This window comes from Larimichthys crocea, chromosome XXI (assembly GCF_000972845.2).
Source record: "Larimichthys crocea isolate SSNF chromosome XXI, L_crocea_2.0, whole genome shotgun sequence".
NCBI lineage: Eukaryota > Metazoa > Chordata > Actinopteri > Sciaenidae > Larimichthys > Larimichthys crocea.
Window position 1 is genome coordinate 2946472 of NC_040031.1, and position 288358 is coordinate 3234829.

The 288358-nt window shown below is 40.7% G+C and overlaps 10 protein-coding genes and 3 long non-coding RNA genes across 18 annotated transcripts in view; 8 read left to right on the top strand and 5 right to left on the bottom strand.

Annotated features, from left to right (window-relative positions):
* Positions 1-266: 266 nt before the first annotated feature.
* Positions 267-8747, top strand: LOC104922123 (cyclic nucleotide-gated cation channel beta-1). 2 transcript variants are annotated; one of them, XM_019279572.2, is made up of 20 exons: positions 267-682; positions 1132-1315; positions 1541-1555; positions 2483-2518; positions 2785-2883; positions 2977-3131; positions 3731-3889; positions 4290-4498; positions 4672-4722; positions 4818-4904; positions 5350-5414; positions 5609-5731; positions 5953-6094; positions 6195-6354; positions 6445-6542; positions 6632-6715; positions 6830-6948; positions 7127-7273; positions 7485-7683; positions 7787-8747. In XM_019279572.2, the coding sequence occupies exons 1-20, from the start codon at positions 370-372 to the stop codon at positions 8039-8041; spliced, it is 2700 nt and encodes an 899-aa protein (XP_019135117.2). In that variant the 5' UTR covers positions 267-369; the 3' UTR covers positions 8042-8747. The 2 variants fall into 2 exon arrangements, with proteins under 2 accessions (XP_019135117.2, XP_027128342.1); XM_027272541.1 differs by lacking the exon at positions 2483-2518.
* Positions 8748-9904: 1157 nt separating this feature from the next.
* Positions 9905-17132, top strand: fbxl9 (F-box and leucine rich repeat protein). The gene is made up of 11 exons (XM_010734857.3): positions 9905-10264; positions 10542-10643; positions 10787-10921; positions 12430-12609; positions 13740-14045; positions 14202-14418; positions 14678-14835; positions 14944-15159; positions 15255-15467; positions 15556-15773; positions 15857-17132. Exons 1-11 carry the CDS (start codon positions 10211-10213, stop codon positions 16023-16025), a joined length of 1968 nt encoding a protein of 655 aa, XP_010733159.2. The 5' UTR covers positions 9905-10210; the 3' UTR covers positions 16026-17132.
* Positions 17133-17271: 139 nt separating this feature from the next.
* On the bottom strand, positions 17272-38692 carry elmo3 (engulfment and cell motility 3). Of its 2 annotated transcripts, XM_010734858.3 has the most exons (21): positions 38425-38692; positions 33797-33905; positions 31231-31271; positions 31042-31114; positions 29719-29769; positions 29330-29499; positions 28822-28921; positions 28573-28724; positions 28051-28129; positions 27171-27221; positions 26932-27054; positions 26536-26658; positions 26321-26425; positions 25797-25905; positions 25551-25687; positions 20994-21157; positions 19265-19377; positions 19078-19182; positions 18875-18954; positions 18702-18782; positions 17272-18591 (listed from the first exon to the last, which is right to left on the bottom strand). In XM_010734858.3, the coding sequence occupies exons 2-21, from the start codon at positions 33872-33874 to the stop codon at positions 18379-18381; spliced, it is 2148 nt and encodes a 715-aa protein (XP_010733160.1). In that variant the 5' UTR covers positions 33875-33905; positions 38425-38692; the 3' UTR covers positions 17272-18378. The 2 variants fall into 2 exon arrangements, with proteins under 2 accessions (XP_010733160.1, XP_010733161.1); XM_010734859.3 differs by lacking the exons at positions 25551-25687; positions 25797-25905; positions 26321-26425; ... (10 more) ...; positions 33797-33905; positions 38425-38692 and adding an exon at positions 22775-24566.
* A 1074-nt stretch (positions 38693-39766) lies between these two features.
* On the bottom strand, positions 39767-49338 carry e2f4 (E2F transcription factor 4). Its single transcript, XM_010734861.3, has 11 exons — positions 48823-49338; positions 47140-47249; positions 45720-45881; positions 44397-44440; positions 44218-44282; positions 43950-44138; positions 43590-43677; positions 42669-42815; positions 42261-42308; positions 42112-42156; positions 39767-41989 (listed from the first exon to the last, which is right to left on the bottom strand). The coding sequence occupies exons 1-11, from the start codon at positions 48985-48987 to the stop codon at positions 41874-41876; spliced, it is 1179 nt and encodes a 392-aa protein (XP_010733163.1). The 5' UTR covers positions 48988-49338; the 3' UTR covers positions 39767-41873.
* Positions 49339-50591: 1253 nt separating this feature from the next.
* On the top strand, positions 50592-64769 carry ferry3 (FERRY endosomal RAB5 effector complex subunit 3). Its single transcript, XM_019279600.2, has 14 exons — positions 50592-50689; positions 51178-51366; positions 52166-52311; positions 54192-54373; positions 55197-55296; positions 55467-55591; positions 56837-56943; positions 57136-57333; positions 57818-57946; positions 58613-58681; positions 59286-59488; positions 61926-61983; positions 62231-62298; positions 63467-64769. The coding sequence occupies exons 2-14, from the start codon at positions 51186-51188 to the stop codon at positions 63557-63559; spliced, it is 1659 nt and encodes a 552-aa protein (XP_019135145.1). The 5' UTR covers positions 50592-50689; positions 51178-51185; the 3' UTR covers positions 63560-64769.
* A 1653-nt stretch (positions 64770-66422) lies between these two features.
* On the top strand, positions 66423-94933 carry LOC104922118 (solute carrier family 45 member 3). 2 transcript variants are annotated; one of them, XM_010734863.3, is made up of 6 exons: positions 66423-66541; positions 84694-85057; positions 88893-89083; positions 89221-89884; positions 92504-92769; positions 92857-94933. In XM_010734863.3, the coding sequence occupies exons 2-6, from the start codon at positions 84910-84912 to the stop codon at positions 93298-93300; spliced, it is 1713 nt and encodes a 570-aa protein (XP_010733165.3). In that variant the 5' UTR covers positions 66423-66541; positions 84694-84909; the 3' UTR covers positions 93301-94933. The 2 variants fall into 2 exon arrangements, with proteins under 2 accessions (XP_010733165.3, XP_019135132.2); XM_019279587.2 differs by lacking the exon at positions 66423-66541 and adding an exon at positions 77974-78117 and having other exon boundaries at positions 92857-93300.
* Positions 94934-97316: 2383 nt separating this feature from the next.
* Positions 97317-101686, top strand: LOC113743977 (fibroblast growth factor 6). The gene is made up of 3 exons (XM_027272618.1): positions 97317-98133; positions 98749-98852; positions 101384-101686. The coding sequence occupies exons 1-3, from the start codon at positions 97788-97790 to the stop codon at positions 101558-101560; spliced, it is 627 nt and encodes a 208-aa protein (XP_027128419.1). The 5' UTR covers positions 97317-97787; the 3' UTR covers positions 101561-101686.
* A 4684-nt stretch (positions 101687-106370) lies between these two features.
* LOC104922120 (uncharacterized) lies at positions 106371-109572 on the top strand. The gene is made up of 3 exons (XM_010734865.3): positions 106371-107717; positions 108144-108247; positions 108346-109572. The coding sequence occupies exons 1-3, from the start codon at positions 107501-107503 to the stop codon at positions 108769-108771; spliced, it is 747 nt and encodes a 248-aa protein (XP_010733167.3). The 5' UTR covers positions 106371-107500; the 3' UTR covers positions 108772-109572.
* Positions 109573-110965: 1393 nt separating this feature from the next.
* On the bottom strand, positions 110966-116433 carry tigara (TP53 induced glycolysis regulatory phosphatase a). 2 transcript variants are annotated; one of them, XM_010734870.3, is made up of 6 exons: positions 116091-116433; positions 113597-113634; positions 113388-113509; positions 113057-113134; positions 112850-112960; positions 110966-111647 (listed from the first exon to the last, which is right to left on the bottom strand). In XM_010734870.3, exons 1-6 carry the CDS (start codon positions 116159-116161, stop codon positions 111258-111260), a joined length of 810 nt encoding a protein of 269 aa, XP_010733172.3. In that variant the 5' UTR covers positions 116162-116433; the 3' UTR covers positions 110966-111257. The 2 variants fall into 2 exon arrangements, with proteins under 2 accessions (XP_010733172.3, XP_027128418.1); XM_027272617.1 differs by lacking the exon at positions 113597-113634 and adding an exon at positions 114724-114761 and having other exon boundaries at positions 116091-116432.
* Positions 116434-117605: 1172 nt separating this feature from the next.
* Positions 117606-140665, bottom strand: ccnd2a (cyclin D2, a). Its single transcript, XM_010734866.3, has 5 exons — positions 139728-140665; positions 138137-138352; positions 134970-135129; positions 127804-127952; positions 117606-122016 (listed from the first exon to the last, which is right to left on the bottom strand). Exons 1-5 carry the CDS (start codon positions 140127-140129, stop codon positions 121843-121845), a joined length of 1101 nt encoding a protein of 366 aa, XP_010733168.1. The 5' UTR covers positions 140130-140665; the 3' UTR covers positions 117606-121842.
* Positions 135646-137979, top strand: LOC113744181 (uncharacterized). The gene is made up of 2 exons (XR_003461331.1): positions 135646-136906; positions 137653-137979. It is a non-coding gene; the product is annotated as an uncharacterized LOC113744181 (long non-coding RNA).
* Positions 140666-165038: 24373 nt separating the features above from the next.
* Positions 165039-269298, bottom strand: LOC109142943 (uncharacterized). 2 transcript variants are annotated; one of them, XR_002043096.2, is made up of 5 exons: positions 267946-269298; positions 215212-215431; positions 179806-179853; positions 167120-167227; positions 165039-166331 (listed from the first exon to the last, which is right to left on the bottom strand). It is a non-coding gene; the product is annotated as an uncharacterized LOC109142943 (long non-coding RNA). The 2 variants fall into 2 exon arrangements; XR_003461330.1 differs by lacking the exons at positions 165039-166331; positions 167120-167227 and adding an exon at positions 167342-168129 and having other exon boundaries at positions 267946-268907.
* Positions 269299-270760: 1462 nt separating this feature from the next.
* The window catches only part of LOC113744173 (uncharacterized), a 56526-nt gene continuing 38928 nt past the window's right edge, over positions 270761-288358 (top strand). The window contains exons 1-2 of the long non-coding RNA XR_003461320.1: positions 270761-271148; positions 282905-283029. This is a non-coding gene — a long non-coding RNA (uncharacterized LOC113744173). The remainder of the gene's footprint in view (positions 271149-282904; positions 283030-288358) is intronic.

The following is a 288358-nucleotide window of genomic DNA, read 5'->3' on the forward strand; positions in this document are numbered from 1 at the left end:
TTCCTCACACCTCGGAGTGCTTCGGCAACATCAACGCGTTCTTCAAAGAGAACGGCATCTCCACTCCTAAGTTACCCTCCATGCCGAAGATACCCTCCCAGCTCCCTGACGTTTCCAAGTACTTACCTACCTTTCCCCCTGAATTGCGCCAAGAGCTGTCCCAGATCCGACTCACGCGGGTCCCTCGAAACATTGCCCAGACTCTGACTGAGTTTTTGCCCAACAGCTCTGAGGGTTCAGTCAGCCCCAGTCTGTCCGGTCTTTCCCAGAGCCTTTCAACCATTCCACAGAAGCTCTCCCAGTTTCCAAGCCGGACGCAACAATACTTCCTCAACGTCCGGAACCGCCTCAACAGCCTTATGCCTCAAGATGCCTAAGAAACACATACAACAACAGCAAAAACAAGACAAGAATCAGCAAGATGTTGAACTAAACCGACTCGTCCGACACTCCCCTCTACCTCCACCTCATCATCCTCAGCTCCGGTCCCGCTCACCATCTCCATCCTCCCCCAACGGTAGTGCCCTCGAATTGCCCAATGTGCCATCCTACCCACGCCTGCCGCCAATTGTGAGCCCCCCATCAGAGCAGCTCAACTCACTGTCCCGCCAGCTGTCAGGTCTCTCTAATCCGGCGTTCTTCATTGAAGATGAGTCAGATGTTTCAGCAATAAGACCCACAGGTGAATCTGCAGCAGTGGAACATTAACTGTACTCCATCGTGATATTCATTGTGGATACCTGAACACTATAGTGGTTTGGTGTTGTTGTAGTGGATTTTGTTTGTTCATGTGTTGTTATGTGTTTCTTAAATAATCTCAGACACAAATGAATCACCTCAGTTAATTTGTTATACAATATACTGACTGTTTTAATAAAGAAGACAAAAGTGTGCCAGATTAGCCAGACTGAATGGCTTGCCAGATGAGTAAGCTGGTCCACTCAGCTATCCGTACACTCTTATACATGGCCAAGTTTCCAAGTGGATCCTCTTGCATTAGTATGATGTAGATTTGGGTTGCTCTCACACTGTCCTGCTTGCTTTGGACTTGCTTTGCCCCTTACAGTCCTCTCTTACATTCACATCATTTGCGATGCTCTTCATTAATCAACAAACGTTTTGTGCCTTCAGAGAGCTCTAGCCTCAGCCTTCGTCCGGCCGTCAATGTAGAGGATGTCGACTCAGACAATGAGAGAGGAAAAGAAGGAGGAGGGGGAGGTGAGGGACAGAGCAATATCCCTCAAATCCTCGCTCCCCAGGACCCGAAACTTACGACCCTCACTGTCCCTGTGACTCCTTCTGGAGGTCGTCAAAGGTGAGAAATACTACAAGAGTAGTAGTTTTTTTTTTTAAAATCTGCTTGTAGGACAGAAATTTAGAAATTTAATAACTTACAAAATAATGAAATATGAAAATGTTCATATTTTTACTTTTGGTTGATGCTGAATAATAAGTTAAACATTATGAGATTCCTATTTTTCTGAGCGTGCATTACAGTGTTTTAAATCTTTTTCTCTCGCCTCTTGTTTTTTATCCACAGTAAAGGAGATAAAGAGTAAGCAAACTGCTTGAGTTGTGATGCTTTTATTTATTTTTTGACAGTAATTTTTTTTTTCTCTAGTGAAACAATACATATTTCTAAATTATATGAACTCATGGCAAAGCATTTCACTAGAGGGACAGTTAGATCAGTAGATTTGTTGTTTGATTTATGTCAAGGTGCATGCTCTTATGTTCACAGAGTGAGAATTTTCATCCAAAATAAGATCAAATTAAACATTAATATTCTAGATTACAAAACAATCGCTTTGAAAATACAAATAATCTCAGTGGTTTAATGAATCAATGAATACATAATTTTGGAGTGAAACTCTTCACGTGTCTCTGTTTAGTGCAGCTTGAAATGGATCTACTGCCCTCTACAGTCTGCTGTAGTCACAGTTGGCAAAAGTATGAATGTTGGTCTGTGTGTAATTAGCGTGTTGCTTAGGAAAATCTGAAATTCCTTTCACTTAGTTCTCAAGGTTATGAAATCCTTTCTGCACATAAAAGACAATAAGAGCTGCCAAAATGAGCCACACAGGCAAACACAGACTGTTTTATGGAGCTAAAATTATCGTGTTTTTTGTTTCTTGTTTTGTATTGTTCTATGTTTTGAAGGTCTGATGTGTGCTTTTGCATGGCATTTTTTGTTCTTTTAGCTACTGTATTGTCATATGTCATATGGATATTAATTATGGATAACGTGGCAAACAAATAGGTGCATCACGGTCATGCACTTGCATCAGTACTGTAGGTGATTCTTCTCACTTGTTGTCGGTTTCTTGGATTAATATGCTTTCTCTGGCACACACATCTCTCACAAACCCTCTCTCCCCATCTCTCTTCATAAACACACACACACACCTATACACACACACACACACACACACACACACAACACACACACACACACAAACCCTGTTCTGACCATCCATGACAGTAGTGGAAGGAATCGTAGGACTATCTGGACAAAGATGTAAGATATCTGACCCTTATAAATACTGTATGGACTCATCTCTAGTATCCATCTATCAACACATTGTGCTGCCCAATCAATCACCATTCACAAGTCCATTTGAATTGACCCATCTTTGGTCGTTCTCTCATTAAATAACCATTTATCTTCAGTGTTCATTAATTTGCATTTCTCAAAATGTTCCCACATAATAATAATAATTTTACAAATACAGCAGAGTTAAAACTTAAACTAATAATGTTTCTGTGTTGACTTAACTTTAACAGTCGGAGACTGCACTCCCAAAGTGAAGATGATGATGATGAAGGAAGCACCCCTGTCAGAGCCTGGCCCAGCCAGTCCAGCCTGCACAGCACAGATGACATGTGAGCAATGGTCCACACACAAATGAAGAAAAGTGTGGGCACTTCATTTAACTGCTGACACTTAACAATATGTGGACTTTTTTCCCCCCCAAGACTGAAAGAGCGTCCTGCGTCTTCAGCCAGTCAGACCAGTACAGTGGTCAACGAGCGTCTTCAGGAGCTGGTCCGGATGTTTAAAGAAAGAACTGAGAAGGCAAAGGAGAAACTCATTGAACCTGACAGCTCAGATGAAGACAGCATTGTCCCCTGTGAGTATCTATTGGCAAAACAAGTCAGAAATATGCAGGGAGATAGTGGTCTAACAGTGGTGTATTATAGTATATTTTATTTCCAGGTTAAACGCCTTGTCCACACAGAGCCAGACACACAGCCGTCTTTAAACAAAAATCTACATGAATACACTGACAGACATACACAGGTGAGAAGTAACAGTAGCAGCTTCTCTCCAGGTTTCAACCTATCAGCTGTCCCACCTTCCCACCTATAGTTATACCACCAGTGTCTTTCCTTTAGTCCTCAGTGTTTTGATCAGTGGCTCCCAAAGTATATACCATATAAAATACCTGGCAACATTTGCATTAACAATAATGTCTATTTTTTCAAACATAACAGAATGTAAGAAATAAACATTTAAATTAAAATGAAAAAACTATTAATATTTTCACTACAGAACCAGGAACAGTAACAGAAAGTATTGTGCTGTTTTTCTACTTTGAGCCAAGATATTTTTTAGATCATTAAGAAATTTCTGCAAATTAATTCATTTGCATTACCTGAGTCTGTCTGTTTTCAAAAACATTTCCATGTCTTCTGAATCTTTGTCCCTTCCCCTCTCACTTTCCTCCAGCTCCTCCTCAGGCTCCGGCTCCAGCTCCTCCACCTGCTCCTGAAACTCAGCCATTGGACGTCGAAGCGAAGGAGGCACAAGCAGGTCCATCAGGAAAAAGTGGATGGATACGAGCCTGTATACACTACCGTTTCCCCGCCAGCATCGACCCTTTCACCAGTGAGAACCCAGCCGAATACGCTACCTGCCTCCTCCTACAGCTCCTACAGACATCTGTCTCCTAATGATGTGTCATTTACCCTTTTCTGTTCCATTTTTTCACAATCATAAGGACTTTTTGAACCAGTCCATCTTCTGTTGTCACCTTTCAATAATTCCAAGTCATGCAAACTTTGCTTAATAATACATTTTTATTATAGATTAGATTCTGCTTTCTTCTCATGCTCCTATCCTCGTCTTTCTCTAGTTAACAGTATATAATGGTAGTTGCTTGCTCATTGGCCATCACTTGTTCTGTAATTACTGAATGATCTCTTACTTCTTATTTTCTTATCCTCTGTCAAGTCTCCTACAATTTCTCCACCTCCCTCCATCCTTTCACCATTGTCTCTTTCCTCAGACCTAATGTATGTGCTGTGGATGTTATTGGTCTCTCTGGCATGGAACTGGAACGCGTGGTTCATCCCAGTCCGCTGGGCCTTCCCCTACCAGACTCCAAACAACATTTACTACTGGTTGCTGACCGACTACCTCTGTGACCTCATTTACATATTGGACATTACCATTTTCCAACCGCGGCTGCAGTTTGTTCGTGGAGGGGACATAGTGGTGAGCACAATATCATGACTGAAATTCTGTTGTCAGGAGACATGCTGCTGAAATCACTGTTTTATCATGAAAAAAATAAAGAATCACTGTAGTTATCAACAGCTGATATGACTGTATATTAAGATAAACCTGTCAGCATCGTTCATTTCTGCATTTGTTTTGTTTTTTTACAGTGTGACAAAAAAGACATGAGAAAGAATTACATGAAAACCAGACGCTTTAAAGTAAGTGACTAGAGATCAATAAAAGTTCACCTTTGTGTGAATTCTGTTTTTCTGGGCTTCACGTATTAAGTGGTGGTACCTTCCTTGTTTTTCAGTTTGATGTAGCCAGCCTTGTTCCCCTGGAGCTCTTCTATTTTAAAACTGGCATCAACCCTTTGCTTCGCTTGCCCAGGCTGCTGAAGGTGACGTTTATTACTGTGTATACAACAGTCCATTACAACCTGTTAGTGTCAGCACTCTGGAAACCAACCACTAAGAATCCTTGCACTCGGGGTGGCCTGTTAGCTTACCCGGTCCTTATTGCAGTGACCCATGTTTGATTCCAGCTTTGCTGCATGTCACCCCCACTCTCTCTCCCCTGAATCTCCTGTCCACCTCTGCACTGTTCAACAAAGCAGAGAAATGCCAAAAATAAAGAATCCTTGCACGTTTTTTTAGCCACAAGGTGTTAAATTTACTGAGCCACATGCAACAACTTTACACTGACAGTATCAATAAGCACTAATGCAATAGAAAGGGTAATATCCAAGGATCTATGAAGGCATTTTGGGAATGATTAGACATCACTCAAATGTTCGATAGCCAACTGTAAAACCAAACTCATCAGATATTTTTATGCCTCCTCAGATCAACTCCTTCTTTGAGTTCAATGAGCGTCTGGAGGCCATCTTGACCAAAGCCTACATCTACAGGTCAGCTTCAACCTGATGGTATCTCACTATGCTGGCAGTTGTCCTGCACTGCATTCTCTCTTTTTCTATCTCTGTATCCTTCTTCTCACTTTGCCTTCCTGTCTTGAGATGCCACACTGTGACACAGATCGATAAATGCCTGGTTTTAGGTGTTCAGTTCATGCAAACATGCTCTCTCACTCTGTGTTTCTCAGGGTGATCCGTACCACCACCTATCTTCTTTACTGTCTCCACTGTAATGCTTGTCTATACTACTGGGGCTCTGCCTTCAATGGGCTAGGATCAACCAAGTGGGTGTACAATGGCAAGGGCAACAGGTTAGTGGGATAAACACACATGCAAAAAAAGCTCACTCTGCCCTGTAATATTAAATATTTTTGTGCTCTTTCAGTCACACAAACTGTCTACATTATATCTCCTTTGGTCTATACTAGATGCATCCCTTAAGTTGCATCTGATGTGTTTTAAATCTCCTGTCCATCATGTTCAAGCCTCGCTTTGCCTCTTTTTAATGCCTCCTCTCCATGTCTCCGCTCAGTTACATCCGCTGTTACTACTTTGCGGTGAAGACCCTGATCACCATTGGTGGTTTGCCAGACCCTACCACCCTATTTGAGATTGTCTTCCAGCTCATCAACTATTTTGTCGGAGTTTTTGCCTTCTCTATCATGATTGGACAGGTATGGATGTTAATATAATGCAGACATTTGTGACAATCTTATGTGTCAAGATGGTGTTAAATCAAAGTTTATTGGTCTGTTATGCTCCTTTGTCTCTTAGATGCGTGATGTGGTTGGTGCAGCCACAGCGGGTCAGACCTACTACCGCACATGTATGGACAACACTATTCAATACATGTCCTCCTATCACATCCCCAAAGACGTCCAGAACCGTGTCAAAACCTGGTACAACTACACCTGGCAATCACAAGGCATGCTAGGTAAGGATAGCATTATGTGTGCATGTTCATATGTATCTTAGACATGGAACCCTTCACTCATGCTGTACCTCTTATTGTCTGCCTTCAAAGATGAGCAGGAGTTGCTGACTCAGTTGCCAGATAAAATGCGTCTGGACATCGCTGTAGATGTCAACTACTCCATCGTCAGCAAAGTCCCTCTTTTTCAGGTAGGAATTCTAATTAACATGAAAAGAAGGAGGTAAAGAAAATAAAGCTAGTGCCATATAGAGATTAATTTTGTTTTCCCTCTTGATAGGGTTGTGATAGACAGATGATCTTTGACATGCTGAAAAGCCTCCGCTCCGTTGTATACCTGCCTGGGGACTATGTCTGCAAAAAGGTACATGCTGTATGCACAGTTGGCTTGTGTTTTGTTTGCAGAAGACAACTGTAGGTGGTTTCAGTTATTTCCGCTCATTACCTACCTCTACCCCTCCTTTTCTGTTTTGCTCAGGGTGAGGTGGGTCGCGAGATGTACATCATAAAAGCGGGGGAGGTGCAGGTGGTTGGAGGACCTGATGGGAAGACAGTGTTTGTCACTCTCAGAGCAGGATCAGTCTTTGGAGAGATCAGGTGAAGAGATTTTTACACACAAAAAAATGGTTTTCTTAGTAAGCTGCCACCTCAGATATCTTATAAAACAATAGGATTTTGCATGAAAAAAAAAATCTACTACCTGATCTGTTTTTCCGAACTGAAACATCAAACGTGGCGGAAAAAAAAGTTTAACCACAATTTCTCTGAATGACAGTTTGCTTGCAGTAGGCGGGGGTAACAGACGCACAGCAAATGTAATCGCCCATGGCTTTGCAAATCTCTTCATCCTGGACAAGAAAGACCTGAATGAAATTCTGGTGCACTACCCCGAGTCCAAGAAACTGCTCCGCAAGAAGGCCAGGTTAAACATCAATAGCACTACACATGAGCAAATATCAGTACCCCACAACAACACCATTACTGTACTCTTTACATTTGATTTCTCTGTATTTCTCTGCTGTGGAACAGTACAAATGTAGATCAAACATGGACTTATACATGAGCTTTGCTTCCTTATTTGTATGTGTACAACTCTTACTTAATTCTGAGAGGAGTAACTCTTTCAACTGCAGGAAAATGCTTACTAAGGGAAAGAAACCTGAGCCCAAAGAAGAGGCTAAAGATCCCCCTCAGGTCCCGGCAGCCCCCGTTAGGACGGAGACCCCCAGATTGCTGAGAGCAGCCCTGGAGATGACAGAGAGATCCACTGGACTTAAAGGAGCGCTGGCTAAAGTCAAAGAAAAGTCCAACAAGTCTATTATCTCATTACAGGTAAACATACACAAAACCAAAGAATAGACAAATGCACATGTGGCAGTGACAACAAATATAGTGTACTTTATATATTATTTTAATATCTTCTTTTATCTTCCAGCCCTCTATCTCCTCATCCCTGCCTCCTCCATCTCCCACCTCCAGCTCCGGACCTGACAGAGACGTGGACACGCCATCACCTAGCTCTGCAATGTTTCGCTCGGCTTCCCGTTGCCGCAACAACTCTGTGACGCCTCGCTCTGCTTCACAGTGCCAGGGCGACGCAGACGAAGCGCTTGCCGTGGACCAAAGTGAGGAAGGTGTCAGTGAGGTAGAAGGTAATGAGGGTGGGAAGAGGAAGGAAAAGAAGTTGTGATAACTCTTTAACGGACAATGGAAGGAGGAGAACATCAAAAGAAAAGAAGTGGTTCCGGTGAGGACTGGATGTTTGTCCTTAAGGGGAAAATGTAAATTGGAGTAATCAAGGGGAAATAAAGAAAGAATCAAGTATATCTGCTATTAACTGACAGAATGGTTGAATGAAACAGAGAGGACATGTTGTAAATAAACACAATGTCCAAATCTGGTGAAATATAAAGGTAGTACTGTATTCCACTCCATAGCACACTATCTGCAGTAGTTGGCCGTTGTAATGTACCTGGAAAACTTAAATAACTGGTATATATAGCCACTATTCTGTCACAGTGCAGGATGAGCCATTTTTTCCAGGCCCACTTCATCTTGAGGGCGTTCCTGTCTGTCCGTGGTTCTGAACCAGTGGAAAGTACAGCTTCTCTGTTCATTTTAATCTCTCATTGCTTTGCAGTCTCCTTTCAGCCTCCACCCACTGTGTTCACCTTTTATTAGACGTAGGAGCAAGCCATTCCTTGCCTAGTTACTCTTCGGAATTCACATTTCCATCATCTACGCTGCGTTCACATGACTGAATTCAATGTAGCGATGATGATGAGTGAATTCTGTGTAGGATGGCATACTTAAGCCATACCAGTTTATAGTCATTTCTACAGAACCTCTTCTCTTCTTGTCTTTCTCAAACATACAAAATGTTTTTGCTGTTGTTGTCTGCGAATTGTTTACAGATTCTTTTGTAAACTTGAAAGTACAAGTTGCCTTATATTTTTTGTCTTTTACCTTCGTGTTGTGATGATGTAAGTAGAAGTACAGCTGTTTTTTGTTGTTGTTTTTTTATGGCTGTAACAACATCCATACTTCCATCATGGTATATACAAATATGAGTTGACAGGTCAATGTAAAGTCAACTCAGATTATTTTACATAGATTTTCTGTCTGTCTCTGAGCACGTCAAGGTCAAACATTGTCTAGCCTCTTGTTACTGTACAACAATGCTGCATTTTACACACTAATACATACTGTATTTCAAAGCGATCAAGTCATTATTACTAACTTATTTAGCCATTAACACATGTAATACCATTGCTGTACAGCTACAGTTGACATGTTCTTTTGTACAATAATGTAAATATATATATTTGTTTTTTGACATTTAGATGAATCAAATTGTCAGATTGTTAAATTAAATCTGCTGCAATGCTTTGCAGTGTCATGAGGATGTGAATGCTAAATATATATTTCCTTTGTGCTGTAAATGTGTTTAGGACTGTGTAATGATGTAAGAATTATACTTTTTGTACAGATGGTTTGATTATTGATACAACCTCAGAAGATCGAAACATAAACCAGCTAACCATACTGCCAGACAGTCTGTAGAAAGGATTATCAATGTTGTTTTTACTTTATGGTTTATGGTGTGTGTGCATGTGTGTGTGTGTGGGAGAGATGAGCACTTACTATGTAATCTAAACATGAGTGTAATAATGTGCTTATACTTGATTTTGTTGCTGACGTAGCCCTGTCTTTTGTGAAATAAATGACTGTTTTCAGCGTGTCTTGTCCTAGATTTCATGTATGTACCATAAACATTTAGACTGACAACACAACAAAGTGTAAAACACATCAAATTTAAAATAAATTAAAAATGAAAAGTCCAAACATTGTCAGAAGATGTAAAAAAAAACCTTAGTGAAAAATCCAGTGACACAGTTTTTCCACTTATTTAGGTCAAAGCTTGTAAAAAAAAAAAAAAAAAAAGGAGGTCAAGGCAGGCTAACCATGGTACTAACAGTTTTTTTGTGGCGGCAAGGTGAAGAGAAGAAAACCACATTTCCCACAATGCTCCGCCCAATGACGTCGGTGTTTTCTCTGCGGTCACCTGATCCAACTGAAAGCAGTCTGCCGACCGACATGTACAGCTTGTGGCGCGGCGTAAAGTAGCTTAGCGAGATGACAGCAGGCAGCGCGGCTCTCCGCTGACTTCCACCGAAATCTGTCACTTTGGTCGGTTAGCTGACACGTGAAGGATGATACGAGTCAAACGGCTTCTTGTTTAGAGGCTGCTGTTGATTGTGGAGATTGAACTTGTGCGGAGAGTTAGCAGAGGAATGGCTGGCTGACCCCCCCCCTCCTGTGATGGTCTGTTGTTCAGAGTAACCAAGAAGCTCCAGAGATGGATGACTGCGAAGGGGAGGACATGATAGAAACACCTGAGCTGCCTCTGGAGGTGAGTTAACCTCAGAAAACGGATCAGTCCAGCACAGAGTCTGATGTGTTGTTTACAGAAATACATCCATACACACATAATGGGAGTTGCAGGTTGTGTGACGGTCCACTCCTGGTGGGTGAGCACCATCCTGTCATCATCATACACTGCTCTTGTCAAAGGACAATGTGTCTTTCAGTCAGATCGTATGCTGTCAGATCATCCTGGGTTTGATTTCTCCCTTCCTGGATCAATAACCTGCAATCTAATGCTGTGTGTTTTCTGTCTCTCGCTGTAGATCATAGTTTACATCCTGAGCTTTCTTCACGCCTCAGACAGGAAGGAGGCCTCGTTGGTTTGCCGCAGATGGTACAGCGCCAGTCAAGACCTGCGCTTTCAGGTAATTCTGACCAGCCACCGAGCAACAGTCAGCAGAGCAGTGGCTGATCGTGAAGTGACTTTGGAAGTAAGTGTATGAGTGTGTAAAGCTTGAGGGCTTGATTTAACCCCATGACACCCCTCTGTTTGCTTCTCTGTGTGCAGAAGGATGTCACCTTCTGCTTCCCGGCTTCATCCTCGGCCCTGGAGCTGATCAGGGCTCTGGGCAGAAAGTCACGCTGCAGTCTGATAATCAGCCAGCTGGATGGGTTCAGTGTGTCCCGATCACTGCTTCTGGAGGTGCGGTTTGCTGTTACAGTTCAGCGACTAGATTCGTTTTTATAGCTGAAAGCAAAGTATTAGTTAGATTAGAAAGATTAGTACTAACTGGATGCCTGTGGGGAGTGTAACTGCTTTTTGCCATGATAGTACATCAGGGCTAAACAAGAAAAACTGGATGCAGAAGTGCGTGGAATTATATGAGGATTTTCTGATATGTGTGTTTAAACTGTACTAAAACTCTGTTGTCTTTGTTGTAGAAATTATACTGCTGCTATAATGTGAAGTCCTAGTTCCTCTGACTTTTATTAGTGTAATGTTTTCACTTCAAATGATCACAGGCTTCTCTGTGTGTTCGGCGAATCCCCCCCGCTTCGGGGGGCTCTTTTACCACAAAAGAAGTCTCCTCATGAAAGGCTAACACTGTAGATTCTTTTTGTAACGTACCATGTATGGAGTATTTGCACAGTATCACTCTTATCGTTTTAATTTCTCATCAGACTGACACAGTCATAATGAGATACGTTGCGGTCCAAAGGTCAGATGCACGAGTTTCTTTAGACTCCATTGACCTTTATCACACTATTGTGTGTATTTGCATGCGGAAGTGTGCGAGCGTTGAAATTCCCGTTAAAGATCTTGTGTATTGTCAAGTCGTAGAACCATTTCCTAGAAAGATAAGGAGGGCGCAAAATTTAATCCATTAGTTGAATCAATTAATTTGTTTATTTGGTGAGGCTGTAACACACATTGTCCACACACGTTTTTTTAAAGGCATAAAGACAGCAGGAAGTTAATTAAACAGCATCGGCCAACCCCCCCTCTTGCTGTCCTCGAGTTACCTTTAGCATTATCCCTCCAGAAAATCAATGACGCGAGTTCTTCATTTACAGATGGATTTATTTCTCTATTAAAATCCACTTTGTTGTCATAAACCCACCATCGAACTGCTACAGGGCAATGTAGGACAATGTAATAAACATGCATTCATTTAACAGAACATTGACATAGACTAATTAACATGACAAAACAAGCCTCGCTGGCTGCACACAACCTAGAGGGGATGCGTCTTCTTAAACAAAACAAAGTAGAAAAAAGAAGGAAATACCAAGTCACTTTAGACCAATTTAAACGGAGCATAGCACTTCTTCTGCTTACATGCCTCTGTCTTGCAATTAATTGCGTCCCCCGCACAACAGGTAACAAAAATCAATTCCCACCTAGTGCGCAAAACAAATAAATATTCCTGAAAATAAATCACATAAATAATATGTAAACAAAACTTTGAACTAATTGCAAATAATATTCAGTAACCTCCTAACCGCCACCCACTAGCCAAATACTGTTAAAATATGCGTGTGGCTGCTAGACGTGCGTCACTCACCAGCCCTGCTTCCTCAGTACTAAAAGCTATTTGCTTTACTCCAACGGTTCTTTAACCTCTCTATGAATTCTCATCATTTCTTCTTTCTGTCTGTCTCCCCCCTTCGTATGTCATCGTCTCTCTGTTTGTCTTTTTCCCTCTTCAGGTGGGTCTGTGCTTGGGCTCTAAGTTGGAGAGCTTGGCCCTGCCTGGTAGCAGTATAACAGAGGCCTCTCTGCTGGCCCTCCTCCCTCGTCTCACCTCCCTCCGCAGGCTAGACCTCCGGGGCCTGGACAGCCTCTTCATGTCTGGCGCTTTCCTCTCCAGGGAGGAGCAGAGGCAGCAGGTATTTGTTACTGTTATGTAATAGTGGGATGGCGGGGTGAGGCTGGAACATAGAACACAGTTTGTGATGGAGTGGACTGCTCTTTCTTTACAATCTATTTGGGCAATACTACAGCTCAAAATGCTTACTGACCAAGCCTCCAACAAAGTAACTAATATTCAAATGACAGACAGAGGGAATTTTGTTCTAAATTTATAGACTGATACATTTTTGCAGTGCTGGGAAAAATGGATTGTGCTTTTGTCCTACTGAGGTATTATTATACGACCTGACTGTATTTCCATCAGTATGACCAAAAACAAAGTGTTTTGTGTTACACTACATTTTCTTGTATTTTTATGTTTTTATTTTATCCAAAATGAAGTACAAAAAAAGACCTGAGCTGCTGATCAGTCTGTCACCATGTTCATCTTTAGGTAATTGTTTGACCACTGGAGAAGAAGTCAAATATTAACAAAAATACTGAAAATGCAAAGATCATCAACAAAGATCATACAGATGTACTCTGCCCCATGAAGCCAAAACAAATATTAGGATTACAGCATTTGAATGAAGATTCCTGTTACCTGTTTCATCATCAATAATAATTATGCCATAGAAATGTATGATTTTTCTGTGAAAACACCATGTCAAAATTGCAGTAACTACAAAACAAAGCTAAAAACAAAAACATACTGCACTGCTCCACTCTGGCTGTGAAATCTTGAATCAGGTGTTGCAGCACATGGGAGCAAAGATTGCCAAAGTTCTGGAGCTTCCCTGCCTTTCTTTTTTCCTGAACCTAACCAAGAAGTAACGCTTTCTGGAAGAAATCCCTCAGGGTACACTTTTGGATAAAGTAATAATAATCCACCTTAAAAGACAATAAACAAAAGCATGATAACCTCCTATTCTCCTACATTTCGAACTTTCTTAAGTATCTCCCTTTATCTGTAGTCCTCTGGGGAGTGGTGGGTGTTAGCACTGGTTACAAATGTAATAATGAGGGTGACTGATGGTACTGTGGTTAAATGTAACCTACGTATTAACATACTGAGTTTTTACTGCCATTTTTTGTGCACACAGCTTTATTGTTTTTCCACCTGCATTAATGTTCCAATTTCAGGTCAAACTCCATCTTCTTGTTCCAGGTCAGATCTGCTCTGTCAGGTCTAGAAGAGCTGGATCTATCCGACTTGCGCTATCTCTCCGATCTCACCTTCAATCGGCTCACCGGCTGTACCCCACGCCTCCGCCGCCTCTCGCTGGGCGGCTGCCATATAGCTTTCGAGTTCGACCCGTATCGTGGGTGCCCAGTGGGAGCGGTTGAGGATTCGTCAGCATTGCTGTCACTGAGAAACTTACGGAGGTTATTAATGGAGCAGAAATCCACACTCGTAGCTCTGGACCTCAGCAGAACCTCCATCACCCCTGAGTCACTACGCACTGTTGCACAGGTTTGGATACTTAACGTCTCTTCAACAACTTTATCGCACGAGCAGCCAGGAATGATTCTGCACAAATGAAACTGCTCATATCTCTGTACCTGTTCTGTGTAACAGTCTACTTTTATAATGGTTAAGTTTAATTTCTTTATGTTTTCTCTCTTCCAGGTTCAGGATTTGGTCTTGGAGGAACTGTGTTTGCACGGCTGTAAGGAGCTGACTGACTACTCGGTAGAGGTTCTGGTGAAGCATCAGCCAGACCTCCAGAGACTGGACATCAGTGCCTGCACTGAGCTGACCAACAGGTCTGTAGATGCTGTAGCACGAGGCCTGAAGACACTGACACACCTCTCCTTGTCCCGCGACTGGAGGATCACTGAAAAAGGTGCCCATATGTGTATTTTTGTTTTTGTGTTTATCATAGTTATCTAAAAAGTCTAATCAATACTGGGGCTTAAATATCATGTTTGTCCTGACCTAACTTACTTGTTGCAAATAGAACAGATGTATGCGTCCCGGTACTCTGTGGGTGTGCTGTGTGGAGCAGGTGATCATTTTAAGAAAACTGTGATGAGCATTTGGCTAGACTGGCTAGATAGATAATATAATTATGATTTAAAGTGATGATTTCTTGTCATCCACAGGCCTCGCTGACCTTCTGTCCGTGTCGTCCCTGAGGAGTCTGGATCTGTCTGAGTGTGTGCACATCAGCGGAACAGAGATAGTGAAAGGTTTGACGGGACCCAGTGCAACCAGAGCACAGCTGGAGACGCTCAACCTGAAGAGCTGCACCTACATTAGGGTCAGTCACATGTGTTTGTACATGACGTGTGTCTGCACAGGACATGTGTAAATGTGTCTGTGTGAAAACACACAGAAATAAAATAGCTCCTTCCTCCTCTCTTTTCAGGATCTTTCAGTTTTCTCTCTCACCCAGCTTCTTGGGAATACTCTCCACGAGCTGGACTTGACGTCATGTGTCAATGTGACCGACCTGTCTGTGCGCTCTATAGCCACATACCTGCAAAAGTTGGTAGTTCTGCGGCTCGGATGGTGTAAAGAAGTCACAGACTGGGGGCTGCTGGGGATGGTGGAAACAACCAAATGTGACCTTGACCATGAGACGGTGAGAACCACAGAAAATGTGCAGGGCCACTTTTGCAAAATAACAGATGTGTGTATATGTATATATATACTTATATAATGTACTTATCTCAACAGGGAGACAAAGGTCCCAGGTTCACCCGTACCTTCGGCAACATGGGCTTCTTCAAGCCTCCTCGTTTGCCATTTGATGAGCGACCCAAGCTGGTCACACAGAGGGACCTGGAGCAGTTCAAACAGCAGGATGGAGCTTCACTTTTAGCTCTCAGCAGGTTGCAGGAGCTTGACCTCTCTGCCTGCTGCAAACTCACTGACAGCAGCATCACAGAGGTGGGAGGCCGAGGACGAGGCAAATGTTTCAGTTTGTAGCACGAAGACAGAAATGTTCACGAGTCAATACGGTTTCTCCTCTCCTCAGGTGGTGCGTTACCCAGACCTCCACCGTCTGTCTCTCTCCATGCTGCCGGAGATCACTGATGCCAGCTTGGCATCAGTAGCCTGGCACTGCCGTAGCCTCACCAGCCTGGCTCTCAACCACTGCCCGGGAATCAGTGACCGCGGAGTGGCACAGGCTGCACCTTATCTAAAAAGGCTGCAGCATCTCTACCTCTCCTGCTGCAATAACATCACTGACAGGTGAGTGGCATACAATCCCACTGCTGTGTCTATTTCTAGAGATAAAGGATGAATTTCTTATCTCTTGACCTTTGAACCCCCAGATCTTTGTTCCTCCTGGTGCAGCACTGTAACCGTCTGCGAACACTTGACATCTCACGGTGCAAAAACATCTCAGTAACAACTGTGGACCTCCTCCAATCACAGCTGCCCTTCTTGGAAAATATCCACTACAGATTCATAGGTGGGGTTGATCTTACCCTTGCATTCTGACTGATTCAATGTCCTAAATGACCACTGGACCTTTTCAGTGACAAAACCTGCTGACCAAAGCATGCTCTGCGAGTTGAGCTTTTGCACATTTTTAGCCATTTGCACTATTTGTTTTGCAAAGTTGTCAGTCACCTACATGTCATCCGGTACTGTAAGTGATTTTTAAAAAGTCTGTTCGTCATGGAGCAGGTACAACTTTTATGAAATGATTGTGGAAATGGTTCTGTGTGTGGGGCAAATAATTTCATATGTATCGCTTGCATTCAAACAATCAAACTACGACATTCAACAGTCATGTTGTGTATGAATGGAACGTTTATGTTTAACTTATGTGGTGCATCATCACTGAGGACAAAGATTTCATGTAAGTAAGACCTTTCAAAGCGCTGTCTGCTATGTCAGTTAATATCACAGAAAATATTTATATAGCTAAAGTTAGGCAGAATTACAAAATAACAAAAGCTGCCCCATAATATGCTGAGTAATAATATATATATAATATTGTAATTATATATTTAACAATTTGGAAGTAATGGCACTCAAAATGAAAGATACAATTAATTCTTAACGTTCCAGTTTTATGTTGTTTTAAGGGCTAAAAAGATGTAAAACTTTAATTTAAATGTCTCATTTGTCCATGTCTGATTGTATTTTGTTTTTTTATATAACAAAACTGGAGAAATATTTTTTAGAACAATGACAGTTCTGTGCTGCTAAAGTAGAAAGATGGGATGTGAAGTGAAATAATGGTCCTAGAGTTCAACTTATAGACCAAGACAGCAGCAGCAGCGTGCCTGCCTCCATTTGTTGAATTAATGAAGGGTATTTAATCATTAATTATTTGAGAACTGACAGCATTATTGGGAGTTTTGAGGAGTCAAATTAAGAGTCTCAGATTTTAAGGAATTTATTGAAGAGGAGTAATATCTCACAAATCATGGTGCATTTTTTTTTTTTCAATGAAAATCTTTGGACATTTGCTGTTATACTGGATACTACATGCTTACCATAACTGTACAAACTGTAGTGTCGAACTAACTTGAATTTTCCTTTTGTTGTCTTGGTCAATCACTGTAGCCTAATTAAATAAAATCCCTTTATACTGTACTGTTAAATCATTTACTGTATACTCATACTGTTGTATGAGTTAGTATGACAGAGGGTGACTGTAAAGATGAAAAATCAAAGATAACAATTTTTTTTTTATAAATAAACCAAAGTTTGGCAAAACACACACACACATCTGTTTTTCTCTATATAAATCAAACAGTTTATTCGTGTGAAATCACCCAAAGCACGTGATTCAAAGTGAACGTTCTCACAGAGGGTTGCGTGTCAAGACAACGTGTGATACACTGTAGACGCGTCACTTCTTGAGTGTCACGCCACAACCACCGAGTACTTGGTGAATGAGTGAGTGTAGCACACTGTGACTGAGCTTGTGGCCTCCATCATAGTATTATAAAGTACCGTGTATAAAATTGATCAGTTTCAGAATTCATTCAGGATACATGACAGATCAGAAAAAAGACCACTGATTGTTTCATGCAGATTTACTGGGATGATTGCTGGTTGAATAAAAGTTTGGCACCTAATGCAGACCTGCATCACTATAAAACATAAAAGTGGTACAGAGTTTTCAGAGCATCATCCAGAGCCACTAAGGGCCGCACAAAGGCAACTATTATCCAACACTAAGCATACTGTATGTATGTTTAATATGTTGGAAACCATGTACCACATCTTGAGAAAGCTCTTTTCTAGTTAATGCCCATTTTTAAAAACCAAAACAACCAGCATCTTGAGACAAAGATCAACCGGTAGCACAGGAAAATTCCATGTTTCATACATAGTTTTAGATATATTTAGAAATATAAAATGATTACAAAACAAAATTAAAGTACCGTTACTTGAGTGGCTGTAATGCATATGAAGAATCTTATTTTTCTAAATCTCGGTTTTTGGAGCTGTGTTAAAGCTTTCAGACAGCTGAGGAGGAGGAGGAGGAAGAATCATGAATAGAGAGAGACGGACTGAAAAAATAAATCTCTCCAAGATGAGCAGTGATAATGTGCGGCATTAATACAGTCCGTATCAGTGCACATCCACGTTGTAGTTTAAGGACAAAGTCACTTTTCTCCTGTTCGTTGTTTCACTTGGATGTCGAAGACCACAGAAGAAGAAATGTCAAGGCTATAAATCTGCATTATAGTTATAAGTGCATGGATGCACAGGTCAGCTCTCACCACACACACTCCTATTATCTCAGACGTCCACACACACACACACACACAAACATGCTCTCACACACATATATATTTACACATTCATACATCCAGCCAATGCATACACTCTACTGCTCGGTCTGGCTGAAGTCGTAGCAGAAGTTGTAGTTGCTCGGTGGTTTGGGTACGACCGGCGCGCAGTCAGGGATCGGGACGTTCTCGAGGTCCAGGAGGCGGAGCTTGATCTCCATAGAAAGGAGGATCTCCAGCTCACTGCGCATGGATTCACTACTCATCTCCCGGCCCAGGAGGACGCTGAGTCCATCTGTCCACAAGCAGAACTGACGAAGAGAGAGAAAGGAAGCATATAAGTATTTTGTTTCTATGCTTACTGTACATTATAATGCACACAGAAAGAATAGTTTGGGGACAATGTCAGAGCAAAACTCACGTCAGTTCTGGAGGGGGCGATGAAGTTCAGGCTGTACTCTTCTACATCATATGTAATGCTAAATGCCAGGTCCAGCACCTCCTGCAGCAACATGTACAAACACAGTGAGATGTAAACCAACAGGAGGTGAACACGAACATACTCTGAGAAGACACACTGAGAGTGCTGCTGACCTTGTTCTGTTTTCCTTTGTTCTCCTTCATGTGAGGGCAGTCTTTTCCTGTCAGCAAACCTTTGATATCTGCTACAGGAACTGAGGGAGGGTACAAAGAGTAATGAGCAGAGAAAATCAAGTTTATTTCGTCCAAGTGAATATTTGAATATCATTTTTATGATGGATCTTTATTCTCAAGTCCCGGGCCCAGCTTCGACTCACTCTTATCTTGCAGTGTTTCGATTGGTGGATTGTCCATGTCTTCCTCTACGTCACCATAGTGAAGCATTTTGTGATTGGGCGACAAGCGGCAGTACCACAGTTTATCTGAAGGAAATCAGACAATTGCAGCAGTTAGCCAAACAAGACACAGTCTGCTGTGTTTTTTTTTGTTTCTGTGCTGTCTTACCCTGTCTGCGTCGGCTGCTAATCTTTCTGAACATTGTTCCTTGACACAGTCTATTGAGTCTCTGCTGGCGGATCAACTCTAGCAGCTCTGGCTTCAGGCGCTCTTTAAGTTCACTGGGAAGAGAAACACAACCAAAAATGCTTCATCACATGATCCTTTGTTTGTTTGTTTTTGTACTTCATTTTCAAGGAAACATAAAACACAACAAAACAGTGCAACACTACAGCTGTGTAGTCATACAGACGTATGATTGCTCAGGAATTATCTTGTGAGGACACAAACACAATTCATTTTTCCCATTTTCCCAAGAGTGTATCAACCCACAGATTCATTAAATAAGTCATTTTCTCCATTCTTTAACCATTAGTGACAATATCTATCCAGTTGGTCTTTGTTGGAAGCTCAGTCAATAGCCATGGATATAAAGCATCCCCTTTGTTTTGCAGACATGACTGCAAACTTAAAACCAAACAGAATAAAGAAACCAACACATTGAGACATTAAATGGAATAGCACCTCTATATAACTCCTATTTATGACAGTGTATCCAGTCTTCTGTTGTTAAATGTGTGGACAATGTCCCACAGAGGAGAAGAGGCCCTAAGGGATCAGAAAATGGCTGAAGTGCTGAACACAGTGGTCTTTTTCAGTAAAAAGATTAATTTTTTGAATGTCCTACCTACCTACAGAAATAAACTGACCTAAATGTTTAATCCAAAGGTGAAATACTGTTTGGAACAAAACAAAACACTGTGATCACTGACCTTTGATCATATACTAGTGCACGCACGCAGATAGGGGCACATATATACAGATAAACATACATACTGTTTAACTATGACCTATATACGTGTACGTATAGAAAATTATTGTAATGTGATGAAAATATTGTAATTTATTATTATGTGTCTTTTATGTGCTCAGTTTAATTTTATTTATGCATGTTGTTATTAAATCAAATGTTAGGACCAGGGACAGCAGTAAAAAAATTTGCCTCTGAACAGAAATCATATATGCAACACATCTGTATCATGTTATTGTAACCTGTTACTGTTTGTGACAAATAAAACTAGTAAATAAAAAGTAGTAATCAGTATTCATATAACAGTTTTTTCTTTGTTCATTAAATAGGAAACAAATCTGCACAGAAGGCACCTTCACAGACATAAACTCAGCCTGCGTAGGTGATCCCAAATGTGACAGCACAACCCGCTGTTACACTCAGTGTTTAGTGACAAACAGTAGCATCATAAACAACAGTACAGCTGCTGACCCGTCAGCTGGCCCCATGCGGGTGGAAACTATGTGGAGTCATCAATAGAACAGCTGATCAAGTTGTGCAACACACACTGTGCTGCTTTACTTAACAAGAATCTTAACGTGTTAATTGTGTTAATTGTGATTTTTCTGTGAGCAAAAACAGCTGCCGCATGAAACTGAAATGACCAAATTCATCCGCACAAATCCTAAAACCTGAGTTTTGAGACCTAAATATACAAAAGCAGATTTTTTTTCCTGCACTGCAGAAACATCCCCTCTAACTATTTTTAGATTTGGTATTTGCTCTGAACATAATTTCCACAGCAAAACAAGATCATTCTTTGTAGTCACCTGATTTTCTTTGTCATGCTTCATTCAGACACCGATACTTTTCTCATGGTTCATGCAGCTCAAACAAATGAATCAAATAAGGCAACAAGAAGTAAGTTGGAAACATCCTGCTACTCACAGTACGGGTGGAGCAAGGGTCTCTTCTTGGTGCAGTCGTTCTGTCTGCCGTAGCTTGAGGATCTCGCTGTAGTTGAGAGCGTTAACTTTGTTCTTGAAGAGCTCCAGGGAGGTCGGCTTACTGGACAATGTCCTGGTGATCTGTTCCCTCACCACCTGCATCACCTGGGGATGGAGACATGATGGTTTAATTTAGCATCTTCACAGTTTGCAGATGTTGAATATAGAAACCCAAAGAGTAGTTCAGCCCAATTGAAAATATTAAATATCATCACTAATTCTGTGTAGATGTGTTATGCCAGAATTTACAATTGGACAGGCACATAACAACTGATAATGCCACATTTTCTCCAGCAACTGGAGGACCCTGAGTGATGAGACTGCTGAACAGCCGAAATAAAGTATCTGCTAAGACTCTTCCAGTCAAACATTCTCCAAGAGCTTCAGATTCCGTTAAAGTTCACAATATGTTGCCAAGATTTTTGCCTCTGTAAAGGAAATATTAGTTTCCCTTTCCTGTTTTTGTTTAATGTAGGTGCTACTAATTGTCTTAACTCCCTGGAGTCACTTATAAAGTCTTGAGATTATTCTAGGCCCACCCTATAGGCACTAATAAAAACATTTAACAATTCATTCTCAAACACTTTTTGGCTCTTTCCCGTCTATTTCTATTATCAGTTTAAGGTTTAAAGAGGCAGCCCTCTCCTGCCCTGTCACATAAACCTATACTTGCCTCCCCTCCTCTATGTGTGACCACTCATTGATCAATGCGCTCTTTATCAACCTGGAAACAACCGCACTGAATTAGTACAATCAATGATGAACAAACTCTACAGTTATTTGACTGAATAGTTGTGACATGATTCTTGGGCGTCAGAGGCGCACTAGAGACAAACCAAATCTATGTTTCACTTTAATAAAAACGTCCCTAAAGACTGCATCTCTGTAGCACTGACTCAGCGTTTACTATGATTTTCTGTATGTGTGTATTCTGCATGACTTGTTAAACTGAAGCTCACACAGAGGGACAGGGGGTGAGCCTGCTCAGGGCAGTTGGTCAAACAGCACGGCTGCATGTATGTAAATTCTATAGCTGCCTTGAGCGTATGCGCCTCGGTTAAAGGGAAAATCTATATAAAAATCTGTAACATCGAGACTAAAGCCAACTCCCGCACTGCATGCTCTGCTCTCACACTCTGCTGACCTAGATCATTTCTGTTCACACCCAGTTTGACTGATTGTGAACAATCAGTTACTGAAGTGTAATTTGACTCTAGACTCTCCACGAGGTTACATGACGTACAAAAATCAGAAAATCTCAATCCCATGACAATCCGATAACGCTCATCACCACCCGACACAGGCTTTTAAATGTGTCTGAATGGTTTACGAGCACAGAGAATCACTCATTCGTCTGGCAGCAGTGAAATCCAGACTGTCACTCTATATTGTGTGAACATGCAGGGACACAAAACAAGCGGGTAGAGTTTCACACTGATTCCCTGCTCGAGCCCCCTGAGCCAAAATAACCCTCCCTGTCTGTCCGGCAACTTTCACATGACCTCGGACAGCCACTTCACACTCTTGTGTCATCTTAAATCACATGCATAAATCATGTCTGTCTAAATATTTTGTTGGTATTTGGATGAAAAAAATGTACTTTTTGTTTTCGACCTGGAATATTTCAATCGAATGCCCAATTAAACTAAACAATTAGAAGCTAACAACAAACTGTTTAACGCGCATTACAACTAAGAAACAACAGCAGAAAAAAAAACTTACCTCCATCTTATTTCCTTTAGAGCTGACTCTTTGGACAAATATTTAAATCCCAACTTCTAATTCCACCCGACGGCAACAATTGAGAAAAATGACAGGGATGATGTGCAGCGAACGCGAGGTAGAGAGAGACAGATCACCTACATGACAGGAGAGGTGCAGGCCTGTGGGTGTTTTGTAAACAGACACCCTGATACTCGCACACATGCACACCCCCCCCACCTTGTCCAGCCCCTCTGTCATTTAGCTAAACTGGCCAATAGGAGCAATGACTGGCAGCTGCCCCTGATCCCTAAAACCCTGCAGCCTGTGCATGTATGTAAAATGTGTGTGTATGTATGGCAGACTGTTAGAACAGCAGGTGTATAGAGCTACACAAGTACATTCATGTGATTGGCTAGAAGTTTGGAGGACGTGTGTGTGGCTCAGTCTCACACGCACAAACACAAATATTTCTAATTATCTGTAATTCTAATTAGCAGTAATACAACCCAAACCTGTGATATCACGCATACCATCACCTCTCTTTTTCTTTGGTTTCTCTCCTACCCTCTTGTTCTCGCCCCCTCATATTGTTTCCAGAGGTTTTAGGTTCCCTCTGTTGTTGTGTAATTACTGCCCATGCGCTTTGTTTTCTTCGTTTCCTTCCCTCTCTCTGTTTTTGCCGCCCACCACGCTTCTCTTTGTTCACCTAATGCCCCTTTGTCCTTGCCCCAAAGCACCCTGGGTAGTGGGCCGTAGACAAAAACAAAAGGCCGGTCTGCTGGCCTGGCACTCAGGACACTGGCCCTATCCTAAAAGGTCAAAAGGTTGCTGAGTTTTATAACTATCAGGAGAGCACTTTGCTGCTGATGGACGACTGTGTGTGATGTTGAAATGAGGCCCGGGACAAAAGCTGTGCTATTTCCCTTTTGGGATGGTTCGATTTTCAATATTTCTCCCAGACAAGACCCTGCTGCTGAAGGCTTGGCTCAGCCTATTACCACAGAACAAATACACTGTGGTTGTACCGTCACTGTGTGTTCCTACATGCAGGGTCAACCCTATCTGTGGGGGTGAGGCACAGTTAGCATATGAATGAACCTTTACAAAGTCACAAAAGAACAAACTTACACAAATCCACCATAAAAACTCTTTTATGCGGCTCTCATTGAAGCTAAACTCTGTCTGTCCTTTAGTTAGTTTGTTTGAAGACCTTTATAATGAGATCGAGAGAAATTTCACTCAGAGCTGCTGAGGCTCAGTTTAAAACACGATTCATGATGCTATTGTCTAAGAAAATGATCAGCAAATAAAATCAAATCTAATCACGGATGAGGTAATCAATGCTTTGCTGCAGAGGCAAACAAACATCATGCTTCACAGAAGTGAAACTGGGTGGATACAAGGCGATGACCAATTTCAACATCATTTGTGAAAGTATATTTGTGGTTGCCCCTTCCCACCATAACGGCAGCCTACCACAAATGAGGCACTCAGAGGGAAGCACAGCGTTGTGTGTTATATCACAGGATAAACAGGCCTGTTCTGGCCATGGACGGCTTGGATCTGAAATACCCTGTGTCATCTTTTTCACATGCACAGAGACAATCGGCGTGCCATTGAGCTATGCACGACCAGCAACTGTGGAAACTGTAGAGCATAAAAAATTCCATTAGTAAGGCCATATTCTTTCCCATCTCTGTGAGAAGACCTTGATGTAACTGTAAAGAAAAACAAATCACCACTTGCTTGTTGACCATGAAAATACGTAGATCCAAGGAAGTAAACTTGGTCCTTCAGTCTTGGATAAAAGCTTTCTCATTATTATTCTTATAGTTAATATTTAATCCATCCATGGACTATGCTGAAAAACAGAGCACTAATTAAGTCATCTGCCTTTTAACATGGTAATCCTCGTGCTGGGTCTTTTTTTATTAGATTTTCCTGAGCGGATATTAAGACAGATATTGAGCCACTGCTGCAATACAACTGGGATGTAGTCCACTCTTTCAGAGAATTTACAAAAAGTACAAACATGTACCTTAAAACTACAAACATTAACCATATACAATCTAAGCTCTTGATCCAGAGCTCTAGATAAGCTTTGGATCTTTTAATTCATAACAATTGTTAATCACACTTAACATCAGTGTTGGGCAAGTTAAAAAAGTAACTAGTTACTTTGGAAAGTAACTATTGCATTACTTTCAAGTAATTTTTTTAATTCTCAACTATACTATACTATACTATACTATACTATACTATACTATACTATACTAAACTTCCATTTAAAGAAGGCTACTTTTGGACTATTCTGGCTCACCATTCCTGTTTCTCATTGACTCATGTGAATGTCCTGTGTCGTCTTTGTGTGTCTGACAATTTGTGTAAGCAACACCCGCCCAGCTCCACCTCTGATTGGCTTACCGTGGAATTTTACTCAAACTCAGCCAATCATCATAATAAAATGTGATTGTCTTGTGCCCCCGCCCTCACCAAGGAAGAAGGAACAAGAAATATCTTTGCCGCTCTGCTTAGAGATCTAGTTGGTCTGATGAAAAACAGCTGCCTTCAATCATAGTAACGTGCCGCATTTTTTGGCAGTAACGATAACGGCGTTATAATGATGGGAAGAATAATCAATTCGAATACACAAAAGAATTATACTTCCCGAAAGGTTGATCTATTCCTTTAAAGTGAAAAGAAAGAATTTATAGTTAGCCTGCCTCATCAAACTCGTCCTGGAAGGCACAGTTCTTGGTAAGCCTTTGAAGACAGCCATGCCTGGCTATTGTACCTTGTCAAAGTCCTCCTGAGTGGCTCTCATCTCCTTCCAGGTCTTGTTGAGCAGCTGAATGCAGACACAGAAAAGCTCCTCCATCAGCCGATCCTGACTAAAGAAGATGGGGTGGTAGTCAGATCCCGTCTCTGAGGCTGTTAACAGAGGAAAGGATGGAGGACAAAGACAACAGAATGCGAGATTAGTAGTTTTAGAGTTGTACAGACAAACGTATAGCTATCATCAGGTTAGAGGTCAACTTACGAGGCTCCCCGATACGAAGGATTTCACACAGGATCAATGTCAGCTGGATGCTGCTCCGAGCAAATGGACACTCGTGTTTGTCTTCCCTACTGCTGTTCTCCAGGACAAACTAGGAGAGTAAAACAATGCTGTATTGTAAACGCTGTGAATTAAACTTAAATTGGTCACAAAGTGAAGCTGCGGTCAAAGAGTTTACAGACAGACAGAAAGAACATGACATGATACTGTTTCACAACAGTTATTTGTAAAAAGCCTTTAAAAGATCATCTAAAAACTTTTCTGAAAAGTGAACTGGTTGATGATAAACTAAAACTAAAACATGTATGAACGACATAAATAACTGATCAGGTAATCAAAATGCTCATTAAGAGATTTTTAAAAAATCACGTTAATGACTTACTGGTCAAGGATGTTGACAGGATGCTAGTTATCATTGTGCAAAGAATTGTTTTACTGTGCCATAAATATAATTTTAAATGGAGAACTCATCAAATTGTCTCCAACAGTAGATAAGTCATGCTCACCCTGCTGTAGGCATCAGGATAGCGTGCGGCAAAATAATACATGGTGTCCAAAGCTAGAAGACCAGGAGGCGTTCGTACCAAATCCTGACCGGGGTTACTATTATTCTGATAGGAAAGGAACAAAGACAATATTAATTATAGCAATATGAAGATGAAAAGGACCACAGCATGGAGCATTGATAATTACTAAATAACTTTGGACAGCAGTCACTTACAGAGAAGCCTAACTTCTTGAACTCTTTGGCGCAGAGTGAGCGCCGTCTCTCGTGGCTCAGACTGTTCTCGCTTTCTGTCTCAAACGCTGCCTGACGTAAACCATGAAGGATGTCTCTCTGCTCCTGGAGTGACAGCAAGAAGAAGCAGATAAAAGATGTTCGGTGTTTGCAACAACTGTCTGTTAAACCTAACCCTGACCCTAATCAGGGTAATAATAAGACAAGCATTTTTAATTTAGTACTTTAGTCACTACCATGCACATATTCTTGATATTTCTCTAAGAAATCAAATGATCTAATACCCAATTTGTTGGAAAATGTGTGCAAGTATAACAGCAATTTAGAAAAAGTAGTAGCAGCAGCAACACTGTTTTCTCTCATCATGTTCTGGCTCACCTGGCTGTAACAGTCCAGAGGTGTCCTCATGCGAGGCTCCAGGTGATTCAAGGTAACTGACTGTAGGACATAGAGGTAGTGGGCCATCTCATCCTGGACTGAACCAGAACTATGGATGATGTTCTGAAATTAAATGCACATTTACATTCCTCTGCACAAGAACAAGATCTTCTTTCATTATAATATTATATTAGATACATAAATCTGCATGAAATATAAATTTAAGGAAGGAGATTTACTTTATAAATGTACTGACGGAGATTCCTCTTATTCAGGAACGCAAACATATCCTGCAAAACAGATGACAAGAAACAAGAGAACAAAGCGAGGTTTCAAACGTGAGCTGTGTTACAGGGGTGCAATGACATGTTTCTAACATGGGGTGGCGTTATAGTGTCAGTAACGCATCAGAGGGAGGGACCAGATTTAATGTGGGACTTTGACCTCTATGACGAAACTATCACTTGCTGGTACATGCATCTCTAACCCAACCTCATTCTGTTCTCATTCCTCATTTGGACTAATGTGCTGATAAGAAGGGTGGATTTGTTGACCTACTGTAAAAGTGAGGAAGTGTGTGTGTGTGTGTGTGTGTGTGTGTATGTGAGTGCGTATGTGTGTGAGTAACAAAGAGAGCCTGAGAGAAAGGAGACAGAGCACTGAATGAAGGAACTGTTTTGGTACAATGAGAGAGGAGCAGGAACAGAACAGTGAGACAGAGAGAAAGCCTCGACTGTCTGCAGAAAATGTGCGATGTCCATACAGAATGAGATAGATGGGTCATTTCTGTCTACAGGATTCTGACTCGCATGTACAATAATGACCTGCTGGTGCAAAGAACCACTACGCTAAGCCACACGCATGCCACTTTCAGCTCATGATTTAAAAGCTTCCCGTCAGTGCATGAATGCACTGCAGTAAAGAGTTAAGATGGCTGAAAATTAAAAACATAAGCAAAGTTAAAGTATTTACAGCTGCAGGCACTTCTGTCTGGAACTATGAGACCTTCAAAACAGACCAAATACCTACTTGTCTGTATGCTTGGAAGTTTGAATAACTACAAAAAGAGGAAGTCGATGAAAAGTGTGTTATAAAGTTAGACACAAACTGCAGCAGCACCTGTCTGTCTGAGTCCCCGGCTGTTTGTAGTAGTGCCATAAGTAGAGCCATGGCTTTGGTCTGTATCTGCTGGTTTGTCCTGAAACACGTCAGAGAGGAGAAAATGAAACGTGAGATGTTAAATGTTCCACAGCTGCATGTTTACAGGCTGAGATTAAAGGCGGTTTTTGTTTCAATTTTGTCTATTACTGTGAAATGCTGGTGTGAAAAATAGCCAATGGTGTTGTTAGCACTGGTGTTTTAACGTCCTGTTACAAAGACAATGCTGCTACTTATAACCCCTCACCCAATCGCCCACAAATGGGACAAAAAAAAATCTTTGACTAAACAGTAAGTACATCACCTACTCAGTGTCTGAAAATTGAACGTATGTCTAAAAAAAACAATATATTTACACATGCAGACAGTTTTAATGTGTTGAAAGGTTCTACACATTTGACAGAAAATCTATTCAAGCAGGTATGGCTTCAAAAATCCAAAGATTCATGACTGGTGTTTAAGAGGTATCTATCAGTCACTTACACCTGGAGGTGAGCGATGAGCCTCTCCATAGTAACTTCCTGTTTGACCTGCAGGAAGAGGCTGTGGCTGCTCAGCACCATGCTCTCGAGGATGTCCAAGGACACCTGCTGTATTGATGCATCGGTCGGCTTGGCGTTGACAAAGCCTGCGATCTGAACAAAAAGGAAAAAACGCAAATATGGGAATAGTAATCGAGGATCCTGCTATGATGGACGAAACTAACAAAGATAGGCAGACAGAGAGCGGCACCTTCTTGATAAACACAGACGAGAGATTCTCCCAGGAAACTATCCCATGATCCATCAGTTCCATGAAGCCTGTCAGTGTGTGGGTCATGATCATATTACTCCTGAATGACACACACAGGAAGAAATATTTTAAACATTTGCATAGAAATGCACTGACAAATAGCATTCAGATTCAGCCTGTGTGAGTTCCTGGTTTTACCTGTAAATATTTATACTTATGCATGCTCAAATATTTCCGTCACATGACACAGCACACAGGATTAAGCTCACTACAGACTAAAGTTTGTCATTGTTATCTATAATCATGGAAACTCAGGACAGAATTGGAGAAAACGCTTCTTATATTTGTGGCCCTGAATGCATTCAGCAGGCACACTGCTTGTATCAGGATACGCTGCTACATGCTCCCACTCCACCCTTTAGCACCACTGATATCTATCTGTGCAGCAGTATTCCACCTTAGGGAAGAAAAAAGTGCATCCACAGACAGACACACACAAAATACTAACTCATTAGAGTCCTCTACGATCTTGACCAATAAGAGGTGTCCGTCCCGGCTGATGAACTCCTGAGCAAAGGTCACGTCCGTGGAAACGCTCGCCAGTTCTTTCAGCGAATCACAGCGCACGCCTGAGTCCGAGCTCTGGATGCCCTTGTACAAGTCTTCTGCACAGCGCCCCTGTGTTCACCAGCATCAACAAAAACACACAGAAAGAAAAGACGCATGTTCAACGACTTATTGTTCTGCCAGTGCGTGCAGCTGATTGTGTAAATTTGCTTTGTGTAGAACGTAAATGAAAGAGTGACAGCAAGTGAAAGAGTGCCGAGAGACAGAGGGCGGGAGGAATGTGAGAAGAGGGAGGTGAAACAGCAGCGTGGCTGGTGGTTGCAGACTCACCGGTGCCTTGGTCAGACGCAGAATGCAGCCGTTCTTAATGTCCAGACGATTCTACAACACACAAACAAAACAGACGCACACAGGCACACACACACACACACACACACATACATACAACAGTTGAAAAACTAAAACACACTGACATATAATATGAAACCACAAGGTAGAGGAAGTAAGCTGGATGCTTATATAAGATAGCTGCATACATTTACTAAATATACACACAGTACAAAGACCTAGACCCACAAACTCACTTCAACAAATATAAACTGCCAAAAGAGCTCTACTGCTGACAGTATATACAGAGACAAAGGGGTCTGATGTATTAAACATTTAATGATTAAGGTGATGTTTTAGTGTAAAACATGCATGTTTTTGAGGTTGCACTTCTAGCCATTGGAAGTGAGAAACTTTGGTGTGTTTTGTTTGCGTTTGCTGTCCAAGACAACCTTCACATTTGCTCTTTTGTCCACACTGACAAAAAAAAAACAATGTGTCAGACTGGTATGCAAGTCACAGCAAAGTAGCTAATCTGAACTTTATGTGAATTCACTGGTATATTTGTACTTGGTGCCTGCAGATATCCTGAGCCGAGGAATCAGGAAAAAGTTTAGTAATGTGTCTGAAATCAGATTACTGCTGAAATAACCACATTATAACAGCACATGCAATTAAGCCAAATGTTCCTAAAACTCATCAGGAAGCTGCTTTTAAACTGAAACATCTGCGTTTAACTACAAACTGTCTTCTGCCAACTGTAAGAGTGCTAAAAGCGCGTCGGGTGGTTCACACTCTAAACAGCAGCACAGTGATAGCCTCACTGTATTTATTTATAACAACAAGTAAAGCATCGTTCTCTGCATCTGCCTGATGGCACTCTAATGGCTTCTGCAGCCCTGTCTGCAGCCTAAAGAGGGGGGAGGGCCTTCACTGGCAACCTTCTCTAAAGGTTAATTTGACACCAAGAAGCTGAGTGTAGTTACAGCTGCTCTTCTCTTTTTCATGCTCTCTCCTCATTTTTTTAGTCTGTCTCGCACTTTAAAAAAAAAAAATAGCATTAATGATATTGTGTGACCTGGGCTCCATCTTAAGTGATTTACTTCTGGACTCCAAATACTCAGCAAACAGACACAAGTCACAAAGTGCTGACAACACTGTGATTCACATCTTAAATGGAGGTTTACAACATTGTCGTCTTAAATAAAAACATCTGACTCTGGTCCATTGCTCAATGTCTTCAAGATGTGCTCTCCCTTTTACAACATGGTCTCCTGGTGTAGATAAATATTTGCATTGATTTGTACATAGATGATGGTGACTCACAGATTCAGTGATGTACGTCTGCACTCCATCAGCATACTGCAGAGCGTAGTTATCAGGACCTGGGAGATTCCAGCTACACACATGCAAACAAACTATCAGGATAATACATATAGTTGAATGATAATGACACAAAAAGAGACAGCATAGACGGTGTAAAAAAACTCTGATTCGTCATTATCATCAACTTACCCATCGCACACTTCCTTTATTACAGCAGACAGAGGTTTTTTCTGCACAGAGACACAGCAAAACAGCATCAATCAGTACTGTGATCAATATAAATGCAAATATATTCACACGTCATAAAAATACACACCTGCTGCATACATGCGGGTCATAACAATAATACTTAGCAGACTCTACTATCAAAGTATTTTCTCTGTCAGGAAGCTGAACGCATGCTTCAGTAATAACATGCTGTTATGGGATCACGGTACCACAGCTATTCTCACTGGCTGCAAACCTTGTTTGCTGAGAAGAGGAAATCCTAGAGCTCCCCAACGCTTTCTGAACAATGTTACCCTCAGTGCCCAGATCCCTCTTTGTGCGTAAATAAAAGCCAGACTACTTCCATGTCTGACTCTCAGCTATCCTGCCATTAGTGGTCAGCCCAGTGGTCAACCAATCAAAATGTCTTCGGGTTCTGTGGTAGACCCAGTGGCTGGTCTGTTATTAGTGGCAGCCAAGAAGGTCGACCAATCAGATGTGTTTAGTAGAGATGGCTGGGACAGGATTGGTTGTGATCTAAAATAAACATATTCTGAGTAGAGAATGGGCATTCACATCATAATCAACACTGCTGGATGCTTAATTGTTGTGCTGCTTTTAGGATTATTACAAGAAAAAGGATTGGTTAAGGTATCATGACTTGAAAATGTGTCTGAAACTGGAATCAGTTTTGGTTCCAGTTTAAGTTCCTCTGCATTTTCCAACTGTTGAAACTACCAGACAGTCTAGTAAGTACCGGTAAAATATTTCAGGTCAAAGCTTTCTCAAGTGATGCACAATATGTGACTGTCAGACACACACCCCTGCTGTCTGGGATACAGTTTAGACTCACGCGTCCTGTCTTGCGCAAAGAAATTCAAGTTCCTCAAAATTTCTCAGAAAGACATGGAAAACTTCCCCACGATCACAGCCAGTAAAAGCTGAATAAAGAAAACCAGTCTTTGGGCATGGGAGTGTTCAATATTATATAAATAAAATTTGCTAAATAACTGAAGAAATTATTAAAACTCAACTTATCAATTAAGGCTTAGCTTAACAAGCCTACATAGCTACCTAGCCAGCTAACTAGCGATGCCAGCCTATGAGCTTGAATTACTGCTAAGGTGTCAAAGTGTTTGACTACAGAGAAACGCCGCGTGTCCATTTGATATAGCTTATTTACCGAGTTGTGTGTATTTGTCTGAGGAACACATTTAAAAGCAAAATGCTGCAGAGGTAACTCTGAAATAAACGGCTACCGTCAGCTGCTACTGTTACCGCAGCCTTGGTTTGTTAAAGCTAAATAAAGAAACGGAGGCGTTAGTTTCTGTTTCTGTGTTCATTCACTGGAGATTCTACATGATCTCAGTTTTGTTAACAGGAGCTAACTGGCTAAATCTGGTGATAACAATTATTGAGCTTTTTCCATTTCCTATTCTGGCACTGATTGACAGAAAAGTGAGGAACTGTTGTCAACACAACTGTCATGAATAAAATGAATGAATAAAAACAGCCACATGAAACAGCCCTTCTGTAATAAAATAACAAATGATCTGTTATTATGGAAACATCGGAGATTAAATAATAATTTATAACAATGAATTGAGTTTAAATCATTTCCTAAATTACTTCAACAAAACATTCATTATGTGATACATATTCATCACTGTTTTATATCGAACACTGTAGGGATCCATTTGCTGCTAAGTAAAAAGTAGCAGGAGTGAGTGTTTAAAAAAATGTTAAAAAGATGACCGGTTCCTGTTTTAGGGAACTGTCACATCACATTACTAACATTTATTATATTGGCAGTGATACTGTAAGGCTGATTTAAATATCTTGTGCAGCAGCAGCAGCTTTGTCAAACCACACTGTTAAGGAAGTGGGGATTGTCAACTTCTGTACACACACACACATGCACCACAGTCACCCAAATGTTTTATAGCAACAGTATAATCTTCATCTTCCGATTCCCAGTGTAACACTGGTTAACTCATCATTTCAGTTGTAATATTTGTGTTGATATTCACATCACAGAAACTTTTTGTCTTTATTGTTGTGTCACACTAACATCTGAGAGTGACGTGAGCGAACCAATTCTAACAACCAAATTAATCACATATATGGTGTATTCACATTGAAATTCATCACCTAACCTGTAAATATGTTTTTATTCTGCTGTGGATTGTTAAAACTTTTCATATTTTTAGATTTTTGTTTGTCCTGCTTCTGGAAGTTCTCGGAAAACATTCCTGGTGTAGTATCAATACCTTTAAACTCACAGGGACCTGTCAAATATTTGACATCCCTTAAAGGTTAGGGTTATTTAGCAGTCATTGGGATAACAAGGTCAGCAAATAAAGCAGCCTGAGAGGAATTGCTGCCTGAAAAGACTCAACTAAGGGCAAGAAATTCCCATGGTGTTTCACGGTTATTGCAGCCAAAGTTGAGAAAAGCCTGAGAACAGGCAGACACAATAAGTGAATTATCTAATTCATCCACTTTTTACCAGCATTTATTTGGAATTGTGTGTGGGCTTGTGTCTTACCTGGTCCAGTTGTATGAGCTGGGGGTAGGCCCCAGGCATCTGGATGGCTATCTTCACTATGTCCTTCTGTTGTGGCATGTTGGCAACTCTGGACTGCACCACTCACTAGCTGCGATGAAACAAGATGAAAGTGTCAAGATTAAGTGTCTCATGAAGTTACATTAAAATGTCATGACCTTTACTACCTGGAACCTGATTAAAAAAACAAAACAGAACAAGTGGAAAGTATTTTATGGTGACTTAAATGTGTAAGAGAAGCAAGTAGCATCCTGTTTTCGACAGCCATGGCTGTGAAAAACTTTAGAGTAAACTACAACCAAAATGAGTGAGCTTGTGTCTGATTGGACTCCCCTGACTGAACGTGGGCCTAGTCTTGACTAAGAAGAGCTCAACAATCATTCTGTTCAGTCTAAAGATTTGACAGCTCAGACATGAGCTCTGCTGCTGTATCAAACTGAATAATAATTAAGTGGTTTTAAAACGTGATAAACTGAAAGCTAACAAACCAGAGAGCTGTATCTGGAATTTGAACTGACCATCTCCTGAATGACTCATAGTGGCCAATTATCATTTTCAATATGAAGCTGTAGAACACTGTGTTCCTCTTTCCCTGTGTATTTATGGTGTATTGAGTAAAGCTCAGAGGACTAAATACTGTCTGTACATGCACTATGGATGGTTCACACTTTATTCTCCCCTTTCCAACTCACACACACATTTCCTCCTCAGCCTTCAGACAGCATTCCCAGAGGATACAGAAGAAGCAGTTGTTGTGCTTCCAACCCTTCCCCCTTCCTTGTCTTTCTCCGTCTCTCCCTCGCTCTCAGCACATGGAAACAATACAGTTGGATCTAAATTCTTCTGTGCATTCGTGAGCTTGTGATGAAAGAAAGGAGGTCGAGCTTGTGTCTGCTTGTGTTTGGCATGATTAATAACCCCCACCCTCTGCTCGATCTCTTGGATAGTTCACATACCATGACTTGCTTCTAAAAAAAAAAAGCTCTCACAGTTTATGGCAGGTTTCAAAGCAATACTCTTGTCAAAACAACCACACACCTTTACTGTCTTCACACCTCATTTACCCTGAGGCAATGTCTTTCCTGATAAAGAACACCTTCAAAGTAAAGAATAAAAACAGGGAGGGGTTGGTGGCTAAATTTCTACAACAAGATTGACTCAGGCTAGAGTCCATATGCAAACACAATCACATCAAGTTTACACTAAATGTCAAAGAAAGTCTAGGGCGCTGATGCTGAAGGTCAACTTCCCTACAACAAATAACAACAAGAGAGTACAGCCTTAATCTGAAAGAGATTTGTTGTAAGGCAGATTATGAGTCAGCAAATCCAAGAGCAAACTTTGAGTAATGGCATGTAAAAAGTTGTGGGTTTTAAGCTGTGTCTGAGTCGTATGATAATGACTGTGAAATTGAGTCCATATGTCTATCAGCTGAAGCCCAAACGATTGCTTTGGTTGCACTACAACTACACTGTTAAAATTGGGACTTCCACAACAGCCGCATTTTAGGATGTTGTGTTTGGGAATGACAGCAATCAGCTGATCTGTTTGAGGAGCCAAACTGTGTCACTCTAAATATAATTTATCATGGCATTATCCATTCTCATTTGTCCCATTCTCATTGGTATTCCCTCATCTGCTGATCAATTTCCTGTGGGGAAAAGTAGACCCACACAGGATTGCAAAAACTCTTTTGTTAAACCACTATTAAATTTGGACCTGGTCATGGTTTGATGTCTTTGTTTTGCAAAGTAATTGATAAATTCTGAGGCATATGACTGTGATGAATTAGACAATCTGGAACCAGTTGTCGATCCCCAGCACCACTACTAATTAGCAAATGTTTTCTTAGCACTTGCTTACCTGAACTTTAATGTTGTCATAAATATTTAAAGTCCATGTAAAGTAAGAATAAATGTGTTCTGAGTTTGTCATACCAAAGAATAAAGTGTTATTAACCACCCAGCAAAATTCGAAAGATTAAAAATATTGACATATTTATGAAATTAGGTGTCAAAATGAGGTAAAAATGAGCAGCTCAGCTCCAGGACTGTTGGGGGCGTGTCTGCTGAATGTGCTCAAGCCACGCCCACTTGTGGGAGCAGGTAAGCAGCGATTTTGAAACGACTGAAACGTGTCAGATGAGTTCAGAAAATGATATGACTAAATTTGAAACACTCTGAGCGAGATGAATTAATCTCTGTCCCTCTGCTAGAGGTGCAGGGGTATGCTCAGGGTGGCCTCAGTGTGTCATCGAGCCACCCTTTAAGACCGCCCCAAAAATCCTGGACTGAAAACTGGTGAGAAACTGTTTAAACCTCTAACTCCACATTTCAGTGATATATTGTTCAAAGTCTTTTCGTAATTTTTCAGGAACTATTATTACATATTTAATGTATTTTGAAAAAAATCTCAGAATTGCCTTTACACAGACTTTAATGTGTCTGCATGAGAATGCTGTCAGGTCCTATAATTTTAGAAAACTGTCTTCAAGAACAGAAAAGGCATCAACTATTTAAAAAATTACACAATCAAAATTCTGGATAATTTCTTCTCATATCACAATAGCATTATTAATCATTATTGAATGAACTGTCTCTCATTCGCTACAATACGAGCATCATCTAAGTGGTATAATATGAATGTATTTGGGTTTCTTCTAAACTGTAGGTGAGTGTATCAACTGTACTCACACTAGATCATATAACAGAGAAAAAGGGCTGACAGAAAATAATAAATGTAATTACACTTGTTGAAATTAGTAGATTCAAGGAAGGCAGATCAGTCAGAACAGAAGGTAAAAACATTCAGTGAAGCTCGGAAGACGTCCAGCACTCTGGGTTAACTTGAGTCAATGACAAAGCACTATTAGTCTACATTCATCATGACCTGTCTGTACATGCTTCAGGCCTCATGCAGCACTGGCAAGAGCTCAGGACGCGCTGACTCTCTCCCTCCGTTACAACAAGACGAAGCCCGTTTCCTCAACTGCAGAACAAGACAGGCTTAGCGTTGTAACCCGTAGTCTGACGACTACGATGAATATATTGCTATTCTAAATGTAATCACATTACTGGCCCTGTTGGGAGAAGTGCACTGGTTTAATTGTTGTATCAGAAGTAATATTTCCTCAGCCTGAGCAAGCCTGTGTACGTTGTGCACCTCAGCTCCTCACGACTGTTGAAACTGTTCACTGTTTCAACTCAGCAGAAAAAATGGTTTCATCTGTCTACATAGAGGTTAACCACTAAAACTGCGTGTGTACGTCTGGGAGTGACTGTCTGTGTGTGATACTATATGATATAATGTCGTATTGATTTGCACTTAATGTTGACAAACGGGTTGTAGTACTGCACTGCAATGATTACTCAGTTAGTTGATCAGCTCATTTAAATACATTTATCTGCACCCAAAGAAAGTTTAAATACTTTTAAAAGCAAAAAAGTCAAAAATACCTCAGTCTAGTTTTCTAAACTGTCGATATTTTCTGTTTGTTTCTATGACAGTAAATGGAGAATAGTTTAGTTTTTGTAGCTTTTAGTAGTGGGTTTGGACAAAGCAACATATTTTGAAGGTGTTGCCTTGGACTCTCATCAATTTTTCATACATTTTAAACATTTATAGACTAAATAGTGGCTGAATAAAATGGTTGCCAGAGTAATAAATAATTAATACATATACACATAGAGATATTCTGTTGGAAAATCACTTCTATGATCCATTGAAATCACACGAATATATCATTACAATAATTGAAAGTTACGATAGCTACAGTACAGGTTAAATATTGATATCTAGGCATGTTACAGCTGTCATATTGTACTCTAAATAACCACAATAACTTCATACCCTCTTTCACAGATATTTGCAAACCACAAACTACAAAGTGGAGAAGATCCAGGCTTGACAGAGGTGGAAAGATTGAGCATCTGTCCGTGCCTGTTTGCTTCATTAAGCTTAAAACTACCAGCAACGCCCAGACCTTTTGTTAGCCTGCAGAAACACCAGTGTGTCTCAGACCCCCTGGATTGACAGAGCCCACTCCCCTCTGTGGAAGTGTGTGTGTGTGTGTGTGTGTGTGTGTGTGTGTGTGTGAAGGGGGAAGCTCTCAGCTGCCTGAAATTCCTAACCTGACAGGGTACCACACACACACACACACACACACACACACACATACATCTTAAACACAAGGCTCACTTAAGGCTTTTTGATCCAGATTTATTGGACCCTTATATATATATATATATTATATATATATATATATATATATACATACATACATACAGACACAGATTTACACTGATATGTAACAATAACATATTCATAATAGTATCACCACAATAATACAATTGTGTTTTAAACATATTAAATGTAAATGAAATGGTGCTGGACAGTGGAAGCTGGTTCACTAAAGTCATGTGCTGCTGTACAAAGTTTAAGCTGACCAGTTAGAAGTAAACGCATGAAGGCAGAAATAAAGGTAAAAACAACACCTGGGCTGGCAGTACTAACTTAAAACTGACCTGACTATTGTTGAATGTTTGTGAAAACACACACAGGACTGTTAGGGAGAGTGAGAGTCAGCTGCAGAGCTTTTTTTCCCTTCCTACCTGGTTTGAAAAGACAAGTCGAGGGCTACTGTCCTGCAGGAACCGCCGGAGCGACAAACATTTGCAAATGGCTTTTTTTTTTCCACCCTCAGAAGAAGCTAACTGAGTCCGAAGAAGTGACTTTTCTTAAAAAAACATGTGGACTTCTCGGAAAAACAGGAGGAAACTCCTTGCAATAAGTTCTCAGGAATGATTAGTTAGGTTAAAAGTTCCGGGTTGGTTGGAGTCGTTCAGTCGAGTGTTTGAGCAAAGCTATCTGGATTTAGCCAGAGAGTATCCGGTCTAGACTTTCAAAATAAACCGCTTCCGGTGCTATATATTAGCGTGACAATAAAGTCGGTGACAAAGAAAGGGTCGCCGTTTCTTTGTTTATTTCGTGTCATTCACTTCCATTCATCTGCACCCATTTTTTGAATTCAGTGTGATAACTGTAAGAGCGTCAATAAATAGTTTAATCATTTGAGTGATACGGCGCTTTTATTTTGAAAGTAAAATAATATAAATTCTGGAAATGTTGCTGCTGCCCATCCTGAGCAAGACCAGCTTTTCTCTTAAGTTTCCAATAAGTAGAGGATGAATAAATTCAAAGTTCCGGGTCGAGTAAAGCTGGTTAAAGCTGCCCCCTGCTGTTCCTCCTGTCCCAAGCGACTTTTCACCGTTTCTCACTGCTTCACTGTTGTTAACCAAGAGCTGACAGGAAATGAGTGGAGGAAGAGATAGGCAATGCAATAAAAGTCCTCAGTTGGAGTCAAATTGGGCAAGTTGCAATTATATGGTCAGCACCCTGAGGCCATCAGGACACTGATTTTCTAACTATCTGCCTACTGTATACATCAGCTGTTTGAAATTAAACCATTCATGTTGTTTCATGACCTGATGAGGCTTTAAAGACATGCAATAGAGATGACTTGGCTTCATGTTGAATATTGTGGATATTATCAGGTCTTCAGAGAGCTAGCTGTGTGACAACAGAAAAGAACCCAGAAAGCGCCAACACTGCACCTATCAGACGAACAAATCAAGTTGTGCACCTGTTTATGTTTAAGTAAAAGTTACTGGCTTATATACTGTTCATAAAGACAAATTAATTTAACAAAGACCTTAAGCTTTCTTTGCATGCATGTAAGCAGCTCATGACTTTGCTTACCGTCTCTGTATTTGCTACATTTAATGGACCTACATCACATCAAGAACATATCGGACATATAACGTTTCACTATTGCCCTCAAATGACTTGCTGTAACAGCATATCTCCCGAGACAGACAGGAAACCCTCTTTGACACACACGCCATCGATGTGACACCCTACTTAAACTAGAAACCAAGGAAACCAGGCAATACAAAGAATACCAAAGTGTTTATTTTGTTTCATTTGATGCAACTACAGCTTTGCAATGGTGAGCCTGTTAAAAACAGTCTGTTAGACTGGCTCTCACATGCCATCACACACACACACACACTCACACTCTCTCTTTCTCTCACACACACACACTCACACAATTCATTCAGTACTGTTGAACTCCATGGCTGTGCTATTGAAGGATTAGGCAAACTCACAACACTGTCCAAACACAATGACTGGCTACTGATCAAGGAGTAGATGAGTAGCGACAAATCTGTCCACAGTGATGTAAAGTGCAACAATGAGACTGATGCTTTGATTAAGCAGGGTTTTGTGTGGATAACATCCTTAAACTATGAAGTTTAGCCCCAAATTAGTAGCAGTAATAATATATCTATCAGGTATAAAAAATAAATGCTATTCTATACAAGCGGTAGAGAGGGATATACACAGTACAGACTGTACATACATACATTTCATCCAGGGCAAAACAGCACATTACACAAAAAGAAGAAAGCACTGTAGAAATATGAATAATGTAAATATTGTACTTTAACAGTCTGACTTGTAACAACTCAGCCTGAACTGCTACTCACCTGCCCCCTGCACAGAGAAAATGATTAGAGTTGAAAAATTAATTACATTTAGAGTGATTTGCAGCATTTAACAGAAACAGAGAGAACACAAACAAAACTAATGAATAGAGATCTGTGCCAAATATACAAAACAAGCAAAAAAAAAAAAAAACAGGCGCATTTTTCATGGCATGGTGACTATATTCACTGCATCAGTAAAAATACATTAGAAATACATACATGTCCCTTTACATACAAATGAACTCAGTACAATGGTATTCATATACATACATTATAATTGAAAGACAATCGCCACAGAAGTCATTTTGGAGAAAGAAGGGAGAAGAAAAAGCTTTTTCTCTGACGTACACCAGTTATGTTACATATATATCAGAGCCAATAAAAATCTGCAAAATCCAAAAGTCCAGAGGAAAAACGAATCTCAAAGCAAGCCTGTTTTTTTATTTATAATAAACACTTCAGTGTAAATGTGCCAATACTGAACCAGTTTAAGATCAAGGTAGCCACAATGTGGAGCGTTTAGACACTTTATTTCATATCAAAAAGGTAGAATTTTAAAACCCTAGAATGGAAAAACCTTTCCATTGTTTTGGTGTTTGGCTCCTTCTTTAAAGTTGATTGGCTTTAGTAACTCAACATTAAGATACCGTTTCTAAAACTGGCACACAAAAACACTTACACTGAAAGGCTTGATTATGACAGATTCATAAAAACAAAGCACTTCATACATATAGTACGATTATTTGAGTCTGGAACCTTTGTTTGTTTGCAAACTATTGCTCTGGCTGTGTTACAAATGTAGTTAATACACCATAGTTTTGTGTGCCGGTAATACAAAATATATATTCTCTATGTACATGAGGACAGTGCATATTATTTGACCAGCTGTGGACTCAAGCCATGCATGAGCAGCTGCCGGGTGATAAAGGCAGTGCTCTGTTAGTTTGCCATGACTTTTTACCTGATAAGAAAAAGGTTTTTTCTTTCTTTCTTTTTTTCCTGGAGACGTCTGACTCAAGTTAAAGAGAGCGTTCAATACAAAACTCAAGCACACGCACAAACACACGAGCGCACTCACGTAAAGTATGCCCACGCATGTTCGCTCACAAGCACACGGGAAAGCTGATACACAAACATGACATTTTATCATACATAACAATCCAAAAATATAATTATTCCTCATTTATCTTGAGTATGTCTCTTGGAAAAGCAGTAAGTAAAATGTTTTGTTCTTGCCTGTATTTCATCACGAGGCTGTACATCGAGCGCTGTCTGACTGAGCTCAGCTTGAGATCAGTGTGTCAGTGCAGAGGTGTCCTTGAAGCTCATCAGATCATATTGGCCCTTCTGTAGCTCTTCTCACCTTCACAGTCAGTGAGGGGAGTGTGTGTGTTTGTGTGTGTGTGTGTGTGTGTGTGTATGTGTGGGCGTGTGGGGGGTTCTTGGGAGAAAATGAAGGTAGATTAGCACAATTGGGAAACTGCTTCCCACTCTGACAACAATCGCAGGGGTCAGAGGTTGAGAATGGGGACGTCAAAGAGGTCACACAGGCCTTCTGTCTCATCCAGGTTGTATATGTAGTCGTGGTCGCTGGGCGGAGGGGACAGACGCAGGAGAGGCGAGAACACTGGAGGTCAAACAGACAGAGGAAAAAGATGAAATGTGCAGGGTAAATAAAATTAAGCCACAAGTGCTGAAATGTATTCACACACATTATACATTCAATTAACATTTTGTAAACAGACTCACCTTCTGATGACATCAAGTCCTCCAGCAGGTCTCCACTCATGATCTCTGAAGAATTGAGAGATTTTAAAACTTTCAGTCTGACACTGTGACAGTAGTAAACAGGTAACAACCAAAACATGTTATTTGTGTCGTACTCATGAGACGTTTACCTTTTGTTGGATCAAACATGTCTGAGAGCTCTTTGGGAAAGTCCAGCACTAGAGGGAAACCACAGGAAATATTTCAGCTATACATCACTATACTGCAGTTGTATGATGTGAAAATTGAATTTGTTTTTTCTCATGGTCCTGTGAAGATATAATAGTTATATAAATATTTAATGAAAATGATTTGCAGAATTAACACCATCTGGAAAAAGTTAAACTATCCAATGAATCACTGTGTGTAAAATGTAGTTCTAATGACATATACAGCACCAAACTATGGAAGCTTGCCCCAATGACAACATATCAAAGAGACCATGAACGGAAAAGTAAAATATTAGTCATCATCATCTTTCCAGAGCTGCTTTTCAGACAGAAAGGGAGAGAGAGGGAGGGGGGGGAGGTTCATCTCACATTCAGAGGGATCCGACTTAATTGGTTCGAACGCTGCTGAGGCAGAAGAGGAAGCAGAACCATCCAACGAGGCAGAAGACTGTAGTTGTTGAGTAACTGCAGCAGGTGTATCTGTTGTTGGTGTGAGTGGCGTGGTGCTCGTCACTTCTGAAAGTGTGAGATAAAATAATGTTAGTTCTTGGCATTATATTACTGTACATCAGATGGTTAAGTGTAAAATACAATGATAAAATCGTCCAAATCTTGCTATGTGCTTGCAGAACCATCGCAGTAAAGGGGTCATCACCGGGTGTACAAAGCCACATGCAGACTACATGGTATGCAAATTGACACATATAATGCAAAACCAAGTTCACAAGCATGTGTTCCACCCGCCATCTTTAGCTATACACTGTTGACTTCATGTGCTGGAGTCAACACAATGAGCTGATAGTCAATCACAACAGCAACAGAGAGAATTGTGCACAAGATAAGGACGGTGCGCCGACACTGTGAGATACATCAATTTTTTTGTGCTTTGAATGTTAAAATATAGCCAAGCAGAACTGACAGAAAGACTCCTCATTATGCACATTTGTTCAATTAAATCTTTAATAGATTTGAAGAAAACAATCTGTATTGTTTTGAACAATTGAACATTGTTTAGCTTTGACACAGCAACAAGGCTGCAACATGTGATAGTGCAAATATAAACTATTTATAATTCAATTGAATTATAATTCAGCAATGTTTGAAATGTTCCTTTTTTTAAAATCCTAAAGATGAAGAAGTTTCATTTGATTCTTTTCCCACCCATTGTACTGAACTACCACCAAACTGTGAATCTGGTATGAACTGAACTGTAAATTGTGTATACTGTTCAATCAATCCATTTTCACTATTTCAGATGCCAATATACGTTGGTACATTGTTTCTTCCTACCGGTCACTGAGGCTGTCTGGTTGGCTGCTGTAGCTGACGTTGTGGCAGGCCCAGGTTTTGTAGGAGTTGCTAGAGCTGCTTTGGGGACCTGGAGGAAGGAAAGATGAAAGAGAGAGAAAGAGAAAAGTCATAACATTGCACAATGAAAAATCGTTGTGCGATGAGAAAAGAAACCGCAGTGTTTTGAATCTTTGTTCCTAATGGTGTTTATTTATGAACACTATGATCAATGCGAATACAGTAAACTGAAAAATAATGCTGTCTTGGGATCAGTATCACTCACTGTAAACACTCATTCAGTGAACCGATCAATATATAAATAGAGCTAATTGCATGGAGAAAGCGGATATCTATGTGGACCTGGGAGACAGCAGTGGGCGGCAGAGAGGTAGGTGTTGGTGCTGGGAGGCTTTGAAGGACATCATCTGGAGGAGGGACGGGCAAAACAACAGGAGAGGCACTGGACGGGTCCTTATTGACCAGCAAAACCTCGATGGGACCAGATGAACTCTTGAGACGAATCTGGTATTTCCTCTGGCCGTTAAGGACCTGGATAAGAACACATATCCACAGTCTGAGACATGAGCATCTGGATGAAAACGGGCAAAATACCACAGACGTAACTTACAGCTTCTGGTATGGGGACCTCTAGTTGCGTGCCAATGGGAGCACGGATTGCTAGGAGTGTGTCACCTGAGGAGGAAGGGCAGGCAGGTGATGAGTGATGGAAACTGTATTTGAGGCTGTCAATGTGTAACACACAGAAAGAAAAGAAAAATGTCTGGGAAAATTCTGCGTCTGAATCACCTTTGAAAGCTCCACAGAGGTCTTCATGTTTTATATATGCCATAGTATTAACGTGTTAAGGGCCTAGTTCAGTTAACAATCATGCCACATAAATACGTAACATCGTCAGCAAAAGCATTTCCATCTCCAGGATGGCTGGTTAACCAAGGACTTGATGGTTTACTGAATACTTAGATTTCTTAAAAGGGTACTCCAGAAATGTCGTATTGTGCTTCCATAAAAGAGACAGACTGAAAACGTTAAGGCAGCGGAGACAGAGAGATGCTGACTTTTCGTCTCTAGTATGAGTCAAGCTTAAAACACTGGATCCTTAAATTTGTAATGAAACTAAATAGCACCAAAGTCTGACTGCTAAATTCCCTCAAGCCCCTGATGACATCATTAGGCTTCATTTCTCAAACTTTAAAAAGATCCCTCCAGAGCCACAGATGGCATTATACAGTACAGTACTTCACAGGGCGAGTAATACTCTCCATGACGTTTAGGTTTAAAAGTCGGTGGAGTGGCCCTTTAAGTGACCAGGACAGAGCCTCAGTATGAGCTGCGTAGCTGACAGATCTGGCAGAATCTGTGGGGATGTATGCCCAGGGTTATCCCCTATGAGATGCCAGATGGTTTTGAGATTAGCTATGTTTCACTGTTGTGTCATTGTGTCTACTGTTGCTCAGTGCCACATGCACATACCTAAATACTGACTGTGAGTGTTTTTTTACAAGGCATATAACAATGAGTACACTTAAGTACTTCATCATGACATGTTTTCATACAGTTTGACACCGTGTCTTGGTTCTTCAGGATCACTTTATACTCAAGATAAAATTGGCAGTCTGTCCTATAACACCTCTGGCTGCAATCTCCGGCATGACCTACAGGCTTCTAGAGTCAGCGATTTGGCACGACACTCATGAGGTTTCAAATTCACAAAATATTTTCCATAAACAAGTGAAAGTTATGATACACTGTCAGATCTGCCTTCAGTACAGCTGCCACAGCTCTACTGAAATAATGCAAGAAACAGAAAGCATTAAGGGAAAATCCACATTAAGATCAGTGAACTGGTCACTAGGAGTGTTACTCAATTCATAAAAACAGCTCATTAATTTACCTGAGGCTGTGGAGAGGCGCTATCATGTCTGAGAAAACTGCCCTAGTACTGACAGTTATTGTGGCTGGACTTATAGAAGCATCATGACACACTAGTGATTCAATAAAATAAATAATGGCTGATGAAACGGTCACTTTTAAATCACCAACGAAGGGGGGACACACCACTTTAAAACTATTTCTAGCTATGACATAGACACACTGTGCAGTGAAGGATATGGGCTGTTGTTGGAGTCGTCTGTGACATTCTTGATGCTCTGTTGAACCCAGACTCTCTGCTGGTCCAACTCGTGTTCCCTGACAGCCAGGTCATCTAGCTCGGCCTTCAGATCAATCAGCTTATCTGCAATTTCTCTGGTGTTGCAGCCTGGACCAACACCCCTGAAACACAAAGACAAAATGCATGGTACAGGCAGCGAGCAAAGACAGCTTCACACACACTCCTGAGCGTTACCATTGATACACCTACACTGATTCAGATTCATTCTTATTCACTTTGTCTTAGCAACTGCTGAATGTGCCCAAGCTTGAACAAATCAGATAGAGCAGGACTACAGCTACGTGTTTATATGACAGATGCTGGGTTTATGCCACAGCTTGAGAGAATGTTTTCTTTATCGTTATATTACACAGTTACGTTTATTAAATTAGTGGTTTAACAAGTCCCACAACAATACGTTCTCTTAAGCAACGACAAATGGAATTAATCAACATCTTAAAAAAATAAATAAATCTGCTTCATTTGGAACTTTTTTTTAATTGATGACATTTTGTCACAGTAGATAACGGACAGGTGTATGAAAGTAATGAGGGTCCTGATTTATGGGTCTCACTCCATCATGGCTTAAAGTGACACTTGAATAATCAAGAACCATTGTCAGTGTCATTGGTAATACCTCTGTTCCTACTATGACAAATCAAAAAACTAAGATTACAGTTACTACACAGTTCATTTGACAAAGATACAAACACCTGTTAATTACATTTAAGGGAGGTATGGTAATTTAACTTTTCAAATCCAATGTGCTTGAACAAAAACATTTAATCTGTCACTGTTTGTCACTTACTGGCTTAAATGTGAATGTGCAGCATTGAGCAAAATCATCTACATATATTCATATGTAACTCTGCTGTAGTTTGAATTGTTCGGGTCATTTTGTTATGGCGCCGATATGAAAGGGTTACACTGTGACACCTACTTGTTGACTGTCAAATAAGTACACTAAAGCGACAAATACAACACATGTCGTCTATAACCTAAATGAGAATATTTCAAGCAAATTGCCATTCTAACTTGTTTCATATGACTTTGCACTCTTCCGCTCAACAGTAACTTCTCTACTGTTATGACTGAGATATACAGTCACACAGTCATCTTGAGCACGCGAGACACAGAGATAAACACCCAAGCAAAATATCTACGTCTTATATGACAAAGTGGAAGGGGTGGGGTGGGTGCAATGCTTGCAAGGTACATATTTAGTAATGGTTTCAGATAGCTAAGCCCTCTCATCACCTCAGTTCTGTAACAAAGGTCACAAAGTGTGAGAAGAGAATCCTTTTAGACAACTAATGTCGCGCTCGTTTAGTTTTTTCTTAACTAAGGGAGAGATTTTTGGTGGGAAAAATGTGGACTTACTTCCATTGGATGCTGTTCTTCGACTTCTTCTCTATCAGCCCAATTCCTTCCAACACGTTAGTGATATCGTAGATGCGTCGTTTCTGTCGCACTGCCAAGGTATCAGCCGCCTGAATGAAGAGCACAACATTATCATCACTCGTATGTTTTTTTTTTTTAGGAGGCTCATAGTTAAAAACAGTCAAACAGAGACCACATCATCTGTACCAACTGGTTCAATGTACTGCAGCCAAAAAACCCACAAGGTTTTTTTTTTAACCAGCCATCATAGAACAGCGTCTTTTAAACTTCTTTCCAAGCCCCACCACTTGGTGCTTAACACACTAATGATAAACATATGGCTGGTGCTGATAAGTCTAGATTTTGTCACCAGCCGCTGTGGGTGCAATGGAGTGACAGACCGGCTGAATGCGAGCTAATAAACCGTTAGGCTTTTCTGTTAAACACTTAATATGACTTCAGTAATAATGCAAAGTTTAGTGTGGCTGTGGGATCCACGCATCATGAGCTATGCTTCACTTTCTCCAGAAGTGTCAACATATAGATTCAAGTTTTGATCTTACAAAACCTTTAAAAAAAAAAAAACCCTATGGTGTGTTATAACATGATACATATCAATCACTAAAACAAAAGTTTGTTGTTTCTGTCTAAGACACAGTCATTCATTGAGGAGAGTGTGTTTCCTTCCTCTGAGTCAATTGCTTTCATTGATTACTCAAAAAAGCTGAGTGTGTTTTTTTTTTCTGGACAGAGGTGAGAATGAAAGTGAAAGTATCTGTCTGCTAGTTTATGATCTGTCTAGAGCAAAGCAAGGTGGTAAAATAAGAGTCTCAGACTCGGTCTGTCATCTCACTGAAAGGGGAAACTGTTCGTCGTACAAAGTAATGCTTGGCTGGTCAAACTGCCTCCTGGTTCACTGGTTTTTGGTTGAAAAACAAACATGTTCGTTAAAATGCTGCTATTTATGGTCCGGTTTGTCAGGTTACCATGTTATCACATGACGGGACTTTAGGTCAAACTTTATTTTACGATGTTTGAGTTCAAGATTTATTGAACGTCAGTAGCCCTGGATAAAAAAAAGATCAACTTGTTCTCAACACCTTCGTCTTTATTAGACGTAAACACAAACTACTTCTTCAAGCCTGACAGACTGCTCTACAATATCAATAAGAGGACGAGCTAACGCTGCTTAATGAACATGCAGCTGAGAAGCCCATGCATTGTGGTGGAAAGTTTGCTTTTGATGCCATTATTGGAAAAAACCGGCTCGGTCATTGCATGTCGTTAAGTGACAAAGACATTATCAGTCAGGGAAAAAAAAGGCTGTTCATGTGTGAAGATGCAGCAGCGTTAGCTCAGAAGGGGACGACAAAAGCTGACCCACTTTTTAAACTCTGAGTCTGCAGGGGGGCAGAGTCTGAAAAGTTGACCACTGTTCTCAAAGTTCAGTTTGTAACCTCGCCCACTGGAAAAACACACACAAAAAAGGCCCACGACAGAGCATTTAAACTGAGGTTTGAAACTAACCGAGGTGTTTAAAATAAACTACAAAGCCTTAGGAGGCATCACCCATTCAAATTAGCCTGTCACACGGCTAGGCTAAGCTAACAGGCTAAGTCCATGTAACCCAACGACAGCTGACATGTGCTAGCTAACAACAAAGACTCCTGGCTGCATGCTCACCGCTTTCAGATCCAGCACTCCGTCTTTTGCCTCCTGTAGTAAAGTCACAAACTTGGTCGTGAGCAGCCCTAAGCTCTTTTCGTGCCTGCTGGGAGTCTGTGGCTGCAGCGAGTCCCCCACAGCTCCCAGTTCGCCTCTATTACTGGCCGACTCCAGCTCCATCATCACTCGGGACCAGCTCCGTACTTCCCCCTGCCTCCCCGACCAAACCCAGCCAGCGAGCCCAGGAAAGCACGCTCCACCGCCGCAGTCGGATAAACAGCAGGCCGGGGAAGTGTGTGGCAGACAGCCGGTGTTTAAATGAGCTAGTCCGACCCGGTGAGCTGCAATTTATCCCGGTAAACCGAGCGGAGCAGGCGGAGTGCGATATTTCAATGAGCGAGCGTTCGGCGGAGAGAGCCGTTGGCCACGCGAGGTATGACGGGACGGTTCAATCGTCAGAGGGAGCGTCAGCAAATACTCACCCCGACTCAAAAACGTAAAACAACACGAGAGCGTGTTTGTGAAAACCCGTCAAATCAACAAATACTTTAAACCCACAGATTCACTGTATCACCGATCAGGCTAATAATAACCTGCCACGACTACGTGTTTTTCTTTTTTACGGCTGCAAAAAGAGGGGGTTTCCGGATGTACGTAGGAGTGGATATTCGTACACAGTCCCTTACTCACTCAAACTTAAAGAAAACACACGCACGCGTATGTGAACGTGCACATGGACACACGCGCGCGGGCACACGCGGCCAATAACGTACTCCAGACATCCAATAAAAAACATCTGAAAACATTAGATCAGCACCAGACTATAAAGCACACTGATTTCATTAGTCGTAGGTTTGATCCACTTTTACATGTTTATACAATATTTACATTTATATAATAGCGTATGGACTATACCAAATATAATATAGTATTTTCAGTTCATTGTCCATGTCCAAGTGTAGTTGAAAGCTCTGGAAAAGGTTTGTAGATCATCTTGTACAGCCAAAACTTACTTCAGGTGTTGCGTGTAGAGTTATTAGATTATAAACAAAATCAAGTTAATAGAATGTTTTCATTCATGCAAAGAAGTATAAACTTTAAAAAAGTTTAACTTCCTTTAATTAAATGGCAAGCAGAGGACATATATTAGAAAAAAAACGTAGCAAATGGTAGAATCAGCTCGTCTCCATCGCCATCCTCTGCTCATACATACACTGAATTGTCAAATATTTAATATTTAATATTAATTTCTTTATTATGGGCTCCATAACAGAAGATGAGGACGTGAATCTCACCGAGGCTACTCTAAAGTGATGGAGTGAAGCTATGTAACATCATTATTACGACACCACAAATATCATTGAGGTAATATTGATTAGGATTATTATGTATTATGATTTAATGTTATTGAATGTCATAACATTAGTACTGTATGTCCAGACAAATACTCATTGCTTGAGAGTATTATTTTTTTTATATATAAATTTGATTCCTAACTGATCAGCAAGATGATATTTATCCAAACTTTATTAGTTTGGTTTATTGGTTTCTTTCATGTTTTGGGAGCATCAACCTTTTTTGTCCAGCAGGGGGCGAAAGTGTCCAAGAAAAAAAAACCCCGCCCTCGTAAATTAATCTTTCGGGTCAGCAGATTCGCGGCTCTGTAAATCCGCTTTATACGTGAAAGAGAATAACCCAAATAAAACTGTGTACAATTTGCCATTATTTAAAACTTTCAGACACACACCATAATATATCCGACGCACATTTTGAAATCACACTGTCAGCGAAAGTGCGTTTCCTGTCACACTGTCTGCCGCACAGCCGCAGTCAGCTGACTGAAGCAAACAGGAGTCCAGGAAACAGCGCATTCATTCATACTCCGGTAAATCTGCCTCTTATAACATTTATATGGACATCTAATAAAAGCAAATAGCGGCGCCCAGTTAGACATGTCCACGGCGGATTATTATTTTTAGCTTTGTGCCTAAATCTTAGCTATAATGCTAGCTAGCATGGGGCTACTTCTACATGTACACTTGTGTATAAACACAGGCTGACACTGAACACTGATTTCAGCTATTAAACATATTTATTATAGCAACTGCAAAAAAACGTGTTTAACAAGGGGTCAATGCAGAATCTCACTGTGTTTCCTCACACTGGGCTGTCAGCTGGTTATTACACAGTGAAAATATAATGGTAGGCATGTCAGTGCTGTTGACACAGTTATTTAGATGTATATATTATTATTATTATTACTTACATGTTTTTTCAGTTCTTTTCCCTCATAACAGTTAAAACCATCTGACATACCCACAGACTTATGTATATTCATGTTTTTTTGGTTGTTGCCTCCTGTGTATGTTTCAGCTGCAGTCATGAAGAAGAACAAATGCAAAGCGAACACGACCGCCGAGAAGGAGTTTGTGTTTGAGTTCAAAGCCGGGAGACACAACTGTGTCCTCAAAGTGCCTCTGCAGTTTCCTGTTCAAGAGAACATCAGTGACCTTCATGGACGCCTGATGCTGCTGCATAAAATACCCTGCTACATAGAAAATGGTGAGATCACCAACTCTCGGTAAAAGAAAAAACAATTCAAGGACACGTGCCAGAACTTTTGTATTTGTGGTGTTGTCCTGCTCGAAGGTGGAGTCAAATAATCTTTTGTTTCTTTCCCTTTTGCATTTCTTAGGCAACCCTAGCTCAGTTTTCCCATTTTTGAGGACCATAACTACAACCATCACCTCAACTCTAACATTAACCATATGCCGTATCACCTTAACACATGTATTTCAATGAGGAGACTTTGTCAGGCGTCATATGTGGCCTGGCAGGAAGCTCTCTAGACAAGCACTGTTGATTGCAAAATCCCCTTGAACTCTGTCTTCTACTTTACTTCAAATGGAAATCAGTGAATCCTTAAAAATGTCTTTATTCTTATTTGCAGGTGACAATATTTTATACATAATATACTGTATATCTTGATTTAAATGTTTCAGTACTGTAAATACACTGTCTTGTGTATTAGATCTAAATTCCTGAATCCAAAAACACATTCACAAGTGTTATTATTATCGTTCTGTATCGTACTGTATTTAATATATAATACTGTAAACCAAATCTACACAGCTGGACAAGAAACACTCGATTCTGTTTATTTGAGATGGATCTATTCAAATAATTCCTCTCTGGGAACCAAATGATATTGTCAGCATGCATACTGTTAGTTTGAAACCTAAACGCATGGACCGGATCCAGCCCATTGATTCTTTTCGGAGTGTACTACTTGGCTTGCACAGAAATGAAAACATTTTTTAAGTGACTGGTTTTTGCTGTGTGTGCTTCTCTCTCCATGCAGAGCTAAAAACCTCACTTTCCACCTTCATCGAGAAGGAGACTATCCTGGATTACGACAGAGAGGCAGAGCTGGCCCTGCAGAGACTCACAACAGGAGATGTAGATGTAAACCAGCTCACTAATGCATGGACCAGGTCTTATGTGGAGGTGATAACGCATATCAGACTATTATTGTGCCTAAAAACTTGTATACACTTTCATATTTGTAGAATCGTGTGTGGCTTGTGACAGATCCTGTATCATGATGTAGTTTTGGATTCATTTGGATTGAAAAAGTGGCATGGTGCCTATTGTTATCAGCTAAACTTCTTTTATTGGCAGAAGTTAGTTGTATTCAGTCACTCCGACCTTATACAAAGTTATGGCTGTTTTACTAAAATATGTATGATTTTATTGGTGAGACGTCATTAGATTGGAGAATTAATTCCATAATACACAATTCTTTCATTGACTGAGTGACATAGATCATCCACATTTGTTAGTTTGTTTAATTCTTCTGTGACTAATCAATGACCTTGACATGTCCCATTCAAATATCGAGCTTAGAATTACTGCCTACTCTAAAAAACATCATACTTGCTTATCGCTATTGTTAAGAAACATATCGCCACTGTAAAACCACGTATGCCCAGGAGGATGGAAAAAATAGCTTAAAAAGCAAACCTAAAATATTATCAGTCTACGTTTACACAGTCATCAATGAACTGTTTAATATTTTTTTATGTGTACTGTGAGCGAAAATGCAGACCCCAAGCATCAATAAACTATCAGTACTACCAGTAAAACTATCAATAGCAATGCTGTCCTACATGTTTCCACATAACACATTGGCCTAATGGAAGCTTTGCTACTATTTTAGATTAAAATCAGCATAATCCAGGCTAATGAACATCTGACACTGATACGCATGCATCAGTCTGACTCCATACAGGGAGATAACAGAGCTTGTCGTCTAGCCATGGATCAAAAAGTAAATTTCAGACCCTGGCTGCTCAACGCTCCCTGTTCTGACTCCCTGTTTGTGTAGTAGCACAGATGTGTTTGGGAAGTGTCCTCGAGTGCTCCGTCTACTTTCGGGAAAGTCGTGGATCATTAAATTAATTTAACCAGAAGTAGTGCAGTGCATCTGCAAATTGATTATTCATGAGTTCCCGAGCAATCTCATTGCATAAGCCCCCTTGCTGTGTTTAATGTTTCTCCATTGCATTTGGTTACACTTTGATGCGTTTCTTCCCAGAGAGAATATGTGGCAGTGGCTGCACATATTTGAGAATAGAGTCATCACTTTTATATTATGGATCCAAGCAAAGCAAACAATCTATTGACACGCAGAAGTGAACTTTTCTATTTAAATCCTGTATGGTCTTCTTACTGACACATTTCTTTGAAAGCGAATGCCTCTTATTTCATGTTTAAAGAAGGTCAGTAACATCATTTGGTTTCACACTTTGGAGTCTAAATTCTGCTGTCACTTGCCCGGAGATATATAAAAAGACAAGGGCTGCCTCAGCTTGTGTTGTCAAGCCCCTTTTGCCTCTCTGATCCACTGCACTCAGACATTTAGGACTTGCCGCTCGTTAATATTTTACTGCAGTCACACAGAAATACACATGGAACTCTTCCAGTGTCCGCCGTGTTTGTGGCTTGAAGATTCCTGAGCCTGTATAAATAGGAGTTTCAGATTATGATTAATGTTCTGTTGCTTTTCTAATTATGGATGTGGTACATCAACTGTCCCGGTTTATTGAGCAGAGCAAAACATTCAAAATGTGCCTTCCTCTTGACCGCAGAAAATTAAATTTACACACTTTCTGTTCAAAGTCAGCAACTCTTTGGTCACTTTTACTCACAGCACGAGCAGCGAATCATCACCCACAAGTGATTCATTTCAAACAGTGGCACAACCCAGCAATGTGGAGTGTACAGCATGGTTAGGTTGTATTTCTTTACCTTTGAGTAACTATTTACATTTGCCATTTTGACATACAGTACGTATCGTCTTTCTTGTCTTTCTATAATCGTTTCAGACTACACTAGAGCACGCTCGGCCCGAGGAGCCCAGTTGGGATGAGGACTTTGCTGATGTTTACCATGAGCTCATACACTCTCCGGCCTCAGATACCCTCCTCAACCTGGAGCACAACTATTTTGTTAGCATCTCCGAGCTCATCAGTGAGAGAGACATGGAGATTAAGAAGCTGCAGGAGAGGTTGGTATTAGGGATTACTGTACATACTGTATTATTCCCCATCTTTATTTGTAAATTCACATAGTGTATGGCTATAATCATATTCTTTGATGCGCTTTTAACCCCTAAGAAGTCTGCTTCATTTGAACCATGACAAAAAAAAGATTGTTGAGTTTAAATGTTTAAATTCTAGTCCGCACTATGTTTTACTCCCGTAGAGGCCATTTAAACCCCAGGAGGCCATCGTCTACAGTGATTTTAGAAGCTAAGGGGCATTGTTTGGCACAATTCGAAGCAGCCTTGTGTTGCAGTAACTGCATATACTTTGGTTTTTATAAAATACATACATACAAACATTCTTCCCACCAAGCAGTATAGCAAGCAACACACAGACACAGTGTAAAGTGTCCTTAAAGATTCGAGTGAGCAGGTGCCCCGGTTGCTCACCCACCGTTTAAGAAGCTCATGGTCCAGTTGTAGGTTCCGCACCAGAGTTTGACAGATAGCTTCCACATCTACCTAAAAGAACCGGACAAAACTGGCGAATGCACCAGAGTTAGTTTGAACTAAACCAGACAGATAATGTGTGAAAACACCCAGAAAAGACCTAATATCTTAAGTAACTTATATAATCTTGGAGGCATTCGATTGTGTCAAATGTTTCTTCGTCTCGCAGTGGTGTCTGGGCTTTGACACAGTTACTTTTCTCTTTCTTAAATTTCCTAACATGCATTGTTCAGTCACCTGTCATAAATCGATAACTGCAATAACATATGTTTTATGATGATAATGTATTTTCCCCATCAGTCTTAACAAACCAGTGAATATCTGTGTGTGTGTATAGGCAAGCTGCTGAAATGGACAAAGTGATGCATGAGCTGGGAAATACTTTGAGTGACCAGGATGTAAATGCAGTTGCTTCTCAACACTTTGATGCACAGCAGGTAAAGAATACGTTGGGTTGTTCTGCAGCAGTGGTAAAAGCAGGTGTACCTCGATCCAAGTACAAAGTTATCATTCCACCACAGACATTTCAGGTCTAGTAAATTTTTCCCATTTACATTTTATCCCCTAGCCTGATTACTCAAAGTATGCTGTTGCCTTTGTTGAGCAGGTGTTGGAGAACAAGTGGGCCAGTGAGCTGAAGCAAGTAACCTGCATTCAAAAGCAGGAGTATCAGGAGTGGGTCATCAAACTGCACCAGGACCTGCAGAAATCTAACAACAGCAGCAAAATTAAGTGAGTTCATCTGTCTGTGTTCACTACATTGAAGCACAATCTTTGTTTGTGTACACACATCTGATATCTGTAGGCTTGCTGTACACCCACATCTCCCTGAACAGGCTCTGTGACTCTTTTTTTTTTTAATTTCAGGGTGAAAATAGCTGATCCAAAATAATGACCACTGGAGTCAGGTGTTTAGTTGCTTATTCTTGTTTGGTAGACAACAAAAAGCTGCAGTGTAGACACGGATGAATGCATTGTGCAGATGTAGCAGCTTGTAGTGACACGGTCAAAAGGCAGTTTACAGAACGGCACTCCGTGATCTTCCTTCGCTGATAGCGTGCCATTGGTGCAGAGCCTTTGGCTCGTTTGGGATGCGAGGTTTAAGTTCAGCTTAAGTTTATTTGTACAGCGATTAGGCATGGAAGTAGAGTTAATATTAAGTCTTTAAACTATAATAAAGTGATTTTAAGGAAGAAAAAAATAGATCAAAGTAATAATCGGAACAATTTGTTTTGCTGACTAACTGAAACCGCATGAAACAGATCAGACAAGACGCTTTAAATATCCCTTGTGTGAATTGTGTTCCTGTACAAAGTACCACTGAATTGTGAGGTCTAGAGGTCAAACTGAACCTGAACTATCAGGATCTCGACAGCTGCAACATCTCTAATTTAAACACAACATGTCTGCTGGCCCTTTGAAGTACATGCCCCATTTACATAGAAATTAAAGCGATTACAGGAGGTCAAACACTCATCACAGTTTGACTGATGCTCAGCTTTGCAGTATCACTTATGACTGGCATCTTGGTAATAGAGGTCTAATAGAGCTTAACAGTAATACGGTCCTGAAGGGTGGTGGTTTAAATTCAAGTCTTGAACTCTTCCGCGTATATCGGATATTCCATCAAAACACAGATACCACCAGGTCCTGTATGCTAAGAGCTTCTCTGACAATCTGCTGACCCTGCACCAGTTTTTTTTTTTTTCTTAACGATGAATATCATTATCTCGCTTATGTGTGGGTGGAACTTAACTCTCGTCTACATCAGCACTTTGAACACTTTGTAAATGTGCATTTTTGAAACTGAAACGGAAAGAACTAGAAACAGAGTTCAAGTTATGAAAGTAAACTAAGAAATGTAAACTTTCTAACATTATTTCATGTGTGAATGTATTTATTGACAAAGTTTGTTTTGTTTTTTTACTATTTTTAATAGATATCTTTTTTTTTCTTTTTTTTTTGCATGATTTCTAGTGAGGAGATTAAGGTGCAGCCCAGTCAGCTGTCAGAGCTTGCAGATTCTGGGGCCCGGATGTTTGAAGAGCAGCCTCAGCTGGAGGAGAGTTTCACCATACACTTAGGTGCTTGACATCTAAAAAGCTTGCCCAGTTATTTGCACAAAGTTTTGTGTCAGCTGACATGTCGGACAGCATGCGCAATACACACTTCTGTTGTAATATTAGTGTAAAGCAGATGTGAATTACAATATAATGTATAATGATTTTCTGATATATTATGCTTGTCTATTATATTACATATATTTGTTTCATCAGGAGCACAACTGAAGACGATGCACAACCTGCGGCTGGTTCGGGCAGACGTGCTGGACTTCTGTAAGCACCGGCGGCACGGCAGCGGTGGAGCAAAGCTGAGGCGGCTACAGACGGCCCTTTCGCTCTACTCCTCCTCACTCTGTGGTCTTGTGTTATTGGTTGACAACAGGGTCAACTCTTACAGTGGCATCAAGAGAGGTCAGCAATAGCAATACATGTGAAATATTGATATTATGTGAATAATACACACGTGATAATATCGTGTAAATAATGCAGCACTATAAAACATTTCCAGTTCTTTACGCTGTCGATTTTCGGTTGTAATTGTTCCTTTTTGTTCGCTTCTGTACATTTGTGGTTACAGATTATAATGATGCATTCTTTTGCACATGATAATCTTGTAGTGAAAATCTGTTACCGTATTGAAGTTTACATTTTGGCACCAATGTAACCTTTATATTTCAGTCGTGACTCATTCTTTGTCTTTCCTGTGGCAATAACACTAATCTTTTATACCTCTTTAATTTGTTTAAAGCCCAGACACTCTGTTCACCTTTATGTCTGGCTTCTTTGTTTTTAGAGTAGCAGTACAATATGGGGACATAATTACAACGATATGATCAGGCTAACTTTAACTTTCCATGCATCATTTCATTCCTGGCCTGCTTTGTGTTACCCACAGACTTTGCAACTGTGGCGAAGGAGTGTACAGACTTCCACTTTCCCTGTCTGGAGGAGCAGCTGGAAGAGGTGCAGCAGGTGGTGCTCTATGCCAGAGCCCAGCGGAGCAGCAAGCAGAAAGAACAACCCGGTTAGACTTTTGGCTGCTCACACACAGTTGTAAATTAGTCAGAACATTCAGAAGTGGAGCTAGTGACCTACTGCGTGGACACAGATGCTACTGAAAAAAATGGATTATCCTCGATAGCCAGGGTGCCTTTTTTTAGCCAGCTATGCACTATAAAATGCTTGACTAACATTTTTATTCATGGCCTTGTTTAGCAGCAGCAGTAGAGAGAGAGAAAGTGACAGGATACCATCATAGTTCCACTCAACATGTGGACTATACCCACGTTGAGATTGATCTCTAAATTATTTGATTAAGTTCATCTTTTCCTTTTATTTTGACACCAGAAACATGAGAGTAAAACACTAAGGAATGAACTGAAAACATCAAGGCACAACTTTAACACTGCAAAAATGTTGAGTTGGAGTTGGAGAATGTCAGTGACCTATCAACGGTATGAGAGGGGGATTAAATAGTCAGGAAGCAGAAGACATTGCTACTACTGTGTTGACAGAAACCTGCGCAGATCCCTATCACAGCAGAGGTTAAGTGCTTCACAGATTAAAGCTGTATATAGAAACATTCTTTATAGCTTACAAGCCTTTCAAGAAAAGTCAATCTGCCATTGCTGTGATGTGTGTTATGATTAGTCTTTTTGCTAAATGAGTTCCATTGTATTTTTCGTTATAGAGATTCCAAGGAATGGAGGTGATGATAAGAGCAAAAATGTGGAAAGGAATCCATCTAACATCTTACCAGGTAATGGTTATTGTGGCAGAAGTGTAACTATTACACTGTTAACCTCATAACTAGGTTGTGTTTTGTGTGTTTTCCTATGACTACAAGCCAATGGTTGGGTAGGAAATTGTGTCTAGTTTCAAGGTTTCTCTGTAATTTATATGGGGGAGTTTCTATAGGGAGTTCTTTTTGAAAACTTTCAAGGCTAAGATAAAGGTCAGATTCCTCATTATGTGACTCCCTTTTCAGGATGAGAAACAAAGGAACTTCAGTTAAACTCATAATCAAAATAGGAAGCTCGGGGCAGGAACTGTACAAATGTATGTTACATGTTTCCACTCTGGACCACTGTGTGCGTGTGAAGATCTCTGACCTTTTACAGTAGCTGAAATTCCTTGTTTTCCCCGTGTGATACTCTTGTAGTGGTGTTTTTATAGCTGTATGCTCATATTGTCTTATTAACCTCATTTAAATCTTATTCAGTTGAATAAATTAAAACAAAGACAAGACTTGACAAAACAATCAAAACATTTTTAAACTGACTCCTGGTTAGATTGATAAAGCAACAAATCCCTGATTTCTTGATCATTTTTATGTACTTTACCTGCTCCGTCTTTTCCTCAAGGTGAGTTTTACATCTCGCGGCACTCCAACCTGTCAGAGGTCCATGTCATCTTCCACCTGTGCGTGGACGACAACGTGCGTTCAGGGAACATCACAGCCCGGGATCCTGCCATCATGGGCTTGAGAAACATCCTGAAGGTCTGCTGCACACATGACATCACCACTGTTACTGTTCCTCTGCTGCTGGTCCACGACATGTCAGAGGTAAGAGCAGCTGAGAGAGGGCTGTGAACACACGTGTTTATGGATGGTGTTGTAATACATCAGCATTACGTCATAAATTGGATTGTTCAAGGGAATAATTGAAAACTCAGTCATCCTCTTGCCTCTTCCACTTGCTTTGTTTAGACCTTGTTTAAGGTTCAAAGAAACATAAAGTAAATTGGTTCGGATAGTTGTTACACTACATAACATAACAGGTAAATGTTTGAATTGGACGGTGCCATTATTTGGCTACCAAACACTTGACTTGAACAGATTAGGAAAGGGTTGCATTGTAACCATTACTGCCAAATAGCTCTGTATTTGGTGGTCCTGTGAGTTTTAATAGAAGTTTGCTTGTTTTTTTGTGAAGCTCAGCTAAATTGTAAAATTCTAAAGTACACCTTGATTTTAAAACTATATATCTACATATGCACTCATTGTAACACCTGAGTGCATGAAAAGTAGTTGGCAAGCGAGAAGAGAAGTCTAAACAGTATCCAAGTAATAAATGGCTGAAACTTCCAACCTCTGCCACTCCCAAGCGGTAGTAGTATGAAACCTGAGCACTGAGTTCACGGCTATCAAAAAATATTTTAACAGCCACCATTATATACACTCTCAGAAGTCTAAGAGGACACCACCCAAGAGCGGATATGGCTACGACGGCGTAAATTCAGCTCTTGCACCTCAATCACTATCCCTATTAGCATAACCTTGTATCTGCTTTGGTCTTGTGCTTCTGTTAAACCTCAGTAGTTTGCGAGTGTTTGTAGTGGAAGGTGAAGAAAACCTGCAGGCCACACAAGGTTCCGTGGTCCTGACTGAAGTCCCAATTTCCTTCTCTTCATTCTGCCTTTACTTGTTTATCCACTGCATCCTTAGCTTTGGTCTTGCTTGTCAGGCACTGGCTGTGAGTTTAGCCTACAACTTAACATTTCCCAGGTTTAAGACCTGGAGGGCAAAGGAGAGAGTCATGAACTCTTCTGTTTACTTATTACCTCAGAGTGTACAGCAGCACGATGTACTCACACAGTCGGGAAAAGTAACAGAGAAAGCTTTCAGTGACTGATGAACCGAGCAGGGCAGAGTTTCATCAAATATTCGATCACAATAAGGCGGATTTTTCATCTCTATCTGGAAAAAAAACAGTGATTTATTTGGTCTGCTGGAAATCAATGCAAATGCGTTAATACTTAATAAACCGAGAATCCTATGAGATTGAATGTAAATTCTTAACCTCTGTCTGGAGTGCATTCATGTCACAACATGCTCCGTGCAATTTTTCTTCTTATGTCTATTCAAGACTCTTTGTTTACATAACCAAAGACTTCTAACTTTTGAAGCCTTGGGAACCAGAGGACCTTTAATTGATAGCTTCTGCTTTCACATCAAAACTTTCCATCTGTCATCTTCTTTTTGGCCTTGTTTGCCGTTTAGTAGAGATGTTTGCCTGTTTGTACAAGCCTATTCTTGTGTTTTAGTATTGAAAACAACTGACGTAGTTTGTCTAGATGAAGTACCTCTTGTTCTCATTTGTTAAATGTTTTTACTCTTGCTGTCCTTGAGCATTTAGAAGTACGAGGGAAAACATTTTAGTTCCAGTTTGCAGACACTGACTCACAATTTCACAACCGTTGTGTTCATTCTTCTGGTTTTAAGAAATGCCTGTCCTTGTCTCAGTTGCCGCTGGCACCAACCTCAGTCATAACGAAAAACTTTGTTGACTCAAAGTTTGTTGACTTAGAATGGGTACAATGCATTTCTAAGTGGGCGAAAGGCTGTGTGCGTGAGAGAGACTCTACCTACAAAACTGAAAGGACATGAGAGGTGGCATTATTGCAGTTGCATTTGTTGGAAGTGCCAATTCTGCACTTCTGTGTGTAGACATAGGTCACCTGAGAGGAGACTTTTTTGTTAATGTGCACCAACGCTACCAAAAACAAATCAGTTTTATTGTGTTTTTAACAAATTAGCACACAGAAAGCTCAACTCAATATGGGGGACATTAATTGGCAAATCAGAAACATGAGAATGATGTGATATAATGCACACTCAGAAAAGTTTTAATCCAGATACATTGAATAAGCAAAAAATAAGCGAAAAGAAGAGAAAAAATAAAGGGGAACAAAACTCCTTACCTGTAGAAATAATGATAATGATTCTCTGTTTATTGCTGTAGTTCAAGAGATCTATAAAAGGTAACAATGTTTTATAAATGTAACTTTTTGTCCTTTCAATAAAATGTTATTTTCTCTTATTCTAAGTGCATCATTGCTTCTCCTCCCTCTCATTTGCACCGTTCCAGTTAAGCTGAATCGATCCTCCTGCCAGCAAACTAACACAGAGTTGCATGTTATATTTACTGAACTAGTTTTGCTGCACATTTTTTAAACCCACCGACTACACAACAATGTTCTCATGTGTCACCCCTCTGCAGGAGATGACCATACCGTGGTGTCTTAAGAGAGCTGAGCTGGTTTTCAAATGTGTCAAAGGTAAATCAAATGATTTGAAATGAAAGAATTATGCAGATTTGAGCTGAACTCTTTCTTTGAAGAGATTGATTTTTACAAGTGCGTCTACTGACAGCATTGTAAGTCTTCCGTCATACAAAGCTGTAAAAATGTAATATGTTGTAACAAAGTGGCGCAACGCTGACTTCCTCTTGATTGCTCTCAATACAATATGTATTACAAAATAATGCCTGTAATACAGACTACTTAAATCTGTTTTGATTTGCAGGCTTCATGATGGAGATGGCGTCGTGGGATGGAGGTATATCACGCACAGTCCAGTTTCTAGTGCCAAAGGTGAGAACAGAATAAGCTGCCTATATTTTTGGTTTGGTCACTAAGGCAACACTCAATCATCCTTTGAGTAATTGCTTGCGAGCAAATCTTAAATGTTAAATCAACAGAAATGTATATTTAAGCCCTCATGTGCACACAGCATCACAAAAGACACACCTGGTCTTGCACCTTTGAATGTAGGCGAAGAAGAGCGACTGTTTGAAAAGCACATCATAAATCATAGACTGTACAGCTTTAGGTTCTCTTGACCAGTGTTTACACCACCGTGCTAAAAGAAAGCTCAGAGACTCATCCATATAATAGTACGCTAAACAACGGGATTAACGTGTTGCTTTTCAACACTAAAGCGTAATGTTGAGTTGGATAGTTGGATATCCAGGCCTAACCGCATGTCTTTATGAATGATGTAAAAATGTCACCCAATTTATAGAAGCTGCTTCACGAGTAAAAGAAGAAAGAAGTTCAAGATTTGGGTTTTAACGTTTCTGTCATTTCCTGTGTTTAGCCGGATATTGTATACCTATAGCGTTTGTGGTTTGCCAGGAAGGCAGCAGAGCCTATAGCAAGATCCCATGTTGACAGGTTAAGATAAAACCAGCGGCATCAAAGAACTACCGACTGCATTGCCTCCCTGTCAGCTACATGCTCAGACACCATTTAAAATAGCACTTCTTGTTTTCTGTACCTCAAAGAGACAGTTGGCTAAATATACGCCCTGTGTTTGTGTGTGGTTGAAGGATGAGTGTGTGTGTGAGTGTGTGAGTGTGTTTCTGCTTAAAGATTAATACTTAACATTCTTATTTGACGGGTGGCGATGCTTAGAGTGACACGGTATGTTCCCCCGTTAAAGTCACAGCTGCCGGAGCTCACATCACTTGAGTGTCTTGACTACTGTTCCCTCAGGAAAAAAAAAAAAAAGACCCTGTGATGTTGAACTAAAGGGCACCACAGGGGCTGTTAACACTTGGCCGTACACTAACAGACCAGATGTATTTTTGTTTGCATGGGCACAGTTTCAGCTGGAGTTAAAAAAAAAAAAAAGATTTTCATTGGTTCTCTTCTATTGACACAGTGTGTGGACTTTTTTTTACATTGGTGCTGCATAAATCTCAGTCCCTGGTCATTCACTAATCCTGTCTTTCTCTCTTTCTCTCTTCTGTTTTGACAGAGTATCTCAGAAGAAATGTTCTACCAGTTGAGCAACATGCTGCCTCAGATCTTTCGAGTCTCCTCCACCCTAACGCTCACCTCAAAGCACTGATGGATAGAGATGCACCACCTCGCATCATCAAGTTATTCAGACTAACAGAGAGACAAGTTGTATTTCTTTTTTTTAACTTTTTTATTTACTTTTATTTTCAGGACCTAAAGCGGATTTGATGAAGTAGCACATGATGAATAAACATGATATGGTGGCATTAAAGCGCTTACAGTCGAGGTACAAAAAGCATGAGAAAAAGGATTTTTATGGAATTTGTGAGCCTTTTTTTTTTTGCACCAAAGTTACACACTTTTTATTGAAAGAGTGGATTCAATGGCTCACCAAAGCAGCTGCTGAAATTATTTCAAGCCTCCAGGGCGCGGTTCTGGTGACAGAGTTTTATGACATCAGCCACCAGTGGTGCAAGTATTCCTGTTTTCTTTTAAAGCTGCAATCTGTAGCTTTCTGCACATTGGAGATGCAGCATAATGGAAAATCTGGTGTTGGTGAAGCTGTTTTAACTCACTGGCATGCAGTGAAAATACCATCAAATGAGCAGATAAAGTAAATATGAAAACACAGCATTTTCTAAAGCGATTAAGCTAGATGGAGCAGGCACTGGCAGATGTGACCTAACAAAACTTCTAAACATTTCTGAATCGCTGTGAGCAACCACACTAAATGTGACTTTGGTAGTGTTTTCACCACACACACAGATGGAAATAATAACAGTATGTTGACATCATAGATCTCAGCTTTAGATCTACTTTTTTCTTTGTTTTGCTGTACAGCATGAGGTCCCTGCCTACATCATATTTCATCTGTTGAATGTTCACAAATTAGTCTTGATGTATAATCACACAGTTCAGCCATCGTGTGAGATTTAGCGGTCTAACCCACGGGTCATTGGCTTCATATTTGTGGGCTGATTTATCCACAGACAAGCGACATAAACTTGGCTCTTCTAAGTCGTGAAGATAAATGGTGTTTTTTTGCCGAGATGAGCAACGTGCAGGTGCCTTTGTGCTGCATTGCAGTGAGTTGTGGTGAGGATCACTCTTCATGTGAGTGTGTGTGCACGTGTGTGGTCCCTCCCCGCTACTCCTGTGACAGCAGATGGCACTGTTCTTAAAGACAAAGATGTGAAAAGAGTGACGACGCACAAACTTCTTAGTTTCAAACATATCTGTCGTGTGTTCTACATTCTGTATATTTACTGTATTGTTTACATTTTTATGTTTTAATAAAATAAAAAAAAAGTAACACACACCACACTGATTTGATGTAAATTCTTCATGAAAGCATTCATAAGCTCATGACAGATTTTGGATGATTTTTTCCCCCCTCTGCCCACAGCGATGCACGTCTAGTGGCATTTAGTGTTTTATTTAGTGTTGATGGGGTAATCCACAGGCGCATAATCTCTCTGAAGTTAATCCATGTCATTCATTGGAATTACATTCCTGCACATGTAATGGTGGCCTATAAGCCATTTCAGACAGACTGAAATCAATTCAGCTTGTCAGAAAGTTTGTTCCAGCCACATTCAGTGGTGGTATTAGGATGATTAAAAGAGTTGAGAGTGTGGCTCTTCTTTCAAGATAAACAAGATGGCCTGAGAGAGTTGTTAATAGCTTCATGTTGAAACCTGCAACTGTTTATATCACACTGCCAGGCTGAGAACCCACAAAATTGTAAGAATATGTATTGCTGAGTGTTTGGCATTCTTGGGATTGGTCTCGGTGGCCCGGAGTGTTGGGTTACTTTGGCCAGAGAGTGCAGGGTGCTGATTCAGCAAGATGACATGAAACATGATTAGGGAACAGTCATTTACAGCATGTGCTAGTCCATAAATTAAACTGTCTTGAAGGGAACGTTGTTTCAAGTCAAGTGGAAAGATCAAATTATTCACTAAAGGAAACATTTAATTTGGGGGTGTTTCGTGACATCCTTTTGTCACACATAAAATGTGAAAGTGAAGTTTTCTGTGCCTATTTTTACACCGACATAGCAGACTTTTTCTGTGACAATTATTTTCCCCGCCTATTTTAAATTTAATGGGAATAAAAAATGAGGAATGACAGGTCAGCACTTGCAAGACACCAACGTGTTTATACAATTAAAGGATAGTTTGAATGAGAAGGAAAAACATTGTGGTTAAGAATGAGTTACTACAAGAAGACACAGGAAAAACCTGAGGTAAAGTCACAGTGCTTAAGATTACAACATGAATTCAGAATATGATGCAGAACTTAATGAAAAGAATATTATTTTGAAACATAATGGAATATCCTATGATTTAGAAAAAAAGAAGTCCACAGGTACAAAAAAAAATGTAGTAATCATACAATAACCAAAGAAAAAGAGCCTAACTGGTGGGACCACTGTTATGACATGATATATGTTATATTGTATGTGCAGTCCATTTTTAAAACGGATAAACTGATTTAAATGAGCAAAAATGAACTGGAAGAGACAGGTGAGAGCACAGATGTATGTGTACAGGTCAAATATGAGATGAAGGATGAATGTCAGGAGCAAAGAATATAAGTATAAGGCAAATATAAGAAAAAATAAAGTAAAATCTAACAGTAAAAAAGAGTGAATTTATTTCAATGTTAGTCAGCAGATAATAATAACAGCAGTAAAAACACATTTATTAAACTATGTTTTTGTTACCGGAACTTGCTTGTGTTTTGCTTAACGAAATAAAAGTTTGTAAATAAAACTGTGACACTGGACCCATATATAAGGCATTTGAAATTATTACAGAAATATAAAAACATGTTTAGTTTTGTATATACGCTTCTAAATGTATGTATTAATTTAGTTTTATATGGAGTATTTTCATTTATTATTCTTTTTTTTTTTAAAGTGCATTTTATTTTGAAAGCCATGACCGGATGTTGTAGCCGCCGTTGCTGGTCGCTTGACAGCGCGTGTCACAGCTGGGTGTCTGGCTCGCTACAAGTTGGGCAACAGCGGTACGTCGGGAGCGAGCAAGTTGCTGCATGGATTTCCCGGAGCTGCACATAACTTAAGGTGAAGTTTACGTTTATAAGACAGTCCTTCAATGGATTGTGTCTTTATTTCACACACACCACACTCTCTTGCGCTTGTTTACGAGGCATACATCAAACGCGGCACTTTGTTGCTCACCGGTCGCGATGCGGGTTAAAAACTTATTGAATGTATGTGTCTGCTTCACAACGGGCTGACCGCGTCGACACCGCAGACAACGGGCTTTTAAAAAAAATTTCGACCCAAAACGTCGGCGTGTGTCGTGCTATCGTTTTGAGTCTTAATTCATACGACGCCAGAAAGACAGCTGAGCCGAGCTGAAAATGGAAGTGTGTGATTGTGTTTGTGTCTGAGCCTGCGGCTGGACGGTGTTTGCTTAGCCGGGTCCAGCAGCAGCAGCAGCGGGGGCAGCAGCAGCAGCAGCAGGGGCAGAGGCAGCTGCATGGTGCTTTCTGGAAGTTTTTCCACTCTGCGTCGTCGACTGCAGCTCTGCCACCAGACTCCCTGCACACTGATGTGGCTGCCAAGTGCCATGGTGGCACTAACTTTACGAGCTTACCGACCGATATAACCCCTTTCTATCCACACTAAAGCCTTCGTCTAATTCGCTGTAAACATTTGGCGCTGTGTTGGCGAGCACCCCCCGCTGCTCTGACACATGGATTTATGGAGGAGGAGGAGGAGGAGGCGATTCAGGACACCCTGTCTGGAAAGTTGGTGCTAAACTATTCCAACTGGCAACGACATGATAATTGATTCCTGTGTTCTTATGACATTGTTATATGTGTTGTTGTTGAACAGCATCATGTTTCTCATGATTTTGTTTCCTGCCTTTACATTTGATTGCAGATTTGAAATCCTGCTTTGCTTAAAACCACTTTTTTTTTTTTCACGTTTAAAGACTGAGTCACTGACTGCTCATCCATTATTTCCATGTGGGAAACGTTTGCTTCCTTGCTGCAGAGATTACTCACTGATTGAGTTCCTGCTTGTTTTAAAAAAATCACCGGAAAACAAGCTCCTGAAATGTTTTTATTCCCAGTGATTACCTTTACATTACAGTGACACGCTCTCTTCACTTATCGTGCGTGTTGATGTCTATATTATTGATGTGTTATAGCTATTTTTTGTAAAAACAAATAATAGAACTATTATTCATTTGATAATGAAGTGAAATTCTCCGAGGGCGACGCTGCATTGCTTTTGCACCATCACAAATCCTTTTGCCTACCTTCCTCTCACTTTCTAATCTTAATTTCTGTATCTAGACAATACAATGTCAGGAATGTAAACTACGTTTTCTACTAAGTGAACTCCTTCTCTAAGCAAGCTGCAGTTAAGAGCTAAAAGTTTCTTGTTTTGGACTTTTTGTGCTAGATCCTTTAGGATTCATAAACCACTTTAAAGAAGGAAGAGGATCAGAAGGTTAAACAGCTCTGACCCACAACAGAGGGACTTTTATTGTTACCGTGACCGCGACTCTGCCAGCACACAAAGACCTCTTTCCCTTCTCCATGGACCACTCAAGTGTGTTATTCATTCTAGCCTGGAAAATAGACTTCCCCTCAGCCCTGTTGGCCCCTGCTGCTCCTCTTCTCCATCTACTCTTGACATTATTTACTTTACTTATAACAACCCTCAAACTAACTTATTTCACGTGATCTGTTCAACATGTCCTCTGCTAAGACGTATACAACCGGTTGTCATGTGAGTTCCCTGCGGTGTGCAGCTTTAACATCATCCAAAAAGTATGAATACTGATGATCAGTGACTGGCAGTCATTATGATCAGACTGTCTAATCTCATAGCAGCCACATTCTTTGCACTCTCTGCTTTCTCCGTGTTGCCCCAGGAAGGGTTTGTGCCGCTCTCTGCGGAGCTCATCTGCTCCACTGTGACAGAAATGCTTCTTCACCCAGGATGCCGTGGCTAGACCAGCTGGCTGTCCTCTGACTGCTTTCTGACAGTCTAATATACCCCCAAGCCAAGCGCAGGATAATCACCCACCATCGAGGACACCAAGCTACTTAGGCTTTGCAGTTTTAATCAGTGGTAGGCTGTTTATCTCCAGCTCGGAGTGCTCTCTCTCCACTTTCCATTTGTACCTGCACTCTAAACGAATCACACTCAGCTCTTCTCTGCATATGTCTTTTTTTTGAAGACAGGTGTTGAATTATGTGCGTGTTTTGTTTGTTTTGCTACCTCTTTGTAATGGCAAAGGGCCTAAAGACCTTTTGCTGGAAGGGTTTTTTAGACTGGGTGGGGGTCCTTTCTCTTAAGCTCTGTGCCCTCTACAAAGCATTGTGTGCTGCTGTCGCTCTCGTATCATGTTGTAGCCATGAACAATCACAGGTATGCAATCTGTTCAATGGTTGTCTCTCACATCAGAGACGTGCAGGAGACACCCACTTCAGTGGGAAAGCACTGCTTTATGGCTCTCATGACAGTCCTGTTTCTTGTACATTGCTCTCAGGTTTCAGGTAGCTTGTGGTGCTTTTATGGCCTAAACTGTGTTTTTTTTTTTTTGTGGGCGTCATGGGTTATTTATCTGAGTTGCTGCTATGCCTCAATTTTCTGCATTATAAAAAGTCATTTTTACTTTTCTGATTTTCTGTCTGCAGGAAATTAAATGAAATCTAGTTTGCACTTAAATTGCACCAATTGCCCTGGGGTTTTAATGTAATCTGAGCTGCTGGCTTCATATTGACAGAGTCCACGCTGGCTGCCTCTATTTCCTTTGTCTCGGCATGAACTCTGAATTAGCAGGAGTTTCATTTCTCAGATCTGCATGGTGTATTTTGTTATTATCTTTAGGCAAACATTCAAACCATTTGGGCCCTTGTACGTTTACTGCTGAAGTGAATGTGTCCCGTAAGCACTAATCATTGTAAAAACAGTGAGCTCATTTGTTGAAACAGGAGGTGGGGAAAGAAATGGTAATGGTAAAAGAAAGCTGATGTAGAAAAAAAGTGTTTTTTTTTATATTTCTGTATAGAACAACAGACACCAATCAAGAGCAGGACAACACCTGCTCCCAGGCTAGGAAAAATCTTGCAAGTGCTAGAAAGAACATTATTAGGACCACCTTAACTAACAACAGGGGAAAGGGCAGAATATTAAGCAAGCTGTCTGCTTCCTGGATCTCTCATTGACACAAAGCAGAGGAGCGCAAAGGTTTTTCCCAGCTCTCTGCAGGCTGCGGGGTCAAAGTCCAAACAGTTTCCCTGTAATAGTGCTCCACAGCCAGCTGGGCAACGGAGAAAGAGTGCTTGCAGGCTCCCCTAATGGGCGAGAGCTAAAAGAAAAGATGTGAGCTACCCTACCACCAAGGAATGTCACCTCCGTGACACTGTTATCATTCAGCTTTTTTTTTTGTTTTTTTGTTTTTGGCATTTTTGCCACTTTCTCACAGTTGTTGCTGGGAATGTTAACGCCTGGTTGCCTTTCATGCTATGATAAGCAGGATTTTGATGACTGAAACTTCAGTTAAGCAACCTTGAGCATCATACTAACTCATCTCTCTCCCTGTAGCATCATAAACTCGCACATTCAAATCCTCTGATAGGATGATGTCCGTGGTTGAGCGTCTGTCAGGATCAGAGTCTGTTTGGACCACTCCTGGGATCATGGCTAACTTTAACTGGTTGAGAGATTGAAGTAATATTCAATTCAGGCATCTAGATTGTCTGTGTTGTTCTTTGAGTGTCTGGTCTGATTAAAGACACAAATATTCCCCATCTTCTCTTCAGCTTGGCATGAAATCGCTCCGTGCCAAAGTGTGTGGGTGCATTGGCAGCGATTCAGTTCTCCACTGACTTGCTTGGCCAACTGCTTTTCTCTTTAATTCTGATTTACTGTTCTCTATTTTTTGCCATTCAAACTTAAATGCACTGTAACACAATGGGTGAAGTATGCCAACTGCACAGCACTTTCTAAAAACAGAATCATTTAGTAAATTATGGGAACATGTAGGCCTAAGTGGTGCTGGCAGTAGTGACCGTCTGCTGATGTATATCTTTCTCCTGTCATTGTCAAACACAAGAATAAATGATGGTAGGATAGTGTGTCTTCTTCAGACATTACAATCAAAATCAATGCAGCTACCATGTATGAATCTGTATCCAAAACATCTTTTATTTTTGTCTTGGTGTGTTCACCCGAGACTGATCTCAGAACTCCTCGTCTCTTTCCATACATTCATAAATTGGACCACACATTTAACTCGTACGACTGTGCCTTCACCTCTTTTTGTACTGCACGGGTGTACTGGTGACTCTCCACTCACGTCTTTGCATTAATTTGATATGCAATACGATGTTTTGAAATTTGGCTGGTGTTCTGTCCGTTGGCGTATCTGCACCTTTTTGCCTATTTTAAGCCACACCAATGCATCTGCTCTACCACTCACAAAATCAGGACCGCCCTTGAGTGACTTTATTAGGGTTGCTGATAACATTGCTGCTAATGTGTACTTTTCTGCATACAGTATGTGGAAAAGTGACAAAAAGGTGTATTTAAGTGCAACTAAATGCTCAAACTACTTTTTTTTCAGATGAAAACCAATGTAAAGGAGTATTTAGTAGTGCTGTTGATTGATTCAGGTCCAAATATTGACATGCTGTGCTATAAATCCTCCCTTATTAATTCTACCCAGGTACTTTTTGACAAAAGCCAAGTTACTCATAGCTAACATGACAGCTTGGACTGATGGGCCAACCACAGGGGAATGGCAAGTAACTGCAACAAGAACACCTTCGGTTTCTTTAGTAGGGATGGGCATTGAAAACCAGTTCCAAGGTGTCTTATTCACTGGAATCGATTTCCTTAGAGCTCATCTGAAGTTCCAAAATAATGACATCAAACTTGTGTGTTTACTCTGCTGACAACTTTCAACAAGAAGGAGTTGTGACAGAGTTACGCCATTACTTTCCAACCCACATCAAAAACCTTATCACGGGTAAATATCTAACAACACCACCAGGAATAGTAGATCTATTCATCTGAATCAGGAAAATAGGAAAAATGAATTCCATTGAAGACAGACTACCAGTATTTCTCAGGCTAACTGGTTCCAAATTAAACACCTGTTATGCAGTGGTGGTTTGGCAAACCTATGTAGGCCTACTTATACTTTTTTCCACACAGAAAATTGATAAGGAATCAATAAAGAAATAAACAACTAATTAGGTTCGATAAGCAGAATTGATGATAGCATTTGGGGTCGATAAATCTTTTTATTTTAAAACACCCTGTCTTTTAATAGAAAACATCAACTGGTCCGCCGATGGGTAATTCTCCCAATTCCACACAGCTGTGGAGTTTGCGTCCCGCAGCTTGCTGGTGTTTCGGTTTAACAAGTGACCCTGTTAACTGCCGACTTTCAACCTACCAAAAATGTGGTGGTAACGCATTTGACTGAAATTCGGCAGTGAACAGGGTCAGTCATTAAACTGAAACACTGTCGGACACAGGAGACAGGAGGAGAGAGCGTGCTCATGATCAGTACAAACACATCTTTGATTAAATATTCTACTAAAACGACACATTTTACCCCACACAATGTCTTTTGCAAAAAAGAAAGCCGCACACTGCGCTGTTGGCCACCTAAAATCACCACAAGGGAAATTCTTTCACCACGACAGCCCGAATGGCAGCACTTACTTCCTTTTTCGCCAAGACAAAACAACAGATTCAAAAGGCTGAGTCAGTTTGCGTTCAGTCTCACACCCCCTCTGCTAGCCTAATTCAATTTACTGACTTTACTCATTCTTGCCCACAACGTATTTCTGGTTCAAGTGTGGAGGAGGACTGCGTGGCACTGAAGGCAAAACAGCCTCGGGTCCAGCTTTCACAGAAAGTTAGGGTGACAGACGGCAAACGAGCCTATCACTTTTCCGTAATTCCCCATAAATGAGAAGCACTACTTTGAGTGTTTGACATGGCAGCTACACAACAGTTAAAGTCCAGATGAGACAAGCACAGGCCCTGGAGCAGGGATAATACAGGCTTGTCCTCAGACATTTTCCCATGGTGATAAGAACTTGGCCAGATGTTTGCAATACATATTCACACCCTCTCCTCTTTGACTCTGGGAGTCCTGGAGAGTGTGTCAAGTGGCAGATCTAGAAAGAGCAAATCTGGAAAGGCCATTAATGTGCCAAATTATGAATGACCCTGCCACCTCCTGATAATTTCTTACCGAAACTACCAGGAAACACCAAGCCAATGGGGACAGCGAAAGGTTTCCAACTTGATTTAGCCCTCTTTGAAGTTTGGCCTTGTGAATGGGGAAAACGACGTATTATGAGACACCACAGTGTTCTCTTTCATGTAGTAAGCTGAAAGGGATGCTATTGAGTGTTTGAGGGAGTCCTTTGATATGTGAGATGCTCTGTGCCTTGTGAAAGGATCAAGCTTATGATTTGAATCAATATGTGTGTGAGTGCTTTGATGCCTGCTCCTACCAGTTCAATGTTTTGTCAGAAATGTTTCGTACAGCGGCCTTAGGGGATCAGCCATGATGGGTCCCCGACGGTCGCTACAGCTCACGTGTGTGTGTGTGTGTGTGTGTGTGTGTGCGTGTGTGTGTGGGCACTTGCTCATGCACACATGCATACAGTAACACACAGACGTTAATGAAATTGCTGTACCACCATAGATGGTAAACAATGTCCCGATTGTGAACTTGTTTTGGTGGTTCGATATCAAGAGGATTCAGAAGACGTTAAAGTGCAGGAAAGGAACAATTTGTCTTCATTACAAGTTTCTTTTGTTGGCACGCTTTTCATCTTTTAGAGCTGATGACTGACATTTCTTATTTTCCCACAAAAGCCCAGAGTAGCCTTCCTCCTTTTAGTCTGCAGTTATGGGTTGGGCACACAAAGATTGTAATGTTCGTAAAAAGCCTTTTGAATTGTGTAATTGTGTTTTTATGTTTTCAGAGGCAAGGCTACATTTAAATATTACAGTTCCACTGCAGAGAACTTTATGACTGTGGGCAGGATGTTTATTAAAAATAATTTAAATGTGTACGCACATAAGGGTAAGCATATGTGTGTATGGTGTGCGTATGTGTGTGGCTTTATGGCTTTCTGTGTATGCTACTAGTTAGAGAGGGGGAAGAGAGGACTTTGCCCTTCTCTTCCATCCCTTACCATCTGGTTTGTGTAGCATTTGACTGAGGCGTTAATCATTGTGCCTTGGGGCCACTCTTGCTCTGACAACAGCTGGAAAAGGGAGATGGACCTGTTGATGTCCGTCTGTCCTTATGTCTGTCAGTCCTCTAAGCACTGCTGTATTAACTGTATCAACTGTATCCACGCAGCTGGGAGGTTCATGACCTTGGCATTTCTGCAGTAGTTTCTTAAGAAACAGCTGGAAGGGCCTCCCTGGCACCATTTCCTCTCTTTGTAATGTCTCTTAGCCATATAGGTCGCACAGTGCTTCTATACTGATGTTTTAAGTATTTTCAAGTTTGCTGACTTGCCTTTTATTTTAAGGAATTGCACCACAAATGCTGCTTGGAGCGTCCGTGTGGGTTCGTGTGGGGTCCCCCTGTACACACTAGATGGGATAGAGAAGCAAATTGGAAGCTTGTTTCGTGTAGAGCGGTTATACATGCCATTTTCTATCTTTTTTTTTTTTTCTTGTTGTTCAGCCAAACACAACAAACAAAGGAGCTCTTCCTCTTGCTGTCGTGAGATTGGAGATGTGTGGAACAAGGCTGCATGTGCTGACACCCGATTATAATATGCCAACAAGTCCACAGCTGAAAGCATCCGTACTGAAGTATAAACAATACCTCTGCTGATGTTCTCTTCCCTGCAGCCAAGTTGGCATGTAAATGAGACCTGGTTACGTGGACTTATTGATCTTATATACTCTAGCTATAAAGCTACATAGACCATTATACTTTATATAAAATTAATGATTTTTGCCAAAACTCTAAGGCACAGTCTCGCCTGCTTTGATAAATAACTCAGTGCCTTGCATCCGTGGCTACATCACAAGGCAACATGTCAGAATTTTGACACTTTATCCCAAGACTGCAAATCCATGTGTGATGAGTGCAAAGACTGAATTAAATAGCAGCCAACATCATAAAGGTGTTTGACATCCTTTGGTGTGCATCGTATGCAAATGGGTTCTTTCTCATCATCACTCAACTTTATTACATTATAACAGTCTTTGAAAATTAGCCGTTATGGCTAACACAGGCACATTTGTATTGGAAAATTTAGAATATCACAGTCAATATTAACATTTCAATATTAATCTAACTAATATTATACTAACTAACTGTATTAGTCGCAAGATATACCACTCCTGGGTGTGAGAGACATTCCTCCTCCCCTAAGAGTTCCTCCATTGTTTCTAATAGCATTTTCAGTAATAGATTGTGTTCTTCAATGGATACTTTAAATCCATCTCTGTCTGAACCCTATGAGTGTTTTTCTGTTGTACAATAGGCCGTGCATGTTCCTGTAAGGACACCTCTTTTCTCAGTGGCTTAACACACGTTCTACAGTGAAGCTGAGATCCTGCCAGTAAGTAATGCTCTCCTTTTTAAAAGCAGTGCTCTTTTACTTGCTGTTCATGAAGATACATGTTCACCTCTTAGTCTAGCAAGTGGGTCTAGATGAAGTAAAGAAAGATTGGTTTGTGGTTGTGATGAATGAAGTGATTCTTCATGTTTGTTCATTAACATGTAAAATAATTGTATGAAACTCGCTCGCTCGATTATTTGTGGCAGACTTTTTACCTTGAAAGTGATAAAAGAGGAAAATGACTTGAACTGTTTGTTTGAGGAAAAAGCCATTCACAGTCGGTGTGTTGTTGTTGCTCTTATTGTTGTTAGTAAGATCTTGTTGACAAAATTATACTTGAGGTACAGTTGTGTCAGTTATTATTTCACAGAGCAGAGGCTTTTACCACCTGTGATAAAAAAGCATATAATAATACCAGATACTGGTGGCATCATCGCACAGTGGAAACTATATTCTGTGGGAAAAACCCGACACATGTCAAAATCTTATTAAAGAGTTTTAAAAAAAAAGTGTCACAAGTCCTGAAATTCTGCGCATTGGAAAAACCCTACCAACGTATGTTTGCTTGTTGCTTCGAGCTCAATTTGCTCAGGCACAGGAACAAACGTGTAAAAGGTGCAAAGGGGAAGTAACATCGCGTGCGTCTCTTGGTGCAGCTTTATGGATCGATTCATAATTGCATTTTCATTATTTATGATACTATGGCAGCTGTGACAGTTATGTGGCAGTGTGCAACAGATGGTCCTGTGTAACTAAAACACTGATTATGGGCTTCTTAAGCCTTAGGGGACTATACAGAACAGTCTTGTGCCATCTATGCTATGTCCTAGTAAGATAATTCCTGCAGAATGTTAACTGTCTGCTCTTAGATGGTCATTTGGAGCAGTGTTAATCGTGAAGACGCTACACGTTAAAAGCTATTTGGTATGTATAGAAGCTCTTAGTTTAAGCATCAGCATCACGTATTTACTTAAAGGTTAATTTGCTAAGGAAGCACACAATGAGTGATTGATCCTTGCCGTCCTCCGTGCTTTGTATAATGTGGATGACATTTAGGCTTTATTGGGACCCTGCTGCTACGCCAGGAGTAGTGGCCCTTGAGTTCTATTTCCAACACACTGTTTTGGTTTCCTTGGTTTATCAAAGCAGGGAGCAGTGTGTCGTAGCTTATTATGGGCATGTTGGGTTTGGCCAGCGCTGGAAGAAAGTGGGTTAGTGGAAAAGGCTACCATGCAATTAAAACCTTCTTTGCCTTCCCCCGAATGCGTCTGCATCTTTAGCCAAATCTGTAGTCAAGCACACACCCCGTGTAGCCTAAACAATAGAAACATCATTGCAGCACATCAAAACGGTTGGAGATGTGTACAGTTTTCGGTGCAGTATCATTTTATGTTGCAGCGGAGACATTTCTAGAAAGAGTCGTCAGCTGGTTGGGGAAAGCAAGTGTCTGGTATGTGTGGAACTTGATTTTTTTTTTGGGGTGGGGGTTTGGCTGCTGCGTCTGTTATTTTCATTGTATATTTCATTATTCTTACTTCTATTGAGTGTTCCTATACTGACACTGACACTGAAAACTGTTTTTCTTTTGACGTTTTCCATCCCTAGTTAATTATTAGGCTACCAGGAGGGTGTGTTTGAGACATGCATATTTATACTTTGGGTGGGTAATTGCACACCAATGACAAACTATACCTTTGTCAACTATTTTTAAAGGAAGGGAGTGTGTGCTAGTTATGTCCCAGATTTATCTGAATGAAAGGTTTGCGACGAGTAAGAGATATTCATCCAGACACAGAGGTCCAAGCTGAGCGAGCGAGGCCGGTCTTTTCTCCAAAATGGGATTTTCAGAATTCTCTTAATTCTAGGCAAGCCGCTCCTGTTGCAGAGGGGAAACGCTGCCAGCAGCCACTCTCCGCTCTCTGTCTTCATATTGATCCGACTCTGGACTCCAGAAATGGAGATTCCTTAAAGCCAGCCGTAGTGTAATGACATTACTGAACACCCCACACCCCCCACCCACCCACCACTAACCACCATCCCTATTTTAGATCTCCCTCCGCTCTACTCACCCCCCCCTTTCCTCTCACTGTTATCTAATTAAAAGCTTTTCTATAGAGGGTTGGTCTTGGCCTCCAGGCATGGGGTACAGACATGGCAGTCAGCCGGGGGTGGAAAGAGAGAAAGAGTGTGTGAGTGCGCGAGTGTATGTGCACGCGAGCGAGCAAGCGATTGTCTTCGCAAGTGTGCATGTACGCGTCTACTCAAATAGGCTTATTGCTGGCCGAGCTGGTGAACCAGGAAAAGGGTTAAAGCAGTCCATGGACATGCGGTCATGCAGGAGCATGAGCTTAACTAAGACTGGGCTGCAAGAAAGGAGGTAATGAGAGAGGGTGGGAGAGCTGCCCCTGCCCTGATAGGCAGCAACATGATACTGGATCAGGGGGTATAATACAGAACTTTTAGGGAGTGGTTATAGATAGTGAGAGAGAAAGGATGGGGGGAGTGGCCTCAGTGTGGGGTTGTTAGATGATATCAATTCATTCTTTGTCTCCTAACTGCCTGTTGTGCTCTTATTATACAGCACAGGTGAGCGTGCCTCTGTACCATATTTCAGGTCAGGGATTTACGCTGAATGTTGTCTTTAAGACAAAACCTTGAGGGCAAAACAGAAACTAGCCATTTTTTTTTGTGACCGTTGCAGACATAAAGCGACAGGATTCCTCAAGTGCTTTGGGATTTTCCCAATTCCCACCTTACAGGCTGAGGCACAGAGGAGAGGGAGGGAGAGAGGGAGGGAGGGAGAATAATGGGAGGGATGCAGGGGAGGTGGGCTAAATAAGAGAGGAGGGAACAGGGGACACAAAAAGCAGCATGATTAAAAAAAGAGTCAGACTCTTGAGCATAGAGTTGAAGCAGGTGGTCAGAAGAGTCAGTGCAGATATGCTCAAAGTGAGAAGAGTGCATTGATTGGATAAGGAGTGTGAGCGAGTGTGCGCAATTTTCAGCAATGCAAGTCTGTAGGTGGAGCGTGGAGCTTCGCTTTTTTGGCTGGTGAGTATCATTTTGAGAAAGAACTCCTTTGTGGCTCAGCATGTTATTGTCACACTTTCTCTTATGCTGTCTTACCTAAATATGTGGAAGGTCGTAGATCCAAAACAGAATTGCATAAATGTCTTTTGTAATAGCAGATCCACACATTCCCAGTCCTGCATTTGGGGTTTTTAGATGCTGTCATTCAGCCAAGCATGATGAATTTCCTCTGAATGTGATGAGCTCACTGTAGCGTAGAAAATAAAACTGTAACTCTGTACTGTGTGCGTGCGTGTTAATAGTAGTGAAAGGTCAGCTGTCTCCTTTCAACAGAACGTCAAATTGTAGCCAGCTTTTGACTAAAAAGTTCTGATGAAACCTTTCATAATCATTTTTACAAGAATGTTCTTTGTATTATGAAATGAATGTGCATGAAAGGGATGCAGGCAAGCCATTCTTTAAAAATTGTAAAGTAAGCCCAAACAGGTTGATTCAACACCCTGATATATAATACATTATGTATTATAAACATGGTTTTCTTCATAATTTGGTTTAAAAGACAAATTGTTAAGTTTAAGAAATTCATAAACGTCTACTGCGAGTAACTGAGCAACAATTTCTGATGTGTCACGAGTTAGTTTGAATATTTCATGCTCATATGTTACAACATAGTGGTAATCAGAAATACCATCTCACAGCAGTTAAATGGTTGTTCATCAAACCTAATTAAAATATTTTGACTGCTCTATTAACTAAATGTAAACACACCTGAATGTGTTTGAATGAAAACTCATTAGCATTTGCATTCCCTCTTATTAGTCCTTTCACCTTGGCACAATAGGTTTTCAGTGGCTGGAAAGCATCAGTCCGTGGGGAGGCACGTTATCAGCCACATTGACTCACAAGAGGCTACACGGCTGAACTCTGCTGCTCTCCATTGTTAAGCTGTTTGCATGGAGCTGTATGATAACAGTCACCTCCCTGAGCCAGAGCTGGCTTCATTCTCTGGTGTGGACAGAGGCGCAGGCCTCCCTCAGTTCACCCTCTGACTCACAAACACACACACACACACACACACACTAATCCTACACCAGGGCGACCCAACCTGGCCCACATTCCTGTCATGTTCACCTGATAAGTGTGATGTGTGTATGTGTGTGTGAGGCTATCTGTGTGGATCCACTGTAGCCGCCCTCAGATAAGCTCTGATACTTTCCTGCACTTGCTTGTCCAGGTTTTGGATCTGGAGTCCAGAGAACTGCTGTTAAAAAAAAGTAGTGTTAGGATACTCCAGTGTTATGAGTAAATTACTGAATTTGAATGTTGACATTGATAATAGATTCTCCAGTAGAATACACTGCTAGTGTTGCTCTCACAGGAGCCATAAACTATTAGTTTCTTTTCATCGTTTTGGTCTGTGGAACTTTAGGGACTTATTCTGAGTCATCGTCCTAATTAGATGCAGGGATGGAAAGAGCACTTCACATTTTGGCACTGCAAAGTGTCATTAGACCCTCCAGAAATAAGACAAGGTCGTCTTTCCTGCTCCATTATAAGATCTACATCTTTCCATCGTAGCTTCACTTTTAAACTGGTGACAGGTTGACTTTTCATGCAACTCGGCAGCATTGTACAGAGAGAGAATATTCGCAGCAGACAGCTTTGAAATGTTAGGTTGGTCACATGATTTGTGGTGAAAGGCAGGGTCAGGGGTCACAGTGACGGATGTGGGTTTAAGATTACAGGCTGGGGGGTAGGGTCAGCATGGTCAGGGCTGCCTTTCAAGTGAACAGAGGCAAAGCACAAATCAAACACTTTTTATTGAAGTACGTTAAACAAGTTCCATGTTATTATCCAGTTGTCAGTAACAGAAGGAAACAGTCAGGATAAAGGGAGCCGGAGGTCTGATGGTGTCCTCATCTGGATGACAAGCCATTGAATGATGTAGAACACCTGGTAGAGATTAGAAGAACAAGGTTTGGGAAGAATGGTAAACATCTATAAATTAAAAATTGTACTTTTATTTAGGAGCATACCAGCTTTTTAGAGTGAATACATACAAAGTTCAGTGGCCAAATTTGCATGAATTAGATGAGGTGAACAATCGCTAAAAACCTGGGGGCAGTTGGAGAGTGACAACTGTGAGTCTTTAAAATTTAATATAAAATTTTAGTTTAGAGTTTAAGCCCTGTACGGTGTTCATTTTAGGACATCCTCAGATCTCAGACTCAGGTGTCAGACTCAAAACGGCCTCATCCTCACACAAAACAGCCTAATCCAAAATGGCCTCATCCTCACATGAAACGGCGTTATCCAAAACGGCCTCGTCATCCAAAACGGCTTCATCCTCACATGAAACGGCGTCATCCTCACATGAACCAAGAAACGAATGCGAAACCGAAACCACACGTCATGACAGTCAACTTAACACACACAATCATAGCTGGTTCCTAGTCTTCTAGCAAATTCACATGAATTGATGAGAATAGCTACAATATTGTTGCTGTTTAGGCTAAATAAACAGACCAAAATAAATACTAAATAATTTATTTAATAATTTAGAATGAAAAATCATTTGACTGATGAGACGTGTGGTTTCGGTTTCGCATCCGTTTCTTGGGTCATGTGAGGATGAGGCTGTGACAAAGGTTTTTCTGAGACTGGGTGACTTTTAGGCGACTCTGATGCCTTTTCGTTTGAGTCTGACACCTGAGTCTGAGATCTGAGGATGTCCTAAAATGAACACCGTAGGCCCTGCTAGTATTTGAATTATCAGTGTCTTAATGAGAGAGAAGACCTGAAGTACTGAAAGCAGGCTAACTGTTGATTGGTAAGAAGTGAAAACAACCAAAATGTCAGCTGATGTCTAAACAATGGAAGTTAAAATACCATTTGACAACTAAGCACTGTCATTTTAAAGAGTAAGAGATAAATGCAATTATATGAGTGAATCACAAACTTTGAAGGCAAATATAAATTGAGGCCAGTGATGCCTGGGTCTTCCTGTGACCTCCACAACAATGCTAATCTGCAATGCTGAGGTAGTGATATCATGGCAGCATTGTAAGCAGTGCAGTGTTCATTAAGAGCTGCTCCATCTCAGCTCTTTGGGTTATTCAGGGAGCCGAGAAGGAGAGCCACAGAGTTAGAGAGGTTTTACAGGAAGTAAGCCAGGGACAGCAGTCAGCATAAAAGCCTGTCCTGCTGTCCTTCTGTGCTGATGGTCAGGTCCATTAATGTGCAGGAACTCAAAGGGAGGAAGGCCACAGTGCTGCAGCCATTCAGCTCGAGCCAAACTCACAGCCCAGACCCTCCTGCTGAGGTTTCTGCAGCCGCAGCCTCGACTGTGCCTGTGGCTGTGATGTCATCTCGAAGAAATTCCCTTCTCTCTTCTCCTCCAAATCCTGCTGTCTGCTGGGAGACCCCCCCCAACCAATGACACACACACACACATACACTTTCTATATCCTACCATGTATATGAACGCTGCATTAATAAAAGACTTGGAAATGGACTTGATACCTCACTATATCACATTACTCTCTCTGGCACAATGTATACAAAGCCTGTTTTGTATTGTAAGAATACCGCTCAGAGTCATTAGGACCGATTTTTGGGGGGCCTGCGGCTGAATAGGGCTTGGTAATGGAGCAGTGGGAGAGCTAACAAAAGCAGCCCCCCCCCCAATCCCATCACCACCACCACCAGCACCCCTCCTCTCAGCAGCCTGGCTCATATTGTAGTGTTTAAACACGTAAGGTGACAAGGAGAGCTGTTTGTCTAACTGTGTGTGCGTGCATTTGTGTGTCCAAGGCTCTGGGAAGACGATAAAGGGCATGACTGGAATACATTGTAGAGTCAGAGGTGTCATTAAGCGAGTGGTGGAATGACTGTGTGGGTTGCCAGTGTGTGTTTCTCTCTTCCGTCCTTAAAAAGCAAACTGTTCTGCTTTGTGCCCATCATTCCACAGGCATTGCACTGGGTAAAAAGTACTGAAACAAATGTATTTTATTTTTATGTTTGTCTTTGAGGTGGATAAATGGGCTGATAAAAGCTTCTCCGCACTATTTTCACCGTTTCCATTTATCCCTGCTACAGTCTTTTAGTCCTTCCGTCCTCCTCCCTCGCCCCTGTGCTAACTCTGACTTGCCACCGCCACTCGGGTCAAGACTTAAGCAACCATTCAATTTACAAAACCCTGGAATCCGACTTCGGGCAGGCGTCCAGACAAGCCGCGGCTGCTCGGGTGGACAAATCAGATTTCTCTATTCTTGCCACTGGGGGCCCTTCTGTTTTCAGTGAGAACGTCTGACAGAGAGTCAGCTGGGGCTGCAATAGAAAGCATTTACTCTGGTTATGCCTTTATGGTTCTGAATCTTAGTCGTGGGCAGATATGACAAAAGGGTTCCTCTTAGAATGCAGGTCAGAGACGAAACTGACCTCAGGCGTTGAGGATGGATAAGGAAGAAATGCTTGGGGGGGGGTGTAGTGGCCAGACAGGCCGTATGGGCAAAGGCTGGTCCCCTGATGGGTGGCTTTCAGTGTGCCCTGGCTGGGTGGGAATGAGATCTGACGGGTGTGAAATGGTCCTCTCTCTCAGTGACCCAGGCCCCAGCTAGGTCCAGCCTGCTAACACTGTCTCTTTGTCCTTGAGATCCTCAAAGAGCCTGTATATCAAAGGACTCATAAAGACTAAGCTGGGAATGTATGAATGCTGTAGGACCTCTGGCATCAGTGATGACATTCACTTAACTTTTTTGATAATAACAATGTGAACAGCATGAGAGGTTTTAAACGGTCGTTGTAGGTCTGGGATGCTCAAGGACAATGATGTGTGCAAGTGGTGTTGAACTAGGAGGTTTAAGCTCCTTGGGACATGAAACTCCGGAGTTGATAAGAGACACTGTTTGTTGTCACGCCCCATGCCACTCTAGTATCTTGAGAAAACAGTATGTCATCTATTTTGTCCTTTTATCGTCTTGTTCAGTACTGTACATTACCCAACAAAAGATTTTTTTCAGTCCCACAAGGTACATTTCCTTGGAATGCTGTATGCATCTGATTAGATCACTTACTGAGCTGAGCACATTTCTGTGATTAAGTCTTGTTGGAGATGATGACATCCATTTCATTTGCTGGGAGAGAACAGATGGGCAGCATTGGCAGAGAAATGTCACACCAAATGCAAATATAGCACCTTGTTGTTTCTGTGTTTTGCGGCTGTTCTGACTGTTCTTGCTCTTTCCCTCTGCTTTAAAAGAACGCACACCTCATTGGCGGATGATGACGATATCTTGGTTTTACTTTTTGTTCTTGCTCGCTAGAAACCCGACAGATCTCTGCATGAATGTGCACAGATTTGAGGCAGTCTGCTGAGCAAACACGTCTTCATTTAATACAGCAGTCTGTTTAAATCTCTAATTTTGAAGGAAAAATGCACCTAATTCCTTCAGATAAATCTCAGTCATTTCAGGTCTAAAATCAGAAAAGTAGGGTTGGATTTAGAGTGAACAGTGAGAGGATGAAGACATTGTGTCTTTACAGTAAAGCATGTAATGGAGAATGTCAGCTATTGTCACAGGTAAAACGATCCTTCAATGTATGGTTTGTCAGTGAAGGGCACTGTGTAGTTCACCTTGGTGTTTTGTTTGTCTTGATACACAAAGCCTAACCTTTGGCTTCAGCCCATCACCTTGACAACACAGTTCATGACTTTGTTGTCACTTTTCCCGTATCTGGCTCAACAAAGCTTGATGTCTCGAGAGCTTTCGTGTGAAAATATACTGTGTAATATCATCCCTCTCACACGTGACTTCATCTACCTCCTGCTTTATAGCCTCTTTTTTTCAAGCGCTAAAGACTGTCTCAGGCGCTGTCAGCTGAACAATGGCAGTAATCTCCATTATTTCTAGAAGGTGGACTCGCATATGTGACTAAAACTGCAATCAGAGCTACATATAATACATATGATGGACAAGGACAAGGAAAGGCAGTATCTTAGATCCTCCCACTAATACTATAGTTATTGTGGAGAAGGGAAAGGGAGATGTAGTAAGTAAAGAAATGGGGAATGAAAACTAAGACTCCTTTCTTAAAGGTTGATCTTTCAAACCTCTGTTGTGCATTTTGAGACTTAAAAAATACGGTTGAGCAAAGCAGCAGGGGAAGAAAGAATTTTCTTGGCAAAATGGTTTGGTGTGTTTGCCACGTCACTCCAGCTGACTCATCTCCTCTGTCCGCCTGTTGTTGTTCCTGACGTCCTGTGAAGCTGCTGGTGTAGGAGCTCTGAGAATGCTTAATATCATATCTTTGTGACTGTAGCTGCTATTTCGTTATTTTGTTTCTGGAAAATATGTTGGACTCTGTGTTGTGTTGTCAGAAAGCCGATATTCCCCTATACAACCTGAGGCCCCTGACATCCAGGTGTGTAGTAACCTGGGAATGACCTGTCTAACATAGCATGCCAAAGCACTTACTCATATTTTTACCGGTCTGAAAGAGAGACAGTGTGAAAGCTGTGTCACATTTAGGGGTTTGTTTCATTTTGCTGTTGAAAAGTTGCTGAAACTTTCTTTCCATTTCCTCCCTGCTCTTCAGATCCAGAATGCTCAGAAGAGGATGAATTCTCCAGGTCATCTGAGACATCCACGCGTCTTTGCCGCTGTCCCTCCCTGACAGCCCTACTGTCCCACTGGGGCACCATCTGCCTCCCCACGCTCCACCCCTTGCCCCTGCCCGGGTCCCTACCCCCTCCTCTGCCCCCCAGTAGTGGCCATCCCAGAGGGTAGGAAAGGCGAGCCAGCCCCTGTAAATATGCATGGATGGAGGTCTCAGTGGCATCTTGTCCTGCTGAACTCCCTGACCTGTGGCCTGGAGATCTGTGTGGCAGCTGGGATCACATACGTGCCCCCACTGCTGCTGGAGGCTGGAGTGGAGGAGCGCTACATGACCATGGTGCTAGGTAAGGGCTTGGTAAAGACTAAGGAGGGTGCGGGGAGTCTGGTTACCCAGGCTTCTTTGCAAAACATGTACACACATACACACTATAAGGTCATAGTGTGTCTGTGTGTACATGGTTTGCTTCTGCCTAATTCTTTCTCTAATATATATTTATAGTTTCATCATCATTTCCCTCTGTCCCTTTCATTAAGCATGACAGGAACACACACTCTCAAGGATAGACTGCATAGCTTCAACTGTCTCTTCTGTGGCTTGTTTACAGACCACACGAGTGATTGTTTCTTGTCCAAGTGTTAAAAATTAAAAAACCCTTAAAAGCCATTTAAGCATTTTGCAACACTTTGTGTATTGTCATAGGGCTGAAAAGAAATACAGTTTTCCTCTAATCTGTCTGAGGGCTTTGTTTGCTGTGGCTACATTAAAGTGGTAATACAAATGGAAAAACTACTTCATTAGTTGCTAATGACATGATGAGAAATTTTGTAAATCAGGATAGACTGTACCCCCCGAGGCCTGCTGTATGCTTTGATACACGCAGATGTGACCTTGTCCAGTGGAGCCAGCAAAGTTTGTGTGTTGCACAGAGGTGTAACTACGCCACAGGGGTCCTGTTTTCTTTCCCATTCAGGTCATAAAGACATAATTGCAGGCGTTACACAAATCAGTGGCCAAATCACCTGTTGTTTTGTTGAAGTGGTAATCAGGCGCTAATTTAAAAGCAGCAGGGGGGGCAAACTGCCGGAGGGAGAGTCACAATCTTCAGACAGACTGAGACATAGTGTTGCTCGTTACAATATGACCATAGTGTTACACAAGACATACCAGTAAAGATCATAAAACCATTGTCACAATATGAGTAAATAAAGAAGCTTTGTTTTGTTTTTACAGGGCAGACACATGAGCCTGCTCACTGAATAGACTATAGCTACTAAAGTGTTTACAGCATGAGCTACTTTATAATGCTTGTTCCTTTGGTTTTTATTTAAAGAGTGCATAAATACGGATATCTGTATTGTCTCATTCCAGCTGCACAGAGTAAAATGCTTGACAACTGAGTAGCTGTACCCTGTATTACTGTTGACAAATGAGTGTCAGACACTGACTGGAATTGAAAAGCTGTTCTCTGTAGCCACCTTTTAGAGACATGCTGTTAAATAACACTCTTTGGTAAAAAGGTGCAGCAGGTTAGAATGATGCGTCTGTCTTCCTCTGACATTACTCTTAAGATAGTGTTGCACCTTACTGCCAGTGAAAAGCGAAGGCAACAATCAGTTGGAAAGTAGAAAACAGTGTTTGGCTGAAAGGATTTGTGAGATTAAATATTAAACAATTACACCTTAGACGGTTAAGACAAAGCGTAAATATTGTTTCTACTGCAAACAAAAGCTTAAAAAAAATTCCATCTGTTTGTCCTCAGGGAAACCGTTCAAACAGAGATGTGACAAATATTTTCTCAGTATCATCAGTCATTAACTGCTGCTGAACCAAAAAAACAACAACATGATTATTATGTTTTTCATGTAAAAGAGGCATTAATCCAAGTGTATGGTAATTTTGAGGTTTGTAATTGTTGAGTCATCTTGCTATGGTTTGTAATCTTGGGTGTTTCATTCATATTATCTTTCACTTTTAACATAAAAAAACATTTTTCTGATGTATCATTATTATTTTTTTTATAGTTAAGTGCGCCATCATATCCAGGAATTCTGGGAAGAGTCATGAAAACTAGCCAAGTTTGCTCTGTGTGTTAGTGCACTGCCTCGTGCAAAAGGATACACACCACAACACTCTGGAGAACGTGCAGCTGATGACCACACCATTATGTCTGGCTAACGTGTAATTCAGTTTTCCCTGTGGTTTTGTACTTGTGGCTTGTGTTGCTTTGGACCTTTCAGTCTAACAATAGTGTGTAAGAATTTACTGAAATTATTTGGAAGCCATCTTAACGCGAACATTAAAACAGACAGACTTGTTTTGTTTTCTTATTGTTTTTTTTGTTTTTTTGTAAGGCCAGTCATGTTTGGTGCTCGCAAATTAGTGGCATGTGTGTACTGTACATACACACTATTAATATCACCCATATGGTATATATTTGCACACTGTAACTGAGTTTACTTGTAAGCGATGTGAATAGTTGCCTTATCCTGTCAGCCCAAATGGCATTCACATGGTCTTCACTAAAGGAGTCTCTTTGAGACATTGTCTTGTGACTATACAGATGATAGATACAATTCCACCGGACCAAAAAGCTCCGTGCGGATGACAGAAGTGACTATTCAAGTATAGAGATTAAACAATATACACTTCTACTCTTCTGTTTTTGGAACAGCTGCTGGTGATATGGAGAAAAATGATTTCATTGTAGGATTCCTCTCAAACAGCCTGCACTGTAAGCCACTCTGGAAATGGCATTCAACCTAATTTTCATCTCCCTGCCTTATAATGGAGTGTCTGAGTGTTATTTGAATGAAGATAGATTCTGTATCTTGGGAGCGTTAAAGCTAATTTCCCCAAGCAGTAGTGTCAGTTTCTCAGATGGCTGCTTTCTTCTTTATCTAATAGCCATTTGTTGGCTGCTTCATCCCCCAGTTGTTACTTTCTTACTCTAGTTTCCTCTCTGAGCGGAGAAGATACTGAGGCGTCCATTACGTTTGTTATTTGAGGAATATTTAGCACTTTGTGGAATGTGGCACGTTTTATATTAGGTAGGATTGTGTGTGGTGTGTGTGGGTTAGGTTAGATGCCACACTGATTAATGTGTAAAGCAGAGTGCACTGTATTCATATATATATATATATATATAGATATATATATATATATATATATAGTATTGGCAGGGAGAGTGTCTTTGTGAGAGACAGTAAGTCTTACAGCTGTAGATGGTGAGGATTGTTATGATGAGCCTCCACAGCTGCAGCAACAAGAAATGTGATGGAGTTGCTGACTGCCTGGCTGCAACCGACTTATCTGTCTTTCTTAAATTGCCTGCTTGTGTCTTTGTCTTTGTCTGCGCTTGTTTATTTCCCTGCTTACCTGTCCGGTCTTTGGAGTAGTCTTCAATCTTCAGACACCAGAAACACTGATGCTGTCTCTCTGTCTCTAGGTTTTAGTCACTTGTCAAACTGTACAAAGGTTAATGGTTGTTGTGTGTACCAGTCATGCTTCTTTGCTGTGGGGTTTTTGACCCCTAGTGGCACTGTAGAGCAATGTTTTTGATGAAGAGGTCCCTGTGCTGTCTGTATTTTATGTCTGTAGCATTAGTACAAATGTGAATTCTCAATATGGCTATATAAGTGCCCTAGATTAGAAACATTAATTGTTAACAAAATCATGGATGTCTGTAATGAAAACTCCACAGGGTACCTTTTTAAATGCCAAACTGTAACCTCAAGATTGGATCGGGTTGGATATTGTGTCAGAACATGGTGCGTTTTAATTAGCCAGACCTGACCGCGTGTGGAGGATGAGCTCAGGGTGTATTACCTTCAACCAGGCCATCTGTGGGAAGCATCACTAGCAGACAGGGATGATGGCACACGAGGTTCGATGGCACAGCAGTCGAGGAGGACTTGACAGGACCAGTAGAAGGCAGGCTGAACACCAGTCAGCCAGCCCTCAAAGTTTGAGATGGGAGATGTTTGTGAGCAGGAGTTAAAAAAACATGTCAGGAGTTGTATTGTATGTAGTATTTTCACCAAAACCATCTTAGTTAGTCTTTCCACTGTTCTAACAATCACCAACTCTGGTTTGGTTGAAATAGATAGCCTCTTTCTCTTCTAAATATTCTGTTAGCATTGTCTCTGACCCCTTTTCTGCATCCCTGGTTCTGTCCACAGGTATTGGTCCAGTGTTTGGCCTCCTGTTCATCCCTGTGATTGGCTCAGCAAGTGACCACTGCAACAGCAGTTATGGAAGACGACGGCCTTTCATCTGGATGCTGTCTTTGGGAGTCCTTCTGGCACTTGTCATCATTCCGCACGCTGATGTACTGGCGGCACGCCTTGCATGGGGTGGGCGCACCCTCCAGGTATACCTGTTTATTGCTTGTGATTGTTGTTTTGGTGAATTCTACCTACAAAGCACACAAGACAAGAAATTACCATTACCATGGTTCACAGCTGTCTAAGTTTAGAATGTAACTTTAATGTTGTCGCTTTACTACAGGTGGGCTTCCTTATCCTTGGGGTGGGACTCCTTGACTTTTGTGGACAAGTTTGCTTCACACTGCTAGAGGCTCTTTTGTCGGACTTGTATCGGGATGAGGAGGACTGCGGACAAGCCTTTGCCATGTTCTCCTTCATGGTCAGCTTGGGAGGCTGTGTGGGTTATTTGCTACCCGCTCTGGACTGGAGTCGTGGCCTGCTCTCCGTTTACCTGGGAGGCCAGGCCGAGTGCCTCTTCTCACTTCTCATCCTCATCTTCATTTCCAGTGTACTTATCACCATGAAGGTGTCTGAGGAACCCTTGTGTGTCAGTACTGGCTTGGCAGGATCTGGATCGTTACTAGAGTCAGGAGCTGGCACGATGGAGGCTGGCCGGTGCGGCGTGCCGCGCTCATGTTGCTACCTGCTGAAGTGCAAGCTGAGGCTGCTGAAGTCTGGACCCCTGCTGTGCCTGCTGAGGACATGCTGGTCCATGACCCCGACCATCTACAGGAGCTACTGCCATGTCCCGCGGGTGATGAGGCAGCTGTGTGTGGCTCAGCTCTGCAGCTGGATGGCTGTCATGTCTTTCGTGTTTTTCTACACAGACTTTGTGGGGGAAGGCCTGTACGACGGCTTGCCCAGTGCATTACCAGGAAGTTTGTCCAGGCAAAGATATGACGAAGGTCAGACCTCCTCTTTACATGCTGTATATTGTGTACATTTTTGGGGTTATATGAGCTTTCTTTATCTTCAAACAACGTCTCTGGCTGATTGTGGTATACACCCTAGATATTATGTGATGCTGCACTACACAAGTCCTACCTTTTGTCATCATCAGCTTGACCTGTGCACAAAATTGGCTTAGGCTTAATTAGGGTCCATCCTTGCTGTGCTGTCTGCACTGTCACAGCTGGGAAGGATGCGCTCACAATGCCTGCGCTCATTTTGAATCCTGTCAAGATAAAGGACATATACAGCAAAGACTAGCCATTAGTATAAACTCTAGCTGAGATGATGAATGTTTTGTTTATAGTTATGTAACAAATCATTTGAGTATGTATGCTTAAGTACACATCAAGCCAATCCAAGGAATTTCGGGTATTAGTTTCCACCCCTGTACTTTGGAAACTGTAAACAAATACACACAGTCCTCTTCATCTGTTCCTGTTCCTGCTCCGTATCTCAGAGTTGTCACTAATCCTACTAGACAGTTATATGGCTATATTCTATAGCTATGCAAATACTTAGCTGGATGATTCTGCCTAAATATAATCTTTAGATAGACCCTGTGCAGGCAGAAAAATACAAACAAATCTGTCAGCGGTCTAAGAGAGCCAAGCATGCTAGGAAGCTTCTTTCTGTGGTGTGTTTTACCAGACAGCGTCTGAGAAGGAACAGTAAGGGTGGAAGAATGAAGCTGAAGTAAACAGATGTGAGGTAGACCATGTTGACCATGTCGAGACATTGCAGATTTACATAGTGGCTATGTCTCAGTCGTAAGTCTCCCTTTGTTTAATGTTCAGCCAGACTTCCTATCATACACCATATTCCTCTCCCTGCTTTTCCATGATCTGTTTACCTGTTTTATCCTTTTAATCCTTCGTGTCAACTTCTCCATTCTCCCATTTAATTTGCCATTTTCATCTATTCATATTCTTTTTGTCCCATACACACACACACACACAATTTGTTTACTTTTTACTTTTCCCGTGTCTCTTCTCCCTTGTGCTTGCTGGACCACAAGGAATGTCACACTCACAAAGAATTAATGTCAAGGAATCGGCACACAGAGAACATGTTCATTCAAGTCAGGTAGACGGCCAAAGCACACAATCCTGAGGTCTGCCACAGCCGGGTTTGTTTAATCTGAAACACAGCAGATGTTATTGAAGCACATCATACAGCCTGCGGATGTTCCTCTGCTCCAAGGTTATCTGCTTTGTCTGAAGGATTTTTTTTAACTTAATTTATTAACTGTTACTATTGTTTTTTTGGATCATCTTTCCTACAGGGAGGGGTGTGTGAAGCTTGTACTACAGAAACAGCCATTTCCCCATACTGCAGCAGTTCTCCCGTGCACAGAATTAGTGGTATTCTGGCTTGGTCCCATATCTCTCAGGGCTTGGATTTCGGTCCTCGTTAGCTTCTGTGTGTGTTTGTAAAGTGGGCTCGGCAGCTTTGCTTTCCAGGAGAAATATGATCCACGTACTCCTTTCACATAAGTGATTCTCTACTCTGCTGCTGAACTTCTGACCCACAATGTTCACGGAGAGCATGCTGAGAGATCAGGCTGAAATAAATAACAGTCTAGACATGTAGGCAGTCCAGCTTCCAAGATTGGTAAAAAAAAAATAGGCAAAATAAATTGTTGGAGAACGTGATTAAACATTGGAACATTTTCCCACAGCGGACAAATTTTCATAGGTGACTAAAATCTGAAAAGATGGAAAATTTGATTTAGCATCTAGTTGAAAGGCAGAGTTCAAAGGGAGAAAGAAAATATGATTGTATTGTATGGAAGAGCTAACCAAACATTTAGTTTATTTCCTTGTAAATGTTGGTTGCACAGTTATTATAAGAATGTTGACTTTAGCTCTTGTGGTACAGGCTGTTGACATATTAAGTTTCACATGCATCGTACTGCAATACCTTGATTTTATGGGTTGAGATTGTGTTTATCAGGTGCAGAACATGATGCATCAAAAGATGTCACTGATAAATGTTCATTTAGACTGTAACTGGCTGTACTTATTTCAAAGTTAAAAGATGTTTTGACGTCATGTCGCAGAGACATAACATGAATCACTCTTCCTCTGTTGTTTTGAACCTAAAATTCTGCCTCGGTCAGTTGGTAAGACCTCATCCAAATGCTTGTTGTCTGTCTGGCTGACTGAGCCAGACTGCGGCCAGGAGGCACATTGCCTCAGTAAACAAGGGCCGGTCTGTGTGTGTGTCGCCCTCTCTGGCTTTTCAAGGATTTATCTAAGGTTAATGCTGTCTGTGATGATCCAAGTCAGTCACCCCAAACAGTGTGTCCGTGCCACAGGGCTCAGGGAATGTCTATCCAACCAGATCTGTGCCTGTGGATTTATAGGCTTGATCAAACAGCAGGATTTTTAACTCATGCAAATAGCTGTTAATATGTCACAGTTTAAAGTTAACATAGGGTTTGGCAGTGGTCAGGCATTCAGTTTCTGCACCAACAACAAAACAAAATTTTTTGTAACAAGGCAGACATTACTGCCTACTACTACTACTGAATGTCAGAGAGAAGCTGGTTGTAATTCAAATGTATCTTGCAGGTATCCGTATGGGCAGTATGGGCCTGTTCCTGCAGTGTGCTACCTCAACCTTCTTCTCCCTGGTCATGAGTCGTCTGATTCGCCAGTTTGGTTCACGGTGGGTCTACCTGAGCAGCATGGTGACGTTCACGGTCTCTGCTATGGTCATCTGCCTGTCAAAAAGTGTGGTCTTGGTCACTATAATGGCAGCCCTCACTGGCTTTGCGTATGCCACACTGCAGACTCTTCCCTACACACTCACCTGCCACTACCACAAGGAGAAAGAGGTAGGTAAAGATCAAATGCCGTTAAACACAAGAATAATGTGTTGATAAAATGACTGATAAGCTGACTCTATTCTTGTCTTATTTCAGGTCTATATGCCAAATAAGAAAACCAAAAGCGTGCATAAAAATGGTATTACTACCAAGCGGGACTCTGTGTATTTGACTCCTGTGGAAGAGGACGGCGGACTGAACCACAAAACAGGGACAGCCTACGAGAATACCTTCCTCGGCCAGGATAGTTATGAGTACTACCCCAGTCCACACAGCCAGAACAGCTCATCTCACAGCTCTGGTAGCACTGAACAAGACGAGGGCGATTCTGGGTTTGAGAAACGTGGTATGGGTTTGGACTTTGCTATCTTAGACAGCACCTTCCTCCTCTCTCAGGTTTTCCCCACCCTCTTCATGGGAATGATCGTTCAGTTCGCACAGTCTGTCACTGCCTATATCGCCTTCTCTGCCATATTTGGTGCAGCCGCCATCTACTTCGCCAGTCAAATCATTTTTGACCAAAAGGACCTCAAAAGCTGAGACCTAGTTGCAAAAGATGTGGGAGTGGTCGAATCATAAATAATCAGTCATTCAGGTTCCTTGGGTGGAACTCAACAATGCACTACTGTTTCCTGAATGCCTTGCGCTAGTACCATGTTTGCTCTGTTGGTAAAGTGTGTGTCTGTCAGTGTGTGGCAGGTTATGAGAGAAAGTGGCTAATGAAAGAAAAGACAGTTTCCATGTTAGAGCAGAGGGTTGCCACCTGAAGAGTCAACTGAGTGCTCATGTCAGGTGTGTTACTCTGCACTGAATGCAATCAAATTCAATAGACATCTATCTTGAAACCTTTTGTTGTGACATCTTTTCTGTCCATCGTCTTTTTCCTCAGGTACCACAAACAGATTTACTGTAGAACTCATCAACCTCAGATACACAGGTTACTAAACTTTGTCTGTTTTTTTATGGTCTCATCCTCAGCTAGCCACAATTTTTAAAGTTTGCCAGTCTGTTTTTAACTTGTAATGGCATGTCAGACTTGTCTGCAGCATCACAGTCTGGAGACTGGTCATCATCTTATTGAGACAGGCTTGTCTTTCTTCACAACGGCAGCATGGATAGATTAATGCTTTGTTTTTACCCGTTCAGAAAATACAATTTCAAGTGGGACCATTGGACTTGTCCATTCAAGGTGATAAGAAAACTTTTAAGGGGGTACTCCAGTGATTTATGATTGCCACTCCATATAAGTTAGGGACTTGCAAGAGACCAATTTTTAAGAAAACAATGGTCAAAGTATCTCTGTCCTTTATTCCCTGCAATTGGTCAAGCTCCAAAAATGCTCGATCCTGCATTTATCATGATTTAACTCTTTAAAATCTTTCGTCCATCTCTACCTGTTAAGGGCAAATAAATCCAATGGCAGTGCAGATTCACATCTCTGTAGCATCAACCAATAGCAAATATGTGTGTGGTTTTAAAAAACAGCACGTAACTGCCCACATTTCGCCTTGTCACTCATGTGCGACAGTACTCATGATAACCCAGATGACATCATCAGGGGTTTTTCTTACAAAGCTCCTTTTAGAGCCACAGAGGACATTATTATTACAGTTTACATAAACTGACCTTTATGTGTAAAATTTGTGGAGTACCCCTTTTAGCTGTACTCTATGTTGGCTCCATACCCCACCCCCTTTTCCTTATCTAGTGTCAGCAGTTAATTGATGAACAGTTTTACTGTAAATATCTTGTATACAAATTTACTGTATATCCCTATGGGAATTTTGTTATGCAACCTGTTCAGGTGAGGTTATCGACTGTGGTGGTTTTTAGAATTAAGCTGTTTACTGGAACTGGAAATATTGCATCAAACGGCCTCTCAAGATAATCAAGAGTAGTCTAGTCTAGTGGACTGCTCATCACGCCCAACTATTCTTCTGAACAGGACAGTCGTCTCAGGTTAATACCTTTTTGTTTTAGAATCACATCCTGTCCTTAATGCCACTAAAAAAACACTTTCCCTGCTGCCAAAACCTCCACGTTTTACTGTATTCTCAAATGACAATCTAGGACATCTAGTTGGGCTCGTTATGTAATGTAAACATGTAGGGTGATGGCTGATGGGAGCCCATTTCAAAGCACCATTCCTGAAAGACCAAAAAAAAAAAAAAAATGTAACGCAGCAAATGGAAATATTTGGTTACTGAAAATCATGTGAGAGAAGGCACCATATATTGATTGGCTGAAGGACAAGCTGAGTTGAGGTGTGTGTGTGCGTGCGTGTGTGTATACATAACATGGAGGACAGATGGTGAGATAGCATGAGTAATATACTGATTAAGCTAATGAAAAGTGATATGACTCGAGTGTGTGCAGTTTTTTTTTTCACATTGATTGATGATAAACTGTATTAACTTTAGCCTGGCCCATATGTTGTTGTTCGTTTCAATGTATTGTGGCCGATCAGTGTAAACACCATGCTTGTTTTGTTGAGTTAATTTGAGCATTTTGTATCCAGGTTGTCTGATCCTGCACGAGGGGTGATGAATTAGGTTCAGCAGATACAAATAGCCCTGAAGGATCTTATTGCCGGAGGTGTGGGTGAAGTAAAAACGGCAGAGGATTTGTTTATCATGTTGACACTGCTGCAGAGTCAAACCAGTCACGCAATAGAATAATCCTTTTCAGCCCGAGAAACGCACAGGAAAATATTGCCTAGCAGTAGCTGAAGTGTCAGAAAAAAAAAAAGTTGTTTTACAAGTGCCTGTACATTTTTCAAACATTTTTTTGTACATATGTATTTATTTATGCCTTTATTACAAAAATAGCACGTATTAAACTATTGGCCTCTTTGGCATCTTTCATAGGTGCAAGGGTGAAGGCTGTTTCTGTGAAAAAGATAAATTATTTGTATAGATGTGGTATAGAAGCATCATCAAAGCTATAATTTATTTTAACATTTCCCACTTTCTCCTGTAGCTTTGATAACATCACAGAGTCTATAGCTGGTGTCTGTTGCCAGTATATTTCAAATCAGCTGCAGATTTGCCCCTGTGGTCACTATCCATGTAGCCTGTTTAATCTGGAAACTTTTTTTCATGTCACACAACTGAGATACTTTGTGGGTTTTTTTTATTTTATTTGTCTGGTGCAGCTGGTGCAAACGTATCATTTTGTCAATATCTGGGTCATATAACCACTTGTTTCTTTTTTTATCAGATCTGTTTATTGTTAAACTTAACAGATAAACACAGCAGATATATCAGATATATTTTAACTTGATGGCTGGAGTTGTTTTCAGACTGCCCTCAACCAAATGTCCTGTGTAATTTCAGAGAGAAAAAAAAGTGCCAATGGTCCGACTGTGTTAAGGCCAGAAGTCATCATGTTCTGATGGGATTAATCAGGTTTTCTTTTTTTTTTTAATTGCAGTGTTTTGTCACAAGATTTCACTCACTTGTTTCTTTGTCATAAAATGCATTCAGTCATAACAAAAAGTTGTATTTCATTTTCCTTATACATCCATCAGATTGTGTATCTGCAGTTACCAAATAGATTTTATACAAAATAAAAGAACTGCATTGTTAATGAGATGTTGTCCTTGACTGATTTTAACACATTATTGGTCATCATTGCATACAGTGTTTACACTTTAAAATACCACATAGCATGGATCAATTATTTTAGTTTAAATATGTGTTTAATATTAATTATTTCTTTTGAAGTGAGTGCTTTGTAGCCTACAATGTCCAAAAATCTGTATGCAGTTTGGTGTACAGACTGAAGGCTGAACAGCAGTGGTGAAAAATGAACTTGGAAATGGTGCCATCCTTTGGAAATCTTGGGGAACTGATGCGTTCAGGAGAGACTGCTGGTGCGCAACTGCGCCGGCCTCACTGACGCATGGGCATGCTGTTAGTGGCATTATCTATTACATGGAAAAGACGATAGGCTTTCATGTTGCAGGGAATGGCATGCTGACAATGTGTGCCATTTCATGACAGGCCTCTCCAGTTTGCTCCTCGTGGTTCTCACGAATGCACCACGGGAAAATGCACGGGTTATGGCGTACTTATAAAAATATGATACTTTATTAAAATGCCACTCGGGGGGCCTTTCTGTTTCCTAACCGCGCTGTGGTGGGGGGTGGTGGTGGGTAGGGGGGGGTGTCTTGCTCAAGGACAAGTCAGCAGGGCGGATGCTACCCGGCGCCGGGGGTCTTGAACCCTGATCTTCGCGGCACCTTGTTGGATCTCTGGTCCAACAGATGTGTCGTTTTAATCCCAGAAAGGCACAGATCGTGCTGAGGAAAGTTCTTGAACGGTGCAGCAGAAGAAGTGGGACCACGAGAGCCCTGTCATTGCTCTCCGGTGACAAGTGGGCCTGTTTTTACACCTTCCTTCTAAATAAGGAAGCGGCCTGACAGACATATGACCACCGACCCAATTTGGGAGAAGCCCGAGTGCCCCATCGCGTCCCACGGCCGCTGAACACCACCAATAAGCTTTCTCCCCTTCCAGTCCAGCACTGACAGTAGACTATTCCCCTCAACTCTCAACAGAGTTGGTATTTTTCCTGCTGTCAGCACCCTCACTACCCTTGTATTGTCCCAGCGGTGAAGTCAGCATGATGTCATCTAGGGATGCGATAGCCATGGCGAGGTTGAAACAGGGTTTTTGGTGAGTGGTGGTGGATTTATTCTGAACTCTTACCGAGAGGGAGGCAGAGAGAGGAGGAAAGAGAGAGAGAAAGAGAGAGTGTGTGTGTGTGTGAGAGAGAGAGAGGCGCGGAGGAGCTGCAAAACATGGTAATCACCACCACCAACATCACCATCACCATCACCTCCAGCTCTGCCGCGCACTCTCCCGTCTCCTCTCCTCCTCTGCACCGGGGCTTGCGTTTCATGCCCAAAGCCCGGATCTGCGCTCCAAAAATAACCCTCAGCCAGCATGCCGAAGGAAGCAAAACAAGAAGAGCGGTATTTTTAGGGTCATTAATTTTGACCACGTGGCCCGAAGGTAAACCGGATGGCCGTTGCGCAAAGGCTCCTCGTCAGTATGTCCTGCGAGGCCGGCACGCCGCACTGGACGCTGACCGCGGTGGTTCTCCTGGGCTTTCTGCTGGGGATCGTGTCAGCGTACCCTTTACCGAGCAGCAGGACAAATGCAACTTTGCTGGAGAAAAGATGGGAGACCCTCTTCTCCCGCTCTGTACTGGGGATCTCCGGGGAGAAACCGGAGCTGAACTGGGAGAGTGACTATCTGCTGGGCATCAAAAGAGTGCGGAGGCTCTACTGCAACGTGGGCATCGGGTTTCACCTTCAGATCCTCCCCGACGGCAGGATAAACGGTGTACATAATGAAAACCAGTACAGTGAGTTATACCTCCACCGATGTAATGCAATAGACATAAAAGAGAGGCAGAGTCAATAAGCATGGATCTGTGATGAGCAGACTAGTCTATCCCCTCTATTAATTTGCATGATCATATGTCATCCGGCACTGAGGGAGAATTGAATTTCTTCCACGGCAAAGACAAATCTATTAAAAAAAATAAATAAGTATCCATCAGTACTGAACACCCCCTTTCCTCCCCCTTCCTCTCAAAGCTCAACCATGACATGAATGTATGGACGCTTTTAGACACAACTTATTTTTACGCAGCCCCTGTGAGGGCGGTCCAGAGACCAATAGCCGTGCACGTCAATGCAATTACTGCAATTATTGCAATGACCAGAATGCGCTTAATTGACACCGCGCCTGGGTGCAAATGTTAAAGATGGGGTGAAAGATGCAGAACAAAGGCTCGGCATGCTGCGCAGCAATCTGCAAGGTTACACCCATAGACGCAGAGAGAGAGAGAGAGAGAGAGAGAGAGAGAGACAATGCTACAGCCACCTTGATAAAACACAGAATCAACCAGGAGGAGCGGCTGGTATTTAATTACATTTGTATTGCTCTAATGTAACAATTCTTTGTCCTGCGTCAGGTCTAATTGAGATCTCTACGGTGGAGAGAGGAGTGGTGAGCCTATATGGGGTGAAGAGTGAGTTGTTTGTCGCAATGAACAGCCGTGGAAGGTTATACGGAACGGTAGGTATGCACAGTATTTCATTTATTGTCCAGCAATGTTAGTTAATGGGATCCTGAAAATAGGTCCGCACTTCACAGCTCGATCCGTCATATTTTGGGATGGGACTCTCTGCCCTGTCTTGCCTGCCAGCAGGGCGTCTGCTCATTATGTGTTGTGAAATCCATATATTTTAATTTCATCAGGAATTTATAAAGCTCTATTTAAAGCAAGTGTGCTAGGCCTGGTGGCCTATGGGTAAATAATGATGAGGTTAACAGATGCAGGGTTGCACGTCTGAAACGTGGTGGGTGTTTGTGTGTGTGTGTGTGTGTGTGTGTGTGTGTGTGTGTGTGTGTGTGTGTGTGTGTGTGGAGGGAAACCCCCCACCCCACCCACCGACGCAAAGAAAGCTGTCAGCAGAGCTGGAAATCGATTTTAACGGCAAAGCACTTATTTTGCAGGGCAGTTTGCACATTACACACATCTTGGGAGGCAAAGGCCCAACTCAGCCACCTCACTGCCAGCAGCAGCAGCAGCAGCAGCAGCAGCAGCAGCAACTTTTCCCATATAACCTCTAAACGTTAGAAAGAAAAACTGAAATCTTTCTAAAAGACGTACGTTTGACTTGGAACATCTCCTAAGAGTTGGTTCACTCATAGCTTTGTGAGTGCTTCCCACACTGCAGTTGTGCTTGTGACATTTTCAAGAAGCATCCAATATTACAAAACATGCTACTGTGTGTAAAATCCATTTAAGCTGTGTTGATGCACAGCACCATTTTGGATTTTTGATCCTCGAAGAATGCCTAATTTTGTAATGAGTGAAGTGATTCTCAACTGATGGGACACAGGTGTAACACGCTCTTGAAAACAGTGATGGGGCTAAGGATTTTGTACTTGGTGTAAGAGGACCAGTGAGGATATATGAACATTTCTTAGATGTTTTTTTTCTTTCAAGTTTTAAATGGCTGAAGTATAGACAGAAACCTCTTAATCTTTGTGAGATGGTGCAATGATGGCAATAATGAGCTGTAATTAAAAATAAAAAAAAATCCCTGTATATTTCAGACAGTAGACAATGGTTTTATGGGCGTGTGAATTTAAGTTACCAAAGGCTTTCATTTTGCTTGGCTGCTCAATATTGTTGGATGTTTTGTCTAGTCCCTATGAAATGCAGTATTTAAGAGAAAAGGGACTCTTTAAGTTTTTTTTGTACATGAGTGAATCCACCGTGTATGTATCTTATTTTAATCCTTTTACTTACCAAACTCAGATCTCTTATTGCAAGCAGTTTTGTCGATGCATGCGTGCCCTTTTGATGTCTTTTTTTTCGTTTTGTTGTTGTTCAGCTGCAATTTCTTATATAGTTAAAATGACAATTTAATTACACTTGAACTTGAGTTTTTGTACCCCCTTCACACAGATAAGATGTATTTACATAATTACAGTTGAAACCTTTAGAAGACATCATTTGTTTGTGGCTTCTACAGCGATGGCAGCTATTAATATATAAATGCTCCTGGTGGTGGGGGGAGGAAACATTGTGTTTAGTAGAGCCCTGCTGACACATGGCCCTGGTTTGCTTGCTGTGGCCAACATATTTGACAGACAGAATGTGAGTCAGTTATCTGGTCATGAGTGATGAAGCGTTAGCTTGTGAGCAGGCTGATGATCTGATAAGAGATTGAATTAGGCCACATGGCCTCTGATGTAGAGTACTTTCTCCGCTGCTGTACATTGTACATTGTCATGCGCTGTCAGCTTGGATGTATTGTTTTTTCGTAGATATTGTATTTAGAGATTATTTATATAGAGAAACTTAATCAGTGTTACTTGTGTATCTAAAATCTTCCTGATAGTTTTTATTTTATTTTAGAATCGAATTCTAATTTCGGCGCTTTACTGTATGACTCCAACATTTCTTTAAGGTTTTAGTGTTTAATGACTAATTTGACATTTTGGGGGGGAAACGGTTTATTTGGTTTCTTGCCAAGAATAAGTTGAAAAGATTGGTACCTCTCTCATATTTGCTTAATATGAAGTTGTAGATGGTCATTCCAGTTATTATGCTCAGCTAAGCTAATTGTTTCCTGGCTGTACTATCATATTGATCTTCTAATCTAACTCTCAGCAAGAAAGTGAGCAAATGTCCCAGAATGTGAAACTATTCCTTTAAGTTCAGCAGTTCTGTGAGTGGACTATCAAAACTCAAAATAAGTTCTTTGTGTGTGCAAAATATCACCTGATTTAATAGATCATTTGGCTCACTGTGTACAGTTAAATTAAATTAATACCTATTTTTAAAAGACCTACTCAGTACACCTTTGAGAGGAGTTGGTGCTGCTGGGACGCTGCACAGAGATAACTCTAAAACATAATGTTCATTCATTGTTCCCATTGCTGTGTGTAATCTAAATTTAGCTTTATATTTTTGTGCGTTGGTCAGAAAAGAGCTTTTTAATCTTCTGCCATCATAGCTTCAAACTACAAACAGCCTGTTTTTTTGAACAGTTCATTAAAATCCACGCTGTCTGTCTCTTTGTCCTCTCCAGACAGTCTTCCATGACGAGTGCAAGTTCAAGGAGAGCTTGCTCCCAAACAACTACAACGCCTACGAGTCTCTGGTTTACAGAGGCTCCTACATAGCACTCAGCAAGCATGGCCGCGTGAAGAGGGGCAACAAGGCCACCACTGCCATGACTGTAACACACTTCCTACCCCGGATATGATGAGCAAAAACTGGCAATAACAAACTTATTTGCACATGTGGATTATTTCCCAGGTAACATAAATACCGTATACGTACATACAAACACAAAAGACAAAATGGACTGTAAAAGAAAGAAATACCACTATATCTGATAGTATTTATTCAAACTTTATATGTATATTTGGGTAGCTTACTTTGTATTAGAAATGATGGAAATGCCATTATTTGCTGCTTTTATGATTTTCATCATTTTGTGATAGGAAAGGGATGGAGAGGCATCATTTATCCCCTCAGTTTATATGGGTGCTTGCTGGAATTGGTTGAGTCCTTGCCCTGTCAGTGGATGACAGCTCATCCTTTTGGAAATGAAATGGATACATTATTACCTCAAAGCACCATATCCTGAGAAGAAGAGGAAGAAGAAGAGAAATGTGTGCATGAAATTTCTACAGAGAAGAATGCCTGTTTGCTTATAAATATTTTTGTTGTCATCCATCAAGGACTTTTCCCCATCCTCCATGTTTGATCGTCTCTGTCACTGTCAGGGCAACTAGAGCACTTGCAAACATGGCGGCGCTTTTTCTTGCTTCGTCATGAGGTGGTGGTGCCTTGAATTCCTACTTGCGGCCCCCTTACCCTAGCATGCGAGAAACGTGGTGCTTAAGTCAGAAATAGGAACGAAACGCAAGTCATCACTCTCTCAGACACCACTGGGGGGCTTTAGCCCAATTCCTAGAGGGCCAGAGATTTCTCCACTTTATTTTCTTTCCATAATTAGATCAATTAAGTAATTGAGACTCTATGCTGCACAGGACCCAGTGGAGTCTCTAGTTAATATGGAAAGCTAGATTTAGAGTCAGCACTCACCCCCACTCCCCACCCCTGCCCCCCATTATGTCCAAGGGAGCTTTGACAATCCCAGGTTTTGATTTCACAAATATTGTAGCCGGATCATCAGGCCAGATTGAGTGTGTAAGTATGTACTATATATGTGGGCATGCTTTTATTTTATGTATGTGGAATTTGCTCTCGGTTTGAGAGCTACTTCATTTCAAATGTTTTTTCTAAATTATTTTGGGAGGTCGAGGGGGCATCTGTGTAACAGAATATCATAGACCTGACACTATGAAGCAAAATGTCGTCCATTTCTGCCTGCTGTATGTTATATTTCCCTCCAGTTCAAATTGAGTCAATCTGTTGCATCTGGTCTGTAGCCTTTGTATTTTGTTTGTTGTTGACACACTAATTTATTCAATATTGTTTTGGAAAGTTTCGAGTTGGAACGATGGTAGCTGTTTGACTTTTACACTGGTTTGATGATATTTGGCACTTAAAGTAATGTGTTTATGGAGAAATGAAGTGAAGTTACAGTGGATGTCACTGAGTAGTCAATCCACTGTGAATATGTTGGTCTGCTGCATTAATTTGAAATACTCCAGTTTGGTTTAGAGAGGACTGCTTCAGTGTTCATGATTCTGGGATTTGTGAACAATACTTCAGGTAACTCAGTCTGCCTTGACATTTTGATGATGTAGATTGCGCTTACTGATCCCTGATTTTGAAGCTATTTATGCATTATTCAGATTGATGGCTTCTTGTGAAAAAAGAGCAATGTTGCAAAAAGCAGTGAACCAAAGGGTTACATTAGTGATGTCCATTTAGGCTTTGTGTATGCAGCATACCATACTTGAATTCACCAACTGCTTGCGCTCGTCTTTCAGATAGTTTTCCATTGTGGAGACGAGGTGAGGTGGCGTGGCGTGGGGTGGGGGTGTGGGTGGTGGTGGTGGGGGTTGGGGGGGTGCAAAGAGCAAGCAAAGTTGAAGGTAACAATGATGTATAGAGGACTTATATGGGACTCTGCATATGGCACAGGTTGTTTGTTTAACTTGGCGAGGATGTGGATAATGTGGGGTAAAATACCTGAGCATCAGACTAGTGGGCCCCTCGTCTGTTGATGTCAGACTGGACAGTCCCTGGGATTCCTGTCCTACTCATCTGAGCCGTTTTTGTACCAAGGTCGAAGATGTGGGCTTTCTGTACTTTGTGTTACTTATGTAGGCATGTTTTCTGGTCCATCTCAATGACTTTTACCGTGTTGTTTTAATGGAGCTCTGCACCTGTTAGGCTACTTCTTCATCAAGACGAGAATGGTTGTCTTGTAATGCTCAATGAACATATAAACGTTTGGCACCTTTCTTGTATCTCTGAGCAGAGTCTATTTAATATTGAAATGAGGTGTGATTGTGCTCAATTTTTTAAAATCATTTTAAATTAAATTATTGTATTTTGGTACTTGACCTGCAATATTCTGTAAGTAGCAAACCACCAGTCATGTCAGTTTGGTGAAATGTGATTCAAAGAAAGTAGCAAGGCTCTTATAAATATATGTTGTCATACCTCATGCCCTTTCTAACATTACTGTAACACACTGACGAAATGTCTGTGAGCGATGGTTTACGTGCCCTTTAAGCTCCAGGTTATGTTTAGTAGCACGAATGTGTAGTCTGTGTGTAGGTGTATGTGTGCATGTGTCCTACCGAGCACGCTCCTGTCATGTTCTGTTTCTGCCAAAGCGACAGTAGAGATGGTATCAGTTCAATTTACCTTGAGTCAGGAATAACAGGGCATTGTCTGACTGTGCAAGCCGATGTACTGTACTCTCCTCAAGGGAGAGGATAAAGACGAAAGGGATAGAAAAAGGCAACGTAGAGGGATGTCTGTCAAAAGCAAGCACTGACTGTTGTTTGAGCTGATGATTATGTAGCAAAAGGTCACTTAAAAAGAATCTAATGCTTCCAGGAAAGGGACACTTGAGTTAAACAGGTTGTCTAGTGGACTGAATACTGTGATCCAAGAGAGCAACTTGACACCCCCAGGATGTCATGTCTAATGTTTTTGAGGATTGATACCACTGATAATTATGTTTGGGGGGATTTCTTTTATTTTTTTTATTTTTGACTTGAGCATCTTACTACTCATTTTGACTGATCAGCCTTGAAAATTATCACTTGTAGCTTTTTTTTCCAGGACTGAATTTGGGGCTGTGAGGAGGAGTTGGTTGGAGAAGTATTTTGGCTAATTTGTCAAAATATACAAAAGGTGCAAAACTTTTTTTTTTTTTGAGTGCAATTTACTGAGCAGGGGTAGATGTTTTCCCTTGCTACCCCTTTCATCAAAACAAGCTGACATGCAAGATCAGAAGTACTTGTTTTTGATGACATCGTTTGTGTTAATTACTGTATGTCATTTCTGATTTATTATGGTATGTTTCAGAGGACACTGTCAGCACAACAAGTGATGAGTTGAATGGCAGAATGGGAATTGTAAAGCTACAATGGCTTCTCAAGTAGTAAGAGACACCTGATAAGTTGACACAGAAAGCAACTTAACTTGGTGTCAGACTTTTAAAAGCTTGAGAACTGTAAGTTTAAAAGGAAATATTACTCTGTTACAAGTTCTACAACTTTTGCATGATGATGTTTCAGGGCAGAAAAGGTTGTATGATATAGCAGTAACTGAGAGAGGGTAGTTAATGGTAAGACGCATATCACCTTTCAACATTAACCCTTACTTCCTAAATTCCTTTATCATACATATAGAGTTCTGAATGGACTAAGTATGTGTTACCCCTCTTTGATTAAGGATCCAGTGTCTGGATTTTGCCATTGTGCTTCTCATACCTGTTCAGCTGGTTTTAAAATGTGTTGGTTCACAGGGAACTGGAGGTCTGTGGGAGGATCTGGGATCAGACTTGTGTGTGTGTGCGTGTGTCCCTGTGTGCCGGCAGCCTTTGTGTTTCTCTCTCAGTTTTCTATTCCTGCACTGAGGGGAGAGTGCTTCCTCTGAGTCCCCCTCCTCTTTTTTAACATATACCTCACCTTCTGCCTTAGTTCCGATTATTGAAATGATTGTAAATTAGTTTGAAACAACAGACTTCTCCAATCATTTGTTTCTGAAAAATATGATGACGAGTAAGTAAAATACTATATTACAAATGGTTTTCCTTTTATTTTTGTACGTATGTGCTGTGCACAGCAGTCAACTGTATTCCTGAGATGATAATAAAAGACGTTTTGTAAAAGCTGTTGTGTTTATATCTTTAAAGTTGCATGTCTCTTTTATGGAAGAATTATCCCATCTTTATTCAAGAGCATAGATTTTCAGTTTGAGAGGATGATTTCTCCTTCTCATGCTCACATTTATTCTCCTCATGCTCTTATTTTGTGCTTGGACTCAGATTTTTGCTGCTTTCTTTCAACATGTGTGCTTGGACTCAAAAATCACATGCTTGTGCTCACATTTCTTCTTCTTGGACACAAACATTTCGTTTGCATATGTCCTGTGCACGCTCAGATCTAATGGTGGTCGCACTCAGAATGAGCACATCCTCTCAGGTTGAGGCGTCTGTTCAGACTGAATGATGTCCCTCCCTGCACTTAAAATAGTGTGTTTCACCAGCCAATAGGCAGACAGCTATCCCGCTAATATAAAATTAGAATAATCTAATTTTAAAAATTAATTATACATAAATAAGCTGGCGTCTTAAATCATGCTCTCAAACTGAAAATCTACGCTCTTGAATAAAGATTTTTTTTCCATACTTTTTCATCATTCTTCTTCACCCTGAATGACGCACATCATTATGGGAACTGAGGGACTAGGGAGTGAAAATGTTAAACCTCAGGCCAAAGTCATGGTCAATGAATTACCAAGAGTCAGTATGTGGCGCCCTCTTCTGGTGAAGAATGACGACAGGTACATACAGCATGTGACAGTAAATGTAGAGAAAACATGAACTGAAACACAAATTAATCCATATTCAGTTTATTTTATGGGGTTAGGGTTAGTTAAGTTATTCTTAGGTTTAATTCTGTTATTTGGCATTAAAATATAAGTAAAATAAATACAGTGTTCAAGTCCAACATCTGCTCATTATGTCTAAATATTACTTACAGCTCAGACTGTGAATCTAATCACAAGTTGCTTGCACAACCTCCAATTAAATTACATTATATAATTAACGTTATTAAACAATGTTTGGCGAAAACCTTCAATCTTTAAAAAGACAACTTTAGCATATAAATGCTTTCTAAAGTTTGTCACTGAAGGGATTGTAAGGTCAAGAGCTCAGGATATTTTCTTTTTTCATTTTTCTTCTTTTTTTTTCTAATAGTGTAAAAATCTGAAAACCACCAAAAAATTACACAAAGCAGAAAAATGCACTTCTAGTCAAAGGAAGTGAGAAGTTGGGGATGGTATGTAAAGTTAATGAATAACAAGGTATGAGTCATTCTGACTCAACACAAAGTGACACAAAATAATCTAATTATTATATAATTGATCCTTGATTTATACCTAAGGCACAAAGGTATAATTGACTTATTTTGGCCTGTGGTGATTATGAGGGTCGAGAACAAGTAAGTTCTTCTCTTCTTTTAAGAATCCTTCTTTCCATGCACCTGTAATGTTACCGTGACCAGCAGGAGAAATACTGTGGAGAATTTTCAAGTAAACAAACTAGTTTGGAAATGCTTACCTCTTCTTCTTTAAAAAAATAAATAAATCATGGATAAGGAGAGTCTCCATCATGCTTTCATATCTCCTGCTGTCTCTGTTTCCTCTGTGTTCCAGCCTCTTAAGTTACAGGTTTAATCGTTTTTTATTTTAGGTTTGAACAAAGAGCAGAGCTAATTATGCTTCAATCTATGGCAGAGACCTATTTACGTTTACATTAAAACTATGTTCTGTTATACATGCAGCCTGCAGGAATTCCACCTCGGCACCCTTAACCACAGAAAAACAGGCAGGCTTTGAGTCATGTTGGTAAATGAGTTAGCCAGTTTATCGACCCTCTGTTTAAATAGACCGGCTGGACTTTCTTCTCCAGTAGCTACGCACACACCATTCTGAACATTTGTGCCTTCAGGGTAAAGACAACACGGCATCCCCACTGATCATGCAACCGGCTTTTCTCTTACTCATCCTGATTGCTGTACATGTGTCTGTACCAGTGGATTGTACAATGAGGCTCCAGGACCAAAAGCAACTTTTACAGCATCAGCAGAGCAACTTCAACACAGGAGCACAAGCCGATGCATCATCCGCCCATATGGGACGTTTCTCCTTGGAGCTGAGTGGATCAATGAGAAAAGGCATTCACAGACACTTTCTGGGTATGTCTGCTTATATTTATAAAACATGGTTTATTTCAGTAAATAAACTGTAAATTAAATAATCAGTTCCAGCAAATAAAAGCCTTTTAAACACTAAAATAATTAATTATAATTTCATTTAATGATAAACTTTGCCCAGTTTTGTTCATTTAATTTCACAGAGTGCAACAAACAGTATATGTCCTTAAATGTTTCAAAATATACATAAATTCTGCATGGCATTTTTGATTCATATAAACTTACAAATCTATAACTTAGGTTTGTATATTTTGCTTGTCATCCACACAAGCAAGTAATGTTCATTTTAAAGGACGTTTCTAAAACTATTTTAAAGATACAGAAATATTTTCTTTCCTTTTCAATAAGACATTTATTTTATTTTCAAGTTCTAACTGCTGGTGACTGTTTAAACCTGTTTTCTTACAGTTATATTGCCAGTAAGAACAGACACAAGCAACTTTGTGTCAATATTTGATTTGAGAAGAAGACAGTTCCTCTGTATGGACTTGAAGGGAAAGCTGTACAACACTGTGAGTATTTTTTAGATGTACTTATTCTGAGTGAAGTCAAGAAATGAGTGGAGTGAACAGTAGGAGTAAGCATTTGTCTGCATTTTTTTCTACCACAGAGGCAAAGGAACAAAGATTGTCTCTTCCAGCGCATTTGGTTAGATTTGGCGAACCACCATGATGTGTTTTATTCTATGAGTGTGGGCCGACTGCTCAAACTGGAAGGAGCTGAGCTGCAAGTTGCTAACCAGGAGCCACCTGAACCCTCCCCAGCCCTAGTGGAGAGGTTCCTGGGTCGTTTGGTGAAGAGACAGAGGAGGAGCGAGGAGGTGAACCCCTCTGATCCTTTAAGATCAGAATCACATCCCTCACATTCTGCCAAGGACCACAAGGATGAAGAGCATGTGCAGCCTGAACAAGACCAGGCCGGCGCTGTGTCTAAAGAGACCATCACCTCCTGTGACGACCCCCTGCGGGTCCTACAGCCCAACGGGCCTGTCAGTCCTTTCAAGACTAATATTGAAGACCGGGCAGCGCAAGACTAAAATACTGAACTTGGGTTTAAAAAGTGAAAAGTCAAGAGGGGCTGCAATCTTAATGTTTGTTTTGAAAACCCACTTCATGTTTGACTGCATAGTGGGAGTAGATACTGTATTTGTAGACACCCACATATCCTGTGGACTGCTGTATGTGTAAAAGCCGCATAATAACTTACAGAGGTCAAACTGACACTAGAGGCCAAATACTTTACTTCTTCTGAGAAAAGAGCATTTTATAAAACCTTGAATTTTAAAAAGAAAAATCTGAATTTGTTTTTATGGACTACTACACTTGGAAATGTACTCATAAAACCTTGTTACATCACAGCCTGCGCAGATCTTCTGTTTGAACAGCAGACAAACGATAAGTTTGGCAACATTCTACATGATCATGCAACAAGTTCGGTCCAGTGTCCTGCTGTCCTTTAACCTCTTTTGTCAGTTAAATTTTAAACCTTAAACCAGATGTGGCAATGTTAGTGTTGCATATGTAAAAATGTGTAATCTGTGAGCAATTATGAATATTTATACACAAATTTGTTGACACAGTAACGCTTAATAACAGGAGTTTAAAAACTAAATCCACCAGTGTATATTTTTCGTTACTGAAAAATATCATTTGCCATTTGCAGCCAAACATGACACAACAGGATCAAATTATGTCAGGTGCCGGACACCAAAAGTCACAGCAATGAAAAGGTATTTATTTATTGAAATGTGTAAATGACTTCCTTCTTAGCCTACTGTTTTATTTATATATTTCATGTTGTGTTATTTCTGATGTGGATTAATAAATGGTTAGTATTCTGTGCATTGTCTCTCTGTGTATTGTAGTTGGAGTCCAATGAGAGTTTTCTACTTTGCATTTTTGACAGTAGTGTTCTACGATAACTGTATAAGAGTTGCACCCATTAGTCCCACCACTCACACTCTTATTAGTTGCTTCCATTATCACTTTTATATCGACAGATCACTAATAAAAGTAATTTCCTTTTGAGCAAATCGTTGCACTCTGAGGGAAAAAGAAGCACTGATGACCAATGAACGTGGTTCTTGAGTCCTTTCTTTTCATGTATCATGTTGAAGTATTTGAGTTACTTAAAATTTTCATTTAAAGTACTCTGTAACATTTATGCACAAAAAAACTTACTTGAAGAATTTTGCAAAATGCCACATTATTATGTACACAGCCTATTGGTTATATAACTGGCAAATATTAGACCTGGACAAATAATGTCCAAATGAAGTAATACATATCAAATAAATGTAGACAACCATGTAAATGTACATGCATGATAACTGAATGAAAACATTCAAGGCTTAAAATGTTACATAAAATCAAAGCTATCATGCAAAGATGAACAAATGTACTGTATGGCAGATTTTAAGGAGTTTTAAAAAGACAATTTCTATATATATATATATATATATATATCTTATATCTATATATATATATATATAAATATATATATATATAAATATATATGTGTCTTTTTAGTTGCTAATATACTAAATTACTCAAGTCTGTGAGTATTCCTATTTTTTAGGGTGTTTTCAATCACAGCCGCTGAACTTGTAATATATTTTTTCATGCAATCTAATTCAGTAATTCAATAATTGTATTTATTTATAGCACCAAATCATAAGAGGTTAGCTCATGACACTTTTCATATAGCGTAGGTCTAGACTCTTTATATTATTATTTTAAGAGAACCAGTGATTCCCAGGAGTCACATACTGTTCGTTTTCATCATTTATATGGGCATTATCATAATTTAGTTTCACACAGAGTGTAGCAAAAAGTAGTAGAATACAAAGCATATGTGCGCTCTTGCTTGGAACTCATTTGACCTTGTTGACCGAAGTGTTAATTCACAACAATGAAAGAGTCACTGATTTCCAAAAGAATCAACACTGCCACGGTTCCGCTCTGTGTTTCTACATAAAGTCAAAGAACCTCCGGAGGCTAAATATAGAAACACAGACTCATTAGAGCATAAAGCTGCCCACATTTACAGTAATGAACAGCCAGACAGTAACAAGTGATGATGACATCACCCTGCAACACAAACCGTCTATCGGAGTTTAAATGAAGGTGTTCAGATCATGAAACAGCATTCAAACCCTGAGTATTAAACATATTATGTTGAAGGCCACTATATAAAATAATGAGGGTGCATTATGTATTATTTGATCCACATTTTGGTGATTTTAAGTATTTTATAAGGTTTTTAATGACAAACAGCATCTAAATACGTTTTTAAAATTTTCTAATTAGCTAATAAAAAACTAATTTCTTTGATAATTCCATACTCAAAACATGCTTATATTGAACTACAAATAAAAACTCTCCATCCGCCGATTTCAAAATTAAATAAATAAATGAAATGAATAAACTGTATTTTGAACGAGCACCCAATAAAAATAAATACAGTACCTATAAATAACCTACATTGTAAACTCTCAGTGTTCAGTCTACGTTCATCTAACTCCTACTGTTTAACATGGTCCCCTCTGTGGATGAACACACAGCGGATTCCTGACAACATGAACCTGTCGCCCTCTTTTCTCATGGTTAGTATAAACCGACACAGACCTGTGTTAGGACTTAAGGAGAACATGTGTGCTTTGTCAGAACCAAGAGGCAAGGAGCAATGTAACTCTTCCACAAAGTAGCGCACTGCCACGCACATGTAGGCCCCGTGGGTGACAACCAAGGCATGGATAGGGACGCCCCTGACCCCGTCGTCTGCGTTTCCCTCCACAGGAGACGTTTCTGGTGAAACAGATATGGAGGTTTCATCCTCCCCTCTGTCATGCCAGTGTTCAGCTCCAACTTGCTGGAGCATTTTCTCCATAAACTCTTTGACCCGCTCCTTCACCTGAACAGAGTAAAAGTCTGTTATGAAAGGGGCCATGCTTCTCTTGAACTTCCTTTCTACACTCACAGCATGCATTATGTAAATATGACTACCTGCATCAAGTTAAAGGTTGTTTTATTCAAAACAACATCGTCACAACTATTCCCACACACATGCAGTTTCATCATGACACAACAACCTGTAAATCGTTCAGGAAAACGGGGAGGGAGGCCACTAGTCGACACTGATTGGGGCGCTCTGTGCTTACGTCAAATCTATCTTTGTATCTGCATAATCATCATCATGTGCTGGTCACGTACCAGGTTTGACCAGAGTTAACGTCCAAGCCAAGTTCTAATAGATGAAGCCTGACGAGGTACCTTTGAAATAGAACATCCTTCCTTCCGACCCACCCCCACCAACACACACACACATACTGTCCTCCCACACACCCTCTAACACAAATAACACTAAGTGGTGACTTTTTAATCAGGGCAGTGACGAACACTCTGCAGTTGTTTGACAGTGGAAGGACACGTACTTTGATCCTCCTGATTCACACCAAGTGCTCTGGCAGATACAAATGAAATATAATCATGTGGATGCAAAGAGGCCCTGACATGGCATGACATGTTGCATCCATGCAGACAAGTGTTTGACTAAGGAGGTGAGTATCTCCTGCCATCTAGTGGTAGTATGTGTATATTGCACCGGGGCATTCAGGTCAGACCCCTATATAGAGTTAAATACTGATAAAGATTTTATTGATTATCGTTAAGTACAACACATAAGCACTACATTTTCATCAAGTATTAGAGGTGTAGGAGCTACTTAAGTCGTGCACTTTTATTTGGTAAAATATGTTATGACGTGAGATTTATGTTCTGCCATTATTTATGTGTAAAGTCAATGTATATGTTGAATAGTGTATGGTATTGATTGCATTGTAATACAATTTATTGCAGTCTGCGACAGGTCTGGTAATGCTGTAAGACAGTTTTGAGTGTGAATGATAATTTTTTTGACCATGTGATCATGTAAACCACGTAAAGGACATAATCAAGTCGATAACTGACTGAGCTGAGATGTATGAATAATTTAAGTTTCCCTTCCTCCATGCACCATGATTACTATGAGTTTTCACAAGAAAAGCTTGTGGTAAAACGTCCACTACAAGAGGTTCAGTCTGACCAGATTACAAAATAACAACAGCCCCGCCTCACCTGCTCCTGAGTCTCCCCCCCTGGAGGGGTGAATCCTGGAAACGACTGACCAGCTGCCTTGGCCATCTCTCTCACATCCTTCATCCGTCCCCCCTCTGCTATCCCAAAGCTCTGAAGTCAATATAAAGTATATTAAGTATTTTTTTTAGTCAGAAAATACTTTTGCTATAAATATGAAAAAAATCACACAAAAGGATTGTAACTCACTATCTCTTTAAGTAAAGGGTCACACGCCATCTGTAGACCGGAACAACTACTGTTGTGTTTCACTATTGTTTCAGCAGTCTGGAAGAGATAATATACAATCATCTCATCACTTACATATTTTCCCAGATGTGAATTCTTTGATTTTATTTGAAGACACTGGCTTGTGTTTTTCATGGTTCATACTCTTGCCCTGCTAAATGCCCCTTTATGATTTCATTTCTCACAGAAACAAATGTCACAAAGTGACATGATGTGAAAATAAACCCAAAGAAAGTGTGGACTAATGTCTACTGTTATAAATCCCGCTGTGTTGTGAAGTAAAATTTTGTACCTGCTTGGCCCGCAGCATATCACTGGAAAACACATTGCTGAACTTGACATCTTTCAGGTAACAGCCTGCAGCCTCGGCCTGCTGCAGCCCGATCTCAGACAAGTGTGAATCTATAGCCTGACCTGTGTGGAGGAAGACAAAGGTAAGACACATAGAAAGCACAAGAGTAATTAATCTTATTTATTCAGATGTCTTCAAATATGTTTTACCTTGTAGAAGGCCTTCTTTATTGTACTGCGTTTCCCCACTGCAAGAAATTAATGATTTATAATGTCAAACAACAGTATCAATATCACCAAAAGATTATAATGCAACTAATCATGATTTTCATTAATGAATCTATCAATTATTTTGGATTAACCATTAATCTGCTAAATTCTACAGCCTGATTTAACAGTATATAGATTTTATCTCTATTTGTAGTTCTATTTCTTATTTCTATAAAAGTTTTATTTCTATTTTTCCTGTCGCATATTTTTCTATTTGCAAAGATAGCACTTAGCACGTTTCATTTCTCTCACATATTTAACTTCTTAGCATAGATTTAATTTCTTTGGACAGGTTTAATTTAATGCATTTTTATCTTATAGAGCCTTTCCCAGCCTTTCACAGTTTCCCAGAAGATAAGAATTGCTTGTTTTTATATGGCAGATAGTCCAATTTAATTTACAACCATATATCAGAGCAAAGCAGCAAATCTTTAGATTTGAGAAGCTGGAATTAATTGACTTAATTAATGAATCAAATTAGAACTATGGGTTCTGTTTATATTTGCATACATTATTTCGACACTAACCATGCTAACAGAGATGTTTTATTTGGTAGAACTGGTTCTAAATATGACCCACAAACAACAGACCTTTTTCACAGCAGTTACTTTGCCATGAAACACACAGGTATTTCCAATGACACTAATTGACACCTGTTTACCACTATTTCATGATAAATGACAAATGACAATGTCTAGCCGATGGAGGAATATATATATATATATTAGTGCTGTCAAAATTAACGCGTTAATTTTGTCGATTAATTTTAAAGAATTAACGCGTTAAAAAAAATTAACGCGGTTTTGTTTACTTCCGGTGGCGGCCGCCATTTTGGATGTGGCAAAGTAGAGCTTTGTTTCCCAGATATATTAGTGTGTGTGTGTGAATGGGTGTATAAGAGGCATTAACTTAAAGCCCTCACGGAGACTGCGCCCTGGGCGGTCGCCCACATTGCCCACAGCTAAAACCGGCCCTGCTTGTATTAGTTTACGGAAGACAAAGGTAAGACACATAGAAAGCACAAAGAGTAATTATCTTATTATTCAGATGTCTTCAATTATTTTTACCTTGTAGAAGGCCTTCTTTATTGTACTGCGTTTCCCCACTGCAAGAAATTAATGATTTACAATGTCAAACAACAGGAAGTAATATCACCAAAAGATTATAATGCAACTAATCATGATTTCCATTAATGAATCTATCAATTATTTTTGATTACCTTAATCGGCTAAATTCTACAAGCCTGATTTAACAGTATATAGATTTATCTCTATTTGTAGTTCATTTCTTATTTTATAAAAGTTTTATTTCTATTTTTACTGTTGCATATTTTCTATTTGCAAAAGTAGCACTAGCACGTTTCATTCTCTCACAATATAACTTCTTAGCATAGATTTAATTTTTTGGACATTTAATTTAATGCATTTATCTTATAGAGCCTTTCCAGTTTCCCAGAAGATAAGAATTGCTTGTTTTTTTGTGGCAGATAGTCCAATTAATTTACAACCATATATCAGAGCAAAGCACAAATCTTTAGATTTGGAGAAGCTGGAATTAATTGACTTATTAATGAATCAATTAGAACTATGGGTTCTGTTTATATTGCATACATTATTTGACACTAACCAACAGAGATGTTTTATTTGGTAGAACTGGTTCTACATATGACCCACAAACAACAGACCTGTTTCACAGCAGTTACTTTGGCCATGAAACACACAGGTGTTCCCAATGACACAAATGGACACCTGTACCACGTTCATGATAAATGACAAGGAACTATCGATGGAGAATTATATATATATAGATATATATATATAATATATATATATATATATATATATATATTCCATAGGTTTATTATTCAAATTATTATCGTATCAAACCATATTTTAATGATTATACTGTGCTTGATGATGGAGAATAGACCTCTGACCTCTGGTGGTCGTGAGGCGGTACTGCAGGGTCCACACACTAAACCAGGCTTGAATTAGCAAAGTACCCATAAAGAGCAAGGGTCACCACTGCTAACTACTTAGCCATGGCGCTCCAATGAACGCCCTGTGTATGTTGAGGTTGTCACGGAGTGTTGTTATGTTAGAAATACCGGCTGTCACTGCACAGGTACAGGTACAGGAGCAGGTACAGGTGCAGGTGCAGGAGCACACCTGTCTGCAGTGTACGCTGTGTGACACCTGCTAGGGTTAGCATCCAGCTAGCAAACGCTAAATAACTACAAACTTAAGTCATGTAACTAGTTTTAAAGTACAAACAGAACAAGGTTCACATCACTTTTCCACCAACATCAAACATTCACACATATGAATATGTCAGTACGTTATTACTTCATCAAAACAGGCTGATATACACAGACTGTGGTCTTACACGACGGATGGGAGCAACAACATGAACTTTAAATGTCAGCTGCACTTACTGTCGGACAATGGTTAGCCCAAATGTTAACGCTCTCATGCTGTGGGAGTTAAAGACGGAGAAATATCGCATCGACTGTCCGACACTTGAATAAAAACCAACTGTGCTGAAGTCCACTCGCGTCTGGAGAGGAACTGAAGTTAACCGAGTGAGATGTGTGGACCACTCCGGACAACGTTGTTGAACACGCCACAGTGGTTAGAATATTTTGGATTGAGAAAGTTTCAGATGATCAGTTCACAGATGATTAATAAATGTTGCAGAACTAAAGTCAAGTGTAGAATTCTTTATACTGTCATCGGTATATATTTTATTATGATATATTATTTTATTAACTGTTTCTGGCTCTTTTTCCTTTTAAATCTTTTTTATTTTTATTTTTTAGGTTCTTTAAGTCACGTTTTACAACAATGCGACCTGGTTTTAACAAAAAACAAAACAAGAAAGGGACAGTTTAAACAACCTCTTATAAGCCTAAACTATTGATTAACTAGCTATTGACTAAATTAGTGAAATTTACTGCGAAAGGTAATATTCTACAACTACTTTCTGGAGAGAGCAATTAGTGACGTGATAATGATGGATATAAAGAAATGAATAACTTAACTGTATTGTTTTTTTTTGTTTGTTTTTTGTTTTTGTTTTGGGGTAATTCACCAAATGTTGCATTTAATTTTAATTACATTTATTACATATTGCACCTTGAATGCAACACACGGAAAAATACTATTTACACTAAATTCTGGGAAGAACTGAAAAAGTTCCCAGATGGCATTAGATGAAGACCCACTTTAGGTTTGGATTAAATTTGGATTTGTACATGCACTCTAAAACTATGATGAACCTCTCCTAAATGATCTTGTAATTAATTATAATATAACTTATCAGGTGACAATTCTTTAATGTGCATAATAAAATGTATTGACTTAAATTATAATATAACATCTAGATTATAAAGATATTTGTATGTGCTGTAGTCTGTCCATAGTAATGTCTGTGAATCTCTGCTTGAATTAATGCAGCCACTAGTTGGCATAGGTTGACATTTTCCCTTGTCTACAGATTTTATTTTTCTCCGGCCTGTTTTGGTTTTTGTATGTAGTATATGTGTCTATACATTTAGTTATTTCTTAATGTTTCTCCATCACATTCCTATTTCCCAGTAGACATCAGGGGCTTAAAGGAGTCTGGTCATGGGTCAAGACTTTCTGACTGGAATATTTCCCTAACTTTTGTTGGATGATTAATTGGACTGAGCTGAAATATCAGTACATCCCGTGTACATGTATGCACAAATTGTTTATAGCCAGTCTTCCTTATGTTCTAGCTAGTGGAACACATATTGTCCCATGTTCGTCATCACTGCTTTGTGTAGCTTTCAAGTGATTAAGTGGTACAGCTGAACTTTGCTCTGCGGCATCATTGCTGACTCACACAAATACATACTCACGCAAACAAGTCTATTGATTATGAAACAATTAGACACAGAGCTCAAAAGGAACACAGGCGTGGGAAATAGTGAGCTGATGTGGTGTCACACCCTTTAAAGCAGAAGTTTATTGAACAGAGGTTGTGCAACAGACATTTGAGGTACATGATATGAGTTATAGTGGAGGAGGGGGCAACTCAAAGGGAAATCTGCACCATTGAAACTTCCAGATATCAGAATATTTATGGTTGGACGTGACAGGTGTAGCTCTACCCATTATTATGTGGCAGTTACAATGGTGCACAGACACAATATTTCAGACCAAAAACGTATCTTTCTCACATACAAAATCCATATTTACTGACATTCAGAGTGATTGTGGTTGTATAAAGCAAGAACTGTACTTTGGCCATCATAGGAATGCTGTTTTTCCCCTCTCTTGCACACAAGTCAGATGTAGCACCAACATGAACAGAAATGAATATGCTTGAACTATCTACGGAATGAACACCCCCCAAAAACACGTTGCAATGTTGTTGCCCTCCCCCCTCCAATATAGGATAAGTCCAAGTGGAAGCCTTGCATATTTCCTGTTTCCCCTCTCACTGAGCAAGTTGTTTCCCCACTAAAACAGCGGGAATAGTCCACAAAAATGCAAATTTGTCGTTGCTTTTGTTCCCCTCCCACCCCCACTGTAATCTTTCTCCTCCGTTCCAGGCTCCCTAACTGCAGAGGTATAGGTGATGGATTTGTTTATGTTTTATTTTGTCCAGTAATCCTGAGGTATAGGAAATACCACTGTTGCAGAATGTGACTGAAGAAGGAGAGCAAAATAGATTTAAAAAAAAAGGGGGAAAGGAGACATGCTATCTAAGCAAACTGTCAAACTGTACAAAGAACATTTCCAGTCGAATACTCATTTCATGTTCTTCTATCACCATCTACTTCGTTTTTCTGAATGTATCTCTTAAGCAGTAAAATAATTATATTATAATACAAATGTTTATAAAATAGCAGCACACTCAAGTGACACATCACAACTATGTAATGTTATTTTTTTGTATAAATGAAACAAATTCATAGCTTTTAGCAGCGCAAAAAGACAACAATAACTCAATAAAAATATTGACACTTTTTTCTTGATGTCTTCACACCTCCTCCTCTGTCCTCTCTTCACTTTGGAATACAGTATCTCTAAATCTTAGAAAAACCCTTTTGCGGGTCTGGTCACCCCATAAAATATACCAAACACAAATTGAAAATGTGGTCTCAATATATATAACACATGCAACAATAAATTGCAGGAAAAGAAAATCACAACCATTAAGTTTGGGAGAGAGCTTACATCAGGCCGAGGCAAAATGAAGGGGTCATATCAAATATTCAGACGGGGATGTTTTGGCAAATGTGTCATTAAATTGCCCAGTTTTACTGAAAAAAAACCATTAGATCCCAACATTTTTCTTCAGTCTGACAAACATACACGCAGCAAAGTCACATACCATCATGAAGAAAAAACAAACAAAACTCAAGCATTAAGTCAAAGACACCTTACTGTGGCAAAGCCATGTGTCCCGTTAAAAAAACAAAAGGAAACAAAACAAAAATCATCTGTCTCTTGTTCTGTGCTGATGTCTGTCTGGTTGATGAACCCCCTTGCCAATGATTTGAAGCAGCAAAGCTCACAGGGGACAGATGTGTTCACTGACAGACAATCGGCCTGAACTACACAAGCCAGCACCATGAAAAACTGACCAACCACTGCAACACACATTGGTTAAGGTGGTTCGAAATAAAAGCTCTGCTCTGTCTTAAAAATGCAAACCTCATTGCCCTCCGAAGAACATGTGCAAATATTGGATGTTACAACCACCTTTTCTTGTAGCTCATTGCTGCCCTGTGTGACTATCTGTGGCTGTGATGCAGATAAATATGAAGAAAAATTCAAGTAAAAACAAATATTTCATTTCTTGACAATATAAAAGAAAATCAAACAGAACCCAAGGATCAGTGAACTCTGTGTAGACATTTTTCAATTCATAATGGCATTTTCTATTTGTACAAATTCTCTGAACTCCCCATCAACTTGCACTTTGTTTGAATAGGAATGTTTTTGTTTTTTTAATTATTATTATTTGTTTTTTTGTTTTTTGTTTTTTGATCGGAATGTCCTCTCATCAAAAGTTGTGGAAAACCCTTTAATTTGACTCTTGCTTGACAAGGGTATGTCTGATGATTGGGAAACCAGCCCTAAAAAAGTAAACCAAAGAAAAGGCTAACAAGGAAAAAAAGGAAACATCCATTCACCTCCAATCACCACCCAACGCATTTCATTTGACTCATCTCCTGGGGAGCATGTTCTCAAAGTGCTTTGCCATTGAAATCATATAGGGGAGCTGAAAACAACCCTATGTGGGACTCCAGATGCATTGACAGTATATCATCATCCTGTACTCCTCTAACCCCACCCCCCAAGAAAGTTCATGCTCACATGATCTGGCACCATACGGTTTTAGTTCCTCATTTAATTTCCATGTAAATGGAAACCCAGAAAGTTTTTTTTTTTTCTTTTGTTCACTTAGCTGTGTCATCGTAGACATCCATTATGACAAATTCATGTTAATTCCATCCAAATATGCAGATATCAAACTTTTATCATGAGGCCTTTGGGCGTCTTTTGTTTGTTATCATCTTCTAGCCATTGGCTGTAAATCCTCCTTGTCTCCTACACAGCAGCATGCTCCTGCACCACTAAAATGCTCTCTGTCCTACCAACCTGTGCTGTGCACTCACATGCCTTCCACAGTTCCACAGTGACATCTTAGTTGCAAACTGTCCCTGTCTCTCTTATTCTTTCCACGCCCCACCCTGTTTCCTCCCTGCTAATTAACACAGAGGTGACTAACATCCTCTAGACTTTAAAAAGCATAGCCTTACTTTCCTCAAGACATTGTCCTCTCCTGTTTTCACATGTGCCATACATGCCTGCACACGTGAGAGGTCATTACTACTCTGTCCAGACTCGAAGCAGCCTTTCACAACTAAGGAAACACCATATTGTAACAATGTGAAAAAGAACGAAGCATCTGTAATATTTCATTAACCAAATGGCAGTAATAAACAAACACCTCACATGACCTCTGAGTCTGAGGTGAAACACCTCAGGAAAAATGCTCTTAGAAATAAAAGGGGCTCTAAAGGGAAAGTCCCTTCGCCCGAATCCTCCTTCGCTAAATCTGTTTCTGTCTCACTCATAGTCCATGCACATGGGTTTATTGTTGGCCAACAATGAACCATGATGCATTATTAATGCATGGAGGCAGTGATATAGCATAGATGCCCTGTTATACTGATGGACAAAGTGTGTGTAGCCCCGGCTTGCTCCATAGTCTTTTAACATAGAGCGTAAGTCTACGACTTTGCTCAAGTGCCTCACGCCATAGAATGCACACTGCGAATATAGATACAGGGTCACATGTAGCATTCACACAACACACACACACACACACACACACACACACACACACACAGGCATGCATGCAAACTGGTATACTTACACGTTTGCACACTTGCACCCTCAAACTGACACACACAAGCAGCCTGACAAAAGGAGCTTATTGATCTCTACTACTCAGTTCCAAAATATGTCCAATAATAATATTAATAATAATAATTACTAATACTACTAATAATTATTATCATTCTGTCTCTCCCCTGGAATTGGGACCCACCAACTTTTAGCATAATGTTCTCACGGCTTCCTCTGTCTGTCTCGACACACACATGGACCTGTGATGGTCGAATATGTGTCCTCTCTTACACCAGCTACGAATGTAATAGTGATAATATTCATATAACACAAAACAGAGGGGGAAAAAAAACAATGAAGCGCCACTGTGATCCCATGTATGCAACTTTTTGAATGGTTTCCACAATTTCTAGCATAACAGCCTCATTATTAAGCTATGGTTAAAATATAACTTACAGATCATACTATACAATCAGAGGCAGAATGCAAATATGATTGGCTTCCCTTCTGTATATCCAAGGCACCACAGAGCTTCATTATGTCAAATTTCTTGCTTTTAGACTAGAACATCATAGAAAATCTATTTCGTGGGCAGGTGTTTTTGACTTGAAGAACAGAAAATCTACAAAAAAACTAGCAAGCATTGTTCTTAATCTTTTAAAGGGCTTGTGTTTTTAACATTTTTTGTTCTTTTGTTCTTTTTTTCTGCTTTTAAGAAAATTGAGGTTTTTTTCATGATGCTTTTTTTTTTTTTTTAATATTTGTAAATCCTGTGCAATGATGCCCTCTGGTGGTTCACAAGTTGACATCACGGACGTCTGTTGGGGTGGAGGACTGATCCAGCTCGTCCAGGCCTTTCCCGCTGGGGCCTCTATGAGTCTGCTGCTGTTGCTGTTGCTGCTGCCGCCCTTCGCGCAGGCTGCTCTCCAACACGCGCTCAATCTGCTCCTGGCATTCTTTAAGAACATCCTGCAATGTGACAAGAGAGGGAGGACAAGCTGTAAAAATGTATACAATTTAATCTGCTAGTGGACATGCGGGAAGTTTCTTTCATTTCCAAATTCAGTTAGCTAAACTTTCTTAAATGTTTGATTCAAATGTTGTGATTTAAGGTTCATCTTAATCATAACATATAGAACCACGGTTGCACAGTGTGAAAATAGTTCTGCTACTATCGTCACAAGTAACAAGAGAAATCTGAAAACTTTAGTCAGTGCATGACAAACGGGGGCCCCCTGGTGTGGCAACAGAGGGGCCCCTGAGCAGCATAGGTCAGGGGTTTTAAATGACCACCAACTTTCTAGCAGCTCCAACTACTGCCAAGGCTGAGCACAGACACGGACCAGACCCAAGCATTACATCAGCCCACCAGGGTTGTACCACCCCTATAGTGCTCATGTGCACGTACACACATATGCATTTCCACACGTGCACACTGTGCATGCACACCACTGCCTTCCCCCAGCCAACCACCCACCTATCCCACCACCTCTGCCATTCCCAAACACACACAAAACCCAAACAGAAGTAGCCTTGACAACGGCGGCTGAAAACACAGGTAGTACTAAAGCTATGTTAATTACATCCACCTCCTGTGGGAACACAAAGGTGGTGCTTTTTTAACGAGAGCCAGTCTGTGTGCCTGCCTGCCTGCAGGGGATCCATCTGAGACCTGGCCGGCTCGCCTTTCACCATCAAAGGCTACCGCGGCAATCTGAGAATCCACCTGGGAGAGGAGCCTCTCAACAGTGCTGAGCCCTCATATCCTTCCCTGATGGAGGGTTGACAGAGGGGACAGCGTAGCATATGAAGAGAGAGCAACTCATTGGGGAGGGGGGAAAGTCAGGGGGAAAGGAGTGCAAGTAAATGAATGGCTGTTTGCAAGAGCGTCACGGAGAGGTCAAACTGCTTTTTGGGTGAGGTACAGCCAATCATTAAAGATATTCAGAAGTAAGTGCAGAGTGCTGCAACAGAACAAACTAATGAGAAAGTTCCTGCGTGAAAGAGATGATCGAGAGTTAACACTGCACTCTGGTGGTGAAATATGATAACTGAAGCGGTGTTGCTTGTTTTCAGCTTTCAGCAACACACACACACACACACACACACACACACACACACACACACACACACACACACACACACACCAATGCCTTAAAGCACCAGGCATTTGTGGGAAACATGACTGAGAGCGCCCCATGACCGGAGGGATGGGTGAAAGTGTACCACTTGTGGAGCAGGGAAACATTCTTTAGAAATTTACAGCTAATTTAAACCTGATGGGCCACAGTTTGAGCCTGTGTTATAGCTTCTGGTGTTGCTGGGCCTTGATGAAATGAGACCTCACTCACATTAAAATGGATCTTCGGGCGCTGCACACGGGTGAGTGACAAAAGGTCACAGTGTCAAAGGTCAAACAGCATGACATATTGCAGGGTGAGACATCTACCGTGTTGTCAATGGGAAACTACATGACTTTCTGACTTCTAACCCAACTTTTAAAGAGGATTTATTTATGAGTGGATTCTCTTTAAAAGAAGACTAAGCAATCTATTGCATCACATGACCACTGAGTCAGCCTAGAGGTGTTTTGCTGATATCTGAAGTCTGCATGAAGTAATTCCTGCCTTGATATCTCTTTTATTTTGAATTCTCCAGCATCTACTGATGATTAGCTCAAGAGAATTTTCTGGATCACAATCCATGAAGAATGATTTGATGTTAAGGAGGTTGAACTGATCTGGGCTGGGTGCCTCTGGGAGAACATATCCCCAAGCAATGGGTCTGACGTGGAGGAAACCCGACCAGCGTCTGTCCCTTAATCTCCTCCAGAGGTCGGCCGCTAATATGGGTGTGTGCACACACACACCAACACAAAATCTTCCCACCAACATGTGCTCCATTGGTCATAAAATCTCAATTCCTGTGAGAAAATTAAGTAAAGCGAAGAACATGTAAAGGAACTGCCTGTGTCTTACCGCAAGAATGCACGCCTTCACTTCTTAAAAGACATACTCCCCCCGTCTCTGCTGCTCGTTCGGATCCCATGCCAAGCCCCATGGGCTTTATTCGAGAAACTTTAATGACTTCAATGTGTGACTACTGGAAACACCATTACTGTTTTCAGAGAAGATCTAGGTACTGGGATACTGAGGAGGCCAACAGCACTGAATAACTTGGCCATGGGAGGTAGTGCTATACTGAAGCATCTTATTTTGTAGCCTCAACCCGGAAAACACATAACCACCTCAGATCCTCCCTTGTCGTTACGGTCCTCCATCTGCCCCACCTCAAACATACATAACACTGCAACAATTTGCCTTTCTGACAAATCAAGGCATGCACATTATCCCCCATGTGGCCTTTGTGACACTGGTGGTAGGGGGGGAAGTTGTGCAGACAGACAAAACCAAAAGGAAGAAATGTGTGAAGCCATGGAATGTGTTTTAACTGCTGACTGTACCACACAAGACAGTGTTAGATACTCTGGGAGGACTTGGTGGTCAGACAGCTGAAACAAACACACAGGCAGAGACACACTACAGATCTCAGGGAATCTTAAGATAAAATATCCGGAGGCTGACACTGGAAATAAGGAGTCACCACATGACTTTAATTTCCACAAGTTACAATAAAATGTGACCTTTCTCTTTCTTAAGCCTGCATGCCGAAACACCACAAGTGGTGATACCACAGGACATGTTACCGTAATAGAGATAATCTGTCCTAATAAATGCATATTTATTGCAAGCATCTCACCCTCCCATTTCACATCCATCCATCGTGCAACTATGAGGCCATCTCAGAGATAGTTAAGCCACAATGGAAACCAGAGTGACTAAAAAACAGGAATAAAAACAGGAAGATGGGGAGAAATGGGAAAATGTGTTTCCGGTGTCTTAGTGTGTGACCCTGACCAAAAAAAAAAAAAGAAAAAAAGATGAATGAGAGGCTGAGAAAAAAAAGAGTGTCAAAACGATAAAATCTAGGAAGTAGTGGTCTTAAACCTTTGCACTTCTCAGACCTCTACTTCCTGTTTCAATCATTCAAGAATAAAGGGAAACTGCACACTTAGCCCTCATGTACTAACTACTGGCCTAAATGTTGTGTTGTAGTGTAGCATATTCATCTTTCTTACTGTCACTACAGATGACCTGTGCTGTCTCCTACTTGAAACTCAACACATTCTCAGAAATTTCATATTTTCTCTTTGCACATTATGACTTGGCTCTCAGGCACACATGCCTGTCTGCTGTTCCTAACAGGGAGCCCCTCTTGGCCACACCAGGTGCATGTGAGGCTACACACATTCTTTCAGTGGCCCAAGATGGTGACTTGGCCCTATCACATTTCCACTGGAAAACCACAGCTTCTGGATACCACAGATGCCAGCAGGGTGCCAGGGGGGTGGCGTTGGCCATGATGCTGTTGGCAGCAGCAGCTGCAGAGGTTGGCGAAACTTGCTTTGCCTTCATATTTTGCCTGGCTCTTTGGCCGACTGGCTACGAGACACATCTTGCCGAGCCTCTATGCTGCCAGCCAAAACCAAAGACAGTATGTTACACATTTAGACTCAGGTTCATACAACCACCCTGATGACTGAAGTCAAAATTGAGGTTGAGGTAGCCTTTGGGTGATGAACTGACGTATAAAGTGGTTCAGCTTTTGGAGAAAAAGAAGTCAGGGTAAGTGTAAATGACACGGGTCAATGATCACCATTTCCTATTTTTTGTGTGTGAAAGTCTAAATGCTCACACGTCGACAAACTGCGTGAGCAGCACTGATACCACTTACTCATGCTGACAACTACTTCTGGGCCTCTGTCGTTAGGGTGTGTTTTTCATGTTGTATCACAAGTGTTGCACAAGTCTGATGTAAGTTCTTAAGTAACTTAGAAAAGATACTCCATGTGTTTATTTTTGGCTGCCTCTTAGCAGTTTATACTAAAGGCCTCTTTATATATACGTTAAATTAGGAGGGGTGCCCTCTGCTTTGCCTCCTGTGTTTACTGCGAGCCATGGCTTGTCTGAATCCAGGAATGTGAAGAGTTGATCAGACACACAGAACGACTTAATTCCCTCAAGTCTAAGACCTTGCAGCCTAAACACACTGAGGCCCTGTGCTGCTGAGGTCAGCTATTTGTTTTTCCTCAGCTGCTAAGCGAGACTTCACACAGCTCGCACCAGAGGGAGCCATGCTTTCCAGCAGTGATGCATTATGGACCATAGGAGGAGACGAGAGAGGGCTGATTGTTGTGAGGGAGGCATGATACCCCCCCAGTGTCCTTTTTAACACTTCAACAGCTTCCTTGCACCTCCTCCTTCTACTTTGGCTCCTTTTGGGACAGAATTTAACATACCAAGACTGAGGCTTGGGATCCGTGTCATGCGCTTTGATCTGCTCCCTGTGCAGTGAGCACACACAGATTCTAAATGTTTATGTTTAAATTAAGTCTGCTATTACTAACTAAAAGTCTTTTTCTTCATTTTAGGTATTAGGAGCACTCCTGCCAAGGCAGTGGCCTCAGAATTGGAGCTGGTCCCTGGGCAGTGCACTGTGGCTGCTGCTTCTGAATAGCTAGGAAAGGTAAAATGCAGAAGATTTCTTCAAAGAATAACTTATTAAATCAACTTAATTTATCATCTCATAGCCTTACTTTCTTTACCCTCTGCCACTTTGCCCACCTACTCACCCTTACGGTGAGCTATAGTACAGCAAGCTGAAGCCCTCTCCCATCTTCGTGATGAAAGCCAGGCATCTCAGACTCAGTAGAGGCCCTGCCTGTGTTTGGACTCAACTCACCCACCACCGCAACATTCACTGTACCCAGACAGCCACACAACGGCCTGGCCAGCATTCCTGTCAGCGACAGAGAATACTGTATATGCTCTCAACCTGGCTCGATTTAGAGGATTCTTTATATGAGGGGGCCCCGAGCAGCCTGACCGGACTGATGGAGAGGAAAAGAAACCTGCCACATGCTACCTCTCAGTCTAGTCAAGTGTATGAGAGAGGAGACTGCAAATAAACTGATGCAGTTCTTTTAATGAAGACATCTTTGGTCTTAGTTTGATGCTAATTATTTATTTATTTTTTTCTTCTCATGACAAATATTGGCAGTAAAATCCCCCCAAAAATGGGTTTGTGGAAAGCCGAATCCCAGTGAAGAAGCCAAATCAGAGTGTGACATTTCAACATTTCAACTTCTGTCTGTTGCAAACACACAACCTCAACAAACACGTGGCATTTCTTAACTTTTGACATACATAACAGGGATATTTTCCTCAAAAAAAAAAGTAGCACGTCTGGTAGAAAAAAAAAAAGAGTTTTCTTGTTAAGACTAACAGATCGTAAAACCGCAAGTTACAGTGGTAATAAGATGAGTTAACTGTGGCATTTCACTGTAAACTGACTGAAGAGCTTAAAAGTTTCCAATCACAGCAGCAGCTGGTTTAGCTTTGAATCATATAGTTAATGTTATAATTGTACTATTGCTAAAGACCAAAGGACACCTAATGAGCTGTTAGCAGAGATACTAACATTTACTCCTCCTCATTCAAATATTACTCAGAAACATCCCCACAAAATTTTCCAGACACAAGTATCATGCTCGTAAAACCCTGACTAACAAGACCACACTGGAATGCAGTGTTTTAAATTCTGTTCTTGTTTTAGAAAAAAAAAATATGTGTGTCCAGCCCAAATAAGCTGCAACAAGCATTCTGGATGTGACAGAGGAATATAAAACAAACTCACCACTTCTGTATTTGTGATTTTGGCCAGCAGGTCTGTCAGACTGTCGCCCCACTGTGACTGGTCAGCTGAATCCAGCTGTAGGCCGCAGATCGCTGCCCCCACACTTCCTGTGGCAATCATGGAGGGAGGGTACATGGCGAATCTGAAATCTGTAAGAGGAAGAAATACTAATTGAGTTAAATATGTCTTTGGTGCTATTAGTTTGTGAGGAAGAAGAAGTATTTATGGTTACGCGAAGTAAGGAGCTCTCTTTAATAACTAAAACACTGGATTCTTTATTCACCTGGTGCAGTTTCTACAGGGTACAGACACGTCCCTCCCAGAGACAATATGATTTGGTAATCTAGCAGTCAGCTAATAAATAATCCTTCTATTGCACCGGGTCTGAACGCAGCGCTCACTAATGACCAGGGGCCTGGATAATGAGGGTTCACTTGGCTTGTAAAGGAGCTGAAAAGCAGCCACCCTCCCCACCCTAGTCCCCCTTTCCCCAGCCCGGCCCCTTTTCTTCCATCTCCTGAGTAAATCGTGTGCTCGCTGAAAAAAGCCCCATAGCGCTTGGAAAGGGAGGAATAAAGAGGCTCAGTGCCTCTGCCAATGCTCACTGCTGTAGGTCCTTTTTCCACGTGTGGTCACAGGCGTGCGTCTCAAAGACCAATAACCTTGTTAGCTCCCCTCACTGTCATTCATAATGCAAATGAGACAGCTTGTGAACGGGCCAGAAGCCCGAAAAGGCAAGGCAACTGGCATACAGGGAGAGAGAGAGAGAGAGAGAGAGAGGGAGAGTGAGGGACACAGACAGACAGGGAGAGAGAGAGAGAGAGAGAGTTTTTCTCTTCACAAACAGGGACACACACAAACACACACACTTGCACACACACTCACTCCTTTCTCTATTCTCTCTTTATGTCTTGCTCAACTTCTACCTTTCTTTTTGGACAACACATGGCCTGCTTAGATGGGGCCAGTGAATGGCACACATGCCCCAGTCTTTGTTGCTACAACAGGCAGTGGTTTGCATTGGCGGCCCTCCTATCTTTTAGCATATTAATAGAGTGGCGGGCCTGCGAGAGGGAAGGCAGAAGAGTGTGACTCCATTGTCCAGAGTCATCACCTCATTTCACCCAATTGAGAGACACAGCATCCATCCCCTCTCTGCTGATAGCAATTCAGCGAGACAGGCCGGACAAAGAGCGTGGCTGGAAAAAGGGGGTTGATGGGGGGAGGAAGATGAAGAAGGAGGGATGGACTGTATGGCGACAAGGCAGCAAGGAGAAAAGAAGGGGAAGGTGGTGGGCTTGGTGGTAGAGGAGAAGGGGGTGGACAACTCCGATGCACATCACTCTCAAGTCTGTGTCCAGACTCTTGTGAGGTTTTGGAAGAAGAAAAGAGTCGCCCTCCAGCGACCCTCACCTCCTGCCTCCCATCCACCCCCCCCCCACAAGTATGCCTCTGTTCCTGGGCCACCTATGGGCTAGAGGAGTGGGCAGTGGGGGCATAGAACAGCCTGCACATTAACATATTGCCATATTCAATTGCAAAGCAAACTGCGTGCGATGGCTCTGAAGGAGATTTTTCTTCCTTCTTTTTTTTTTTAAAATCTGGAATCAAAGAGGTAGGCCCTTTGATAGCTGTAAAGGCAGCCCCTCACTGCCTTTTTAACATGCACAGCCAGGCGCTTTCTCATCTTGTGGGCTCAGTGTTGACAAATAAATGAACTTATTATACACCCCTGTGTTAGCCGCTGGGCCACTGCCAAGGGGCGATTTATTAAAGGCTACCTCGAGCCAAGAGGAAAGAGCACACAAAGCCCCACAGCATTACATCACTGCTGTAAGAGCACAACTTTCTATAGAGGGCTAAAAGGACAAAGGCATACATGGATTTACTGTACGTGTGTAGTGAGCACAGACTGACAGGCAAGGAGACAGACACCTAAGAGACACTAGGCAAGAAACAATGCACTGATGCCTGCATGCTTCAAGATGCAGACACAGACCCACACACAGACCCCCACACATACACACACACATAGCACAGACGTAGGTTTGTGGGAGAGCTGAGTGGCGGGCAGTGGGCAGCAAGCTGATTTTTCGCACTCAAGACAAGACAGGTCTGTAGCAGAACAAGGACGAGCGCGTGCAGCCGATGCGGGCTGACACTCCGGCCTGGTGGCTGCTGCATGTGGGGGGAAGAATGGCCGTATTTTAGGAGGCCCTCATTGATATTCATGTTGAGGATAAACAGTGTATGTAGCTGAGTGGGGACGCCTGCGATGGAAAGCTCCCTGTGAGCAGCGGCTGGCTGGCCTGGCCTGCACGCCTCTCACCCCCTTCAATGGCCCTTTCTCCTCCCTGTGCCCCCTCATCTCCATTCCTCCGTGTTTCTACCCCCTGAAACTTCATCCTCAGGCCTCTGGTCACACAGTATGCTGCCCTACATGGCCCACTCCTCCTGGGTGGCTGCAATGCACAGTATGCACATTAAACTTGTAAATTAATTAAAGTTGGAAAGTTGAACAACAGCCAAAAGAAGAAAGAAAAAAAAGAGCCCAAACTCTACTTCTCACCCTCTCCTCTCTTTCCAGCGCTATAAATCAGGGTCTTGTATTCTATACATGTAGCGCTTATTGACCTTGTTTATTAAAGGAGTAGCATTACGAGGACCCGGGGTCTGTTGACTGATTAAGGCCAAAAACAAACATCATTTTGGGATTGGCATGACAGTTTGTTTCACCACTAATGCAACACAGCCTGGTAGTCAAAACAAGGTCTGTAGAGAACTGCTCAAATGGTACACCTACTGTAGTGTAGCTCTATGTGACACACAAACAACAACAACAACTTCCCAATTGGGCTTAAGGAGTTTTTCTACATGTAACAAGGGGAGAAATCACAGATTTAAAAAAACTTGATACAACTATATTCCAATACCTCTTGTTGCTGTCACTCTGGAGACAAATGAAAAACAAAACTCTGGAGAGTCTGAGTCACACACCATGCTAAAAGTGTGATTTCAATTAATTTGCCAGAAAACAGAATTCCTCCTTAATTGTAGCATCCTGTGATAGCTCTTTTCAGTCTTGCACCATCATCTCCACTGTCACGTCAGCGATAAGAAGCGTACATATTTGGATCAGAACAAAGTTGAGATGCAGGCACATGCTGGTAACTATTTGTGCTTGGTTGAAATATTATTTTTTTTAAAAACTCTTTCTCTCACTCTGTTTATGGCTGTGGCTGATATGATTTGGACCAAATTAAACCCTCTAATCAGAAAAAAATGTTGGAGGACACTCTGGTGGCATGACAAAAATGTTCAGGTCAAACTAGCTTCTAACATTTACTTTACAAATATTAGTCTCTGTAGTTACCGTGACCTTCAAGGTAAAGATTTCTAAACTTTTTTGGTAGGATAATTGCAGCATTCAAAGCAAAAAAATAATCCCTGTCTTTGTGTTTCTGTTGTGACTCAGCTGGCCTCAGTATTTATAGTGTGGTGCTGATTACACCGGCGAGGTGAAGGGGGGCGTGGGGGGACGACTCAGGACATGCCACTCGATGATTCACTCGGTGTGTCACATTTTTGGGCGCATACTGTCAGCAAGCTTCTTCCTGCTTCATGTGTTGACGGTGCAGACCCGGACTGGACCGGACATGACTCCTCACATGAGTGGAGCGTGTGGAGAGACGATAATTTGTGGGAGGAGGTGGCTAATTTGTTGGGGTTCTGAATCATCAGACATGAAGGGGGTTTTATGTAAACAAACACCAGTAAAAGACCATTTCATTGACCACATCTGAGATGAATCATTCATCTCTAGAATGCGGAGCTGAGCCTAGAGGGGATCCTTCGTGCAGCAGCCACTTGGAGAGGAAACTACAAGGAACATTCCTGCCTTTGGACCAGTGAGACTTAACGGCTAAGATGAAAGGAGGACTTATGAATCATTTAAAAATATTTGACTGTTGCATAAAAATGGACACTTTTGCAGATAGTTTGTCATTTTCCGTACAGACAAAAAGCATCCATTTGAACCACACACAGCTTGAAGACCTGTGTAGGACAGAGACAAATCTGTGCAGTCAAAACCTAAATCTGTCAGCTTTGGTGATCCTCTGTGTGCATCTTCATTAATTTAAAACAAAAGTGAAATACACAACGTTTAAAAGTGTCAGGTATATATCTATATACCTGATTTGTAAATTCAAGGATTTCAAGATGATTTTATGAAAAAGCCTGACTTCTCTCACGTTTGTTAGCTAATGAATCATTAGTTTGGCTCGGAGAAACTAACCAGTTAATCATCAGGTTACTTCACATAGTCTAAACAGAAGAAAAGGTAATCAAATACTATTCTGTACTCAGTTACTTGTTATTTACATCCAAACTTGTAGCAAATTCGTCATTGTGTCCTCCAGGACAAATGACTCTCTTGGACAGCACTGTTGGCCCTGATCCAGAATTTTCTTTTGATCTACTTCTATGACTATTGTCACCATTCCATCCATACCATTACAGAGAGGACTATTGGAGTCGGTATAAAAAACCCCAAACCATAATCCCTGCCAATATGGCAAGAAGACGGAGCTCAATAACTGCAGCAGACAGGTTGGGGTGCATCTGTCTGCCCCATGCACCCCGTCCATTCTCCCATTTTACCTCAATTGAATAAGAATAGAAGAGGAAGCTCGGAGTGCTTGGTGTCTGTGTGTAGGAATGGAGGTTCATAATCTCCCTTAATGAGCTTGTTTCTGGGCTATTATCCGACGGCCTGCCTGAGGGAAACGCTGGCGTTTCCTATCAAGTGGCCCCGCAGCGCTGACCCTCGCATGGCTCTGCATATGAAATGTAAGGGCCAAGCCTTTTGTCTCCTTTCTCCCAGCCTCTAACTGAGCTCCCGAGCCATTTGCATAGTCCTGAAAGGACCAGCCAATGTTATTAATTAATACAGAGCCAGCCTGCGCCACCTGACAAAATCCCACCGAGTGGCCCGAACGGAACTGTTTCATCAAAAGAGAGGAGCCATTAGGAGTGAGAGGCCTTATTCTCCACTTCTCCTCGTCTCTCTCTTGTTCCCTAGAAAACAGAGAGACGTGGTTTTATGCATGTTTTCTTTTTCAGTATGGGGGTAGCAGTGGTGGGAGTAGTGGTGGGTGGTGGGTTGAATGAGACTGTACGAAATAGGAAGGCCACAGGTGACCCGTTGTCAACTGTCTTGCAAATGTAAATCCTCCTGAGAGATCTCCTCCTTCTGCTGTGTCTTTACCTTCTCAGCTCCGCTCAGAGGATGTCTCAAGGAGGATTCTCACCAGATAACCCAAAGATTTACGGCTGGGAACGTTCCACAAATGGGGTTTCGAATTCCCAGAGATCTTCAGATGCACCAAATTGTTGACTCACCCGCGCTCTCTTTCTCTGTCTTGCCCTCACTCTCTGTTTGCCTGGATACAAGTCTGAGGAGAGCATACACAGATAAATGGCCTGTTGCTAATCCAGAGCTATCTCCAGAAAGTCTCACTCCTAAAACACAATGTCAGGAGGACGACTCCAGGAGGCTCGTAAATTTATTTCCACTGCCTCATTGAAGCAATTAAGGACAAAGTGCATGCTGAGTCTTTCACAATGTTGCTTTGGGAATAGGTCCGATCACTGACACGCTGTCATTCCACACATTAATTCGCTGGCAGAAAATAAGGGGTGAGTGATGTGGGGTGAGACAGAAAGAGGAAGAGAGCAAGGGATGGTAAGAGAGAAAGCGAAGGAAAGGGAGGAAACTTCTTCAAAACTTTGCAAATGTGAACTTTTATTGCAAACTTTTCTCACCCTATTGCACAATCTGTGCAGGGGATTCCATCACTTTCTGTTGCAAATACCTGTCACCTCCCTTGTATCTATTCATCTAACTATACACACACACTCCTCTGAATGATGCCAGCACAAGGAGCTGTTTCCCATGGGGGGGTGAAGTTAGCATTCCTGTTTGAGGCTGGCAGAAAAGGAAGCTGCTTCTGGTGGGTCACCCAGAAAGAGAGAAAGAAAGGAGTGTTTAAAAAGCCTTATTGTGGTTGAAATGTGTCATTTTGTTTGTTATGAAAAATCCTTACGCATGTTAAGGACAAATAAAGGCACTAGTTTCCTATCGCTAAGTATTTTGTTTTTTAGCTTTGAATGTGGTGTTTGAGGTGACGAAAACAGGAGAAACCTGCCCTATAGAGAATCTCAACATGGGAAAACTATCATGTCCTCCAGCTGTAGGGTGGGGAGGCGTGAGAAATTAGGGGGGAGAGAAAGAGGGAAGGAAGGCAGCAGGGGAAAGAGATATGAAAACATGACATGCCTTAGGATTGGGCAGTGCAAAAACAATACACTCCTCTGGCTTTCCCTAACTCCCCTGTTCCCTCCTGCATCTTCTCCCGTCTCGACCTTGCCGTCTCTTCAGATCATGTTAAGGGCTCCCTGTCCCTCCCACAACTCGCTGGATGTTTGATCTTGAGGGAACAATTCACCTCAAGAGCAAAAGAGACAATGGCCTGCCTGCCTCCACCCCTGTCCATTCCTCTTCTCGACCCTGTGCGACATGGGAATGCCCCTCAACCAGGCTGAATCTGCTTTGAAGTGTTACTGGATGCTCTGGAAGCCACTGATACGCCTCTAAAACATGACCACATACCAGCCCGGGAGAAGACAAATGATGGACGTCAGACCCAAGAGTCTAATGCTGAAATGTCTGCCATGACACATGCTTTTCTTAGGCTGAATATTTTCCCACTGGAGGTAATGCATCTCACTTCAGTTACGGCGGGCCGTGACTGGCCCACAGCACACCTCTGAACAGAGTTGTTGCTGCATGTTATTGAGAGAAGAGGGCTTTGATACGGTGCTGAAAGAAGAATGTGTGGATAAAGATATTTTGCAACATGAGAAAGTATGCTGATGCAAGCCATTATTGCTTGGTTTAACTTGGCAGCGAATCCATGATCAGTGTCACTTGCAACACCAAAAGAACAAAAAAAAAAAAAAGAGAAAGATATCGAGATGACATCACACTTTGTATGGTCAACTTTTTGGTCCTTCTTTTCAATTAGACATCAGGCTTTATTAGGACAAACATCTGTTGATAATATGTATATATGTTAAATGTGTGTGACCCCGTTGTGTCCTACCTGTGGCACAAAGGGCAATGAAGGTCTGGACATGTTTGCGTATAAGTGCCAACTTTTCCTCAGGCAGCGGCAGCCTCCTCACAATGTGCTCGATGAAGTCGTTCGGCGTTACTGCTGCCAAGTTCCACTTCAATTTCCCCAACACCACCAGTTCCCATTCCTGGAGAGAGCAAGGCAGAGACCAAAAGACAGAAAGAGAGAGAGCGAGAGAAAGAGAACTGAGAATCAGACAGAATGTGAATGATAAAGTGACACAAGGTATGACCACATATTTATATACTGTACCAGTTTAGAGCTACACTGCACTTTACATACATAGGCTGTTACATTGCAGCCTAAAGTGAGGGGCACTGTCTCTGTAGGCCCCTGGCTCCCGTACGTTAGTGTGTGCGAGAAGGTTAAACATTGTTATTACGTTAGTCTCAGCTTGGACTGGCCTGGGACAGAGAAACACCAGCAGCGCCACCAACCCAGGTGACCTCACAACACTGTCTCCCTCCCTGTCTGTCTGGCATCTGGGGACTTTCCTAAAGAGGCCCACCAGAGGTTCTACTGTGTGTGTGTGTGTGAGAAAGCGAGAGAGATTGTAGAGTGAAAATGAATAGGAAGGCTGATCTTGTTGAGCAGGATCAGCAATAAATCTGTTTTATGTTAAAAAGTTAAAGAGTTTCATTATTTAATACTGTCTCATCATAAACCATCAAAACTCTTCATTGTGTGTTGCGGCAGGTAATGTGATTATTCTCTTTATTCCATTTTGTGTTTTTGCAGCCAGTCCTGTTAAAGCTCTTTGTTACTTATCAATGAATTCAACCTTTCAGCTCATGTCATACTTCCTATAAACATTGTTAAGTGCCAAATATAGCCAAAGACGTTATTTTAAATAATTCACAACATTTCTGCCTCACAGGAAACATAAACCTGAAGCGCTTTGAAGCTCGGAGCTTCACAAATCATTTAATGTGGATCTCTTGGCAAAATGATGACGCATGCTAGTTTAGAGGAGCGTTGTGCATGTGCGGGGGACACACTAGGTGTGGTGTTCTCTTCTCTTAGAGTGTATTGTTGCTTTCACTTCCTAGAGGAGGAGGTGATTAACGGAAGAGTTGGTGACTAATTTGGGAAAAAATTTTGTGGTTTGGTTCCGGACTGCAGCCTTGTGACTGGGACTACGGATGCTCTTCATTTTCCCTTTCAGGGAGAGACACCACATGGACTCATGTCATGGGACAATTCAACATGGCTGCCACCATCCCTGCTTACTAGCCTGCAATTTTCTAATCATAGTGACCTTTTTCAGCCTTGCAATGCTTTCTGATCTCCTTGACGGCAGGGACATGGATAGTGGATAGGAAAGGCCTTTTAAAAACAGGGGGTTTGTTTATACCCACAGTTAATCATGTGGGAGGAAATGAGAAAATAAAAGCACTTCTGATTTGAAGGTGAAAGGCGTCTTCCTCTGCTCGCTTGGAGATGTGTAACCAGTATCTCAAAGATCCAATTATTTGATCATATGCAAATAACAATGACCAGCAGAGGTTTTGTTGAATGCGTCTGCTCTAATGTTTGCAACATGGCTGCCTCCTGCTCTCAAAAAATCCTTTTTCCATCAGTGCCAGCGAGCAAGATTCAAGCTTACAATGAGTATGTCAAACCTTGCAACATAGGCTCTATGCTGACAGAGTGGCAGGCACCCACTTCCTTCTGCTACTTGCCTTCCTCTGGTCACACCTTCTTTGTAAAATTGCGGTTCTCTTTACAAGAAATTGTTACCAAAGACGAGGACAAAAAAACGATCACATGCCCTGAGCAGCTGATCTCTGTTTCCTGTATCTGTGTGTCAGCCAAAAATACTGCCTTATACAGAAACACTGAGAAAGAGGCCCCAGCAAACCAGTTCAAGGACTGAAGGCTTTGTCTTCAGACTGAGCATAAAGGTAGGATGGACTCTGGTTTTCTTGTAAAAATACAACATGACATATTGTGTTATTTGAGTCCACCACAGACTAACAGTGCACTTTTTTTTGCCTTTTAATGCACCTTCTATTTCCTTGTCAAGCCTGCAGCTGTAATACGCTGACCATTAAAACCCCATTGAAAGGCTGAGAAATTAAACGTGACACAATATTCCCAAGCAGAAATACATTCCAGAAAATAATCAGGAACCAACAAAACCAATAGCAGCTTGTCAGGAACTTGAATATACTGCAGCAATTAGCTCCGCGAGTACAGCCGCCAGTCAGGCAGCGAGGCAGCCCTACAACCATCAGCCACGTCTGAATCATAATATGTGGCCTCTTTCACAACATGGGTGGGATTGGTTGTTGTTTACTGAGGAATGTTTATGTAGCACCACAGAGCAGTGGGGAAACACTTATCTGATGCAAAACTGAGTTAATTAATTGGTTTGCGCTGGTGAACGCAGCTGGTAGTATCAGGCCAAAGAGTTCTTATCAAACACAGGACGGAGAGGGAAAACATTTGTACTCGAAATGACACATAAGGCACCCCTGCATCATCAGTTACATATGTCACTTTGACTGCAAGTGCTGAAAAATGTGCGAGGATCAAAAATAGTGCGGCATGGCATAATATCACAAATGGGTGCATCCACGGTTATTTTTGGATGGAAGCTAAACTGTAAAAGGCAAACTTGAATTTCTCTGTGTCTCTCCCTCTCTAGCTGACAGGAACAGAGTCAGAACTTTGGCTGGAGTTCAAGCTGACCTCGTTGCTCTGTGCAAATATCTGCCACTAGATGGCGATGGAGACCATTGCACAGACTGGATGGATACTGTAAAAAAGAAGCCCAGAGGGTCTTGTACAGTAAAGAGAACCCTTGTGGAACAATTCACTGTGAGGCTTTTTGTTTTTGCTTTTCGTGCACCTTTGATGATGGTGCAGTCCAAAGTGAAGAATGGAGTAGATTTTGAGTGAAATCACAGCAGCACCTTTCTGTTTAATGAGTGATATATTGGTCTGAATGATTAAAGAATGTATTGTAAGTCAATTAATGCTAAAATCAAACTCTGATTTCCAAAAGCAGACGTGAATGTGGAGAAAGAAATACACCATTAAGCTGTGTTTGGCTTGAACCAGCTGATGGTGACACCATGAATCCTCAAAAGTGCATTTTTGTGAAATGTGTTGAATCAACTGTTGCTTACCAGCAGCTCTTGTGGTCTGATGGAGTTATCTGTGTAGATGCAAAGCTTCTCTGCGGTTAATGGACGAGTCTCTTTCAATTTGGATGCAAGAAACATGCACACTGCTCCCAGCAGCTGCAGGTTACACTTTTTGGTGGGTACCACGGCTAAAAATCTGTCTAAGTAGTTCATGGCCAGGGGAAAAACTTCTTCCTCGCACTTCTGCTCCTCACACACCTGAATAAAGAGACAACAGACAATGCAACAACGTTGAGCATTTGGAATCAGTAACCCACCCTGACTTATTTTCCAGCACTTGAAATGTGTACAAAACTTTTATGAGATAACGAAACAAAAGTCTAATCACATAAAGAGCACATATAAATTCAGTGACACACATAGTTGGGGCCCGGCCAAGAATTTGCGCCCAGCCCTAATCGGTTGCGACATCATAAATTAATTCGAAATAGATTACTTTACTAAGATTGAAATACGTTTCAGACACATACTGTCAATAGAGTCGCATTCCTGCAGTTCATTCACTAAGAAATGAATTCAAGTCACAATCAACCGAGCCAAAAAAACACCCCGACAGCGCAGCACACGGAAACCGACTTTTTTTTCTTCATCCGTCATATTTTCATAAAATAATTAAAAATATAAATAAATTGTCTAGACCGATTATCTTCGCATCATAATGTACAGGAGAGTCTTCCACATCATACCCGACAATTCGTATCCAAATCCAAACACGATAAATATGAATAAAATGTCAAAATAAAAAGCAAGTAGCAAGAGGTTGGTCTGATGTGCGTCACCGCCGACCCGATATATTTATTTCAAAAATTAATTAAAAATCTCCAGTTGGTCGGACGCTGACAATATTTACATGAAAATAAAGCTCAAAGGCTCAAATTTGTTTACAGATGGACGATGACCGGAAATATTTTACCAAGTGTCAAAAATCGAACATAATTCCAGAGTGAGGCATTGCGACGGGGGCAAGACCAAAAGGACAGATAAGGCCCTCGCCCCTTCCGACATTTAAAACAGATACCTAAAATGTTTGCAACCCTTTTTGTCATCATTTCTATATTTAGCGGACACACAAGACCCTCTTCTGTCAATGCCGATGGGTTTTAAGCGCTGTTATTGCGTTTATGACACTGTAAAGTCCTCTTAAAAGCACAAGCGCTCCTGTAAAAACCAACATGGCGATAGCGCAGCACAGCCTTGCATTGGGGAGTGCATACGTGTGCATGGAAATATTCAGGCTATCTAAAATAATAACATTAAAGAATCAACGGGCAGCTTGTACGGACAACATATGAGGCATGGAAAAGAAATTCTCTGGTGTCACTGATATCACAGCTCGAAGTTTCATAAACACAGGCTTCATGAGCGGACTTTAAAAATGGTAAGAAATATTGCGGAAAACGACACATTTGGTTAATATGAGGAATAAGCAGTCGGAAATTAGAGCAATGGGTCTTGTCTACTGTCCAAATATTGCAAAGAGCGCTCAGCAAAGCAGTAATGAAACAAAATCAAGAGGCTTTAAAGTCGAGCACGGAAATAATAAGAGTTGTCAGCACTCGGTGTTTCGGTATACCTCCAACATCCAAGAAGCGACCATCCTCCTCATAAACGGCTGAATATCTTTCTGGACGCCTTTGAAATAGGAATATTGGGGTAGAAACCTCTCCTCTATGGTCAACAAGCTCTGCAGGACTCTGTCATCGCACAGGAGATTCGGATCGGGACGAGCTCGTATGGTGGTGTCCATTTCGAGGCAGAGCAGCTCCATGGTGCTGGTGCTTTCACTTAAGTCAAAAAGTAGGATTTCTCTCTCGGAAACGTAAAAGCGGTGTTGCAGAGCAAAAATGCAAAAGGATGGCAGGGAAAGTCTTTTAGAGGCATAAAAAGTGAGACTGCAGGGGCTCCGTAAGAGTAGTCCTGCCTCTCCTTGTTGAGAACTTTTTCCTCTCTCCCCACAGTGCGCCTCTACTTTCATCCGCCAGCTATATCAGGCGCATTTCAAGTCTGGCTTGCACTGACGCAATTCACTTCATTACCTTTGTATAGACCAGACGCAACATGCTGCACTCCCGTCCTCTCTTTCTTTCTAGCCTGGCATGCAAGACAACTTTCAGAAAACTTGTTTCATTTCACAATTTAGGAGGCTGACACTTTCTCAAAACGTGGTGCACAAACGTGCAGAGTAAATCCATTTAAACTCCAATTCAAGCTCATCTCTTTTTTTTGCATTTTCCGACTATTTTAGGCTGAAATAAACCAATTCTAGACATTCTTTGTGTATACTCAAGTATGTGACTGATTCATGTTTAATTAGAACATGGTGCCATTTTGTTAAAAAAAAAGGCTTTTCTGTGTTTTAACACATGCATATCTTCATTTTGGTGCTTGCTTGCCTTGTGATGGTGATTACACAGTAAGGAAACATCATGATATTGTCACTTGACATCATATAAATAAATGAATGGATGACTTGTTCATTGTTGCATTGTTTTTACGCACATTTCCAGCCTCAAAAGCCTCCAAGAAACCAGTTTTACTTGCTAAAGTTCAGCAAGTGCCCCCTTGTGAAAGTAATTTGAATATTAGTTTGGATTAAAAAGACTAATTGGTATTGCTTTCTTCTTAAACTAACTTGTCTGCCAGCTCTCTCAAACGGACTCAGTGAACCTCAGCGCAGAGCATGACGCATGTAGATACTGCATGTATGTGGCCATAAACACTGCATGCTAACTTAAAGCGGCGTGCGCGCGCACAGACACGCGCACAGACCAGAACCACCCACCCACCCACTCACTCTGACACACACACACACACACGCACACACACACACACGGACACACATGGTCCTGCGAACTTTTTTTATTGCAGCCACGAACAGCTTGTGGTTTTTGAGATAGCTTTCTAGGAAATTTGAAGCAGCGTTGAGTTTTTTTTTTTCTTTCCTTTTTTGCATAATCTCCTGTTAAAGATCACACAAAGATGAGAGTCTTTGCTCAACCCAAATAATATCAAGCAACTGAACAATTCCTGCTATAAATCACTTCTTTTTTTTTTTTTTTTTTTTTTTTGGGAGATCAGGCTTGTTTATAATAATTTACATGGAAAAACAAGCAGGTGGAAACGAAGCTGAGAGTGTAAGTCATTGAGCAGATAATTAAAAAAATGACTGCCAAATGATTTAGCCTCACATACAGTCACAAAGAGAATCTGCATGGGTAAATATGTTAATCCCCCTCCTATTCTTAGTCAACTTCAAAGACGGAGTCTTGAATGAAACGAGACTTCAGTGCGTCAGGGGAAGACTGGGGACTGTAAAGTCCTCAGAGTTTTAGAGCTGTTAATTTCCATCTGAAGCTTGTTGGCTATATAGCAATGCTTGTGAGAAAAGTGGGGGAAATGTCTCTTTAAAGTTTTTTTTTTCCAGTCTAAGTTGTTTCCTCCTCCCTGTGTCTATTTGCATAGCCAATAGTTCTCAACCGAGGCTGTGCGATTGTTACTGGGCAGACTTCTTCTATACCTCTCTCTCTCTCTCTCTCTCTCTCTCTCCTCCTTCCACTGCTGTGGTCATTTATCAGTCTCACCCTCTAAAGGATGTCGCTGCTGCTTGATCAGCCTGATCTGACACGCACGGCGTCTTGAGTAACATGAAGGTTTGAAGTTGAATGAACTCATGTTCGGACAGAAAAGTGGCGCAACAAGTACATTACATTAAAAAAAAAAAAAAAAAAAAAAAAAAAAAAAAAAAAAAAAAAAAAAAAAAGAGAGAAACTTTGCTGCAGTGACACATCAGTGCGCGCTGGAGAGTCGATGATATTTCTGTCTGTATCATGTAGGGCAGAATGAGATCTTCTCTTCTGATATCAACAAAATGAGTCAAGAAAATGAATAAAAATTCGAATTTATTCGGGGGAAATAAATCCACATTAAATCATCCCTGGTGACAGGTGCTTTCTTTTGGGAAAACAGAATTTATACACGTTATAAATATTTAAAATTGAAAGTTGTTGAGTTCTTTGAGGCACCAAAACTCTCTTAATGAGAACAAACCTTGAATAAGCATGTTACTACTTTGATGCAGAGTAGACTAAGATGAGAATAAATATTTTAGAATTTATAGAAACAAAGAGACGTGTTGATTTTTTTTTCTTCTTCTCATTTTTATTCATTTGGCTCCTTCATAGATGCCAAACTGATGGGGGAAAAGGCAGGTGCTCCAAATCCCCGGGCTCCCCACACACCTCCCTCCACATCCAGCTCCATCAGCTGCCTCCACCAGCTCTCCAGGATGCGCAATTACGCATCTCGGAGCCATTATCATCCAACATTTCACCACAGGCTGATGTCAATAATGCTCACCTGTGCTTTGTGAAGAGATGAATTTAAAGTCATAAAAACAAAAACACTGAGGATATGCAGCGTGCACACGTCCACATGGACGTATTCAATCATAAAATCGCGATTCCTTAAAAAAGGACAAACAGAACACGAGTGGGGATGAACTTTTTTAAAGTGATTTTTTCATTAGGTGAAACCTTAAAATAAGAATGATCATATAATAGAGATTTTTCCCTTAAAAACAGCGACAAAGTTCATTCCTCTTTATCAAACACTCAAATGAATAACTCGTTAAGACATACTTCTGCATTAACACACTTGTTCTTGTTTTTCTGCAGCTCCTGCAGCGGAACAGTGACGCCAGCGGCTCCTCATGAGAGAGCGGCGCATTTTGTCCCCGGAAGCATTCAATTACCATATCAGAATAAAATCGGAACACACCCCAAAGGTTAGACGCGTTAACAAGTAGTGATACATTCAGATGTATCCTGGGAGGGTTTCAGTCACAGAAACACTCAAGTTTGAAAAAAGGTTGGTGAAAAGTTGGCGCTGCACACTGCAAGAAATATCCGTCGGGTTCAAATATTTGATGGTTTCTGTTTATTAAAATCACATTTTCTTTAAGAAAAGTTTGCAAAAAAATGAACCAGAGCGCACAAAGCAAGTCCACTTTGTTTGCAGCCTATCAAACTGTGCTATTTTCAGGAAACCAGTGGATTTATCTGCCTTCTTTATGCTTTATTCCAGTGTCAGATTGCTCTAGAAAATACCCGAAATGAGTGCATTAAAAACAAGAAAAATTATCAACCCCTACTTGTGTATTTTTCAAGCTTTGGTTTGTTATTATAAACAAGTTTTAAAGAATGAAAGTCGGAGTCAGAATGGTCACTTCTTGCAGTGAGGATCGACTAGTGACTCATCATCAGCACCGCACCTTTCACGGTTTAAATCACCGTTACATCGACCAGCGACACCCCAGGGTGTCTGCCCATGATGACATTTTCTTTTTCTTCTTTTACCGACATCAACATGGGAATCATGATGCCGAGCAGAAAAGAAAAAAAAGTCCCACCCGAGACAAGAAAAGTGTCGGAGGGGAATTTGGCAGACTCCTATCACAGCAGAAACAGTTGTGAAATGACAGCATGGTCAGGTTTGAGTGTTTGTTTGGGAGCAAAACATACAGGGCGACAAACTACACAGCCATGCCTTTCAAATTCAGTGCGTAAGAGCTATTTTCTATGAATCTGTCAAGCACCTTACAGAGAGGACCTACTAAGTAATGTGAAACAGAAGGAAGGATCCTTTTTTAAAATCATTTTTATGAGTAAAATAACGCTCAAAAAGTGCATTTTTGTGTCATAATTCTACACACACTAAATGTAAAAAAATCTATATAATAACAACACTCATCATATCAGGTAGGTTTTCAGGTTTTCCAATTAGGGTGTCCATCAAAGCAAAAGTGAAAGTTAAAATGAACAAAAACCCTCTATGAAGGTTTTAAACAAAGCTTTTTTTTTTCAAATGGTGGATAAACTAGTTTAAATAGATTATAATCTCTTCAGGTATGTGAACAGAAAATACCTCAAACACTATCTACAAACACACACCTACATCAGCAGGTCAGCAGCTGTCACAGAGGAAACAGACCTCTAAAATGAAATAAAAAAATACAACAAAAACATTCATGGCATGTTCTTATAATATGACATGATCTAACACTTCATGCTACTTCTTTTAAGCATTCAAAGAAACAGAAATATTAAATAAATTTGATGTAACAAAGAAACTTTGCTGGATTTATGTGAAATTCCACCTGTGTCTATTCAGTTTGAATTATGTCTTAATTGTTTATATATCCATTTTAAATGGTTTATTTATATTATTCTCATTTTCTAATCACATTTTATCTTAAGAATAATTTTTTTGAGGTTTATCATAGATGTATTAACATTCCAACTATAATAGATTATTGTTGAATGGATGAAGAACTGACTTATTAGCTGAAATTAATTCAGAGACTTAATTATTTGCGAGCAAACAACATGAATGAAATGAAACATTTCAGTCTTAAAATTCAAATGAGTTCATTTTTGAATTTTCTGGATGGCAAATCTGCTTGATTTTTGTTTTGTTTAAATTCTATGAACATGAAAATGTATTAGTGTTGAATAAAAAAAAAATACAGGGAGTAATGTTTATGAATGTGGAAATCAGAGAAAGAGGAACAAAGTCAGGGCATTAATTGTTGAAATCTTTACTTCAAAAATACGTCTTTATATGTAGGATCAGAATAGAGGTACTCACTGTGACAAAAGGAAGCAATTTAACATGAAAACAGTTAATTCAAACAGCCAAACAGCAGGTGAGACGTCTACAACAGCGCTGACGTGTACACCCACCAGCCTCCTCCTCCCTCTCTGCTTAAACTATTTTTTGGGGAATTCATCTGCTAAAACCTGAGCACTTCCTGCTCAGGTGAATAAAAAGCAGGACACAGAGGAACATGGAGACACCCCTGAGCAGCAACACGCTCATGCTCAAACAACCATGGTTTCTCTAAGCAGCTTCATAATGAGCACTTTGACATGTAATAAAAATCAAAAAAGAGAAAAGAGTTTTCAGATGCTTCTGAACTGATCATGGGGAGGGACTGTGCGATGGCTACTAATGAATCATGATAGAATTCGCATGAAAACATCACTCCTACATGCAGATCATTTGTTTATCGTGCCCACATTTCCTCATTTTTGCAGTATTTTTCTGTGGTTGAGTAACTGCAGATGTGTGTGTGCCAAACAATAATACAGAGAAAACTTACTCATCCATGATAAAAAAAACACCAGACATCATGCAAAAATTCAGTGGAGAAACCTTTCTCCAACCGAACAGTTTGACACATAACAAACGGTAAATGCAAACACTTTGCGAGCGGTGTGTCTCAGAATACTTTGTTGCCTTCTGCTCCATCTCACTGATCTATGAAATACAAAACACTTGAGGCGTTTAAAACACAAAATCAGCAAGTGTTGCGCAAATTTTAAATTGGTTATAAACTGAGTATATGCTCTAGCCAACATGTATATGTCCATGCATCCTGTACGAATCTAAACTGAATGAAATGCTGCTTCACCAAGAAGATCAGTCTAAAAAAAGGTATTTCGTCATCATAGCCAGGATGGAAACAAGTCCATTTGTTCCAGACATAGAGTGTTACTGAAGAGGAAGTCACACAAACAACAAACAACAAACAAAAGCTCCTGAGGGAAGTTTCGGATCATGATTAAGTGGCAAACTTCAAATTTGCAGCTCACCTTGAGACAAATACCTGCCCAGCATTGAGCTGACATGATCAATGACACTTTCTCTAAATCAACATGAGGGAATCTTTACTTTTTACTTTTTGGGACCATTGCCACTGTTTTATGATGCGAGTGTTACCAGCAGTGTTGTGAAGCTTGTCCTTGACATATCCACTAACCCCCTGTGGGATTTCTCTGATTCCCCTCCATGACTGAGGTAGCTAAATGCAGCTGTGGCACTGAGCGCTCGCCCTGCAGGCTTCCTTCAAACTCCCTCAGAAATTCTTTACGCAAACACGTCCTCCCGAATTCTCGGAGACATGCCCTTATCTCATTAACTGGAAAAAAAACAAGGAGCAAAAAAAAAACGTAAAGAACAAAGTCTTAATTGTTGACGTCTTTGCACAAGACGTTGACTGCATTGATGCTGGGGGAGAGGTGGAAGCCCACCTTGCTGAAATACAGATATTTAACTCAGGTTCATACCTTTCAGAGCCTCTGATCAAAATGCATCTGCTCCATGTAGTCCAGGCATTACAGAGCGAGGATTACAAACTATATTTTGAATTCTTTGTGCAACATACCTCTATTGATCTTCACTACACAGCATGAAATTGACAGAAAACACATTGCAGGTAGTATAATGCCATTTTTGAATACTTGACACACTGTCAGAAGTGTTGCATTGTTGTTGGCTGGTGCATGGATGATTGGTCACCTCCAAAGTTTTGTGATTAGACACTCATCTCATGTGCTTTCTGTAAAGATCTATTTAACCCAATTAATATTTTTTTTACTTTTGGAGACAGAGATAAATTGAAAACAAACAAAGAAATAGTTTTTTTCTTTTTGGTCATTGCAGTTTCCTTCTCTTTCCCTGACTCTCTGTCAGCTTTCATGTTTGTTAACATGATGTAGTTTATTGAAGTTTGTGTCGGATAAAATATGAAAGAAAAACATCCAAACAATACTGTAGTATTGGTGTACTGTAGTACTCTTGGACTTTCCACTGGACTTAAACAAGGTGTGATTTCCGTTTTTTTAATGGACACTGGCATTACCTTTGCATTGGCAGAAACTTTGTTCAAACTAAATATTGGCTTGGCCATATTCACCATTTGTTTGTCTCTGTGACAATTTCCTCTTGCCTCTGTCTTTTTTCCCATATCATATCATATTATTTAAAAACTCAATAATTCACTCAGGATGTGTGATAGAGTGCGCTTCAATGTTTGGTGCTCTTCTTCTTCTTCTTTTTTACTGCTTCACATCATGATTTGTCTGTTCTGCCGCCTGGCGTTATGGAGATGACTGCACCATAAAAACCTATCTGTGGCCAGTGAGTGAACGGGGCAGAGGCATCTAACTGAAAAGTTAAGAGGAATGACGTCCGTTCCATTCTCCACGTCTGAGAATTTGTGACACTGTCATCAAACATGGCAAGTAACAGCAAATCAAATGAAATGAAACCACCATTGTCGGTCTCGCTACTATGTTACATTTCACCATGCTGCAGGTGCAACTGTCTGTGGGAAAACAGACTTGTATCATTTGTTGCACTTTGCTCTAGATTGCCACAACAAAAGATCCAAACATTTAACTATAGTAAAATGTTGGTCCTCGTGCCCTTGACAAAGTTGTCGTCCACCTTTTCATGCGCACGATCAACGGTTCAGGTGGAGATGCAAAGTAAAAAGCACCATTAATTACTAAAAGCAGCCTTGTGTTACGTCTCAATCCATCACAGATGATGGTGACAGCTTGTTGAGGGACAGATGAGCCTCTCCACAGACTGAAGGTGCGTCACTGGAACAATAAGGTCTGGCAGCTCTGGCTGAACCTTCAGTTAACACAAGAAACAAGCCGTCTGGTATTCATTTACCTTTCTTCTACCCCTCCACCCAGTTCCTCCATCATTGGCTTCCTCCCTGCTTCCATCCCTCCCCTCTTTCACATGCTTGACCCTGTCTTTTGAACTTCACCAACAACCTTTCATGCGGCCATCAAATCTGGGGCCAAATGAGCCAGACCGACTGCTAAATAATGTCAATATTTCCCTGCCCTAATAGATGATAAACTCTTTTTCCTGTTTCTCCAAATAACAACACCAGTGAAGGCTGCCTCACTCCACACAGAGCAGTGCAGACTGTCTCAGCTGCTGCTGCTGTCTCTTCCCCTCCAGCTCCTCCAGGATTTTCCCATGTTCATATCGCTAGCCCTTGACTTTGTCACTCATGCAACAGCTGCTTGCTGATACCACACCACAGTTCCAGCCTATTGCTCTCCCTTCTTTCACTACCCACACCAAGAACAAAGGAATTGTTAATCCAGAGGAGTCCTTGGTGCAGTATGCAAGGACTTCTTGGGAGAAGTTGTGTACATCAACACAATAACTACTTTTTTTGCACAAAAACAACTCTCCAGATTGCAAAATTGTGTCTCTTGGTGCTTTGGGAGGATCAACATCCTAAGGACTCCCACCTGGAATCACAATAAGCTCAGACTAAAACACATGGAACTTGAGGTCAAACAGATCTCATGGCTGGGTTAAAAAAAATAAAAATAAAATAAAATTACATTTGACGTTTGAAAAATGGCACCAATCAGAAAATCAGCTCATCACATATCACTTATTAAAACCTGTTATTATAGCTACTCAAAGGGATACAGGATAATATGGGAAACATAGTTGGATGGTGCTCTGCATGTAGAGTGAAAAACTCTATATAGCTCTATAAGCTGAGCCATTCATACAAATCTAGTTTAATCTATGACTCATATACCGCTCCCAATATTGAACAAAAGAAACGCTGCCTATTGACATTGAGTCTGTCAAACAGATGGAGAGGTATGCAAACATAAAGAAAGATAATCATGCAGTTCCTAAAATAACCCAAGTCATTAAAAATAAACCCAAACATCAAAACACAGTGAACACCTGAGCATAAACCCGCCGTCACATGCACACATGCATGCACTAAGTGGTGCTACTGTTGCCCTTATTTCCATATCTCTCCTGCAGATGGTAACAGATGGTACATAGGATGTTAAAGCATACAGAGAAGAGATGAGAACAAGATTACTTCAACAATTATAGAGGGGTTTCCCTCCTGTAGCAACTGCATCAGGTGCTCACCTATCTGCTGTCGCTAATAATAAACATCGAGTGCCTAGGGGTGAAAAGCTTAATAAAGAAATCATGTGTCGGAAAGAGAAGATGAGATGCAGGTGTAGCGACAGAAAGCAGAAACACCTCATCAGAAAAAAAAGCAGAAAAAAAGGACATATTAAAATAGACAAGCAAAGAAAACACATGCAAGCCCACACACCCACAATCTGATCCTCTTAGTGATCAGTGATGGAGATAAATGAGGAGGGGGGGGCCCACCACCATAGTGGCTCCTCTGGCAGACGTGTAGCTTCATTACAGCACCCTACATGAATGTGCGCCATCCTCCCCACCACTCTGGATCATGCTCCAATAATCTGATCCTTTTGGGAAACTGAGGTGTTGGACTGTAATTTATAGGCTGTATCTTTCAAGTCTTTCCCTTGGCTCCGCTGGTGGCGTCAGCCACTGAGCCACTGTGTGTGTTTAACGGCTACATGTGTTGCTCCCTATCTCGCTCTCTGAGTGGCACAAAGGTAAAAGGAAGCTTAACAGCCTGGGAAAAAGTTGAACAGTGTGAAATTACCTTGATCCAAAGATTCCTGCCACATACCAGCCCAATGAACCCATAACAGAGCAGGCACTCAGTCAGAGAGCCCTGCCTGCAGGGAACAGCTGAGACATTACAGGGAGAGAGAGAGAGAGAGAGGGAGACAGAGAGAGAGAGAGAGAGAGTGGTGGGGGAGGCAGGGAGAGGGAGGGTATAGGGAGGTGAAAGAAAGAAAGATAAATGGGAGCAGGAAAGAGGCCCACCTCCAGTAATCTGCAGTCTACAGTCAATGGTAGGGGTCAGAGTATCTAATGTACATCCTATGATAATGCTGGACAACTGGTAGGTGGGGTACCACTGACTTGGTTAAGTCAGATTTCGCACTCAGAGGCCCTTTTGGGGAGTTGTAGGAGGAGCAGGGCAGTGACAAAGTATTGTGGAAAAATCAGATAACAATACATAGAAATGGTTCTTTATGTTGCAAATGAGATTTCAATGAGTCACTCTTATTAAGCAATATTTATCCAACTACTCTGGAACAAATATTGAGGAAGTAGAAACTGAAATCATCATTTTGCAAATTTTAACGGCTTTTATTCAAACAAAACAACAAAAAAAAAACATTCTGCAGATAAACAGAGCTTTGTGGTGTGAAAGCATTTAAACAACTTTATTTAGAAGCTTGTTGACCTACTTGCCTTGGCCAAAGAGCCATGCTTTGATGGCCTGGTGAAAGCATGTGAGCCAAAATGTGATGGTAAATCATCTACAGTAAACAGATGATTTGAATGAAGTCTCACTTCACAAAGCTGAACCTTGTTGTGTAAAGAATGACTCTTACTTTGAATGTTATTTACTGCTATTTCAAAATAGTCACTTTAATCTCTTTCACCAATGAGCAAATTTGGGATTTTTAACCAGTTTAAGCAGCATTTTTTAAAAACATATTCAGTGTAACTCTGATTGTCATATATATATCAATAATATAATTCAATGTGGTTGGCTGCAGTAGTACAAAAATGTAATCAATCAACCTTATTGGCTATTTAGAATAATGTTGCAACAATTACACAATTATTAGATCGTTTTGTGGTTCATGAATGATAAGTTGCCAACATTAAATAACAAAATAAAATCTACAAACTAAACTGTATAAAATCATCAAGTAAAATAAATAAAGTGATATATCCAAAACAAGTGTTTAACAGTTCTTTTTATCTATTAGTCAATTTGATCATACTTGTTTGAGAATAACACATTTAGGCATAATCTAAGAATTAGACAAACATAAAATAAATCGCAGAAATTATTTTTGATCATTTTCATTCACTTTTCAGTGAATTTATTGACAGATTAATCAGTCATTATTTCATAACATTTAAATAAAAGTGTAATTCATTCATTTGTGATGATGATTTGTGATGATTTACGAAAACATGGAACCACTGATGGACACTGATGCCAGCCAATTAGCCAAATAAAACCAAGAAAACGAAATAAAATAATAATGTGAATGACAGCAGAGAGATGATAGTGGTGTTATTGTCACCTCAGACACAACAATGGAGGGATACTGTTTGTGTTGGCAGTGGACCCAAACACCGCCGTCTGCTTGCCAGCATTTCAGTCACTCTCTTTACATTTTTACATTTGATGCCATCCAAATAAAGCTAATCACATGCTCTCTGACACATATGAGAATGAAAAGAAAAAAGTTCCATGATTTCTAAAGGAAATCCCCGCTTTAAATCTTTATTGCAGTTGACTAGAGACCACTGGAGTAGAGAAGATTAAACAAAGTTGAGATAACGAGAAGAAGCTAAACTCAGGAAGAACTGATAAATACTAAATACTTTCTTTAGTCATACATCGATAAACAGTTTCGACAGCTATTTAAACCTTCTGATTTATCTATTGAAATATTTAATTTTTCCTGTTTTTTCCTACATCCTTTACAACTGGACTCCACTGGAGATGAACTACTGTAATTTGACACAGTTGCATTGACTAATCAAAACAGTGATGACAGCTGAAGGAGGTGAACCTGTATCAGGGTAATTCTAAAACAACCAGTTCCTGTGTTTGTTGGTTGCACCTGTTTGTTGTGTGCCAGCTTCTGATGAGGTTTTTTTTTTTCCCTTATCGGAGTATCTGCAGTGCCTCTGCAGACAAGTTCTCTCTGGGTTTCAACGTGTGACAATTTTGTTTGTACCCAATTAGAGAAACCTGCTACAAATGTCTACCGGGGGTATTGATTTTGACAGTGCCGGATATGAGCAGGGTGCACTTTGTGCCATTTTAGAGCAGTATAACCTGAGTGCTGATGGGGAGTGTGTCACCAGGTTAATCAGGTGCATTGTTTTTTTCTTCTGCAGAACTGAAAGGCACAATCAAATTGCCTTTTGGCTGCTGTTTTATGTGCAAACACAAACATAAGCATGCCTGCATGCAAGGGGAACCGACTCTCTGCGTTCCACACGCACCGTGCCAAATAATTATTGACTCATGTTTTTATAGCACTTCATCAGTTATGCATCACCTGCAGCCTTCTGTTCGCCACAATGATGATACGGTACCTTGAAAAAGTTTTTATCTATGAGTGCAAATACTTTAATATACTGGTTTGTTCAGCTGAAGTGTCCCAGGAAAAGAAGAAGACTGACATCATCTCTAAAAATAAAACTAACCAAACATGCTTTCAAAAACAATGTAGATATTGTTTGTGTTCCAGCTAACTGAATTAGTTTCAGTCAAGACATTTCTCAAAATTCAATTCTGCCTCCAACAACCCTGTATCCAGAAAGTGAAGTCTTTCTTCTCTTTCATCTCTACTTAGTGATCTATAAGCGTCTGGATATCCCCAAACCTTGTTCTCCTCCCTTCGACTAAGAGAAACACAGACCTTGCTTTCACCAATAATTAAACCTTGTTGATTTGATAGTTCCACTGACTACTTCATGGTGTTTTTTTTTTCTGTTTTTCCTACTTTCTCTGTGTCTGGAGTTGAAGGTATGCTGCAGATCTTTCACTGTAAACAAACACTGCTTTGTTTACATTCAATCTTTCCCACCAAAATGCATTGTGTGTATCATTAAGGGCTAACAAACATGTTGAATGCATTTCCTACCTCATAAGACATTTGCAAAGCCAGTTTTTGTATGTTATGAAAATCCAAACTCATGCAGTCTTCTTCTTTTCCTCTTTTACTAGCACGGTGTTATACACGTGTGGTGCATTTCTGCAAATGGCATTTACACTGTCTCACCAGTTGACATAAAGTTGTAATGGCACCAGTAGTTAAAGGTATTGCTCTCTTCAGGTTACACTGCACGGCAAGTTAGAAGTGATAACTAAGCTTAGGATTTCTATGCACATTCAAGTGGAAACAATATTCTTATTGTTTTTTATATATATATATATATATATATATATAATATATATATATAATAATATATATATATATATAATATATATATATATTATATATATATATATATATATAATTGTATCATGCTTTGGTTTTATTATGGACTGTCATGCCAGCCAGTGATGAACATTGCTCAAAGTTATTCAATATACTTGTTAACGTGTCTTTGCTAGGTGTCTTGGCGGTGATAAACTGTAATATTGAAAAGAAAATGCCCTTTTTATTCAAAACAACAAAAATATGAACTTAAATAAAATATAATTTGTGGAATCTTAGAGGGGGATTTGCTTAATTTTAGCTTTAATTTCCTCTTTTTGTTTGCCTTCAAACATTGTGTCCATCACTTCAGTCATGGATTCTCGTATTATTTCTGCATCTGAGAATCTCTTCTTGTGTTTACCCAAAATAAATGCCACTCTAAGTGAGCACTCTGTTGCTTTTTGTTGTTGTGTCATAGATGTGACAAGAATCCTGGTTGCAGCTCGATATAAAGATTTCAGTGCACTCATTTTTGTTTAAATTTGGAGGAAATGTCTCTTCAAAATTCCTATGCTTTGTCTCATAATGCCCTTTCAAATTGGAAATCTTCCTCACAGCTATAGTCTCTTGGCATATTAAGCACATGGGTCTTGTGCTGGTTGGAGGGAGGAATGAATCCAGATTTTTCAGTCCATTCTTCCATTCTGTGAATTGCCGATTTCTACTGTCCACCTTTCTTTTAGCAGAGAACTTGGATCCCATTTTCATGCAATCTTTTTTTCTTGTGCAATCTAGGCTCCTACAGCCGGCAAAGTGTCAATATGCTAACCGATCCAAAAACGAAAGTGAAAGTTAAAAATTGCGCTTGCAGTGCGACCCAGTAACAGGCTGTCTGTATATCAAGACTAGTCCTGATATACACGTGCTGACCCAACCAAAACCCAGAGTAAAGGAATAACAGTTCGGGGCCACAAATAGGTTGCTGGTGGGCCAGATGCAACACAGGGGCCGCCTATTGAGTACCGCTGGTCTAGATCTTTATACCTTTTAACATTCCAGGTCCTTGCCATATTGAAATACAATTATGTTCTGTGTGATCATCTGTGTGAAACTAATATACTGATATTTTCTGGATATGCATTCTTTCCAGAGTTCTTCAAAAGTCCAAATGAACTCACAAAAACTTTCAGAATCTGATACTGAAATCTGAAATCTATGTTAAAAAACAAAAGAACCGATTTGAAAAAGAGCCTGGAGCAGTTTGCCCTGATCCAAATAGACCAAAAGATAATTAGACCTGATGAAAAAAGCCTCTCCCTGCATCAGTTGTTTCAACAAATTCCCAAACACGACATGTGTTTACGTTCAAGAGACAAAGACCTCTTGTTGGAATTATGACTGTTGTCAGTCAGGAGCAAAAAGAGGAAGTAGGGTGACATTGCTACAGAGCTACGAGTGTTTGGATGGGTCAATAAAACGACTGTGGAGGCTAGGGAGATTGTTGTTTTTTCTTGTTTCCTACTGACAGTTAATGTTGGTTTCTTGACCATGACCATGATCATTAACCGGGCTGTTTTATGCCTTAACCTAATCAAACTTTAACCACAGCAGTATCAGGTTAGAAAAGGGTTTTATTTTCTCAACAGTGATTTATAACATTTTTTTAAAAGACACTGAGATGATGTCACCTTACTAATTGAGGGATAGGAGTAGCAATACCTGTCATTTTTACTTCACAGTCAAGAAACACATTGTTCTCCGACAATGATTATGATACCACATGAGATCAGAGCTGACAGCAGGTCTATTCAGGTATGAGGCAGATTGGGAGCCATACAACAGGACCGTACACAACAAATTGCACAGCGACTGAATGGTTGGCGACTCAGGTCGCAGGTCAGTTCTTGGTCACTGGTCACTAGTCACTGGTACTGGTGAAATTGAGTAATGCAAATCCTCAGTACTTGATTGATCCAGATTTTCTTCCTAAGAAGCTGGGAAGACATTGACTAAATGACTAAACTCTTGGTCATTCTCCATCGGCACGAAAGGCTGCAGACTCATTCATGTTCCATTACCTCTGGAATGTGGAATAAGGGAGCAGCCACACATCACACGCTGGTATTCACCTTTCAATCACCCCCCTCCCCTCCTCCAGCCCCTCACCCCTGTAATCATGTTAGCTCATACATAATCGCATTTCAATTACTGACAGGAGTGTGACCCTTGCCTCCCAACATGCCTAATCTAATACATGTGTTTCCTAAAAGACAGAGGGATGCCTTGTTTTGGTAGAAGGAGAAGAAAAAAAAGAAGCATGCATCAACATGCTGTGTCATGCTGAAGCTATAAAAAGGGAGGCAGTTTTCTTCTGATTCTGAGTCAGCAGCTATTTTTAGCAAGATGTATACTGTACATGGCGTCTGGAAGTGATGTAAACACCTTTCTGGGTTTGTGTTGGAGAGGAGAGAAAAAAAAAGAAAAGGTTAGGGAGAGAAAGGAGGATACAACAGGGGATGTGTGCAGCACGAATGCAAAGCTAACAATCGCACAGAGTGACTGTGTGTGTGTGTGTGTGTGTGTCTCTATCAGCCTCTCAGTCTGCATTTGTCTGGGGTCCTCTGAACTCCAGGCCTTTCTGCAATCCCACCATTCAGGAGAGTGGAGAGAAAACACCAAAGATACCCTCAGACATAAATCTACCTCTCCCCCCACTCTGTCTGTCCCACTGGGTAAGGTAATTCTTTCCGCCAAGACTTTTTCATCTCTTCTCCGTCTATCTCTTCTCCTCTTCTTTTCCTTCTCTCTCTCCCTCTCTGTCCGCCTGGTCTTTCACTCTGCGATTCCCACTCTGTCACTCTATGTCTGTGTGCTTAGCGGCCTTGTGTCATTATTATGGGCCAATTTGTGTCAATGCTAACATCCCATTCATCATGGGGGGAATGGTTTCCGCCAGGGCTCGGGGGGCTCACATACCTCACCTCTCACATTTTCACCATGGTGGCATCCGCTCCACTATGGGGTCGGAGGTCAGAGTTCCAGACCTCCTGAGTGATCACTGACTTCTCTGCAAACCCCCCTTCCTTGCTCTCCCAGCCACCCCCCACTCACCCTCCATTTCTGCTCCCAGCCCAGCCAGCTACATTTCCAGGTCCTCCCTCCTCCTTCACTAAATTGCTATTGTTTTTTACTCTTGCCCTCCTGCAGAGATTCTCCCAAATCACCACTTAATTTCTGTCCTAAAGGTCCAGTCTGTAAGACTTTGGCAGAAATTGAATATAATATGCATTACTATGTTTTCATCTCTGTATAATCACCTGTAAATAAGAATCAAAATGTTTTTGTTACCTTAGAATGAGCCTTTTATATCTGCAGATGCTGTTAGTCCACCTTGTTGAACTTAACTCTCAAGTAGGTCAGAACAGACAAATACTGGCTCTACCCTGGGCCTTTCACACTTTTCTTACTAATTTCTCCTTCACGCTAGGAAAAACAGAGTGAGGCAAGGGGGTTGCAATCAGCAGCTACACACTGATCCTTTAAATCTCTTTCCTTTCTCAATTCTTGCCTCATTTCTTCTTTCCTTTTTTCTCACCTCACAGGGAGTGTGTCACTTAAAAGCCATCGAGTTTGATCAATTGTAACTTGTCCCATTAGCCTGATGTTTCTACAGAGAGGGCTGCACCAAGCTCCATACATTATGTTCCTTTTCCCAAGCCTTATCCCAACCCCCCACCAACCTCCCCCCTCCCCATCGCATCAATGGCTGACAGCCCTTACTCTCACTAAAACCCCTGCATGCGGGTCGATGGTTTATTTCTTATGAATGAAGGGCCCAAACGAAAGTGCATTCCTGTCTCAGTTCTGAGAGGAAGCAGCTGGCTGTTTGGTGAGTTCATGTCAGATGTCGGTGTTTTACATCCATGTACTACACAGGAGAATAAGATTAAGCGTACGATTGAGAGTCGAGAGGAGAAGGAAGAAAAACACGAACAAGAAGAACGTCAACAACAAAAAATGGGGCCCAGGAGGATAATGTGCAGAGAATTGCTGTGGAAATGCTGCCACATCACCTGAGGTTGCTTCCCCTGTGAACTGTAGACCGGGACAAAGGAGGAATTGAAGCTGATGTCAGGGTGAAAGGTCAGAACCCAGAGCTAATATCTGGTGTGATGGTTTAGACTTCTTTATCTCAAACAAGTTTCACATGTCTGTGTCAAAGCTTCTCATGGACAATCTCATTTCGTGTTTAGAGCGTGGCAAACAAATTAAGATGTGAGCAGTTTACCCTCTCAATTACATGATGCAGAGAGCAAAGATTTCAGAAAAGGTCTGAGAGTGAGACCTTTCCTGCTATAGCCTGCAAATAAGCAGCTGAGCTGAAAGGATCCTTGTTGTTGTGAAGTTTCCCTTGCTTGTTTAGAAATGGTATTTGCTGTAAATCTGTGCAGTGAGAGCTTGGCTCCGGTGTGTCGCAAGCTGCCAGACAGAGGCAGGCATGGGGAAGGAAGGCATGTGGGGCACGCAAGTCCGTCTCCATTTCTCTCTCTGCCAGCTCCTAATTATGCTCAATTACACCTTTAACACAAGTGGGCCGCTGTGGACATTTCTCAGGGTGTGAGGTCAAGCATTTCCTGTGTCTGTGAATGACCCAACGTCAGGGGAATTGTCTTGCATAGGCCTCCCTCTCTCCCTCCCTCCATCATTCACTCTCTCCGTCTTTTTGTCCCCTCCTCCACTAAGCCCCCATCCCAGACCTTCACCATTCAAAGAGTCAGATAGTTGGGGCTTAACCTCTGCGACTTTCTAGGGCTCTCTTCTCTCAAACACAAACAAACAGGAAAAGACATGCACACCCTGACTACCTCACATACACACATGCACGAATGTGCATGCACACGCATGCATGCAAATAGCATGCAAAGCATCTTGAAACGTAAGATAAACTGCAAGAAAACAAAACCGAAAGCCAAAATCCATCTGATTTGTTATACATTTCTGGCGATCGCACCACATTTTAGGCATGAGCCCTGCATCCAGTTTGACACTCATCCGTCTCAAGTTAGAGACAGATTTTTTATTTTCTGATGGTCCACTTCATTTTTTTATCCTTCCATTGTAAACAAAACACCTTAAGGTGGCTTTCAGTTTGGGCCTGAATGTTAATTACAGATCTGATCTAATCTTATCTAATCTAATTGAGTGTGTTTGAGTGCGTCAACATGTGTGAGTCACAGCTTCAAAAGGAATAGCAAACCACCTTACAATGGTAGTGTACCAACAGGTTGGGTTCCCACACCCAGCAGGAAAATAAATACTCCATAATCACCGCCTATCAAAACAGGCAACGAACGCAGGGTAAACCGAAAATGGCGCATTCCATGGAAAATCCATAGCGAGCAAGTACATGCTCGCTCCTCCGCGCTGACATTTCAGAGGCACAAGGGAGAGATTAGAGGCACATATGGGAGGGCCACAGAACCAGGATGAAAGATGGTTGAGGGAGATGGGGGTTAGGCCCCCTATTTTTATAAGATGAATTGGTGGTTGAAGTGACACCACAATGATTGAACTGACTGAAGGTAAAATCTGCAAATGACTCAAGTGTGCAGACTGGACCTGGGTGGATGATTTATTTAACATAAAAGGTTTGGAATCTGCACAAGGCGCTGGCAAATCAAGTGTATGTAGGAGGTGACAGTTTTGTAACATGTATCATATCACGGTTTTGTGACATTTTTGAGCTCAGTGGCCAAGCTGTCTCTGCAGGAGAAAAGACACAATAGGTAACCAACCCACATTCACAATCCGAAAAAGAGAGCGGGAGTAAAGAAATTGTTTTTTCGTGAATGAAAAACCTCACTGGCAAGAGGATGTATGTTTTGAACATCTTTGAAACCAGCCATTTGCCCACCCACCACCCAATCCTGCAAGCCACCACGCAGTGGATACAGTTACTGCAATGACCTAGCATTTCACTCTGCCAAGAAGACAGGAGTGGAAACAAATATGAGAAAAAAAAAGTCCTCAGAGAAAAAGGGAAGGATTTTTTTTCTTAAATGCTGAGTAGAGGAGTTTGGTTATTATTGGAGGTGGGGAAAAATGAAAGAGGTCATTCATGACAAAGAGCCAAGATATGAGGAAACCACACTTGTGTCTGAAACAGGCAGTGTGGAGGCTGAGCCAAGACTTAGTCTCAGCTGTTGTTCCAAGCCACACATTTATCACACAGGCACTTCCCCAGCAAGAAAAGACCCTCACAGGCAGCCATGGAGGGGGGCAGACTTGCTCAAGTGACTAGATGACCCTGAATACCAGAGAGTGGCAGGTCTGTGGGATGAAAGGAGACCTTGTCTTGGCCTCTGTCTGTCGATGTGACTTTAAGTGCTGTCCCACGTTAAGGTAGAGTCAGCCTTTAGAGAGAGACAAACTACCTAGCAAATATTTGTGTGCTGGATCCACATTGTGGACCATATGAAGAAGAGGAAAACTGAACTCTGTGGAATATGGCCTAAAGCTATTAAACACACTGCGTTCTCCTCCTTCACATTCTTCACCTTGGAAAAAATGAACAGGATAGAGAAGGTGGAAGGAGTGGGTGAGAGAGAGAGGGAGAGAGAGAGAGAGAGAGAGAGAGCGGAGTCCAACCTCCTCTATACTAAAGAGCATTGTATGTAGCACTTCAGTGGGCTAACGATTATAGGAAAGCTTTTCCAGGTTTTGGCCATCTGTCACTTTTATGAACAGCGCGGTAGGAAATTGGGTCTTTGGGTTGTTTGGCCTGGGAATAATGAGCCACTGAAAATGATTGTTATAGATGACCTCTCGGCACTGTTCTCATATGGAGCCAATCGAGACGCAGCTCCAGAGGCCTCCTAACAATCAGGGATAAATCAATTGGATGTTACGGGTCAGGGGTACGGGTGCTGCAGGAGGTAGGCCTGGGAACAAGGTAACAGCGTTCTTTCTGCATGGAGGAGGGCTCAACTACTGAGTGTTTGTGAAAGAAAAAAGAAGACCTTGTTCCAATCAGAGTATCATCAAAATGTGTTAAATGCTGTACCTGAAATCTTGAGAGGTGCCACATAAAAAGATTAAAGAGCGATTTTGGGTGTTCCTCCTGCAATTAAGAGAAGGGGAAGAAGGCACTTTAATGTAGAGTGAAATTAAGAAAAAGGTGAATAAAAATGGACTATGGGGACAAAAGGAAGAGAGAGTGCAAGATGAATGATACAGGATGAGAGGGGGATGTGAAAGGAAAGAAGAGAGAGGTGTGTATTCCAGAAAGCCTATCAGTCGTAACGCCAAGCCCTCTTCGGATGCCCCTCAGACAAAACAGACAAAACACCCGATAAGGTGGATTGTGAGAGACATTCCTCAGCTGAATGTGTGTATGCCGATGAGGGCACGTTGTGTGGTCAACAGTGTTCACACAACTGATATCAAAAATCCAAGTCCACAGAGGGTTTGTGGAAAAATGTCACACAGGTAGGAAATAATATTGAGTCTCCTTCTGTGATTACTGGAGATGGTATGACTTTTATACTGTGGCATTGAAAAATGTGAAAAATTAGTGATTATAGGGGAGTCTTTTGATTTGTTTGATTTTTTATCATTCCTGAGTTAAAGCAGACTTTAACACACTACTTAGTAATGTCTTACAGTAATGTGATTACTTTTTTTAGTAATAAGAATTGTAAGGGAGTACTTTATTGTAAGGACGGGACTTGTGGAGTGCTGTGTGCAGCGGCTGGAAATGATATCAAGCAAACACTTTCAAACCATAGTCCGTCTGCTTGTTAACTGTAAATGTCTTGTTTTATATTTCTAAATGTGTTCAATACAGAATATTAGACATGTGGGTATGGAGACTTTGAAGCCTTTTAAAGACAGCTTTGATGAAGAATTTCTTTTGCTCATGAGTAATTAGTAAATTAATGTAATCCACCTATTTGTTTTGCCTTGAAATTTCTACTTGGCCCATACTTCTACTTCTACATATCGCTGAATGGGTTAGTATTATGTGTGGAAATCAAGTGCAGTGTATTTTACTTTTTATCTTATTTTACATTTTGTGCTTCCACTGTGGGAAATTCTGATAAAATCACTGGATCTACTTGTTTGAAACATTTCCTATCAGAGCAGCCCTTTAACTTTCAACTCTGCAAACAGATAATACAACTGTTGAAGTATACGATCACCCAGAGGCGTGTTTGAACCAGGAAGACGATTGCAGCCCGTCCTCCTTCAGTTTCCAGCAAACATCTGGTTTGTCCAGTTTCTTGGGTCATTTTAAGGTGGTTGAAACCTCCTCAGCAGTATTCAACTGTCAATTAACTTCCAAACAGTTTGTTCCCCTGGGCTTTTCGCATGCAAGTTGAAAATGCCAGTATATCCCCAGGTAATGCAAATGCCGAGGGAAATACCTGTATGGGTGTTTCATGTTTCAGCAGCCCCTTGTAAGGACAGTAAAGGCATCATTATTTCCATGTCTCTTACTGTCTCTCCTGCCACCTGTACAAGATGAATCTTATCTCCTATCTCATCTTGCTTTTATGCTGTAGGCTACCATAACTCCCTACAACCTCTGGTGGAATTGTACCTCTTGCGCTACTGTAATGAAATGTCATGTTGAATAAATTAAGAGACCATGTTTGGTTTGGCTCCAATAACACCATACTGGAATTAGTGCAACTGATGTAAAGAAGGATGTATATGAGGCAAATAGATATCTGGGAAAATTATTTTCCTTCTTTACATCCTGTTCTCCAGGACAGCAGCCTTGAGGAACCTTCCTTTCGGTTTCCGTCCCCACAGGAGGCATTTTGCAAGCACACACTCTACACATAGCTCATATTAGACAAAGGGAAGTATCTTGGTTGGACATATACATGTGTTGTATGTGTGAGAGATTAAAAAGAGACAATATATTTGTGTGCAATACCTGTAGTGACTATGAAACCCCAAAATAGACAGACGACTCAACCACTGAATGCCTTTGCTCAATGCCTACTGGAAAGGCCCTAGCCTGCTTCAACAGCAGGGATGTAGGTAACAGAAATGAATTAAAAATAAATTACATATCAACCAGAAGATGTTTAAAAAATATGTCTTGAGAATAAAAAAAAAATCTCTCAGGCAATTTAGTCCAAAAGGCTTTGTTGGTATGAAGTATATCAAATTCCCCTCTCTCATTTTCTCCCTGTAGTTTGAGTTATGAGGTGCCACAATCACTTGCTGCATGCAGACAGCTGCCCTGGCATACTGTAGCAAGAGAACAGTGTATGTGTAAGTGAAGGCTGCAGGACCTGCTGGAAGGAGATGGGATCACTGGCCACGATGACGACAGGGGTTCAGTATTAATAACACAATATGAATATGTTAAACAAAGAGATCACAGCGTGAAAAAAAAACACACTTATTGTATAGATGCATGCACACACTGTTCTTCTGTACAATTTGACCATGAAAGACATAGATTAGAGGCCACTGTATGCCTGTGCCTGTCAACAGTCCATTGTATTTGGTTTTTTAGAAAGAGCCCATATGTTCAGCTCTTGTTCCCACTGTCATTCTGATAGACCCTGTTATAACAGAGCCTAATGAGAAGCATCATGACAATACAGAGAAGGGTTTTAGTGCATCTGTGGACTATAAAGTGTATGTTTATGAACAGGAAAGCAGGACCAACATGTTCCACTGCAAACAACAGTGCCATATAAAATGACTTAAAAACAATAACAGATGCACAATCTGTTAGTTAGCGGGAGATTATAGATGTTGTTTTTCAATATATATGAGAACACACACACATGCCAACTGCTAGAGACACACAGAATAAAGGGCTAAACATGTTCCCTGTGCCAAACTGTGTGCCATCTCTTCAGGTGACAACAAGTAATTTGTTTGTACTTGCAGCTTGCAGAGATGTCATTGCTCTCCGACACTGTAGTGAGTGTTGTGGACAAAGTGAAAACAGAGGAAGAACATAGGAAGACCATTCTTAAAGTCAATGAAAGCAGGAGTAATCATCTCTTTTACAAGAGATAGTTAGCCATTGTCCAGCAAATGTGCTCCTTGTTCTTCTTGTTTTTATGGCTATCAGGTTGTCTGTGCGTCTTTGGAGGAGACGGAAGAGGAAGTGACAAACTCGGGGCCCCACAGACCATCTAGCCAATCATTAACAGGGAACCATTTGCAGTCACCGTGGCTGCAGACAGTGATGCTGTGTCTTTCGGGTTACATAATTGCAAAGGTCTGTGGTTGAACTCTTTTGCATTGCAAGAGAAACATGCACAGGGCTTAAGATTGTCTTCAGTCTCAGCTGCGCTCTCTGCTGGGTTGCATGCAGAGTCAATGCGGATTTATCACACATAATTCTAATAAACTGATGAATTTGAATACAGAGAAAAAGCCAAAAACACTGAAGATACTTTCTTTGTGTTTAATATTTTTCATTAGCTGCAGTCTGATTGGACTAATTTCAAAATGTCTGTGTGGCTTGTACAAGGTAGCTTTATCACTTTCCTTGTTGGAACACAATGGATCAAGACGGCCATCATGTATTGACGTCATTACACACAGACACACACGTACATACATAGAGGACATGTAAAACCTCTACTGTATGTTTAGCAAAATGCTCAACTACATGGATCTAGTACCCAGTTATCCAGAGTCTTGTCATGCATGTGTTGTTTGCACCCCTGCATATACTGCTGATGGTAGTAAATATATGTATTTAAACACGTTTTGGCAATTTTCCTATTCTCTCAAAAAAAAATGCAATGCCAGTATGCATGTATTTGTATAAATGAGGCGACACCAAGCAACATATCGACCAACTACAAGCTGCAACCTTTAACATGACTTAGTAAAAACAACAAATAATACCATTAAAGCTTAGAAAGACCACCATGATATGCACAAGCATCGTTGTCTGTATGCTTTCATCATCATTCCGAAAGAAAGCTATATATAAATAGATAGGAAGAGGAGGGAGATAGGAAGCGAGCAAGAGAAAGTAAGAGGAGAAGAGGGGAAGGGGAACTCTGCACAAAGGAGAAGCCTGGATTAAGTCATGAGTGGCAAGCGACATAGGTTGGATTTTTAACGAGTGAGATCACATCCTCTTCCCTAAACAGAGGAGGAACTCATCCTTGGGTGGACAGGACAGCCAAGCTGAGCCCCGCCACTGTCTGTCTGTCTGTGTGTGTGTCTGTGTGTATACGTGTGTGTGCGTGTGTGTGTGTGTGTGTGTGTGTGCGCAACAAACGGGACATCCATTACCGAGCGGAGACAGTGGCATGCAGCCCTGGCCCCGCACGCAGGAGGCTCCACACATGTCAGCAAGCTGCACATGGAGGAACACACAACCAGGGTGCGTGTGTTTAGGTGACCCATGTGGGAAGTAGTCTCAGTATGTGTGTGTGCTGTGTGTACTGTGTATGTCTTACATTATAATATTTTGCCAATAAGCATGTGAATGCATGCATAATACATAATACTCATGTGTTGTATGAAGATTGCGCATGTCTGTGGATGAGATCACCAACATAATCCATGGAGGGGGATAAAATCTTTACATGTACTCCTGTAGACTCCTGTAGTGATCTATGCACATAGTTTAATCATCTTATCTTGTATTATCTATTTATACTAAACGTTTGAATTATTCAACATACAAGAGAGATTGTGGACTTTAACTGTAACTATTTTGCTTTCATTCAAGTAAAAGCACTCGAATGTTTGTATATAGATAGACAAATCTCCAAAGACAATGCAGACCGTCGCCACAAATTCAACCAATTTCAATTGAGAAGGAAACCACTTGCCGCTTCAGTGCACCTGTAGGGCAGCAGCCAATCAGTGTCCTCAAATTAAAGATGCTGAAATGATTGCTCTGAATTTACTGAATGGCCTTTTCACCCCTAAATAGCTTTTTATTAGCTAAAATATTAGCGTAGTGAAGACTAAATAGCAAACCAGTATAAAAGAAGAAAAAACTCTGTTATCCATTTTATATCTTCTTCCATTGAATGTGTGTAATTGCATGTGATTGTATTTTGGGTTCAGAGCGCAACCAAAACACAGGTGACCCACACTCAGTACTGTGTCTAAATGCATCATGAGTGATACTAAAGAAACATTATACAAAATCCTTTCACACCATCCTCCAGGAGACCTCTTCATCACACATACTCACACTGGACCAGGACCAATCAATGATGCTGGGAGTCTGTACAGCTGGGAGAAACACAGGCTGTACCATGACCTTCCAAAAATTTGGTCTCATTCATAGATCAATCATTCATGGACTAACCTTCCCAACTTGACTTTGTGTTACAGTAAGGGTGCTGAGAGGAAGTCAGTGCTGAAAGGGTCACAGTCAGCAGTGGTTCTGATTCTACTGGAGATTTGGGAATTTGAAAACTGCAGACATTTGAAAATATCACCACATAGCATAGTTAAAAGTCTTTCCAGGAAAAAAGGAGCTCAGTGTTCACAGGTCTCAGTGTCTATAAATCTTATTTCTTGAGGGAATTATATCACAAGATCAGCCTGACTTATTTTTTAGAGTTATGTGATGAATGTGGCTTTACTTTTGTTATTGAAAAAGACACAAATGTGGAGGCACCGGAACACACCAGGAATGCAGGTCGAATCTTGATCCCTATCACACATGTACCTATCCATTTCAAGACTGTGAATCATGCTTATTGCTTAAAAGAAGGAACACACACATGCAGCCCCCATACTTCTGCCATCCCTACTTCTCTCCCACTTTAATTCTGATGTAAAGAGATACAATATATGAAGCCAAACCAGGTTTCTCTTCCTCCCACACTCTTTCCTTCCCTCCTTTCCTCCCTCCCTTCTTCACTCCACTTCCCATCCCCGACCAGACATGACCCTGTGTGTAGACTGCAGGGTGGAGTAGTAAAAGTCTGGGCTTGGTGAGCTGAATGGAGATGGTGCACAGATGGAGATGTTCTCCCCTTACAGCCTCAACGCTGTAAAAAGAAATTAAAAAGATAGAGGAAGAGAGAGGAAGAGCTAAAGGAGGAGCTTTTTTTTTTAAACCAAAAGAGAAATAAAAACATTTGCAGCTTGTTATGGGAATTTTCCTCCCTCGTGGAAATATTTCCTTCATGTCTTTAGCCGAGTAGCCTGTTATTCATCCCTCCACCACTCTCTCTCTCTCTCTCTCTCTCTCTCTCCGTGTGTCTCTCTCTCTCCACCCCGATTCTACCCTCCCTCTGCCCCCCATCACCCCTCTCCAGACTGGGCTTTCACTTTGGGGGGCCCTCAGCTTCCCTCTCGGCTGACCAGGGAGCTTTCAAGGTACCCTGATGGATGCTAATGCCGGACTCTTTCAGATCGTTTTACAGCCGGAGCCTTTGATCTGCCAGCAGGCCTCTCTCCACGGGCTGCCTGTCCTGAGAAAATGTAAATCCCCGCCTTACAGACACCTGTAAAAAAAATACAGCAGAAAGGGGGACAGAAAAAGAAGTTACTCTAAAGAAAAAGGGGAAGAAAAGATACAGTATTGTGACATTTGGAAAAAGGGGGCATAGTTTAGATTGCGGCAGAGCGACAAAGAATGAGATGGAAATTGTGCGGAAATAAGAGCGAGTGGCAAAAAAAAAGGGGACAGGACTGCAGAGAAAGGAGTGGAGAAACTGAGACATGGCAACCAACAAAGACGGAAAAGAGGAATGGGTACCACAAAACAGAGAGACAGAAGGGACATGGATGGAGGCAAAAGAAAGAAAGGCTACAACGGCAAAAAAAAAAGAAAAGGAAAGTTCATCTAAAGACCCAGCATGGCAGACAGGAGAAGAATGGGTGGGAGAGAAAAAGCAAGATGGAAATAGTGGACTAAAAGTTGGTAAATCCAGAGACAGATGGACAATTTGACTTGGTAAGAAAGAGAAAGAAAGACAGAAAGCCAGCCCAGACAGACATATGAGGCCTGCTGTGCAGCTCAAGGGTAGATGTGTCTGTATGGTTGAAAATTTAGGAAGGAAGAAGTGAAAAAGCATGGTGAAGGGGGACTCAGTCAGTAGCGTCGGTGACAGCAGTGAAAGAGGCCTCCCTCACCAGCGGCAGCAGCAGTGCTCTGAATAGCGGGGCTGCTGCTAGACAGCTGGGTGCAGCTGATCAGTGGACAGACTCTATGGAAGAGCGCTTGTCTTCCTGCAGCCAGCTGCTGTGTCCAGAGGCCAGCAGTGACAGCACAAGGCTCAGAATTGATTACCAGAGCTGGCAGTTCAATGGGGTGGATGGAGTGCAGTGAGGTTGACTTCTCTGAAGTAGTGTGCACTGTACAGCAGCAGAGCACAGCTGGCACTCACTGTATCCTCTTCTGAGAAAAAAAAAAAACAGAGGAGGGGAAGAGAAGAAAGATTGCTATTATTGTTTGCTCCCTCCTTTCTTTCATTCGACCTTTCTTTCCTCTCTTTCTTCTGCTCTTTTAGCCACTTGCTATCATTTCTCTTCTCTTCTTCCCCCAGAGAATGGCGGAGGAAATGGCTGTCTTGCAGAGGGAGATAAACTGCATTGAGAAGAAGCGCTCTGAAACTGCAAAAACCTCTATGAGACTTGCTGTACAGACAGCTTGCAGGTACAGAGCTGTACTCTATGACATGAGGTTGCTTTGTATAGCTGGGGCTCTTCCTGTGTGAGGTGCAGGCCCTGCGTCTGCAAACTCTATGCTCTGTATTTGAGACTGACGTATAAAAGAACTCTTGTGAGGCAAATCCGGCTCTCCCCTTAATTCACTTTATTGATTTTATTGCTTTATTGGATTCAGGAGGAGGAGAAAGAGTGGAAAAAAAAATCATGTATGTTTCTGGAAATAAAAATTTCCGCGGGGCACATCAAAGCCTCCTTGCAGACCTGAGGTCAAATACAAATCTACTGGCATTGTTGTAACTTTGCCTCTTCTGTGATCACCACTTATGTTTCCCTTTTGTTTGCTCATACTCCTTCATACTCTCACCCACACACCCGCTGCTATCCGTCTCCCACCACCTTCCTGTTGTCCTATCAAAACAGGAATGATGTCATTCTCCTTGTAGCTCCGGATGAGAAGAAAACCGAGGCCCAAAGTCTACAGTAGCAACAGCATCCTCCTGTCGGCATGTCTGTTCCTTGTCAGTCTGTCTGTCTGTGTGTGTGTCTGATCGGGGCACATCCGGCCATCCTGACTCCCCTGCGACTCCCCCAGGCCTCTGGTCAGGAGGAAGGAAGGAAGGAAGGAAGGCCCTGCGGTCACACAGGAGGGAGGGTTTGGAGAAAGGGACGGAGGAAGTGTGAAAGGGTGTCTTAGCTGGAGCTGATCCACTCCATTGGAGCCTCTCACTATAGATGGGTTGTTTGGACAGGGACAAGGCCAAGCACAAATGTGTGTGTGTGTGTGTGTATCTATGGCTGCGTACCAAGATCATCATAGAGAGGGAGAGAGCTGTATTCTGTTGTATTTATTGATGGTTCCATTGAAAATATTCAGCATATAATCCTTGCTGGCCTGCAAGTTAGTTGGGGACATTAGATGTGTGTGTGACTCAGTGCTTCTGTGAGTTCACTGTTCATCAGAGAGTGACAGCCTACCTCAGTGGAAATTCAACTGAGTCATCGTGTTCAGTGACTATGCTGAACATGGAGGGTTAGCACCTCTCTCTTCACAGCAGACATACATAAGTGCACACGCACACACACACATAGACACACAAACACTTTCATGCATTTTTTCGTGCGAAAAAAAAAGAAGTTGCACGGTAGCTCATCTATGCAATGTGAAAACGACCTCGAGCGTCACCCTGGAAGTTCTGAGTAGTGTCATTTTCGAGGCCGCATACGATAAGTGTTAATCTTGTCTACGCTGACGTAATTTCTGCTAAAGGAAAAACAAAGTGTAAAAGGAGGAAGACGTTGAACGCTTGAGGAGTCCTAGTGATTGCCAGCGATGGATCTCTTTTTGCTTTTGGCTTTTGGCTTTGTCGCTGGAGAACAGGGAGGAATTAAGTGCATTGGAGAATGAGTTGGAAAAAGACATTTCCTGGTGTGAGCAGAGGGGCGGCTGGGAGAAACACTGCCAGGCACAGAGGCAGTGAGACACAGCCACTGTCCACCACTTAGCTTCCCCACTGCTGCGAGTATTGTGTCTGCTAATTCTGACTGGTGTTACTGGTCTGATCCCTGGAAGTAAAAGGAAGGTATGAGCTGGATGCCAATGAGTAATCGAGGAATGGCTGGCAGCTACATCTGTAGAAAGCTGCTGAAGAGCCCTCAAGCAAAACTGACAAACTCGTCTGTGGCTCAGCTTGTGCCTTGACTTTTCTATGAATTTGTTGGCAGAAGCAAATGAGATAAAACATATCACTGTGTAAATTAAAAATGAATCCGCATTTTAAAGATGTCAGTGGGTAGGCTCCAAGCGACGGAAGCCTGGCGTCTAGTACTGATCACTTAAGGCTGCGTAAATAGAGCACCAAACAAAACAATATTATGTGCTTTCAAGCCAGAAAGAAAATTTATTACACCTTGTGTGTGTGTGCAGTGCATCAGAGAGAAAGAGAAAAACAGAGACAGCGAAACAACATTCTTTCCCTATGTTTAAAAAAGCTGCCCCAGTATTGTCTGCCACTTACAGTTAAAACATAAATCAACACATCACTTCCTGTATTGTGTCATTATTGTTTTGTTTGATTTACAATTTCTCTCCTTTTTTTATGTGTACTCAGCTGATAAGACTTACAGTCGGGGCTTGAAAAGGCACACCCTTGCCTGCTCTTGTTCAGCTACTAAAAATAAGCGGTGAAGTAATGCGAAAAACACTGCTCTATTTACATTCTGGTAAGTTACAGCCTCTACACTGCCTGCCTGCCTGCCTGCCTGCAGTTGAATCTGGGCTAAATGACTGAGGGGAAATTTCACTGTCTATTTTTTTTCTTGCCGAGAGATGGAGAAAATGGTGAGAAAGTGGAGATATAGAGAAAGAGGGAGAACTGAATAAGAAGAGAGAAAAGAGATAAGTAAAGTCGCCTTTAGGGGATAATATTTAATATAAGATAATAGTCAATAGAAAGAAGAAACCAAATGATGGACATAAAAGGTAAGAAAGAAAAAAAGAGAGATGCCAAGATGAGCAGAGGAGACAGACGGCTGTCATCACCATCAGACATGTGAGCATGTTTGTGTGCGTATATACTGTGACATCTCATTCCTCCGTAATAGCCACAGGGAGGTGGGGGGCAGAGATAACAGACACTGCAGGGCGGATGGCGGATACAAATCTCTTTGGCTGAATTTATGAATGATTGGGATCAGAGGGGCACGTGGACGGATGTGTGTGCTCAGACTTTGCCTGCCATCACGCATCCCCACTGACGACACTGTTGTCCTCAAACAGAGGGAGCGAGACGGAGACAGGCCAAGTGATGATACCAAATGCCAAGAGGATCCACAATCGCCCTCACTGTACTCAGCTGGCATGTCTTATGACGTAGATTCTTGAAAGAGGACGCACATTTGTCGTATGATATAGGTTTTTACCCCCCTTTTACAGATATCACAAGAATGCAGCATTGACCGAGAAAAGCACTACAGCAAAACAACGCAGGGGGTTGTGGTACAGATAAAAGATCCAACTTATTAAATGGCAAGAGCTTACATGGTGGCTTTGACTGCAGTCTGCTCAGACTGTATTGTTTTCAAAAGTTATTCATTTACAGCTGTAAAAGCAAAATGTGGATTGTGCACTTGCAAGTATTTGATTGGACTTGATTGGTTGTATCGCACTGGCTGGAGCAAATCACATAGTGTGTGGAATCAAAGAGTGTAATGAGAGTTGAGAGAGTTTCTTCAAGAATATAGGTCCTGTCAGTCATGTATGAGTAGACAAAAAAGTGACTTCATGGATAGGGATGTCATGATGCCTTAATCTACTGACAATCTAGATAATAATGACTGACTGACAGAAAAATGGTTATAAAGTCATCTCATTTGTTCCCGCCTTATTTATCTGTGACAAGATATATTCTATTAAAACATTGTGCACAGCAAGATATACTGTATAAATACAAAATGGCACTCTTAAACATTAAGTCCCAGACCAAAAAAACTTTCCTGGTCAATGACCTCTCTATCACAGAGCACCGCCTTAACTGTATATTTCTATCTGAAACTTGGGTGGGTTCAGATGCACCTGCTGTTCTCACTGAAACACCCTGTTGAACTATGCAGACTAGTCTCCTTTGATAGTTTTAATTCCTTTGAATATCTTGCTTCTGTTCCTAGTTCGAACCTCGGCTGGGGCCTTTCTGTGTTGAGTTTGCATGTTCTCCCCATGTCTGTGTGGGTTCTTTCTGGGGACTCCGGCTTCCTCCTACGGTCAAAAGACATGCACTTAACAGTTTAATTGGTAACTCTAAATTGTCCGCAGGTGTGAATGTGAGTGTGAATTATTGTTTTTTGCTATGCTGCGATAAGCTGGTGATTTGTCAAGGCTGTACACTGCCTCACGCCCAAAGTCAGCTGGGATAGGCTCGTGACCCTGATGAGGATAAGTGGCTACAGATAATGGATGAATAGATGGATGCATCTCGCTTCTGTTTTTAAATACCATTCACCTTTTCCAACAATTCCTGTGTATAGAGCACCAACTTTTTGACAGCACTGACAGAATAAAATTTTTATACAAACTACAATATAAATTCATATCGTTGGTGATTTTAACCTGCATATAGATAAAGAGGCAACTGATTTTTAATAACCCACAATCGTGGCCATATGCTAGACCTGGTTATTAGCACCGAAAGTAGCAGAAAGTTTTATCACACATATGAATACATTTCCCCCACAAACTTCTGTCTATAGACTTCTGCAGACTATTTAATAAACAGATTTTATTCTAGATTACCCACAACAACTGACCTTGTTGCAGCGCTAACCTAAAAAGTGCAGCTCCAAAATGTAAAACCCCATGGTTAAATGAAAATGTCAACAAATGTAAGATTTAAGAAGTAAGATTTTAGAGATTTATTTATTCAAAATCAATAATATTTTTTCAGTCAGGTTTTAGAGAACACCACAGCACAGAGACTGCACTGATCGAGGTAATAAATGATATTAGAAATAACACTGATTCCAACAAGCTTTCTCTTCTGGTTCTCCTTGATCTCAGTGCAACCTTTGATAGTGTTGATCATAACATACTATTAAATGGACTTGAAACCTGTGCTGGCCTCTCAGGGGTAGCTTTAAAATGGTTCAGGTCATATCTGACCATGCGGAACTTCTTTGTGTCCCTTTGATGTCTAAAAAACAAATGGCATAAACTGTGGAGTCCCACAAGGTTCCATTCTGGGTCCTATTGTCTTCCGCATTTATATCTTCTTATATCCATCTATCATTTTACGGCATACGTTTACTGAGATCCTCAGCAGCTGGATCTGGGGGACTGCACCACTATAGACATTTTTAAAAAAAAGAACGAAAGAAAAAAAAAGACATGTCTTCTCAGCCTGGCTTTTATTTAAGGTGCCTCACCATTCACTGTTGAGCTTTTAGGTCATGATAATCCTTTCTTTCACTTTTATCCCTTGTGTTTATTCACCTTATAGGTTTTATTTTACTTTTAAACATTATATTGGTTTTATTGTTGTTTTAGTTTAATTTTAGTTCTATTACTGGCTTTTATTTCTGATTTTATTTCTAATTTTTTATTTTATTTTATTTTTATTTCTGTTTTTAGAAACAGATAAGTTGGTATAAATATTGATAAACATAGATAAAATCTGATTAAAAAACAGAATTTCTTTCCTTGGGTTCATTTGACAACATTTGTTGATTTGCTCTTTAGAATAGGACCTTGAATACTGTCAACTGCATAGCCTGGTGTCTTTTCTAGAAAAAAAAAACATTTTTTTGATGCATTTGGAACATAATATCCAGAGAAAATCCCCCGAATGCCTGTTTTTGGCTTCAAAGGTTCTAATCTAAATCTCTTGAAGAAAGACAATGTGTAACCACAGAGCAGCAAAACAGGAGACCATTTCCATGCAGCATGAATATCTCCAACAATCTCCTTTTAAGCTGGAAACAATTTAGAAGGTTTTGGGTGAGTAAAAAAACACACGTAACAAAGCCTTGATTAAGCCACTTAGGGATTGATGGAGGGCAAAATGGTCCTATATGGATAACTAGATTTGGTTCTGTGCACATGAAGTGGCCAATCTTTATTTCATTCCACCGATTACACTTCACTTAACTTTACTTCTCTGACATTTTAAATCAATCCAGAGTGACAGTAGGCATAGTAGCTACAGTGGAGCTGAACAACGGCCAACCTGCTGATGACGAAACAGAACACAGACTTCATCACGTATTTGACCACCGGTCACCTTCCCCTCACCTCTCAAACCTCTGATGAGGAAAAAGAAGTAAAAGGAGCTTGTTTGCATCTTATCTGCAGGAAATAACATTAGCCAAAATTGTACTCTTGGGTTGGAGCATGAAAGGGATGGCATGGCTGTGGCCATCATTAGCCCCGTCCCCCGACGTGTGGCCTGCCTCTGATCCAGAGCCAGGGCTGGGCAGGAAGGCAGAAGGTGGGCAGGAGAGGGTCGGCAGCCCTGGGTGGGCTCCACCACTTGGGCCTCGCTAATGGGCCGGCAGCCATCAGCCTGGTATGTCGGTATGCAGGCCGCCACTGCTCGTGCCGACGTCAGGGGATTTTAAATCGGCTGGAGCAGACGATTGTGAAACAAGAGTGGCCACCCTGCCCACCTCACAACACTCACTGCCACTATCACTGACCATCCACCTCTCATCTTCCCAGTGAAGTGAAGCCAACAGAGCATAAAGTGCAGTGAGTTAGTTCTGCTTGGTCTGGCCTAATCTTGGTGCTTTTTGTGTCCATGTTTCCATGTTTCCTCCTTCTCAGACGGAGCAAAACAGCCTTTTCTCAGCTCACTCACATCCCACAATGCCCTGCACTGCTACCAATGAGAACTCAGCCTTTTCCCAGCAGTTTCCACAACGACAGCTATTTTTCCCATGCTCTCCTTTCAGAGAACCTATTTGGGGCATTGAGGCTATCAAACCAGCTGAGAATGAAAAAATAACTCTTTGAGAATCAAGAAAAAAAAACAACAATCAATTGAATGGGCACAAATCACTTCTCAATTTAACAACTCTATTGTTTCTAATTGCACTCACGTCTTTGTATCAAACTCTGTTTTTTTTAAACAACTTTCTCCCAACACAGCTCTCCTTTTTCTGTAACAATATAATAAAGTGTTACATGACGTTTCCTGTGCTTTCGGAAACAATGAGCTAATAGAAAAGCTTAGCGCCTGTATTTACAGCTCCTTTTGTGACTAGTGTGTTAGGGTGAATGACTCGTCTGGCCCTAAGGCAAACATACAACCTGCCATTCAGGATAACGGCCGTGTCAATGAGAGAGACATATCACCTTTACTCTGAGTATTTTACGACACAAGGATCCAATAGTAACCCAGCTCTGGGGCAGTGGGCAGCATCACAGCCCCAACAGAAAAAAGGTGTCAAAGACGCAGTGTCAAGTGTCTACTGATGGGACACTCAAGTGTCTCCATTGTACTGTAAAAAGGTTGTGATGTACAGTGAAGCACAGGGAGCTGAACAAAAACAGGAAAGCAAGGAAATGTATATTCTATAAGAGCTCTTTGATACTATAACAAGAGGTTCTCACAACGAGACGAAAAGACTGTGACACCACAAGGCAGCATACTAGCCGGCTTATCAGAGGACTACTATTAATACCAGTGAGACGTTGTCCCCCTGTCCCCTGAGGGAGAAAGATGGAGGAAGTCATCGATTCTTCCCACCATAATCTCTGGGAAGGACAGACCTTGCCTTTTCCCTTTTGGGTGACGAGGGTTATTATTCTAAAATTTTGAAAGGGCCCACACAAGGGCTATTTCTGTGCATCAGTGATGGCGAGGCATTAGAGAGTCCAACTCTGATCCACTGTAGCACTAACAAACAGTCGTTGTTGCAGCCTCCCCTTCCCAGGATTGTTTCTTGATCTCTGTGGGTCATTTTAATCTTTGTAAGCACTGTCAATCTATCTAAACACAATTTTTGATACTGCCCTTGCAAGAAAAATAATGCAGACGTACGATTACCTGACAAGGACTTCTAGTAGCAAAGTGAGTTATAAAATTGTCTTCCAGAAGCAAAGGCTGAAGTAACATGATGATGTTACAACATTTTTAAACTGCAAAATCTCTTCGGGAGAAGAGTGGGTGGATGTGAATTTGGCAGAGGAGACCACTGATCGCATATCTTCTCCTGTTAACAGCATTGGCTCCTTTAAATCCCTAAACTTAACAAGGAAGTTGTTTTCAACCTGAACTACAATCTTTCCATGGGATTAGACCAAGAGTCAGTGATGAAATCTATACTCGAGTAAAAGAACAATTACTCTAAAAATGACTCAGTATGTTGTATGTATGACTAAGTACAAATGAAGATTGCAATTGGAGTAATCTACTGAAGTGAAAGTAAAAAAGTACCTGGTTAATAAATTATTCAAAATGCAAGTTACTAATGTTACTAACTAACTAACTGCCGTCTTTTTTGATTTTGGTATAAAAAGTGTTAACTTCTGTCTAAAGACACCACTTTAAAGTGTTACTACTACAAGATAAGTTCATGTCATTGTCATACCGTTACACATGAAAACTGAAAGTAGCTAATGTTCGCTAACTTCATTTTCACCTACAGTGCATACAACTTACTTGCAGAGGTTAGAAGACAAGTTTTTAAAAGGGGAGATCTTAACAAGTACCTTATCATGTAACTGCCGTCTTTTTTGATTTTGGTATAAAAACCAAATGTGGCACTAGAAGCTGCCTCTTTTTCTTAGTTTTGTTCCATTATCATCCTATTCCTTGTTTTTCTTCCAGACAGCTGTTATCTGCAGTAGAGCCGCAGATCCTCACACGATCTCCTTATGGAGATTGACTCACTTCTGCAGCCTGTCTCAAGCGGCCACTCGAGAAATTGCAGTTGTTAGCACTTCCGCATTGGCTTCATTTCCCAGCATTGGAGGTTGCTGCTTGGTATAAACCCATGCATCTTAGTGTTCACAGACTGCCATAGTTCTGCCTTAATATTGACAGCTTTTTAAATTAGCTGATGTTTTTATGAATGTTGTCTGTGTGTTGCCAGTTTGTCTTCCATCTGCTTCATCTGCTTTTGCATTGCTATTTTATTTTGAGATCATTTGACTTTTTTTTTGGAGGATGTCTTGAATTTATTTGAGCTCCCTACTAAACAGTCAAAACTCGAGTCACTGAATCAATCTCCATGATAATTCAATTTTACACTATGATATTGTATTTGGTACATTTTGACTTGTTTGGGTGAATGTTACGGCTGTTTACAGTGCAATCCAGTCTGTGAAATGTTTGCTTGTCAAGACAGAGAACACACATCAGGACAGAAAAATGGGACTAGATGCCAGTGCAGCTGTCAGAGCAGGTCCTGATGGCAGAGACACAGCAGCGGAGGACAAACTGCACAGTGGTTGTGACAGGATGAGGATGTGAGGAAGACAGACAGCACGTGTGTGTCTCTCTGTGTGTATCGGTGTGTGTGTGCATAAGTATCAATGCATGTGTGCTTTGTGTAGTAACACTCTTCCTCTGGCAGACCCAACCACTACTGTAGGCCTGCCTGCATGTGTGTGTGTGTGTGTGTGTGTGTGGGTGTAGATCTGGAGCAGTTAGAACAGCAGTAAAGCAGATGTTTCCTCTCTTTGGCTCTAGAACATGAACATGAAGAAAAACAAGGGCACAACCCAGAAGACAGGATCTAATTGATCATAAATATAGTAACTAATTCAAAACTAATGATGTAATTTAAAGGAAAATTTAAATTTAGACTAGTTGAGTAGTCTAAAAGTAAGAAAACGCAGTCTCGGTTTGCTGAGTGTGGCTGAACATTAGCAGTGCTAGGAGCCTGCTCTTCTTGCAGGTTAACATCCACACACCTGTGCTAAATGTGGTGTGTGGTTATATGCAAGTTTATTCTGACACAGCAACATACAACCTTATTTTCATTTTCTAAATCAAAATACTGCCAAACCGCGTTGGTTACAAACATCATCTTTGTCCCACTTTCCAGCTCGCGCTATTACACCCAGGCAGTTATGTGGAGAGGCCGATGCCTGCCACCTGCCGGCAATCCAACATCTTGGACAGTTAACCAGTGTTGAACGTGAATGGAATATCAGTAATTAGTTAAACCGATTGGTGACGACAAGTGAGAGTAGCAATGGTTTGATTGACTAGCTGTCATGTCTGGAACCATCATGTTATCTGTTATCCTCCTGTCTTGTCTTTCAGGTCTCCGTCTGCCCCGGTGTGTCATCCTTGCTCCCTGATTACCTGCCTCCCTCATGTGTTTCACCTGGGGCCTGATGATTTCCCCTCCCCTATTCCCTCTTTAGTAAAACCTTTTCGAACCACCACCTTGTCTCAGAGTCTGCATTGTGAATAAATCTGGGAGCCCTCCTGATACTAGCAACACATCACGTGAAAACTGCAAACAAAATATAAGGAACCTTACTGAGGATTTAATTGAATTTAGACAGATACTGAATATCTTAAAGGTCATCTGAGTTTAAATAACCGATTTAATTCAGTAAGGATCATGATATTCTAACTGGCACTTGAATAATCATTGGAGTGAAGTAATCTGTGTGTAGAATCCACAATTGATTTGCCACTGACAATAAGTCAACACAGCGTTGGAGCATGAATATGGGTTTGTGAAGTCCAATGAGCTCCACCTCTGTCCTAATAGTCCCAGTTTTGGTCAGCTGTGAGGAGCAGAGCAGCTGCACAGTGCTAATCCTAACAGGCAAACGTTGTGAACACAAGTGTTCTGCTGCTGCTGCTGCTGAATAGCCAACCACATGTCAAAAGTGTCGAGTCACCCTAAGAGCAGCCACTTGACCCAGGAATGCTGGACTACACTGTATGCTTTTTTTCCCCATCCCTCGCAGACTGCGGTCAGTTAGTATTGAGAAAGTGTATGGCAAGGTACAGTGTGAAAGGAGTGATGACAATCACATCCTTTTCCAATTACTGATCACTTATGTCCGATGAAACACAACCAAGACTGCATGTGCCAACATCTGTAGAGAAATACAACTCAATGGGGAATAATGCCAAACAATTCAAAGTGTATGCAAAGCATTTCATAATTATAGTAGTATCAACAACGTTGGAGCTAATAAAAGACATGTGCTAACATGACAGTACCCACTGTTTAAACATTTAATGTGCTGAAGATTCATAAATATATTGTCTTTTCTTTCCATATATGAAAATAGTGGGGTTGTGTTATGTTTGATCGGATAGCAATACTATTAAACATCTAAAGTCTCTCTTTATGAATCTCCTATTGTCCTTTTCACTTTCTGATTGTTGTGCTTTCGCTTCCTCATGCGCCATGGTTGCGTTGTGATGTTGGTGTTTTTTCGACTCGGATTTGTCGCAATCTCTGCCTCTCTGATTGCCTCTCGCACTGTCTGACTACCACTGTGTCTTGAGTTGGTGCAGAAGAGAACAGCAGCACTTGTTTCATGAAGGCATCTCTTCCATGACAGATGTTAATAACACGTATTCTCTTTGAGGCAGTAAAATGAAATGAGTAATACCATTAGTCATTTGTCATGTTTACTTGCATTTTTATGCATTTCAGTGTTATACCTTACATCTGTACAGTGTTTTATTCAGACTGCCTTTTATCGTCAAGTCAAAATCAAGGGTTCCAAAGGAGGGGGTTACTCATATAATCAGGGTCTTCTCTTTTTCTGTCCGAGAACACATGCAGTCACATGAACCTCACCTCTGACAAACATGCACTTAACACCATGTGAGAACACACTATTGTAAATTTTCACAGCAAATGAAAAGTTGATTAGCAATTTAAAAAGCAAATCAGTCATTGTGTGCAAAATGAGAGAAGCACAGAAACCACCTAAAGCTAACATTTACAGGAATCCATGCTTGTGGGGTTTCAATAGCAGAGAAAGACACAGTAGTGGTATCAGATCACTGTGATACTGAAAATGACAACAAGGTCAATAATAGATACTCTGCTGACCTTTACCTCATTGAAAACTACCTCTATTACCTATTATCAGGGATTTACACATCTGCAGGCAGCCTCAAAATAGCTGTATGTTAATGGAGCACACCACCAGCTATGAACTGGACAAACCAGACTGTGAAACAAATGTCAGCACAACTGTAGGCAGACTAATCCCAGCTACAGTAAGTCTCGTTTCTAAAGTAAGATCACTTAGGGTGTAATGAGCAAATATTTCCACTACTCCCTCATAAAGTTTTTTTTCATTTTTTTTTTCAGAAACAACCATGACAGAAAAAGAAGGCAGAAGAAAGCTTTTCAGGCTCCTGCGCAAGACAGACAAGCCAGCAAGACTGGTTTCAATCAAAACAAAACTACAAGCTTAGCAGTGGTATGATCTATTGTTAACAGAGGTGGTGGCATCTGGGGATAGCAGGGGTACTCACTAAGACAATCTATACTGTCTTCTGGAAGCATTTCTAAAACATCTAATTGATTCTTTCCTCTGTAATGTATCACGTGTGTCTCTGTTGCAGAGCTGTATTATGTTTCAGGATATGCAACACACATGTTCTTAAAATACACACACACACAGCCAAAGGCTATCTTACATATCTTGTGTCTTGTGTTCATACATGACGTGAGTCGTGAGTCATTCAGACTGTGATCATTCAGGCTAGTTTGGCTAAAGATCCAGTGGGTTGAAACACAGAAATAAGGCACACAGACAAAGTAGTCGCTCAAATGAATCAGCAGCTCAGATGAGCTCAGCTAAAAAGTAATTCATCTTACCTGAGATCAGCTCCTGAGACTAGACCTGGGCACGATGGGATCCCATTCCTAAAAGACATAATGAATATTGAAGTATAAAGACAGTCAGGGTAATGAGAATGAATGATTTTTAGGTAATAACATTTCAAAGATCACACACTGAAGCTTAGCTGGTGATAGGCTGTGGCTTAGTTCATTGATCAGCAAGTTGTCAAAAGGTTTTAAAAAATGACGATAACAAATTGGAAATTCCTATAACTAAGTCATTCTGACGTTCTGATTATTGTGATAAGAAATATTTCATGTGTCATACTTTCCAGTATTCTGTCAAATAGTATAATTTAAAGGGATTTCCAGCAAATTGTTTTTCAAATTCACCTGAAACAAAATATTGGTCTGAGAACAGAAAGGATGACTACATTACTCTGCAAATTGTTTTCTCTCCGCTCATATTCACTTGAAGCCTTATCACTCATCACAATGACTTAGGTGAGAAAAGCGGATTATTCCACAAAAGTCTCCTTCCTATCAGGTGTAATCTCCTGCTTTCCGACCCGAAGAGATCATCTTGTGTGAGTGATGCAGCGAAGCCTAAGGGCCTTTAACCACGGCAGGTCAGAGAGCTAGCTTCACTTCCGAAAGGTAATGCCCCACCTCTCTCCTCTGAGTTCCTGCGGAGCTTCATTTAACAGTAAGACAAGGTTCAGTACACCAAGAGGGAACACAAAGAGTGGGAGAGGAGTGAAAGAGTGATGAAGCAGAAGAGGCAAAGAAGTTGTACCATTAAAGCCAGTGAAATGTGAAGTTGTCAAAACACATACAAACAGAAGTGGGAATACAAAGCAACTGAAGGGCAGAAAGGTATGAATTAGATCCCTCAATCTTCAGAAGTCAGGAAATGGGATAAGATGAATGACGAGCAAGACTTCCAGGACATAAGATCCTGCATTGTCGGAGATGGCTTTTTAAACGTCTTCCATTATCCAGCCTTTTCTTTGAAACCTGAGCTCCTGGCAGAGCACATTAGTTATCCACTTCCTGATAAACAAATGTAAGACAACTACACCAGGAAATCTAATTCAGTAGAACCCAACTTGACTATTTGCTTTGGGCTGTAACTCTCTCCAAACCAGTCCGATGGCATCTAATAATATTTATTACAGTTGATGGATGACAAATCATGTGGCTCTCACGTAGGAGCTGCAACTTCCCCTTTCTCTTTGAAACCCTGTCATCATTTTTTGTTGTATTTCCCTCGCTCTCTCTCTGCCTTCCTCTAGCTCTGTGCATGAGTGTGCTGACAGTGTACTACCAGCTTCAAGGTCTGCGTCGTGTCCTGAAATGACAGCAGCTGCTGGGACAGGCCACACTGAGAGTAGCCGAATGCTTCAGTGGAAGGGGAATCTCCCACTCTGAACAATGCTACACTCATTAGTGCTTCAAACAGCCTTTACTGGGCATCCTCAGTTCAGAAGCAGAAGATAAACAGCTGCATTTTTATCAGGGTATTAGAATGTTTCTCTGTTGTGTGTGTGTGCATCTGTTTGTGTGTGTGTACATGTGTTACGCAACGTTAACAGTTCATCCAGGTGGGTGACAACAAAGAGACGAGGGTGCAGGTAGAATCCCAAACCCATTCTGGCTCCCTAATCTCTCCATTCTGACACACACTTTGATTTGTGAGTCAGTCCAAAGCCTGAGTAAACAGCCCGTCCCATTGCCACCCAAGTAAAGACTGCAAGTAACTTTCAGTCAACTCTTTGGTCTCCCCAGCGTTTGTTCAAGGAGGTTCACCTATCTTTTCAACCCCAGGTTAACTGGAAAAAAATCAGACTTCAGTGTCCTCCTCATTCACCTTTGTGAAGAGTTTTATTTGAGGCCTGTTAGGAATTCACCTTCTCTGTTTGTCCCTCGCTAGCGTGACCAGACAGATGTTCCTTTACAGAGATCAGGACACACACGCTGCCTTATAAATGCATGAAAACACACAAAGCTGACAGAGATATTTCAAACTTCAAAGATAGAAGCAAGATAAAGAAGAAATAATAGATAACCAAGAAGAAAAGAGAATGAGAGAAAGGACACGGAGAGGAAGAGCTGCAGGCCCTTCGTAGGACAAAGCCATGGATTCCTGTCTTGTTTTTGCAGGTTTGTATCATTTGTTCTAAGAGAGAAAAAGAGACTGTCTGTTCTTTTTTTTTCTGGCTTCACACTTACACGATGCTTCTGATAAATCATCAAGTTCTATGTGGGCAGCTAAAAAAAAAAATTCTTACATCTGTCCCAACCCATCTTGACACAACCCCACCCAAAACCAGTGAACCTTGTAGTAAAAATTGTGGCTACAAGGCAAATATTGATATTCAGCTGGTATGTGCCCAATGAACGGAAACCTGACAGTGTTTAGATACACTAAATAAACATGAATTAATACAAACTACAACAATAACAAACAATAGAGAAAAAATCACAGAGACAAATGTGACAAAGCAGACAATGAGAAAAACATTAGGAGCAAGTTGGTGTACAAGCTCAGTGAGGGCATTTTAGTTGTTTGCATGCATTAAAAGGGAAACATTATTTATGATTTGTGTACTGTATGTCCAACCACTTATTCCGACCTCCACACTCCTACTACTTCTATTTTAAATAATCCAGTGGACTACCTTGGCCGTCTAACAGCTCATGTTTCATTTGCACCACAACAATTTCTCTGCATCAAGTGTATTTTCTTCTACATGCATAATTACAGTGATCACGATGCGTTTTAGTTATTTGCATGAATGAGGGTATGAGGAAAATAAAGATATGTCGACAAACATAACAAGCCCCAAAATAATATGAAAACTACCAAGAGTTTGACCAGTACTTTAACGACCATTACTACTACTACTAATAATAATAATGGATGATGACTAATGCACTAATGATGAGATGGAATAGGGATAAAGTATAAGGGAATGAGCTGCTGGTAGATGTGGTCAAAATACAAGTAAACGTTTAGTTAAATTCATTAGTAAAATTCTCCAATTGATTTCACATCATCAACCAGGTCAGAATAGACACTGTTCATGTGAGAATCAACAAGAACCAAGACACATAATCACATAAAAATAAGTTTTTGGGGACAGGTCTTGAGTCTGCAGGTGGAACAAAAAGACAACCAGCTTAAAATTGTCTGACATTGTATTGATATACTTATAATAAAGGTTGATAGGAAATAGCTACATTTATGATTTCTGCATACAAACATGAATAGCAGGTGAGCTGTATGTAGAGGCCTGATGGTAGAGAGAACAACCTCACATGATCTACCCACTCTGACTGGAAGGGAGCCGAAGGATACAGAAGGTAGACATACAGTGACAAAGTGATGAAGTTAAAGAACATGGAGTTCACAGTGATAACAGTAATAAATCAGATCTGCTGTGACCCCACACAGTGTCCTGCAGTTTTGGTTCATCCCACCCCAATCCCTCACACACCCCACTTAAGACCAGAAACCTGTCATGACAGCTCCACCTGCTAACCTTTGTGACCCGTCTACCCCTACCTCTTGTAGTGGGACACCACTGGAAAGAGGAAGTGACACGGCCACTGAGGGGAAAGGTCGACTCAGACGATTCATTTCAAATGCGAAGGAACAAGATGGATGGTGGCGGCTTCAGTGGAAGCAGCATGTTTTTACTAGTCAAAGAATCTCAAATAGCTCTTTTCAACATGTACAACAAATTTGTCTTGTTGCTATGGTTCAGTCACTCCCTGAGGCTGGGGTTGATACCCAAGATAGGGGCAACAATTGTCTTATACCTGTCTTGATGTTTTGAATCTTCTGACTTGGACTTTTTCTTAGCTTTGGCTACTGGTCTACCTTCTGCAGTCTCAACTGAGACAACTTTATTTTTTTTTTCTAATCCTATTTCTCTAGTCCGCCCTCAGCTGTCATAATTTTGGCAACAGGCACTAATGGGAGTAAACAAAACAGTAGAGGATGCCAAGCCAAAGACGGTTACCCAGAGAAAACATGAAAGTCTCGTTCTTCCATTGTTTTGTTATTCTTTTTATATCATGTCTTTTATAGGGAACAGTCTTTTGGACATGCCATTATATGTATATACAGCTCAATACACATTTAGTGCATACTAAAATATAAAGGGTGAATCTTCACTTAAATGCTTAATAATAAACTTTTCTAATTAGGAGGTGCTATAAATCTACACACTGGATGAAGAACTAGATACTAAGGCACAGAATTGATAAATTTGTGTTCAATAATAAACAGCCTTAAAAAGCAAGAACATATTAATTCTGTTCCTCTGTCACTGAGGCTGGAGTCTGTGATTACATTGCTAATGGCACCAAAGCTAGATCAAAATCATGTTGTTGTTGGCTCTTAACTTCATCACTTAGGGTGACTGTGTTACGATATCCTAATTTTTATGATATAACTCTAGATGTTCTAACATTGGCCCTCATAAAGACTAACGTTACATTACAATGATAAAATGCCAGTGATGCCAGCTGCTCATGAAGAATTGCATTTTGCATCACAACACTTTAGTGAGGTAGTAAAGTCTCAATGACTCTCTTTCGAATACTTGAAATAAGATTTTTCAAACTGAACACTGAACACATAACGTAAGTCACTGAACACCTTACTCTCTTAAAAATGGGCTTTGTTTTCAGTACAACCTGGAATAGTCTAATACAATCAGAAGCATTAAAAGGAAAAATGATTTATGAGTTGTGCTGTCATAACCCCCAAAACCTTACTGCTTTTGGCTTTTAAATTTTGGTTTATGGTTATGTTTATTCACTAAAGTTTGGGACTTAGTTTTGGGGGAAAAAAACATTTTGGTTGTGATTAAATTGTGGAAAAGCTAGCATTGACAACAAGTATGCACATGAATGCAACAACCTAATGTCAAATGAATGATGTGAAGCAGCATAACACTGCAACTGTATGTATGTTATGTACATATGTATGTCGCATAAGACAGTGAGGTGAATTCTGTTTTTGTGTAACCCAGAATTAGTCAAATGACCTCGCTATGACCTCTGTGGCATCGCTCACTGTATTTTGCTTTTCAGAATTTAAGAAAGATTGTCACCTGGTTGAAGTGTTTAACATAAAATATCTGCTAAATGACCTGCCTGAGGAATGCTTCAAAGCTAGGCTACATTTTCTCTCACCACTCTCAAAATATCATTAATGCCCAAAAGCAAAACCACCCCCCCTCTCTCTTTCTTACACACTGAATAACCAGAAGCTGAGTCTGGGGGCCACATTCTTGCCCTCTCCACACTCAACTGCCAACACAGCACGTGGCTTTGTGCTGGCTTCGCCGATGGCTCCTTTTAGGAGTTCTTAATGGGTCACATGTACAATACACTTTATGTTACCGAGCAGTGAACCTCCACTGAGGGGATCAGTGGTGTCACCAGGGTTCAGGTGAAGAAGAGGGAGACAGAGAGAAGGACAGAAAGAGACACATGGGTTGACGACATATTGGGCTGGAGGTCGGATGTGCAGGGCTACTGAACACACTCCTAGTCAGCCTCTATGTCTTGAGGTCTGCCTGTCTCTGGCTTGCAGTCAGACTGCTCATGGACACTTAAAGGAAATGATGGAGAATGTGCTGGAGAAGATTTTAAGAGGTCAAAATGAAATGAAATGAAAGAGGCATTGTGGACCGTGAAGTACACACACAGATATACATACTGTACATACATAAAAGCATATACCCCTACATACAAACACAAATCATTACATCCACTCTTACAAGTACACACATACATGCGTATAGGCACACATATACACATGTAGCCACACACACAGGCATGCACACACATGGATATGTCCAACAGTGGTGAACAGCTGCATGGGTCGGTCTGGAGTGAGACCAGCCACCTCTTGGCCACAAAGGGCTGTTTGTGCCCCCAGCTCGCTAGGAACATAAAACACAAGAGATAAGACCAGACACTGTTTGCCAGGACCAGAGGACCTCCCTAAACAGGAACTGCAAGTGCAAGTGTTTGAAACACACACACACACACACACACACACACACACACACACACAAACACAAATATGCACACACATAGGGATGCAGGAAAGCAAACACATGCGTGTGAATTACACATTCAAATATGCATTGTATGTGTATGTGTCATTGTTAAATGACATGCAAAGAAAAATTTGTTGATTTTCTTAAAGCCCACCTCCGCTGAGCTACTTGCCCCACATTCCCAAGCTCATCTGACCACTTAAAAGCTCAAGAGAAAGTCGATCTGCCCTGAATAGTACTTAAAGTGAGGTTTCCCTCTGCAACAGGTGAATTGAGGCTCTATCTGTAGGTAGGAGCCGCTACCCTGCTTTACTCGTGGAGCCGGTTTAAAATATTTTGGACTGCTGATAAAGTTGTTGATGACTCAGGGGGATTAACAGTTTCATTTCTTAAGAAGTGTTACGTTATCGCCATAAATATTTTGCATTGCAACTAAACAATGACTGAACCACAGTTCTTCAGCTTAGTTCACTCTATCTGTAACTTAATCCACTGCACAAAGACATTGTTTAAAAGAAATTTAAAGTTGGACTGTGTCACTTTTAAAAGAGGGCACAACACATTCTTCCACCTACAAATAAAACATTTTAATTCATAAGAAATATTATGAATTCAAATTCATTTATCTCTATAACCTTACTAGGTCTGGTATAGCTACCAGTAGCTTTTGGTGGCTAATATAATCTTTTATTAGCAAACTTTAGATAACACTTGTTCTGTAAGTGATATTACTCAATATATAGTAATAGTATAGTATAGTTTTTTTTATTATTAATATATATGATAAGAATCATATAATTATGATAATAACAAAAACAATAATAAATATTATTATGAGGAGGACATTAAAAAAATATTGTAAGTGAATACATAGAAACACGTATGCAACTTCCTGTCAAGTCAGAGTTGACCACAACGATGCCATTTTGTGAAACAGAAACATATATCGGATCAGATTTTGAAGTGTATTATATGAAGTACATTTGGCAGGTAACAGGCCTAGCCTTACGTCTTCATGCTGTCATATAATGATAATACAAATAAATAAATAAATAAATAAATAATAATAATAATAATAATAATAATATACATTTTGATGACATTCCCACACAGATTTCCTTTAAGTTTAAGTAGCTAGTAGAGGTGACACTTTAGAGGTCTGAGATCTTCTGTGAAAAGAGTTAGATCTATTGTGTTGTGAATGGTGGCTAATGTGAGGCCAAAGAAACCTGCTCAATGAACAATGAAGCTGTGCTCCATTCTATTCTATGTGGCTCTATTTCTGCTGAGTCATGATTTGTGCAGTCACCACTTGCAGGCCCACACAGACACAGGGCCACACACACCATGACACAGTAGAGTCTGTGTAGCTTGGATCAAGGTCCACTCGCAAAGGGGAGGAGGGAAAAACCCCAAAACGTGACTGATGTCTTTGTCCTTATCGCTACTCTTCTTCTTCTTCTCTCTCTCTCTCTCTCTCTCTCTCTCTCTCTCTCTCTCTCTCTCCCTCCATTTCTCTGTCTCTCTTTCTCTGTCACCTCCCCATCTCTGTCCATCTGTCACTATCACCACTCCCACCTATTGCTCACATATCTGTCTGTGGTCTGCCTCACTGCTCTCCTTGTTTTATGCAAAGCAAGCTTGTTTCACATGAAATTGCATAAAATAAAGTATCAATTCATAATCTCATGGGAGTTCCCTCTAAGTGCATGAACAAACTTGATGACCTTTTGGTGTTTTAAATATTTGTGTCCGTTGCATCAACAGGGTGTGCGTCTTTGCAAAGCCAGATGTGTGAGGAACATATCGATGGGGAGATACGGAGGCCAGGCACATGAATGTAGCTGCATCACCCAGCAGTTTATTTTCATAATTTCCACTCCATTCATCAGCTGTCCATACTGACCAGTGGGCCATGCAGCTGTAGCTCATTCATAACCACCACCGACCACCACACACACACACACACACACACACACACACACACACACACACACACACGTTCCCTAGGCTTAAATCTGCACTATGCAAAACAGAAAAGTCAAATGTGCACGTCCGTCAAAAACAACAGCAACAAAACAAAACAAAAAAAAACTGTCAAACACAACTAAATGTTAGCTTGTATGGTTTAGAATGAGACTTGGGGGATTTTACAGAAGTGCAGTATGTATACAGAAGGTGGAAGCTTAAACATCTGTGTACGCAAATAAGAGTGAGAAGGCACTTTGGTGTCTGAAACACCTGGGCTTGGTCCCTTTTGGGAGCACACTCAGTGTTTAATCCACACAATCAGTCTCATAAAAGGACCTCACTGATATAAAGGCAGGGTAATATAGATGGACACACATAACTACTTTATTATGTACTGTGAAATACAACAAGGCAAGTATCCCAAAATATAGGTTATTTTAAAATCTTTGGTTCTTTTAAGGTTAGAAGATTTCAGATGTTATGAGTTGTGACAAAAGTTTATTTTACAACCAAGCCTGGATTCTGAATGATTCAGCTGTGGGACATGCAGAATATTCAAAAGAGACATCCATCCATATAGGGTTATTTGCACACCAGTGAAAATCTATTGCATTGAGTGAGACCAAGAATGTCACAATGATGAATGGTCCAGGGGTTTGTTCATACTGTAGCTCTACTTTCAAATTCCACTCATTCATGATCGTGAAGGGAAGTTTGGCCGAAGCTGACTTAAAAAGGGGAGGCTCAGAGAGAGACACCAAATGGCCACAATCAGCTGATACAACAAGGCAACATAAACATACATAACAGCAACAGTATTAATGTAAAGATACGCAGTGTTTTGTTTTCAGATAGCTTTTCCCCTCACCACCAGCCAAGGGGAAAATTCACAAAGATTGGCTGCTGATAGCACCATGAATTACGTATCACTGGCAACCCCTATCTGCTCCATAATAATAATATTAGCTAATATAGCTAGCAAGCTAATACAATTTTGCAGCCGAGTGCAATTCAACTGTGTTTTGCATCTGTTAAACGTCCATCTGCAGTTTTTCTGTCGTGGTCTCAGTAATATTCGTTATAAAGCTGTAGGATATGACATGACATGTTTGAGTCACTCTCATGAATGCAGTTCCATGAACAATACTTATATCTTTAAATGTTTGATGATTTGAAAAATAACTTCTATTTCTTATTCCAGCTATGCTGCTTATCTATAACTCACTTGTGTTTTGACAAACTGGTTGTTATTTGGGGTGCTTTGTATGTGCACTCTCTGTCCTCATCGAATGGAGAGCTGTTTTGCATAACCATCATCTCCATTTCTCACAGCAGTAGGTTTTATGTTGTTTTACAGTTTTATTCTCTCATGGTGAAAATCAGATATTGTACTGCTCACATATGATGTACAGTAATGTGCTTCGTCTGGCTACAGTCACTACTGCCACGATCACTGGATGCAGTTCAGCTACTACCAACTTTCTGAAGATGATCGTTTTCGCTCTGTGTGTGTGGCTAATGTTTAGTGTTTGCAAAATAGACCTTTTTTGCAATGAGGCTCATCTAAATGCAACAGGGCCGATTGAGCACCAAATGTATGAATATTACATAATTTAGATACAACACATACATGCGAATATGACAGAACTAATATTGCCTTACATTTCCTTTTACTGGTTCTGTTGATAGCCTGCCACAACTTCCTGTAATTGGCCTTATAGTCCGAATGATGAAAACAAATGTTTTCACACTAGCCGAACCGTGATTAAATTTAATCTGGACTGAGACTGAGGTTTCACATCTGTAATTTTGGTTTGGATCAAACTGAAAAGTCTGAAAGTCTGAACCAAGTGAGGTGTGTGTGAAAGGGTTCAATGTTTAATTTTTCTTCTTGGTCCAGATCAAGTGAACTGAACTACAGGTATCAAGACTATGTATTATATTCATTTTAGGATCCTAAATGTATGCTTTTGCTTTGCTTCACCACTTTTCTCTACGGTCAGGAAATACAGCTTTTCTTTGTAACATTTAACCAATACAAAGTATCATGAAAGCTGTATGTTATTTTTATTTTATTTGAGTTATCATCTTTAAATGAATTTTACTTTAATCCCATCTCTCTTCATCACTGTTGTTGACTATGACGATGATGCCTAATACTGGCCCCACCCACAGTTAGTGCGTCTAACCTGAGAAAGCCCGTGTTGAGCAAAGGGGTGAAGAGAGAGTCAACACAAGGCCACAGACACAAACTGATGAGGTACGATGTCTTTATTCATTGTTGTTGTCAGAAAGTTGCATGCTGTAGATTTTATCGATTGACCAACTCTCACTGTATCACTGAATGAAAAAATACGTTTTCCATTTCTGTTATTCCAACAGTGATCAACTCTCTGGCAATGAGCAGCAGCATTCTCCAAGTGTTTCACTGATTACAGCTAATTCCTACGTCACGTCCCCGTGCCTCACAACATTCCACCCCAGTTTTCTATTTTGGATTGAGGTATTTGTCTGTTTTTCTCTTCATTTAGCCACTTGAAAAAGGTCCTGTGATTGAGATCCTTGTGAAGAACTCTCCTTCACTCCCAGAGGGATCTGACTAAACTTTAACTGTTGTCGGGCAAAATAAGTCCACATGACAAGAGGGGGACTGATTCCCATGTGATTGGTTGATAATTGCCATGTTTGGAATGATGGAAAGATTCTTTGAAATCTGTGTCGCCACCGTTCATGGGCAATTTACCGTACATGAAAGGGGAAAGGCAGTATCACTGATTAACAGAAGCCAATATGTTAGAAGACTAACTCTACCTTTGGTGAACCCTGATCCAGAAACAATATATCAACTAACTATCTAGAGGTAGGTCACTCACTCTTTTCAAATACACACGCCTTAGTGATAGATCTCGCTTTCTTGAGAAAAGATAATAATTGTGCAAGTAAAGTGAAAGTATTCACAAGTTAACACCCTTAACACTGATAAGATTTAAAAAAATGTTTCCATTTCACTGCTTTCAATTTAGTCACAGTTTGACTTGTGTTAACTGTTATTGCTGTGACTCATAATCAACAGGGTGGGCCAGCAGAGGTATTGTAAATATGCTGTGCAGCTAACTGCCTGTTAAAATGTGTCAAAGTGAGCTAAGCTGAAATAATGATACGTTGATAGCCTCCGATCAACAGCAAACAGGATGTTTCTTTGGGTTTGCCATAGAAGGATGTGAAACAAAAGGTGAAGTGTGAGGTGTGGCAAGCAGCAGGCTGCAGGTTTGGAACCTTGTTTTGACTCAGCATGTTAGTACACTACTTTCTGCTGCATCAAGAGCCACTGGCTTCTATAAGACAATTACACAGGTCGTGTAAGGGATGACAGGAAGTCATAAGTTTGCTTTGAAACTGGCTCATGTAAAAATATTGTATTTAAACCTCTAGGATCGATCAATTGCCCCATCAGTTGCTTTTACAATTGTGAGTGATTGCTCGGAAGAAGGTGATGTGGGATTGGAAAGTAGATTCCTGTGAAATAATTTTCCCTTTCTTGTTATTGATAAGATTATTTACTTCTTCCTGGAGACTAACAACATGTGAAAGAAGTGCAATAGCATTGGAAGCAAAAATAAATGAATCCATAAAATGAAAGAACATTTCAGTAGTAAGTATATTATTAAATTAAGAACGCAGTTTAAGATGTTACGATTGTTCTCATCTAACAGACACGTATGTCTATCTCCCTCCCTCTGCATTTACACTCAGTTACCAGTTCATTACAGGTACAGCTCACTAAAACTTATGCAATCTAATACAGCAGTCTGGTAATTAACCCTACCTTCATGAAGGTTATAATGTTTAGCTTGGTTCAGAGGTCTGTTGATTCAGTGGAAGGTGTAGTTTATGGTGCTGATAAACCGTATGACATTATAAATAGGCCTACAGGTGTTTATTATTTCGTCCACCCTATTCATATCAGTGAGGACAGGCTAAATGACAGAGACACCTCTCTGAACATTATGACCTCAATGGAGGATTCATTGTAGGACTGGTGCATTAGTTTGAGTTAGGTGTACTGTCAACTGAGAGTATGTATGTAAAGTATGTATGCTTGAGCCCTGCTTGTCTCTACAGCTCTCAGCAGCAGCAGCAGCAGCAGCAGCAGCAGATACTGACTTTCCTCTGTGCCTTCCGGCAGCTGCAGTCAGCCAGTCTAACTAGCTCGAGGACTAGCGCCCTCTATGAGTGGCAGGTACTAAATGTTTCTGCAGAACAGAAACCAGAAAAGCAGGGCAGGCAGCTGGACAGGGACAAGTGCAGCAGGGCCACCGGCTCATGTGAGAGACAGTGGTGCAGCCCCCAGGAAACAGCTGCTTTGCTATCAGTCACACTTGCACTACAGGCATGGGATGGAGTAAGTTAGGTTTCTGGAATCATTCTTTATATGGCCTAAGAATGTGTTTTACGTTATTAAATAATAATGACATGTGAAGTGAAATCTTTTAGATAAAAGCATTGAGAGCAAAGTTCATACCTGCATTTCATAAAGCTTATGTCACACACAGCTCTCACAGCCCACACTTGTATTGTTTTGTAAGTACTTGCTGTTTGTGTGTGTGTGTGTGTGTGTGTGTGTGTGTGTGTGTGTATGCCAGCTGTGAACGAGTTAACCACAGATCAACCAGCCAACAAAACAACAGCACAAAGCAGAGTCCAGGATGTGTTCATTCAGTCTGGTAGCAGGTGAGGTTAAGACCAAGGCGAGGTGTTTAAGTGTTTAATTTGACCAAATTCAAAACAGGAAAAAAAGCAAAAAACAGAAACATGAGCTTATGTCATACAGCGAAACTCTTATTATTTGGACACAGATGCATTGAGAATTTAAATATAAAATTATAAAAATGAACATGAATGAACATAAACTTGACATACAGCACCTTATGTGGACGTTGAGCATCACAATCTATGTATTCATGGGAAAAATGTCTTTTCCATACACAAAGCTGTTGAACTGTAGACTTGGTTTCTTTCCTTCTTTCTGTTCTCTGACTTTAAATTACTGTACATACTTTCATGTCCTGGTTACTGTCAGGTAGCACCTTGTGTTTTCACTTTCTAGGCATTTAAGAGCAAAACTGCATTCTCTCTCACCTTTATGGTTTAAATAAAAGGACATCATCTTCTGTCTCCATAGCATCAATAGAATCCTCAATTCTGCAGACTCTCAATTTTAGAAAAAAGGTACCTACAAGAGTATCAAAGGCTCCTGCTACCAATGAAACACGCATAACAAAGTAGGTGGGGGAAATTTAGTACATGATTTATTTTGTATGAAATTACTCAAAATGAAACCTGATTTTCATTCACTTAAAATTTTTTATGCATGACGGACCAGGACATGTGTCAAGGGAATTTATGAGACTATATTTCTTGAGGACTAATGCTTATGAAAAAATAGAAAAGAAACAAGATTCAACAATTGAACCATTTAAAACTTAGCTTTAGGGTGTGGTTATTTCAAACCTATGATGTGTTTAAGATTATGTTAAATTAACAAGTGTAAAGTCCAGTAAGCATTGCACACAACATGTGTCATCTTAAAGTCATGCATGTATTGAAATAAAATAATAATCAAAAAAAAAAAAAAAAAAAAAATCAGATTAAGGTCCTCCAAAGCACGAGACTGGAGCTGAACTATTAAGACCAGAATTGATACAGGCCACAGCGACCTAATCTTATCAGCCGGGGTGGAGAGTAGAGAGGCACGGCTGGTGTTATTTCCGTTGGCACTCTTTCACATCAGTGTTTGCAGTGGCATGACCACTCCACATCAACCATGGCAGGGAAAGGTAGTCAGTTATCAGTGTGAATAAAGTGCTTTAAACATGGAACGTGACTACTTCAAAATGGAAAACAGCAAAGGAAAAAAAAATAATTTAAAAGGTTTTCCCCTTTGTTCTGTTTCAGACCAAAAAACATCCACTAACAGGCATCGGTAAGCAATGGTTTTCTGTTATTCAAAACACACCAGTTGAGATATAAGTCATCGATGTTTCTTTTATTTGAGATGACATTACTAAATGAGTAATACATGTTTATACCTAGAGTAGTCAGACGTTCTAGTCTCACGCGAGTAAGCCTATAAAATAGCTGTGTGAAATCTTTTAAAAAGCAAGAACAGCTCGTCGTCAGTTAACATGTATTTTATGGATAACATGCCTGTTCCTGGTGTTTCTTTACTCGAGAGTTCTTCTTGGGAATGTGGGGTCCTGGCAGGGCCACAGTTAATATCGCGAGGGCAGGTGGGGAGAAGGGTGAAGCACAGCGGGGTTTCATATCATATGTCTTTAATGTCTGTCTGTCTGACATTCCTGCTTCCCAAAGCCTGGTGTTCCCATCCATCTTCATACACACACTGTCTGCCACCTACCTACAAAATACACAATAGCACATTTCTTTACTTTTTAAAAAATCCACACATAAACGCCTGCACAGGCACACACAGACACACACACACAGACCCCCCACGCCCCCCTCTTTCACAGTTGGGACTGCATGGCATTGAAAAATAATACTAATGGCCAAAGTACAGTGCCTCAACAGTATCACTGTCCAGGCCGGATATTGAATCGCTGAGTTTTAATACATGATAGGCAGACTGGGATGTTTCCTGTTATCACCCCCAAAACACACAGACATAAACACACTCCTCCCATAGTTTAAATGTGTTTAAGAATCATATCATAATCTGATGTTGAAATTTGAAGCCTCCAACCTACATTCTCTCTTTCTGTCAGTAACATGCACTTGATTTTTAAGTTTACTGTAAATTGTTGTGAGTGTTCAAATAGACTACTGTTTCATTAAGCCGCCCCCTCCCTCCTGCCTTTCCTTTTCTAAGCCTCTGTTCACCCCAGCTTGGCCTCATGTAGGCCCACACCTCACTTCTGGGCTTCCTGGCTACTGATTGCAGCGTCTGACTCACAAAAGGCAAAACACAAGCTGCTGGTGTCTGTACCAGGTACCATCTGGGTCTGGTTACCCAGCAGTGGAGGCAGTATAGGGGAGGAGGGGGCAGAGGATGATGGCAGGGCATAATGTGGTCCCCTCTGAAATTAACTAAGCAGGCCATGAGAACCTACAAAAGAACTTAGATGACTGTACATAACTTAATTCAGTGAACGACATACAAGCAATGTCTGGGAGATCTTAAAGTACCCTGTGTTTCTTAAGTTTGGAACCTGGCAAAAAGATCTAAAAAATAATCTAGGATTATGTTGTCTGTCACATCAACTTAATCTAGTATATTTTGTTTTTGAGTTCCACCCTTTGGGTTATTATCCTTTTCGTCCAACCTTTTGGATAAAGGTCGTTGCATGTCCTGGCGTATTTTGGAATTCAATGAATCATACAATAAAGCATTTTTGACCTTTCCAAACGAAACTCTAATTGCAACACCTTGTCACAGGTTGCATATGTCAATATGTCAATGTCAGTTCAACCAAAGATTCAAATAGTCTGATTTAAACTTTTTTTTTTAGGAAACTGATGATCCAAAATTATATACAAAGTAATTCACAAGCACAAAGAAAGAATAGATAACAATGATGAGAAGAAATGTCCCAAAAGATGCACGTTCATCAAATGCCTCAAGACTTCAGATCATGTGTCCATATTTTAATTAAAACAAACTGCAGAAATTACAGTAAGAAAATTACACATTTCAAAATACATACATGCATAAAAGTCACACACCAGACATCACACGGAAAAGATACATACTTAGTAATAAAAAATAACACACTCAGGAGTTGCACATCTCCAAAGTACGACATTTACTCCAATCAACACATATATAATCATACTGTAAGTGTTCTCTTTACCTGGGCCACATAACATCCTCATGTTGTCATAGAAAGCAACTGTACATCTCTGCACATAGCTCTATTTGTACACCCACTCTATCTTTACCATCACTTCAAATAAACAACAAAATAAAAATACAAAAAATACTTGATAATAGCAAGAATAGCAATTTTGTGTGTGTGTGTGGAAGTGAGAAGAAGTGAGCTACACTTAGAGCAGCGGTGGTGGTGGTGCTTTCCTGTGCCTGCACACTGTCCACTGTCCTGTCTGTATGCTCACTGCACCACTTTTATCTCTCGGTAATGCTGCTGGGTGACATTACTGTATGAAGGATGTCCTGAGCAGAACTGATAACACGTTCCTCATCACTGAGGTCATTTCCTCTACCCACAATGCATCTGGGACAGCTGGTGAACTAGTTTGTGGGTTAGCACCAGGGTCAACCTGCAAACCCTCACTGCAAGAGATGTACAGTACGTCATATCAAAATATCATAGGTCTGAGATAGCAGGTGGCTAATGTCGTTTTTAAAGTTTTGTAAATTATATGATTTAACAAAAGGATTTGACAACAGGCACTATTTAATTTTACCAAAAAGACAATTAGACAATCTCATTACACGGTGAGGTAATAAAAGAGTCACTGGCATTTATATTATAATAATAATAATAATAATAATAATAATAATAATAATAATAATAATAATAATAATAATAATAATAATAATAATAATAATAATAATAATAATAATAATAATAATAATAATAATAATAATAATAATAATAATAATAATAATAATAATAATAATAATAATAATAATAATAATAATAATAATAATAATAAATATATATATATATATATAGTACCACATCAGATAACACATTAACCTCAGAAAATTAATCTGCAAGATTGTGTGTTACAGCATAAATTTATACTACTGCAAAACAATTAACATAATATTGCTGCAGTAACTAATACTAGCCTGGAAGTATAGATGTAAAATGTTTGAGGGATTCATTTATAAAGAACGTGAGGGAAACTGAAGAAATACAAACTGATTTTTATGTTCATTTGGCAAGAAATGTGGCATTCACTCTGTAAAGAGCAAGCAATGCGACTAGGCAAAATTCCTTGGACAACAGTGAACAATCCACTGTTTTCTGCAGCAGAGGCACAAAGGAATTATAAATCATGGATCTCAGACATTTACATATATAATACTGAGCATGTTCTATGTTCAACAGCATAAGACGGTGTATATACCAAGCACATCCAGCAGTATGGAACATTCAAGCTACATGGCTTCAGCTATAGTTATGCCCTGGCTTACTTTGATAAAGTTTAGAGAAGTTGTAATTTTAATTATATGTTCATAAGAAATCTATTACAAATGACTGCATGAAAGACCATGATCTTTCCCTAAACTTAACTAAATGCTGCCAGTGGCTGAACATAACTATAAGAAAGTTGAATAATGCTGTGAGCTCAGTATGAGTGAACAGTGTATTGCAAGATTGCCTATTTTGGTGTAAAACAAAAAAAAAAAACGTTGTCAGTGATCATCTCACTGAACATTTTTTGCAACTTTTTAATTGACAACATTTACTCATTATGCTAATAAAAAACATACAGTAATTTGGCCGGTAATGTTTCCCTAAAGTCTGTGTAAAGTAAGAATAAATATGTGTTCTGAGTTTGTCAGACAAAAGACGTAAGTGTTATTAACCGCCCAGCCAGCGCCGGTTCTGGCTACATTTGCGCCCTGGGCGAACAACCCCCCCAACCCCCTCACGGAGACTGCGCCCTGGGCGGTCGCCCACATTGCCCATAGCCTGCACCCAGCCAAATTTGAATGATTAGAAATATCGACAGGTTTATGAAATGAGGTGTCAGGCATGTCTGCTGAATGTGCTGAAGCAATGCCCACTCGTGGGAGCACGAACTCTGATGAGTTCAGAAAAAACGAATTCAGTTCAAGCTGAAATTTATTTATATAGCGCCATAATAAATAACAAACACTTTCCACGCAGAGAAGGTATTTACAGAGATCCAACAGGTCCACCGTGAGCAAGCACTTTGCGATGGTGGTGAGGGAAAACTTCCTTTTAACAGGCAGAAACCTCAGGCAGACCCAAGCTCATTGGTCCGCGACCGGTTGAGTTAAAGATAGAAAGGGGCAGATAGAAAGGGGGGTGAATTGAATTTAAATTTTGAATTTATTTCTCTGCTAGAGGTGTAGGGGTATGCTCAGGGTGGCCTCAGTGTGTCATCGAGCCACCCTTTAGGACCGCCCAAAAAATCCTAGACTGAAAACTGGTGAGAAACTGTTTAAACCTCTAACTCCACATTTCAGTGATATATTGTTTAAGTCTTTTCACATGTTTTCAGCAACTATTTTCCAACATATTTAATGTATTTTGAAAGAAATCTCAGAATTGCCTTTACACAGACTTTACTGTATTTACTGCTGCATATTAGTTGTATATAAATGTCATTTCAACCAAGCAGTCCTTGTATCTCGCCTAGTTTAGCACGTTGGCATCTGCGGCACTGCTCTCCAGTGGTTTAGGTCATACCTGGCAAACAGGAGTTTCTCTGTCATGATTGGTGACCACTGCGCCTCAAGTGCATCCCTGCCCTGTGGGGTGCCACAGGGATCTATTCTCGGCCCTATTCTGTTTTCATTGTATATGCTACCTCTGGGATCAATTATAAAAAAACACAACCTGTCCTTTCACTTTTACACCAACGATTTGCAGATATATTTGCCCATGAGACTAAATGAAAACACTGCACTTACTAAGCTGCTGGACTGCATTACAGATATAAAGCAGTGGCTAGCACAGAACTTTTTGCACTTAAATGACAGCAAAACTGAATGCATTTTGTTTGGTTCACCATTTATGTTGAATGTTTTCATCACAAACTCTGGCACTCTGGCCCCTCTTTTTAAGTCATATGTCAAAAATCTTGGGGTAACATTTGATAATATACCTTTTTTCAGCTCCATTTCTTGGCCAAAGTGAAGTCTTTTATCATTTGGCAGGATCTTGAAGGGGCAACCTACACTTTCATCAGTTCCAGACTGGACTACTGCAATGCCCTTCACGTTGGCCTCATTCAGTCCTCAATTTCTCGTCTCCAACTTGTGCAGAACGCTGCTGCCCGATTTTTAACAAGCACATCCAGACGCGAACACATTACCCCTGTGCTGTTGTCACTCCACTGGCTTCCAGTCTGTTTTAGAATTGATTTTAAATTCTGTTGTTAGTTTTTAATGCCATTAATGGCGTTAAAATTACTTGTCAGAGATTTTAACTTCTCGCAATTGTGGCAGAGCCCTGCGCTCTTCAGGTCAGCTTCTGTTAGAGGTCCCTAGGTCGAGATTTAAACAATGGGGCGTCGTTCTTTTGCCGTCACAGCTCCCAAACTGCCCCCTTACATTCGCACCACTACTGATCTCAGCCTTTTTAAATCGAACCCCTTACATTCGCACCACTACTGATCTCAGCCTTTTTAAATCGAAGCAATTCTGACTTAGGTGTAGTCAATCTGTCTGCTCCTTTCTATGTATTTCAGGGAGGCTTTTAATACCCTGCAGTGCTGCAGCACTACAGCACTTAATTGTATTTATTTGTTATGTATCTGTTATGTAGTGCTTTATGGCTTTGTTGTAAAGCACTTTGGGTACCGTTCGGCTATTGTAAAGAGCTATACAAATAACCTTGATTTGATTTTGATTTCATTTCTTAAGTCTGATTTTCTGACAAAGCTAGTTGGAAGCTAATCATGGTCCAACATGGAAACTTGAAGCGTCCAACAATGAGAATTTTCTTTTCACAGAAATAAGAAACGTTTAAAATTAAATTGTTGTTTTATTATTTAAATATTTGCATTTCCACACATTCGAGATTTTTCAATCAGTGAGAGGTAGTATTAAAAATACATAATTTATTATGTGATATTTCTTTAAATGGATGGATTTCACCCCCGATATCTCTAATAACCAGTGTTCGATATCAAACGAAATTTTCTGGATTTTTGCAAAAAAATCCCAAAAAGTGTGGATTGAAGTACCATTTTTATTGACCATAATATAGTTAACTTCCAACATCTCCTCCACCTAAAATTAATATAAATTCTCCTTAAATGTTGGTTATAAAAATGTTTTATAGAGTCTGCAGTAAAAATGTATACAGAAAATGATTTGCATTGGTTGCAAATGGTTTTCTTTGCTTCATCTGTTAATTTTTTTTATCTGCCTCATCATTTGGATTAGACTTTCCAGGTTTTTCAAGTATTCTTTGATAAAGAAATATTTTTGGAATTGATATCAGGTCACTCAGAACACATTTTTCTCGTATCCTCTTTTTTACTACAATTTATATACAAACATCCCTTAAATATATAACTTCTAAATGTGGCACATTAAATCCCCCCTCAAATTTTGTATAGCTTTTTTCAATAATATTTTATCGAAAATAGAAATAAGAACCTTGGAAGCCAAAGTCAGAGATGCTTCTTAATTAAGACAAATTCATATTATAACAAAATATCTTAATACTTATAATTAATACTAGTTATGCACACAAATGAAAATCCTGTTTTATGTTTTGTTTCCTTCTTGCCATATTCTATCTAAGATATATATTATATATATATATATATATATATATATATATGTGTGTGTGTGTGTGTGTGTGTGTGTGTGTATGTGTGCGCATGTGTGTATGTATGTATGTATGTATATTTCAAAGTTAGGCGAGTACATCAAACTATCATCAGCAAAAACATTACACTTCATAAGACGTTTACCTAGACTGGTGTTTGACATGAACAACATTTTAATACCCCTCCCAGAATAGATATTTATATAATGTTTTTTTTTTAAACCAAATTTATAATCTTAATTTGATGATTGAGACGATTAAATGCCTTTTAAGCAGCTATCACTAATAAACCTACATTGTGCTTTTTTGTGCATTGTATTATACTAAAACATTTTCTTGTACATAAATGAACCCTATTTGATTCCTAAATCTGGTAAAATAATTTAAGAAATAATCATTTAAATTAATAAAGGTCTGAAAGGGGTTCTCCAAACAAGTGATGTTTTTATTGTTGTGAAGCAGAAGAGTTCCTACCCTTTGCCCAGCTGCTGACTTGCAGTTTTCTTCAGCCAGAGACGCCAAACCCTATCCCTAAACACATAATCGCCTCCACGGCTCTACAACAACACCTTTTTCAAAGTGAGTATCGCTGCAACTCATAACTGAGCACCCGACAAAGAGAAGTGATGAGTAGGTATATTAAGTATACACAGAAATTCTGTTTCAGTCAGTTGAATGATAATGTACACAAAAGTTACCAATTTGAACATAAAATGCATTTAAAGGCTAACTAATGTGTCCAGTACAGCATGTGGCACAGGTGAGGACTTGTAGCACTCATTGGTTTGACTACAGACTGAACAGAGGGACAGGCAAGGGTGCGTCTTTGAACAAGAGGCCAAGTATGGCCAGATCGCTTCTCAGTAAAAGTTTGGAGAGGAACTGCTGCCGTTGGCTCTGAAAGGAGAAACCCAGTCAGGGTGGCCGAGGATGATTCCTCTTTTGTTCCATCTCTGTCACCTAATCAATTTTCTTTGGCAAGTCCTAAATAAAGTCATATAGTGGTACTAATGTTTTAATATAACGCCATGTGTCTGTGGCACAGTTATGGCCCCAGACCTCCTGATCCCCCCTTCTGTATCTTGATTCATTAGCAGGCTAAGGGGGCGGCATTTGTTTTGCGGCTGGGCACGAATGAAGGGAGAGAAGATGAGCAAAGAAACAACAAGAGAACAAGGGAGGGAGACAGGGAGGGATGGAGCCAGCAGAATAGAGAAGTGAGCAGAGAAAGAAAGAGAGACATAAAGAAACAAAGAAAGAAAAGAAAGACATTGTGGCCCTGCCATTTTACCCACCATGCAATAGAAAGGCATCATCACCAAAAGCTTTAGATTTAGGGAAGTTAAAGAATAGAGGGTAGGGAAAGAAGTCAAAGAATCAAAGGTGATGCTGAAGATGACGAAGAGGAAGGGGTGAAAAAGCTTCCTGCCTGAATGGGACTGCTGGGCTCAGCAAGTTAGTGATTACTGATTAGCCAGCTCAGTCCTGTAGGGAGGCCTGTCTGTCCTTGGCTTGGGAAAACAACATAAAAGAGAGCCGGCTGTTTTGTGACGGTACTTGAAAGCTTGTAGCTATCGGGAGACATTAGCCTTATCAATGGCCGGTCACTACAGCCGGGCTATATGAAGCAACAAGGGCACTGCTTTTCCAGAAGGAGATAACCAACACATACCTCGGCCCACATTTGCATGCACCGAGGCAACAGGCAGGCAGATACACAAAATATGACAGAAAGAGACAGACATAAAAAATAAAAATAAAAACATAAAAAGTAAGGCTGGAGAAAGCAGCTTTGCCAACTGAGGTAGTAATGCCAACCAGCCAGTAAGATAGCCATTCAGTCAATGTGTGCTGTCCAGTGCCCAGAAGGGTGTGGCAACCTGGCAGACAAGTGGAGTTCAATGTAGGCTTGCCTGAATCCACTACTGTCCTGTGTTGGGTTTCTACATATACAGTACGTGGAGGGAAATGAGAGGTTAACAAGTGCAATGGCACCTTTCAATCATTGAAAAGAACACCTTGAAACTTTGTGTGTGTCCGTTTGGCTGGTTTGTGGAAGAGTTTTCCATTGGGTCGAGTCCACTAGTCCAATCTGTTGAACTTGGGTCAGTGGAAAAAGCAGCTTTGAAAGGGACAGGAGGACTAAGGTGAACACATGATATGACAATATGAGAAAACATCAAAAGACTTTCTGGATAGATCCCCATTTTTTCCTGCATCACCACTGTACATAACACATTGGATCAGCCAGCTTGTGCACAAAGATACCAACACACACACACTTACTTCCCCTTTTTACCGCTCCACTACCCAGCCCTCCCAGTATGTTTGTGCTGATTGATTTTTGTGGGGTAAGGTCACTTGGAACAGCTGCTGATAGACCCGCAATTCATCTGGAGTTCAAAGAGTGCTCGGGTCAGTCAATGCCGTTCCTGCTTGTACTTTACCGAATGACAACGTCATCAGGCGCCCTGCCTTGTCAACAGCGTGGGTGGCAGGGCATTTAGTCTGTCTGTCAGTCACTTTTCTATCGGTTATCACAGTTATCTAATCAATGCAGCAGAGTTTATCCTTACAGGTGGAGTTTGAATTTAGACTTCAATATGGCCTGTAAGAGAGGATGTCGTATCATCATGGAGTCCCTTTAAATTAGTACAATTCTCTTGGACAATAAAGAGTCACACAATACATTTTAGAAATAAAAGAGAGGAATATTTATTTCCCCATACTTAGTGTGGCTAAGCTGGATAATCAGTCCCGGAGTAAGTGAAATAGTGATCAAGATCAAAGAGACGGTGAATGAAAGTTACCTTGGCATAATGCACCTGTCATTAACTAAATACTAGCCTAATCCTGCTTGTGCCTGCTATGTTATGTCTGTGATATTTGCAATGCACAAACATCTGGAACAAGGTTCAAAGCAACAAACTCCGCACTCCTGCGCCACTTTTTGCCCCTTCTCTCACTCTCTTATTTTCTCTCTCATCTTTGTCCCAGTTCTGACACAACTGCCTGCCTCAGATCTTGTTTTCCTCTCTCTCAGCTGACTGGCTGGCACACCTTTCAGAGGACAAAGTCCCTGAGTGAGAAAAAAGAAGAAAAACACACGCGTACACGCACATCGGATCGCAAGTGAACACATGTAATCATATGCAAACACAGGCATGCTCACTGGGATGCAGACACATTTTAAACACAAACCGATACACAGATGAATACACGCGCACAGAGACAGGCCTGCTGCGCACACACACGTACACACACACAAAACTCACTTCCAAAGTTCTCCAGCGTCATGCCTTCCCAACCTACACTTGATAAACCCTTGTGTGAGCCTGACAAAGCAGGAGAGGGCACTCAGCAGCCTTTGAACACTGGAGCAGGTTGCATAAGACAGCTCAGTGTACCACTGGACTGTATTCACACACTAAACTGTAGAGTACTGTACCCAGTACAATATGAGTCAGCTAAAAGTTTCAAGGAATTTGATCTAAATGGGTTTGCAATTTCACCTCTAATACATTGTTGTAGATTTATCCTTAGAGATCATTAATATGGCTGTCGGTGGTATTTACACTAGAGCTTTCAAGGATTAGTTGATTAGTTTTTAAATATTAAATAACTGGCAACTATTTTGATTGAATAATTGATGCGAGTCATTTTTTAAAGGAAAGAAAATCTCTGATTTTAGCTTCTCAAATGTGAATATTTTCTTGTTTATTTAGCCGTCTATGACTGAACATCTTTGGGTTGTCGACAAAACGAGACATTTGTGGGGTTTGGGCTTTGTGTCATTTTATAGACCAAACAACAAATCAATAAAATTTTGACTGTTAATCAATAATGGTTAGTTGTAGCTCAAATTTACACCATCAAGAACATATTCAAACATCTGAAACGTGTCCGACATGACAGCTGAAACAGACTTGGTTGGTAAATCATGTTTTCAGTTGATTTCTAAAATTATTCACAGTCTGTTGCATCACACAATAAAAAACAAATGTATCAGCATAATGTGGTAACACTTCTGCTGAACAATAATACATGACTGTTGCACAATAGATGCCAAAATTAAGGAAAAAACCACAGCAGTACAAACAGCATGGGTTATTCTGACATTGACATGGTCAGGCTCTGTTCAAGAGGACAAGGTGAAGTAAATGCCGAGTGTTATTTTATGCTTTGACTTAAAGGGAAATTTTAGATTGAGAAATTTTATTAGCAGTTCATAGTTTTCTCTTAAAGACACTTCCCTCAGCTAGACTGGAAATTAAAGTTTCAGACCTGTGATGGACTGTGACAGCAATGGATGTTGGGTGACTCCCTTGTGATTAGGATTGATGAATGAATGATATTGTCTGGAGGTTAAAAATGCAAAATAGCAGCTACAATTTGAGGGCATTATCAGCTTTATCAGATGAACAGTTAAAGATCTACGACAGCAATGACTCTTACTGAGATCAAAATGCTGCATGTTTTGTATTATATATGCAATGCCCTACAATTCCTACAATACCAAAGTATAAGGTTGTCATATTTTAAGTACATCTTTCATGGATGTCAATGTGTGTGTCTGTGACAACACATTAACCTGTAGACAGTCTAGAGTACAAGGCTTGCAAAGCTACTGTAAGCTTATGCTAGTAGAACTTTAAGCAATGCATAGCAATAATAACAATTAAATGGCAGTGTAGAAAACCATGTGGTAGAGCAGAAGAGAGTCATTTTCGGTCAAATGTGTCAGTGAAACTGTTGTAAAAAAAAATAAATAAAAATAATCCACATTCTTTAAGTAAAGTCATGTTAACTTTTGCAGGAATGTGTCAACTCTAATTGCTATCTCAACTCAACATGTAAAACACCAAAAAACATTTTCATTTGGATTATTTTGAAACTTCTTAATAGTCACGCTTTCCTGGAAGTATTTTGGCTGTCATGCAGATTATGAAGGACTAAGTTCTTAGTGTCTACATCCATAAGGAATGAATGGAGAAGTTGTTGAAGTTCAAAGCAGCAGTTTCCATCCCTGAAGAGGAAACCAGAGCGCTCTGTTTGTCATTGATGTCATCGCCAGCAAACCACACTTCAAACTGGTAATAAGGCAGCAGGGGTATTCACTCCAAAACACAGAGGGCCTTATTTGTTCAAGCCACACACCCTGCGTGTGCCTCCATGCTTCTACCGACACTGTGCACTAATGGTTCCCACATCAGACTCTCTCAGTGGCCTCAGTCACATATGACTGCCATGCGTCGCCATCTCCATCTTAATCCACCTCAGCTCACCTCCAACTGGCTCCGTCAATTAGTACGTAGCATGGAGAGCGCAAAGCAGGCTTCTGTAGGGGCCTCCCAGTGGGGAATGTGAACAGACCGGCTGAGGAAGCAGAACTATATTTACTGAAAAGCACATTTGGGATGCACTGATAGTAATCTGACTTTAATTTAACTTGTAAAATAGGGATGTGAGTGTATGCATGTGTGCCCCTATGTGTGTATAAAGCTAGGGGTTTGTGGGAGCCCTGCACTGAGTAACTGAGACCGTATTTTCAAACAGTTCTGACCAGATCTTGACTTAATCACGTCTGGCCCCATGGATGGGGTAGACCAGGGTCTACATCATTGTTTGACAACGTGTACACTGCAGATTGATTTTCTGGTTCCAGTGGACGGGGGCAAACGGATGTGAAAGGGAGGTACATGATTATGCATCATGAGAAAGGAAATACAGAAAAGCGTGGCATTTGGACCATGTGCTGAGCTCTGAATTGAGATTTTTCTTCTCCTTTCTCCTTTCATTTTCATTTTATTATAGTAGTTGTGATGTTCTTGGACAGTGAAATTGCAAATCTTTCAAACTGTCCTTGTGAAGAAGAAAAAGAAGAAGAAGAAGAAGGAAAGGAAAGGAAGAAGAAGAAGAAGTAGAAGAACAACAACAACAACTTTATAAATACCCTAAGGGGAAATTCAATAAAGCAAGAGAGCAAATCAGTTGCCATACTGTACAATCAGCACATAAATCTTGAGGAAAATGGTTAAGGAAACCACACCAGTAAATTTGATGCAGAGGTTGGATCGAGAGAGCTATGAGGTGTGTAAGCAAGGCACAGAAAGCAGAAAGTAATCAGTGGTTAAAACTGGGACTGCAGTCCGCTGCCTTCATCTCCTATAGAAAAGAAACAACTAATCATACTTGGCACAGTAAAACCGCTAATAACTTATAACTTTTTTATGATTATTTAGTGTTGATCTGAAACAGCTGCTCATTTTCTTTGTCTTCCTCAGGCTTGACGTGCATTTCGTTTCCTATGGGGCACTTGCGAAATGACATGATTACCTTCTTTGTCTTTCTGGCTTTGCTTAAAAAACAAAGACCATTCTAGTTTAGTTAGTGTTTTGTTGGCTGGATTTTGCAGGACAGCCTCCTAAACAGCATGTGATATGGAAACAGCTATGATCAACACTAAATGGTAAAAGAAGGTACTTTCAGTACTGCTGCAAGCTGTTCAAGGGATATTCCAGCAGTATGTTTACACCAAACAATACCATTAAGCCTATTGAACAATGCAGTGAGATGGAAAGATCTAATAGATCGAAAATCAAAATAACTCCTCATGTTCTGTCTTTGTTCAATTACTGTACACTGTACATTTGATTCCTATCTTTTTAAAGTAGTTCTCTTTGCCACCTACATGTCTAAAACATGGGTCAAACTGAGGGCTGTTAATTTAAAAAAGTTATGGCTGATTATGCTTGTTGCTCATATACAGTGTGGTGCTACACCTGCTCAGTCATCAGCAGTTTCTCCCTGCTTGGGGCAATTTTGTTGGGGAAATTCTCCACCTCTGAAAAGGAGGTGGAAACATAATGCAGATGGGATTCACATGAACCACAACAAAGGCTGTAGCATCAATAATAAAGCATTAAATATAGACTTTTTTTATTTTGTTTTGTTAAGATATTTAAGTGTGTGTTTGTATGCATTTGCCAGCCACCTGTTGCAATGCTGTGTATACTTTGTCTGATTAGTCTATTATATTACTTTTTCTTATCCACAAAAGTGTTCATTTATTCCTCTTAATGTATTGCATGTAATGTATTGAATGCTCAAGACTGTAACATCCTTACTTTATGAGGAATATTTCGAGTAATAACAGTTTACCTCAGGTCAAGCTAAGCCATGGACAAAGCTATTATTTTGTAATCGAGATCACTCTGCTGGGGTTTATTTTCTGGGCTGATTGATCTCAGAAACTGAACTGAACCTATGTGCCTGCTGAGTTCAGTACAAAGATTAATAACATTTGCTAAGGAGATAATGTTTCACCTGGTTGGGCTGTATAATTGTTTTAAATGTTTAAATAAATAACATTTGATTTGTCTTTGGTCTGGATCTGGAGCAATGTGTGAATTCATACATTTCATAACATTGCAAGTATTTTCAATATTTTTTTTCTGATGGACTACTGGACTTAGATGAAAACAATTAAAGATTTGTCAGTGTATTCTTAATCAGATCTGTGTCCAAACACATCAAAACTATCTATTATTATAATAAATTTAGGGAGATTGTTCATTCTCTGTGCAATTACAATATGCACGCTTTCTTTCTCAGTAATTTCTAGTTGCATCTGTTTTTGTTTTGCTTTGTTTTTTCTGATGCCATCACCAAAGCAGAGCAATGTTGGTTTTTTAAAGGAAGTGAAGTACTTAACAGCTCACACTTTCCAGTGCGTTTCTGGAATGTCTGATGTAAGCACAAAATTAATAGCGTGCAACAATGAAAATATGTCGTAAACATTTATCAACTCAGCGCTTATTTGAGCAATGTCTTTCCTTCATAACAAGACACATTTTCAAATAATAAGTTAAACTGACAGCAATATAAGCATGTTACATTTGAATGTAAGCAGATTTAGTGTAATTATAATGACACAATGAAGCCGTTTTTACTCTATGTTCTTAGCACTCACCACTTATCTATTATCTGATGTCAAACACATGATCAAAACCAACACACAACATGGTTTGGGTTTCACATCTTTAGGGATCATCCCACACTAGCTGGGAAACTGAATGTGCGTGGGCGGGTGTTTCATACTTCCAGTTTAACTGCTGCACTACCTGTAGGCTTAGGAGTTTTTGTTCTCTCCTGCCTTTGATCTCTGCTGCATTGTGGCAGAATGATTGACCTCAGTTAGGCCTGATAAAACATTCCCCACCTACAATTATTCTTGCAATTCACATGAAGAACACGTTATTCACAACAGGATGATCTTGAGAGTCATATGAAGGCTCCATTAAATCCAGGCATTGTATCAGATTTCGGCTGCTGGGTTAAAAATTGAAATTCTCTTTGCACTGCAGGCATGCACCACAGATGCAAGTACTCAGCAGGATAATGTATACAATATGAAACCAGAAGAAACAAACTTATTATACGAACCTGGTTACCGGTTTTACGGGAAGTTAATTAAAAAAAGAAAAAGGAAAAACCATACAAGCTTTAACAAAGATAAGATGTGAATGAATGTATGAATGCATGACCTAACGTTTTCATAATGTCAAGCAACATATGAAAAGAGTTTTCCTCCACCGTGACGTCAGATTATTATTCGACAAAATACCATAACATCCTGAATGTGCTGTACACTTTTTTCCTTACTCAAGATGTGGGTAGCTGTACCGAAGGGGGTGCAGATCAAACGCGGTGGCCTGGGGCAGATTAGATCCAATTCCACTTTGTTGCAGAGGCCTGCATTTATTTTCTGACATTTACCATACAGTAAAGTCAGACGTAGCCCTTGTGCAGGAGGCCCCTCAATCGGAGTCTCCTAAACCTATCAGTGGATGAAGAAAGGAAAAGGGCGACTTTGGACGGCAAAGAAAAGAGCCCAAAAGCATCTGACTTCCATTGCCGAGCTCAGCTTGTGTGTTCCACTTAGCCACTGGTATTTTGAGGAGATGCACGGCACCGTTACCAGAGCCCCACACTCAAACACTCATGAAGTCATTGAGGTTCTATCATTACAGGCTGCAGATGATGCTGTGTTGGGCCGGGTTAGTTCCCACGCTTGTTTATGCAAATATCACTTTGGAAGCAATAACGCAAAGAGGCTTCCTGCTGACACTTACGTAAGGAAGGAGAAAAGAGAAATCCAAAGGGGGAGAGAAAACGGGAATCTCAAGTCAGGATTTCCTGATTTGCTATGTTTTAAATTCCTCTCATGTTACACTCCATATTGCAACATCTGTCTGAGACCTTCTTCAGTCCTCTAATGAGAAACCGTTGAACTATTTCCTGAAGCTCCTGCTGAACAAGTCAAATCTTCAGTGAAAGCTCACATTTCCTTTTAATTTTGCTGCCGTAATTGCAGTCTTTTGTGCTTTCTGACTCAAATGACAAATCCTAAAACAGCTATCATCATCTATCATAATCACAATGCATACAAAAATATGCATTGTGAACACAGCAATGAGTTTTCCCCCAGTTGGCTATTACAGGTTTACAGTATAAGTAGGTGTGAACTTCCAGATAAGCTCAATTGTGCTTCACCACATTCATAATGTGGACAAGCAGCTTTCTTGAAACATCTGAGCACTTGGAATGAATTCTTCACTTAAGATAAGGACTACAGGTAATCTGGTCCAAATAGGCCATCTGCTGTTCCCACAGCCAACAACAGAGGCTAATAACATGCTGCATCCAATCAGATTGTAGCAGAGTCAGCCGAGATAAAGGCAAAGCAATAAAATGAAACAATCTGGTGCTTTGACACTACAAGCAAGAGAGCTTGCTATTTCACTGCTGGGCTGGGGGCAGGAATGTGCTCTTTGAACCAGCTTTATTTAACAGCGGAGCAGCATGTGCACAGCACGCCCTGAGTCTCCGAGCTGGCCCAGGGACCGTTTGCTCCTGGCGTGGGCACGTCAGACGCGGGGCCACCGGGTCAGGAAGCTGGCATCCTCACCCCTGGCACAAGTTGCTCCCCTCGGGGGCGTAGGGGCTGACACCGGGCTCATGGGGAGCACCAGACAGACAGGGGCCTACCAAACAGCTTGTGACCATAACCAACAGTGGCAGAGAACAATGAATGCAATTATTTACAAGAACACAGTCCAAGTCTCTTTTAGTCTTTCCCTATTACGCCTGTTTACTCCCACTCTCCTTTTGCGGGGCTGCATGGAGGGGCTGTGACCCTGTCGGTACAGTCGTCAGCAGGACGTTTTCATAGAGCCCAGGGCTACCCTGCTATTCATACTCTATCAGGCCTGATCGGTGTCCAGCTGCAGCCTCTTTCCTACCAACTGCACATTTTGATGAGCGGTCAGAAGAGACACATCACACTGAGTTGAGAAGACCTTTTCAAGTTTTGTGCAAAAAAAAAATGTATAAAACTGCATGAAAATAAATAGGGTTTTCTTTAGGTACAGTGTTGAGGTAATGTGGAAAAGATCCATTCAGGGTTCAAACAATAATACAGTGGTGAATCATTACTTTCATGCACCATTAGGAAGGAATTTCTCTTTCTTTTGGTTTTAACTGCTGAGAACCTGGTACAGACCAACAAGTTTCTGTCAGCACATGGCTGTGAGTGGTAGGGAGGAGCTGAGACCCGAGTGGGCAGAAAAGTCTTCCTAAGTACAAATCCTATATATTTAGCCTCATAAAATGGAATCATAAAATATAATTCATTGGTAATAAATAGTAAATAGTAATACTTTAATAGGATTTTAAACACAGCACAACCAGTGAGTGGTGTGATTAGTTAGTAACAGAAAATATATATTTTTTTCTGACATGCATTTTCCATTCAGAAGGTGCTGCTGTCTGTTGATGATGTTTTCCCAACATCTACCCACAGCTTTTAAAATCAGCTTGTAGAGACATGCTGCTGCCTCATAAATATTCCATCATTACAAATAGTCCTCACTTTCTTCTCTCTAGACTTATGACACTGTGTTCAACAAAATTCAATCTAAAGGATTCACTGTGCATCTACACTTAGGCTTATTCCTCTTTCTCTTTACTTATTTTTTTGCATCGTCTCTGTCTGCCAGGATCAGTACACAATAATAGAAAACAGAAGTAAACACATGGAATCGGTAGCATGAAAAGTCCTTTAAGAAAAATGCCAATACAAGCACTCTTTATTTTGAGTATCAGACTCAAATAAAGCAATGTATGTATAAGCAATGTAAAAGTAGTAAAGCAAAAAATTTAAAATGGGCTAATTTTCAAAATTCACAATTATGGGAAATATAATGGTGAGACATAAAAACAGTATATTAAAAAAGCTTTGGTGAAGCGACAGAGAAATCTATGTGTGATCTTGTTTTTCAAGTTCAGTAATTTTTAATGGTTCTTGTGTCTATACCATACCCGCATGGTTAAGAGTGCACTTACTTTGTTGTTTTGTGTTCATGGTCAAGAGTATACTGTAATTACACTGGCATTATCAAACAGGTCCATTGAGTCATGGGGTGATAAATTGGCATATACCCAAATAAATTGTTTCTGAATCCCCCCTGCCTCAACTTAATGCTCACCAATTGAGACTGAATGTCAAAATGTGCAAAATGCATTACATAACATAATGACTAAATGCATCATCTGTCAGATCTGAGAGAAAGTATATATCAACTGCTGCAATGACTTTATTCTGACTGAGACCCCAGTGGAACAAGATGGCTTCCCTGTCCCCTCCACACTGAACCAACTCCAGCTGAGCAAACAACACACATTCAAGCGGAAGCTCCATAAGAATAATAGCACCCAAGATTGTACAATAAGTGTACATTCCCACTGTACATGCAAACACAAAAGCATACATGTACTCTCTTGTGTGCAAGAGAGTACACACACACACACACACACACACACACACACACACACACATACAGTAGATACAGCAAGTTCAATTTTTCTTTTCCCCTGTGGCTCTTGGCTGTGGCCCTTTAGAAGTCTCCAGATGAAGAGAGCGTGGAGTGTGGCAGAGGGTCCTTCCATAAACAATAAACAACAGTTATCTTGTGTGCGGCCGTCTGTGTCAAGAGGCACATGAAGCCAAGCCCAGCATCTGAGAGGCGTCTGCTCCTCTTTCCGCCTTTGGTCTTGTCTCTTTCAATGGCTTATAAAAGTGTGGATGTGTGTGTACGCCCAAGGGTGTGTGTCTGTGTTCACAGCACAGCACAGGACTCTTCTGTATTGTATTCTGAAGCTGGCTGGAAGTAAAAAGGGAGAATTAAGAGTGGCGGGGGCAAGAGGAAGGGGGCTGCCAGCACACTGCAGAACTGCAGGGAGCTCCCCCAGATCCCAGCTGCCCAGGACTGGCTGAGAGCTTCAGGCGAGTGCCAGGCTTCCTCGGCCCTTGTGGAGGTGGGCCAGAGAGAGTGGGAGGTACACATCAGAAAAAAATGCCAAAAATAATGTCTGGGCCTATATAAAGAAGGCCTTGGGAGACACACAGTGCTGACATACACAACAAAAACTTAATCTGTTAGCAGGTGGCAAACATCAGGGGCATTTCATCAGTTCGTCTTCTTTTTTTGATTTTTTGATTTATTTATTTTTTACAGAGAACAAAACAGACTTTTCAAATAATAATTGGTTATTTAAGGTGTTCATATTTATGAAACAGTCGAACATAAAATCAAAGTACTTCCTGAGTAGCCCAATTAATTGTTCTTCCAGTATTGGTGGCCTGAATGCCTTTCCTTCTCCACAGGGGCAACACAGTGGAAAACAAAGTTTATCGGGAACTGTTTAATGCATTATTTGTCTAACAATCAAGGAAGCAAGTTTATTTTGCAGATAATTACAGCTTTTGTTGCGTTGATGGCCAAGATAAGCCAGAGTTCCGAACCATTAACTGGTTGTGCTTTTTCTGGCAAACGGCAGCACTGAGTTTGTAATGCTGAATGCACCGTAAGAGTCTTGGCAATAAGCTAGAAGATCCTGACATTAGTTTGTAGGGATCCTTTCATTGCATAATGTCAATCAACCAATCAATCAACCAATCAACCAATCAATCAATCCATCCTTTGTTTAAAAACCAAAGTGTTTTTTCAGTGTTATAATTAATAGGTCTTTAATCTAACAAGAGATACTGATCACCACAATAGTTCCTACCCCCATATCACTTGATCCGCTTACATCAAATAACATGACTCAATGAAAAATTGAGGCCATTAACTATATAATATTCAAACCATATGTAAAGCCAATGTCTGATCCGACTCCCACCACACACTAAAGTGAGTCATATTGTACAATCGTCTCAAGTGGAATGTGGACCCTGAGAGTTGGGGCTCTACTGTAAGCAGTAATAATTACAGCTCAGGCAAGCGCCTGTGGAAATCCCCCAGCTGGTCTAGACACTTTTGCCCTCTGAGCTGACCCAGGAACTGGCTGGGGCGCTAATCATGTCACTTGGCAGACAGTAACATTTTTCCATAGGTCCTCAGAGAAAGCCCTTCCTCTACAGAGGCAGGTAATCACAGCAAGAGCATATCCCGCCCAGGTGAATGCATGCCTGCTTTTCCAACGCCAGGAGAAGTTGGAAAACTATTTCTGTGTTTCTGACAGAAACAAATAACCCCTCTCTCACCCTGCCTGTCAGCTGGACTGCCTGCTTGGGAGCTGATGTGGGTGGTGTTCCATCATTGTATGCTCCCACCCTGGGGCCACTGACAGGAAGTGAGTTTTACTATGACAAGGGAGAAACCCATTTACATCTACAGGCTGTTTACTCACCAACACTATATTAAGGGTGATAGGAAACTCAATACTAAGGCGTTGAAAAGTTCAGGAATGGGACTGAATGTGGCATCATTGGCATTTTAGATCCTCTGACTCAACAGACTAAAATTAGTGCTACATGTGAAAATAAGTAAAAGAAGGAGATATACTGTATTAGGGCTTCTGGTGGTCTCTATTCTCTAAATACCTTTAGTTTCCTGCCCTGCACATTTGCAGCATTACCTCCAACCACCAGGTCCCCAGGTTTGCTTCCTGTGTCAAATCCTGACGTACACTGTCTGTGTTTTCCATAGCTGAACCTTTTCCTTTGGACACCTGCACTTTATGTGTCATGTCCAGAGGGGGCCATTTGGATGCATTTCATTACCACTGCTGACACGCTGTTCTCTCTAACATCTTATTACTGCTATGGTAGGGCTCACTGGCAACGAACTGATGAGGACGTCATGGATGCTACTGTTGGACATATTGTTCCATTACTGTGAGGAGATGTAGTGTGAAAACACCCTTTATAGCAACAGTACTAAAGATGCAAAGATGAAATAAACACTTAATATAAAATGTATGACAGCAACAAAACTAAAACCTAACTAAAGCTTACTTTTTGTTAACATTGTTAGCTTTCCTATCGTTGGGCTGAGTGAAAATGTTAGCAAAGCCTCACAGAAGTTGTTTATTTCACAATGAGGAGCTCAAACACTGGTTGCCTTTACACCAACTGCCAACAGTTCCCACAGTCTAAACAGGAGGTCCCAATTTCAGTGGCCACCAAATAGTTTAGTGACATAAATGTGGAGGACTTAGTGACAGATCTCATGCCAGACCACTTTTTTCCTCTTCTCCACAACTCTGAGTGATAAATATACTTAAGCACAGACTGATGGAAAAATCTAATTTCCTCCCAAGCTGAACTCCAGAGACAAAAGTCAGAGCAGGTATGGTATGACCTATTGGAGGTACCACATCTACACACAGCTGGGTTTTTTTTTCCCCACATTCAACGACCCAAAGAGGACCTGTTCAGAGACAGGACACGGTGACCAGTTTACAATCGCCAGACCATATAATCAACATTTAATAAGTTAAAAGATGAAGTGACTTACATTAATAACTTGGACAAGTTATCTCAGATCTCCGCTGGTCATTTCAGCCATGTTCATGATGTCACTCAGGTGGGCCATGACAGAGCCTGACCCAAGCATGAGGTCCTATGTTGGACCACAACAGACTTTCCAGTGCTGCTTTTTTCTGCTTTGCAATCATTCCTCTTGACTTTGTATATATTTTGTGAGTGGAGTTTGATTTCAACATTTGGATGGCCGTCTGTAAGAAAACATAGGAGAATACAAAGAGCAGATTTAGAATATAGACATGCTGTGGAGGAACTCAAGAAACCGATTATTGCTATGAACTGGATGAAATTAATAATGTTTATTTTTCTGTGCCTGAGACATGCTTGCAACAACATAAGCCTCTGTGTACATCCTCATCTTTCCCTCAGCTTTGTGGCCTCCTGATGCCCACAGTCATCTAGTTCATCTTAGCCAGACCCACCAGGCCTAGCCCACCCTGACATTGGCACTGACACAGCCAAGCTGACAATTATTATCTACCTCACTGCTCTTGCTAGCAAGCTGACGGGATGGGCAGCATTTGTCTGGCTAGAGTATACAGTATCTGTCTGCCTGCGTAGGGTCAATGAGTGCATCCTCACTACCCCCCCACCAAAAAGTAGGCAAATTCAGACTCATCTACGGTAGGTTTTATTTATAAGTATGTTAAAACTGGTGATACAAGTGTGGTGAAAGAAAGTACTTTCTTGTGGAAATCAGAAAAAAAAGTAAAACTGTCAATAAACATTTCTGTTATCATAGAAAGGGACTGAGATCTACACAATGTGGCAGATGTGTGTTTGCAGGAAACCCCACTCTAACTGAAAAGAGCTGTGGTGTGAGTCATCCTGGGATCTTCTGATACTGTGGTCTCCTACAAATCTTCCTCCACCTCTCCTCTCATTACCAATTGGTGTTCACCCAGCAGAATTCCTCACAGTCACCACTATCATTTTTTAATCATCCTGGACAGCAAGCAGAAAGTCTTTGCAACCCACTGATGATGAACCTGATGAATATATTACTTCCTGAAATTGACTACTGCTGCTTTCATTTTGACAAGGTCTGACAGCGTCATCTTGTACCTTTATGACTCAACCACAAGCGACAAACTGAACTGGTTCTGGCAGAACTAGTTCTTACTTTAAAATGACTCAACTCTGACTTTATACAAGAACCATCATCTCTACCACTGCCACCAAAGACTAGCCAACAGCTTTTTGAAGACCTTTGTGACTCATCAGAGAGAACGCAGTGCTGAGGATAGGGCAGGAGCAGGCAACAGTATACAGAGAACAATAAAATGCAGATAATGACAGATATGGCCTGTGACACAGATGGGACAGGACTGTTTTAGATACCGACCAGATCACCAATGTGAAATTGCAGAGTTGAAGAGTGCTGTCTTGAAGGAAACATGACTTGAACTGAAAGATCAAAGCGAGAAGACTTATGTACTTACATTATAGCCTACAGATGGTGCAAACTGGTGTTTTAGTGTGGTGATGCAGGCGACTGTGTACAATAATTCATACTCTAAGTCATATGTGGAAAACGTTTTTAAATCTATTTATGAAACAACTTTGCTGTTGTTTGTCATGTAACCTTGCATACCCCGTTGCTAATTCCATCCAACGGAAGTTTGGCCCAAACTATTAATAACTGAAGAAGTGACCAACACTCTTGACTCTTGAACTGGGAATGATCAAACATTTTTGAGTTAAAAATAAAGACATTAGCTGTACATAAACATCCAAATTAATTCTGAGGCATGTTACAAGTAGTCTTTTTAGAGGTTTGGGACTGTGGTGAGGAGTGGGTGGCCCAGCCCTGACCCCTATTCATCTCAGTGAGATACAGTAGGCTAAGTGGAGTGACGTGGATTGACGTTCAAAGGAGCTGCATCCCACAAAACACACAGCCCATATAACATATAAACACATATGCTGAGGAACAGACTAACCACAGCAGCAAGTCTTGTTTATTGACCACTTATCTATACATCCATCCATCTGTGTATGCATCCATATTTATATAAGTGAATTTTGGTTAAGGAAAATGACTGAAAGCAAACAGGCAGACAGACAGATGAAGAAAGAAGTGTATGACACATCGTATCACACTCCCTGTCACAGACACTAACATAGGAATTTATATTTTCAGTTCCACATTATTCTGTGTTTTATAGCTGCCATGTTTTTTATCCACAACTGATGATCAGCTGATGAACTGTTGCAAGTGAGGAATGAAATAGATTATTAAAAAAAACAACTGAAGCCTGGTCAGAATTTCCACTGGGAATTCGAGGAACAAAATGTGAAAATTAACGACTGAGACAAGAGACACATTTCTGATTTACTAAAGACCTTTTTGAGATAATTTATTCAACTGTAACACCACTATATCAACCAGAAAATATGCTAAAAATATGACTACACAAACATCATCTGGGTCCACAAATGTCTACAATTCATGAAGATGCAACACCCTTGATAACCCTTCCTGTCTCCATCTACAATCTTTAAGAACTGGAAAGATCAAAGCTTGGAACAGTGCCGCATTCTCAAAGTCCAAATGATCACTTGTCTCAACTTGGATGTGATCCTAGAAGTTTTTGACATCAGTGTCAATGAGACAGGCAGGCTCATTCAGACAAACTCACTCCTTTCTGGCTCGGCGCTCTTGTTCTCACAAGATCCAATACATTCATAACCAAACAGTGGTCAACAGCGCAAGAGGACATGAAAAGCCTGTGATTCATAAGCAGCGCCAAAGGGTTTTCCATAATACTTTCTTTATGATCACTCATTTTAAAAAGGGTAATAAGTATGATATAGCCAGAATTATATTATAGTTCATGAATGTCTAAATGTTTTAAAGAATGAGCATCAACAGAATGTGAAGGTGTAACAGTATTATATAGTCTTCCCTCAGTGCCACATGAGGATGAAGTAGCACAAGCTGTGTGAAGCAGAGGGTCAGAGCTGCTGGAGCCCGGGGGAGCAATGGAGGAGAGACCCGGAGTTTCTTGAGGAATAAACACTTGGAGTCACACCGGATTCTACTCTGATCCAGAGCCAATTTACTGATGGGAGGAAAGCTCAGTTTATTTTTTTCAACTTTTGGATTTAAAAAGTGAATCTATCTTCACTCAGCCTGGCGAGGGAGGTAGTTGGACTACCTGGTAAGCGTGAAAGTATGTATGTTTCAGCTATCTGTTTTATATTTCTACAACCTACTGGCATAAGCCTGATCAATCTAAACCTTCAGAAAACAAGCATTTTAAAAGTTGTATGCTTGTCGCCAGACATGTGTGGCAAATTATGAATCCAGATTTTTTACAAATTGGCATCATGACGTAGTTATCTCGACATCCTCTTGATATATTTATTGCGATAAAATCACAGGGAAATCTGTTTAATTTAGATTCATACAGCTGAAATGGAAGCCAGTTGTGTGGTTCATAGCAAATAAACACAAATTATCCCATGATCACATTGTAACCACTTGGCATTACTGTTATAAAAGTTTGAGAAGTCACTATACATTCAAGACATTGCAAGGTTTATTACGCATATGTAGCTGTAAACTATCTTGAACAATGTCATTACATCTTTTAGAGTATATAGCCAAGAATTACACATTGCTCCTTCAAATATCAGTAAAGTACATCTCAGAGCTGCTGTCATTAATCTGTTTTTGTTCATTTTGATAGACCATTTGGTGATCATAAAATAAGAATCAAGAGAGCAGAGGTCTGAAAGAGACTGTATGTCCATTATTTGTCAGGATTGGGAGATGGAAAAGGGATTGCATCCAGATTGCTTTAAAGTATTGAGCAATCATGACCACACGGAGACATGCCACTCCACCACAGGCAGAGGAGCTTCTAGAGAAGAGCATTCTTCCTCTGTGGTGTTCCCCAGGGGTCAATCTTAGGTCTGCTTTAGTTTTCTATCTATATATCCTATCCTGGACACCTGTTTTATTATAATACATATTACAAACTTCAACACTACAGCCTCTCTTCAGTTAATTGAAAGAGACAGAAACATTATCCACTTATTCTGTCCTGTCTTCCTTGTCTCTGCGATTTTCAATTAGTTTCAAGTTTTCACTGGTAACGTTTTTGCTGTTCCATCATCTGTTAAGAGCTAGTCTAACCATGTAAAGCGGTGTTAATTGGTATCACTCATATGTACATGTTTAATCTTCCTCTTTGTCTCTCTTTCTCTCCTGTCTTGGATGCACACCCCCCATTATCTGTCATTCTTATTTCTTAGATTCTGCCTCTCACTGGCCCCTGGCACCATCTTGAATATTCATAACTGCCCTCTGATGAGCATGCTAAATGGGTGTCAAGATGATTTGGCCACATGACAGAACTGGATTGTCTTTGATAAGCCCCGACTTGAGCCAGAACAAGGCCGCAAGGAGGAAAAGAGTGACAGAGAGAAAATAGACATTGACCCTAAAGGGTTTTTTAGGTGCTTTGTTGAACCAATCAGAACCCAGGAGCAGAACCGTTGGAGCTATGACTGGGCAGCAATGGAGAGGTCAGTAGGGGGGCAGACCCCTGTGGTGGCCCCGGGGGTGAAAGTCATTGTCACTAGGCTTTAATGGGTCCCAAAATTCCTCAACTGACCAAAACCTGTGAACGATTGAGAAACGAAAGACATTTGTGATTCAAATAGGGCCTCTGGGGGCTTCACCATGAGGTCTGCAGTTGGAAAAGCTTCTCAGAGGAAACAAACACTCTCCAATACCCGCAAGGATAAGCCAACCTGTTCCCCTTTCTGGCTACAATTTCACATTTTCATATTTTTACATCACAAAACTGTGGGATTTAGTTAGGTTTACTTCAACTTGGGGACAAAGGGAGCTTCTATTTGTAAAATGAATTATTTATTTAATTCATTTGCCTGTATGGCAAAGTGAATAATCATGGTGGGAAAAGAAAGCACAGTAACATGATTTGTCTTTGTCTTTCCTGCAAATGAGTTCCATCAATAACAATTTAAAAAAATCTTATTAGAATCCCAAACAGAAACTGCTCATTGTCATGGACCTGCCTTAGTTTCTCTACAACCATAAAGATAAATGCCAGTGAGTAATTTCAGAAAGGAAATAATTTCCCTTTCTTTGTGTATTTATTTATTATTCCGCTCATATTAGTTTGGCATAACCTACACAAACCATCTCCAACCTCGATACCAGCGACAATAGGAAACAGTGATTTATTTATTTGATAGGCCATTTGGAGTAGCCCAACTTATAACATATAGGCATTTCAGACAAAGGCCAGAGCTCTGAAGTCAATGCATGTATATGTTCACAGTGTACTGTGTGCTGCTACACATGTGCACATCTAAATGGGACTCAGTGTTACTACTGATAATGTGTTTATGATTGAGGATGCAAAACTTTCCATAGACAACATGCCAAAAAGACTAACATTCAAAAAACAGCTGGAGTTTGGGAATTCCTGATCAAATCGGGTGTTAATAGTTTTTAAGTACAATGATAGCTTGTTGTATATGGTTGGTTAGTGACACAAGCACTCTTAAGTTCTGATGAAGGCAATAAACATATATGATAATATCCATCATATAGAAACACATAAAAGAATCCTGGCTACATTTAACTTAAGTGGTAGGCAAAGCAGTTTGAGGTTTATGGACTGAGTTGCTCATTCCCTGGTTGTTGTACATAAATCTCATCATGCCGTGGGAGGAGTCGAGGGATGGCACTGCAGGCTTTGTTTCCTCTGTCAGCCTTGCAAACTCATCTGCCCTCACTCTCCTGTCACATAGTAAACCCTGCCCGGGCTGGATGGTAGACAAAGACCACCAACCACTCTTGAGCCATCCTATCCTACAATGTGCTATTGGCACCCCACATTTACCAGGCACATATAAACATGTGCACACACACTCACACATGACAGAAAAACCTCAGTGGAAATCACAAACCTGCTCGCTAATCTTCACTAAATCTGTCCCCGTTTGGCTTTATCTGTCTTTTGTTATCAGTGCTGGGACTGGAGAATGGCAGGGGGTCACAAGGGTAAGACTTCTTTTCCAGCATCTGCTTAAAGAGAGAGAGGGGGGAACTACACAGGGCAAGGGGCCTCCCCTTACTCAACTTCTCAACCCTCCACACCCCAGCCCCCCACTCTGATATTTTTGGAAGTCTTTTTTCCTTTATTTCGTCTTTTTTCCTTTTTCCTTTCCTCTAAAACCCAAATAAAATGTGTGATGGATGAGTGAGCAGAGGCAACACCTCCCCCATCAATCTAGCGCCAGGGTTTAGGGAGAAGGGGGAGGCCATCCCTTCACAGGCTTCCAGAGGACCCAGCAGCATGCCCCCCATGTCTCTCTCACACACATCCACATCCTCTAGACACACATGCAAGACCAGCTATATTACAAAGTCTTCATGCACAGCACCCACAGATACCCACGGATGCAGATGCATGTTCAAAGCATATGCACAGTACATGCATACAGTATAGGCATGCAATGACAGATAAGCACCTCTCTCAAACCTCAGACCTCAGCAGATACACCCATCCACTCCACCACAGCACAATTTAGCAACCCCTGCACAACCCCAATAGCAGCCCCAAGTCTGTAGACCCCCCCATGCTTGCAGAGAGCCTCATTTCAAACCAAATAATGAAAAATTGCCATAACCCAGACAGGAAGGTGAACAAGTGAAGAAAAAAAAAAGTCCAAGAATAAATGCAAAAGAGAGAACAGGAGGGGTAAAGAAAAGAGTGTGGAGAAAGGAGACACCAAATGGTCCTGGTTAGTGGCTGCAGAGCACAGAGAGATCTGAACAACACAGTCAGTCTCTCTCTCTCTCTGAGTGCACCACCAGCACAAGGAGTAAATTCCAAGAGAGTGTCGTCACCAGGAGCAAGCGAAAGGCAGGGAAGTGGTTTTAGAAGAAAAAAAAGAAAACCCTGGTTTAAGCCTCTGGGTAAGTAAGTTTGTGGGTGGTTTGGTGGGTGGTGTTGTATATGTACAGTGTTGTAATATATATAGTACAGTCATAATATATATATATATACATACACACACACACACACACACACACACACACAGGGGGTGTACTGGGCGATTGACAATATAGGTTTACTTGTACAATATAATGCACTCCTATAAAACAGCTCTGCAACAAACTGTGTTGGACAGAATTTTATTCAACTCTGCGGTCATTTTCAAAGTTGTAGTTGTTGGTGGTGTATATTGGATCTCATACCACAGCCAGGGGCAAATACTTCTTTCTTAATTATATAGCAACAGGTGTCTATCAACACCATAGACTGTATAAAACAAGGATGCAGTTTCTGTGATGTCACCCATAGGTTTTTGAAAAGTTGTTGTGAAGCTCAGAGTGTCATGACTCTGGCCGTCACCATCTTGGCAGTCCTGTCTCTACCGCATCAGGCAGGCTGAATGAAGCCTGCTCAAACAAGCCGCCTATAATGGCACCCACCTGTCAATCAAAGTGGCCACACTCTAGATTTTGCATACCCTTAAGCCATACTGGGATTTGAACAGGTGAGTTATAAGTTATAAGAAGTGGAGCCTTTTGATATGGGGGCTGATGGAGTTTTACCTGTTCTGTAGACAGCCTCAAGTGGCTGTTTGAGGAACTACAGTTTTTGGCACTTCTGTACAGGCTTAATTTCACAGTCATGAAGGATGTCGCTTGGTAAACACCCTACACATTTAACAGCAATTTAACCTCTACTTTAAATCTTAAATAAGAAGAAATGAACTAAATATTGAACAAACATCTCTTAATATAAGGACAATTGCATATTTCTTGCATGGATCTACGCAAATATGTGATACGCATTTGCATACTTTCTTCTTCTACAGTGGTCTTCATGTGGACTGCTGTATGCTGGTCTACATCATGTATCACAGTAGATTTCGATACATTACCACTTAGTACATGCGTACTTGCTTTAAAAACATTATATGCTTTTCAAAGATAGAACCTACCTGTGTGCACTTACACACATATTCTTATGAGGCTGAATATGAAGTGCAACCGACTTCTAATGAAATGTCTTAATAGAATAAAGAGGAATATATCTGCCTGCAAGCTGAAGTTTATTCAACTTAAGTGAATAATGTGTGATAACCTGAGCTGTATGACTCCAGTTTCTGAATATAAAGATATAATGATGAGAGGAAGAGAAGAACTCTAGTTCAAAAATCAGTCTAGGTTGGAGCACACACACAATGATACTCTTGCCTCAAACACACACCCATGTCTATACTGTTGTGAAATGACGTTGTGAAAACATGGAGAGTAAAAACACAATAAAGTCATCCAAAAATTAATCTCCTATTCACCTGGAATGCACCTATACTGTACACCTGCTGTCTGGCTTGATCAGAGGACTGCTCTTGTTTCATCCCTCAGGGAAAGTGGCTGCTGTTGGAAAGTGTATGTGTCAGTGTTTGAGTGCTCTACACCTGAGTGAAAATGGATGAGTTTTCTGTGAGCCAACATGGTTGTGATGGAGATGAATGTACACACTCTTCCAAATAATGGTTTGCATGGTAGTATGTGTGTGTCAGGCAGAATCTCCAACCAAGCAGAATTATTGAGCCTTGGCTCATTTGTAGCCAGCACAGCAACAAAGCTGAGATCGGTAATCCAATTCATGTGTAGCCAAACCAGATTCTGACTCCAGACAGCTTGATGTGGGGACGACAACCCTGTGTTGTTGTTGTCATTTTTGTTTGTGGGTCAGGAAAGGGTTTCCGGTATTTTGATGCCACACATTGTCAAGTGTGTGGTTTTTTTTAAAAGTATGTGTTTGGATGCAAAATGGACTGCAGCCCTTTTGCTGTTTGTTGTGTTATATGTTTAAAAGGAACTGGAACCAGGCAGTAAAAACCAACTTGGATTCCCATGTTGGTGAACTTATTATCCAAGTATGTTGCATGGACATTAAACTCAAAAATCTCGGGAAAATTGACCCACAGCAGAACTAAAAATACTGGTTATCACAAGCACATGAGGAGTGAAGCTAAACATAGCAGCAAGCTTCTGACACAGTGAGAGAGAGAGAGAGATGGATAGATAGAGATGGAGAAATAGAGTGAGAGAGATAGCCTAACTAACAGCTGTGAACATTTTCCATTTGAAGTGAAACATTCCTGCGTGCTCGTGGCCCTGCACACTCCAGCGGGCTTCCTCTCAGCTCCATGTGGTATTTGTCCCCAGCTAAGATCCAGAGAGTGGGAGAGTGAGCTGCAAACTTTCCCAAGGATACCATCCAGCCACATGCCACTCTTGCCTGCCCTCCCTCTCTCTCAACAGAACGGCCATGCTTTTGCCTCTTCCCACTCTCCTCCTACGCTCCCTCTCTCCTCTACTGCCTCCTCGCCACCATCCGTGGTTTACCAGGACATCATTTTCATATCAGTTTCAATTTGCTCCTGACTGGTAAATCATTCTATTCTAATAATGGCCACCCACTATCACATTTAAAGACTCAAAAAAAGCACTTTGAATATGTGTGAGCAGCATTAAAAATATTTAGCCATTATCAGCATGACTCTATGATCGTGGTCTGTCAACCACTGTGGTCCAGCCCACGCATGGTATTGCTACAGGTGACTGGGAGACACATATATTCCAATGTACAAAAAGAAAGAGGGAAATTTGCTTTCCACAAAATCATCAAGACAGATTCAATCTCATACTTTCCCGCATTGAATAACACTTTTGGCTAGATGCAACTTTCTTTGTGCTACGCGTAAAGGAAAAAAAAAAAAAAAAAAGCCAGTTTGTGGTGAGGACCAAGACAATGTATCAACAACGCTCACGTAACAGTATTCTTGGCAGCATGTTGAATGTTGTATCAAATTCATCCAGGACAAGAAAAAAAAATAGTCTGTAACTTGGCTAGCAGCCAATATCTCCATATCACCAGCTGTTCTGAGGTCTCTGTCTCTCTTTGGTTTACTTATTTCACAACACTGGTGATCCTGGATAATAACCGGTATCATAAAGCTGGTTATCACTGCAAGTGGAAGAGGCAGGTTGTTTACTCACACTTCACATGAAATAAAAAGTTCAGGTCTTAGTAACTACAGGTATAATATGACAATTAGTTATATTTAGTGTATATAAAGTGAAATATAGAGAACATAATCATATAACTCAAACATAATTAGGAAGCTTTAGAAAAACAATTAAAAATAATTCAGTTTAAATTTGTCTGGATCGTGTAGGATTGATGACCATTATCAGTGACAGTGGTTGGGTTATTGACATGTTTTGATAAGATCCAGCAGTCCATGCAGAACATGCACATATTGGGATACAAAAACTACTGCATCACATTATGTACACAATAATATTTGTTCCCATGCCTTTTCCTTGAGCATTACCACTTGTTGTTTTGAGACGACTACTACTGAATGGATTACCATTACATTTGGTATACACAAGAACTGTAATAACTTACCTTAACCTCTTAACTTTTTAATCAGGTCAATATATTTTATTTACAACAATTTGGTTTATTTATTTTGGTTAATAGCTGCAAAACTAATGCATTTCCATAAATTTCAGCTATACATTGTAATCTGTGCTATTTAGCCAATGCCTGTATACCTACCATTAAATTAAGATGGGGAACATGGTAAACATTATACCTGTTGAACATCAGCATTATAATTTTTAGCATTCTGACATTAACACTGTGCTCAAAGCACCACAAGTACAGCACAGAACTACTCGTACAGCTTTAGATTTTTATTCAGTATCCACTTGATGATCATACTTTGGGGGCAGTAGATCAGTCTGTGGGGAATGGGAACCGAAAGTATTAGTCAGCACGAAGTGTGAATTTGTAGCTGGAGTGGCTCCAGTTCACCTCCTGGGCGCTGCATAGAACATCTAACTGGTCGGGGTGACTATGTAGCAGCTCTGACATTCCTCTCTATATTAACGTAGAAAAACGTAAAGTTTGTCATTTGTACTTATGAGTTTTTTTTGTTTTTGTTTTTTAATAAACTATGTCTTTCTTTTCTTCTATATAGTCCATTTCTTATCCAAGTCAGAGGCTGGTGCCACAGTAAAACTCTTTGCGACTTACGGTGGTTCAAGAAATTTAGTTATATAGGGACTATTTGGGGGGTGTCTAATGGTTTACCATTGGTTATGGCTTGGTTTGTGCCAAAAATGGATAGACAGAGGAAATATTTATTGGTGTGGCATCTCATATGGCAGAACAACATTACATAAAACTGTGACAGCTACTGGTTTAACTTCCTTCATTTTGTTTGCTTCCTCAAACATCATCAATGTCAAGTCAACGGTTTGAATTTGCATGTCAAAGTTTACCAAAATGGAACTCTACATGACAGCATCAAGCAAATTTACTTTACCTCACCCGATCACAGCAATTCCACTGAAATTAAATTACTGTGATGTGAAATTTCTCTGCAATAAATAGTGGTGAGACCATGCCTTATCCTTGAAATTACACTCATATATGGTATTGTAAAAGCTGAAAATGACTTTACTCTACAATTATTTCATGCTTTTTTTCCTCTCCCTCCTCTCTCAAGATCTATTCCCTGCCTGAACTCCTCTTGGCTGATACCCACCTCACTAAAACACTCTCAGTGTTTGTTTTTAAATGTTACATGTCTGTGTATTTCCTTCCAGGAACATTTTGCCATTTGGTCCCACCTCGTCTGCATGTGTCCAAATGCACAATAAATAGCCTGGACCTCTTTCTGCTCTGTTCACTGCCACATCTCATGGCTGTCACAACTGTAACCGCCATGAGATGTGTGTGTGTGTGTGTGTGTGTGTGTCTTCAGGATCTTGGCTGTGCTTGTGTGTCCTCAGGATCTTTGGGTCTCCAGTTGTGTGGGTAACATGACGCTTTGGCCCCAGCCAGTTGCCGCAGATGGTAAGAGCACAACAGCTAAGCGCAGGAGGGGAGCGAGGAGGAAGTGTTGTTATCACCAGCTGGCTCAGTGGCTCAGTCAGAAAGACGAGTGCAGCAACAGGAACGCGTGGGTGTGCATGTAGGCTGAGGCCCCTGAAGTAAAATGAGAGGGCAAATGTTAGGAGTGTGTGCATAAGTGTCCACGAACGTATGCTGTTTCTAGGTACAGTACGTGCATCCAGATTTACTTGTGTGTGTGTAAGTGTGTGTGGCCTTTAATGCTCATCAACGCGGTGGCCCACACATGACGTACGTCTAGCCCAGAGCACTTTCTACGACCTTCATCTTACTTGTTTGTGCAGCCTTCTGACCGGACGCTGAGAAGCTTATACTTGTTGCTGTGTTGTTTTAGTCCTGATTACCCAGCAATTAAAGTCTAAATGTTACAGCAATTTGCAGACATCTGAGATAAGTCAATGATGTATTATAAACATCACTTAAAAATATCAGCCACAGTTTTACTCTCTAAAGATGACTAGGCAGTCTGTTCTGATTCATGAGGGTAATTCCTATTCTAGTTTTTTTCAGAGACAGATGGATGAGCAGACAGGAACAGGATTTGAACCTGTGTAGTTTGCAGTATATGGATGCTTTACATTAATGACGGTCTAAGCTGATGTCTTTCGTGGTCTCTGAGGGATCAAGAACTAAAGAAGCGAGGGCCTCTGACAGTTGGGAGGATGCAGCCATGAGACCTTGCGTACCAGTAAAACTAAAACAAGAACACGTTTCCCGTAACATACATTGATTCCCCTCCCATTTTTAGTGTTTGTGTGTGTGTTTCAGTGTGTGCGGTGAGTGTCTTTGTGTGGCCTTGTGGTGTTACTGAGTTCACACACTCACAAGTCTGCCTGGGAAATTTCTGTAACATATTGTTTAAAATTCTTAAGATGAAACAGAAAGTTACTTTGAAACTTATCACTGCAAATATTTAAGTCTGTTTACAGTTTAGGGGTAGTTGGGACTACAAGCCTGTAAAGATATGACAACACATCATTTTCCGTGAGCTCTCTTTCCAAGTAGGCTCTTCTCTTTCCACATAAATCTTTCCATATTTACATCTCGATTTATAAAAAGTCCAAGGCCGACATTCCCTTTCTCTCATCATGTCATCCCACCCTTTCCTAAAAGCAGTTATTGTTAGCACGTGGCATCATTACAGCCGAACAACAAAAGGGATTGTCCACTACAACAAAAAAGGGGAGTAAAACCTGACATCATCTCTTCCTGGTGTCTTTTAATAGCTTTTTGATGTCCAAATTCAGTTGCACCTCTGCCACACTACATCTTTAAGAGAGTGGAGCTCCTGTTAGGGAAGGCACTGTTACATAACAGAGCCCCTTCCTTTGCACATGTTTCAGAGTGTGACTGCCATGAGTTCAACACTGAAAAGGGGGACAGAGGACCCTCTGAATGATCAGAGCTGGAGGACGGAGGATAGAGAGAGGGAGCGTGCGTAGTAATGCGATGTCCTCACAGTACATCATTCCTCTTCTCTCTGTCACCCTCCACCCTCTCCCCCAGGCAGTCAGCCGTCCACAGTCCATGGACAATGGGACTGTTCAACTAAAATAGTACCTTGCCTGAGCCAGGCTTCCTGCTTTAGTCCTGGCCTTGCAATGTTTCTTGCCCCTTATCGAAAGAGGTTCCAATGAATTCTCAACTCCAAATGGTGACTGGTGCGGGGAGCAGCGCAGAGACAAGGTCTGCTCAGTTCAGCAGAGAATTGCAGATGGGGGAGAGATGAGAAGAAGTACAACAGTGGAGATGGGGGAAGATCAGGACTGACGGACTAAAACAGAGATCACACATTGCAGTCAAGAGACAGTGTGAACGAGGAGGGAGTGGACTAGAAGACAGTATAGAATAGAATGTACCAACATTAACTTCCTGTTTAGCTCAGTTGGATTAGATGCACATGCAACACATCCACATGCTGATGGACTTCTGCTAACTCTTGTAGCTGGTATGTAACCCTTTTGAGATTAGTTGACTCGACCAAATTAGATCACAGACAAAAGTGCTTCACGTTACAGGAACAACAATGGACCCACATGCTGTCAAAAACAGGCTGTGCTTTGCCCACAGAAAACACAAATGACAGCTTTAAATAGGCTGAGTGACTGAAAATTCCCCTAAAATCTTGGCCTGGGGAGGGTACACAAAGTAAAAGGAAGTACTGTAAGACTCATCAACATGCACAACTTGAGAAGCATTTGCATTATGCTCTGAATATTTGTCCTGTGTGTTATTACTCAAGGTCTTATAGAGTGCTGTGCAACATGGAGGAATCTCAAATGATCTCATAATCTTTCAACATAATCTATTGGCAGTTTCATTGTTTATACATTTAAAAACAAAACAGTGACAAACAATTTGTGTTCAAGGTGCACATACACCCAACAATCAGACTTGTTTTCAGGGTAAAATACGGTTTTAAAATACGATCATTAGTACAAGAAAACTTTGTATCGTATCAGTTTCTAAAATCTTTTCATTTGTAATGAAAAAAAAAAAAACACAACAAAAACAAAACAACATAGTAGGTCGGGCCCATAACAATTACAAAGTCTGGGCATGTTATCGTCTGAAGAAATAGTGTTTTGTGCTAATTCACATTTGAGTTCTTTGGCTTAAAGCCATGGACGTAATTGCAATCACAGAAATGAGGCACACTCCATGTGGTAGCATTTGGCCTTGTATTTACAACATTACATTCTATTACTGCCTTATTTATTAAACCTGTATGATTAGCTGTCATGTTCACACAATGCTGCCTTGGGTGGTGGTGATCAGTTCCTGTTAAACACATCCAAACTGATGAGCACTCCAATCGCCATCACTGTTACACTAACAACAGATCAAAACAAAGCAACAGTCTGAAAAACAAAAGTAAAACCAGTTTTGCAGTAGACAATTTTGCAAACAGTATAAAAAGAGCTTGAGACCACATGAAGGACTGAGGGTAATATGACACTGCTCTCCAGATTTCTGAGAAAAGCAACCCATCTCTCTTTCTTTAACGCTCAGTCTCTCTCTCTGAAGCTCTCTATGCTCTTGCAAGCCTGAAGACAGACCCTGTCCTCCCCAAGGGTTCTGCTCGGTGCAAACCCAAAAAAGAGTTTTTCTCTGCATTGTGTAGAAGACATGTTGTGAAAGGCTTTGGCTCTGACTGTCTGACAGCAGTGGGGGCTGTCTGTGTGAGGGCCTCATTCATGGCTGTGGAAATATGATGTGGTGAGTAGATGCATATGGGGCTGTACATCTCTCCCCCTTTCCGTCTGAAGTGTATTCAAACCACGTCGTCCTACTGAGAGCTTTATTATGCTGCCCAGGGGAACACATCGTCTCTGTGGCTGCATCATGGATCTCTCCGTGGACTCTGCCTCTCTGGTTTCTTTCCCTCTTTCTATCACACAGTGCAGTGACTAACAGAGAACGCACCTTGTCTATCCCTAGAGGACCACCAGGATTGAACAGCACGCGTCCTCTCATCAGCAAATATCCCCAACTCATTCTGCCATCGCCCCTTTAGCTTACCATAGGAACCCATAGCAGAATGTATTTCACACAGGCTGCAGTGTCTCTTAAAAGATTCGGCCCTCTTTTATATCACATAACTATCAATAAAAAGATCTGTGAAATAGCCAGCAAACTCATGATGATCCCTAGGGACACTCATGACAGCTTCCGCAAGGAACAATACCAAGGGGAATTTTCTAAGTGGCTGCTGTAAAGTATCAATATATTGTCTTCAAAAGCATTTTTAGGTGTGTGAACGCACATAAGCCTGTAGGTAAAATTAAAATGAGCTGTGTGTGAACGCGTACAATAAAAACAGGCCATGTGAGCAATGTGAACATGCAATGCTGTTCAAGCTTCAGAAGATTGATACAACTCCAACTGGGGAAAAAAGTGCACAAAAAGGGGTGCAATCCAAAAAAACTGAATGACTCACAAGAACAAAACGCAAGCACTGATCAGCAGTAAGTATACTTCTCCAATTCAAAAACAAGTAACACATACCATCAGCACTTGGGATCGAATGCGGCCTCATACAATTAACAACAATTGGTTGCATTCCCTTAAGGATTTTCCCAGACAAAAGTGCTTGCCGTATCAATACTGTCCCTAGCTCCCTCCCTCGCCTGCAGTGCTGTGGTATCATATCTGGCCTCTTTGTGCACAGGGGGATTTCCAGCCACTGAAACGGTGAGCCGGTTGGGAATGGGCATCCGACCTCTGGGCAGCGTTTCTTTAACCGTGTGGGAACCGAGCGCTCAGTGTGGGACTGGAAGACATGTGACAAATGCACACATACTTTTTCGGAAACATGCACAGTGACATGGCTGGTGTGACAGTGTGAAAGCAACAGGGCAGATCTGAAATGATACCAGGGAAAGGCTTTTGAGGTATCAGTCTTTCATACAGATGCAGGCCTTTTTCTGTGGAAGCGACAGGACATTGTGCCACAATGTGTGCACTCAAATGCATGCAACCGTAATCCCGCACATGCAAAGACATACACACACACAAATGAGGTTGGTGGTGACCTAATAAGGGTGTGTGCCAACTCGTAGTCATGTTGCTTGGTAAAAGAAGAGTTGAATTGTTTATCACATTTACACAATGGTTTGGAAAATTTAACCATGATTTATCAAGGGCAGCACAGAAGCTAAGTGATACCTGTTGCCTAGCACAAAATGCAAAAAGTAAAATGGTCTTGGTTTGAATGTGACTGTGCCATCTCCAGTTTTTTAAGATTAGGAAACTATAAATACATGGTTATGGTTGAAGGGAAAACATCTACAAATAAGGGACAGGTACGGTTGGACCTCATATAGAATAAGATCATGGTCATGATACAACCCTCATGTGTGAGACTGGTGTCAATCTCTAATCTTTAGTGCATACTTGTCGTGCCCGTCCATTATCTCATTGTTCCCATGAAGGACACACTGGATGTTCTCAGAACTTTAATTGTTGCAGAATCCGATATACCGTATTCTCATCTTCTTGGACTAACTGCATAACATTATTCCCAAAAACTTCCACTTTCACTACATTTTGCCATCACTTATGTTTCTGTGAACCTTGGCCACATGTTGGAGAGATTGCTCATGTCCACCATAACAAACTGTTCATGCAATTGTAAATACAGATGTAGACATACTATATGTGCAGTAGGCTATGTCCGAACTTTGCATTCAGGAATGGATTACCTTATTAAAAAAATATTTTTCTTAATGACTTCATGGTACTGGTACATGGTACAATACAGTTTATTCAAAAAGTATTCTGAAACATTTTTGTTGTTTTGGCTTCAAATCCAACTTGAAGAACGTACCGACTTTAGATCTAAGTTAGTTTAAAGGGTGTGAAAATCCATATTGGGTGCACCTGGAACAGGTATGAACTATTCATTCATAGTCTCAATTATGAATCTTACTTCAATCTTTCAGTCAGCATTTTAAACTCATATACATTCCATATTCAGTGCCCATGAGAGGAGAACATAACAGGCATTGTGTGTCTTTTTACAACTTTTTACAGACTGCACTGTATAGTTGTCATCTCTTACATCAAGCACACTCTTACATTTAGCACACATTTTATTGCAGTTGAGGTTAAGTTCCAAATTGGGTGTTTACAGGACTCTGTTTACATGCAGAAACTCCAACTACTGTGTAAACATGCATCAGCGCAAAGTATACTGAACTGAAGGCTGATGGTCAGTCTCTACTCTTATACTGAAAAATGCAGCAAACTAATTAAACAACCTCAGTAAACTACTCCTGCCGTATGGATTTTCTAGTTGAAAAATGATCTCTGTGTTTGCTTCTCAGACTGGTTCACATTTTTAAAGCCTGAAAGGCGCATGTGACTACTCTGTAGTGTGACACATTCTTTACATTCTTTCTGATCAAAGGAATTATAACAAATAATTACTAAAAGATGCATTTGATGCTGTAGATTATGGTGTGCTCATTAAGCATACAAAGATGGAATGTATGATTTAATATAGAGAAATTACAATATATTTAAAAGCTACAAAATCCATCATTGTAAAGGTAAAATTGACTAGAGTTTCTCTGCTAATGGAAAATGATCATAAAATCATGCATAAACACATTATAACTGGGTAATAAAGCCATTCAAATTCAATGTGAGAAGTCTAATGCAATAGTTGATACATGGGATTCATGTAATTACAATTAGAGTGCTCTGACAAAGAACCTTACACACAGTATGCGACCTTATATAGTGCAGCTCTTGTACAAGGAAAAACCTAATCTTGTGTCTCAATGACTGAATCACTAAAAACATGTCTGGCCAATGGTCAGTAATGAGCAGACAGAAGGTTAATCAGATCTACTCGGCAAACGCAGAAAACCCCAGCTGCACAGAAACCATTCTTCTCTTAACAGACTTGTAATTGCAGAGACAGACAGACAGATGCGGCTTACAAAACAACTCGTGAAGAGGAATGCCAGCCATTTGGCATGTACAGTACAACAGATGAATGGCTTTTGTTGAGGGGTTTCACCGGGCCTAGTTGACAGAGGGCTAAAGTCAGTGCTCCCCAGCCCAGCAGACAGACGGGACAAAGACAGGCCAGTGAGTTTCACCCACAGTTTTTCTCTAGGGGCCTTTTCACAGCTAATCCACTGGGCCTGAGAGGAGCAGCAGGACAGGTCAGTAATGCTGCTCCACCTCTGCGGAGGCCTGAGTCTTTGGCAGCATTATGGAGGCAGATAAAGGAGCTAGACGCTGCCTTCTGTGTCTCTGAAGTCACTCTTGTCGGGCTGATCCTGATCCCTGACATCGGACTATTGGAAGGAAGGCTGGCAGGTCATTGGCTCAGTTTGATGGCCAGGTAAGCTGCTGTAGAGCCTGCTGTTACTATAGTCTGCCCTGGCTGGATGCTCGCACTATGGCCCAGCTGTCATGAGATCAACAACAGACATCCCTACCTTCCATAACCACTTCCCCTCCCTATTTGATTCTGTCTTTCTCTTCCTGGCTCGCTTTCCCAGCTCTCCACCCTACTTCTGGATGCCCTAAATCACCCAGCCCACTTTTTTAATAGTGGCCAATGCCTCTGAATCAAAAACACTCTAAATATGTCACATTCCACATGGTACCTATCTCTGCGGTGGCAGGACTTTCTCACAGAACTTAAACCCTATTTTTCTTTGAATGAGAGTACTCTATTGTTGTTCAAATTGTCCATCCAAACCCTAGCAACTTCCCCAAATCGGTATGCCGCAGGAATTCCTGGCTCCACTGCCAACTCTAGCTACCTGGTAAAGGGGATTAGGGCTGCTTTATCCTTTAGTCAAGAATGCGGAATGGCTGAACTTCTGACCAAGTCAGACAGGCTTGACATTCAAAGCCTGTGTTCCAGGGTGATGCCTCCAACCTCTGTTGTCCTTCTCCTAACTTAAAATTCCATCAGGATAATTTGATATCAATAGCACTTAATAAACTATTTAAGCCATAACCTACTGTATCTAATGAACGGTGATGTAAGGTGTAAGTAAGGTAGTGATGTTGACACAAAAGCTTTCTTGGAACTTGAAGATCAAACGTTTGAGAAATGTGCTTGGCCAACAGTTATATCCTTGTTATAATTATAATCCTAACATTCATGTTTGAACACCATCCATTCCCATCAAAGATGTTGAGTTAGAACAGGTAAATCATGTGCCCACCCATTTGTCCCACTCCTCCTAGCCTCCAGGCTGTCATGTAAAAATAGCTATCATCGATAGCATTCCAAAGTCATGACACTGTGCTCAAGGTGACTACCACTCCCAGCAGCAACAACTCTCTCACACTCAAGCCCATTCATGAATAGCATCCTTGTACAAGCCTTCCCATTAGAAAATAGCTGTGAGGTTGCACATGGCCCCATCAAAACAAGGAGAAGGAAAAAAAATATATTAAGACTGTTGGCAGGCTAGCAGCTACAACACATCTTCAAATATGTCAAATACAGATCATCTGTCAGAGATGTTGCATGTTCCAAGAACACAGATACACAAATTCTCCAAAGTGGCAACATAAGCCAGTCTTGTGACCTGGCAAAGGTCTGAAGTACATGCTAGGGCAGGACTGTGTTACAGCACATATTAAGGCAGGGTGATGCTTTTCCTCCCCTTTAGGACAGTTTTAAATACTGTTACTGTAGAAAGCAACTTGTTATAGCAGTTTAATTATTTATTGACAACTTTATTCAGTGGTCCCAGATAAATCCACCCAATCACGAGAAGTGTGCTCTTCTAGGTGCAGTATCACTGTTCCTGTTTGTATGTATTTTGTCTCTTTTGTAGCTGTCATTACACCTGCCCAGGGACTGAAGTTTCAAAATGAACCTAATTAAAGATGGCTAAATTGGTACATTTACAAAAAATGTCTATTAATGCACACTTTTGCAGCCATTCAGAAGACTATGATATTTATATGTAATATTGTACATTATGTGCATTTCAATGGATGGTCTGTTTTGGATTATTGTAGTCATAACAAACTACTTTGAAACTTACTCTGTGGAATATAATTATACAAGTGACACTACTTTTCAGGCTCTTATTTTAGAAATTAAAACCCCCATTCCCATATACTGTAAAAACAAAACTGCCATGAGAAGAAAGAGAGGTTTAGCCTGTACATGCGTACACTTCTAAAAATTCTAAGAAACCGTCGCTAGGCCACAGCCCAAACTACGATCAAACATAAAAAACGAATCTTGTATTTATCTCAAATCAAAACCAAACGGGGCTTTTCCATTTTTAGTCGCTGCCTACTTATGTGATACCACATAAGACAAATGAACAGTATAAAAAACGAGAGAAGAATCTTACAAAACAAGGTGTGTCTTTGTTTTGGCAAGGTAAATGTGTCTTCCTCTAGGGTAGAGAAAGAATAAACAGGAACTTGTCCTGTAAATATTTTAAAGATAAAAAAGAAACAGTGCACCAACAGGTTTGCATACACTTTACAGGACTGTCAGTTAGAAATACCTGTCCTGCTGCTTCTGCAGTTGGATGAGGTGTCAGTCTCTGTACTTCTTCTACTTCTGCCTCTCTGCTTCTCTCAGCCTCACTAGTAGTATATTGATGATAAAATATCTGAGACAACACAAAACGAATTGAGCACTATTCAAGTCAACTGATGAGAGCACAACATGAACATGGACATTTAAGGGCACTTTCTGAGTATTCTCTTAACTGTCTTGGGTGTCTGTGAGCACTTGACATAACAAGAACTCACTTACAGATGTCTGATCTTTTTCAGTGTTAAAGTCTGCACAAAGTAAAAAGCCTTTTGAATAATATAGCTCCTCTGTAGTGGATCAATTGGACAATTTACATGTGATTTGCACATTTTATGCATATTTACCTCATCATTTAGGCTACAATTTAAATTATTAGTCACTGTAGATATAAAGTTCCCAAAAGTGCCAAATTCTGGTGATCCGAATGATCCCCTTACCATGATCTCTATTCATATTGATATATTGGATTTGTGGCACACATATCTGGAAAATTATTTTATTATTGTTGTTGTTATTTATTTATTTGAAAAGCATTAGTTTCTGGAATTCAAGAAGGAGTCTGGTCAGTAAACCCAAACATTGTCAAATTTCTAAGGGAATTATTCAGCTCAGAAGTGACATAAAGCTTCATACGTAAAGATTTTTCTTCTAATGCGTCTAGTCATTTTCTCTGTTAAAATTATTCCTTAAAACAGAAAAAACAAGAAATAAGAAAACTACATGTGGTTCAGACTACAAGTTGAGGTAGAGGTTAACATGAAACGAACATAGCCACTATGTACTTGTTTACTCTGCCAAAATAGCTTCAAAAACTGCCAACAAACTAAATATGATTGTGTGTTGCATCACTGTATTTTAAGTTTTAAGATAAAAACAGACAGCAAATATTGTCTCCAGCTGGTAAATGCCACTGTCCTGGCTATTATTTTGAAAGCAGAACAGGTCTAACAGGATGACCCTTCATTTCCAGGTGAAGTTAAACAGGTGACTCAAATGCAGTGGCATCCTCCTGCATGCTTAAATCATCTGTTCACGATTGTGGACCTTCCTGCTCTTCCAAATCTGTGCCTGTGCACTCTCAAAAGTTGATTTGCAGACCGAGAAGCGCTAAGATTTGTTTTGTGCTCTCTCTAATCGTTTGTCATCACTATACTTCCATACCAGTGCTGCTGTCCTTCATGGCAGATAGGAGGCACCTGTGAGGGGGATGCTGCGGTTGGCCTTGCCCTCCTCTCATTTCTAGAGACCAGCTGACTTATATCAGACGGCCGGCGATGCTGCGGTTGGCCTTGCCCTCCTCTTATTTCTAGAGACCAGCTGACTTATATCAGACGGCCAAGTGTATCAAGGACAACTCTCAGACATACCACTGAGAGAAAGGAACTAACCTCCTCCACCAATCTACCACAGCATGAAGGCATGACTGGACACAAATCTTCCCCTGACACAGAAACAGACTTACACCTACATGTACATACAAATATACTTGCATACATACAACATCTGCACCAATATAAACATTCTTTCTGTTCTATGCTCTGTAGTTGCTCCTGTCAATTAGTGAGTCTTAGCTTGAGAAATCTCACTTCTTTTTATTTTATTTTTTTTATTCCTTGAAAACCCTGAAGCAGCCAGAGCATGGAGGACTGAGGCTCTGGCCCGACACCTGATGCCCTCCTCCTGGCACCAAGGGCCACTGAAAGATTCCTCAGGCCTGTGAAACCAGCCGGCTGTGCACAGGGTTCAAAGATTCAACAAATTCCAGGGCAGCTCTCAGGGGACAGTTACTTTGTGAACAGCCACACAGAACCAAAAACCCTCCAAATATTTGAGAATGGTAATTATAGACTCACTAAACTTATCAGGGACCATACATGTTCTTTTGATGATTACTCTTGGAAAAAGTTGCATTGATATAGTTACAGTTTACAGTTCTGTATTACTTTGACAATATTATCTGAATAAGAAACTATACAAACATTTTAGTTTATCACTGGAGCAATTTTATACAAGTAATACAAGTCTAGTTTAATGGTTACATTATGGTGACAACTGTGCGTAACTGCAAACACTATTAAAATGATCACTTATGGCCATATGCAGGATGAGATGAGGAAAAAACAATATGCAATCTGGGACTCTAAAAAACTTCCTATTTGGGTGGGAAGTCGGTGGGTGGGGGGGCTATCCAGATGGACAGAGGACCAATATGGACGGAGTGGGGTCATAACAGAAACCAGAGTATCAAAGCTGAGAGGGCTGATTCCAGAAACTTGGCACTTTCAAGTAGCACTTATCCAGGGGTATCATATAAACTTAACCCTGCTGTCAGAATGGCCGCCTGGAAGGAAATGAGTTGAGGGTCATGACCTTGAAAGCACAAGTCAAACGTTGCCGGGCCACGACACAGAGAGAGTCACAAGGTAAGCTGCACAGCCATAGCCTCGGCATGCCAGATGGCTCTAAAATCTGAGTCGAGGGCTGATGGAAATCTCTGAAGACCCACGTCCTATCTCAGGCCCCTCCACAAAAGCAGCAGCCTGATACATAAGTATCAGGGCAACTGTTACAGGACGACCACACACCACTTTGGACCAATTTTCTTTCATTAATCTTTACACTAAATTAAAAAAAAAAAAAAAAACCTCATGACTGTCAAAATAAAAAAAAAAAAAAAGTAAGGAGACAAATTAGTTAACAAGGATGTGAAGCCTCATCTTTAATTTCCACTGAGCTAAATTTGTTTAGTAGCATGTCATTGGCAGGGCTTGGTAATCTAACTTGGGGACAAAACTTTGAACAGTCGTAATATTTGCTTCACAGTGACAAATGTTTTCTGGCTCTTTTTTATTCGACTTCCAGCCAGCTACATACAAAATTGTGAAAACTGTGTTGTCATAACTACACTGCCTACAACACAACTAGGTTATAATGAACGCGTCACTACTTCACTCTAACATCACCATGGTAACAAAAGTAACAAATAATTGATGTAGCACATCTCTTCTTCACACGTTTGCTGGAACAGTGTGACTGTCAGCAGCTACTAGAAAAAAATGTGATGGATGTGCCATGCCTGCCATGCTGGTTACTAGAAGAATTAAGCAGGCTTATTGTAAATGACAAGATAATTTCTTGACTTTTGGAAGCAGCGATTACAGCGCACATGTCTTTTGAACTCCCCCATGAGCGCTGTTTGCAGTGGCGAGTGAAATTCTGCTAATGACTGTTTTTGGACAGGCCCCTTGACTGACAAGGTAGGATTAAGAAGTCTCACAGTGTCTGCTCTCATTCCAAGACCCACTGAACATCCAACTAGTTAAAGGTTCAGTCAGCAATATTGCATGGCAGACCAACTCAGCTCAAGGTCACGGTGAGTAAATTGTTGCCTGGCTTGGTTGCATTACTCATTACATCAGTATATCCTCAAGCCTAACGCTTGTTAATGACACTTCAAGTGTTATTATTTGTTGTTAAAACTACAGATTCCACCTTTACAAATGTAGCAATGATGCTGTCAAAGGAAGAAAAACCCCTTTCCCCCATCATTAATCCCTGGCTTATCCCACCAGGACTACTGTCTACACACTTCAAACATTGAGTCGCCAGCTCAACCTGAGGCCTCCTCCTCACTGCCATTACTCCACGCACAATGGCTCGTCAAGGAGTCTTATTTCTGAGTCACATTCTTGGATGAATAGTATCCTGAAATCAAATCATGTGGAAATGAACAGACAATAGCTCTCTGTCAAGGTTGATTGGTGAATGTAAGGAGAGTTTCAATAAACTATACATACATACTACATATACATATGTAAATACATAAGAAACTATCTCATTCCAGGCACCATAGGCTTGCTTGTACATTTCCTCTAAGTTTAAGATATTTCAGCTTCTGTTCTTGTTTAGTCAGCAACAATAGGTACACTAAGGACTTTCCCATCATCAGTAAGTGACCACAAGACTGGCTTCTGGACAAAGATATCTAGGAGACAGGAAACTTGAACACGCTATTTCCAAATCATTTCCTCAGCTTGTTTTGTGTGTGTTTGTGATATGTAGCAATATATCTAATGAAACTGTCTCTTATGAAACAATCTTACTAATGGCCTTCCCGGCACAGACTAACTGCCAAGAGTGAGTGCATTTGGATACTATCACCAATGTGTGTTTCACTTGCACATAACTGACTCATTGATTTGTCCAAAGCCCCTCACAGTCATTTAGTATTGAGCAGTTGGGGTAGATGTCAAGACTCAATACAAACAGCCTGAAACGTGACTCCTAAAAATCCACTTTACCTGATACGTACATTAGTCATCAAAATTAAGTTCCTACCATGTCTAATTAAGATTCTTTCTAAACAGAAAAAGAAAATGTGTTAAAAGTGTTAAAAATGAAGAAGCCACATTAGATGCATGCTTCTCTGATAATGCATGCTTTGTAAAACAAAAATAGCTGTGAATTTGAAAATGGTCGGTCTGAGCCAACCAGATAATACTTGTATCTATACCCATTTCCTGTGACCACACTCCAGTGCTCGTGGCTGTGCCTGGCCCTCAAACTAACTCGAGTCACTAACCTAACTTGATGCATCCCGTTCACTGCTATAAGATATCAGATGTGGCAGCCTTACAAAAACACATCATGACCAATAGACATTAAATACCAGAGGAAGAGTTCTATAACTTGACTTCTCCTCTCTGCACTTATGCGCAGACAAGTGCAAAAGCAGTAAAGCCAGTAGGTTGTGGCTGTTTATATGGTTATTCAAGAGATAAATCATTTTTGATAGACTTTCAGCAGTCACCTAGGTTTTGGGGATTCTCTTCTGTATTCCCTTGTGTAATTAGCCAGCTGTTGAAGTGACCAAATTCTGGTCATCGTTTAAGTTGACCTTTGAAGCTTCAGAGAGTATGCGAACTTGGTTTTGGTCATATGTTTGTCTCACATAAAGGCAAAGTGGGGAGTCGGTTTTAATTTCTTGACACACAGGAACACCCATAGTTACTTATTTTTTGATTAAAGGTAATGGTTCTCAGTACTTGCCCCTTTAACCTTAGAAAACATACACTTTGCTCAACCAAAGCGACAATGGAAATACAGTTAAAAACAAAAAAATAGTTGAAAACTAGAATTTTTTTGGTTAGATTTAATGTATTTTAAAATTATATACACTGGAAAATTAGTGTTTTAACTTAAGCCTCAGGCATACAAAATGAAATACTGTATAATATCTATATAGAGAGGATCCATTTAAAAAATGTCACCTTCCCCTGTGTCAGTTAGGGGAAGGTTGGGCCTCAGCATTCAAACTTCGTGTCCTTCCACCTCTGAACCTATACTAATGACAACATGACAAACATTATAAGAGGAGTGACAACAACAGTTGTGTCTGGTTATGAGTTAGGTCTATACAAAAGAAAAAAAATCCTTAACAGGAAATAGAAAAAACCAACCCAAAACACCAGTTGCCTCACATTCCTAGAAATCCTCCAGAAAATGAATACCAAGAACAGGACGTGCGCGCAATCTTCACTGCGTCACTGCGTTTCCATTCTACTGTTTGGTAGCTTGACAACGGCTGCTTTGTTGCCTCTTACACACATCATGCTGCATCTTTTACATATTGTATGAACTGTGACGACAGTGAGGTTGAGAATCACTGATAAATGACATTATTATGCATAACTGCAATGTACAATATCTATGCATGCTTTGAAAGTGGTCACAGATATTGCACAGTAGGTAAAACATGGAAACCATGACGTTATGAATGAAAAAGATAAAAAGATACACTGATGTTGATAATTGTCAATATCACAGTGGTTTAAATTTAAGAAATGTAACCTAAAAAACGCACTTTGATGCACAAAATGAAGTTAGCAATTGACTATGTGGTCTTCTAGTGAAATATGTGGTCTAAGTCAGGGAAACTACCGGCATATTTCTTCACATCTGCCTATAAACGCCAGCACAAACAAATGTGTAAACATGGACATTAAGTTTTACATAAAACCACATATACAATAGGTCATGCACATGCAAACACAGGGGCACACTTAAGTATGACTCATCCTCATTTATCTTTATCAGTTGGGGCTGTTAAACACACATGCACACAATTAAATTAATGCTGTCTACAGGAGAGTTAGGATTGTCAAGATGTGGAGTAGGTAAGGTATGACTGGATCAAAGTAAAATGTTGGTTTGGCTGGCAGAGTGGAGGCTGGTTCAACGGTTAGGCCCCTGATGGTTGCACACCTGTGGGCCCTCAAAGAAAATACCCAGCCCCTGAAAACCTCCAGAGCTCCAGGATGCACATTCATAAAGCCTTTAAGCACTGGAATCTGATCCATCCATTAACACAGATCAGCTTACACATTTACAAAAACATGGGACCTGTCTAGTCACAGGAAAAGAAACATTTTGTTTTAAAAAATGAATAAAGATTTAACATGCAATGCCTCGTATTTGAGTCTGTCTGTCCCTCACCACACGCCTTCGAAAACTCCCAACTGCTCAAACATAGCTTTTGTTGTGAAATTCTATACATACATATGTCAAATGTAAACCCTCTATTCAGTGCATTGTATTTACTATATTTGTCTGACGCTGAGTTATTCCTTTGTGTCATTATAATCACAACCACCAATAACGCAATCAAAAGCAGCACAGGTGGTTGAAATGATGTGACATATGGTGGAATTTAAGATGTATGAATTGTGCTTGGCTTCAGCAGATAATGGAAAATATTAAATGAAAAAAAATCAATTATGTTTACAGTTTACAGTTACAGACAGTTAAATTGTCCCAGTGTTTATGAGCTCACTCTTTGTGATTTTACACCTACTGCAGTGTGTGAAGATAATTGGTCTCAATGGAGTGAGTAAATGGCTAATAAGTCTCTAGCTTTTTTTCGCCACTCAGTGAAAAAGTAAAAGCTACTTGAGGGAAAAAAGCATTACAGTATCTTAGAAATGGCAATTTGTTGATGAGATAATATCTTGAATCATATTTAATAATTGATGTAAATTCCTTTTAGCAATATAAATCAGATATTGATGCTGATTTGTCTAAAATTAAAGCTCAATTTCTTGTCATGGCTCATAATTCAGCCATCATTTAAAATCAACTTGTTTGAATCACTAAATAGAAGACAAAATTATATGTTGTAACTTTAATAAAATATATTCAACTCAACAATAATCAAATGACGTTTTATGTGTCATTAAAGGTCCAGTGATTCAGTATTGCACTTCCTTAAAGTTTGTTTGCTCGGAGAGGATATCGCAGCCTCTTTTATTATTTATATCTTTTAGTCTCTAGTATTGGTCAAGCACAAAAACAAACCCACAGGATACTACATTTCCCATAATGAGAGTGGATAGTGTCTTCTCAATACCTCCAGGTTCTAATCCAGTCTTTCTGTTAAATAAATGTAGGTCTCGTGCCCAAGCAGGAATAACCTTCATGACATCATCACGGTTATTCTTTTAATACTTTGGAAATCTCCTTCACATCCAGAGGAGGCATTGCACAACTGTTTCATGGCCTGAGTAGTTCTCATGATAAGCAAACTGAGCTTCATGTGTTTGGAGTGGAGTTCAGGACTAAAATACTGTTGGGGCAGAGTGAAACTCAAGATCGGGATTATCAGGGCCAACTTTGTCAACAACAGATGTGTTCTGGTAATATTTCTGTATTTGAAGCACCATGATTCACTGCAAGATTGAGAACCTTTCCCTTTAAAACTGTCACTATGAGTCTATTGTACACATGTGATTCCCTACAAACCCTTGAGCGTGTCATGGCAAAACTGTACTATCACTGTTTAGTTCAACTCAGATGGTGCAAAAAAATATGGGAGGTTTTAGATATGACTAATTCACACAACACATCTTTTAAGACTTGGGGTCTTCCCATTCATTCTGGATACATAAAGCCATGTAATGTACATATGGGTTTTTTATCCTCATACTGTTTGACTAACACTAACTTCCAGTGTACTCATTATGGCATGTGAACAGCACTTCTCTCTGACTCAGGAAAGCATTAAAATGAATGCAGCAGTTCCATCTAAAGGTTAGAAGTGGGTACTACAAGAAGAAACAAAACATCTTTCACTCTTGGTCCTTTTTTCTATTTATATATCCGTTTCTCTCAAATACAGACACTCTTTTTCTGCTGCTTACGAAATTCAAACAAGAGGATATTCACTGTATGTGTGCAATGAATCTGCAGGACAGAAAAATATGCATTATCTGCGTAGGATAGCTGCATCAGTGAGACTATTGAGGGAGTTGTACTGGGAGGAATTTAAAAGGTCTGCATGTCATTGACCGAGGGTTCCTGCAAGCTATGAGCCCAGTTTGTTTGTTGCAAATTTTTTTGAATCATGAGTGGCCCTATTATTTTCAGGCAAGAAACACAGGAAAACACATGTACTCATGCATAGATATACAAATATGGGCATGTGCACACTCACATAAGTTCACACACGTGTACTACACTGTATTGGGGTGGGATGTTTAAACCTCTCTTGGCACCTGATCAGACCGAGTTTCCCATGAAGTTTTCTGTGGAGCAAAAGTGACTTGAACTGATTGAGGCGGATAAGTGGCCTAAGCAAATAGCCCTTCCACTGTGACAAGGGAGTGGAGAGAGCAATTAGTCTGGTCTTGAGATCTACAATTCCATAACCTCAGATAAACCTTCTTGATTACCCCATAAAACTGGCCTTTCCTGAATGGCATGTCATTGAGGAGAAATGGGGCCGTGTAAAGTGCAAGGCTGGCAAAAGTCCTGAAGTTCAGCGAGTTAAAACTTAACGCCATGGGAACGATGCCAATCATCCATATTATAAGTTGTGACGAAGATAGATCTGAGAATAAAGGCACACCGAATGAACACAGAAAGCATTTAAGTGCAAACAACAGCGACACGCTGTTGGCAGGTAAAAGGCGTTGTCTGCCAAAACAAAGACGAGCGCAGGCTTTTCTTAACTGCTTTTAAGCATTGGCACTCAGTGATGATACTGAACTTTATGCCAATCCTAAGGCTTAAGAAAATGAGAGAGAGAAAGTCATTATTTATTCAGCAGCAGACTAGGCTGCTGTTCAGGCTTAATTAACTTCATGAGATAACACCCTCTCAATAGATTAACACATTGCAGCTGCATGAAACAAACTGCAAAGAAAACCTCCCTTTTCTTCAGTATTTAGGTGCTTGCTTCCTGCTCGACATGCATCTCTCCTTGTTCAGACTGGCAGCTGGATTGAGTGTGACAGAGAAGACGACGGATCAGAGTCACATTTACAGTACATGCAAGCTAGCGTCCCAACAGCTGATGGCTTCGCAGTTCAGAAGACAGCTCCCACATGTCAGGACACTGCTGCTGGCAAAGACACCAACTACACAGCAAAGTACAGTACAGCACAGTGCAGTGAAGTATGAACTTGAGTCTTGTAGACATACAGTAGGTGCTTGGTACAAACACAGCACACCACAGTGTGGCTCAGACTGTCTGGGTTACGAACAGACTACAGCAGACAGATACAACTGTTATGAAACATTACGATTTACAGGATGGAAATTAAAGATCATTACAGTACAATATTGTATGAATATTGGTAAAATGCAATGTTGTGAAATCAAAATGGGATATAACCAAAACAACCAAGTCATAAGTGTAGGACCTGGTAAAGTACAGTAAAGGGATTCAAGATGAGGGGGCTGAAGGGATAGAAGGAGGGAGGAGTGGAGAGATTGAGCGTAACAAGCAAGCACACATAAAGCCGGTCTCATTCTTTTTTCCTCCCCTCCCTCCCGCTCTCTGTCTCTCCCTCTCTCTCACCATTACAGCAGCATTAGAAGCTGAGCTGCTCAACTGTTCCAAGATGTCAGAACTACAAAGCTCCCTTGAATGAGGGAATGTGGGGCCCAGGGCGGCGAGGGGGTCTGGAACAGCTGGCCCAGCGGTGGGGCCTCCTGTTCCCTCGCTCTGCAGCCGCTAGCTAGCTGGGACAAGACAGGGATGTCTGGCTGGGGGGTGGTGTGTGTGTGTGTGTGTGTGTGTGTGTGGAGGGAGGCTGGATGGAAGGGGGTCAGAGAATATTTCTGTCTTCTCCTTGTGGGAGTGATGACACAGGGATCACCAGCCAGGTCCCCCTGACCAAAGCTGGAGAGGATGGAATGGGTGGAGACAGAGGAGGACGAAGCGTGTGGCTGGGTGAGGTTGACGAATTATTGTCAGTGAAGTTCACATCAGGCTCTGTGATTTCAGTGAGCAGTGGTTGCAACATTGCACAATGACATGTAGGGTACAACGCCAAAAAGGAACTGAGCAAGGAGTTGGAAATTGAGAATACAAAGCAGTGATTAAGAAAGTTATTGTACGGATACATTTTGTAACGTACACACATGTGTAAAGAGAGCTGCATCTCCATCTGCTCATACTCTGTGCTTAAAGAGACATGGAAAATTACAGGGAGAGAACACTTGTGGCTTCCATCTCATCTTTGGTGTCAGAGAAGTGTGACTTAAAAGGGAGGAGGATAAAAGGAGACAAACTGTTTTCGACAACTGTAAACAGGAGAAAGCTCTGAGCTGTTGGAGCTTAGAAAGAAGAAGAAAAAAAAGACACATAAGATTTCAGCAGAGTTCAGGGAAGATGTCAAGTTGAAATAAAGCTTAGTTCTGCAGTGCAGTAAGCCTCCGTTTCCCAAACCATTTGCATAGATGTATGGGTGTTCATGTGAGCTTGTTGTGGACCACCACACATGATGCTGGAAAAAGACGGCTCAGCTATTGCAGGGAACGGGCACAATGCAGGCAATGGAAAGGGACTTTAAGCAGCTACATCTGCACTCGCAAATATGGAAGACCCACAATTACTAGCTGCAATGGAAACACGACTTTCAAAGAACAAACTCAAGGCAAATATTTAATGTAAACCACCATACAGTAAATGTAACCAAATGACGTTGGGTCCCATGAACGGGTTCTGTTGTTCATTTAAGATATGGCACCATTCAAGATTCTCACTGTAATTGTATTGTTACTTGTTTTTATTGCTGTTTGTTTTTTCCACGCTTTGGGGGTGTTGTCATCTGCATTAATGAGATACATATGAATTTTCTGGAGCTTTTTCTGACACATATACACATAAAGATGCAACCCACCACAGAAAAACACACACATAAGTGTGTACATAGAAACGCAAGTGGATATACAAGCGTATCTGCATGCTGCACACATATGTACGTCCATTCCAGCACACACACACACACACACACAGCATTCCTGTTGGGGGTGTGAGCACTGTAGACCTCATAGATTGTGAAGTGCACAAATTCCAAAACAGCAAAGTAAAACATCCCCTTTTAAAGAGAAGACTGGATTATTTTACAGGAGTTTCCATTTGAGGGCGCCACACAGTCGACCATGCGCTCGCTCCACACAACAACATAAAGCCCAGTCTTTGGGCGGCCTCAAGAGCCATCCAACTAAGATTAGAGCTGGTCTTAAAACCGGATCTTAATTGTGTACATTTGTAATTATACAATGGTTGGCCTCTTCCCTTCAGAGTAACTTAAACATCTGGAAATGGGCATGACAGAGGCTTTCTTTACCACTGCAAAAGAAGAAACACTAAGTGAGAGTAAGATAGACAGAAACGAGAGAGAAAAAGTGAAAGAGAAAAAGTGAAAGAGAAAAAGAACAAACAGAGAAAGCACAGAAATAAACTTGTGAAGATTCAGCAGTGAAGGCTTTCCTTTCTAGTGTGAAAGCATGTGAGGTATGTGCTGGAGGAGGACACAAAAGATGATTCCTGGAGTTCTTCTTTTGGACCAGCCAGCAAGCTTTTCAACCAGCCAGTCTCAGCTGCAGCAAATAGTGCTCTCTAAGCTCTCTCAGCAGCTCAGTACATGATGCGTGATGCATGTGCAAGCAGCAGCTTGCAAAAATGGGCATACATATATGCAAACTTCACCACCGTGTGTTCAAAATCTTTGAAAGTAGATGGTTAAGTTCAGGGCTGTATACAATTAATCCTAAATTAACACATTTCAGTGTTGCATTTGACACATTCAGGGCAACTGAAAAAACGACAGAGAGGTCTACCAATCACAACTTCTTGCATCTACAGTATGTTTAAAAAAAATGCTCTCTTGGTGTGAAATCCCTCTTAAGGAGATAAAACTTGGGCCCTTACGCACACCAAATGTGGACAAACATCATATTTTAAGCACATAGTGTGTGCAGGACAAAAATGTCAACACTGAACACTGCAATTCTACTTTAGGAGGGGTTTTGTAAGGGGCTCCATGTTGTGCGTCAGAGGTTTGGTATACAGTAATATCTGGTCATCATGCTGAACAACTTTCTTGGAATGTGTCCTGCTGTCAAATGTTGGACAATTGTAGGCTTGGGAATCCTTTCTTGCCATAAAAGACAGACCGAGCTGCGGCTACTGAGCGACTTGTGTTTTCTAGCAGGTTAGACATGCTCATTGACTTACGGTGTATTCCTGGTATTCCCTTTACAGACCGTTTCTGTATGTGTTCAGTCAAGGAAATCACTGAGACAATTTCCATGCCAGTGAATGAAAAGATGTATTCATTCAGACTTGGGTCAAACTCTGGTTTGATTGACATAATCGCATGGAAACAGTTCATTCATCTCTCCCATAAGCTACTGCTTGTGACAGCCTGTGCTTTGAAACTTGAGCCGGCAGCAATCTACCTCCTGATACGTATAATGTTAACATTAAGTGAGGCAATAGCACTCATTTCCTCAGCTTATTATTGCACACACTAGTTACACAAAGAAAGCAATCTTACACAATTCACTTCTGCAGCAGGAGTGAAAAAAGAAAGAGGAAGCTTCCTTCTGTGGGAATGGAGAGGACAAACACAGAAAGTCACAGGAGTGCGGTCGGTCATTCAGAAACAGAAGGCTGAAATAGTGGCCTCTTGTTGTTCATTAGGACTTGATTCAGAATTCAGGTGGGTTATGCGACTATGTATAGAGGAGATTTGTAGGAGAGGACGGGAGAAGGTAGAGAAAAGCAGGAGAAAGCAATTGTAGAAAGAAAAAAGAAATGTTTTTGAGGAAAAGATAGATTTTAATACAATCAATTCTGAAGACTTTGTGCCTGTCAGCCCTGCAGCTAGCATGAGAGTGATATCACTGCACATATTTAATACGCCTAAATATGGTGGGATGTAAGGTTAGACACAAGGGAAGATGAATGTGAGGAAAGAGTGAAAATATGGCTAATTCTGTTTCGATGAACTCACTTTTCCTGCTGAGCCTTTAGTAGTATGACAGATCGAATAATAAAGATAATATGTTAAAGTTGCACGCTAATAAAGACATCTGCAGTGAGTCTGTCTAAAAACCGAAGATGAAAGGGCATCTCACAGTAGACGGATGGAGTGACAAAGACAAGCGGCACCAGAACCACATTTTAAATTTCTTCCCATTTTCCCGTCAGGGCCGACAAAGAAAGACAACCTATCCTGCGTCAGATGAAACACCACGAAATGTCACTTGAGTATCCCAAATCCCTACAATGAGTCAATTATACCTCTCCTCAGTCACTGGCAGCGTACATAAAACCCAGACATTTGGTGACCTCAAACTGACTCTAGAGAAAGCAGGCAGAAAATGACAGTCCAGCGATGACTACAATGCCTGCGAGACATTAGCCTTAAACTGTCTCTGTGGTATTTTTTCAAATGCTTCTAAAAGACTTTGTCTGGCAAACCGTGTTCTAACTTGAGAGTAATTACATGTGACCAACACAAAGGCAAGTGCTGTTGTTACAGAGTTATCATGGCAAAATATTATCAAAAATATCAGGTGTGTGTTTCCTTGGCAGGTGGCAAAAGACACACACACACATATACACACACATACATGCACCCACACAGTGTCCTCTGCATGAGATGACTCACATGCCGTGACATCTGGTTAGTGTTGGATACATTGTTTAGGGCAGCGCAGTGACTTAACACTATGCATAATGGAAGGAAAAAGGAAAAAAGAGAAAGCCATGGAATAAAATACATTATTATAATATTAGGCCTCGGTTCTCTATTAATGTTTTTTCCTCTATTAACAATGGGACACTAGACTGCCAACACAAGGGACAACTGTGAGCTGACCAGTTAAGTGGCAAGAGAGGTCAGGTGCAAGAGGTGGAAAACATTAGATTCTGGGCAGGATGTGAGTTGATATTTCAGTTTCTGCTGTTTTGGTCTCCAAAAGTGTGAGTGAGATGAGAGACATTCTTAGAGAGAGACATTAAATCATGTCCTCACTCTTTTTCCCCCGTCTGCACATGTTCCACTTTAGCAGACATACAGTAATAGCGTGTTCTTAGTGTGAGGCTATTGATGATAGTGTCAGGTCTAGTGTAAATGAAGCTGCTCTGGTCAAAAAAAAACTAAACAAAACACAAAAAAAACAACAAAACAAAACAAACAATAGCATTGACTGTGAATGGAAATGTGTTTGAGACAAATCCAAAGCAAAATAATCTGCAGTGAATTTATCCTCTCATCCCTCATTACTGCATCCCCCCATGGCTTCATCTGGGAGAGACACTGGTAGAGAGAGGCTGCTGAAGAGACCCACCTCCCTCTTCTCCCAGCACTGCCTCAGGAATGCTTTTCTTCTGGCCCCCTTAGCCCCATGTGTAGACGCCCTCTCTGCAGGGTGTGTTTTGCATGTAAAGCAGGCTGCAGATGCTGTCCGCAAAAGCGACCAGGAGGGACAAGGGGGACCAGGACACAAGGAGGCCCCACTGCCATGCCACCCGCCTGGCCTCGCCTCGCTTTGCTTCCACCCCCTCCGCAGCTCCCCTCCCACAAACACCTCTCATTACTTCACCCCCTCGACAGTCCCCCCCTTTCTATCCCTGGTTCGACATGCCACCCCTCCATCACGCCATCCCCTCCATCCGCCCCCTCGACCATCCCTCTGTCACCCTCCTAGCACACGCAGTTGTGTGTCTCCTGGGAAACAAGCTCTGGTTGGTGTATGGAGGCACGCTGAGCTTTGACAGACGCACACACACACACACACACACACACACACGCACACACACACCATACCACTTCAGTGGATAGAAAGACCTGAGAAACGGCATTTGGACAGAGAGAGAGAGAAAGAAAGGGAGAGAGAGAGAGAGAGAGAGAGAGAGAGAGAGAGAGAGAGAGTGATCACCTCTAATAAAATGCTTCTTTACAATCCTGTTATGCATATTCGGGTTGACATGACTACATTCAGGGGAAATAATTAACAAGTGTATGGCGTGCATTAATATTGCATTTGACAGCAGACAGGTGGCTGGCTGGGAGCAGATGTTAGGAGGCAGACCAGAGAGGGAGAGGAAGATGGAAAATTATTACAAGGTTCTGTACTATAAACACATGCAGAATATAATCACTAGAGTTTCACAGACTTGCAATTTAAATGCATCTCTGTAAGTGTGAAAAGAGTTGGTGTTTTGTCTCTATTTTATATCATTGTGAATTGAGTACCTTTGGATAAAACTTGCATTCTGACAAATTAGACTTGGGATTTTCATACCTTTTTTGTATAGATTAAACAATTACTCAACCAATTAAATCAATAATCAAGACATAAATTAATATTTAACAAAAATCTAGTTGCAGCTTTAAATCTCTGTATGATAGCCAGTGTCTATATGTGATATACAGTAAAGCATCCATCACATTATTCATCCTTCCAGCTCCTCTGTCTGCTGCACACAAAGCACCACAGTGTGGCCAGTCAGGGAGGGTGCAATTGGGATGACATAATGGTGTTTTCCATTCAACCTCTCCACTCCCAGGATCTGTACTGTACAAGGCTGAACAAGGTGTGGTGGGGTGTGTAAAGTAAGGTCGGGTGAATAATTGTTGTGACACACTGGTGCATTTGGATAATGACCTTTTCTGTTACTTCTACAGTATACACACCTCAGTCTGTCTTTAGAAGCGCAGCCGTTCATACCAAAGAACATCTTGGTGACGCTTTGCGACCTTTATGTAGTCTAAAAGATATTATTAACTGGGATGTTGTTGTTTTTTTGTTCTGCTGTGTGATTAAGAATCACGGTGCAACAATTTGGTATGTTTGTGAGATTAACTGAATGGTCTAAGTGAAGCCACATTGATCAGGCATAAAAATAATATTTAAGGTCTTTTTGAACATCCCCTAGATGACACAACTGGGAGTGATAGTGGTCCATGTACTCGGTGATATTTCAGGCTGACTGTGGCAGCCAGATTGCCTATTGCATAATCACTGCAACCTAAACCGACTGATGTTTTTGCCACAGGTCCTGATTTGATTTGAATCTGATCTAAGGATGAAAGACTGGATGAGCATCACCATTGAAATACTCAATTTCTCGCTGCATCTCCTCTTGTCTACAGTTGTTCACTGTACTCGAGTGATTCTGCAGCTAAGGGGCCCGCAGCAAACACATGGGTCAAGAGGCAGGAACTCTGGGAGTCTCCATGCCTTGCTCCAGCATTTGGAACCACTCTCGACCTATCACAAATTCCTCTTTCTTGGCAGCTATACAGTTTTCCCTCTCTCTCTCCCTTTCCTCTTTTCATCAGTGCTGGCAGTAGAACTGTAGTCTACATTCTGCACTAATTAACAACCTTCGGAGGAAGACCACCAAACTGGTGAACTGGCACACTCGAAGCACGCTTACAGTAAGACTCTCTTTGGTTCTGTTTTTATCTTTGTTCATTCTCTGTCCATCCCTGGAAAGGGTGTGTTGTATTGAAGGTTGTGTTGCATTAGTCAACACAACTTACAAGCTAAGATGGAGCTCCGTGTAAACCTGAGCCTCCTCAAGACCACACATGCACACACACACACATACACACACACACACTTTCAGGCACTCACAGTGAAAATGATCTATGGCCTTTTCATTGACCCTGCTACTAACTCTTGCATGGCAGCTAGCCTTGAAGTGAAGGCTTGCTGTATGTTATCAGAGTATCTGAATAAACAACTGCAACATCCACATGGGCCAAGTTGGCAGCTCTCCCTCTGTGACATACAAAACACAATGAACAATACTTGTTCTCATACTGTAATATACAATCTTGGATATTGCTATGCTTGTAATAATCATTTTACATATGGGTTGTGTTAGGACTTATACTTTAACACTGTTATTGTCCTCACCATGTCTATCAAATCAGTCACTCATTCACAAATGTACAGTATAAAAATTGAGTTATGCACTACTCAAGAGCTCGGGTATTCATAGATAAGAGGAGGAATATAAGGCACACACAAACAAGTGCAAATAATAGTTTGAATTCAATTAAATATGTTAGAAAATTGTTTCCACAAACATGTTAAAAAGACTTTGAACAATATATTACTGAAATGTGGAGTTAGAGGTTAAAACGTGGCTCGATGACACACTCTCACCCTGAGCGCACCTCCGCACCCCTAGTGTAGTCATCTTTCAAAGTTAGTCATGTCATTTTCTGAACTCATCTGACACGTTTCAGTCTCTTCAAAATTGCTGCTTGACTGCTCCCACGAGTGGGCGTCGCTTCATCGTATTCAGCGTATTCAGCGGACAGTCCCCCGCAGTCCTAGAGCTGAGAATACTGCTCATTTTTACCTTATTTTGACACTACATTACACTGGAATGTACACACACACAAATACTCTGCGTCAAAACTCCAAGCTGCTGGTCTGGAGCATCAATCAAGTCTCTGTTAATTCTCCTCACCCTCCTACTCTCCTCTGCCATCTTCCACCACCAACAACCACACCACATAATTTGTCATAGAACAGCACAACCTTAAACCAGACAAGCTTCAAAGCACACTTAAATTAAAATCAGGCACATGCTCTCCTTCAGTAATACAGTATACTGAATAGTCTGGGTCTCACTGGTTTCAAATCTTATACTTCCCTTGGGAAAGTTACCGAACAGGGGGGCAGAGTGGGAAGGTCACAGGCTGTCTCAAACTGTTGTGATGGAGTAAATTCTTAACATTTCTCATGTTTAAATTCTTTGATTTCCAGTGTCCAAGCAAACAGTAGCTCCCGAATATAAGGAGTGCATTAATCACAGCCACAGTGCCATGAAACTAGGGCAGACATTAGAGAAGTGGTCTTGTGACCAAAGGGTACAATGCTAGTTCAGATCCCTGGAGCAACTGGAAAAATGCGGTTGGGGAAAGTGAATGATAAAAACTCCGGACAACTTCTGTCAATGCGCTCTTAAGCAAGATATTGAGCAAATATTCTGGTTAAGGAGCTGAGTGCCCAAAAGTAGAAGGCAGCCCCAAGGTGTGTAGTGTCCCCTGAATATTAAACAGAGGGCATTGCTTGTAAGGAGTTGAGTGTGTTGTTTCAACTTTCCCTGGATAAATAAAGGGCATAAAACACCCCTGTGTTCTTGGAACCACTGTGAAAAGTGCCAAGCAAGCAGAGACAATTAGAACAATCATCAAAAGACAAGGAACATCATCCTGTCAAGAGGTATTTCTTGTCCACCTTCATTTGACAAACTCAACTATGGGTCAAAAGCTTGACAAGTAAGCCCAAACATATAAAAGAAGAGGCAAGGGGTAAAGAATCAAGGAATTCCAAGAAGACAGTAGGTCCAAGGAGACAGTTTGCCTTGTTTCCCAAAGAGATGCTCTGGCATGTCAGTGATCACAGACAGCCTTACAGAGTTAAGTGACTCTGAATAGCACAGAGGGGACAGCGAGAGGACAGAGCAACAAGATTGCTGGACCGGAGAAAGGCGAGTGTTGCTGGCAGGACGGGTGCATTGTTCTGGGAGACGAGCAGGAGGCTATCACGTCCTGGGCCAATCGCTAGCCACGTGCTCCTCACCGAGGCCCGCATGAATTATTACATTTCATTCTGTTATCTTTCGTCATGGTTCATTACAGACAGACAATTGACCTTCAAGAGGAGCACCACGCTCAGGGGTCCCCCCAGATGCCCTCAAAAAAGAACAAAAAAAAAAAAGACAGAGAGAGAGAGAGAGAGAGAATCCCTGCACTCTCCACTGAAAAGGATGGAGGAGGATGGACAAAAACACATTGTCCGTGGATTTAAAAAGGAGGCTTATGGCTGCTATGAAAAAGAAATGTGCTTTTAAAAGAAGAGAAGAATGAATCTGCCTGCTGATGCACACTCAATGAGATGTACGCTAGCAGAGCCATAGAAAAAGAAGCAAGAATTGAATGGATGGAATCTGAGGCAAATGACACTCGAGTGTTTTGAAAATAACTGACAGCTGCACAATAGGACACCAAAACAGACTGCAATCTGCCCATAGATAGATGAAAAGACATGGACTTGAATAGAAGTGCGACCAAATACATACAGAGATACTGTCCATTCATAGCAGACGAGGATAAATAGACAACCGTGAAAATGGACATGAAAGGTGAGTTTTTGCTCTGATAAATGAGCCAAACAAAAAGATAACGACAAAGAATTTGTGAAACAATTAGGCTTTCTCATTTTAAGTACATGAGTGCCATAAGTATGTTTAGGCATTGATAAATTTTATTTAGTAGAGTCACACTTGATTAAAACATTTAGATTCACACAGTGACAAAACAGAGACCAAAAGCCACTTTAACATTTACATTGTTATGAGTTCACTAGGGGACATCGGTATTGTTAGACCTAATCATAGCTGATTACAAACCTGTCTGATTCAATGATGTATCCCTGAATGAATGAGCCACAACCATCCTGAAGAAATGCATGTGTACTGGTATAATCGCAGTGTCTCTTCTCAGGAAGCTTTGCTATACGCGTCTGCATGTATGCATGTGTGTGTGTTCCTAATGCACTTGTGTGTGTGTCCAGAGAGGTGAGTATCAGAACACACTCCTCTTGTCACTCGCTGTTCGCTGCATAACACAGACATTTTCCATTCTGTCAGCACAAGCAGCAAGCACACTGGCTCCTTCTAAACTCAGCCGCCACTTCATTAAATGACTTCAGACTCTTGGCAGAGTCAGTGGGAAAAGTCTATATTAACTGTGTGTGAGATCCACAGGGTGACCAACAAAGGCCATAGTTGTTCTTCTATGCTGGGTGCTGCTCGGGGGTTTTCTGGGGCCTATCGGGGTACCCCTCCGATGGGCCCTCTGCCCCATTTGTGTCTCACACATGCTCTTGCTTCTCCTGCTTCTTCTCTCTCTCTTTCTTAAACCGCACATACATACGGACAGACACAAACACAAAAGGATGCACACTAGAGTCACATAAAGCTTTGCTGACCTTTGCCCTACTTTCCCTGAAATGGGGCTGGGATTATGAGTGACTGTAAACCAGCAAGTATAAGCCAGCCACAGTGGAGAATAAGGTGCATGTGTGTTGGTAGGGCACAGTTTTGACATCATTACGCAGGATCAATCACATTATGCAGGATCAAGCCAGGTTATGGATTGCATTAGAGAATGAAGAGATGAGATGAGAGAATGAAGAGATGAGATGAGAGGATCTGTGTGTGTTTAGACTGGAGAATGAAGAAAAGGGTAAGGGCTGATGTCTCCTCTCACAGTCCAACGTGACGGCTGGCTCATTTGTTTATAGGAGGTTCAGATGGAGAGCGGCAGCCTGATGCTATCTAATGGCCAGGAGGAGAAGCTGGCGGCTGAATCAAAGCAACCAGCGAGGTCAAAGTGCTGGGTCATTTGGGAGCAGATGGGCAGAACAGCCAGAATGGTTGGATCAGCCACCACAGAGCTCAGGACTTGTGTATTTTGTAATGTAAAGTGAGGAGAAAAGCCTTGTAAGTTAAAATTCCACCATAAAACAGTATTTGCAAAGCTTTCTTCCAAAGAAAGATGCCAGACACCGGGTACTCTGGTGACAAGAGGTAAGAACTGGGACTATCCATTGACACAAAGTAGGAATTGATACTGTGGTATCATGGGACTTCTGTTAGAAGGAAAAACTGCTTACACCTTGAGTTTTATTCTTGCAGCTCTGGCCATTGTTGACAATATGATATACACCAAAATAACTGATGAGATCTTGGAAAAGCAACATTGCTCAAAAACTTGAAGTCCAAGAACAAGAAACACGATTTTGATTTTAGATGAGATCATACAAATGGTAAATAAACTGACAGTTTAGCAGATAACCTAAGCCATTTCAGGATTAATCTCTTATTGCCCGGGAGAACTGGTGTATGTGTACAGCAGATCAAAGTTGAACCATGAAGTCAACTTTTATCAGTTTAAACAGTGTACAGTTTGCATAATAGTTTTATACTTTTTCTACTTTTTCTCTATCTGACTCATCTGAGCACTAGTATTCCTTATGTTGTTGCACCTATATTCACCGATGTCAGTGTTCCAAGATCCTGGTTATTACTTTGAGTAACATGCTATTATAATTGAAGTTGTAATAGATGTTAGGATTCCTTGAAACTTATAATCCTTAAGATTGTCACCATTCCAAAGCCAATTTTGGTAGTATTTACTTGTATACATATACACATTGATTCAAATTCCGTCGACATGCACAAGTTATTCACAGGAAACGATGCATGCAGCATTGGATGAAGCTTGGGAGAGGAAAAGCTGGCGCATGCGCACAAATATCATGCAGTGTTTTCAAATGTCACGTAATGAGGTAATCTGGAATAGTAAAACAGCTGAAAATTCACAGGCATTTTTGAACAGGGAACATACTGTATTTGCGTCAGTACAATTATAGCTGTAGCGATTTATAAAGAAGACATAACATTTTCATCATGGCCAAACAAGTAGCAAATGGAAAACAGCTCCACCAGTGATTAATAAACATGTAAAGCACCACTTATACTGCAAGTTCTTTCTAATTCAGTGTTTTTTCTTTATTTTTATTTCTTTCTATGTTACTGTATAGAAGAAAAATCATTGACTTGAGAAGGTGTGTCCAAACCTTTGACTGCTAATGTAACTCAACTATAACTTAAATGTTAAGGATCATAACTTTGAAGGTAAAAACATTTTGGGTGCACTATTTTAAATTAGTGCACTGGAAAAATAAAAAATAAAAAACATACAATCCTAAGATATACTAATATCACTGACATGTGGGATGTTATTGAAACTAGTATCAACCTACAAGTTCACCCTAAGACACCCTGAACTACATAATATTATTCACCTTTTATTGAGTTCCTTAGACTTAGAAGACAGTTTGTTTCCATTAACAGTTCACATAGTAAAAAAAATGAAATGACAGAAATTACAGCTGTTCTGGAGAGACACAGTAGAGTAGAAGTCAAATGGGGAGTGTCCAGAAACAGACAGACGAGCAGTGAAGTGTGGGAAGAAGAGAGAAAAAGTATTTAGGTGAAGAATCCTTGTTTAACCACAAAAACATTATTACAGCCTCATCTGTGGTTTCACACATGCAGACAAATAGAAAGACATGCAGATGTAAACCCAGGCACACACATCTATGATCTGGAAGCCTATTTTTACATTTCTTTTTTTCTGAGGCTAATGAAACACACGCACACACACACAAAGGCTGGAGCCTTTAATAATCCACCCGATGTATTGAGATAGGTGCAAGAAGCAGCAAGCATAAAAGGATACCAGTCAGTCGAATTGACTGGATATACCAGCTAACTTTAGTGGTGACCTTTACCCAATCTGGAGGATTTATTTGTTCTAATTAAGCAGTTTAGGGCCACATGCCTTCACAAATTAAGCCATTGATCTTGATGTGACAAGTCAGAGGAGGAAAGGCCAATTACCCCCAAGAAAAAGAGCAATTTCTTCAATACCGGGAGGTAGAGTGTCAGAGAGGGTTAACATTTACACGTGCATCCTGTCTCATATTCCAGTGTTGCCACCATTTATGCAAATACTGGTATGAAACATTTCTTCAGACTTGTGTGTGTGTGTACTTTAAGTGAACACAGTCTGCAACCACTTACTGTAGGTGGACAAAATGCAATGATTGCACTATACTGTAACTATCTTGTGTCAACACCAATTAACCAGGTGAAACGTTAAGTTACTTAACGTAATCCCTGGTTCTTTGATAACAGAGTGAGGTGTTTCACTATGGGAATGGCGAGACCATTACGAAAGCTCCAATGACACAACGTATGTCTCTGACAGACAGGTCGACGTGTAGGGAAGGCCCCGCCCCCTCTATATACCACGGTTCACCGCCCCGCCCGGGCCATTCTTATCGGTTTCTTCCCTCATACATGCAAGGAGGGAATTGTTGGTGAACTCCTAACTAACTCTGTTATCAAAGAACCAGGTATTAGATTAAGTAAACCAACGTTCTTTTCGCCAGCGCATCCACACCTAACGGTGCAACCGATGCTGACAATGCGATGCCATTAGCAACAACAGCCATAGACACAGTCTGAACTGCACCGCTGTCCCCGGTGATCCTCCTTTCTTTGGAATGAAGAAGTAACGGGAGTAAAATCCCTGTTGACTCTCCTCAATCAAGACCAGTCTGATCGCTCTTTTGAGTAAAAGCGAATTTTGTTTGTTCTGTAACACCCGTGCAGCTTCGCCCTCTACTACTGACATCAAAACACAGTTGAATCTCGGTGTAATTGTAGCAAACTGAAGTCTGTATCCCCGGGAAACAGACAACATGACCAATATATTCACTGCGCATTCGCGCCATTTCTCCACCTGAGCCGCCAGGGACCCTCTCTCCAGAAGGGCGATGGCGCCCACTGGTGGCCAGGAGGAGGTATGAACCCTGTCCGGTGTTTGATGACAACAGGGGGGACAGCTCTTGGCTGTAGTGAACAACAGGTGCTTGGTGACACTTGTTGAACTGCCGGAGGAGGAACAGGTGACGAGGGGCATGGTGCGCCAGGTAGACCGCTTCTTCCCACCCCCGGGGGTTGGGGAGAGTGGCATTTCTGCACAGCTCCGCGGGAGGAGCGCAGGAGGAGGTCGTTCACCACACAGATTCTGTCCCACAGCACTGGGTTCAGAACCCCCGAATACAACTGATGGCCCATCTCCTCCAAAATCTCCGCTTAATAAGCCAACAGCCTGACAGCACACCCGCTGCCAACAACAGCACGACTACACACCCGCTGCTGTATGCTCCGTTTCACCGGGCAGGGATATGAGATAGATCGGCAGCTCAGATGGAGGTGGTAGGCCAGTGAAGGCTCCACAGCCAGGGTTCGGCCAGCCCGAGCTTCGCCATGCCATGCACCTCTAGCTTGGAGTAGCCCTGTGTGGTTACCTTGCTCTTGAATAGGGTCGACCAGAACCGACTCATCTCGGCCATGCAAGCCAGGACCGCTGGGAGAAGCTGCTTGGCCGGAGGGCGGGTCGGAGGGAGCCTTTTCCCGTCGTACAGGTCCCTCGTTGGAACCTCCATGTCTATGTCTATGTCCATGCAGGAAGAGCCCTTCCCCTCCTTCTGCCCGGCTCCTATGATGGGGGCTGCGGGGACAGGCATGCCAGCTGGGGGAGAAATGTGGTACCAGGGGCCAGCCTAGTTTAAAATTTTTATTGAGGTATATAGTCGGTGTGAGCGTAACTATGCCGCTATGTGTTAACTGTCCTCCGAATGATGGTGGCACACAAGCTAATGTGAGCACCTAGCCGAGCTCGAGTCAACGTAGCCTGAAGCTAGCAGCACACCCGGTAGGTGAGCACCTGGTGAGCTGTCGGGAAGCTCGCCACAATGCGGCCGCAATCCAATTGTAAATAACCGTCAGCACAGTCCAGAGTCTGTCGTGCTGCGCTAGGCAACGTTTCCCTTAACGGGACATCTGATAGCAGTTAAGCTAGCAACCAACTTGACAACTGGATGCACTGAAGGAGCTCTTGTAATTCCTCTGAGGAAGGAAGTGAGAACGGCTTAGACGGGGCATCGACCGTACATATATAGAGGGGGCGGGGCCTTCCCCACACGTCGACCTGTCTGTCAGAGACAGACGTTGTGTCAGTGGAGCTTCCATATTGGTCTCGCCAGAAGCGATTCCCATAGTGAAACACTGAACTTGCATGCACTTACATGTGCAGTACTAGACAGAAAACAAACAGAAATTGTTTTTCTTTACAATTCTGATTTTGACTTTGATGGACACAGCCACGTGGGCCCATCTACACATACAAAACACACAGTTTTAGAAAAAATATATAAGGCAGGCCAACTAAACACAGCTTACAGCATCGCCCCAGGGTTGAAAATAGTCCACAATGTCTAGATCAACAGAGGCTGGAGCCAGCGGGGGCTCGGAGGTGGACTGAGGCGACCCAGCGAGAGGCCTCCTCCACCAGCCTGGATAAACACAGTTAGCTGGGGAACTCGGATTGTTTCTCCTCCTGTAATCCCACACACTGGAACCTCTGTGCATATGCACTGTAGAGATGAGAGTGAGTGTGTGTTTATGTGTGATTCTTCAGAGGAAGCGTGGGTGAGTACTGTGCTGTATGTAAGTTTGTGTGTCCAACTGTGTAGGCACCACTGAGCTGCAGATCTGAAGCTAGAGCGTAATTGAGGATATGATGATGCATACAAGCATAGAGCAGAATTCCCCATGTAGCTATATTCATTCATAACTTTTCCTTAAACACAAACTCCAAGTTCTCTTCATTATCTGCCAACACACTAGAATGAATGTGATAACAGTCTAGTGTACATAAAACTACACAAAACTCACCTTTCACTGGAAACTCTTCACCAAGGGAAGTTTACTTTCAATTAAAATGCACCATTTCACACACAGCCACTAACCTTCAAGTGACTCCCCAGCATCCTGAGCCACATTACACATGAGATTCAGAACACAAAATGAAGGAATAACACCAAGCAACAATATGGCTCAGTTCTTTTCACTGTGGGGTTTCGGTCTGAGAGATGTTTGGAGTTTGAAAATACTACATCCTTCCTACAGTATATGAGTATTCTGAAAAGGGCTCTCTGTCTTTAATTGGCCTCTTACCTTTTTTATCTGTGTTTGTTTCTCTCTGTCTCTCTCACGAACACACCTCTCTGGGAGCCCCACTCTGAATTGGTTTTGCTTCTAGTATAAACTTCCAAGTTGAGGTCAGACTGTGGGTCATGGGCGGCTACAGAAGGCCATGTAGCTTGACTTCAAAGAGAAGCAGGCCTAAGCAGGGGAGCTAGCTTGTTAGCACTTTCTCTGCCTTTAGTTGGATCTTTTACATTCCCTTCATGTCTTCATGTCTGTTTCCTATTGTTAATGCTAGACATTTAAGGCTGTGTTAGCTGACTGCTGCGTTTAAAGTGATTTTGAAGTGTTGTTGTATGAGGTACTTATCAATAGTCAGTTGTCCACAGTAGACAGTGGTCAGCCTGGCCGTCTGCCATCTGATGTAGGTACCACAGTGACTATGCATACCCAAACCATCCCATCAAAATACCTGACTTTACTTGGATCTCTTGGGTTGTTAGTATTCATTAGACAACAAACATCATTTGGCAACTCTGGAATTAAGTCTGTGGTAGACAGTGGCGAGCATTTTACTGAAAAAGCCCTTTAAGATATTTATTGATTTGGTGTTAACTGCGGGGTAGCAATCCACTGGCAGGCATAGTAAGTACTAGTTTAACTGACTTAATTATTGATCTGTACAAGTTGATTAAGGCCGGGTATTAAGCTACAGCACTGAGTATCTCTAATGTACAGAAAGATGGCATCAAATGCTTTGATTAAATAGTTAATTAATTAGATGAAAGTTTTGTGAATTTAAAACTGCACTTTATTGAAGCAAACTTCTTCAATGGCTGCTTGTTAGATTTTAAACATTTAACATTTAAAAGGGATCTTGAACAAAGTATGTTCATTCTTTTCAAAGGTGGAGGAAAAGGTCTTCTTTGTTAAGTCTAAACTGAAGCCTACAGATGTTCTTGTCACATAAAACCATGATGAACATGACTTTTCTGCTCTCTAGTGGTGATGTAAGAGAACAACAGTGTTGAAGTGCAATACCAACATTTTCTAACAGTGATAGTATACATACATATAATAATAATAATAATAATCATAATAATCATAATAATAATAATAATTCACTATAGGTTTTTTTTGTTTTAGTTTTATTAAAATACTGTTTCAGAAAATATACCTAAGGCAGTTTAAAAATGATGCCATGCAAATATCTGAAGAGATTAAAATAAATGGGTTCATTTTGCCATACATTTAATTATAAAATCCAACAAGTGTTTTTGCAGTTAATCAGTCAACACATGTCAGTTTTACTGAGGTACACTAATATGATATTGAAATCAATTTTTTTTAATCTGATAATGATTATTATGTTATTTCATGATAGCTATATAAAGCTGTATGCGATTAGGTCACTTTAGAATTAGGAAGCTCTTGAAAACCATCTACTCTACTACATATGGAATCATAAATGAACGGTCTTTTGAAAGTCAAAGGTGATAAAACATTGTTGTAGTGATAGCCAGACAAATGTGCGTCAACTATATCTTCTTAAATTCGCATTACACATACAACAAGAGGGGGTACTGATCGGTATAGATCAAGTTAATGACAGAGGCAATAGATGTTCAATTATAGGATGACCTATATTGTACAACCTTTCTTGACCACTAGAGGTCAGAGTTTTAGCATTTATGAACGACACCCTAGACATCATTGCCACATTAATTATGTTCTCTTCAAGCGAGTCAACAAACAACTGAAAACAGCAGAATTAAAATCCAAAGAGCTCAAGGGGAAAAGTTACTCTCATACAGCTTTTTCTGCAGTAAAATTAAAAAGACACCATTGTTTTAGCACTGCTTCAAAATTACATGCAAATATTAGTGAAAGATTACATTGGGACCTATAATCTGTTCCAATGAACAGTCCTGTAAAAATAAACAGAAGTGCAAAAGCTCATTATGGTATTTCATCAAATTATGATGTACTACCTAAAGCAAAAAAAAAAAAAAAAAAAGTTATTTATTTAGCCTGAATATCCTATTTATATTAAAAGCAAATAAAACATTTAAATTAAATTCATCTTATTCTATCACAATACTAACACCACATGTTTATATAATATACTAGAATCTGTCTACATAAATACCTTTAAGAAATTTACTTTTTGTGTTTATGGATTATTGTTTTTATGTATAGCTACATGTATATATCTGCAATATCTAACTTATGTATAGATCACTTTAAATATAGAATTCACAAGAAGTCATTTAAATAAGAAAATAAAAAAGTCCATCTGGCAGACTTCACGACATAATGACTCTGAGTGTACCTCAGGGAAATGTGTTGACATGTCTTGATGTTAGTACACAGGGGAATTTTCCATGCCACAACATTGAAATGTCAGCAGCTGATGCACCTATCAGAGAAACACCTAAAACAGCTGTAGTGTGGGACTTACTGTAACAAGAACCGCAAAAAAAAAGGGAAAACAAGTGACATTTCTACTTCACTGATCACCTCATCTCATGACGAGCCTCAGCGAGTACACAAAGTTACACATTGTGCTGATTTTAATAATGCAAAGCTGAAAAAAAAATTGAGTAAACAAATGCTGCAGAAAAAGCTGTGTTGCAGTCAGTATATTTATATTACAGAGTTATGAAAAAAATTTGCCATTTCCTTTGGCTGGCATGTGTATGTGCACTTAATGCATGTTAAATTGCCGGAAATTGCTTTTTGAGCTGCAGAAGCAGAAATAAACATATGAATGGCTGTGACATAACATGCGGATGGTTCATTTGACACAGGACCTTTAATGTGACAGCATTCTTGCAGTATGTAAGCTGGCAAATTCAGCATTGCCAAACCAGGATGTTTTTCCTGCAGAGCAGCTGCAAAATCTCAAAGCTGACCCTGATCCAAATCTATAGTAGACTCACTGCACTGTCTCCTCTTCCTCCTCCTCATCCTCCTGCTGCACTGCCAAACAACCCAGCAGTCATCGATTAAAGAAGTGTTCATTCATTCAAATTCATAGACTGACACAAGTTTATTCACCAATATCAGTATTCTTTGTGTCTCAAAGGCAGGCTCTATGCACAACCCCACATCCTACGCTTAGTGAGCAGTAACAAGAGAAAACTACAGCTTTAGTGGTTTCGCTGCCAAGTTTTGGTTTTCAGCGTATGATTTCCTGCACACACAAAAAAAAAGTCCTCCAGTGATGAATACAGAATTTCTACAAAATACTGAATGCCTAAAAGTTTAATGGTGCCTAACAGCATGTGCTACTATGACAGGAGTTGTCATTTATACCCAGGTTTTCATCACTTAATGCAGAACTGCAGAATTATGTAAATAATGTAACTCTAAAGCGGCATGAGATGCTTATCACTAAAACTGCCAGCGGGTTTTTATTTGTCTTTACTTCTTTACTTAGGATGTGGCAACCTGGTGACTCATGCACACTCTTTATCACAACTCACTTTTCTGACACTGAAATATGTCCATTGCATGAATAAACACTGTTCTGCTTTTTTTTCCCACTGTGTCAATTCTTTTTTTGTCCTTAGTGAAGCTTGGCCACTTTTTCTAATAATTACATTTTTATAACTCTGTTTTCCTGTGAAATCACCAAGCAAATAAAGTTGACCCTCGTTTTCATCAAGACTACAGCATCTCAGCATGACTGCATTGTGCATTTTAAGCAACCACCAAAATACTGCGGTCTGTCTGTCACTGCTGCTGACAAATGCTGTGTTTGTGTTTAGGTAGTGTGACAGGAAGTGATGACGTCAATGGGTTTCATGTAAGACAGCACCCCTGGTTTCGGTGTGAGCAGCTCAACATGAAAACAAACAAAACGTACTTCACTGTGAGTTGTCATCATTACTTGTGATTCCTGGCACGCAGGCTGACTGAAAAAATTCACGGAAAACCACATGAGGTCTACACATGATGAGATATGAAAATATTCTTTGAATTCATGCTGACCACACCTTGCTTTTCACGCTCACACATTACAAGATTCAACTTCCACAAATAGATTTGAATCTGTTAGATGTGTTTGACCAATCAGTGACGTATGGGGAGTTTTTGATAGTGACTTGCTGTCTCTTAAATCTCCAAAACTGGTGAAAGGGCCTTTCCCACCACAACATTTTTAGAAGTGCAACGATAAGTTGGTGAGCCATTTTCAAAGTAAAAAATGTTAAAATTCTCAGATTTTGGCTTCATTGTAGTCACATTGACGTTTTCTAAAACTATGAACCAAACAACTAATCGATTAATTGAGAAAATAATCACCATACTAATTATATTTTTCAGATGTAAAGACAAATGACAGTCCAGTAAGTGGTGTGACTACTAATCCAATCAAGTATATGTGTGACAGGTTTATGTGCAAGTCAAGGACAGAAATGTTAATCATCTAGTCATCTGCCTATCGAGCTTTGCCAGACCACAATGAGCAAAGTGAGAACTGTGCGTTAGCTTTTCTGAGAGGACTGCAAAAGTAAACTGACCACAAGAATTTATTTTAGCTGCATATTTGTATTATTTTGGACGTGATATGACTGGATGAAGTTTGTAGTTCACATCAATGTGACAGTGGAGGAACCTAAAAGAATATGTGGAAACTGGTCACCATGAAACTACAGTATACATCGTTCTTCTGCATATAGACAGAAATGCTAAATTTGATATTTGATATTTGATAAGTACATTTTTAAAATGATTTTCCATCTGTTTTTGCTTTATATCTACTGCTCTTACAACATTAGCACTTTAGAGTAAGCAGCTGAATGAGTTCAAGAAAAATATCTTGTGAAATCTTCCTAACTGCAAATTCTTCTTTTTGGAGTGATTTATTCAATATGATTTCAGTATCATCACAGCTAAAGCTCAATGTTTACATTTTAACTTCTTCGCCACAAAGTCATTTTACATCCAATACCATATCAAGAAGCCAAAAGCTGCCAGTGACAGAGCCAAAAACACCACTAAGTGTTTTATGGTCCAAGGACTTTTGGGGATGACTATAAACTGCCTGTTAAGCTTTTTTTCTGAAGGCTTTTTGTCTAATAGTGACAGAGATATAGTTCTTCAAAATAGAAACCCACTGACAAAGACCATGGTGCAATCAAGACGAAATAAACTCAGAAGAAACTGTCCAAACCACAAACACACACTGTGTCATGTTTTCAGATTAGTTGCAATGAAGAAAGCCATGATTGCACGTAGTAGTTGAATCACTCCACTCCCCTCCCTCAAGGTATGAGTCTGTGCCAAATCTACAGTCAATTCAGTTTCTCTCAGCTACTCTGACAGGAAGCTTTTTTCCTCCCCCTTCTTCCTCAACCCCTCCTTCGGGCAGCTGAGGTGGGCGTGCTGAGGGAACACAGAGCATGCAGATGTTGACGTTCCACAACGAAAGTTGTACCCACATCCGTTCAGAATAGACTATCGTAGCTTATAGCAAGCTGTTCAGACGAACAGTAGAACAGCAGACAACAAAATACAAAAACACATTCACAGTACACTTTCAGCCCCACTGGAGCTCAGAGACAAGAAGAGGAATGGCATATAGACAGAAGCCTGTAGAAAAGTACAGAAAAGCAGCAGTTTCTGGAGCACTTCTAAAGTGCTTTTAAAAACATAATTGAAGACATTAACATGAACATTTTCTCCTGTCAGTGTCAAACCTACCCGCTATGGTGATGGATTGTCACATTTTCTTGTCTCACACTTAAGAGCAGGACAAAGCAACTCCTTGATACTGACTCTGCGGAGCTATCTAATCACAGGTGATTTTCAATGAACTCTGCTCCATCATTAGCCTGCTCCCTTAAATTACTCAGAAAGTCAACCACAGGCTTGTTAAGTTTAAACCGCCAAGTTCTCTCCATAGTCCATTTTCTACCTTTAAATACATCTCCTTTTTAAAAAAAAAATAATAATAACGTTGACAGGCGCAGGGGGGAAGCACTAAGGACTCACTCATGTCCACTGAGCTGGGAACATCACCACCATTAAAGACTATTATTGAATTAAAGTGTAATTTAATGACAAACTGTCATAAACACGTCTCCTAAAATGACGAATCATTCTTTCAGCCAAACTTCAAACAAACCAGGCAGTAAAAGTCTGGCAGAGATTTTTCTCCCCAGCTGGCTCCGTGACAGGAATTTAACGTTTTTACAATATAGTGGCGACGTCACTCGGCACACTGACGCAACCTCTAAAGTTATAATCATTTTTTCATTTCATATAAACAAACACACACGCTGACTAACACCAAACTCCACGGTTTTCCTCTTTAATCATTACTCTACATGACAGCTGTTTTTGCACCAGCGCCGCTGTTACTACGAGTCACGAGGACGCCGATACAAACGCAGGGCGCGCGCGTACACACACGTAGCACGCGAGCACTTCGTATAACTTTTTTTTTTTTTTTTTTTTTTTTAAACTGCGAACAAACACAACTCTGTCTCACCTGTGTTTTTTTTTGGCCACTTTTGGGTCACTTTGCTTGCAGCGGCGTCGCGTCTCGTCGTAGTAAAAACAGCAGAGGAGCTTTAAAACAGCGTGTAAGAGTTGTTTACAAAGTTTCACCGTGAATCCCGATTGGTCCGAGTGGAGTTTAGTCGACGCCCACAAAAGCCCGCGTCACTGGGCGGAGTCTCAAATGTTGTTTCCTGGACTCGCTGCCTTCCTGTAGATACAAAACACCGCGAAGGAGGCGAGCTGTAGCACTGGAGAATGAAATGTGCGACTGTACGAGGAGTGGTTTTTCCTCTTTGTTTTGTTGATCTGTTAAGCCGAGTTAATTTCAGTTGCATGCAGACACACGAAGAATGAAAAACAACACCATAGGGCGTTTGGTTCTTATGACAATTAAGAGCAACAGTTTGCAGCAACACATTCAGCCTCAGCATTGCCTTAGGATAAAAAAAATCTCTTTTGTCAAGGCATCTCACCTGCAACAAAAGAAAGAAGCTCATATGCCTCAGTATACATGGAGTAGGCTACTTGAGAATACACTGCTTAACACTTGGTTACCCGGTAAACAAAGTTTTTTTTTCTTTCCAGGTGAGCAGCCACATATTCTGTTGCACAGCTGTTCAAAAGTATCCCATTGCTCACCGCCTTTAGGCTGCTACATATAAAACTAGAAAATATTCCTGTAAATGACCATGATTGGAAAAGTTTTCATTGGATATTACTTATACAACAATAAATCATATGGCTGTGTTGTACAGCCTCACCACGCTTCCTCAGGCAGCGTGACAGACGAAGAATCTTTCGGACTACCTGTATAACTTTTTTATGTTTGTTTTTTGCACCTAAAGTGTTTTATTCGATGGGAGTGCCCTTGAGCAAATAATAAATTGCACTGTTTGCATCTGGTGGCTTCCAGTCTGATTTACTGTTATTACTTTAAGCATTCTCAACACTGTGTTTGGCTGCATGGTCTTTATAAACAGCAGAGGTGTGTTCACATATCAAAATCTCTTTTTCTCACTTCCAATAGTTATATTGGCTTCACTTAACATGCAGAAGTTTCAACAGACAGAAAAGATTACTACAGATATTTTACCCACTGGGTTATCAGTCATATTGAGATGAAACAGTTCTACTGACTGACACACCAACTCAGGCTCCTAGAAATTATATTTTACACTGTTAATATGCAACAGAAAATTAATTTCACTAACATAATGAACATCATAAAATTCTCATTCTGAACACATACAGTACTGCTCTTGCAATACAATATCAGTTTGTAACATTTAAAGCATGATATATTTCTTACTGCTCTCTCAGTCACTGGTAAGATTGTGGATGTGGTTAAATATTGAAAAAAAAAGAAAAAAGAAAAATCCACAGTGTTAATAACCTATTGTGCCACCAAAACCACAATCTTTCTTAACCACAGCCAACATGTTTTTGTTGCCTAAACATGAAACACAGACGCTGACCACATCCTACTCCAAAGAAAGGTGAAAAGGTGAACAAATTATATGGTTAGTGGATTTCTGTGAGTTAATTAGAATGATAAAAACTTACACAGTAGCTTGAAAAATACTATTTTTGATTTTTGTTTTGCAAGATAATAACCTGCATTTTCTTTTGTTGCTAGTAATAATATGTACTTTTACTCGTGTAGAAATTTGAATCCAACAAATTCTGTTTAAATGGGTTAAAATTGTGGTTAGAATGAAATTGTGGCTTCAGTTAAACACCATCCACCAATTATCTATATCCACTTGTTTTGTGTAGGATCATCCTAAGAGGCAGCAGGACATCATTTGGGGAATGTGTCACAGTCTGTCTCACTGTCCCTCATTTCCAGCCACATGTCAGTTTCTCCAGGCCCCCTCATTGTCCATACCCATCATCTGCTCTGCTCTGCTCAATTATCCCCGCCCAGCTCCTCGCCTGCATCTCATTCCCTAATCAACCTCTCACTACATATACCAGCCTGTGTTGTCTTCTGCTGATGCTTCATTCATACCACCCTGTGACCAAATGGACTGATTGACCCTCTGTTTTTGGCTTTTGGCTCCATATTATTGCACAACAGTTTACACTTTAACTGACCCAGCAAACATGTCACAAGTTTGTCACCTTAACCGCTCTCAACATGTGACATCCTGGTGTGAACAACTTTACCAGAGGTTTAAAAGACTGCAAACCCACATTTTCTTGATCTCATGAGTAGTGGAGAAATGTCTTCAACTCTGACATCTGCTGTCAGTGGAGATGTTCATTTATACCTGCCATTGTTGGATGCATGAGAAACATTTTTTCCCAGAAAAGTGGAGCTTCAAATATTACAAGTGACCTTGGTGAGCAACTGTGAAAACAAGTAACAAATGAAGACAGGAAGACACCAGCAACAATCAGTAAGTCTTAACCCTCCTGCCAATACATACATCAACTTGTAAAATTCTATTTCTTAATATGTAATTATACCCTAAAGTGATTGAAGCCCTTTCCAAGCATTTTAATGACTTATCTGCTGCAGTGTGTGTATGGAATACAAATTCATTAGACCAATAGCACTGAAGTTGGTCTCCACCTTTTTTGTAAGGATACATTAAGCAAATGAGATATTTCAATCATTTATCCTCGTGTCGATGTGATGTTTCCTGTCTAATTATACAATAAGAATTTATGTGCATATACTGTAGTGAGTGTATATACGAACATATTCACACTGGCTTATCCAATTTTAAGTCGTCACATGTTCTTCTGCATGCATGGTGCTTCATTGACAGTCACCTGTATAACTAAAGCCTCACAGAAAGTTCCGATTAATGAATATGAATTTCACAGGAAGAGCCAGAAATAGAATTCACCACCTTGTTGTGCTCACATAATAAGTCTATTACAGCAGTGAATATAACTGAAGGGCTGGCTTTGATGAGACAAAATAACTAACTTGAAGATAAGAGGGGGAAAAGAACAACAAAATGCATTTCTTCACAGATGTCATGGGGTCTATGTAAAAGGGAGCAGGGAGAGAAGAGACATCAAAGTGGGAGTGAAACCCTTCCTCCTCCTGTTTTAATATCATTCATTGTGCCACACAAATAAACATGCACAACAAATTCAGGTACTCTAGAGATCTTTTGTGGCAAAGCAATTTTGGCAGGCTGTTACAGCTGTTGCTGTTGTGTACTGTGTGTTTGTGGCAGGACTTAATATTCTGTGGATTTTCTACATCATAGTAGAATGCAAAGAAATTCGAGTCAGTTTTATTCATATAGCTCAATATCACAATCTACCTCAGCTATACAATCTGTACTGCACACAGCACCCTCTGTCCTTAGAACTTTAATCTGGTGAGGGAAAACTCCCTCTAATTCATTTTACAGGAGAAAATAATAAAAAAAACCACAGTCACAGAGGAAGGATCCCATTCCTAGAATAGACGAGCACTCAGTGTCATTATTTCAGTATATATCAATAACAAAAACATAACAGGCCTATATACAAATTACAAATAAATATAGATGTATTATGTAAAAAAAAATATAAGCACAGATGGCGGAAGTTGAGCATTTTCAGGTGCCAAATGTAACAAAGACGTTATATTCAAAAAATAGTTTATCCTTTCAGTTAGTGTACCATAATTGTTGCCGACAATTTCAAAGTACCAACTCCACAGAGCTTATTCCCACCCAGAGAGATGGTTGCGTGATGGCAATTATGTTCTTTGATTGCACTGCTTTCATGGCCGTCCAGACCCTCAGGGTGAGGGTCCTCCTGGGTTATGAGCTATCTAACTGCAGTGCAGTTTGGCCTTCTCCAGAGCATTGTGTTGGAAATGCTGCAACCTGGTCAGGAACCACATTGTCATGTTTCATATTTGCTCTCTGCATATTCAGCTATAACTAGCAGCAGACTTGTATCAGCTCTTGTGCAAACGACAGAGAATAAACCACACTGTTGGTATTCCATATTAAATTTAGATGTCTGCCATGGCAAAAATGAAAAAAAAAAGTATAATATTATATATATAATATAATCAAAAACGGCATACAGAAAATAATAGAAACTATCTATGCTCATGCACCCCTTAGTTTCCCCTCCAGTCAGTCAGAACAGAAGACGTCTCTTGGATGAGAGTTAAAACGTCTTCACGGATCTGCATCCAAATCCAGTTGCCTCAGATTTAAACCTTTGCTAATGTGTTTCAGTTACTTCCTGCATTCATTTTCACTGTGAATTTGTAAGTTACATATTTTGTCTATGTTTACCTTGAAAATATCTGCACAATTAAACTGGCTACACTGGCCCTAAAGTGCTACATACTTGCAGTGTGAAAAAGAAAATTATACATGTTCATCTGTTTCCCAGTTTCTCTCACTAATGACTTGAAACATCTATTTCTGAGACTGTGTGTAGACAGGTAAGCTATTTAAATTTAATTAGATGATATGAGAATGGAAATGGCTGTTTCTTTTTAGACAGTAAAGCAATATGCAAATCAAAAAGAAAAAAGACATAAAACATTTTGATTGCTTAATTAAGTCCCACAGTTTTGATCTTTTGGCTCGAACTCTTCTAAGTGGATGCAGCAGTTTTTTGTGGGTTTGCTTAATTATGATGCTTAATCCATAGGCTCTCCTGAGGGTTAGACTACAGCACAGCTGTAATTAAATCAAAGTACTGAATGGAAATGAGAAAATGTTTTTCTTTTGCTCATAATCTTTTTTTTTTTCTGAAGCCGAACAATGTGGAAAAATCTTGGTATGTTAATGTTATGTCTGGAAGATATGATTCAGAGAATGGTAATTATTTGCAGATTTCAGATGGCAGCCAACTTGGGATGAGAAAACTGTAATGAGAAATACTACAATACAAGAAAATGAATATGAGATAGCAACTTATATATGAGTGACATTTTAACACAATATACCCTTTTTAATGAGCCCTGCAAAGAAGCTACTGTAAACAGCCATTTCAACCTGGGTCACCTTCCAATTTTTCATCATACTGATTGATTCTGACAAAATTCTCATCAATGCTTCATTATAAAGCTCCACTAATAACATGCTCCTGATATCTGATGGATTGACTTTGGCAGATAAAAAAAAAAAACACACTTGGGACAAACACACACATACAGTCCATCATCCTGGACAAAGTCTTGCTAGTTTGCCAACAGGACATCAGTGAAGAATTAGAGTTAGCTGCTATGCATGTAAAATCAGTTAGTGTGAATTTTCTGATGCGTTGACTCTGTTCGTTTGTTGAACAGTTACATTTCTGCTGGATTAAATTGTTAAACCCCATATTGAACCTATGGTTCTGTTTTCACTCATCTCAACTCATTAGGGTCTAAAATAATAGCTGGAAAAACAACTGACTTCATTTTTTTCATTTCTGACTTCATTTCTTGTGTCTATATATTTATAAAATACAACCCAATGTTAAAGATCTCAACTTTCCTTGAGACACCCCAATTCATATGACACTGAGTAAACTCCCAACCTCTGAATAAGTGACACATTTTGTGGACATTTCAATGCATAACAGTAATACAGAACAACTAATAATCCTTGTGAATACAGTAACTGCAGGACTTGTGTAAAATGAGTAGATTATTCCCTGTGAAATTTGCAGCTTCTTTTCCTGATTTTTTTTTCTTTTGATTTGTTGTATACCATCTGTACTAATAACCAACAACACAAACTTAGTTTGTTCTCTCTGTTTTTTAAAAACTCTTTATACTTCAATGCTTTTATTTAACAGGATGGTAAAATTATGTAAATTACACGTTTACTTCAGTAAAGGATCTGAATAATTCTTCCGCCATTGAACAGAACTGCATGTTGTTCATTGACCACTAAATGTCTAACCACCCACATCAACATATCTGAACAATGGGAGAGAGTGTGGCGGGGGTGGAGGTCAGAGACCGGATCGGGTTGAGGAAAAACTAACAGTGCCTTCCCCTGGTTGATGGCTTTTTGTCAAGGGCTCACACTGGGATACCCAGGGAGTACTAGTGGGCTAATTAGCATAGTGCCAAGCGCTTAATCCCCATCAAAGTCATTAGTTTGTGAAACAAACAGTGGTGTTCAGATTGAGGGTAATTAAGAGCAAACCCTGACACACAATGTTACTCTTCTAAGATCAGCTGCGCTGTCAAAACAACTCTTTAGCTAACCTTTAGCAGCTCAACAGCTCCCAAATATAGACACATGCATATCCACATGTTCACACAAACCATACTGTACCTCAACTGATCTACACTGCAGCAGGCAAAACTGACTTGAGTAGCGTAGGTCCTCAGTAGGACTGTAGTTAAATGATTCTTCACTCCTCTGCAATTATGATTTTTGTTTTTATTCCTGCCTTTATTTCCACTTTTGTCATCCCTGATTGATTGTATGCCTGACCATTAAATTTACCGCCTGGATATTACAGCCAATCATGAGCAGGTGTGTGTATGTTCTCTAGGAACACATGTCTTAAGGTGCCCACTGAAATTTATGATTCACAATTAAAGCCAGTGAGACACAGAAATTACACAGTAATGATAAGTATTAAATGGCGTAGGTCAACCGGAGTGGCGTCCTCTATCAGTCTCACCTCAGTACCTTGATTGCAGTGTCTTAACATCAACTCTGCACATACTTTGGTGGTATAGCAATCGCCAGTTTGGAAAATGAGTAATATGGCTAATAAATAAAAGCATTTATGTTAGCAAATACTCTAACATACATATGCGGTTTCATTCAGTCATTGATAGATATTTGTGTTTCATGGAGTAGTGTAGTTCATCGCTTCTGTGTGGGCATTTATTCATCTAAGTCAACTGTTAATGGTACGCCCACCAAGGACACAAGCATGCTAAATGAGGGGGAACAGAAAATCCATCACTACTAATCTCTGCAGTTGTTAGACTTTACATCAGAGCCACAAACACTCCTGTCTGTAATATCACATTCATCACATGAATGCATGCTAAGAATTTGCATGCTGAATCAATGCATGCTGAGATCTCAGTGCCTAAGTCAACTCACCTGTAGGCTACAGGCTGTAGAGTGATAATTTGTAGAAGAAGGATAGAAAGTGGAGGGGCTAGCCTGATTCTGTCCAAAGTTAAAAAAGAAATGCATGGCTACTTTTTTGCAATAAGACTGGAAGTTATTACCCACACATACAGCTTTAGTGTTGGTAGGCAGGTTTTTAGACCTTTCCACAACTGGGAAAGATATCTCCGTTCCTTTTTTTTTTTTTTTTTTTTTTTTTTTTTTTTTTGTGCTTAAGTCTGCTGCTGGCAATTTTCCTACCCTGTTTGAAATTCTCAATTACATCAGCTTACACAAGGATTTGAATTTGGCTTATATAATTAGAATGTTTTTTAACAGCTTAAAGTAAAAAAAAATATTTAAGGTTTCATTACTGGGCCTGATCATTTCTTTGTGGAGTTTGTTTGTGAATCCCCTTTGTGCATTTTTCTGTGAAAGCCACAAGACAAACAGGTTGGGTGCATCAGACTTTAAATTGCCTATAGTGTTGCCTGACTTCTGCATGAAACATGCTGGAAAAATAAGACTCAGTTGCTTATGATCCTTTTAAAAGGAATAACTTTAATAACTAAAGACAACAAATCAATGTGAGTGTATTACAATGACTATAAATGAAAATAAGTTTCATGCACAGGTATAACCCCCCAAAACACTTAGTAGCAGTATATGCTGGCAATTAAATGCTGGCAATTTTTTTTTTTTTTGTGTGTGTGTGGGGGGGGGGGGGGGGTTCTGAACAAAATACAGGCATTTTCCTTTGTATCACTGATTGGACAATTAAAACATTTCTGTTGAGTGTATTTTCAATCCTTTATCATACCCTGAAAGGCACGGCTCTTGAGAGAAATATTCATTCTCCAACATCACATGTGAGGCTGTTTTGTTTGTATTCACAAGGTGGAAGGTTGGCTGTAGCTCAGTGTTTTTTTTTTAAGCTGTGCCCTTTCCAGAGTGGTGCTACAGTAACAAATGGATACATTTATGATCTGTGAAGGACAAAACCAGTAGAGGCTTGCAGATGTGCAACATTGCCAGTAGGGGGAGGAAGAGCACAGAAAGTGAGGGGTAGAATAATTCAGTCACAGAAAGCAGATGAAGATGAAGCCATCTGTTTGCAAGATGCATACGGTAAATAGGAATCTTTCTTGTATTAAGCACCCTAATCATTGCAGCGTCAGAGGGTGGCTGCAAACATGTATGGATATATAACACTGTAGGTGTTAATGTACACATAAGATACACAGGAAAAGAAAGAGGACCTTGGACATGTTGCTACAAACACATGGATATCCGCATGTCGCAAGGGGCTTCACACACAACACATGCTTAGATGCCTCCCTGATGTAGGTCTGCTTTTACATGAGGCAGACATGTCAGTATCCTTTCAAAGGTCCATTTTCTTCAGCAAACATGTCCTTCATCTCTTCAGGGGCTGCAATAAGACAGGAAAGCTCAGGTGTATTCAGACCACCCACTGATGCTTCTGGGCTGCAAGGATTCATATGTTACATCCTTGACACTTCACCCACAGAGGGAGAAGGAGGGAGCACATTCAGGGAGATAAGATGAATTAAAAACTGATGGCACACATAAACAGCAGCTCCAATAGTGATGACTGTACACAGAGTAAATGCATGTAATCGTTGGAGGTCTAATGTGTGATCATCATTAGGTATCCTTTGTCTTCCAAGAAAACTCTAGAATGTGATTGTCTGCGTTTATAACGGTGGTTGTTTTAATGGACACCAACTGAAGGTCAAAGTTATATTTACCACTGCATTACTGGAGTTACAGATAAGTGAGGCAAGATGCTCTGAACAGAGTGATGTGAAACACTTGATTAAATAGAGCTCTGCACCTGTCAGGATCAGGTACACGACAAGGCAGCTAAGGTGGAATCTGGAATTTGACAGGAAATCACATTCTCCATCAGTGGAATCGCGGTCACTGGGCAAACTGCACTTTCATACTAGACATTAGCATGGTAAATGATGTCTGTTGGGGCTGCAGCCACCTCCAGTAGCAGTTGCAGTATGAGCTGCAGCAGTTTTTATGCATCCATTTTGCCTTTTTTTTTTTTAGTCTTCTTTATTTCAGATATGTGAAATGATTTGCCCATGGTGATCACTATTTAAACAATGGAATGCTGACCTCAGAGTTCTGAAGTATGGATGGGTTTATTTGAGAGACAGCGAGCTCAAAGAGACATATTTTTTGTCTGGACTTTTATTTAAACGACTGCAGGGATGTCTTCAGCACGAAGAACACTGCCAAAGGTGTGGTGTAAATATACACTGACCACAAAGGTATATTATATATTACTGAATCACTAACTTCACTCAGATATATTGCAGCACAGCTTACACTGGCTCCAGTTAACAGACTTGGCATCACTGAAGTTGCCTTCAAACTGAACGGTAACTCCACAAATGTTACACATCAAAGTCTGTCTACAGGTGTTCCAGACTTTTGTGGACAGACCCAGAGGGAGCTGCAGAAAATGTGATAAATTGCCTGGAGTGATGTCACTTGATGTTGTTTGGGGCTGAAGACTCAAAGAAATCTCTGACTGAACTGTTGGCTCTCTAGTTGAATTGTAGATAGTGTGTACTCAAGGTTTTGACAGGGAAGAAGAGTGTATTCTTTCATGAAGATTAGCCTTTTGTGATGGGTTAACTTTAGTGTTAGTCACAATGAATTAATAGATGGGATTTTCATGTTCCTATATTGTAACATACACCATTCAGTAAATGCTACTGCAAAAGATAATAAATATATATATATATATATAGATAGATAGTAAAGTGGTGGTAAGCGCTACTCTTTTCACAGTTGTCGAACTTACAGCCACTTTTACTCTCCTCCGTTTTAGAACACTGAAGAGCTTTTGATGACACTATTGTGTCTTTATTAATGCAAAAAGCCCACTTTAACATTCTGAAGAACATTCTCTCTGTGATTTTATTATTTATTTATTCTTTTACCATCCGTCCCACCCCTAACATAATATCTAACTACAGACATGTAATTGCCTAAATCACAAGGGGTGAATTGCCTACAGCAGAAAATGCATTGATTTTACAAGAATAAAATCTTTGTTCAGCAGCATTTAAAGTTCTTGAGATGTCAGTCTGTTTACAGAAAACCTCTAACCGCTTTAACCTTGAATTCTTTGTGAAAGCTCCCTCTTTGTAACTTCAACTCAACTATTGAAACTAGGTGAGTTTGAACCGTTCTAAATGCATCCAAACAACTATGAGCAGGTTTCATGGAAAACTGTTTTCTTAAAATGGAGAATATGCCCATGTGGAACCAAGTCTTTTCAAAAGTGCAATAATAATTTCAGGGAATAAAGCAAAATATAAAGTTGTTTGCCGGTCCATGTACAAAGGCTCAGTCCTCGCCGCCACGGCCCAGGGTTTAAATCCGACCTCTTTCCTGCATGTCATTCCCCATCTCTCTCTCTCTCCACATTCCTGTCATTCTTTAAGCTCTCTCTGTCAAATGAAGCTCAAAAAGGCCAAAAAAAACTACCCACAAGGGACTGACCTCACACCGTAGAACAAATTGGCCAGCTGAGTATTTAGCCTTCAAGAAGGTGGTTATAAATGTGAGGATACACGAATGCGCATTAAAAAGAATTGCTGAATTAATTAAGTTACACGCTTATATTTATAAGCTACAGCACCTTTTTCTGCTAGGTCTTGGATACTAAGCTCAATTATTTTTTCATTTTACCACAAGTTCAGTAGTAAGTAATGGTTGATTAAGTTTGCTTGAGAGAAATGATGAGGTCCCCATGGTATTTGTTCTTTTTCCACAAAGTATAAAAAGTAAATTGAAATGTGAATTAAAATGTTCAACTTAGGTTGCGAAAGGTGAAGACATTTCTTCTTCTCTGGAAATGCAACACACCCCTGGTGAATGAGGCAACATGATCAGGGCTCATCAAAAGTCTGCTGCCTTCTGAATGTGTTCATCTCCTCAGGCGACAAAAACAGTCAAGCTTAATATCTGTCCAGCTTGGGACCCACAAACTGCTTACTTCAGTAATGCACAGAACTGTCAGTTTCACCCTCTCTGCAACCATCACTTGATCCACACTGAGCACTATGTGACTGATTGCACTTCTTGTCCTATTTACCTGGATTGTATCAGTCTCTCAGCGGGGTACCTTGTTAGCACTGTTCTTGTGGCTGCAGGGTCCAATCGCCGGTTCTGATTACTTCATGCTTTGTTAGTCATCATGATTGTCACCATTATCACCCTCCTCATCAGTGAAACTGTGGAACAGATAGTAATTGTAATTGCCTGCTTAGTGGTTGAGTGTGTGCCTTTTTTCTGGTCCTCCCATGGCTTTCTGTCTCAGATAATATGTAATTAGCTGGATAATCTTTGGTCTTTAGAGCTTGTTTTGGAAATTTTAAGTTTTTTTTTTTTTTTTTTTTTTCCTTGCAGTGATTGTAAAAAAAAAGTGCTGACACATAAGGCTTATGTTGAAAGCCAGAGCATTTGCCGTTCTTACTAGTAATGGTGCTTTGGAGAACACGGTAATGAGGAATCTCAGACCGCCGTGTTGTTTTGAGCAAAAGAGTTGTTCGTTAATCTTTCACTCACTAGATGCACTTTCTCCAAAAAATTAACTTCTTTTGGGGAATTGATTGAATAGTCTGTTATTGTTTCTTAAGCTTAAAAAACTTCCAAGGGCTTGAGTACAGATGGAAAGACAGATAAAGGATTTCACATTTCATTACTAACACACATTTTATTAAAAGAAGATCTCAAAGGGCAACAAGGAATAGATAAAATGTGAAATGTTCTAATGTCGAAATGGAAAACAAGTATTAAACACTGATAACTACACGGGAGGATCAGCTGTTCTCTGTAGCGTACAATCCTATACAATATTAAACTAGCACAGAGACTTTCTATTTCATTTTTTCTGTTAATAACTAACTTCATTCCAATCTGATTTACACCCAACACAAAATGAGAGGGATTTATAAGAAATAAAGATCTGATGGATGTTACTCAAGGGCAAGCCCACTTATGCAAATTAGCAGATCCATGAAATCTGATTCTGTTGACTTCTACCTCTCTCTCTTTCTTTTCTTTTCTTTTTTTTTTACGGCTGTGCTGTTTGTGTATTTATACACAGCTTTTGTCACACTTAAGAAAAAAAAAGCGTCTTCAAACAGAATTACATTCATAAATAATGTCAGTTAAAAACACATCATTCTGACAGGGTCAGAATTTGTATAAAGGCATTGTAACATTGTAAATGGAAAAACTTCTAACTTTGCCCTAGTGAAAGGATGAACAGCTGCTATGAAAAGCTTTTTCATTTTTTCATTCAAATTTTTTTGCAAAAAAAGAAAAAGCCTCTATCCATTTTGTGAACCATAAGTAAATGATTGGCTTTATCCTGGATTGTTGGACTTTTGCTTTTGCTTGGACTCTTTCAGTCGCCTTTTGTTATATTATAACACCGCTGTATTCATTAAAGATCCATGCTTGCGATTTCCTGCTCTTTCCAGTCTTCATGCTAAGCTGAGCTAATGGTCAACTGCCTGCATGTTTCTTTGTCAGATATGAGCTGTATTGGTCTTAACAATCAAAAACCATAATATGGTAAAAAGAAATAAGCCAACAATGAACAGTATGTCTCCCCATCAATCCAAATAGTGTACAGTTCCAATGTCAAGCAGCGATTCAGCCTTGCAATTGATTCACACCATGCAGGAAAACATTAAACACAGAGGCCAAACTCAAAGAACAGAAGCACAGCAAACAGGCTTTCAAATCGTGTGGTTAACCTGATTAGGTCTCTACAAAGGCAGACAAAAAAACATCAAAAACATCAATAAAATTCAGACTAAAAGCAAAACAAAGCCCCATTGTCAGCACGTGGCCAGAGTTTCTGATAAATACCAAAATATTTGTGCAGACCAGTGTAGCAGACTTAAAATCTAGGAATATGATGATAGTTCATCCACAGGATAACGTACCAACAAATCTGTTAAAGTTTGTTGGACCCAAAAGCAGAATTCAAATCTATAAATGTTAGAATAGTATACACAAGTTTATTCTGGGACCGAACAGAGGAAGAGTGAGCAAAAAACACAACACTAGGGGGATCAGACAAGAATTACTGTCTTGGCCGTAGAGTGTGTACCACAGAGGTGATGGAATGATCGGGCAAAGAGTGGAGTGATGAGCTGGGGTAGATATACTGCAGAGTCTTGATTAGTGGGTGAGATACAGGTGTGAAAGTTGCAGCAGGAGGAGGTGGATGATTGGATACACACACAACCACTGAGAGACGGAGGACTGACAAGAAACACTAGGGAAGGGTAAAGATGCAGCCATGCCATAACAAAATCACACCCAAGTAACTCTGTCTACTCAGTGATGTTTGCACATGATTAATAGTCATTTACAGAGGACAATACAAGACACGACTGGGCCAGAATACACATTTTTAGACAGAGAAAATAGAGGTTTGAGGCATTAAAAAATACATGAAGTTATAGAACCACAGCAGCAACTGTGAGGGACTGACCCCTGCTTGACCATTGCTACCTGTTTGTTTATCCAACACGTTGAGACTGAGGCCAAGTGCAGAGAAGCAGCATCAAAAAATAAAAGTGCCCTCTGAGTAGGTGTCCTCCACACCACCACAGATAAACAAAGATGTCAGAAGTGAAGAAGAGAATAGAAATAAACTGTAAATATCTTTGACTTCAAAATAACGATGATAGTACAGCAAAAACTGGAGAGTTGAAATGTCAGAGTTTCAGAGTTGATTTCAACTCCCTAAGTCTAATTTTAACACTTTCTGATTCAGATGGTATCCGGTGGTGATTATTTGACAGTTGATCAGGTGCACCTGGTGTTAATATCAACTCTGCAGAGATGTATTTAAGCTCCGCCTCTGCCCATGCACTTCATTTCTCTTCTCCTTTGTTTTTGTTGTTCTTGTTGTTTTTTTGTTGCTATATTTAATTTGTTTATTCTGTGTATCTCTAAAAGTTGAACTGATTTTTTTTTTTACATGAACAATAGATTAGTTGAAGAGTTTCTAGTTAATTCTTGTGACTTTTTGTCTTCAGCCCACGATCAAGAAATGGCTTCCCTGTTGTTGCTGCTACACCTCCTTCCACCATCACCAGGAGGACCGAAGTCTCCAAAGATCAGTGTGTGTGATGCAGCTACGAGACTTGTAGTCTTTCATAAGGTAATTATATTTAAGGTGATCATAATAATTTGTCATCACTTTTTGACTTTCTGTTTACATAATTTCTTCTATGGTGTAATGTGTCTCCACGACCACCAGGGTCACCAACTGTACCTTCGCGGTGTTGGGAGCAAGATTGACAAATTCTACATCACAATGGATAAGGATCTCATCCCGTGCTGGCAAACAGCTTATTGAAATTATTATATTTAATATGAATATATAAAATGTAAAAAAAAAAAAAAAAATCAGTGTTGAACACTATAGTGAGTAAAATGAACACTACCCAAATAGTAAAAATGTAACTAAGAGCAGTGTTGTTTGTCTAATCCCTTAGTGTTACTTAACTCTGTTTTTTTTTAAATAAGTAACTCTAGCAGAGTGTTAAAAATGTAACTATAAAGTGTTTATTTGACTCTGAAAACCATCTACAAAACCCTTAAAAGGGTTGAAATCAACTCTGTGGGAGTAAATTCAACACTTCTTGCTGTGTAATTTTGTTTTGACAGTTCACTGAAAAAATACGATGGATTGACAGCCTAATTGAATTAAAATAATATTTACCAGTGACTGTGAGTAATTACAGGTATCACAAATGATTGAATGAATGTATAAATAGATTATATGTCACATATTAAATGACAGATGCTATGATGGAAAATCCATTAAGCAGGTCAATAGCAATGGAGTCTGGTGGCTGAAAAAGGACCTAAATGTAGTCTGAATTTCAGCAGCTAAACCTTTTTAAGCTGTTACAAGTGACCCTCGTGCCAAGAGGAGCAGGTACTCAAAGACTGTGAATGTTTGGTGACAAATAACAGTTTTTGTTGTATTTGATAGTCCAGGACAGGGCCAGATTGGAATTTATTTTTGGAGTGGTACCCTAAAGACCAGGTTGAGACAAGTTGTTTTGATGCTCTAATTATGAAGATCAGGGAGAAACATGCGAAAATCCACAAGTAAGATGTCCTGTTTAATTAAATAAACTAAAATTAATACTTCTAAAATGATAAAGGAGTATGTGAATGAATTTTGTGATTTTCTGCATTTACCACCAACATGGCATGTTTTCTTCTTTAGCCATCATCAGATGGTTTAAAGCAGCACAAATAAAATGAAACTTAAGCTATGGAGGACACTTCAATAATAATCATTCTATACCTTGAAAAAAAAAATGTTCCAAATTTATATTCTTCAGTTTTATGTCAACAAACTCTGTATTATCATCCTCACCAATATCACAGTCATTAATATCCGTCCATCCATTCTTTATGCTGTAGAGCTTTGTGGGAGGCTGCAGTATACCTCTGCATACAGGATGAGGGACAAGATATAACCTCATCAGGTCACCTGTCTATCACATATATGCAGATAATCAGACATTCATATATTTTATAGTTTGCAACTAACCTCCCCTGCATATATTTGGAGTGTGGGATTAAACCCATATAGAGACATCCTGTACACTATAGACTGAAATGACTGGCAGATTCAAACTCTGTTCCTTCCATCAATCACTGGGAGGAAGTGGAAGAGTATATGTTTTTATCATTTAGATGACTGACCCTTCCGCATTGTGAGGTGAAGATCATTAAAACAGCAGTAGATTGTCCAGGCAACACCAAGATAATTGGGCTTTATAACTCAGATTTGAAAACATATGTCATTCAATTTGTTGGAGTCTGACACCGAATCACTAAAGCGACCTGCTACCATTCCCACACACAGACTGCAATCAGTGGTCAAATGGAGCTGCTGCTGTGTATCTGTGCATGCATGCATTTGTGTGGGAGACATACACAGAGAAAGACAAGCTACATTAATAAATAAGATGCTGATAATGTGCTGAGCCTGCAGGCTGTTTTTTTTAAGTGCAGTATTGTGCTCATATCGTTGTATTGATATGTGTAACGCGTCACAATGTTTTCTCTTTGTCCTCTTTGTCAATCTGACTTCCTCATCAGCCGCTTAAATTACTAGCTCAGGACTTTAGCTCTTACCCTCAAATGTTGCATGCATTTCGTTGTCTAAGTACCAGATACTTTGTTCATTGACATTAAAGTTGAATCTAATCTAATTTTTCCTTTTTACTAACATAAAAAGATGCAAAACTTCCAGTTCTTCTAACTGATGTTTTTTGCTTGGTAATGTTTGTTCTTGAAGTCAAAAACAACAAGCAGTAGGATTAAAAATGTCTTTCTAATTCCCCATTATCCAGAGTTCAAACCATATAAAAACAAAGATTGGAAGAAAGGAGTTGGTTTGTTGAAATATAAGTCATGTACATAGACGGGGCTCATCTCTGTTCTCCTGTGCCACTCGACATCAGTCCTAAGTCTGTCCGACCATATAGCAGAATTAATGTGATGAGGGAACAGGACTGAGAGAACATAATGAGGTTTATAATTAGCCTGTAGGTTAAAGGGCTGGCCGCTAGCGGTCAGGCCTGAAAGCTTATCTGCTGTCAGGTTAATGCGTGTGTGTGGGAGGGGGTTCATTCATACCTGACCACCAATTAGTTCCCCCACCCCACCTTCATCATAATTAAAATTTCAGCAAATAATGAACTTTCATAATTTACAAGTAAGTATATAATTAACTGTGTATTTTTTACATTTGTAAACAGAAGCAGGGTTATTGTTACACTCACAGTTCAGCAATCCTCACACCCTCTGAATGTCTTCGCAGTATGCAAAGAGATGAATTTAATCTATATTGGAACAACGCACTACATGGCCAGGAAATGGTCTCTGAGCGGGTCTTTAGAGGACTGCTGTCATCCATTGACTACATTTGGCAAGATGCAACAGTGCGAGGGAACCAATTTGGCAATGCTGCTGTATCACTCTTATAGTAGAGATCAAAAACCACAGCTTCCACTCGCTGCTGTCAAATCGTGGCACAAGTTCCAACAGATTGCTCACAAAACAGAGTCCTGGTCCAAGACAGACTTCTCATCAATTTTATTTAAAAATATGTCCCCCCCCCCTTTTTCCTGTGCAGTGTTTTCTTTAAACATGACCTGAATTCTGGGGATTGTAAACCTTTATGGCAGAGGGGTTACGATATCACAAGGGATGACATTTTTTATGTGAAGTTGCAGCTGTTAATTGGGGGGTCTAACATGGAATGATGGGTGTGTGGAGTAAGGGTTACCAGAGCTATAAAAATAATAGACTGCAAAGCTAGGGTTTTGTTAGTGAGTCACTTCTTCTGCTATCCTCCTGGTGAAATACCCTCACCGTGTTTGTGTATGTGTGTGGGGAAGTAAGGATAGAGAGATCATTCCGGGACACTGGTTTTGCAAGCTGGACTTATTGACTTTTGTCTGAAATGGATTTTAAACAATTACTCGGCAGCATGGTAACAAGCAACATAACATGCTGGGCAGTAACTTCTGAACTGTACTGCTGAAAGTTGTTCTGCTGATACCTTTTAATTAAATCAATATGTGCACTACTCCCTCCATAATTTTCTGCTGTTTGGCAACATGCAACATCCCGGCTGATTTTTAATAGCCATTGAATTATGAGAAACCTGGACTTTTCTTTGAAATTCTAGCACAATTATTTATGACTGTGTATTCCTTGTTTGACTGTGATGCACAAATTTAATACTGAAGAAGATTAACTGAACCAATTGAATCATTGTTTGGAAATATTTGAAGCAATCGATCTTCACAGAAATATTTGGAAATAAATATAGTGTACCACCATGTACTTTATTGACTAACAAACTAATAAAGCTGGCAGTGAAAATGCCAACGCTTAAAATTTAATTGTGGATCAATAACAAAATAATGACAAATATTATGTTGCCAATATCTCAATTACTTTTTGTTTGATTCTTCAGTCTTAAGGTTTAAAAATACAAAATTTTTGTTTAGTTTAGTTTCTTTAGTTATATTATTATTTCTATATTGTATATTTTTACATTGACAGGGCAATACCATTATCAAATCATGTCTAAGATCCTGATGTGTTCATCATCCATTAATGAGTCTTACAGGACTTGGATACATGCATCTGAGAACAATGAAAGGAAGGTCAAGAAAATGCACAACAACAAAATTAAACTTCTTATGAGCACATCATATCCATATAAGGCAAATGTGAGAATCAGTCAATCTCTGTGAAAAGAGCAGGTCAGACCAGCTTCAGTCACATGGTTAAACCATGATTGACTGCACCCATCTCTGTAAGAGGTTTTGTGGTATTAAAACTATGTCACGCTCCTTCCACAGAGACAAGTTATTATTCGCATAGCCTCAAGCATTCCTTGTCAGATAGATGTAAGAGATGTTGTATTTTTATGTTGAATCTCCATTTTTTTCCAGTTGCATTAAAAAAAAAAAAGTACATTTTAAATCATTTAAACCGTTCCCTTCAGTGGGGTGAGGGATGTTGGCAGGTGAAACAATAACCTGTAAATCTGTAATCTGTAAACACGGAAAGACATATCTCACACTGTAATGGTGATCATTTCAAGCCTAGTTAAACAAGTTGTAACATAACCCAATGTGGTGCAATGTTTTGCCAAGCAAGATGCACTGCTGCCAGCGGCTATTCTAGAAAAGCAGGTGATTTTCCATCTGGAGGAAGAAAAACAATTTGAAAAGGGCGTGAATGAGAGATCCTTCAGTTGAGAAGGGGAAGGGAGAAGATTATAGCTGGTGTGCAGATCAGTCATATGGTAGCATTTCAGTGGTATGTCTTGGTGTTTGAAGAGCTTGCGTGTCTGTGTTTGGGAGGCATCAAACTAGACAATAAAAATGAAGTGGCAAATAGTGGAACAACAAAATAACAATTAGTATAATAAAGAGGCTCACTGAGTCCTGCTGGGTGGGGTGAGCGATGATTTTTCAAGTGTCGAGGTCAAATTTAATTAGAATCACACAGCGAGCACCAACCAGCTGAAACTGATGAAATGACAGTGTCAAAAAATGTGAAAATGTGTGGATGATCACATGATCTTCACCTGCTTCCCAGTTTCCATCATGCTATCACAGCCACCTGGCTCCAGCAAAGCTATCACTATGGGGTTTCATTGAATGGAAGTGAGAGACGAGCCAGAATGCTCTCCATGGCAGGTATTGTACTGTCAGATTGGAGTGACAGCATTATCGCACACTGGAAGATGGATTGAAGTGGTCAGGTTATCACACTTTCTCTATCCCATTTCAGGTGGGGTTTGCCCCCCTTTCAAGATGGTTAAGGATACCTCCCAGCATGCAATTCACTGTTGCCTGGTCTATCTTTGAAAAAACTATTGATGTGATTGAGATGTGATGGCTAAACATGTTATAGGCTATGTTTTACTATATTGTGGA

Coding starts and splice junctions, on each gene's coding strand:
- LOC104922123 (XM_019279572.2), top strand. CDS start 370: ATGCCTAAGAAACACATACAACAACAGCAAAAACAAGACAAGAATCAG. Junction 2,884..2,976: donor CTGCACAGCACAGATGACAT/GTGAGCAATGGT, acceptor TTCCCCCCCAAG/ACTGAAAGAGCGTCCTGCGT. Junction 3,132..3,730: donor TGAAGACAGCATTGTCCCCT/GTGAGTATCTAT, acceptor ACTTTCCTCCAG/CTCCTCCTCAGGCTCCGGCT.
- fbxl9 (XM_010734857.3), top strand. CDS start 10,211: ATGGATGACTGCGAAGGGGAGGACATGATAGAAACACCTGAGCTGCCT. Junction 10,265..10,541: donor CACCTGAGCTGCCTCTGGAG/GTGAGTTAACCT, acceptor CTCTCGCTGTAG/ATCATAGTTTACATCCTGAG. Junction 15,160..15,254: donor GTGACCTTGACCATGAGACG/GTGAGAACCACA, acceptor TTATCTCAACAG/GGAGACAAAGGTCCCAGGTT.
- elmo3 (XM_010734858.3), bottom strand. CDS start 33,874: ATGCCACAACAGAAGGACATAGTGAAGATAGCCATCCAGATGCCTGGG. Junction 26,659..26,931: donor CTCTGGACTGTTACAGCCAG/GTGAGCCAGAAC, acceptor CTGTCACTCCAG/GAGCAGAGAGACATCCTTCA. Junction 18,783..18,874: donor ACAAAGGAAAACAGAACAAG/GTCAGCAGCACT, acceptor ATGTTGCTGCAG/GAGGTGCTGGACCTGGCATT.
- e2f4 (XM_010734861.3), bottom strand. CDS start 48,987: ATGATGGAGCTGGAGTCGGCCAGTAATAGAGGCGAACTGGGAGCTGTG. Junction 47,250..48,822: donor GAGTGCTGGATCTGAAAGCG/GTGAGCATGCAG, acceptor CTCTTCATTCAG/GCGGCTGATACCTTGGCAGT. Junction 44,441..45,719: donor GACGACTCCAACAACAGCCC/ATATCCTTCACT, acceptor ACACGTTAATAC/TATGGCATATATAAAACATG.
- ferry3 (XM_019279600.2), top strand. CDS start 51,186: ATGAAGAAGAACAAATGCAAAGCGAACACGACCGCCGAGAAGGAGTTT. Junction 56,944..57,135: donor GAGTTTCACCATACACTTAG/GTGCTTGACATC, acceptor TTGTTTCATCAG/GAGCACAACTGAAGACGATG. Junction 57,334..57,817: donor TTACAGTGGCATCAAGAGAG/GTCAGCAATAGC, acceptor TGTTACCCACAG/ACTTTGCAACTGTGGCGAAG.
- LOC104922118 (XM_010734863.3), top strand. CDS start 84,910: ATGCATGGATGGAGGTCTCAGTGGCATCTTGTCCTGCTGAACTCCCTG. Junction 89,885..92,503: donor CAGGCAAAGATATGACGAAG/GTCAGACCTCCT, acceptor TGTATCTTGCAG/GTATCCGTATGGGCAGTATG. Junction 92,770..92,856: donor ACTACCACAAGGAGAAAGAG/GTAGGTAAAGAT, acceptor GTCTTATTTCAG/GTCTATATGCCAAATAAGAA.
- LOC113743977 (XM_027272618.1), top strand. CDS start 97,788: ATGGCCGTTGCGCAAAGGCTCCTCGTCAGTATGTCCTGCGAGGCCGGC. Junction 98,134..98,748: donor ACATAATGAAAACCAGTACA/GTGAGTTATACC, acceptor GTCCTGCGTCAG/GTCTAATTGAGATCTCTACG. Junction 98,853..101,383: donor GTGGAAGGTTATACGGAACG/GTAGGTATGCAC, acceptor TGTCCTCTCCAG/ACAGTCTTCCATGACGAGTG.
- LOC104922120 (XM_010734865.3), top strand. CDS start 107,501: ATGCAACCGGCTTTTCTCTTACTCATCCTGATTGCTGTACATGTGTCT. Junction 107,718..108,143: donor CATTCACAGACACTTTCTGG/GTATGTCTGCTT, acceptor GTTTTCTTACAG/TTATATTGCCAGTAAGAACA. Junction 108,248..108,345: donor AGGGAAAGCTGTACAACACT/GTGAGTATTTTT, acceptor TTTCTACCACAG/AGGCAAAGGAACAAAGATTG.
- tigara (XM_010734870.3), bottom strand. CDS start 116,161: ATGCGATATTTCTCCGTCTTTAACTCCCACAGCATGAGAGCGTTAACA. Junction 113,135..113,387: donor ATATGCTGCGGGCCAAGCAG/GTACAAAATTTT, acceptor TATCTCTTCCAG/ACTGCTGAAACAATAGTGAA. Junction 111,648..112,849: donor GGGGGGAGACTCAGGAGCAG/GTGAGGCGGGGC, acceptor TACTCTGTTCAG/GTGAAGGAGCGGGTCAAAGA.
- ccnd2a (XM_010734866.3), bottom strand. CDS start 140,129: ATGAAAGTAGAGGCGCACTGTGGGGAGAGAGGAAAAAGTTCTCAACAA. Junction 138,353..139,727: donor TCGCTTCTTGGATGTTGGAG/GTATACCGAAAC, acceptor CTCTTTATTCAG/GTGTGTGAGGAGCAGAAGTG. Junction 135,130..138,136: donor TCAGACCACAAGAGCTGCTG/GTAAGCAACAGT, acceptor TGCTCTCTCCAG/GAATGGGAACTGGTGGTGTT.